The following is a 219,536-nucleotide window of genomic DNA, read 5'->3' as shown; positions in this document are numbered from 1 at the left end:
CGCGCAAGCTACGAGATGTAGCGATCTAACACCTGACACATTGTCAATCGATAGTATGGATTTTGCTGTAAATGTATTAGATTCATTTTCGTGGTAGTAGTATCATTTTAGTATATACCTAGTAGTCGTTTATTTTTCTAGTAGTCATTATCCTTATTAGCGAGACCAAAATTGAGAAAGATTAAAAATTAAAACATATTATGAGTATCAAGTACTATGTGGCTACGGTACTGAAGAATATAGCCACCCCCTCTCTTCCCATGGGTGTCGTAAGAGGAGACTAAGGGATAACACAGTTCCACTATCACCTTGTAACTTAAAAAGCCGACCGGTGGCGGGATAACCATCCAACTGCTGGCTTTGAAATACACAGGCCGAAGACGGGCAGCAGTGTTTTCGGTGCGACAAAGCCAATACTGCGTTCACCAATCCGCCTGCCCAGCGTGGTGACTATGGGCAAAACACATGAGTTCACGTTAATTTTGGCGTAAACTTGTGGAGGCCTATGTGACTATATGGGCTGTAATGATGATGATGAGTATCAAAATTCAAATTACATAGTAATAAGGAAGACACTTAAATAGCACTATTACTAAAAAAAAAATACTTAATTTTTTTTTATTTGAGGAAATCATAAACTATTAATCTTCAACGTAGCTAAAAACTAGTTCATACCTATAGCATTTAATTATTTTTATAATGAAACGAAACAAGCTTCTTTAATAACATTTTTGTCTAAGTTTCACTTGCTCCATTCAAGCAACACTGGAAAACACTTTCTCTATTATTATATATAATAAGCCTTATCCATTCAAAAGTCTATTTACAAATCTAAACATCGATATTGTTAGCAAAATACACACTATTATAATTATACTATAAAAGATGTGTCAATGTATGAAATCACAGCCGCTCTTATATTGGGCCTTTAATTTATTTATACAGTCCCAAACTATATTATACGATGGCTGTGAATGTTGTTGGTAATAAAGGGGATGTCTCATTTATTATTGACAAATATTTCGCGTTGAAATACCTTTAAAATTATTTGAACGGAAGGCGCCACATTAATATCATTCTATTTATTGCGTAGAGTGAATATGAAAACACTTTGGCGGTCAGTTTTTGCATCGAACGACAGGAAATTACGTGAATAAAAAAAATTTAAAGGTTTATTCGTGTGAGGCAAAGCCAGTTGAGCGCGTTTAATTCTATTGTTAACGAGTGCGCTTACGCAGTTTGTCAAGTATTTTAAGGATTTGAATTATTCTTAAGGTCAAAATTTTTGTAGATAAATGTGAGTCATCTACCTTATACACATACATGTCTTTTTCCGTTTTATTTATACTCCAGCTACTTTAGGATTCTCAAGTCAAATTCAAACAATATTACTTTAATTAACAGTGCCTTAAGACTGTATTGCTACCTCAAATTGCTTATTTTCCACTCGGCAGGATGTCCATATTTTCCAAACTACTGAATATTTAAGTTTGAAATTTATGTATGGTAAAGTTCAGGGCATAAACTATCTTTCGTATGTTTCGAAAATACGATTCCATAAAATTATCTCGATACAAAAAAATCGCAAAGTTACCTCTATTTTTGTATTAAAACCTTAATATCTCAGTAAATATAGTAGTTATGGATTTGAGATTAAGCATGGTAATTGAAATAAGTATGAAGAACATTTTATATATTGCGTTTTTAAAAAAATAACTATTGGTAATGTTTGTGGGGAGAAAATGCATATAATTCGCGCGATGAACAACCAAGCGCTCGAGCTGGGGTAGTGTAGCCCCTTAAGTAGTTGTGTGTATAGCTAAGGTTTCTCAAATATAAAGACATGTCAACCAAATGTTAAGTAAATTTGAAATAACAAATCTATTTGCCAATTACTTTAATTTGATTACTCATTAAAATAATAAACATATTTACAAAAGATTATTTAAATCTGATTAATGTGCTCCCTAATTGCGAGTTTCCATTGATTAGTGTGAAAGCTAGATAAACCAAATCTACGAAATATGACGTGTTGTTAGGCGTGTCGTATCTTGTCGACACAAGCGAACGATTAGCGGGGTCCTTAGCAAAAAACACATATAAAAACACAGGAACACAATGGCTGGATACCATGAAGAATCTTCACAAATAAAACAACCTTTGTATCACCGCCTGACGTAGTTTTACACGGTTAAATATGTACATATTAACATTTGAATACTGCAACATCATCACTTACCTACTGATCGAGTAAACGAGTACAATTCTCTTGTTGCAGTAATGAAATTTAAATTATTGTTTTATCTAAATTGAAAAAAAATAATGCAGTTTAATGAAGAAATCAAACATTTACAGTGATATACATTTTATTTGATGACTAATTAAATAAATAGGACTCAAAAACCAGTGCAATAAAAAATAGAGGTAAAAATAAAGCTGTCGAAAAAAGGAAGCAAATATTAAAACAGTCTATTTTCTAAGGTGATTGGAACCGGCATTGTGGACCAGTTAAGAGAAATAAACGTCCCTATTGTTGAGTTCCGAATCATTAATATCGTGCAAAGAAATACCAAACAAAAGAAGGTAAAGAATAGGATTTTTTCGCTTTCCCGGCGTTCGTGCTCCAGTTATGAAAAATGTTTCTTAGTGTCATTTTTATTTATAAGCTCGCGGGGATGGTCGTTGAACCTCGTAACTCAAGTTAGAGTAGCTAGATATATAATAATACCGTGGCGAGATCATTTCTGTACATTTAATGTTTTCTTAAGCAATATTTGTTATATATGTTTTATGTTATATCGCAACTAAAAGATTGTTAATTTGTTTGTTTATATGAGACATATTTATATTTTATATGTACAGTCACAACTTATGCTTTTAAAAAAAGCACTTTACGAGTCGTACCAGTGGAGCAGTCACTGAAATGAAAAACAATGAAAATAAAATCGCGCGGATATATTATATACATTTCAATTACGATTAATAAATAAATTTTTACGTACTTTTAAAATTTGCGATAATTTGATAGGCAGTATTAGAAACAACGACGGACAAAAAAAAACAATTCTTCGTTTACACACATAAATAATAAAATGAACATTGAATGTGCATAAAAAATATATATCAAAATGGCTGTGCTCGTATCAGAACGCACACATAACAATCCACAGACGACTAATAAAAAGAATGTCATAAAGCAAACAACACTGTTCATACAGCCATCGCTAGCCGTACGTTCCCATCCCTTCAAAGCCTGTCACCACTAGAGATATGAGCCTAATTTATAATACCGCCTCCGTTGATACCCTCGATAAAAAACCGTCACATGAGATCACTTGATCATTACTAGGATGCTTTACTTTGTATTACTGTGGTAGGTGTTAAAATTATTCTGTTTTTTCACCACTGCTCACACTATAAGAAACTCGATGACATAAATAGAGTATTAATTTAAAACGTTTGTTTACTAATAAGATTAATTCGAATTTATATTATTGGCATCATATAATATGTCCCCTGGACACTTGTAACACGGGTAATGTGAATGAAATACCCGCACAAGTAAAGGCGGGATCGGGGCTCGAAGCGCGAAAACCGCCGTGGGCAACGCTTTGACGCGCCGCGCGCCTCGATCAAATACTTGTACAGTATATCGCCCAAGAACGGAAATATTTTATACACTTTTTTTTATATATGCAAACATCAAACGAAGTTTCATAAATATATTATATATCTAACACACAATTTTCAACCGCTATTGATATCATTGTTAGTTTGTTACAGAGGTAGGCCACAGCAGGAAGTTTCCTACTCAAAATATGGAGCAGCCTGACTGTGGTAGTACTCGACCTTACAGAAGATAAATAAATAATACTGCTTTTAAGGAGTGTTGTGTTTCTGTTGGTGAGTAAGGTGACCAGAGATCCTGGGGGAATTGAAGATAGGGTCGGCAACACGCTTGCGATGCTTTTGGTGTTGCAGGCGTCTATAAGATTCGCTAATCGCTTACTATCAGGTGAGCCGTACGCTTGTTTGTCTGGAAGAAATAGATGATTATAGCCATAAGTCCAATCTACTATACTATTTTAAGACTGTGTCTAATATAAATACACCGTGTAAATGAATATATAAAATGTAATCTAATATGTAATCTAATTTTATTTTTCCCTACCTCAACTATTATCTTTGTCACTCTATTTTGTCCTAGGAAGTAACAATGGCCATCAAGCTTGCTAAGCTTAGAATTCTCTAAAAATTGATGACAAGTAACTTTTTTAAAATTTTGTTGCACATCGCCAATACAAGAAAAAATTAAGATTCTAATTTTGAAATATTTATCTTGGTCATAAAACATTAATAAGATTAAAATGAAAACGAATTTAAAATAAAAAATAAAACGGATTCACAATGAAATCAAGTTTTGAATGAAACCAATTTCACAGAAGGTCTTCACAAATCATTATAATGTCATACCTTTAATTATCCAAGCTGCATCCCGATATGATAAAATCTCGATCTCCACTAATCCAACGGTTGTGTGACTAACGCGCTAGGAATGTTGCGCCCGCGCGGGAGTCGGGGTGCGCGGAAACCTGCTCGCTACGATAAAACCCCGAAATATCATAAGTACGAAATAATCCTGTTCATAAATATATATCCTTTTCAGCTGACATAAGAACTAAAATACGATTCAATTTTAATAAATGTTTAGTCGTTTTTATAAAGACGAATGTTAGCGCCGGCGACAGTGCACACTCACGATCGTGGTTACGATTTCATAGCAGATACGCCGTGTCCTTTAAAGGAATTATTACACTAAATTAAACCTGTTTCATATAAAATAAAAGACTCATAAACATTTTTATTGTTATCTTAATGGTTATATTTAATAACTAGCCGTACACGCAACTTCGTTTAGTGTAGCATGATGCTTATTAGCTTTTTAACTTACAGACTTTTTACTTTCTAGTAGAACAAAAAATTTATCGAAATGACAGATCCTGAGATGAGCGCATACACAACCAAACAATTAACAAACTTACTAACAAAATAACAAACAATAATTGTGTTTGCTCGCAAACGAAAAAAAAACCGACTTCAATTACATCGACAAATAATACAACGTAGACCGACGAAAAAATAGTCAAGAAACTACGCGTTATGAAAGATTACTCAAAATGTAGTTATCAGATCTCGATAAAATTTATATGTGACCACATGATAAATATCAGCTTTCGATTAAATTAAAAATCAAATCAAAATCGGTACACCCAGTAAAAAGTTATTGCGGATTTTCCAGAGTTTCCCTCGATTTCTCTGGGATTCCATCATCAGATCCTGGTTTCCTTATCATGGTATCAAACTAGGGATATCCCCTTTCCAACAAAAAAAGAATTATCAAAATCGGTACATCCAGTAGAAGGTTATGCGGTATAATACAACGTAGGTCAACGAAAACAGCGTCAAGTAAAAACGCATTATTAGATATAACTCGAAAAGTAGTTGTTAGATCTCAAATAAATTTAAATGGGACCAATTGGCACACACCGCCTTTCGATTAAAACAAAATTTGTCGAAATCGGTCTACCCGCTCAAAAGTTCTGATGTAACATACATAAAAAAAAAAAAAAAAATTAGTCGAATTAAGAACCTCCTCCTTTTTTTGGAAGTCGGTTAAAAAAACTGATATTAGATATTCTGCACATTTCCCTGTGGAATAAAGCGATTTTACATTTTGCCACAATGTATATTTGCGACGAACGACAAACACTAGAAACACCTAGGTAATGTCTATCTACGTAAACGGCGTAGTTTTTATGATAAAGCAGCTAGCTTAAAACTATGCAATAAATAAAATTGGTCGTAATGTAATGAATATGATGTAATGAAAATATTTGACAACATTATTGCAACTAAAATAAAATATTAAATTTGATTCAGTAATCAATAAAACTATCAATTACTACCTTTAATAACTTTTCGTAAAGCGTCTCATGAGTAGTTTGATACTAAATTAGTAAGTACTTAGTATGTTTGTGTTTTCAATAAAACTGTTACTATTATAGATTTTAAATAATGAAAAAAAAAAACAATATAAACGCATCACAGTATATGAAAAGTGGTTCTAAATATAAGTGGTAGCTAAAAAAAAAGTTAATTGCTGTGCTTTGATGCGATTATTACACATATCTAAAGAATATCAATGCCTACAAAAGTTAAAACATGTACCTACTTGTGGCATTATCTTTAACTCAATAATAAGTTATTTTTAAAAAAAGTAAAATTCTATGCGAAACATTAGAAGTTTCCAATGATCATTTCAAGGGCTTAGCTAACTATTAAAAACTCAAAAAATTGCCTAACCAATTGAAAACATTACCGCAAAACCGTAAAAATAGGTAATACCTACCTTTCTTTAAACGCACCTCCAAGGAAAACCTCTCAACAAACATTAATCATCGCCAAAACTCGTGCTCAACGAGAAATTTCGTCTGCGTCAGCTAAGATGGTAAGGTAACCCCTTAGTCAAACCCACAATAAAAAAACTTAGTAAAAAGAAAAGTACTGCATACGTTGATATATTCGTTAGAAAGTTTTAATGGGATATGTCACTTGTTTGAATAGATACAAATTTATGATTTTATATTTATTTGAATGGATTGTTTGCTTCGTAATGTTTTGCCCGATTTTAACATTTTGCTACGTAATCAGGTCAGTATATTTCAGGCAGTCGAAAACGTTTTATTAAATTCTAGAGCACTTAATTGTCCACTTTAGCTCGAAGCAATTAAATTCTGAATGAATAAATTTTATCAAAAGTATTCATGCGACGTACATCTATAGCTACCATGTGGTAGCTATAGACATGTTTTTTAATTTACAATACAATAGTGTAAGTTTTTCAACAAATATTTTAGAGACCTATGGCCTCAATATTTATATACCATTGTATTTCCCGTATAGGATTAAATGTATGTTTTTCTGTGTGTACTTCTATCAGTCTATTTTTGTTGAGTCTAATACATTCACATATCATATTCAAAATAAAATTATAAAACGAGAAAAAAAGTTTCGTAAAATAATTCTTTGGGACGTTAGTTAAACTTATAATTATTGTCAAGTTCACAGGTAGGTATTTATTATATTGTTTCAATTTTTTAGAAGACAATAATAGTTTTAAGATTAATTTTAAAAAAGTACCTAAAACAACCATTGAACATATAAACTGTAAAGGTGAAACTTTGTAACTGTTTGGCTAGTAGTATCGTCATAAGAAAGTCATGATAGCACTTACGAGTATTTGATAAAGGTCGGCTTAAACACTGCTTACTTATTGCCTTCTAACATGCGCTCTGATATTTTTTTATACAATACACCTAATCACAAGTGGTTTGATAGATTTCCATTGTTTCATCAACATTGTTTGTTCAAAAACCTTTGGAGTACAACGAATGTATCTGATTTTACGAATGACTTAGCGGTATAAACGCTATAGTAAAGTGATCCAGAAGGGTCCAAAATTCTCCTTTCAACCCCTTTTTTTCATGTTGATCCCTTTGCCCCTACAATCATTAAATTCCAGTCTATATTAATTTATGACAGCAATAGTGACATAATTCAGCCTTTCACCAGTGGACAGTCGAATCGTCTTTAATGATATTTGTTTGTCTCTTGATTGAATCAACATATCGCATTGTCAGTAAAAATTGTTCTACATGACTTTAGTCTGGGGTACAGTCATCATAGTAACTGAGGTAGGGCACAGCAGGAATTTCCTGCTCAAAATATGGAGCAGCCCGACTGGGGTAGTACCTCGACCTTACAGAAGATCACAGCAAAATAATACTGTTTTCAAGCAGTATTGTGTTCCTGTTGGTGAGTAAGGTGACCAGAGCTCCTGGGGGGATTGGGGATTGGATCGGCAACGCGCTTGCGATGCTTCTGGTATTGCAGGTGTCTATAAGCTACGGTAATCGCTTACCATCAGGTGCGCCGTACGCTTTTTTGCCGACCTAGTGACATAAAAAAAATAGTAGAATATAATTTAGTTTACTTTGGGCGTAATACAATAATCATCCTAGGTATGGTGGGATATAACAAACTCAGGGTTAGAAGGCAATTGGCCCTAGCTGTTTATATGTTTCACCTTATTAGGGGCAAGTTAAATAACCCAGAGTTGCTCGGAAGGATATCCTACAATGTGCCGGACCGCTACGTGGAGAGGAGATGGCGGCCACAGCTGCTAGCGGAGCTTAAACTGTTCATGAGTACACCGAACGTCCAATGATAAATTATTTTTCTTCTTATTTTTAGCTTTTAATTCGCAAAATAATTTCTTTTAAAACTGATATTCTTATTGCTGTCTCTTTTAAATTTCTATTTAATTATTAATATAAAAAAAATATTTCGTATAACACGAACCTAGGTACTGTTTTTTACGCTTCATTAACGGCCTACTTATGTTGGAATAAAAAAAAAATTAGGTTATTATGGTTTTATCAATCCGATTAGTTATATAAATAAAATGAAATTATTATATTTATAAAAAAAAAATACGTTACAATAAGTAATATAATTATATTTTACAAGAATGAATTAACAAACGGATGGTTTGTTTAAAGCTGCCAGCAGCCCGCCGTGGGACTTGAAAGCCGAAGTCCTCTCAACTGTCTTCTGGCGCACGACGGAAGCCTACCTGAGAGAGAAACCACTTCTTCCGTGAGAGGTCGTGCGATGGAGGAAAGTGGCTCGCGACAACCTCTTTCGGAAGTGGTGGGCTAGCCTGGAGAATACAGAGGTGAGTCGAGAGTTGGTGGCGGCGATTCGGCCCTGCCTGCGTGACTGGGTTGAAAAGAGACACGGTGGGGTGTCGTTCCACTTGGCACAGATATTGACTGGGCATGGCTGCTTCGGCCGCTACCTGTGTCGAGTGCTGGGGTGGGAGTTGACGTCGGAGTGTCATCACTGCGACGTCGGCGCCGAAGACACGGCGAAGCACACGCGCGCGGACTGTCCAACGTGGAGTAAAGAGCGTGCCGCCTTATCGGCAGTTGTTGGGCTAGATCTCTCGCTGTCGGCTTTAATTAGGGCTATGGTCAACAGTGAGGAAAAATGGATTGCAGTTTCCTCCTTCTGCAATTCCATAATGCTGCAGAAGGAGGCGGCAGAACGTGAGCGAGCACAAGATCCAAACTCGCTCCCCAATACCTGGCCAATCTGCCGCCGTAACGCCGGACCAGCGGGCGGTAGATCGGGGGATGTATCGTTCTCATTGCACGGTCCTGAGATGGGAGGCGACCCTTGTGTTCGAGGGAGCCTCTCAGGAGTTACTAATCGCGTCGAGCTTTTAAGGCAACCGCTAGCGGTATCGCGGAAGTGTAACGGCGTCCTCGTGATTCGGCCCAGGCGTGTCGAAGGAACACCCCAGAGGTTTTGGTCCATGCGAATCGGACATACCCTCCAGCTCCCCCGGGCTGGAGGCATCCGTTAATGATTTCCTCTGGGTAAAAAAAATGTATAGAGTACCAACTATCGTACCATTGATAGAATTATTCTTAGTCAGGGTACAAATATTTCGTAGAAAGTTAAAAAAAAAGATGCTGCGACATCTAGTGTAAAAAGAGATTTAACCCAACTTTGTACAATTCATACAAGCCTGTAATCAATTTAAGCCCCGTGACCTGTTTCATGAGCTGCGACCTACATAAAAATGTGAAAAAACTCGCGCGAAAAGGATTTACGTGAAATATCACACTGGATGCGTATTTATTTAATACAATTCGCGTATTCTTTACCTGCAATATTTGTTGACGATGCTATTCAAATTGGTTTTTAAATTCTTACTAGTAGTTGAAAAATACTGTTGTATTTGCGTTCTCGCTACGAATTTTTAATAGAACAACAGCGTTTCAGACTTAATTGGAATGTGTTGTCAGCTGTTAGTGTGTAATTTAACTATATACTTTATTTATCATTTGTAAATTAGCATCACCGTATACAAACATTTTTCCTGGAATTTTACATTGTATTCATTAGGTGTCCCGCATTAGTTTAGTAATTGCTTCGATTTATTGTTATTAGGACTATACAGTATACATGTTTATGTAAACTAGTGGTCGCCCAGAGGTTGAAATTCGACCATATTTAATTTAAATTATAAGTTTGAACATTATTAAGGTTCTGTTGTCAAAGACTATATTTCTATAATAATAAACAAAAGAGTATATATACGTGTGCATCAAATACATGGTAGTGTGTGTATTATTATTTTTTTTTTTTGATGAATTGTGTTTTATGTGCAAAATTTTACAAAAATATTAGCATTCTGCACTCCTTCACTATATACACTATAAGTGTCCGAAGTTTCCTCCGTAATCATACTACTCGTCCGCGCAATTTTCGTTTAAAGGGGTACAAAGTTTTTGCTTCACGTATTAATATTGAGATAATATTAATATAAGATAAAATTTGATACTACAGGTACGCATGGAATGGTTAAAGCTAATATTTCATTGGTCTGCACATTAAAGGTTTCGGAGGTAGATTACAATCACTCAATATAAATACTTGTAATCTATAAATTATATGTATTCTATCCTATGAATTTATTAGGATATGATGATATCATAGCCATTATAGGCGTGGTGCCTAAGGTTGCTAACAAGAGTACGGTCCGCCTCATGATAAGCGGATACCTGTATAGACGATATAGGCTATAAGATGGGTGGCGGACCTCTCACTACCGCAGGAACACAATACCACTTTAATACAGTATTTCTACCTGTTTTTCTGTATAATTTATTTTACACAAATCTTACGAAGATAGTCTTATTGATATAATATGCTGTTTACATAATTCCTTACTCAAAGAGATTTGGCGTACAGACAGATGGACGAATACGGATTTATTGTAAGGGAGAAATTGAAAAATTGATTACATAAACAAAAAATTATGTTTCAATTGTCGTTGCGTTTGGCCAACGGTTACAGTACTGGGTAACAGAAGTAAATCCCACTGGTATACCCATATGAGGCGTTTTTTTTTTTTTTTACTTTAGGCAATTGGGAATAAATAACTAGATACAATGATCTTTTAATTAAATAATTGTGTTTGCAGGCAAAGGAAAAAAAATCAATTATATCGACAAGTAATACAACGTAGGTAGACGAAAAATTAGTCAAAACGATACGCATTATCAAAGATTACTCTAAAAGTTGTAATCAGGTCTCGATGAAATTTAAATATGACCACATGATAAACATCGGTTTTCGAGTAAATTAACAATCATCAAAATCGGTACACCCAGTAAAAAGTTATGCGGATTTTCAAGAGTTTCCCACGATTTTTCTGGGATCCCATCATCAGATCCTGGTTTCCTTATCATGGTACCAAACTAGGGATATCACCTTTCCAACAAAAAAAAAGAATTATCAAAATCGATTCATAAACGACGGAGTTATCCCTGAACATACATAATATAAATATATATATATATATACACGGTCGAATTGAGTAACCTCCTCCTTTTTTTGAAGTCGGTTAAAAAAAATAAGTTTTATTAAAAATACTTATTTATTCATTTAAAATGACAAATATGACAGTACAAAACATTCTGAAACGCTACATAGGCACGAGATTAATGTTAACAATCTAGTGAAGCATCCTCACATGAAGGTAATTTTCGTTCGCACTTGGTTCACTTGCCACACATTGAGGTTTTCGTACTCTTCGATGCAGGCGTCCACCTAAATAAAATTGTACACATTATTTCTATGAACCAATTTTTTTGTCGTAAGACTAACGGTTAGTGGAACGAGGTCAATGGAAACAAAATGTTACATTACAATTGTAATTTACAATATAACACAACTATATCTTTACATATCTACACACTATACTACGTAATATATTAAAAAGAAATTATTAGCTAAAGCTTATTTATTATTCGGTGCAGGATTATACTAATGATGAAAATGTGTGGATTTGATTTTTTTTTGTTTTTTTTTTTTTATTTATTTATTTATGTGTGACGCTGTATCTCAAGCATGCTTGATATAACCAATTTTATATTTTTTTATTCACAGTTTTTTTAAAGAGTAACTGTGCAATTTCTTGGCGGATCTTTTCTGCGGAATCTAAATTCCGAATCGGTGGTAGTTTCACTTTTAACGATAATTACAATTTTTATTTTTAAAAGGACGAAAAGTGCTTTTTAAGTACATTTGAATAAATATATTTTTCATTTTGATCTTGATAACAGACAACTACTTCTAGTAGTTCAAAAATACTATTACAGGATCTTCTGAGAAAGATCTCTCATACATTTATTTTAATTAGCTGTACCCTTCGCGCGTTGCTACGCTTTTTTTATTTATTTATTTATTTTCTGGTCGTACCAACTCAGAAACCTTTGTGAACAACACTTTGCTGAAGATCATGACGTGATCAAATTCATAGTTTACGATTTTATAAAGGACATATAGACAAACATTCTTTTTTATATATATTACTAGCTGACGCAAACGTTGTCTTGCCGCTAAACGCTATTAAAAATAGGGGTTGGTGGTAGAAGTGTGAAAATTTAGGGTTGTATGTATTTTTCAACGCCAAATCATAATAAAATAAAAAATAAAAAATTTATCTAAAAATTCAAAAAAAAAATTTAGGGGTGGACTATCCTTAACATTTAGAGGGATGAAAAATAGATGTTCGATTCTCAGACCTACCCAATATGCACACAAAATTTCATGAGAATCGGTCAAGCCGTTTCGGCGGAGTTTAACTACAAACACCGCGACACGAGAATTTTATATATTAGAGATGTATCGTACCTGGTCAGGTTTGAAGCCCTTGTCGACGCAGCGCTCGATGACGTCCGCTATCTTCACGGTCTGTCCGGAGCCCGCCAGGTCCCGCACGATCGCGAATATGCGGTCCGTCGCGCTTATACCCCTGGAACAGTTAGTACAAACATTAAGGGGCACACCTCATCTCGAATTCAGATTTCACCCGTACTAAAAACACATGAGAATTGAGAGCGCTTGGTTGTTCATCGCGCAAATTATATGTATTTTCTCCCTACAAACATTACCAAAAGTTATTTTTTTAAAAAACGCAACATATAAAATGTTCTTCATACTTATTTCAATTACCATGCATATTTACTGAGATATTAAGGTTTTAATACAAAAATAGAGGCAATTTTGCGATTTTTATGTATCGAAAATTTTTTATGGAATCGTGTTTTCGAAACATATGAAAGATAGTTTATGTCCTGAACTTTACCGTACATAAATTTCAAACTTAAATATTCAGTAGTTTGGAAGATATGGACATCCTGCCGAGTGGAAAATAAACAATTTGAGGTAGCATACACTCTTAAGTAAAAATACATATATATCAGAGTCAGTCTTTGATACAGAAGAAGGGGAAAAAAGGAAGTTTGGCGCGTCGTCCTCAACCTGACAAGACGCGTCGCACGATTAAGAAAAAATTTGTCAAAATCGTTCAACCGATATGACATTTACAGCGTATTGTCTTAGCTCAATTATCCCACTATTTGCCCACATGATGTATGACAATAGTTAGAATAACGCTGTCTTCTGACAAATGTTATTTACTTGACACGTGTGATTCACGAAGCTTAGTTGAAGGTAAAAATTATAATAGAACATGACTGCTTTAAATTTATTTATCTAAAAACACGAGGCAATGTATTATAAATCATTTAATATTACTAAATAATAACAATTTTATTTAATCTTCAATATGATTTCAAAACAAAGATAGCAAAATGAAGTTAAGTTTTTAACAATTAATATAATAATAATTGGGCCGTCTGGAAGAAATTCCAATTCAGCCATACATTGCCCACTGCCCTACACAATGTTACTTTTTGTAGTTAAAAAAAATTGTAATGTACTACATATAAATAAAGAAACGAGTGTGCTTTAGACCACACGACTGAAGTAACTAAAACTTATGAAACGTAACTCTCTCTCTTTCCATCTTCACCAACTTACATCTCCTTCTCAATTTTCGTTCACCTAACAAATCACACTTTTCGTAACGATCTCGTCACGCATTCACCATCTTACTCCCCAAGTCTAACGTGCGTAAAAAAAGTTTTACTTCAACAAGTATACAAACATTTCACTGATACCGATGCATGTTTAAATAAAAAAAAAAACAAAATAACAAAAGCACGGGCATAATAATCCTGTGGATATATCGCTTAAATAAAAAAAATAAAAAACATTTCACTGAAAATTAACAAAAATATACAGACAAACATATACACACAATCACGTCTAAATATTGTAACCCAAAATGATGTTTTGTCTCTTACTTACCTTTGGACATTTTCGTCAACGTGTTGCAGCGACTGTTTCGACATTTCCACGAGTCGTATGGCTTCTGACACGTCCTCTTTCTCAACCACATCTGATAACCTACCGTTGAACAAAAAATTATAAATGATTCGTATACATAAAATAAATTGAAATTGAATTATAAATTCACGGATAAAAAAATTAATACGTAAAAATTATTTTACCCTTGTAGAGTAATTACATCATTACAATATTTCATTGTGAAGAGTAAGGTTTCAATAAAGCTTCTATATCTATTTCAGTATCGACTAACTTCCAAGGTATTTTAGTGAAACTTAAGATGTCGTCAACCAAAATATAATGTAATTTTTAAATATAGAGTACGTAATTTTTCTTGAATGCTTCCCAGATTACATATTCCGAGCCAGTGGTATCGTCAATCAGAACTAAAAATGATTTATAGTATACGAATTCAAAATGCATAGAAAATCCCATTGGAATAACATAATTTCAGGAGAATTATCACTGAAGATTATTGAATACGTCCAAAAATTGTTTATTTATTTATTTAACAATTTATGTACACTAGGATAGCAAAAGGAAATAGCTCTTATAAACAATGCTTGGTACAAAGGCGCTTTTTACTTGCAAATGAAAAAAAACCGACTTAAATTTACATCGACAAGTAAGATAACGTCGATTTACAAAAATAATGAATTAAATTACAAAAATAAATAATTAAAAACGATTTATTACAGATAACTCAAGATGTACTCAAATTTAGATCAAATTTAACTTAGCACATTACATGCACCAGCTTTCGATTAAAATCATAAATATAATCCAATAAAAAGTTAAGAGGCAACAAACGTAAAAAAAATGCCAAGTGCGAGTCGGACTCGCACATCGAGGGTTCCATACAAACAAAATTATTAAAATTATTTTTAGTACATGATACATCATATAATAAAAATTTAATCTTCTCGCAATTTTTCCTTTATCTGTGCTATAAGACATTGCTTAGTACCAAATTTCAAAATTCTGAGTTCACAGTAGGTACGATTTTAGATTGTATTACCCACACATTGGGAAATTCTAAACATTTTTTAATATCATATCATAAATTGACCGTTCCGCCACGTTCGATCGCGTTCGATCGCCACGGTCGCTTAGACCGAATATAAAATCATCATATCGAAAATTTCGATCTAGCGGGTACATCGCTCCATAGCTTAATTGGCTAGAGCAGTCGGTCAGTCGGAGATGCAGGTTCGATCCCCGCTGGAACGGTCGATTTTTGATATGATATTAAAAAATGTTTAGAATTTCACGGTAGGTTTTGAATTCCTTGCGAGTATCGAAATTTTGCTGCATAAACGACTGTATCTTTTGATTATGTTGGCTAGAAGTTTGGTTTTTTTCACTCCAAGGGACAGTAGACCTCAGTATTTAATATGAATTTCAGCTTGATATCTCTGTGTTCCTGAGAAAAAGGCTCTTGACAGACAGACGGAAAACAAATCGATCCTACAAGGGTTCCGTTTTTTCACTTTGAGATACGGAACTCTAAAAACACAATCGAATTGAGAAAATCCTCCGTTTTTTGAAGTCTTTTAAAAATAGAGCCTCACCTGAGCCTCGCCAGTGCCGTGGATAATCGCAATATGGCTAGCAAATTTCTAGCCGAAGTAAACGTGGTATCGCGTGCATTACGCGCTTCTCTACGAAGTTCCACGTAAGATGCTGTGAAACAAGAATAACACTTTTATATACATTTTCTTAATGTATAAATTATAAGTGCATATTTAATATTTATTATCATTTTATAAACGAGGAATCAGTTCTATTTAAGAAATAGAAAGAACTTATTTATACAATAATATTTAAAGAATATATTATTTTATACGCACGCACGCACGCACGCACGCACGCACGCACGCACGCACGCACGCACGCACGCACGCACGCACGCACGCACGCACGCACGCACGCACGCACGCACGCCCGCTCGACCGACCGACCGTCCGCCAACACGACGGGTTGCTTGCGGAGCGTGAGCGCGACGTAGCGCCGCTCGAGGCGCATGCGCACTCTCACGTCAGACGTCAGACGCCAGACAAAGAGGTGGTCAGCACTCACAGACGATGTAGTCGGCCAGCGCGCGCGGCACGATGGGCTGCTTGCGGCGCGTGAGCGCGACGTAGCGCCGCACGAGGCGCATGCGCAGCGCGCGCGTGGCGCCGGGCGGTTGCGACGAGTGCTGGTGCACGTACGCGATGTGCTTTGCCAGCTCCAGATCCTTCTCCCTGAAGCACACAATCCCTTTCATTAACTCAGAAATCGAAATAGGCTACACATTTACTCCTCCCATACAATTAATCATATTATAATGAAACCCCTAGACGCCTACAACACCTGCAATATCTACAGGCCACAATAACCACTTACTATCAGGCGGACTATTCACTTGCCAACCTAGTCATATAAAAAAGAAAAAAACACCTGCAACGCCAGAAGCGTTGCATACTCATTGCGGACTCTACCCCCGACGCTCCTCTTTCTAGAACTCTGGCTAGAAGAACTCTGGCTACATCACTCACCACAGAGACGCAACACTACTTGAGAGCAATATTATTTAACTGTGATCTACAGGAAGGATGCCTGCACCATATTTTAAGCAGAACATTTAATTCCCATTATAGCATTTAAATATTTAGTTAATTACCTATTGGGTTTGTCCCGTATCAGCCACAGCAGGTCGAAACGCGATAGCAAAGCGGCAGGCAGCTGGATATTTTGCTCGATGGACCGCTTGGGGTTGTAGCGTCCGTACGCAGGGTTAGCGGCCGCTAGGATCGAAACACGCGCGTTCAGACACGTCATTATACCAGCCTGAGAGAGATATCATTATTATTATATTATATGTTTTATTGCACAAAGAAAGAATATACAGAAAATAGCATATATGGGCAAAGGTTAACTTATCCCTAGAAGAAAACCAATGGTTATGAGAGAGTCGTATAGCGTGACATGAGTGTCATTAACTGTTATTCTATAAAATAACTAATTGGTTTCTAAATGCCATAATTAAGGATTTTAAAAAGATAAAAGAAACATAATCAGAACAGCGTATTTGGAAACAAGACATGGTCAAGTGTGAGTTGACCACAAATACTTATGCAGATTATATATACACAGATATTTTTTATAACCATCTAAAAGAATCTATAATATATATAAACGCGAAAGGACATTCATCACGAAATCTCCGAAACTATAACACCTACAAACTTGAAATTTGGCAAGTAGGCTCCTTATAGGACGTAGACATCCGCTAAGAACGGATTTTGCGAAACTCAACCCCTAAGGGGGTAAAATGGGGGTTGGAAGTTTGTATGAGAGTCCCATGTTTTTGACGTAAGAGGCTTGAAATTTAAAATGTAAGCTCTATAGATAGATGGTGAAAAGGTGTCTAAATAATGTATCTTTAGAAATCAACCCCTTTTTGGGTTAAAACGGGGGATAGTAGGTTGGCTCACTGATCACGAAATCTCCGAAACTATAACAGTTACAAACTTGAAATTTGGCAGAAAGGCTCCTTATAGGGCGTAGACATCCGCTAAGAACGAATTTTACAAAATTCGACCCTTAAGGGGGTAAAAAGGGGGTTGGAAGTTTGTATGAAAGTCCCATGTTTTTGAAGTAAGAGACTTGAAATTTAAAATGTATACCTTATAGATGATGAGAAGGTGTTCAAATTATGAATCTTTAGAAATCAACTCCCTTTTGGGGTTAAAACGGGGGATAGTAGGTTGACTCACTCATCACTAAATCTCCGCAACTATAACATCTAAAAACTTAAAATTTGGCAAGTAGGCTCCTCATAGGTCGTAGATATTCGCTAAGAACGGATTTTACGAAACTCGACCCCTAAGGGGGTAAAACGGGGGTTGGAAGTTTGTATGAAAGTCCTATGTTTTTGAAGTAAGAGACTTGAAATTTAAAATATATGCTCTATAGATAGTGAAAAGGTGTCTAAATAATGTATCTTAAGAAATCAACTCCCTTTTGGGGTAAAAATGGAGGATGGTAGGTTGACTCACTCATTACAAAATATCCAAAACTATAACAGATACAAACTTGAAATTTGACAGGTAGGTTTCTTATAGAGTGTAGACATCTGTTAAGAACTGATTTTATGAAATTCAACCCTTAAAGGGGTAAAACGGGGGTTAGAAGTTTGTATGAAAGTTCTATGTTTTTGAAGTAAGAGACTTGAAATGTAAAATGTGTGCTCTATAGATGATGAGAAGGTGTCCAAATAAAGTATCTTTAGAAATCAACTCCTTTTTGGGGTTAAAATGGGGGATGGTAGATTAACTCATTCATTACGAAATCTCCGAAACTATAACAGATACAAACTTGAAATTTGGCAGGTAGATTCCTTATGGGGCGTAAACATCTGCTAAGAACTGATTTTATGAAATTCAACCTTTAAAGGGGTAAAACGGGGGTTGGGAGTTTGTATAAAAGTCCTATGTTTTTGAAGTAAGAGACTTGAAATTTAAAATGTATGCTCTATAGATGGTGAGGAAGTGTCCAAATAATGCATCGTAATATATATATATATATATAAAAGAGAAAGGTCACTGACTTACTCATCACGAGAACTCAAAAACCGCTGGAGGGTTCATCCATCTAGGATGGACAAAGATGAAGTTTGGCAGAGAGGTAGATTGTAGTTAGTAGACGTCCGCTAAGAACGGATTTTGCGATATTCCATCGGTAAGGGGCTTAATTGGTGTTGATAGTTTGTATGAAACATATACAACAGCTATAAGTTCGCCTGATAGGTTATTTATACTGCAGCCTGAAAATAAAACTAAGCATGTGGTAATACACCAGAGGTTTTATAAAAACAACTATTAAATTATACTAAATTGTGCCTTTGAAAAAGTTACTCAGAGTGATAAGCATTTCAAGTGACTGAAATAGAAAAATAATTTGCGTTAAGCATCATAATAGTAATGCATATCTTCATAACCATGCGGACGTAGTCGCGGGCAACAGTTAGTGTATTATAAAACAAAGTTCCCAAAAGCGTATGTGATCGATTCCCTCAAAATCTACTGAACGGATTTTCATGCCGTTTCACCAATGGAGAGAGGGCTTCAAGAGTAAGGTTTACGGAACGGCTAAGCCGATTTTGATGAGAGTTTCACTGGAAGTATGCCGGGAAAACTTTGTGACAAACTGATTTCAACGCGGGCGAAGCCGCGGGCACAGCTAGTAGTTTATATAGAGAAAGAGTGCAGAATGCTAATATTTTTTTAATTGTGTATAAAAGTACATTCAATCAATAAATAAAACATTACATACACTGCCATGTGTTTGACACATACACGCATATATACTCTTTTGTTTATTGTTAAAGTATGTGCTTAAATTATGGTCGAATTTCGACCACTAGGCGACCACTAGTATATTTAGATGTGTCCTATTATACCTTACATCCGATAGGATCTAATACAACAGATATACTGGCATACACAGCGGATGTTTGTGAATTAGTTGTAATAATTTGTTTAAATTGGCTACATTATTTACATTAACATTCCTGCATAATTTTCAGCTGTTCTAATATTGAGTCGCTTTATCTTATATATAAAAATGAATCGCAAAATGTGTTGCTAAGCGCAAAACTCGAGAACGGTTGGACCGATTTCGCTAATTCTTTTTTTAAAATGTTCCTTGAAGTACGAGGATGGTTCTTGGATGGAGAGAAAAATTCTAAAAAAAAATTTAAATTTCCTGAAAAAGTCTAAAAACAACACTTTTCTATACTCCCATACAAAAGATTTGTGATAATACTTAAAAGTCAATTTGAACTTTAATACCATACGATAAAGTTTGTGTTAGGCGATACGAAGTTCGCCGGGTCAGCTAGTACTCATATAAACTTATTGAAAATAAATCAAATATACATTTTGCTATCTTTTTAAACCATTGTAATTTTCATCTTCTAATACAATTAAACGATCTTCATAAGAATCTGAACTAGTTGTACACCGTATTTTTACCCATGTTACTTTGAAGAAAATCATACTAAAATAATATATAGCCTATAACCCTCCTCGCTAAATAGGCTATTTAACACAAATAGAATGTTTCCATTCAAAATAGCAGTTCCTGAGATTGATAATATTAAAGCTTAATAATATTAGTATGGATAAACAAGATAGAACCTTTGCAATACTAATAGTCTGCTGCTCCATAACTTCGTGTATGGCGGTACGGTCATTCTCCGCCATCTTGTCGAACTCGTCGATGCAACACACGCCTTGATCAGCTAGCACCAATGCTCCTCCTTCTAACATCATCTCGCCGGTGAATGGATCCTAAAAAAATTGTAGAGAGCTGAGTTTACTGCTGATTCACATCATAAATAATTAATTTACTGATGACTGGTATAGTAATAACAAAAATTCATATAGATATTTTAAACGTGAGAGCCTCGGCGATTTTTAGGAATGGTAATGGATAACTATTGCGAAGTCAGATTACCGCAACCCAAAAAATCCCTACTGATTTTGAACTTTCATGCAAATAATAGAGTACTCAATTTTTAAATAAAAAAATTACCTTTAACACAGCAGCAGTGAGACCGACGCCTGATGAACCACGACCCGTGGTGTACTGACTACGGGGAGCAAGTCTGTCAATATAGTTGAGTAGTTGTGACTTGGCTACACCAGGGTCACCCATCAGGCAGATATTTATGTTGCCGCGAATTTTCATTCCATTTGGACGTCTGTTAAATGCAAACACAAAATTACTGCTTGAAATAATCACATTTTTTTAAACAATTAAAAATAAATACAAAAGGCTGAACTTAGTTTGTTTCTTTTTTCTTTTAATTTATTTCTTACAGTTTTTATTAAAAACTAAAATTAAATTTTAAAGAGTCTGGATCTTCTATCGAAAGAATAATTGTACAGAAATTAACGTCACTATGAAAATGTCCAAGAAATGTAATTGTAACAATGTTATTAATTTTAACACAATTATAAATAAATATAACGTACTTATCAACACCTCCGACAAGCAATAACAACAAGGCTTTCTTAACATCCTCGTGGCCATAAATCTCAGGTGCCAGACTGCGCGCCATTCTTGAGTACAAGTCCTCATCAGCTAACTCTGCTAACTCTTCCTCTGTTAGCGCTTCTGTCATTTCACCCTCATCACTTTGATTTAAGCAAGTAACACTCTGTAAACATTTTCCAGTTTGAATTTTCTAAATGTGATGTTACTTGTATTTTATATTATACTAGCTGACCCCGCAAACGTTTCTTTGCCATATATGTTCTTAACTCGCTTAATCCCCCCCCCCCTTCCATAACTTAGGGGTATGAAAAATAGATGTACCCGGTATGCCCACAAAATTTTATTAAAATCGGTCGAGCCGTTTCGGAGGAGTTCAATGTTTAACACCATGACACGAGAATTTTATATATTAGATAGAGCAAAGGGGGATACATCCTGCTCAAAATCTGGTGGAACCAGTCTGGGGAAGTATTTCAACCTTACAGAAGATCACAGCTAAATAGTCTACATAATAATACTCTTTAAAAAATGTGTTTGATTATAAAACTAGTAAAATTCTTCTCCTATATGGAGAAAGAGGCCTATGGCCAGCAATGGAATATTACAGGCTGAAGTAAAAACGTTTAAATTTCACTCACATGAGCTTCAAGATAAGTATCGGAGAGTAGGCCCTGCATGATCTGCTTGAAGCCAGAGTTTAGCAGTGGCAGGAACACTCCAGTAACGGCTATATGGTCACCAGGCTGAGCACGTCGTGTCACCTCACCTCGACAGTATACTGACAATTGGCGAGGGATGTGCCCCACTGGCACTTGGTCTGACTGAAATAGGGATATTACATAAAACTATATTATTTACTATACAACCTTTGCAGATGACTGACATTCATTATATATTTTTTTTATATCAGGGGCAATCTATTAGGTTGTGATGCCATCTGATGTAAAATGAGTTCAAGTAAATTTATTGGTAACTGTAAAATCCTAAAGTATTGCTTTATTTATTATTTAATCACTTAAGATAAATTTTTTATTCCAAAATACAAAATACTAACATGCTCCTGTATTTTCAACTCCTGAAACTTCTGGAACCTTGAACCCCTGGTTTGTAAATGCAACTGTCCAGCTGTTTTGTTGATCCGACACTCCTCAGCCGTGCAGGCTGGAGGTGGGGTGAACTGCAGGGATCTGACGGGCTGATAAGTCTCAGCTCCACACGCACTGCATGAGTATGTCGCTACTACTAATAGAGGCTTGACGTCAGTGCAGCGAGTTACTATACCTGATATTATAAAAAATAATACAATAACTTCTTTATTGAATTTAATCTTCAATTTCGTGTCATTCATGAAAAGTCAATCATGATAATCCATTATCACAAATATACAAACTGTAGTGGCACGTACAATATCATAAGCTAAAAACAATTTTAATAACATAATTTTTTTTATTCTTATTAATTACTAACTTGCTCTTCGAGTCTTCCCTATAAGTTATCAGGGATACTTGTTATGTGCGTGGAAAATTATGGATGTAAAACTTAAGTACTAATTGATTGATTTAGCCTAAAGTTCCATGCTGTTGGAGAACAAGTTTTTTTTTGGTGAAGAATAATTGTGTTTGCTAGCAAACAAAAAAAAACCACTTCAATTACATCAACAATTAATATAAAGGTTTCTCTGGGATGCTATTATCAGATCTAGGATCTGATAATAGCATTCCTTATCATGGTACCACCCTTGGGATATCCCCTTTCCAACAAAAAACGGATTATCAAAATCGGTTTATAAACGACTATTATTATTATTATTATTAAATATATGCTCGAATTGAGTAACTTCCTCATTTTTTTAAGTTGGTTAAAAAGGACTTTTACTTCCCAATAAACAGTAGACAACTTGAGTTAATTTAAATTAAAATAATCTAACAAATATAAAAACTATACCTCTGACTGTTACAAGTTTTCCAATATGTTCTGCCTTAACATCTCTAATGGGTACTGATTTTGATGTAGACATATCCTTGAAGTATACCTCACTAAAACATAAATAAAAAATAATGGAAATAATCTCATTTTCAAAATTAAGAAAATAAAATAGAATATTTTTTTTAATCTCACAATCGTCTAATAAGTTCTGGTGGGTATCTATTCCTGGGGTCTCTCATTTCACCAGGAATTCTGTGATTTCTGGCTTCCAGCATAATTCTGTGTTCAATGTACACATCCAATACATCTTTAGCTACAACCTACAAAAAGATATTTGACATTATGTACTATGAAAGTAGTTTTACTGACAAAAAGTGTTACCTAGTTAATACACCCTACCTCTTTATGCTTAAAATCTGGAAGCATTTCATACACAACATCAGAAACCATGTTAGTATACCGTCTGGTATTTTTCATCACTGCTGCTGCTAACTCCTCATTAGATTCGTGCAAATCATCTAAATCCACTACAAAAGCCACCTGAAATAATACTTAGTTGTTTAACTTAAGATCTTTATACAAAGAGCTAAAATATGAATTGACTTAATACATTTGACCTATAAGTAAGGAATGAAAAACGTACCTGTTCCCTGTGAGCTAATTTTGATAGTTGTTCAGAATATTTAAAAAATTTACCGCCTTCATCATCGGTCTGACAAAACTCCAGAAAAAAGTTCTTAAAACTTTCTGTAAACATAGGAAAATATTACAATTGTTGTTATAGATTTTTTTGAAGCGTGCATTAACGAAATATTTTACTACCTTTATCAGCCACATAATCACGCATCGCCATATCGATTACAACACAAAATTATTCAAGTAAACAAATTTTACTGTTACTATTTTAGACTTCCACTATTTTACTGTTTTAAAAACATTAAATTTAACTTAAACTTTTGTTTGACACCTTTGACAGCAAAATTGGCGCAAAAAGATGTGTCACAGACAATGATTAAATATTTTATCTATGGTCGCAGAGGATATTACACCTTCACACGAGCCTTTACTTCACAAGTTCATAATTCATATTTAGCATTAAAATATAAACAGTTAAAAATAAAATAAACTGCTCAAGGCCTCAAGAGCATAACTTATTCAGGTAAAATATTATAAATTAACACTAAAATTTTAATTAACAAATATTTAGAAATGTACAAATTATGCAGTTACAATATATGAATGTTTTAAAGTTTTAATGGCATTTGATTTAGAACGAAGACTACATTCGCGCCAATTCTTTTGTCAAATGTGAAGTCCTGATTGGTGTGTAATGTTCCAACATATAACAGAATACTCTGTTATTTGTGTTTTTTAGGAAATCGGTATTATATTTTATTATTTATTTATGATAACTTATATAAAATCATGGCAGAATCTTTAGGTAAGTGTAAGATAATCTGAATTTAAAATTTAAACAAGAAATATTAAAAATCTAACTCAAAATCTATATTGTTTTCAGCTGGTCAACGAGCTAAAAGACAAAAAATTGATAAACATGGTCGTATGTCAGCTTTAGAGAAGCTGAAACAGTTAAAGGGCAAAGGATCCAAACACAAATATGACGTGGATGATATGGAAAATGTTTATGATACGGTCGACGAAACCGAATACACTGAACGTGTTTTGCAGCGCCAGGAGGATGACTGGATTGAAGATGGTATTTTGCAAATAATTTAAATAATTTAACATATTAACTTCGTAGAAAGTTCTTGAATAAAATTGATGTCTTGTAAAGTTCTATTTTGCTATGACATATATTCATAACCAATGGCATTTAACATACTTTCAGATGGAACTGGATATGTGGAAGATGGCAGAGAAATCTTTGATGACGATGAAGGAGATGATGATTCATATGTTGCAACGAACAGTAAGGAATCTGGACGTGGCCAGAAAAGAAAAGCTAAGGTTGCCCCACAGCTTTCTGGTAAAGGCAATATTAGAAATCTCTTGGGAGCTATGCCGACCAAGAAAAAGGAGGTAAATATTTATTACATTTGAATACTCATATAGTCATCATACACATACACATGAGTTCACGCCATTTTTGGCGCCAACTTGTGGAGGCCTATGTCCAGCAGTGGACAGTGATAGGCTGAAATGATGATATTTATCATGTTCTACGCTGTAAGAGATTAGTGTAACTATAGATCATAATAGTAAGAATAATGATTAATAAGACTTGATAGATAGTATTAAAACTAAATGAAATTTTATCAATGTAAAACCAACAATTCATTAATTGAGAACCTAAATAATTAAAAATACATAATAAATATCTTACCTGTAAAGACAAATCATTCAGAATGGTGTGTACAATTGTGTAACTTTCATACCCACAATCTTCTAATAATGTGTCGATGTGTGTCTGTAAAATAAATAAGTGTAATCTTGTAATTAAAGTGTGATGAAATCCTGTGTTGATTTAATATTTATTTCTTGCAACCACTGCCCTAAACAGCCTTCAAATTAATGTGAAAATTCAACACAAATGGATAATTGTAATAGCAAGATGAATGATAAAATTTATAATAGTAAGAATTCTTATTTATAAGCAAATGTTGTTGCAGGATGTAAAAATATCAGAAGACAATATTTTGTCAGACATAATGTCAGATTTAGATGGAAGTGCTCCATCTGTGATTAGACCAAAGCCTTTGGTTGCAACCAAGTCTAACATAGTTGAAACAACCAAAAGAGAAGCACAAAACTACTTCAAAAACCTATCAACTTCAGTCAAAAAACCCACCCCTGTTGTTAGGATTGATGAAACTCCTCCTGAAGTGATCAAAGACACAAAAGTAAGTAAAAATAAAACCATAATCGAGTATTTTAAAGATTAGGTATAGCTTTTGTAACTATATTGTATAATATTTAATTATTTTAAAGGTACAGAATGCCCCATCAGAAAAACAATCAAATGGCCACAGTGTAAAAAAACCAGAATGGACTATAGAAAAAGAAATAAAAAAGGAATTAGAAGACTCAGCAACTCAAAATATAGAGGAATTCACAACACAAGAAATACATTTTCATGACGACTTTAGCAACGATGCTGCTATGTGTGATATTCCAGAAATAAAAGTAGAACCTTCCACTATCTCAAACACCATAACTGATGTTGCTGAGGAGTTTTTAAATGAAGATTTTGAAATATTTCCACTAAAGAAAGAAACAAAGGAATTGAAGGTATTAAGCAGTAATTGGGGAGATCAGAATGAGAATCAAGTTATATCAAGTGTCCAAACAGATGGGCATCTTCCACTCCAGACTAATAGAGACGGTGAGAAAGTTCTAAAATTTTATTGGTTGGATGCCTGGGAAGATAGGTTTGTTAAGCCGGGTGTGGTCTATCTGTTTGGCAAAGTGTATGTGAATCCTTTGAACAAGAAAGCAGGATGTGCTTCTTGTTGTTTGGTTGTGAAAAATGTAAATCGTCAGTTGTTTCTGCTTGCAAGGGAATATGTAAGTATTTGCAGTATATGCAATAACATTGTACAATAAATTTTGCACAACTTTTTTCTATAACTAAATGGGTAAACAAGCATTCAAGCCTCGGTGATGTTAAGTAGTAGTACTTTAGTTTATTGACCCCTGTAATACCAAAAGCATTCCAAATGGATTGTTGATCCTACCCTCGACCCTCCCTAGAAGCTCTGGCCACCATACTCATCACAGGAAAACAAGGTAGACAGATTAAGATAAAACTACTTGAAAGCAGTATTATTTAGCTGTGATCTTCTGTAAGATTGAGGTATTTGCTCAGTTGGGCTGCACCAGATTTTGAGCAGGATATATCCTACTGTACCTTACCTAAATAAAAGACCATTTTTGTAATTGTGTCTTTATTGTTTTTCTTTTACAGAAATTAGATCCCATTACATTGGAACCGACAGACCAGGAAGTAACAATGATGGATGTGTATCAAGAGTTTAATAGTTCTGTAGCTAGCGAGTTGAATCTTAAAGAATTTAAATCTAGGAAAGTCACCAAGAACTACTGCTTCAATCTGCCTGACATACCTGCACAGTGTGACTACTTAGAAGTGAAATACTCTGTAAGTTCCTTTCCTACAAATTATACTATGGTATATATATATATATATTAATTATATATATCATATTTTTGGAACGAAGTTCCTTACGGCAGGCTTGACATTTGGCTGGGCGAGCGAACTGAAAAAAATGTGATACTAAAACCGTAAGAAAAATATATAACGGAAGTGACATAATATCAGTCACACGACTGTATAATATGACGTTTGCAAAACTAAAATATTACTAGTAAACTTTTTTTTATTATTTATGTAATTTTATACTGTCAAAAATATCATAAAAGTTAAGTTAATAGTTTTATTTCACTTAATAGTTTGAATTATTATTATTATTATTATTATTTTGTTTGATTTATTTTATTTTACGGTATTTGTTACTTTCTATAATACTAAATTTCCTAAATACTTTTATGTACTTAATTAAAAACCAATCAACAAAATTTAAAAAAAAATCAAGAACTAGAAAATATATATAAAATTAGTGTTGCTTCTATATTATCCGAAGGAACTTCGTTCCTATCTGGTGTCCCATGACACCACAGAATTTTATTTTTATGATTTTGCAATTCATTTTTTTTAAATAAAATGTTATCTACAGGCTGCGTTACCCCCTCCGCCTACAGGAAAGAAATATTTAACATTCTCACATATATTTGGAGCAAATACCTCATCTTTAGAGACACTGTTGCTTGAAAGAAAAATAAAAGGTCCTTGTTGGCTTGAAGTAAAGCAAGTTGAAAATGTTCTAGCCAAAGTGTCCTGGTGTAAAATGGAAGCAGCTTGTGAAAAAATGGAACACGTAAATGTGATTAGAAATGATAATAATCTAGAACCGCCACCAATAACTATTGCTACTGTAAGTTTTTAGATCATTACGTATTGATAAATTATAATTTTGGTGGTTAATGAGAAAAAGCTAATGAGTATAATTTTTGTGTAAATTTCTAGCTAAATATGCGAACTACGACAGATCCAAAAACGAATAAGACAAAAATTTTAATGCTGAGTTGTCTAGCACACAATTCTTTCCCAGTACATAAACCAGCCCCAAATCCATCCTTTAACCAACATTTTTGTGGTAAGTTATCGAATAAATTGCACTGCTTTTACTGAAAATAAATATGAGAATAATAATTATAATTTATATTATTTCTATTGCAGTAATGACAAAATGTAATGAAATATGGCCACTTGATCTCAAACAGCATTTACTGCAATACAAAGCAACTAGACTGACCAAATGTGAATCAGAAAGAGAACTTCTTAACTTCTTTATGGTACAGTTTTGGAAATTAGATCCAGACTTAGTCGTGGGTCATGACTTGCAAGGTTTCCAACAAGACTTGTTAATTGGGAACATCTTAGATTTACGAATTCCTAATTGGTCTCGTTTAGGCCGACTTAAGAGATCAGTCGCTCCTCAGAAGAAATATGCAGCCAAGGATGCATTCTTAGGAAGATTGGTTTGTGATATTAAAATCTCCGCCATGGAGCTTATACGAGCCCGAAGCTTCGATCTAGACACACTTTGCGTTAATGTTCTTAAAATGAAAGAAGGTGATCGCGTCGACGTTGCACTCGAAGATTTACCGCGTTACTATGAGAGCACTAATGATCTTCTGCAGTTAGTAACACTAAGTATGCAAGATGCGTCCTACATTCTAAAAATTATGTGCGAGCTTAATGTGGTACCACTAGCATTGCAGATTACCCAAATAGCAGGTAATGTGATGTCTCGTACTTTGATGGGGGGTAGATCAGAAAGAAATGAATTTTTGTTGCTTCATGCTTTTACTGAAAAAAATTATATTGTACCTGATAAAGTGTATGGTAAAAAGATTATTGTTGATGACGCAGAAGAACAAGAAGAAGCCGCACCTAATAATGTGTCTAAAAAGCAAGGTAAGAAAAAAGCTGCATACTCTGGTGGCTTAGTCCTCGATCCTAAAAAAGGATTTTATGATAAATTAATACTTCTGATGGATTTTAATTCTTTATATCCAAGTATTATTCAGGAATATAATATTTGTTTTACTACAATCAAAAGAAAAAATGGTTCAGTAAATGATGACAATATTAATAATCTTGTTTTACCTGGACCCAATACCGACTTTGGAGTACTTCCAACTCAAATTAGGAAACTAGTAGAAAGCAGACGAGAAGTAAAAAAATTAATGAAATCACCAGATTTACCATCAGACCTTTATATGCAATATAATATACGACAAATGGGCCTAAAACTGACCGCCAATTCTATGTATGGCTGCCTTGGATTCACGCATTCTAGATTTTACGCGAAGCCACTGGCGGCGCTAGTCACGATGAAAGGTCGAGAAATTTTAATGGACACGAAAGAAATAGTACAAAAATTAAACTATGAAGTTGTGTATGGAGATACTGACAGCTTAATGATAAATACTAATTGTCTAGATTATGACTACGTTTTTAAAATCGGTAATGATTTAAAAAGAGAGATTAACAAAAAGTATAAACAGATAGAATTAGATATTGATGGAGTTTTTAAATATCTACTTCTTTTAAAGAAAAAGAAATATGCTGCAGTGATTGTAAGTAAAAATAAAAATGGAGAATTTGTATACACTCAAGAACATAAGGGTTTAGATATAGTAAGACGAGATTGGTCACAATTGGCAGCAGAAGCTGGAAAGTTTATATTAAGTCAAATTCTTTCTGAGCAAACAGCAGACGAGAGGCTCGAAAGTATTCAAAATCATTTAAATAAATTAAAAGATGATTTAATAAATAATAAAATGCCCTTATCCTTGTTAACGATAACAAAGCAGCTTACGAAAAACCCTAGTGAGTACGCTGACAAAAACAATCAACCACACGTTCAAGTGGCATTGCGATTAAATGCAAAAAATAGTAGAAGGTTTAAAAAAGGAGATATTGTACCTTACATAATTTGTGAAGATGGTACTGCTAATTCAGCAACTCAAAGAGCTTACCATATAGAGGAGTTAAAGAGTTCTGAACATCTTAAAGTCGATTACAAATATTATTTAGCTCATCAGCTACATCCTGTTATATCTCGAATATGCGAACCCATTGACGGTATGGATCCAGCGCGTGTCGCTGACTGTCTCGGCTTAGATCCTTCAGGCTATCGACAAATTATTAAAAAGGAGAACTCTAACACTGAAACATATGAAGTAGAAAACGATCAGGAGAAATACAGGTATTGCAAAGAATTCACATTTGTATGTGTAAATGAAAACTGTAAAACTGAAAATAGGATCAGAGAAACCTTTGTTAAACTAGACAAAGAAAACGTAACATTTTTAGAAAAATGTCAGAATCCGAAATGTTTAGTAAAACCAGTAGACTACTTGGCATGTATTCAAAACCAATTGACTTTACAAATGAGGGAGTATCACAACCAGTATTACGCAGGCTGGATATCCTGCGAGGACCCGGCGTGTGGCTACCGCACAGTCAGACTTCCGCAAACGTTTACCGCTGGCTACCCCTTATGTAGACAGTGTGAAAAAGGAGTGATGTTCAGGGATTACACAGAGAAAGATTTATATCTCCAGATAAATTTCTTTCTCTTCTTATTTGATGTTAACAAAAATAATACTTCAAGTAAGTTAAGCTATATATTCATTTTTAAACAGTTTAGACATTTTTTTAAGATTAAAGAAATAATATTCAGTTAATATTTTTTACCTAGTAATTTTTTTTGTTTGTTAAATTTATAAATACGTTATTTTTTCAGAAATAAAGTTAAGTCCACAAATCATTACTGCATTTCAAATAATAAAAGAAATGGTTGAAGACATTTTGGCACATTCAGCTTATTCTATAATTAATTTGTCTAAGCTGTTTCGATTTTTCCGTTTGGATAACAAGAATGGAAGCAGTGTGAAGTCTGAACCTGTGGAAATAGATATTCTGCCAGAAACTGAACATATTGATGCTTTGATGGAAATGGGGACCTACTAGAATTAAACATAAGGCTTTATTTGTAAATACAACTTTATTCTTCAATTATACTGTAATTATATCAGTTTTATAATTAAATTAAACACATTCGTTACTTAATCCTGTTTATTTATTTTATAACTATAGATATTCAAATATAATCCACAAATAGTGTGCGAATGCAAAATACATTAATGAATTAATTTTAGTTTATATATTTTAATAGTAGCCGCGCCCGCGGCCTCTGTTTGGTTTTGTAAATCCTCGGCCTCTGCCTCTAAAGTTATTTTTGTCGAAATTTCCATATTGTTGACCTCCAAATGATTGTGGATTTCCATCCTGCCTATTACTAAAGTTGTCTTTCATTCTGTTACCCATAAAGTTGCTGCTTGTTCCTTTATTAAAATTCTTATTACTTGATCCTCTTCCTGCCCCATAAGACTGATCTTGGTTTCTTGGCCCTGGGTTAAAGCCATCTAATAAACTTTTAGGTACCTGATTAAAATTTTCTGGAAGACCTCTTCCTTGATTTAAGTTGATTTGTGGACCCTGATTATAATTGTCCATTGGTCCACGAGATCCTTGGTTATAATTGTCCTGAAGTCCACGAGATCCTTGGTCATAATTGTCTTGAGGTCCAAAAGATCCTTGGGTATAGATATCCTGCGGTCCTCGAGTCCCTTGATTAAAATTGTCTTGAGACCGTAATGCTTGATTAAAATTGTCTTGAGATCCTCTTTGTCCTTGTCCATATTGGTCTTGAAGTCCTCTTGGTCCTGGAAGAAAATTGTCTTGAGATGGTCTTGGTCCCTGAGCCCCATGTGAGGCTTGGTTGTAATTTTCTTGAGCTCCTTTTAACCCTTGACTATAATTATCTTGAGGACCTAGTAAACCTTGATTATAAGTGTCCTGTGGGTTCTTAGGGCCTTGGTTAAAGTTGCCTTGGTGTGCTCTGGGCTCCTGGTCATAAATTCCTTGAATACCACGTTGGTTTTTATTATAGTTATTTTGTGGACCTTGATTATAATTATCCTGAGGCTGCCTCATTCTCTGATTGTATAAATTGTCCTGTTGGACATCTCTGTTATCGGAAACTTGTCTTGACTCCCAAACTGGTGGACGAATTTCATTTGAATTGTGATTTCCTCCGTAGTTTGATGCATTTGGAGGAATTCTAAGACCTTGTTGATTGGCTACTAATTGAGTGCCAAATAAATTTGGTGGATGATGATTAGGCTTTTCCATCACAGATGATTCAGGTAAATCACCAAAAGATCTTGGCTGAATATTGCTAGTAACAACTTCTGATGTTTGTGTTGCAGTAGGGGCACGGGTAGATTGCAACGATGCTTGAACTAATGCTAAAAGATCGGTTGCCGAAAAAATATCTTTTTTTACTTCATCTGAAGTTGCTGTTGTCATTGTAGATTCAACCATCTTTGGTGAAGCTTTTGATTCTTCTATAGACTTCTTTACTATTTCCATTTCTTGTCGTATTTGATCTTCTTTCACTTTTTGTGTGGCTGATTTAAACACCTGCAAGATATAAAAATAAATAAAAACTGTTACCTGAAATATTAAATTAATTTATTCGATTATCTTATTAAATATTTTTAACAAACATACATCCTCAACAGTGTAATCATCGTCATCGTCACTTGCAATGGGAATCGGCGCTATATTGCTTGGCTTAGCCTGTTCTTCAGGCGTCGGAACATTAGCCGCATCGCCTACGTATTGTCTCAACCTCTCAACGCGTTGCGGTTCACGGGCTTCAAGCTTTTTAAGATAAGCTATAAGACTATGTTGTTCCTCTGCAGAGAGTTCATTGAAATTCTTTAATAATGTTTCCAAATCCGAGTCTGATAAACCATCCATTGCATCTGATACATCTTCTTTCTCAACTCTAAAAAAAGATAAAGATTAGATATTACTTTGCCGACCGATGGCGGGATAACCATCCAACTGCTGGCTTTGAAATACACAGGCCGAAGACGGGCAGCAGCGTCTTTGGTGCGACAAAGCCAGTACTGCGGTCACCAACCCGCCTGCCCAGCGTGGTGACTATGGGCAAAACACATGAGTTCACGTTATTTTTGACGTAAACTTGTGGAGGCCTATGTCCAGCAGTGGACTGTATAGGCTGTAATGATGAGATATTACTTTAACTAGTTATATAAACTATAAATGGTCGTCCAGTGATCAGTACAAAAAAATACCAAAAATAATGAACATAAAGAACCTTTTTTTTTAATTTTTAAATTTGACTACAGACAAAAAATCATAAAAGAGTATAATATGCGTGTGTATAATGTTATTTTTTTTTTATTGATTTAATATATATATTTATGCATAGTTAAAAATAATATTAGCATTCTGCACTTCTTCTCTATATAAACTATAAGTGTACGAAATTTCATACTCCTCCGTCCACGCAATTTTCGTAAAAAAGGGAATATTTTTTTTGCTTCACGTATTAATATATAGGTGTACTTTTTGAAATATTAAACCAAAACTGACTTCTTGTCTTCGTATGCAGACTGCAACAGCTGAAGTGCTGACGCTGTACCTGAAGATGGAGCCCCGGTTGACTTGTCATTCATTTTCCTTTCCTCCGTTTTCTTTTTCGATTCAGCTTCTTTTTTCTTGGCTTCAGCCATACCCACCTGAGAAATTCAACTTTTTCATTACAATGTTATTGTACATCATTTTTTACCGGAATTAATGAATATAAAAAAGAACTAATCCTTTTTTATTTTTAACACATATCTCCTCCTATTCTATTCTAAGGTATTTGTGATATTTTGTATAGTTTGCTGATAACACATCTTTTTTTTTTTTCTTTTTTAAAGATAAAAAGTTGGTTATGATGGCATGCATGGTCCTTTATTACAGTAACAAGACTAATTAAAAACAAAAAACGAACAATAATACCCAAGAAAATCAAGTGCATCGTTTAATTTACCTAATTTGTAATGTCTGTTTTCATAAAAAAAATATAATTTAATTTTCAAGAACTAGCCATTATATTCATCACTCATCACTTCAGCCTATCGCAGTCCACTGCTAGACATAGACCTCCACAAGTTCGCGCCAAAAATGGCGTGAACTCATGTTTGTTGCCTGTAGTCACCACGCTGGGGAGGCAGGTTGGTGGCCGACATAATAATATTGACGGTTATTAAAAGAATAGCTGTTCAGTTTTTTATCGAATCTTTATACTTTCTAAATCAATTTTATTACTCAGAGGATGTGTCCAATAATAATAAGTTCGTATCAAATAATGTTTATCAATAAGCACAATCATCTGACAAATATGCAAGTATCACAAATCTACAGTCAACAATGAACTAACAATTGTATCATATATATTAAATCTTGAGTTGTGAAGTACCACAACTTTACAGAAGATTACAGTCAAATAATATTGCTTTAAAATAGTGTTGTGTGCCTGTGGTAAGTTAATCAGAGCTTCTGAAAATGATCTGAAATTTGATTTAGCAACGCCACTGCGATGCTTCTGGTGTTTCAGGGTCCTATAGGCTACGATAACCGTTTTTTGATATATAACTCGGTTAGCAAATAAGCTCACGGCTCATCGATCTCTCACGATATACTCACGACGGCGTCGACGAGTTGCGCCAGCTCCTCGGCGGTGACGTCGGTCTTGCCCTGCGCCACCAGCGCGGCGGCCATCTGCTGCGCGATCTCCTCCCGGTCCACGGCGCCCACGCCCGCCACCGGCACCGCCGACTGCCCGCCGCTCGCCGCCACCGACGCTTCCTGTTCAATACTTTGGGTATGTTACCCGAGTTTGTTATGTACCTAATGCTAAAATGTTATTTATAAATTGTATGTCCATTTTGCTCCACAAATTACTATTAGTTTCATAAAAAAGTAAAGAAATAAACGTTTTAATGGAATTTTCAGCTGGGACATGAATATAGGATATAATAACGATCGTATAGCGGGGGTGACCTGCTCCTTGCGCTTGCGCGTGCGCGTGTCGGCCTCGTGCAGCGTGGCGGCGGCGCGCACCACGGCGGCGCGCACGGCGGCGGCGGCGCCGCCCGGCACCAGCCCCGCCTGCACGGCGCCCTTCAGCTTCTCCTTCGCCGTCTCGATCAGCACCACGGCCCGCTCCGACTCCAGCAGCTCCTCGGACGAGTTCGCCTTCTCCTGTCACGAGCGAGTGACATCCGTATATATTTAACGGACAAAACGAGCGATAGCTAATTTTCAGAAATCACAGATAATTAAAAAATATTGGAATCGCTTGTTAATTGAAAAATGTTGTTTCATTATTATTAAAGATTGATAATATTTTTACGACCAAATATTTTAGAGTTAAAATTTGTGTAAGAATATTTTAAAACAAATAAAACAACAGTAGGCACGAACTTTCTCCATCTTAAGCGCTTCGGCGAGCAGGTCGACGACCTTGGGTCCGAGGCTGCCCAGGTAGTCCTCGAGGGCCACGAGCAGGCGCAGCGTGGCCACCACGTGGTCGGCGGCGCCGAAGTCCTGCGGGCGGCGCGACGGCACGCGCGAGACGCGCGAGGCGCGCGAGGCCCGCGAGCCCACGCTGCCCGCCCGCGAGCCGCGCGCCACCGGCGAGCGCGCGTCCGGCAGCGAGCCCAGCGACTCCTCCGAGTTCCACGGCGACAGGCCGTCGTCGCTGCGACGTATTACGATTTATTGTAACACCATTTGCGATAAATAATAAATACTCAACAGTACATTGTTTCGGCGTTATTAAGGAAGGTTTAAAACATCTACAAACCTTACGAGCTGTGAGAGGTTAAAAAAAAGTCGAAATTAAATAGACTTAACAAAGGTAATGAAATAAAACATAGTTTTGTTTCATTACCTTTTCTTTGCATTCAAATAGTTACAAAAACACCGCGAGATTAGGGCGTGTTAGGAGGTTTGACAGAGACGGATTTAGAGGTCTAGAGGCTTTGGGGCAACAAAGTAGTGATAACCTACTATACTATATTACGTACTATATGTATGTGTAAGTAAAACATTTAAAAAAAATCTAAGGAAAAGTTGTTTACTAGTTTTTACTCATTAGAATTTGTTTTTTTTTTCAAAGACTACTGTGATAGCCCTTCTTTCATGAAAGCCTCGGGACTTTAGCCTAGGATGCCCTCCACTAAATCGGTCCCCGGGTTTGCCAACTTACGGCTTGAGCTCCTCGTCAGAGATGAGAACGGTGTCAGTGACGACGGGCGCGCGCGCGGGGCTGTGGTTGCGCGGCGCCGACTCGCGACGCGACAGCGGACTACGAGCCCGACGAGCTCGCCCTTCATGGATCTCCCGCCCGTCTCGACCCTCTGACCTGAAATGCAAACGTTGCTGTTATTCATTTAGCAGTGACTTTTTTGAGGAGTTTTATTTATACTTATAAAAATCTCCTTTTTAAAAGTCTGTTCAAAAAAGATAACGCTAAATATATGTAAGCTTTGTGTTGACGTTGACACAGACATTGACATTTGAGTATGTACTATCAGTATCTACTATCAATTCAGCCACAAAAGGGAGCTACCAGTGGGGAGAATGTAAAAACATATTTTTTTTTCTTTTGTTCAAATCGAATAGTTACATTTATTAATGTTTTCTTTATAACTTCTTTAAAACTCAGTTGTGTTTGTGAATTTATTTCAATTTAAAAGTGCAAAGAACGATTTAAAATTTTATAATAAGAATAGTAAAGCATGAATATTTAATTGTCGATTCTTTGTTTTAGGTTAGTACCTACCTAATTAGTTCATAGTAATATTTGTTATGTAAAACTTATCTGTATTTAATAAATAAATCTTTGTTTTAGATGAATCAAATCGTGTTATACTTTAACATGAAAATATATATATAAAATTCTCGTGTCACAATATTAGTTACAATACTCTTCCGAAACGGCTGGACCGATTTTGTGTGCATATCAGGTAGGTCTGAGAATCAGACAACATCTATTTTTCATACCCCTTAGTTATAAGCAGGGGATTAAGGTGGTTAATAACATATATGGCAAAACAACGTTTGCAAGGTCAGCTATTATCTATAAAGTGTTGTAAGCACCTGTAATTTGGTCCAACTTGGGAGATAGGATAGTTTTTATCTCAATTGGACCCGTCAAGTGGTTCTGCTATCGGTGTGTAAGTCCGAAACTACTGAACCAATTTTTATCCAATTTTGTAGACATCTATAATTTTTCTTACTTCTGCATATTAGGATTCTTTTACAGTAGCCAGCCAAAAATAATATACATCGACCTTTGGAAAGAGACAATAAGCTAATTTCAACTTCGTGGAGGGTTGACTGTCTGAATCACTATTTATGGCCGGGTACAGTAAATACTCTTTTTCCTTGCTGTTGAAACAATAATAATGTTAATGTTTGATTGTGCTATCAATAAATAACACTCACCTTTCAAAAGTTTAGGAATGGATTTTTTGTTTTTAAATAATATTTGTATTAGAAAAAAGGTATTACTTTATCTTACTTGTGTATGGGACTGCGGGAACGCGTACGCAAGTGTCGCAGAGGAGAACGACGCCGTATGGGTGAGCGACGCTCTGGAGACCTACGAATTTATTATATTTAATTATTTATTGAATTGCCATATCATTGTAAAGAGAGAAATGTGTTATCGATTTATATTTCGAAACAACAAATGTCGCAAATCACATTCAAATATCACAAAAATAGATTTTATATTAAATACAATAATAATCAATGTGTCAATAATAAATGTGGTCACCAACCCGCCTGCCCAGCGTGGTGACTATGGGCAAAACACATGAGTTCACGTTATTTTTGGCGTAAACTTGTGGAGGCCTATGTCCAGCAGTGGGCTGTATAGGCTGTAATAATGATGACAATAATGTAAATGTTTGTTTGTCCAGCGTTTTTTTTTTTTTTTTTTGAAAGAAAGTTCATAAAGAGCCATTTTGAGGAATGTGGCCAATAAGTAAATCTGATATTAAGATATGTATTAACTTTTACGAAAACAATAAATAAACGATTCACACTCAACGGCTCCCAGTAGGATTTCCTGCCTTGTCGGGGATCCGGAAAAGCACAATACAATGGCGCAGCGATCACAGCACTGACCATCGCAGTGGGATGTGCTGGCTGCACCAACGCGTTGTCTGTTATTAGTGTTATTAGAAATCTCACCGTCGGTCTCTATATTCACGTTTTGGTGGGTTAAAGTTCCGCCTGGATGGCGATCGTCTCCGGGGCTCCGGGCTACGCCTCCGGAGCACAGGTGACCGGTGTCGGGACTCTGGAGACCGACGACGATCCGATGATCGCACGCGGTCTGAAGATTTACGGCGCTCAGACGATTTGCGATGATTTGGAGATTTCCTGTTCAACAAAATAATCATACTTATTTATTATATTAAATCTACATTTCGAATCCGTAGTAGTTTCAAATTTTAACTTCTTAATTATAGTTTTTTTCCACTGAACATGTAGAAAATCATAGACAGTGTAATGCTTTTGCATTTTCTTATCATGATCTTCTTTTCCTTTCGTACAAAATAAAACCTCCCAAGGCTAAGTCAAGGATTCTTCTGCTTCGTAACTTTGGTGGTATGGACCTTATTAGTTTGCGTGAAGATGCAAACAAGATCGATTGGTCTCTGATTCACTTTGTTGATACAATCGATCAACGAGTTACAATTTTTAACTCACTTATGACTGATTTGTACAACATACATGCTCCAGTTCGTCCAGTTCGAATAAAGCATTTGCCAGCACCCTGGCTTACCGAAGACATTAAATATCTACAACATAAATAGTATAAAGCGAAGGCTAAATATAGGGCTAACCCCAATATAAGAAATTGCGAGAATTATAAAAATATAAGGAATCGCTGCAATACAATATGTAGGGATAAGCAACGACGCTACATTCATGGACGCTTAAATGAAGAGTCTGATACTTCTAAAATTTGGAAGTTCCTACAGAAACTTGGAGTTGGAAAAACACACCAGTCTTGATGTAAATAAATAAATAAAATAAAGAAATGACGATTCAAAGGTACTTTTGAAGCATATTTGAACAAAGCAATTTTTGATTTTGATAAAATAAAAATTACCTAATTTTTTAACTAAACTAACTACCACGAAAATTACGCACGAAGCTTACGCAATCCGTCAAGTAGTTTTTAAATGGTGGCAATCACTTTAAAAACAATTAATTATATTTATATTATAAGATATGAAACATTGATTAAATAACTCACGCAGATTTCTTTACGTTTATCTTTACTACTCTCCATCCTATAAGTTGGTTACACTATGCGTATCTCTCACTCTACGGAACCTAGAATTATTTTTCAGTTTCCATCCAAAGATTGCCTGGACAAAAAGGCTTTTGTAATTTGTTTTAAATACTTTTTTTCTATTTTGGTGTTCAATAAAGAATATATAATACTTAATTATTATTTTTATTTATATTAAGCTTCGACCCATCTCCTACACGAAGAAAGAGGCCTGCACCCAGCAGTTGGATGTTAAATCGTCATCATCACCATTAATCTATTCTAGTCTACTGGACATAAGCCTTCCCCAGGGTACGCCGCAAGATCTGACCACCTGGCTTAGCCATCCAGCCGGCACCGGCTACCAGTGACTGTTAGAGGGCATCGATCAAATGATTACCTGGCGTCGAGGCGGTCGGGCGGGGTGAGGCACAGGCGGCGGTAGATCTCGGTGACGGTCGCTCGCAGCTCTTCTTCGTGGAGCTCCTTCATGCGTGTCGTCCAAAACACGATCCACTCTGGCTTGAAGTCATGTTTCGACGGGTCCTTGCCCTCTGTGATCGAAAAAAAAAAACGCACTTTCACAGAACATCTTATCTTAATACATATAAATCTCGTGTCACAATGTTTGTCCTCAATGGACTCCTAAACTACTTAACCGATTTTAGTCAAATTTGCACACCGTGTGCAGTTTGATCCAACTTAAAAGATAGGCTATATTTTATTTTGATATATTATGTTATTATTATATTTCAGAAAAAAATAAGGTGATACGAAGTTCGCCAGGTCAGCTAGTGTTCTATATAAAATGCACTAATGTAAATCATACTTCTCAAATCAGTGATCAATCGATAATTGACATAGCAATGGTAAATTTTTAACCTGCTTCAAAAAAAGGAAGAGGTTATTAATTCGACTGTATTTTTTTATGTATGTCATCTCATTATTTTTTACTAGGTATCAAATGGGTACACGATTTTGACATAGTTAAAAGTTTTTTTTTTTTTAATTTTTCGAACTAACGTGGTTTGAATGTCAAGTCAGTGACCGAATCACCTGAGTTTTACTGTTAAATCACTTATGTCTTCACAAAATATTTTTATTCAAATATGTCTGTGGTGCCTACGTCTACTGTCTATATGCCCCTAAACGGAAGGATACCTGTTTCGAAAGACGCAACATAAACGAATAGAACGGCTCAGTAGCGAATCTCACCGGTCTGGATCTCCTTGTAGCGCCGGTTCCAGAACTTCTTCCACTCGTCGGGGTAGAGCGGGTGCTTCTCGGGGTTCTTCTCGTGGTAGGCGAGCGCCTTGCGCGCCAGCTCCTCGGCGCTCTGGCGCTGCTCGGCCGCCAGCTTGTGCTTGTACTCGTAGTTGGACGCCCGCTGCCCGCTGCGACTCTCTGCCACCTGGGGGCGACACCTTGCTAATTATATATGTTTAACGTATAAATATTTTATTTGACTAGCCCGTTGGCGCAGTTTGTAGTGACCCTGCTTTCTGCTCCGGGGGTTGTGGGTTCGATTCCCACCCTGAGTCTGGGTGTAATGTATATATTTATCTATATATTTATATATGTATTATTTATAAGCATGTTTATCAAAAAAAAATGTAGCTATACCAGTCGGCTGTTATCTATAACACAAGCATTAAGTTGCTTACTTTAGGAACAGACGACCGTGTGTGTGTTGCGTAGATATTCATTTATTTATTTATTTATTATTTCCTACGTTGCACTTAAAAAAAAGAAAAAAGACATTTGAAATACAATGATAAAAAGGCTAAATAATAAGTCCTTTAAGCAGTGTTGTACTCGTGGTGGTGACCGGAACTCATGAAGGGAGTTAGAGTTAGGGTCCGCAACGCAATTGCGGTACCCCTGATGTTGCAGGCGTCTATAAACTATAGTAATCGCTTACTATCAGGTGAGTCATACGCTTGTTTGGCGACCTAGTTATATTTTTAAAAAAATACAATTTTTATATGTGCAAAGGCGTCTGCTAGACTTATCTTTAGAAAAGGTCTATTCTTGCCAACCTGCAATAATGAGTACTAATTTTATAAAGCAGGGTATGAAGTAACATACACACAGTGAATTAGCTCCTATAGAGAGAAAGAGGCCTATGCCCAGTAATAAAATTTTATAGGCTAAATCAATTACGCCGAGTTGCACAAAACAAAATTAAAAATTAAGTAGAGATTAAACTAATTTAATCACAAGAATTTCATACAATTCTTGCGATTAAATTAGTTTAATCACTACTTAAATTTTAATTTCTTTTCGTGCAACTCGGCGTTAATGTACTTTTTAAGCTTAATTTTAAAAAAAATTAAGCAATCTGCACTCCTTTTCTATATAAACTATAAATGTGCAAAAGTGGCCTAAGGAGCATACAAAAAAATAAATTAACTAAATTGGTCGACTGTTGGCCATTTTCGAGTTATGCGCTTAGCAACATTCATTTTTATTTATATAGATTATTTACCTTCTCCTTAGAACCAGCAACCTTATTCTTTATGGCAAATCGCGAAAGGAATGGATTCTCCGACTTGCGTTTATCGGGATACGGCTCGTAGCGCTTCGACTCTAGTTTCTGCCTAATTAAAATAAATAAACCATATATTCTATATTTATTTACATAAATGTTTTACCGCACATTTCAACAGCAAAAACACTACAACAAATAGGCAGTCCACCTTAGTCTTTATAGCTAGAATGATTTTAGCATTAGACTAAAAGCATTTCTACCCGCCAACTTAAGGATGTATAAGAATGGACGTCAGTAGGTGTGTAAAATGCAAAAACTATAATTTAATATATAGTTTTTGCATTTTACACACCTACTGACGACTGACACCTATAACTATAATTTTTTTATAATTTTATAAAAGTTATAGAAAAGTTATCCTCCACAGAGAGTTATAAGCTACAGACAATTATCAAGTATAGACAGTTCCTAGTAACAGTTGATTTTTAGTACTAGACAATTGTCTGTAGCAACATTTACCAGTAGTAGACAGCTAACAGTAGTAGATAGTTATTAGTCGTAAATAGTTAGCAGTCGTAGACAGTTGTCAGTATGTACGAGTATAAAGTTGACAGTAGCAGTCAGTTACTAGTGAAGATTCGTCTTGAAACATCCCATTGCTGGGCATAGGCCTCTTTCTCCGTGTAGGAGAAGGGTTGGAGATTATTCCACCATGCTGCTCCACTGCGGGTTAGTGGATATATTTCCTACTATGAGTAACGATCGCTCTTAGGTCAGTTACCGTTGACAGACCGTTATGGGTAGAAAACAGTCGGTAGTATTAATCAGTTGTCAGTAGTATACATTTGACATTAGCAGTTAGTTACCAGTAGCAGACAGTTATCAGTAGGCGACAATTGACAGTAATAAACAGATTTCAGCAGTAGACACTTGGCACTGGCAATCACTTACCAGTAGCAAACAGTTATCAGTAGGAGATAGTTGACGGCAGCAGTCAGTTATCAGTAGGATACAGTTGAGTTTTTTTTTTTTTTTTTTTTTTAATGTCACTAGGTCGGTAAACAAGCGTACGGCTCACCTGATGGTAAGCGATTACCGTAGCTTATAGACGCCTGCAATACCAGAAGCATCGCAAGTGCGTTACCGACCTAATCCCCAATCCCCCCAGGAGCTCTGGTCACCTTACTCACCGACAGGAACACAATACTGCTTGAAAACAGTATTATTTAGCTGTGATCTTCTGTAAGGTCGAGGTACTACCCCAGTCGGGCTGCTCCATATATTGAGCAGGAAATTCCTGCTGTGCCCTACCTCAGTTGTCGTCAGTAGTCACTTAGCATTAGCAGTCAGTCATTAGTAGCGGACAGCTATCGGTAGGCGACAGTTACAGCGCTGCGTACCTGTGGTCGCGGCGCTCGCGCTCGGCGGGCTCGGACTCGTCGCTGACGTCGGACAGCGGCTCCGTGGCGGGCGCGCGCCGCGCCGCCTGCGGCACACACATAGGGTCGCGACTGTTCGGACTATTGACTCTACCACATCGATTGTATTCTGCTATTACTAGTGTTGTAATTAATTTATTCTTTCTATATATATAGTATATATATATATATATATATATATATATATATATATATATATATATATATATATATATATATATATATATATATATATATATTATTCTATATATATAGTATAAAACAAAGTCGCTTCCCGCTGTCTATATACTTACATCTTTAAAACTACGCAACGGATTTTGATGCGGTTTTTATTTAGTAAATAGAATGGTTCCATAGGAAGGCTTATATGTATATGCATAATATAGTAGAGGAACACTGATAGTTTTTGCACCCGTGCGAAGCAGGGGCGGTCGCTAGTATAATATAATAATAATGTTAATCTTTCGTGTAATATGTTCTCTGTAGTATTTATATATTTATTTATTAATACTTTATTGCAAAATGCATTAAAGAATTGTACATAATTGTGTTTGCATGCAAACGAAAAAAAAACCGACTTCAATTATATCGACAAGTAATACAACGTAGGTAGACGAAAAATTAGTCAAATAAATACGCATTATCAAAGATTACTCTAAAAGTTGTAATCAGATCCCGATGAAATTTAAATGTGACCACATGATAAACATCGGCTTTCGATTAAATTGAAAATTACCAAAATCGGTACACCCAATAAAAAGTCATGCGGATTTTCGAGTTTGCCTCGATTTCTCTGGGATCCCATCATCAGATCCTGGTTTCCTTATCATGGATATCTCCTTTCCAACAAAAAAAGAATTATCAAAACCGGTTCATAAACGACGAAGAACCCGAACATACATTAAAAAAAAATATCGCATTGAGTAAACTCTTCCATTTTTTCAAGTCGCTACAAAAAGGCGGTCTTAATGCTAAAAGCATTCTCTACCAGCCAACCTTATGATGTACAAGAGCAGACGTTTGTAGGTGTGCAAAATTGAGTATTAGTAAAATTCACACTAAGAAGGAAAAAAAGGAGGAAATATAAGGTAACGTTAGTGGCAATACATACATACATACATACATACATACAAACATTGTATTGTGTCTCTTATATATTGTACTCTGTGACTATGAGCAATAGCGTGTACAACTTTTCTCTTAATAAAGCTTACTTGTATTCTGCAACTCAAACGTTATTTTAATTCACAAATTCAACAATTAATTAGGCTATGTATTGTTACTTTTGATCCTACGGGTCTTACCGCGAAATGGAAATCGTGTTAAGTCCCGTGAAGTCAAGTGTTATTCGCGATTGTTTGTTTACCGTGCCATGTGAGTGAGGAACTCGACACGCGAAAATTTTCACTTGATGTCAATCGATTATTATTGTAATATACTTACATTATTATTAGTAGGTTTCGAGGGGGCGGCGACGACGGGAGGTGACGGGTCACGATTTCTTTAAAAATAGATATAAATTTAAAAAAGTTACTTTTATAATTTTAACTATTTTTTTCAAACATAATAATATTAATTCGTACCTTATATTGTGCTTGTTACCAGTATCTGTTGAGGACAAAAGAATAGGATTATTACAACTATTGCAACAAGAAATACAATACAAATGAGATAGCAATATTATAAAATAAGTCTTCTTGTTAAAATGTTATTTGTTTTACATAATCATTTATATCTATCTCAAACAAACAGGGTCTCTTATGCAAAAATATGTGTGCTTTTATGAACGTAATAAATTTTAAATTTCTCAAAACCTATAATATTAATATTTTATATATAGTAATCAGTATAAATATTAATTTATATATTATAACAAAATTTTATTTATGAACTCACCGAGAGATGATATTAAATCAGCATCGACAACTTCTTCAAAAGTACAATCATCCGTTTCACTGAAGTGATACCCTTTAAAGATCCATTGGTGGATTTGATTTCTGAAAAAATATGATTACTTAGTAATTTAATTAAGGACTACATATGTATAAAAATTAATTAATTAAAACTAACTCTTGACTAATATTTAATGTTTAGTATGAAATAAAATTTGAATTCAAAAATTTAACTAATCATCTTTATATAAATATTTCTTCTGTGCGTGTATTTGTCACTGAACTACTAGACGCCTCGACCGATTTTGTTAAAATTTTGTACATATATTTCTATGGGTACATGGATGTTTTGAAAACACAACTGGACCCGGTAGGTGTAGCAATGTCTGCCGGGTCCGCTAGTAATATATAAATAACAAATCAATCCCAATTTTAATTGATGTTGATACATATCTTTATTGATTAAAACTAAGTCTATTCGTCGCTTATAGTCTAGGACATGGACTCCAGTCACTTGGACGTGACCGATCTAACGAAAGTTTAATAGTTTAATGAAATTAATGTGTAGTACATTTTACGACGTACATATGATGACATGACGTTACATACTTCTCCTGCTCGTAGACGTCCGTGTCGACGTTAACGGTCCGCAAACGGTCGTACTTGACGTCGACGCGCGCGACCAACCGATTCAGTATGACGGTGATGCGCTCGCGATACTTGCCCCGCGTGCGACTTTAGGAAGTCGCTGATCTAACGCAAGTTTAATGTACTATGACGTCACATACTTCTCCTGCTCGTAGACGTCCTTGTCGACGTTGACGGGCCTCAGACGGCCGTATTTGTCCTCGATGCGCGTTGCGAGGCGATTCATGATGACGGAAACGCCCTCGCGGTACTTCCCCTGAGAACGGAACGGCGCCAGCAGCGCGCATGCCTTGCCAAAGTGACGTTGCTAGAAACAACAAACAGTCTGTTATATGATTACTGATACAAGCCACAGTTGCTATATCCAAGAAACGGCTCGTTTTGATTATGAACCTTTATATTTTTGAACAAGAAGTGTTCTAAATCTAACGGTTCGTTTAGCTTACAAACCATTTATTAGTATGTCAACCGAGCATTATCTTACACTAGTCCAATACCCACCACATACGATAGTCACAACTAGGCCGCGTTGCTTTTTATATTGACAATAAATACCAACTTTGCTAATAAAACTTCTTTGTAACAATGCTATTTAAGCACATATCATAGAATAGTGAAGATGTAGTGTGTACAATTCGAACATAGAATAAAATCGATCTTAAAAAATTCGCCCATTTTCATGTGCTATAAAGTATACGTTAAAGTTACGTTAAAAATATCAAATAAATATAATAATAATAATATATTTTATTGCACATTTAAATAAAGAACAAAATTAAAATTACAAGCAATTATAGTAACAAATTGTACAACCAAGCGATCTTATTGCTAAAAAGTAATCTATGTTGCAATATATGTTGTAACTCTGATTCAGTTTATTAATGTGACTGTAAGATAATTGTATAAAACTCTCTAAATAAAGAGAAATAATTGTTTACCTGGACCTCCTTTCGCGTACAAAAATCGTATAGGATTTCTAATTTCTCTACTTACAATAAGTTTTTTTTTTTTTTTTTGTTAATTAAGAATCCTGTACTTGATAATTCTACAGGAGGGTTTTTTTATTAAGTGCAGAATTTTATTAGAAAATCGTAAAAATATAATTTCTGGTCAGCGGGTCTGAGTTGCCGGGCGACGGGCGGCCCGCGGCAGACGGCCAGAGGCCTTTGTGCCTTACGGTGAACTTGTGTCGCTCGCCATCGCTCGCTGCTCGTGCTTACGCGCAAATCTGTTTACTTTTTTAATCCAAGATAGGCATAAAAATGTAACAGACAGACAGACTTACTTTTGAACTTTGCAATTATATTTACTTTAAATAAAAAAATAATTTAAATTGTTCATTTTGAGCTGTGTACGAATATAAAGTTTGTCATTAAGCGCTGCTTAGTTTAAACTAGTGGTCTATCTAGTCTCTCGAGCCGATAACATTATAAAATAAAACATAAATTTAGTATATATATATATACAAATAAAATTGGAGTGTCCTTTTGTAATATTAAAATAACCGCTTTTTACTAAATGCATATGAATGTATACTCGATACATATACAAAAATAGCATTTTCACAATTTTTGTCTGTCTGTTTGTTCCGGCTAATCTCTGAAACGGCTGGACCAATTCTGACGGGACTTTCACTGGCAGATAGCTGATATAGTAAGGAGTAACTTAGGCTACTTTTATTTTAGTAATTCATGTATTTTATAACTGCGAACTGAACAATAACTTTTTTGTTAAATTTCACGCGGGCGAAGTCGCGGGCACACCTAGTAATTAATATAATTTTAGAGCCTAAATGATCGACACTACAAGAAGAATTAAATAATAATTATGGATGATCACAACTTGTACGCAAGCTCTTGGTCTTAGAAACGGATCAATCGCATGTCCTAGTAGTACAAGCTAGAGCCGGTAGATGGCCGAGTTTAATAACCTTTACGTAACACTGATCAAGTGAAGTGCGGGTGGATGGGGTGTGGCAAAATCTAAATGCTCAAGGTCATTGAGAAGGGGGAGCCTCTTAACTATTTTTTTTTAACTTAGGAACCAAATGTTTAAAGAACAAAAAGTACATAACAGAAAACTTAATTATAATATATCCAGTAATTTTTGTATGAGGTAGACTTTGTTATCATTGTAAATCATTAAACTTCTGCTTTACGTGTGTGTGGATGTTCGTATGGACGTGCAGTACTCACGAGGTAGTGGTAGCGGTGCCAGAAACAGGTTAGGTGGTTGACAATGGTGCGCGGGTAGCCCTGCTTCACGCACAGCACGCAGATGTACGAGGGCTCGTGGTGGTCCTCCTCCGGCGGGTGCTCCACCAGGTATTCAACGCCCAGCAGCGGAGCCCTACCGAACGATAGAAACGGTAACATAATTATCATCAAAGCATTTATTGTATACTCAGGTAGAGTACAGCAGAAAATATCCCACTCAAAATCTGGACGAACCGACCGAGAAAGTACCTCGACTTTACGAGAAAATCACAGCTAAATAATACTGCTTTCAAACAGTATTGTGTTTTCGAGGTGATTATAGTGACCAGAGCTCCTGGGGAGCGTTAAGGTTAGGGTCGACAATGCGCTTGCGATACTCCTGACGTTGCGAGCGTCTATAAACTAAGGCAATCTCTTGCCAACAGGTGAGCCCTACGCTTGTTTGCCGACCTAGTTGTATAAAACAAAAAAAATTAGTCAAAATAGTTTGTCAGTTTATGTTTAAATGGTCGTTACGTTTTCTGCGATTTTCTTATTTCTTAAGTATTTTATTCCCTTAGAACCTTCTCACTAAAGTATTAGAAACTTTAAAAAAAAATAGTAAATAAGTTAGTAATTAAATTTTAATGATTCGGCGACTCTCTAATATTTAAGAATAAAATGACAATTAAAAGCAACTTACTTGACATTATCCAATGTTTCCTGGATGTGGCAGCGCACGTTACGAAATTTGTCGTACTTCAGGTCCAGCTCTGAGGGAGTCTTCTTGAAGTCTTCCACCTCTTGTGCCATCTTTTGCAGGACTTTTTCTGTGGCTGTTTATGCGTTAAAATAAATAAATAAAATAAACGCCTCACACTTAACGGGCCCTACAGAATTTTCTTCTATTTCGGGGGCCAAAAAAAAACCCAATGAACCATCATAAACGCGCAGACCACGACAAATATCCAGTGTTGTGGCCGTTGCGCTAAGGCGTCGACATTATATATTTAATGAAATAACAAAAAATAATGGATTTCATGGTTAACAGGTTTAATTACTAAGATGGATCCAGTACGTCTATATTTTAATACCTGCTGTCTTTGAGACTCCTTTTTCATTCAATACATATGGATGTTCTTCAAAAATACTCAGAGGCCAAATAGTTTTCATGGAGAGCTTATTCTTGTGCTTCTTCCCAGATATATGAGTCTAAAATAAAATTGCCATGTATAATTACATTTTTAAACAATATAAATATTGAATAATTTCATATTACATTTTTTTTTTTTTTTTTTTTTTTATGACAAATAGGCAGGCATTTGACCACAATCTCACCTGATGTTAAGTGACGATGTGGTCGAAGGTGGAGCATGCCTGCCTAATAACAGCCTATTCACTCTGGCCTTGAAGGCACCCAGATTGTATCGTTCGGGAAACACAGACGCGTGCAACGAGTTCCATTCCTTAGCTGTGCGCATCAGAAAAGTAGAGCCAAAGCGTTTTGTGCGCGTAGGTGGCATATCGACGACATAAGGATGGAACGATCGACCGCGCCTAGTGTCCCGATGGCGGAAGGTTGTTGGGGGAATTAGATCGTGTAATTCCTTCGCACACTCACCGAAATATATTTTGTAGAACACCGACAGACGAGCTACCCTACGCCGATGATCGAGACTCTGCAACTTGGTGTCTGTCAGAGTAGGGTCACCTATGAGTCTCTTAGCTCGTTTTTCCACCGAGTCCAAAGTTGCCAGTTGGTATTTGGCGGATCCATCCCAAAGATGGCAGCAATACTCCATACAAGACCGAACTTGTGCTTGGTATAGTTGAAGCAGCTGTTCTGGAGTGAAGTATCGCCTGACCTTAGAGAGAATACCTAGTTTTTTTGCTGCAGTTTTTGCTTTGGACTCGATGTGTTGCCCAAAGTTCAGATTGGACGATAGCTCTACACCGAGGAGCTGTAGGGAGTCGGTAATTTCCACAGAAACATCCCGGAAAGTCGGAGCCAGGTGTAAAGGGCTCCGTTTAGAGGAGAACACACACGCCTGTGTTTTTGTAGCGTTGAACGTGACCAGATTGGCATCGCCCCATTCGGAGACTGCCTGGAGGGCGACGTTCAAGCGGCTGACCATATCCTCTCGACAAGACTGGATAACATCCTTACTAGCCCTTGCACTCGAAAAGTATCTGTCCGTCACTGTGCAGTCGTCAGCGTACCCAAAGGTACCGGGGACGAGCAGATCGTTAATATGCAGCAGGAAGAGGGTAGCGGACAAGACTGATCCCTGAGGAACACCAGCGTCGATAGCCTTTTGGTCCGACGAGTACCCGTCAAGGACAACTTGTATTGAACGTTCGCTCAGGAAGTCAGAAATCCAAGTGCAAAGGCCAGGTGGAATACCATATGAAGGAAGCTTGCTTATAAGGCTCGCGTGCCAAACCCTGTCAAAGGCCTTCGAGATATCGAGAGACACGACAAGTGCTTCGCCGTGTTTGTCAATGGCCTCACTCCAAATATGTGTGGCATACACTAGAAGGTCCCCAGTCGAACGGTGCTGGCGGAAACCGTACTGCCGGTCGCTGAGGAGATCGTTACCTTCCAAGTGGGCCAAGAGTTTGTTGTTTAGTTCACGTTCCATAGTCTTACAGAGTATGGATGTGACCGAGATGGGACGGTAATTGACAGGGTCTGCACGACTACCTTTTTTGGGCACAGGCTGCACGTTGGCAAGCTTCCAAGACTTCGGCACTTTGCCAGTCTTAAGTGACAGGCGGTACAGGCGTGTAAGAGGTGGAGACAACTCAGGGGCACAGGTACGCAGGACTATCGCTGGTATACCATCCGGTCCGCTGGCCTTGTTTACGTCTAGAGTTTGCAGGATTTTAAGGATCTCTTTTTGGCGTATGCGTACTTCTGCCATAATGCAGTCAGCACGAGTTGAGATTGGTGGTGCTTTTCCTGCAACAACCAGACGCGAGTTCTCTGCAAAAAGAGATGCAAACAAATCCGCTTTCTCTTTTGCAGAATGGGCCAGTGATCCATCAGTCCTCAGCAATGGTGGAAGTGACGGCCGACAAAAGTTAGATTCAACGGCTTTTGCCAGGGACCAAAACGCTTTGCTCCCAGAAGGGTAAGAAGCTAGTTTGGCCCCAATGCGGCTGATATGGTTGAATCTAGTCCTGCGTAACGTCCTTTTACATGCCTTGGCGGCTTTGTTAAAAGCTTTCTTCAAATTCCGAGAATTTGGAGACTTGCGCGCTCGAGCTTCAGTCCATGCAGTGTATGCCGACCGCTTTTTGGCTTCTGCACGATAGCATTCCGCATCAAACCATGGGCGAGCTTTTCCATTTGTCGCTACGTCAGAGTATGGTATAAAATATTCCATACCCTGACTTATTACCGCGGTAATGGCTTCAGCGCAGCTCGACGGATCATCAGAAGAAAAGCATACCTCTCGCCAAGGATAGGACGAGAAAAAGTGACGCATCTCATCCCAATCCGCTGCCTTATATCGCCACACTCGTCTTGGGCCACATGGGGATTCTTCGGGTGGGGAACAGACGGATATTGATTTTACCAGACAGTGGTCAGAAGTACCCAGTGGTGCAGAAACTGTTATTGAGTACCTGTCTGGATCAGTTGTTAAAAATAGGTCTAAGTAGTTGGCGGTATGAGAGTCTACGTCTGGTACCCTGGTAGCACAATTTACAAGCTGGGTGAGGTCCAGCGTCAAGGCTAGACTAGGCTACATTAAATGACTGCACTAGGTCATGTCAGCCAGCAAATCAATTAAATTACCGGTACACTAGTTACCTGTAAAATGCTCTCCCCGCTACACATAGCAGCACAAGGATAGCATAAGTATATCCATTTGCCGGAAATATCCCGCCCGCGTCGTTCCACCATACAACGGATCCCACCATCTTCGGTCTTGATCTTCAAACTGTTAAGATGTTGTTGAAACTCCTGTTCGGCCTAAAATGTAAACGAACCTATTATAGCTAATCCAAATCAGCTAAGAATAAATTCCTAAGACCTATATCTGATATACAATCTGAAGTTTAGCTAAAACCTAAAAAACGAAAATCGCGGTTGAACACGGTCGAATTTCTAGAATTGTGTAAATAGTCAGGGTTAGAAATCAAATAAAAGAGACGATCGAAAATTGCCGTTTATTAAAATAAAATGGTTTTTTTTTTTTTTTAATATACTTACCAAACTCCCACTTTGTTAGAGCGAAAATTACTTGTACACAGTGCGCGATAAACGATAATAAAATATTCACAATAAAACATACATATTATTACGTAAATACCAGTAAGATATTTAATAAAATGTAAATCTCACTGATTCGTAGTCTCACACCTCTTTTTCAAAACACAGTAGTTTTGCATTCTCAATTTTATTAGAATCTTCTTAGTACGTAAAGAAAATAAAAGGTCAGGAAATCCGAATGTATACCTAGCGTATACCAAAAATGCGCGATAAGTTTGCAATAGCAATCTTTCTACAGACAACTATTCTAACGCTAACCGATAACTAAAAAAGCATACTTCACCTCATAACTCCTCACAAAACACGCATTCAAACTTGGATATTTGTATTATTAGGAATATCGAATTTTTTTTTTTTTTTTTAGGCACTAGCTGTCACTATAAAAAGGATTGGGTTGGGCTTAGTGCCCATTTGCCGTTTGACACTCAATTCGGATAGGAATAAAAACGGAGCATAGAAATGTTTTATGATATAGATTCATTTGTTAATTACCCTTGTAATAAAAACTGACAAGTCCAACACTGTTCATTGAAGTGGCGTTCCTGGGGGGAGGGGGTTGCATGGTCCCGGGCGGCACACATAAGATGCCGGCAAAATTCTGCCTATCAACAGCATAAAAATACGAAAGAGAGAGCAGTAGCCATTACTAGAAAACTTTAATGCAATCGTTACCACCAACACGCACAGCGTGTTTAGATTAATCTCTATCACTATATCGGCAATATGCTAGGTATGTTAATGATTGTTACTTTTATAGTAGGCGTATTTTAAAATACAGCGACCAAACGAATAGTTTGCCGTCCCATAAATCAAGGGGGAAAAGGCAAAAGTGGACTATATATTAGGAATATGTTTATAGAAAAAAAAATTGATTAATCGATTATTTTCTTTGGAATTCTTCGGCTGACTTTTTTTTAGCACCTATTCCGTATATTGTCTTGTAAAACTCCATGAAACTAACAATACCCATTATATTTCGGCTAGCCTTATATCATAAATTTATCTAGTTACAGGAAATATATTTCTGCTGACCTTTTTTTACGCACAAATCGATTATGTTTTTACTTCACTAGTACCTACGTTTTTTATTTTTATTTTATTTATTTAGTACCTACGTATACAGGACTTGCATTGCCCCTCGCAGCCTGCTGCCCCGGGCCGTGGCACTTTTGGTCCTAGGGTAAATACGCCCATGAAAACTGCTAGTGTATAATCTTCATATTAGGTCGGGGGAAAAATTTCTTCGTATTTTATATATATTCAATATAAGATTTTACAAACTTTTTTTACATTACTCATAATATAGTACCATTTTGTTCGATAACTTGCCGTTATTTCGTAGGTAGTGACAAGATTCCGTTGCTGTAGATATTTTAGGACTTCTCATTACAAAACCGCGACAAGTAGATTTTTTAGTCCTTTCTTGACGTGATCTTTACGCTACCTAAAGAATTCTGAATTCTGAATTCTGACCTACAGATGGATTAGATGGAAATCTGAGGGTACCAGATCGAAGCTATGTGGTCCATGCATTAAGACTTCCCAGTTGAACTCTCTCAATGCTTGTTGAATGAGAGTTAGGCGTTGTCGTGATGAAAGACCACACCTTTTCTGTTGATCAATTCTGGCCACTTATTCTCAATTTCTTGCTTAACTCTCAGCTCATCAGTTGTTGACAGTAGAAATCCGAAAAGTACATAATAAATGATGCTCTTCCAGTCCTACCATACATCCAACATCACCTTATTGCGTGTCAACCCGAGTTTCGCGATAGTCTGTGCAGCTTGACCGACCTTCTCTTTCGTACATTCTTATCGTAGGTGATTAACTTTTTGTCACCAATGACCAATCTTATCAAAAATTGTACGTTATCTTTACTTCTTAAGAGAGAATCGCAAATGAGTACACAGTCCGTTAGGTTTCTTTCAGTGAGTTCGTGTGGAACCCATATATCGAGCTTTTTTTATAGCCAGCCCTTTTTAAATAGGTCAAAATAGTTTTATAACCCAATTCTCAGATCTTCAGCTTTATCGTCACTACTCCAATGTCGATTTAGCTCCACTTTTTCTAAATGCCACGTAACTGGGCGGCCAAAGCGAACTACAACTTTGACATCAAAATTTCCTGACTGAAAACGTTACGATACAAAAAATTTTCCCGGTTTGAGTCGCATTTTTTCCCTTTTTAAAGTACAACTTTAAAATATACCAAATTTTTTCGTTGGATCAAATAACAAATGAAACGTGGTGTGAAACTGGGGTTTACTTTTTAATTTCGTTTTTAAAACATTACCTTTTCACTGTATCGAAACCAGTCTGTTACAAACAATACAAGCAAAAGATTTTATTGCAATTTTTCACTAGAAAATACGAAGACTTTTTCCCCGACCTATTATTATAAGCTATGTAGTTAGCTTAAGTTGTCTGGAAAAATGAACTAAAGTTGTCTTTACAGGCAAGAATTTATAACAATTTTTTGTCAATAAATCAGTTTATTAAGCTTGTCATCCAATCTTCTTATATATAAAAATGAATCGCAAAATGTGTTGCTAAGCGCAAAACTCGAGAACGGTTGGACCGATTTCGCTAATTCTTTTTTTAAAATGTTCCTTGAAGTACGAGGATGGTTCTTAAGGAGAGAAAAATTCAAAAAAAAAAATTAAATTTCCTTAAATAGTCTAAAAACAATACTTTTCTATACTCCCATACAAAAGATTTGTGATAATACTTAAAAGTCAATTTGAACTTTAATACCATACGATAAAGTTTGTGTTAGGCGATACGAAGTTCGCCGGGTCAGCTAGTATTTTAATAAATCTAATAGTGAACAACAAAGCTAACAGTCGAAATACAAGAAGTAGTCCTCGCAGTGGCGGATTTACTAGTAGGATGAGTAGGTTGGGGCAAATGAGTCTCGAAAATTTAACGAAAATCTCAATATTTCTCTATTTTCTCACTCTCACAATGTTTGAATAAAAAAAATACTACACGCTCTATAAAATATACTTTTGAGACGATGAATATAAATGATACATTCAATTGAAGTGTCTGTTTGTAATATTAAATTAACCGCTTTTTACTTAATCTCTCTTACTGTCTGTTTGTTCCGGCTAATATCTGAAATGGGTGAACCGATTTTGAGAGGGCTTTCACTGGCAGATAGATGATGTAATAAGGTGTAACTTAGGCTACTTTTATTTTAGAAATTTATTTATTCAGTAACTTTGCGAACTGAATAATATTTTTTTTAATTCCACGCGGACGAAGTCACGGGCACAATAATACCAGTACTAGTAGGGCTCAAAATTTATTTAATAGTGAACGAATACTAAAATAAATAAATAAAAAGATTATTTTTAAAGTTGAATCCAAAAGTTTGATCAATTCTTTGGTTTCATCTTGTTTTTTATAATAAATAATAATAAAACGTTTCACACTCAGAGGTCCCCACTATGATTCACTCATGGGTCCGAAAACATACACAATACACAAGTACAAACGCCCAGAACACTCAGTCCTACCGTGACCGTGGCTGTAAAGTACCCGAAACGTCAGGAATTTAAAAAACTTAATAAACCGCGATAAAATTCGAAAAAGTTGTTTCTTTGTAAATTTTGGGTGGTGTGGGTTTGAGAATCGGCCAAAATCTATTTTTCACACCCCTAAGTTATAAGCGGGGGCGAGGGGAATAAGGGGGGTTAATAACATATATGGCAAAACAACGTTGGCGGCGTCAGCTAGTCTTCTTAATACATAAAACAAAGTCGGGTTTGTTCGAACAGTTATAACGCACCAAGAACAGCTTGACCGATTTTCATGTTTTTTGATTTGTTGTATTTGCCTCCGTCCCGAATAGCAAAATAACTATTAAAAACATTGGATAGTTGACGTAAATAAACACATTTTTTTGTGTTTACATAACAAATATTTATTTTATATTTTATATTTAGTATCAGCATTGCGAAGCCGGGACGGGTCGCTAGTTGTTAAATAAGAAAGGGTTAATTAAGGCAAAATTTTAATGTTTTAGCCACAAATGTTGCCAAAACATTAAAAAATAAACATAATTATGTAGAATTAAAAGTTTCGTCAATTTTATGTTCTTCAACAGTAATAAGATATTACTGTAAATGAAACGTAATATTCTTTACGATAAAGTATTGTCCGGGGAGACTTGCAGATGTTTTAAGAATATTTTAAGCCTTAGTATATGCAACTTCAGCTAAAATAAAAATTTATAGATAAATTTGCCAAAAAATCGTAATAAAAATTGTTATATTTCCCTAGGCCTGTGAATAGAATGTGTGTATAGGATATTTTTTTTGAGGTAGGGCACAGCAGATATCCTGCTCCAAAATTTAAGTAACCTGTACTAGGGATATCTCCTTTCCATCAAAAAAAGAATTATCAAAATCGGTACATCCAGTAGAAAGTTATGCGGTATAATACAACGTAGGTCGACGAAAAAAGCGTCAAGTAAAAACGCATTATTAGATATAACTCGAAAAGTAATTGTTAGATCTCAAATAAATTTAAATGGGACCAATTGACATACACCAGCTTTCGATTTAAAAAAAATTGTCGAAATCGGTCCAACCGGTCAAAAGTTCTGATGTAACATACATTAAAAAAAAAATACAGTCGAATTGAAAACCTCCTCCTTTTTGGAAGTCGGTTAAAAAGCCATTTCTTTGCATATACATTAAAAGTTTTTTTTTTCTCTAGTTTAATAAAATGTGTACAAGTGATTTAAGTGTGAAATTATTGTGATCACCAGAAACCACAGAGCATTGTAGATATTGTCCTAGTTTCTTTCTCAGAATAGATTATTTTTACTAGCTCACAGTGGTGAATTTGACACTGTAATTTTAAAAAATATAAAATGTATATACATATCTTATATTTAAAATTGTCGTGTCCCAATGTTAGTTAAAATACTCTTCCGAAAAGGGTGGACAGATTTTTATAAAATTTTGTGTGCATATCAGGTAGGTCGGAGAATCGCTCAACATCTATTTTTCATACGCTTTAGTTATGAGGGAGGGAGGATTAAGGGGTTTATAACATATGTTAGCTGTGTGGCTACGGCAGTAAAGAATATAGCCACCCTCTCTTCCCGTGGGTGTCGTAAAAGGCGACTAAGAGATAACACAGTTCTACTACCACGTTGGAACTTTTAAAGCCGACCGATGGCGGGATAACCATCCAACTGCTGGCTTTGAAATACACAGACCGAAGACAGGCAGCAGCATCTTCGGTGCCACAAAGCCAGTCCTGCGGTCACCAACCCGCCTGCCCAGCGTGGCGACTATGGGCAACACATGAGTTCACGCTATTTTTGGCGCGAACTTGGGGAGCCTATATCCAGCAGTGGATTGCGATAGGCTGAAGTGATGATAATGATGATAACATATATGGCAAAACAACGTTTGCGGGGTCAGCTAATATATTTGTTTTACTTTATTTTATATAATTTCTTATATTTCTTTATTTTTATAAAATAGAATGTAAGTATTAAGATCACTAACAAATAAAAATTTAAAACCAAAGTAACTTTATTGTTATCCTCTGTTCTGTATTTTAAGAGCCATTTCACAAAAATTGGTAACAATCCGCGAAATTGTAATATTTTGACGTTGTTAATCTCAGTATTGGATCCAAAATGTAATTTATATTTTTGAAATATAATAGAGCAACCTTTAGTAGTTGTAGTAAGATAATGGATCAGAATTTTGATTTATATTGTGTGTACAAATTTATTAACCTTTTCATCAGCCACCTCCTTGGGTAAACGGTCGCAATGTATACTTTGAAAACCTATTTTTCAAAAACCTCTACCTTAAAACTGCATAAAAAATATGGTAATATGTAGAATATGTTTTTACATACATATAATCACGCCTTTTTCCCGTACGGGTAGGCAGAGACCACTTCTTTCCACTTGCTACGATCCTTACATACTTCATTCGCTTCGTCCACTTTCATTATACCCTTCATACACGCTTTTCGGTTTAGGGTACTCTTGACCTGGCCTTTTTTTAAGACGTCAATTATTTGGTCTCGGAACGTCCGCCTAGGTCTACGCCTTCCGACCCTTCCATCCACACTCGCCTTATACACTTTTTTCGTCAATCGTTCTTCACTCATTCTCTCGACATGGCCAAACCATCTGAGCATAACTTTCTCAATTTTTGTCACTACATCTTCTTTCAAACAACAACGTTTCCTTATCTCACTATTTCTTATCCTGTCACTCAGTTTAACTCCTATCATACTTCTTAACGCTCTCATCTCAATTGCACTTATTCTGCTTTCATGTTTCTTCTGCTATACCCAACTTTCACTTCCGTACATGAGTGTCGGAACCAACACCCCCTCATGCACAGCCAAACGAGACTTGTTAGACACCTTCAAACTGCTCATAAAGGAGTGCAAAGCTCCATTTACCCCGTTTCCTGCATTCACTCTTTTTTCAATATCACTCTCACACTTTCCATCTCTTGTAAACTTTAAACCCAGATACACAAACTCATTTACCTGTTCAATATGTTCATCTCCAATCACGATATTGCAGTCTGACACTGCCTCATCTCTTTCAAACACCATCACTTTCGTCTTCTTTACATTCATCTTGATTCCCTTTCTTACAAAAGCTCCACTAATAGCAGTTAGTATCTCCTGCAAATCCTCGGCCGAAGACGCAAGTAATACTTGGTCATCAGCATAGAGAAGACATTTGACGAGTAACTCATTCATTCTCAACCCATTTTCATTCTCTTTTAAATATATCAAACAATTGTCCATGAACAGATTAAACAGCCACGGTGACGCTACACATCCCTGTCTAACACCTTTTTCGATATTAAACCATTCAGTGTATGTCCCGTTTATCCTCACACAAGCACTAGAATCACTACAAAGAGATTGCAATGCTCGCATAAGGACACTGCTCACACCATTCACGGACAATGCTGACCACAATTCATTCCTCATCACTCTATCATAAGCCTTTTTTAAATTCATGAACGCGCAATAGACTTTTTAGTTTTTAGCCAAACACTTTTCAGCTATGCACCGCAAAGAAAAGACCTGATCCGTACATCCCATTCCCTTTCTAAATGCCGCTTGTGCATCCCATACTTTTTCGTCTGTTTCATTTACAACCCTCTCAATCAACACTTTTGCATACAGTTTACCGACGACGCTGAGGAGGCTTATACCGCAGTAATTTATGCAGTCTTCCCGTGACCCTTTTCCCTTGTACAATGGGACGATTACGGCTTTGCACCAGTCTCCCGGTACTACGCCCATTTCGCCAGCAGAAAATTGAAAAGGCGGTACAGCTGGCTAGCCACTATGCCATGCCCAGCCTTCGACATTTCGACGGTAATCCTGTCATACCCTGCAGCCTTACCTAATCTCATACTTTTCAACGTTTTCACTGTTTCATCCATGCTTATCTCACTTTCATCACCATTTATACTCTCTTCCATGGAAGGTGCCGTATGTTGTACCTGCACTTCCTCTCTTTCGAAAAACTTTTAAAATACTCTTTCCATCTATTTAACACACATTCTTCTTCTTTTATAATACTTCCATCTTGAGGTAGAGGTTTTTTCTCTAGCAGTTTTGATGGATTTCCAGAAAACTTTATGTTTGACTGGAAATCTTCAGTGAGCCTTCTATCAAAATTATCCTTTCGTCCTTCTTTCTTTCTAGACACAACTTCTATCGCCGCTAATTTCAATCTTTTATACTTCGTTCTCACTTTCTTTATCTCGTCGTCCGTTGCTTTTTGAACTTTATGGTTAGCTTTTGTCGCTAATCATCCAATCCCAACCACCACCATCACGATCCAACCACGCTTTCTTCTTTTCTTGCACAGCCTTTTGTACATCTTAATCCATCCACACATTATAGTTCTTTCTTCCTTTCCTTCTTTTAGCTACCCCGCATACCTCAAGAGCAATATTCACGACCCCTTTCTTAAATTTATCCCACTAATCTTCAATCACACTTATCTCTTCTATACCTTTAAAACTTCCTTACAGTTTCTCTACATACTCGTTTTTCTTTTCCTTTCCTTGAATGTTTTCCACTTTCACTTTGTCCAAAATACTCGTAGGCTCGGCCCTTCGGTGTCGCCACCGTTCAAAGAGGCCACGCAATCGGGCTACGACCAGAAAATAGTCTGTGTCGAGGCCTACACCGCGGTATGCTCGAGTATCTAGCACTTTCTTCCTCAGTCTTTCATCCACTATTATAAAATCAATCATACTTCTAGATCCACCCTCATCTCTTGTATACAAATGGATCTTTTTGTGGTCAAACATTGTGTTGGCCTCGCAAAGATTCCATTCCAAAAAAAAAAAAAAAAAACATATTTCTATAAACTCTTACAATTCATCGCCGAGTCTCCCTAGTAAGTAGTCAGAGACACTTGTATTGGAAATGACTCGCTACTTCCCAAATTCCCAATTCCAAGCATACTTCAAGCAGGTCATTCACTCTCTCTTCCCCAAACGTACTCAGAACTCTTTCATACCCATTACGCTTTACTCCAACCCACCCATTAAAGTCCCCTAACATCACGATCCGTTCATTTTCTCCGCACTTATTCAAGACATCTCTCATGCTATCCCAAAATTCCTCTCTCTCGTTGGGCGTTTGATGACCCAACTCCGCGGAGCTCTGTCGGTGCATAGACCCCAAGGATAAACAAGCAGGTGAGTCCGACTTTTAGCCTGATCCAGAGGAGTCTTGGGCTTACACATTCATGCTCCATGACACATTCAACCATTCGAGAGGAAAGAATCACACCAACACAAACACACACAAAATTCTGCACAGCCATCTCTTTCGCTCACACGCGCCAAGCGACTGTTGTTATAGTGTGATAAGCCGCATTTGATACTTTCATAAAAATAAAAAGATATGCCAAAATTACTGTAATGATATAATGATTATTTCGGAAAACAATTGTATAATTTAATTTTTTTTTCTCACATGATCAATACAAATAAATAGGCATTTAAATCTGTTTGTCTTGTTATTTGGTAATAAATGTTTGTCGATGTCATTGACTTTATAAAAAAAAATTAAAGCCGGCAAAATTTGATGGTCTACTTGTATCCAAAACTATGCAACTCACATTCACACTAAGATTTTCTGGAGCATCATAAAATGCTATTTTATTTATATCGTAAATATTAGATTCATTCGTAAACTCAAAAACTAAATCAATTAAAAAAAATTGTATCATAAAATCGTTTTTTTATTTTTATTTTAAATTTATTGACTGTTGTTATATAATATAATCTAAATTTTTAACAACTAAATTATGTAAAAAACTTTTTATACCATAGTGATTAATTTTTAATATACATTAGAAAAAGATCAAGATGGTTTTTTTTGGTTGTCACACTATACCAAATAGCACAAAGATCGCGCGGCTCGTACGAATTGCGCGATGCGACCAAATATAACTTAAGTTGCAGAGCGATAAGTTGTGAAATGGCTCTTAATTGTTTGTTAGTACAAAACTAAATTAGACATTCATTTTCGTTTTTTTTTATGAATTTAAGAAACTTACTAATAGTATTTTTAGTTTCTTATTCTATTAATTATTTATTTGGAAAAATATTTTCTGTAAAATAATTTTAATGTAATTATAATATTATAATTTTTTTCTATAAAATAATAAATTTTTATCCTGTAAAGTCTGTTATTCTTGTGTTTTGTGAAACAAAATATTACTTAATCTTTTAATTATGTTAAACAATGTAAATAATACAACCATAACTATTAATACTAATCTAAATTGTAGTTTAAATTGAAAAAAAAAAAAAGAAATTCAATCTTACCTTAGTACAAGGTGTTTCTTCGTCAATATCTGGTTTCTTAGGCACTTCTGTCACAGAATCTTGATAACCCTCCGCTCCAGGAGGACAGTCGGGGAGGTCCATCTTGAAGCACTAAACACTTAACAGTTTATGGCCAGAGAATGGCCATAAACTTTTATCACTTATTTAATTTTATTTTTAAAGTTTATTTTTAATTCTTCTTTCTTCTATCTTCAAACAGCAAACTGGAAGACAAATCACTGTAGTCAGTATTTTATTTTATTTGCTATGTAGTATATTATTACAGAATAGACAAAATGATACTTACACACTCATTTTTGCGATACTTACTGATTATCATGCATGCTTGTTAAATCACAATAATTATGCAAATGCATGTGGCTTACAATTAATTGTTACAACATACATGTGAATGTAAAAAATTCTTTTTCACATTATTTAAAATGGTTTATGTCTAAATTTATCTTAACTATAAAACATACTTGCGTTAAATATTTCCGCATTACGTTTAACTAATTCTTAAAGAGCTTACACTATAATTACTAATTAAAGATACATACACTAACTTAAAATGTTATAATATTTTTGTGATTTTATAGTAATTTATTAATTATCAGTGTCTAAAAGAGATTAATTTACAGTATTTTAAGAAAACAATAAACATTAAATAAATAGATACCTTTATAACTATTTTATGTCTGACTTTAAGGTATAAATTTTAATTTATACTATGTACGAGGCTAGCTTTTCTATAAATTATTAAGCATTATGCCTTGCTATATTAAGTAAGGTTTAGTTATAATTAATTGTCACTATAGTCGTCACAAAATAGGAGACCCATTTTGACATTTGACAAAGGCAGCACGAAACTGTAAGATACTATAAAAGAATTATAACATAGTGTTTTAAAAAAATACTTCCATTTTGTTGGAATATATTGAGATTATTCTTTTTGCGGTTACTTTATAGTAACATGCAATTTCTAATTATTACGAAAATCTTGAAAAACAGTGACATTCTAAGTCTTTTTTTTTAATACTAGTGCTGTAACTAATTAATTACTGAATTTCGCCAGCTTCATTCGATTTTAATTATAATTAAACATTGTGTTGTGATCTTTACTGAAAAAAAGAGCTTGGTGCTCAAAGCCGTAAATAATATTTTGATTTGGCAAATAAACCGCAATAAAATCCAAAAAAAAAGTTTCATTAGGTAAAGCTTTAGATTAGGTAAAACCGAATTTCGGGACCGGGGGGAAGGGGGGGAGAGGGTGGGGAACGCTACCCCTCGTACCACTGTCACACCTCAGAACCCCATGGTTATGGAGATATCCATGGTTAAAGTTTTGAGGTTAGAAGAAGAATTTCGAAAGTTAGAGGAACGCTTGGCTCCGGCGCTGCAGAAAGTGCAGCCTATCCGCCCTTGCGTGCGAAAGCACGCTCACTCATGCTCCGTTCCGCAGCGGAGGCGGCACAAAAAAAACACTCTAGGGGTAGGACAGACCAAGACCACGTGGACAGTGGGGTGCTCCGATTCGGTTTTGGGTATTTTTCGAATTTCTAAACCTATATTCTAGCACGCAATGTTACTAATTTTATTAGAATATTATGTCTGACGCGTTATTTTGTTTAAAAGTGTCGATTTGTCACACAATGCAAACAGTACGAGCACAAAGGTATTATAATAGCTTTAAATTCTTCTTCTAACCTCAAAACTTTAACCATGGATATCTCCATAACCATGGGGTTTTGAGGTGTGACAGTGTTACCTTGTATAGATTCCCCTACATACCCTTAGTTTTACCTAATCTAGATCTTAGCCTTGTATTATTTCAAATTACGCACAATATTAAAGTTTAAGTTAAATTTATGATCAAAATTTTAATCAAATGCACTTTACATCACATAATTTAATTGATCACATACTCATATAAACTTAAATCGATTTATCGTGAGTATTGAATACCAAGTCGTATGGTTACTTTACTATTTACGTCTTGATGACAAATATCAAAACGGGCCTCTTATTTTGTGATGACTATAACAGCATATATATTTTCTATCAATCAAGATAAACTTTGTGTAATGTTCTATGCAAAGTGCAATGTCAGTTGTTTAAAACCTTTGGTAAAATCAAAATAACCCCACAACAGATACCTGTGTTACTTTTAGCGATTTCATTTTATTAGTTTTTCATAAATATTTGTAAACAATGATGCTGTCTTTGAAAAGACCACATAGATAAAAGTAATATCACTAAACTTATGTTTAGCTTTTGGAGGGCACGTGAGAAATTTAAAATGATTACTATATCATGTTAAAATAACAAGAAAATAAGTAAATTTCCGATTAGAGTACTTACCACTTAGGAAGTTTAATTAAACTCACTAGAAATTTAAAATATACATACGTTGATAATATACTTACAATACGTAATAATTATATTCATGGCCCGGCAAGTCCTTAAGATCGAATGGTACTTTTTGCTTATATAAAAAAAAATACTTATCCTAAGATAGAATAATACAAATTATAAAAATGATTATTTTAAACAACTACAGTTTTAGTATATTTATGTAAAAATTCATTGAAAAACTGACCTTTTGGAAATCTGGATGACTTTCCACTAAATGTTACTTTAAACGTTCGATTTGTCTACGAACGGAATGTCATCGAACCGCAGCATCCGCTCTGCGTACACAACATTATTCAGTAATTACTATAAAAATACTTATGAATATTGACGTCTATGATTCCATAACAAGTTAATCCAATTGTTATTTACCAATAATTCATTGAGGATTTACAGTAAGTTTCACGTTTGGCTAGACGTTTGGTAGCTACAAATTTACCATTACCACAGATTACAAAATTCACAACATAAACACAGAGTATCCAGCGATTGAGCGATCTACGTAAGATTGCCGGTGTAGGGTGAATGAGGATTACGGAAAACCGGTATATCTGGCGCGAACTTGAGAAGGCCTATGTCCAGCAGTGGATTGTGATAAGCCGAAGCGATGATGATGATCAGCGGTAACGCTAGGCGTCGGTGACGTCAGCCACCGCCGACGGCCTCGCATCTGACGGTGCCTCGCAAATAAGTTTTACTAGCTACTTATTTATTTTCGTTTCGTCAATCATCCTAGTTTAGGTAGCCGACCTTAAACAATTCGGGAAAAAGCTAAGCAGATGATTTCATTATTTTCGAACACATGCCTGATGGAAATGTACTTTACGGATATTCAGAATCGCCCGTCTGGCAGTTGGCTATGAAATTAATATATTTTTTAATTTTCAAAAATTGACTCTTTTACTTCAGTCTGTAATATCCCACTACTGTCAGTAGTAGACGTAGTACTGATGATGACAACCGGGACTGACGGCTTAACGTGCTCTCCGAGGCACGGTGGGCAGATCCACAAGGACAACAATTGACTTTCTAGTTAGTACTAAATATTGAATTTTTCACTTTTTTTGCTATTTCAATTGTTCTTTATTGTTCGATCATAAATTTTGTTTATTGGTTTAATTTTTCTTTTTTCAAAAAGTTAATCTTAAGTTAGCGGGGGCAACTAAGTTTTTTTGTTCTTCAATGTTTGATCATAATTTTTTTGTTCGTTTTTAGTTTTTTTAATTTTCAAAATTTGACTGAAGTTAGAACTAAATATTGATTTTTTTAAAATACTTTATGATTATTTATACATTGTTCGATTTAAAAAAAAAAAACATTACTTCGTCTTTCGTTATCTTCTGATTCAATGAATTTTTTTTTTTTTTATTCTATACTAATTAATTTTCACTGCGCATGCGTAAAATGACATATTGTGTACGATAGAAATCCCCCAATAGTAACGAGTTAAATTTGAAAACCTAATTATCTAATCGATTTTCTTTTAATATTAAAATATATGTAATTGCTAATACCTTTTTTTATTTCACCCGGCGGCATTGCCGCTCGGCATAAACCCAGTGCAACTGTTTGTAGCACACTAAAGCTTACTCAAAAAATACTCAATAAATCAATAATATTTAAATGTAACCACAAGACAAGCATTCACTCTCGATTAAAACAAGACTCATCAAAATTATTTATATAGAATAAACTGTTACCCAAGCTAATGCAAGTGAAAAATTGAATATTTAGTGCTAAATGGGGTCAAATTTTGAAAATAAAAAATAAAAAACTATAAACGAACAAAAAGAAATTATGATCAAAAATTGAAGAACAATTAGCGGACAATTGTAATAGCAAAAAAAAAGTAAAAAAATCATTATTTAGTGCTAGCTAGTCAATTTTTTAAAATTAAAAAAAAAACTAAAAACGAACAAAAAAATTTGATCCAACAATGAAGAACAATCAAATTGAAATAGCAAAAAAATAATAAAAAACTGAGTTGCCCACAATGAATATTTTGAGTAATTTGGTTTAATTTATGACATCAATTATTTGAAATCTATACCAAAAGAGGATCTTCTCGCTCAAACATTAAAGGCGAAAACAGTGACATACAGCCTTTCAAATTATATGAAGAACATCAGCTTTTAAAATCTAATTTATAGATACTATTAACGACGCGAAACAACTCAATACATTTTAGAAAATGATTTCGAAGAAGTATATCGAAATGTTTACATTACAGTTAGAATCATCCCCACAATTCCGGTCAGTACAACTTCCCTTGAGAGAAACTACTCAAAGTTGAAATTGATGAAGACCTATTTCAGAAGCACGATGAGCCAAGACAGATTATTCGCGTTATCAGTTCTGTCAGTCAAAGCTGAAATAGCGGCTAGTCTTAGTTACGACACTATCCTGAAAAAATTCAGTGAGGCTACAAGCCGAAAAGTTCGACTATATTCATTTCTTTGTGTGTAATTATTCTTCGTCGTCATTTGATTATCAATAATTAAACTCGTTTCTTTATTTTATAATTTGGCTACTTAGTTTAACATTTTTTTTGACTGCGAAGTAATATAGGCCTCGCGAACTTGATGTCGCCGACGTTCACATGTGGTCTAGCACCGCTACTGATGATAATGATGATGATGATAATGGGGCGACGACAACGTTTTAATGTTAAGTTTTACCTGTAAATAGAATTATAACGTTCATCATCATCATCATCATCATCATCATCATTGCTGCCTATTGCAGTCTTCTGCTGGACATAGGCTTCCACAAGTTCGCACCAAAAATGGAGTGAACTCATGTGTGTTGACCATAGTCACCACGCTGGGCAATCGGGTGGTAACCGCAGGGCTGATTTTGTCGCACCGAAGACGCTGCTGCCTGTCTTCAGCCTGTGATTTCAAAGCTAGCAGTTGGATGGTTATCCCGCCATCGGTCGACTTTTTATGTTCCAAGGTGGTAGTAGAACTTTGTTATCCCTTAGTCGTCTCTTACGACACCCACGGGAAGAGAGGGGGTGGCTATATTCTCTACTGCCGTAACCACACAGCGTTACCGCACCGAAGACGCTGCTGCCCACTACCAGTTTCACTACCACCTTGGAACTAAAAAGCCGAACGATGGCGGGATAACCATCCAAATGTTGGCTTTGAAATACATAGACCCAAACATTCAAATAATTTTAATTATTTACCCACCACTAGGGTGACGAAGAACCATAGATACAGTGCGCCAGATAGTAAGCGGTTACCGTAGCCTACGGACACCTGCCACTACAGGTGCATTACAAGCGCTTTGCCGACCCTATTTTTGACCTTTCTCATGAGGTTTAGCTTTTTTACATACTACAGAAATGTAGCACTACTTGAGAGCAGTGTTATTAAACTATGATCTTATGTAAGTTTCTACAGTCGAGAGTTCCAGATTTTTAGTAAAATTTTTCCTGCCTCAATAATTAATTTCCCACGTTCTTTTAGATTCACCGTCGTTTCCCACTCACACAAAGTAATTGATGTCGTATTTCGATCAAAATAATGTTATATCTAGCTACAAAAACCTATCTCAAGACAAAAAGTAATATAAGAAGAGTGTACTAAAAAAGGGCAGTTGAAGGTTGTTGACTTCCAATTCTGTCATACATAGCATAAAATTCCGCAAAATTATTTTTTACTCAGTTCTGATCGATTTTTCAAAATGTATACTACTCTGCTATTCTATTCGGCACCCATACTCCATAGAAAATACTTTTTTGACCGACTTCAAAAAAGAAGGAGGTTCAAATTCGATTGTATTTGATTATGTGTGTTACCTAATGCGTAACTTTTTAAGGGTGTACCGACCTTGATAACTCTTTTTTCGAAAACTGATGCGTCATGTGGTTCCATTTTTTAATCGAGATCTGGCTAGTACTTTGTGAGTTAACCCAAAGCATGCGTATTTGATTGACTGTTTTATCAACGACCTACGTCGTATTACTTGTCGATGTAATTGATGTTGGTTTTCTCTGGATGCGACCTATAATAAAAATGTATTTAACGGATCGCTGTCCGTACATGGCAGATATATGAAATTTATCAACGCAATATAATAACACCAAAAACAATGATTGTTAGAATTTTTGTCTGTTTATCTATGCGTTTGTGCACGCTAATCTCAGAAACGGCGTATCTGATTTAGACATGGTTTTCACCAATATATCGTGGTAAGCTTCACTTAACATTAGTGTTTATTTTATGTCAATCTGTTTATAAATAAAAAAGTTATACCAATTCAGAGATCACGTTGAGTGTTTATAATCCAAAATAAACCAAAAGATATATCCAAAAAACTGTCTTAAGTCACTATTTTACGCGGACGAAGTCGTGGGCACAGCTAGTTCGTAATATATTTTGATTTAATTAGGTACACGAATTATTTATTTAATTAGTACGATGGTGAAAACCTGTGTGGATTAATTGGATTCGCACTTGGCTAATTTTTTTGATTGTTCCGACGGAATGACCTCTAAAACAACTTATCCGATAATTATGGTTAATTATTTTTAAATCAGATAACTCGCTTATTAAACAAAGTTAGCAGATGTACAAATCAATCTATCTATCATAACGGCGTATCTATAACTATATACAAGAACTGTTGTGGGTGATTGATAGAGATTAGTAAGTATGGAAAATGAGTGGAACATTTACAGTTATAATTGTAGATATTTACATTATAAGAATATTACTATATAAATGCAGGTAACATTTACTACGAACAAGTTGTAACCGATTCCGCTAAATAAAGTATATTGTAAGACGAATTCGACAGAATTTCATATAATAAATAGAGTATCTACTCTAATAGAGCCTCTTGTAAAATTTATACACACTTTCAAAGATAATTGGACACCAGTATGACACAAAATAATTATAAAAAATTTAATAGTTCTATAATATTATTAAATATTTATTAATACAGTTATAGAATTGTAAGCAAATTAAAACGACTGTCAATAAATAATTTCAGTTTTATTAGGTACTATTTAAAATTTGGATCCCAATTTAATTTAATACGCTTCCTAAAAACTGGTTAGCAATCTTGTCAAACGGCTCAAAATCATTATCTTCCTAAGTAATCAATTTAGCATCGTACCACTTATAAAAAAAATGTGTGCTTTTTAAGCGTTAATTCGTTGAGGGCATTCACCGAAAAGCACGGGGACTAAAATGCTAATTAGACTCGAAGAAACCTCTATCCATTGTAGCCTACATCTCGTACAGCAACCCAACCGCGCACAGAGCTGCGAGCACGATGCTTCGGTCCGGACGCGTGCGTTACATCGTCTCCTCAATTATAACGCGAATTGTTTACCTTTTTGCTATCATTAAAGTCGTGAATACTATCGAGTATGGAGTTCCTATAGAAATTAAATTATGGGACTCGAAACGGAGTCCTTTATCTCACATGGTCGATGTCACAAACGAATTCGGTTTGAAAATTCTTGCGGAACATAATTTTTTAAATGACAACAATATTGCATTTTCGCCCTACGGATTAATGGGTATTCTAGTTGCACTTTATGAGGGTGTTGATGGTGAATCGTCATACCAAATTCAGCGAAGTATGCAGCTACCTTGGAACCGGAATGTAATGCGAATCGGTTTTCGGGACATACATCGCACTCTAAAAGTGAGTCATCAATGTTATGTTTTCTTTTTTTATGAATATTACATCTCGTACCTTTGTAGTGCATTAAGACTTAAACAATAACAATTCAAAATTATATATTCATAAAGAAAGGTTGTGTGAATTTTAAATCTTAACACTTAAACAATTAACGGTTAACTTGCATTATTTTGCAAATGCAATTAAATTTTATACAATTGTCTTATGCGTTTATTTAGAATTCTACCAGTTTTTTATTTATTATTTAATATTAATTATGACTAACACATAATTGTACCTAAACATTTTCTTTATTGAACTATAATTTTTAATCGTTATTGCATTGACACAGTCGCCTCAATTAGCTTTTGCGCTAATGGCCCCGTGTTCGATCCCCGCTCATGACAAATAACTTTGTTGGATATGCAGATTTTCTTCATTGTCTAGGAGTACGTATACATATTTAATATAAGTGTGAAACTTTGAGGAAACACCTGCAAAACCGGGAGCGATATAAGTGGTTTGATTATAGTGCTTCCTTAAGAGCTCTGGTTTCCTTAGGTACCTACTGACCACAGAAACACACTTATTAAACCAAGTATTATTTATGTGTGATCTTATTAGTAATATCTATTCCTATATGAAATAATAAAGATAATTGTGTTTGCTGGTAAACGAAAAAAAGCCGACTTCAATTACATCGACAAGTACTTAATACAACGTAGGTAGACGAAAAAATAGTCAAATAAATACGCATTATCAAAGATTACTCCAAAAGTTGTAATCAGATAAACATCGGCTTTCGATTAAATTAAAAATCATTAAAATCGGTACACCCAGTAAAAAGTTATGCGGATTTTCTAGGGTCTCCCTCGATTTCTCTGGGATCCCATCATCAGATCCTGATTTCCTTATCATGTTACTACACTTAGGATATTTCCTTTCCAACAAAAAAGAATAACTTATAGTTTATATAGAGGAGTGCAAAATGCTAATATTTTTTAAATATGCATAAAAAATTAAAAATATATTAAATCAATAAAAAAACGATATACGAATAAAAAACGAAATATTTGAAACACACGCCTATTATACTCTTTTGTTTATTATTACAGAAGTAAAGTATATGGCAACAGAACCTTAATAATGTTCAAACTCATACTTAAAATTAATTGTGCTCGAATTTCGACCACTGGGCGACCAATGGTTTTGCATAGATCGGAGACGGAGCCAATTGTTATTGTCTAATCCTATTTAATAAGTTGTTTTATCAGTTCACAAGAAAAGCAACATAAGTAGTAACAAGCCGTAGCTATAAAAAGTTTAAATATAGCTAAACAGGATTACGACTGTAAGAATATACAGTTAATCTTGGTTGTTTAAATTTTATTGACTACTTTGTATAGGTACAGTAACCACATCTTTCGTTGCCTCAATATTTCGATTACCTATTATTTTGATTATGCATACGAATAAGTATACTCATTAGTAGTTAAAGCGTGACTTAATTACTGTATAACGTTGAGTTGATATATCCAAAAATTATTATAATTCAATTAATATTAACAAATAATCAACAATTAAAGACGCTTTTTAACCGACTTCCAAAAAAGGAGGAGGTTCTCAATTCGACTGTATTTTTTTTTTATGGTGGACCGTGTGGACCGATTTCGACAAATTTTGTTTTAATCGAAAGGTGGTGTGTGCCAATTGGTCCCATTTAAATTTATTTGCGATCTAACAACTACTTTTCGAGTTATATCTAATAATGCGTTTTTACTTGACGCTTTTTTCGTCGACCTACGTTGTATTATACCGCATAACTTTCTACTTAATGTACCGATTTTGATAATTCTTTTTTTGTTGGAAAGGGGATATTCCTAGTTTAGTACCGTGATAAGGAAACCAGGATCTGATGATGGGATCCCAGAGAAATCGAGGGAAACTCTCGAAAATCCGTAATAACTTTTTACTGGGTGTACCGATTTTGATAATTTTTAATTTAATCGAAAGCTGATGTTTATCATATGGTCACATATAAATTTTATCGAGATCTGATAACTACTTTTTGAGTAATCTTTGATAACGCGTAGTTGCTTGACTATTTTTTCGTCGATCTACATTGTATTACTTGTCGATGTAATTGAAGTCGGTTTTTTTTTCGTTTGCGAGCAAACACAATTATGTTTACCTACTATTAAAAAAAAAGCAGTAACTATCTTGTGTTACAATTTCGTTCGAATACTGTCGTTTTTTAGAAAGTAGAAAATGTATATCAATCGGAATATTACATTTTTATGGACTTTATAAACTGTCAGTAAACAGGTAATCAATAACCTATAATAACAGTCAATTTGTAATTTTGTACTTGGGCCTAGTGGGAAAGTTTTGGGGTAGTTCTGATTTCTTTCATTCCATACGTATTTTGGTGCTGTATCCGAATCTGAGTATTGCGGACAAAATTTCGTGATGCAACATTGAAAAAAAGCCAAAAAGTCTGCATTTTTCGCTTTTTTTTTTGCCTAAAACTCGAAAACAATTCAATTTTAGTAAATGGGTTGTCGACAGAAATCAAATTACTTAAAATTCTCTACAAATATCTCTCTGATTGAGTCACCTGAGTTTTAAAGTAAAGTCGCTTATTTATAGCCCATTTTCCCATGTCTTCTCAACATTTTTTTTTAATTTGTCGATTTTTAAAGTTAAGTAGTAATGAATTGTACTTACTACAATCTTATATATAAAATTCTCGTATCACAATGTTAGTTACAATACTCCTCCGAAACGGCTGGTTCGATTTTAATGAAATTTTGGGTACATATCGGGTAGGTCTGAGAATCGGACAACATCTATTTTTCACAGCCCTAAGTTATAAGAGGGGGAGGAATAAGGGGTTAATAATATATGGCAAAACAACGTTTGCTGGGTCAGCTAGTGATATAATAAATCTATCTCACCTCAATTAATTACACCTGATTCATTTTTTTGACGTATAATTTCGGTTATGGTGTACCTACATGTATCTCTTTACCCTTAAGCGAAGGAACGCCAGTTTAATAACACGTTATATATTGCATTTTTTTTTAGAAAAATGACATTCTTTAACAATAATATAAAATAGCATTTAAGCGGAAAAAGTGATTTTATAGTTACATAGTTTTATTTTATTTCAGACCTATTTTGTACCTGAGGAAGGCTTTTTAGCTGGATTAGCGTTAAATAATGAAAATGTTACTTTTAATGAAAGCTACAAGAAAATTTTACGATTTTATGGGTTTGATTTAGATAAGGAATCATCTATTCCTCCGTCGGTGAATAATACAAGTAATAATAATAATCAAAGTAATACTATGAGCCCCAACAATACGTCTCTTAATGATGTCACTACTGCAACTGAAACGACAACTGAATCCGTAACAGGTCGTGAAGACCCATTAAGTTCTAAAGTTACTGAAAGTGCTAAAGAAGAAACAACACTTAATCCAAACGCTGAAACTATAAATACTGTAGACATTCGTGAACGCGAACCTACAACAACCTTAACACCGGTTACTGAGAATACATCTTCATCAATTAGTTCGATTAAAATAAGTCCTGCTAACGATGATGTGACCCAAACGACAGAACAATCATCTACGCCTGTTTCAAGTATGATTACAGAGTCAGTCGCAGTAACGGATACTACTAGTACCATACTAAGTACTCAACCCACAACCAATGAGCCCACCGAAACAAGCGGGTCTACTACAAACAGTGAATCTGATAGTACTATAACACAAATGATGACGTCTAATGTTGATGTGACTACCAATAATATAGATCCTTCAACAGCCAATTTAAATACTATAACGAGTACACAAGTGACAGAATCAGACGTCTCGTCTACTACAACTACAGAAATACAGCAAACTGAAACAACACTTTCTACTGAAACGAGCACACTGGTATCCACAATGCCAACTACATCCACTTTGGAAACACTTGCACGTAAAAAAAAGTCGATTGTAGACTTTCTTTTTACAAATCCACCGGACGTTGATGATTTTTTGGTATATAGATCATTCGATGTGGGTTTAGAATTATCTGAGGAAAGTAAAGAGAACGAAAAGATGTTTTTGGTTAATGGACTAAGAAATATGCAGGTAATAATTTGATATTTATATTTGTATAGGTTTAAAATAAGCAAAAAGAATGTTTCTATACATTATAATTTTCATGTATTGTTTCTTTCTTTTCTTGAATATAGGTCACCTACATGCATTACGACTCCGTATTGGAATATGCCTATCTACCACATCTAGAGGCATCAGCGCTTCGTTTGCCGTTAGACAGCGAACGATATTACTTACTTGTCGTTTTGCCTAATCGAAGAGGGAGTGGAGAACTGGCTAGATTGTTAGGCCGAATGGCGCGGGAGTCCGACTTGTCTGACGTGTATGCCGCTTTACGTCCTCGTCGTGTAAGAGCTGTGGTTCCAAGTTTTATTGTGAAAGGACACATAACGCTGACAACAGACTTGCAGAAGGTAGCTTGAATTAAATTTATGAATTATTCGAATTCATTGTTGAACACAATTACAAACAAAATAATATATAATAAATTAAAATACATTGTTAAGGTAATTATTTTTACAGTTAGGAATACATGACGTGTTTGAGCCCCGACAGCACGACTTCACTCCGATGACTCCTCAGCCAGGTGTATACGTACGGAGCATAGAGCAGGCCGTCTCCGTTGCTATACGAAAATACCAGCCAGATGTTAAGAACAGTTAGTATCTATCATTTTAAACAAAGTTAGATTATATCACATTCGATAATATCAAGTTAAAATTTAAAATCTACATGTAGATCCGCTAGCTTGATTTTCTTTTAAATGCAATTTTTACACAGAAAAGCACTACTCTAGCTAGTAGAGTTCTTTTATTATTCTTATTTTCCTCAAATTCAACCCCACAGTTACCTTTTATTAATAAGGTGATGGATCTTCCAGAGATGAGACGTATCTTAAGACGCAACACATGACCAAGAAGGTAAAAATTAAAATGAAATGCAAAGACAAATAATAATAAAAACAATTTATACGAAAGATAACAATACATAAAATATATATGCACCAAATCGTATGTATTTTTATCATTTTTAATTCGACCTTAAATATACCCACACATTTTACGGCAACAGGTTGTAGGGAGCCCTTTTGGAGCCTAACTCACGTTTGTCCAGCTTTTTTGGTGAATAAAATAAGAGGGTTTATTATTATAAGACAATGGAGACTGGGCAGGGTCTAAGGTTACGGTGTGATCCACTTAATTAGCAGAGATACGTGGGACCGCCAGCCTGTTGCGCGCCGTCGCGCTTCGGTAATCACTAGCAGATCCTTGAACGACGCCGCGTTTCAAACATTTTACTAAATTATATTTCATCGGGTCGCTTCCCATTGACGAATATATCTTTTATTCATTCTCTTAAAGCCTATGCATATAATCTAGAAAAGAAAGAAATGACTAAAAATCGTATTTATCTAATATACCAATAGATCGAAGTAGTGGGTAGTATGAAATTTTCATGATTGCGTTCTATATTTCTATCAGTCTTAAATCAAATGATGATTACACAAGGCTTGATGTCTTTATTTAGGTACTTCATAATTTTATAAAGCTAAAAACGAATATTCCCTTAGTATTCAGATTATATGGAAGATGTACCTACTGAAGTAACGGTCGTTGTGGTGACAAGTTGCAATAAATATGTAACAATGGTGTTTGTAATTTAATTCTTAACAGATTGTTTCAAGTTGCAAACGTACTACTCTAATTTTACGGTCTAGGGATAACATAATTACTGCCAAAAGAGTGCTAAATTTCGTAGAGGCAGGTAGTGAGTGGGTACCGACCACTTCTATTGTCTCTAGCCGCGGTGGCGCAACGCGGCGACACGCGCATTTGAGTCTATTGATGCGCCGCGCGGCTCTCCGTGCAGCCATAACATAGAAATCGCTCATTGCGACCTAAATGCCTAATCGAGATCAAATTATGATTTGCCGATAGGGCAACTTTTCAATTACCTATGTCAATGAGAAAAACCAGAAAAATTACGAGATTATTTGTTTCCTGTAGCCTGAAATGATTTAGCCGTTTCTATCAACGGTTCACCGCGCATTACATTACATGCAAGGACGATATTATCTCTTTTATCCAATGTTGATTTTGTGTCGAACTTAAACATAATTATGTTTCGTTAGATGATGATGATGATGGTGGACGTTTATTCATCCGGCTGCTATTAGTCTGAGACAACTACCTATAGGTCGCCATCATTCAACATTATTCATAGTCAGACTTTTTAAAAGTAATATAATATTGTATACATAAATATGTTGTTTATAACAGCTTACAATTTAACGTAAAATAGATTGATACACAGGTACAAACTAACAATGTTCATAAATACAATTAAAATAAAAGTGAAGCATATATTTAATAAACTCAATATCTATACAAATAAATAAAATTGGAGTCTGTTGTAATATTAAAATAACCGCCTTTTAACCGAATTCAAAAAAGGAGGCGCTTACTCAATTCGACCGTATAGATATTTTTTATGTAGGTATAACTTCGTCGTTTATGAACCAATTTTGATATATCTTTTTTTTGTTGGAAAGGAGATATCCTAAGGGTAGTACCATGATAAGGAGACCAGTAACTGATAATGGAATCCTAGAGAAATCGAGGGGAACCCTCGAAATGCGTAGTGCCGATTAGCGCATTTTTCGTCTACTTACATTGTATTACTTGTCGATGTAGGTAATTGCGTCGTGGTAATTGAAGTCGGTTATTTTTTTTCGTTTGCTAGCAAAACACAATTATTACTAAATGCATAATGGATGTATACACGGTACATATAGCAAAATAACATTTTTTACAATTTTTGTCTGTCTGTCTATTTGTTCTGGCTAATCTGTGAAACGGCTGGAACGATTTTGACGGGACTTTCACTGGCAGATAGCTATCTGTAGATAGCTGATAGCTGATGTAATCAGGAGTAACTTAGGCTACCTTTATTTTAGAAATTTATTTATTTCATAACTCTGCGAACTGATCAATAACTTTTTTGTTAAATTCCACGCGGACGAAGTCGCGGGCACAGCTAGTACCTAAATAATATTTAATCTAGAAAATTATTATAATTAACAAATAAATGAACATAAATACTTACTTTTTCTCATATAAAAGTGGCCTAAACCAGTGTAAATCCTAACAGAATTGGTTGCACCATTTTTTGGAGATTAGCTCATGGCAAATACTTATTTGTGTAGGAAACACAGGTATTTGCCTTGGTTTTGTTGTTAATGCTTGTGCTAGGTATGTTTGTTTTCGGATGCCTGAAACAGAAGTAAATTTTACTGCTGGCCGTTTAGTGTGTAGTGTTTATTTAATTGGTCTTTAATTTTATTAGTACGAAGTTCCTTACGGCAGGCTTGACATTTGGCTGGGCGAGCGAACTGAAAAAAATGTGATACTAAAACCGTAAGAAAAATATATAACGGAAGTGAGGTAATATCAGTCACACGACTGTATAATATGACGTTTGTAAAACTAAAATATTACTGGTAAACTTTTTTTTAAAAATTATTTTTGTAATTTTATACTGTCGACAAAAATAAATAAAGACGTTTTTTTATTTCACTTAATAGTTTGAATTATTATTATTATTACTAGCGACCCGCCCCGGCTTCGCACGTGTGCAATGCTGATACTAAATATACTACAGAATGTCTTCATTTATAGTATGAAGCTAGCTTATAGCCATACTTATAGCATGGTTATTAACATAATAACAACATTCAAATATGCGTCGTTAGATTATCCGTTGTAACAGAATGCGTTGAATAAATAAAGGTTCACTGCTCTTTCCCTGTAGGTGATAGCCTGATAATATGTAGCCTATATGTTGACCCAACTTCTTAATAATATTCGTGCCAAATTTGAAGTAAATTCATGCGGTACTTTTTGAGTTTATCCCGGACATACATACAGACAAACAGACAAAAATTCTAAAAACTATATTTTTGGCTTCGGTATCGATTGTAGATCACACCCCAAGAATTCTTTTAAAAAAATATTCAATGTACAGTTTTGACTTTCCTACCATTTTATTATATGTATAGATTTTGTTTAATTTATTTTATTTTACGGTATTTGTTAATTTCTGAAATACTAAATGTCCTAAATACTTTTATGTACTTAATTAAAAACCAATCAACAAAATTTAAAAAAAATCAAGAACTAGAAAATATGTAATTAATTCTCTTTTTGTACGTATATTGAGTTATTTGAATTTAATTTACTTTACTTACGAGTACTATAATATTATATACCTAATATCTATTTTAAATAATTAATTATCATGCTTGAGATTATTTTATAAAAAATCCCTATTTTTTTTGAGGTTGTCTGTATGAGATCATTATTAGAGATAAGGCCGCCTTTGCACATTGCTTAAGTTAAAATATTGTTATTTTCCTTAAGTAATTTCAAATGTGCAATACCTAGTGTTAGCTAATTTTTATAGACGTATTAATGTAGGTAAATACTTATCAGATGTATCATAAAAAAAATCCTTAACGGTTTTAGGCTTCATTACTAAACGAGGGAAATAAATAGTGCAATCCATTTATGTACGAAAACTACCTATGTCTTGTCGATTAAAATGTTTGATAATTTGACAGTAGGTATTTATGTACGAAAACTATGTCTTGTCGATTAAAATGTTGTTTGATAATTTGACAGTAGGTACCTATAAAGCATTAAAAAATTATTAGATAATGCTCACCAAAACATACAGAGGTAGTGCACAGCAGAAAATATACTCCTCATAATCTGGAGTGCCCGACTTGGGAAGTGTCGAGATCCTGTGGTAAGGTGACCAGGGCTCCTAGGGGGGGGAGTGGAGGTAGGGTCGGCAACGCGCTTGCGATGCTTCTAGTGTTGCAGTCGTCTATAAGCAACGGTAATCGCTTACCATAATGTGAGCCGTACGCTAGTTTGTCAACCTAAGAATAAAATAATTTAACTTACTTTTCACTACACCCACCACCCTACCTACCTGCCCAAGGATATAACACTTCATAAATATGTAGATCACCCTACTGGTACACCAACGTGATGAATAAAGCTCACTAACAACTACATAACAGCAAGATTTACTACTCTGTTGAAGAATAATTTGAATGGAAATAATAAATTTGATAAACATTTTTGATATGATATTCAAAAATGTTTAGAATTCCTAATGTGTGGGTACACAAAAATAAAAATCGTACATATTAATAAATTTGATACTAATGTGTTAATTTAATAATTTGTGTAAAATAGCAAAATATGTGACGCCACAATAAATAGAGGGTTCTTGTATGATCTACTGTCAAGGACTGGAAAGAGTAAAAAATCGTAAAAATTCGTGTGACGTTTAGATGGTCCCTTATGTTTATTAATTATAAAAAGTTAGTGGCTAATTATATTTTAAAATGTTTATATATTTTCAGGGTATATAAGCAACCGTAATCAGGTAGTCTTTTCTGCATCACATCCCTTCTTGTATTTCGTCATGGATTCCAATATTCATGTTGCACTAATGGCTGGAAAATTGATGGATCCTCTGAATACACGAATATTATAATGTTTCTTGTTTTATTTTGAACACGTTCTCCTCGATCCTAAGTTACAAAACTTTCTAAACAAAATTCCTTCCAGGTCATCAACTATCATTTTCACTAATTAACAAGACAAACAAGATTTTAAGCATATTTCGATTAAAACATTCTAAATTTAAGTTAATAAAGCCAAAAGATCTTTACTGAATATAACAACCAAGCGTCATTCTATAATGCTGTAATGGCCAAACATTGTGTTTTGTTAAATAACATTATAATATGTAGATATGAAATAAAACAATAAATTAGTTTTTTCATTTATTTTTACATCTCTCCCTACTTTGCCCTCTTGGATTTGATCTTCCTAAGGTAGAACTCCAACTCCTTTCCTTCAAGTACATAACCATCGGCTCGGCCGCACTGGCCTGGCCTACTTGCTATGCATGCTGCAATAAACATAGTAAGCGTAAGTTTTTGGACGTTTAAACATTTCGATTCACATAATAATTATCATACATCAGAGTAACTATGACAGTTGATCATGTAACTGCTAAATGGTTTCCAAAACGGCTCCCATTTCTTTGATGCAGTTTCAAAACTTCTCGATATCATCATATGTAAAAGAATTGATCAAAGATGCTTTTAGGTTTTTAAAATACCATTTTATTAGAAAAAAAAGGCTTAGTTATTTGTCTATATACAACATTAAAAACATCAGAGTAGCAACAGAGGTGTAGAATTAAGAAATGATCATACTGAATGTTATTGTAATACCGTCAAATACGATTGTAGATTACAATTCATCTATATTAATATTTAAGGAAAAAAAATTGTGTACTGAAATGACTATTTTAATAATTCACCCATAATTTGAAAGTTACAGAAGCTAAGTAATAAAGTGAGATATGGCAAGTTTTCTAATGCTTTGTAGAATGTTCTTATGGAAAGAAAAAGTAATAAAATTGTAAAGAAAGCTACAGAATTTCAAAAAACCTGATTATGTTCTAATCATGACACACAACAACATCAAAACATGTCAGATCAGCTAGTAGACCATAAAATTAATCAATTTCAATAAACCAACATTTCAATGTGAATGTCACATCATGTCAAATTTTAACTTAAATATTTTTAAAATAACAAACACTATTTAAAAATAACCTAAACATAAGTAATATTTAGATATTAATAAACAAGAAATATACCTAATAAACGTCCAGTGTGGAATTGCTCCTCAAGACCAGCTTCAACCTTTGAGAGGCGCTGTCTTGCCAAATATTTCTTTGCAGTCTTTTTGCTGCGCTTTTTGTTGATAATAGCTTCTTCAGCTTCAGTCTGCAATTACATAAATAATTGAAACTTGTTTTATTCGAAAAGGAAAATAAGAAAGTTGTGCTAAAATGTGTTATATATCAGCTCAAAGCTTATAATCATAGGTTCATTTGACACGCAGAACTCATCACTCAAACAACAAGTAAGGTGTTTTGATCTTCAAAGTAATAATATTGCAAGCTATTTGATATTATATTATGCATATTTAGTGTAACAAATACTTTAACTAGTGTCTGTTAGAAGAAAACATCTCTTTTGAACTTTATAAGTAATAATAAAGACAAATATCCTTACCAACTTGGCACCCTTCTTTCTACCAAGCGGCAAGAGGTAGTGAGACTCATACCACTGCCGGAATGGTGTTGCATCAACCACAACAATGGCATTCTTTACCAATGTTTTGGTACGGACTAACTCATTGTTGGATGCGTTGTAAACCACATCAATGATACGGGTTTTGCGAGTGGATCCTACATAAAAACAAAAAGTGAATACGACATAATTTATAACTTTGGATAGCTACACACAAAGTCAAACAATACATAGATACATATTTCTTAGCTCATTGCCATATTGAATACAATAATATAATTGTCACTGACGTACCTTCTGATCCCCAGGAAATGTTTCCAGTGTCTAGACGTAAAGCACGATACTTGATGTTACCACCACGAGCTCGCACCAAGTGAATACGTTGAGGGCCAAGCTGAAAGAAAAACAATTACAACATTAATAAATTAATCTTTAAAAATTAAAACAAATATAGAGGGTAATATAGAGTATCTTTCAAAGTGTTATAGCGTAGATGTTATTGCCTAGGTTTAGTACAGAGAGGTTATAAATTGTCAATTTACCTTGGTGTTGGCAGCCGGGCGACCTAACTCATACTTCCTCTTCTTACGGATCGGCGCTCGTTTACCGCCGGTAGCCCTCCGTTTATGCCAATGATCACGGCTAATACCTGCACAGCAGTTAGGTTATGTTTGTAAAATCGTTCGGAAGCACTGACATACTGAATATCAAAATCACCATCACTTTTAATGCTAAATTAACAAAATATTAACATAAATAACATTCACAATTAACACACAATCAAAGGCACGTGTCAAAAATATAAACTTATTTCAAATTATAAAGATTTAACTGGATAAATTTATAAGTTTTCGTAACAGTACTCACCCATCTTGGTTGGGTCAGAAAGAAAAGGTCTTATTTGACGGCTGAAACTAACTAAACCCCTACCGCTCGGTGTTGTCTATGACCTCTATTAATGTCTACTGTCAGTACCGTAAATTTTTCAAATCGGTTTTATTACACAGTTTGGAATAATATTTTTCAAACGTAAATAATAATATTTTCTTCGAAAGTTCTTAAAATACGGTGTAATTAATAAATAATCTTTTGGAGACATTAATTACTTGTATTGACTTAATCTAAAGGACCGCTTATTTAAGGCGCCCTTCTTAAAAACAAAGGTTTTACTTATCCTTAATTTTCTGCTAATTGTAAAAAAGCATTCTTGAGTCACGAAATATTTATATCAATAACCAAAGCAATAGTTATTATATTACACTTAAAATTATAAATTTAGGTCAAGCGAGGCAGCAGCCAATTTCGGATAAAAGAAAATCGTATTTAAAGGAATTCAATGACAAATAATGTTCAAATTCCAAAAAAAAAAAAAAAAAAATATGAAGTTGCACAAAAGAGAATGAATATAATTTTACACGAATTTTATAGAGTAAACTTTGACGGGCAGAGCTTGGTATCCGGTAGTTGTAGCCGTTGCAGGGTACGTAAAAGGTTGTAAGGGTTTGTAACTACTTTTATTTATTTTTATTTGATCGCAAAACGTTAAATTTTAATGCTACACCCTAATGCCATTCTTATCAATACTCCGGGCGGCTTGATGCGGTGCGGATGTTCCGTGTGTCTGTGATTTTGCATATTACCACCAAGCTCGTACTTTTTAAATTCAACTTATAGTTTAGTCAACTGGCCTTCAAACACTTAAAATAGCCGTAAACTTTCTTAAAATTGGAACCTTACTTATATATTATTTATCAACTTAATGCTATTGAGTCTATATATATATGACTATCTATATATATATATGTATATATACAGAGTGTCCGGTAATTAATGGATAACCCCAGGTGCTTGTGGAGGGGCACAGGGGCAACTCAGAAAAAAAAAATAAAAAAAAAATCTGTCTGCAAGGGTCTAGGATTTATTTTAAAAAAATTTAAGTACGAAATTCGATACCTTTGTTTAAACTTTAGGGCACTACGGCTGCAAATTCAATAATAACTATTTGATTTTCTCTGATAATAACCGTGGATAATCGGCCTTGCGGGATAACGGGCACTACAAAATGTTTCTAGCCACAACTGTTTCTTTTTTTTTAATATTTAAAAATGAAAAATAGTGTATTCGAATTTTTTATGATAAAGTTTGAGCACCTGTGGTATAAAAAAAAACGTAGGGGGACCTAGGTGGCCTATAGTTTAAAAAACATGCCTACTTCATGAAGTTTCTTAAATGGTATTTTACTCAATTTTTTTTAATGTCAAATTACTGAGTTATCCTACCTGTGTTTCTCTAGCCTTATATTTCTTATAACCTTAACAAATAATAGAATAAGAATTTTATTTCGAAAATCAGTGAAAATGAAAAAAAATTTAGGGTGGTTGGGGTGTTGTTAATAATTTAAACAATAATTTCAAATACGTAGTTTTATAATAAACGTTCAAATTGTTTGCCACCTACTCACTCTAACATAGGCTTTGAATCAGCGGGTCAACGGGCGATCGTGGTGAAATGCTGTGTGGTTACGGATGCTGTGTGGTTACGGCCTTAAAGAATATAGTCACTTCCTCTCTTCCCGGGGTGCCGTAAGAGGTGACTTCTGAATGTATTAAAAATTTTATTTTTTGTTTTGTTAATTAATTATTTAATTTAATAGGTTGAATTTGCTTATTATTGGCATTACTAAATCATTGACATGAATTTTATTTAGTCGGTTATGAATATTGTATATGTTGTGTATTTTGATATAAATATTCTATGTTATATTATTTTCCTATGTTTAGTTTTGTTTTTTTTTCTCTGTTTCTTCATTAATTATTTTTGTATACTGCTCTTTGATTGTATGGCCTTTGTCTGAAATAAAAATTATTTTATTAGTATTATCATTATTATATTACTAGTATGGTTGGCTAACCTTCATCTAATCTAATATCTAATTCACCACCAATCTAAATAAATACCCTGTTTCGTAGCCCACGAGAAAAAAGGCATTTATATCTTTCATATTGTATACGCCCACGTTGCGCGCCATTTCTTCTCCTTCTTCTACCTCTTTCTCGTCTTTGTAAATTGTTTGTGCTAGGTTCATGAGTTGTGTTGAGAGGGTGTGGTGTGTCTGCTAACTGCTGTGTGTCTGATGGTTGCTGCGTGTCTCTATCTACTGATAGTTGTGTGTTTTGTGAAAGTGGGTCTTGTATATTGTGTACGAAAACATCAGTATCTCCAAGTACTTTACTGAGTATGATTGTTGTATGATTGTTGTATGTATGGCTGCTTGTTTCTGAAGAATGCTAATGTCAATGTTGGAATCTAGCTGTTCTAAGTACTTTTTTATGTTTTTAGCTACTGCTCCTGTTGCCCCTATTACTATTGGAATAACAACCGTTTGTGTGTTCCACAAACGGCTGATTTCAGTTTTGAGTAGGTGGTATTTGCTTAATTTTTCAATTTCTTCAGCTCCGATGTTATAATCTGACGGTACAGTTACATCTATTAGGTAAGTTTTGTTGTTATCTTTGTTTGTATAAATCCAGTCTATTGTGCGTTATGGTGACATCAGTTTGATCAGGGATTTCTCACATCATTTTAGCTGAATTATTTTCTTTTACTTGTGGTTAAGTCAGTGTTTCCTTCCACCATAAGTGAGAAACTTCCATTTTATGTTGTCGAGCCAAGCACCAGTAGATGTACTGGACAAGGTTATTATGTCGTTTAACATCATTGGTCCCTGCCAGTTTTTCACGTCCAGATATTATGTGCTGAGTGGTCTCATCTTTGCTTACACACAACCGACACTTGCCGTCTACTGGCTTCTTACACGTCACGTTGGTGTTGTCGTGTCATAATTGCTTGGTCCTGTATTGCAAATATTGAGGATTCGATGCTTGGAAATATCTGCTGTTTCTTAATCCATTTAAATGACAGTTCCTTGTCTATGTTACCCTGATCTAACACTTTTTTGGGAAATTGACCATGTAGCTGTTTATTTCTCCATATTTCGTTATGTCTATTTACTATGGATTTCCTAATTTCTTCATCTGTTAGTGCATTCCTTAGAGAACTACATCTACCTCATTTCCTTGAGGTAGATGTAGTTCTCTTTCTATTTCTTGTGCTTCCTTTATTATTGAATATCTATCCCTGCTTGTATCATGCTGTACTATTGCTTTGATTAGGTGATCGCTTTCTGCTTTTAGATATTGCTTGTATTTAACAATTTGTGTTTTGTAGATGTATTCCACATTTAGTAACCTTATTATATTATATTATTATATTATTATTAAATGTTAATACTTTCGAAGCTTTTAACAAAAAATGAAACTCTTTTTTTTTAAACTTAATTTGTTAATAACACAGGTTAATTTGTTAATAACTACTACGTGCTAGAGAATACTTTCGATTTATTTTTCTTTCGAGTCATTCAGGATCAAATCGGCTAAGACTCCTATTTTTAGAACGTTTTTGAACTTGGTGACTAGACTTAAAAAAATAGAAACGGTGTATAAAAGTTATTTTGATTTTAAATAGAAACTTCATGAATGGTTTTTGAGTCTCTAATATTTTCCATTTTAAAATTAATCTCAATGACGAATACGATGAATTTATCACTAGAAAAATATTAAGAATGTCCCATATGTATAGTCAAAAATATATGTTTTTTGTATTTTCTGTTTTTTATAAATATAGAAGCAAAGAAAATGTACTATGTATATAGTTTATCGTACTACTATAAACCGGTTCTCTAAAATATGCAACTTTTAAAATGTAAGACAATATATTGTCAAAGTCAAATTGAAACGAGCGAGCGCAAGCATTGGCGTTTCAGGGGTGTGAAACTCTCATACAATATCGTAATTCAAAAATATTCATACAAACTAACGCCATCTTTTAGAGGAGGAGGGTGAGTTCGGGGTGATAGATTAAGGTGCCAAAAATAGATGGCAGTAGCAGCAGTAGAGTCTAGAATTTTTGCAAATATAATTAATTTAAATAATCAATCAAACATGTTTTGTACGATTCATAGGTATAAAAAAATATATTATAAAATATAAGTATATTTTAATTTATCTCCAATATTTTTTGCCGTGGCAATATTATTGAGGCCCATCGTGTGTTAGTCGGTAGGCATGTCGATTCTTTCCAAAAGAGATCGATATTTAAATCGATTTCGAAACGACCTGATGAATCGATTTATAAAAAAATTGAGGTCTAAAAGATCGATTTCTAAAAAATTGATTTTTTTTCAAGTTTGTGTTTACAATTGTAAATATAAATCCACCTTACGAAAAACAAGAAAGATACCATAAGAAACAATTTCTGGGCTATCTTATCAGTAAAATCAGGAATTTTTAGTTCAGAGAATTCGATGATAACAATTATTTTTATTACCATATCAAAGTATCAGATCAGGTATAAAAGACAGTTATGTTTTAAATATATTATTCACATTAAAAGCTAGGAAATAATAATAATTGTATTTGCAGGCAAACGAAAAAAAACCGGCTTCAATTCTATCGACAAATAATACAACGTAGGTAGACGAAAAAATAGTCAAGTAAATACGCATTATCAAAGATTAGTCCAAAAGTTGTAACCAGATCTCGATGAAATGTAAATGTGACCACATGATAAACAGTGGCTTTCGATTAAATTAAAAATCATCAAAATCGGTACACCCAGTAAAAAGTTATTTGGATTTTCGAGTTTCCTTCGATTTCTCTGGGATTCTATCATCAGATCCTGGTTTCCTTATTATAGTACCACACCAGGAATATCTCCTTTCCAACAAAAAAAGAATTACCAAAATCGGTTCATAAACGACGAAGTTATCCCCGAATTGAGTAACCTCCTCCCTTTTTAAAGGCGGTTAAATAAACAACATAGCTTTTGGTTCACAATGCGTAATATCTAAGCTTTTGAAAAACAGTCCGTTAAGTTTACTGGGGTCCAAGCGGTTACGCTCATCACTTGCGATATTGCCAGCAATTGAAAAAAGACGCGCACAAGGAACAGATGGTCCTTCGATACTCATCACGTTTTTATGCACAGGTCGGGTAACTACAGTAGTAGGAATACGTCCGCCTAATGCTTTACAGCCAACAGAGGCATGATGTAAGCTGGGTGTGCTGTGCAAATAAGACATGATAGCATTTTGTCTCTTTTTCTGCCACACATCAGATATCACGCATTTATGTTTTAAAATAATATAACTAATTACAATAAAATGTCAATCAATTTAACCAATTAAAATCTAGCGACACAACCGCACTACGTGACTGCACACAAACATAGCAGTGACGTACAGCAGCGATGACGCGAACGAAAAGTTGTGACATTATCGTACTAATCTCTCACCATTGAAATTGGGCTTAGTTTCCTGACCTGTATATAAGACCCTGATACATCACGGCTATTGGGTAAACATGGTGATAAGTAGAGAATCACGAGTACATTCATCTAATTGTAAATAATTTTATAGTTTTTACCAAAACAGAAAAAATCGAATGTCGATTTTCAAGGGTGAAATATCGATTCACGGAATCGATTCGGGACAATATATTGTTTAAAAATAAGGAATCGATTTTTCGATTAATCGATTTCAAATCGACATGCCTATTAGTCGGCCATATTTGAATTTTGAATCACTGTTTTTTTGTGTTTGTTCAGTGTTCGTTGTGATTTTAATTTTATTGTGTTATTCCCTACGTTTTGGCTTGTTTACGGACTTTTTGATCTTCTACGTGTTACAACATCATCTGGCTTGTAACTTGGACCCCGGACTGATTGCATGACTGATAACTTGGCTCTTTATTACACGGATTACAATTTTTGTAATTTTGATTAAGTATTTTAAAATGCCGAAATCAGCTGAATTAAAATGTTATTTCAAATGTTAAAATATTGATGGTGAGTATTCAAATTATTTAAAGAAACGTTTCAAAGCAGCTTTTCTTCTCTATTCGACTTAGTAAAAAATTTTATAAAAGAAGTAATTAATTTGTATGGCATTTTAAAATTTGGTTAGCAAGAAAAACGGCCTATAAATCATTTGGCAAGCATACAAGGATTTTTTCAGTAATAATAAAATCAGGCTACCAAATTTGTCCTTTATAAAATCATAATAATAGTAATTTAAACATAAGCAGGCAGCTTGTCTTATTATGTATCTGCAAAATAATTATTTGGTGTTTATAAAAATAAAGCTATATATATAGTTATATAAAAATAAAGCTATATATATGACACTATCCCAATATTACTAAATAGGGATTTCTTTCTTTCGAATTTTTGTTTTTCTAATTTGATTTTGCAGTTAGGTATTTTTTGGTATACTATTTCAGTAGGCATAATTATCTTAAAGGCTTATATTACCAGCACATGGGTCACTCATTGCTGCTTTTACATATATCCAGCCGCAAAAAAAATACTATAACTGTTCAGAGACAATACAAATTGCAGACTGATTTAGAAATATTTGCTGACTATATGTTGCTGCCCAATTATACTAGCTAATCAGTAATATTTTTTTGCTAACAATGATACAAATACTTTGCAAACTGTTTAAATCACACCCTTAATAAAATAGAAGTAATAATTAACTCTTTTTATTCCTTTCATTGCATTTAGAATTCATTATTATGTCTCTTTAGTATCACTTTTATGTATAAAGCAATATTTTAAGAATATTAAAATTTTTCAGGACCCTTACATCGCTTTCCCAAATAGGAATATCCTCATACAGAGAAGTTAAACTAATGAAAATTTTGAAATTTTGATAGGAATGATCATGTTAAAAAACAAGCATCCGATTATTATAATAAAAGATGAAAATAAACAACAGTTTTATAAATTCTATATGGTACTGGTGTTTTATTTTTAAACCCTCGATTTTCTGTTAATATTAGGTAAATTAGAATTTTTAATACTTAACACAAAAAAAAAATAGAAAATATTCTTAATGTGCATACTTGTTACTTTTTGATAAAAATTAATGATAAATATAAAATACTTTTCACACTATTTCCACCAATTATAACGAATATTAATACGAACTGTTTGTATTAATAAATAAGTGGAAAAAGTGTGAAAAGTACTTACAGTATATTATTTGAATAATAATCATTCTGGTAAAAAAAGAAATAAACAGCGCCATCTGTAGTATTATTGTAGAAATAAAATTGTATGTGCACGCCATCTGTTGGTGGGGGAGGTCGTGATACATCAATTTTAATTTCAGAGTGGCGTATCTATACCAGTATATAAGTGTATAATCTATGTTGGCGTTTTTAAATATTTATTGAATATTAATTCTACTCTATGATCGGCGTCGTCTCTCGTCTACTTTCTCATTTATGTATTTTCATCAAAGAGTATATAAGATTTTTATTTTTTCTATGTGGTTCATCCAGAGTAAAACGTGTGTATATTTAATTAAACTATAATAATAAAAATTCCGACGCTTTTTAAATAAATAGACTTTACTTCAGCCAAAATTGCTTCAACCGGTGCAACGATGTCTTCAGACTTTTACATACGTTATTATGTAGGCCATAAAGGAAAATTTGGACATGAATTTCTCGAGTTTGAGTTCCGACCGGACGGTAAATTGCGATATGCTAATAACTCCAACTACAAAAATGATACGATGATACGAAAAGAAGCCTATGTGCATCCATGCGTGATGGAGGAGTTGAAAAGGATAATTGTAGATTCTGAAATAATGCACGAAGATGACCGCCTGTGGCCTCAACCAGATCGTGTAGGCAGACAAGTAAGTTAATTTTTCTTTTTAATATATTTTTACTATTATCTTTAATTCAAATGATTCTGTAAATACCGTATAACCTAAAACTAAGACAACTGAATTACTTCAATATTGAAAAGAAAACTAGTGCATTATCATCAGTAAAGTAGTCTAAATATACATTTTTTTTTTATAAAAAAGTTACTATTATTCCTTTCAGTAATAATTTTAATTATGTTTTCACTAACTGTTACTGTTTTATCTTAGTATAATTATTGCTCAACTGTAACTTGAAGAAAATTTCAAAGTTAGAACACTAAATAAATTTTATATGTAACATACACCCACTGTAGTTGGTTCCTAAGGTAAACTCAACAACTTGCCAATATTGTTTTTCAGTAAATGTATCTATTAGTTATGCGCATATTTTTATTTATTTGGCTAATTTACAGATAGTCTAACTCAGACTACAATTATGAGGAGTGTTGTAGAACTATATATTTATATATATATATACTATAGTATATATATCCCTATGATTACAACTATTTCAAGTAGTTGTACAACAAATTATTGTAATTTTTTAACCGACTTCCAAAAATGGAGGTTCTCAATTCAACTGTATTTTGTTATGTATGTTACATCAGAACTTTTGACCGCGTGGACCGATTTAGACAATTTTTTTTTTTTTTTTTTTATCGAAAGATGGTGTGTTTCAATTGGTCCCATTTAAATTTATTTGAGATCCAACAACTACTTTTCGAGTTATATCTAATAATGCGTTTTTACTTGACGCTTTTTTCGTTGACCTACGTTGTATTATACCGCATAACTTGCTACCGGATGTACCGATTTTGATAATTCTTTTTTTGTTGGAAAGGGGTATATCCCTAGTTTGGAACCATGCTAAGGAAACCAGGATCTGATGATGGAATCTCAGAGAAATCGAGGGAAACTCTCGAAAATCCGCTATAACTTTTTACTGGGTGTACCGATTTTGATAATTTTTAATTTAATCAAAAGCTGATGTTTATCATGTGGTTACATTTAAATTTTATCGAGCTCTGATAACTACTTTTTGAGTAATCTTTGATAACGCGTAGTTACTTGACTATTTTTTCGTCGATCTACGTTGTATCACTTGTTGATGTAATTGAAGTCGGTTTTTTTATCGTTTGTCTGCAAACACAATTATTTTAAAAGTATTTTATGGTTAATTGAAATTTTTAAAACAATCTTCTTTTATTTTTAGGAGCTTGAAATAGTTATCGGGGAAGAACACATCTCTTTCACAACTTCAAAGACTGGCTCCCTGGTAGATGTTAATCAATCTCGGGATCCCGAGGGTCTTCGTTGTTTCTACTATTTGGTACAAGACCTCAAATGTCTTGTATTTTCTCTTATTGGTTTGCATTTTAAAATAAAACCAATATAATGTAAGCTTACAATAATGGTAAAATAAAACAATTTATAACTATTTTTTACTGTTCACTTTATTCCATTTATACCTATAACCTATACAAATAAATAAAATTTGAGTGTCTGTTTGTAATATTAAAATAACTGCTTTTTACTATATTCATATGTATAGCTTCAGCCTGTAATATCCCACTACTGGGCATAGGCCTCTTTCCCCATGTAGGAGAAGGATCAGAGCTTAATCCATCACGCTGCTCCAATGTGGGTTGGCGGATATATTCTCTACTATGAGTCATGATCGCTATCAGGTGTGCGCGATAACAACTGGGACTGATGATTTAACATCTTCTCTGAGGCATGTTGGGGAGACCCGCAAGGACAGGGCAAACACTTGTATGGCCAATACATATGTTTGTCATGTGCGGGGATTAAATCTGCAACAGGCACAATCCATGTGACCATTGCACCAACACGGTGTCATATGTATGTATACACGGAACACATATATATCAAATTAACATTTTTTACGATTTTTGTCTATCTGTGTGTGTGTCTGTTTGTTCCAGCTAATCTCTGAAACGACGTCTGATTTTGACGGGACTCACTGGCAGATACCTGATGTACTAACTAATGCTAATTTTATTTTAGAAAACGAAGTCACTGGCATAGCTAGTGTATAATATATTATTTGGTATTATTAAGCGACTTCAAAAAAGGAGGTTACTCATTTCGACTCAATTTTTGTATATTCGGGAATAACTTTGTCGTTTATGAACCGATTTTGATAATTCTTTTTTTTTTGTTGGAAAGGAGATATCTTAGGTGTTGTACCATGATCATCAGGAAACCAGGATCTGATGGTGGGATCCCAGAGAAATCGAGGGAAACTTGAAAATCTGCATAACTTTTTACTGGGTGTACCGATTTTGATAATTTTTAATTTAATCGAAAGCCATCATGTTTATCATGTGGTCACATTTAAATTTTATTGAGATCTGATTACAACTTTTGGAGTAATCTTTGATAATGCGTATTTACTTGACTTTTTTTTTCGTCTACCTACGTTGTATTACTTGTCGATGTAATTGAAGTCTGTTTTTTTTCGCTCCAAACCTAACAGTTCAATGACAAATAGTCTAAACTAACCTAAATTAACTAAGCAACATAGATGAATTTAAAAATAAAATTAGGAAAAGAAAGCTTTTATAAAATTCAAAATATTGTTTTGGATACGACCGTCAACGACGTCTGCCCAAATAATAAGGCTCGGGTAAAAGAGTTAGGTAGGCATATAATACTAATGAAAAAATAAATAGTACCTAAGTAATAAATAAGTAGGAGCGGTTACCCAACGCGATGTATTTTTTTTTAATTATTAATCTCGTACATACTTAGGTACTTAAAGATTAAGTTTCTTTAATTGATTTTTACTTTTTAAAGGCAACTCAGGTTATTGTGTCGGGGTTTTTTTTTAGTTTTTAATTTAATTTTTATTTTCAAAAACTAACATTTAAAACCAACTACGTGATACTAAAAGACAGAGTGCCATTGTGGGGTAGTTTGACTGATTATTACATTATAAGTACAACAGTATTTTTATTATTTCAATGTCTACTGTTATTTTACACTCTCACTACAATTATCTTGTTCAAGTTTTTAATAGTTGATAAATTACTTCACTTACATACCCTCAAGTTCAATTACAAACATATTTTCGAACATACCTATAGTTAATATCTTTTTAATATTAGAATCTTCTTTATTACGAATATCCACAATTTTTTGCTTCCCATCATTGTCTATGCGCATCCGCAGCGCTCACCTGTCTTATGATATAAACGTTAAATTTGTTCGAACTATATATATTTATTTAAAAGTTAAGGAAAGTGGATCTGTTTGAAACTATACTTGAGCAATTATAAATGTAACTTGAGCAGTTTTTAACACTTTGAGCAATTTAAAATATTGTATACATCAAAAGATATAGGAGTTTGAAATTATTGATAAATGAATATCTTTCAACGACTTTTGATTTTAAATTAAATAATTTAAGGTGAGCAATTTAAAAGGACAACGTAGTTGAATTGAGCTATTGAAAAACTATCGATTAGTATTTTTTTTTTTATTACGAGTATCATTATTTTGCAGGCTGGGGTGGGGTAAGTCTGCTGGGGTCGAGTGTTAGATTCTCACCCACGGTCAAATGTGTCGAAAACATATGTTGGCTGTGTAAGATGTTTCCGAGGGGAGTTGACATCAGGTAGGCAGCCAGTCGTAAAAATATAGTCGAATCTTAAGACAACGTGTGAAATCAAGGGCAGAAGGAACAACATATACTTATTCTACCTACGATACGTGTTCACATTTATTTATTTTTTCAATTAATTATTTGTAGTTCACTTAAGGATACACACCACAAGGATAAGATTAACCCTTGATATACCCGGTGACTTCATACATACACAATTTACCTGGTGGGGTCCCCTGGACTCCCGGAAAAAAAATCGTAATTTTAACATGAAATAAATACTTTTTTAAATAAAAATCTTCTTATATTTATTTATTATATATTTGGTTTAACAATGGCATAAGTTTTTACTTAAAATTATACAATGACAGCCTTTAATTAAGGAACTTCTAGAATATGGCACTTTTTGTAATAAAATTACGAGACCTAACTTCTAGTCTCAACATTTCAAAAACAAAACAATTTTTCAAAGTAAATTTATAAGAAATATAACAAAAACATAATAAATTTTTATAAAAAGCAAAAAAAAGAACATGGCCCGAACAAAAACAAAAAACGTGCAAGACCTTTTAGTCACGGTTGGTGACACAGTCATTGCATATTTTTTTTGTACAGCTAAGGCACACAGGCTTAGTACAGCTATGGCAAATATATGCAGTTTTCCTTTTTAGACGCGGTGGACACAGGTGACAATACTTTCTCTCATTTCGGGGCAGTTTCTGCTCATTATTGCTCTCTACAGGTAAGTGAAGTGGAGTTGGAGTGCCTGTTATCTCCGAAATGATAGCGCGTAACTGCCGAGGAAGTTTGGTATTATATTATAAAATCTACTTTTTAGATTGCTTTCATCGAGTTCGATTGTAATAGTTTTGATGAAATTGAGACAAGATAATTTAGGTAAATGCTGCTGCGATTGATGTACTCCGTAGTAGAGTTGTGGTCTGAGAGCTCGCAGTCATCCTCGGATTCAGACTCCACCTCGTTAGGTTCTAGTCTCCTAGGCTGGTTCAACGCTATATTTTGTTGATCCTCACCATCACCATCCGTGTCGCTGTCACTTACTTGTGGGAGCCAGTTGTTTATTACAGACTCAGCACCATCGTCAAATACGTTTATCGTAACTGTGAGACACCATTATATCATCTGAAAAAAAAGCAGTAAAAATACTGTAAATAGGCTAAAACAATAATAAATAAATATAAAATAGATATGTATATAGGTACTAGATAATAGATATAATACTTATATTCTTTTTTTTTGTAAATATATACTTATAATACATAGTAAACACCCAGACAAACACACGCTAATGTTCATCACAGTAACATTAATACCCCGGTGGAGTTCCACGGACTCCACTAGCGTGATTACTTACCGATCGGAGTCACGTACATCAACGTCCACTCTCCCCCGCGTTCGGTGCGTCACTGTGTGAAGGTACTGGAACGCACAATTTCAAAATCCAAAAACTAACGATTTTATGAGCGCGTAAAGTTTTCAATGGACATAGAGCAACACGGAGGGGAGTGGCCATTGCGTTTGTTACCGATACAAAACTTTCTGTCATTTTTTGCGGGGGGAAATTACACACATGCACACTTTATCTAATTCCCACACAAAAATAATCGTCTGTCACAACGAAACTCACACATACTAAATTAAAATCACACTTACATTTTTCACACACACATAGATACATTCTATGTCATTACAGTATAATGACACGCCGCAACTACACTGAAAAGTTGCTAACAGCCGTGGTTGTAACAACTGTCGATATGCATTATCGATAAATTCAACTAGTCTGTTAGGGAAATAATGTTTTATAAAGTGATACAAAGGTAAGATATTATTATAAAAATAGACTTAATTTATTATATACTACAAATCAAACATCTTCATGTAAAATAAACGATTATAAAGAGTAAATATTTGATTGTTTGTTTGTTAGCATTGAATAGGCTCCGAAACTATTGGACTGATTCAAAAAATTATTTCATCGTTGAGAAGCTACACTATCCTTGAGCGACATAGGTTATACTATATTTTTAAAAATATTAGGGATCTTTACTAAAACTCCAATAATGTAACCCAAGGGATAAAAAAATATCCTACAAAATTCCTTACATTGCGTGCGCTGCAAAAACTAATGATAATAGAAATACCAAATGTAGTAAGACTTTGTAGAATACATCATTATCTACTATAATTCATAGATAAAGTAAAAAAAAATAGATAACGCACCTAGAACAGAAAACTGAAGCCACTTTTTTAAAGATGTGTGAGTGAGTGAAGTGTTGACACTTTTAAAAAAAAGTCCCTAAAATTTTTATTAAACAATTAATTTAATATAGGTAAAATGGGTATGTGAAAATAAAAACCTGTTTATAGTTTTAAATATATTTACTCCTTTTTTCGATTCAAATTGTTACATAAATCTATTGTAGCCGTGTTTTGATTTATTTAATTATATAAATCTGTGGGGCAAGTTCCTGCTTTAAAGACGTCTAACTCTTTGCTGTAATAAATTGATTTTATTTTTACATTTTTTTTTAAATTAAGTTCCTGTTTTTTTAATTTTCTCTTAGTTTATGTTTTCTAGGTGTATCAAAGATTGAATCTTGGTTTACGACTGATTTAGGCTCATCCGGTAGGTCCTAGAACAAAAAATATAACATTAAAATACGTAGTAGTAAGTAGCAGTATGTACTTGATGGTACTCTGCGAAGTCCACGTTTTGTACCGTACATGTCAGCTTTATCAAAATGGTTTGAACATACCAACTAGATGAGGATGGCTGTCGTTGTAGTTCATTTCGGCTCAGTCGTAAAGCAGCTACCCATTCATCTCCTATTAAAATATTCGTTGGAAACCTAAAACCATGATATTTAGTAGTAAAATATGAGTAGTTAATTCACAAATTTAAGCAGAAAAAAACGAGTTAAAAATTCATATTTAACTTGACTTCAATTTAGGAAAAATATAAAAATCACACGATAAAAAAAACAATAATGTTGTCCACTTTCTACTTAATTATTTTTCTATGATTGCCTACGATTTACTTACCCGCATTTTGGGCTAATGGAAATAAAAATTACTGGTAACACTCCCTCGGTACTTCATTTCGGGACATCGAAATTATAAGTTCCGAATAACCTCAATATTATTTTGGAATAACAAGAAATATAAAGTTTTGTATGTACTTACGTGTGAAACGATATTTCTTCAGACTTTTTATTCACTTTGGTATTGTTTTTGCACCATTTAATTATATAAGAACGGCATTTTGAAGCCAAAGTTACTGTACGAGGCCCCGTGAGATACTAACGAAAATGAGCGTAGTTTGTTGCATATGTGTGCGTGAGCGCGTGTGTTTACTTGAAGGAGCCGAGTTTTGTGGCTTCAGTAACAACAAAGGCCGCGCATTATCTACCTTTTTTTACTTGATCTATGCTATAATTGTATTTGCTCGCAAACGAAAAAAAAAACTGACTTCAATTACATCGACAAGTAATACAATATATGTAATATATACGCGTTATCAAAGGTTACTCAAAAAGATGTTATCAGATCTCGATGAAATTTAAGCGCAACCACATGACAAACATCAGCTTTCTATTAAATTAAAAATTATCAAAATTGGTCCACCCAGTCAAAAATTCTGAAGTAACATACATAAAAAATACACTCGAATTGAGACCCTCCTCCCTTTTTGGAAGTCGGTTAAAAAGTGTCGCGACAGCATATGTCTAACTATTATAATTATGTCACAATAGGTTTGGTGCAACGTTGTTGTGCCAAACAATGCCAGTCTACAATAAACGATTTAAAATTAACCCACATTTTGAGGAGTTGATGATGTACACTGTGATGTCAACGAATCAGGAATAGGGAGCGTAGCACTAATGGCATCATAAGATGATAGCCTGTCATCTGCTAGATTGAATGATTTGTTGATGACTCTGAAAGGATGGATTTAACATTGTTAATTTTCAAAGTTGACAAATCTAAGTTTCGTTTCACTACTATGAGAAAGGTGAACCATATCTTGATTACCTTGAACATGAGACCGGGACAAAAACAGTGTGGCGTTAGTGTTGGTTTGGTGCCCTCGACTAATCCTTCTATTGTTCGCCAACACTTGAAAGTTAGTGGTATTGATATGATCTGAACAAATTACACTTTTTTTGTGGGCGTCCAGGTCTGTCTGTTATTACAATTTTTTTCCATGTATCCCTTAAATTTGGATTTTCAGAAAACCTGCCAAATTTTTATATAAAACATTATGGTCGAAGTTCACATTAAGTAATTCTAGTAAAATGTATTAATACTCGTAAACGCGTATTATATTTAATTTAATACAATTTTATTATATTAACTATGTTTATTAAAAAAAGCTAGCAATATAATATTATAAATAAATCAAGATCTCAAAAATGTCTGTCACCTCTTTTGCCTTTGCCGTTTTTATCGATAACTATCTACAAACAAACCGGTAACAACACTATCGCTCGGCGACAGTGACTTCTCGGAAATAGATTCCGATCAGTCGCTCGACCGATCCGCATATTGTATGAGGGCGAGCGGCCTATGTTGGTAAACAAATCGAGTCAACACGACCGATAATATTTGTAATTTTTAAGTTTAAAAAAGGTTTAAAAGTAGTATACTAGTAATAATGTGATTAAAAAATACTTACTTAAGAAAGGTAACGCCATGTTTTAGTAAATTTGACGTGGCAGATCTTTTTTTGAAGCAAAAAACAGAACAATTTGGCATTTTTTGAAGGACGTTGATTCAATGGAGTCCCAGGGACCTACCGGGTAAATTAAGGGTTAAGGAAGGGGCCTTGCTTAGGACATCAAGTTACCTTAATCCGGCACTGGCCTTGTGTTAATATTATAATATTGTGAATGTATTAGAATCTACCTTATAGGCATATTAGGTATTATAAATAAATGTATCTAGTTATAAGCATTGAAGCAAATATATTATGTATACTAGCTGCCCGGACAGACATCGTTTTGTCAAAAGTTAATAGTAAATTTATTTTTTTATAATATTTGGAACGAAGTTCCTTACGGCAGGCTTGACATTTGGCTGGGCGACCGAACCGAAAAAAATGTGATACTAAAACCGTAAGAAAAATATATAACGGAAGTGACGTAATATCAGTCACACGACTGTATAATATGACGTTTGTAAAACTAAAATATTACTAGTAAACTTTTTTTAAAATTATTTATGTAATTTTATACTGTCGACAAAAATAAATAAAGACGTTTTTTTTTATTTCACTCAATAGTTTGAATTATTATTATTATTATTTTGTTTGATTTATTTCATTTTACGGTATTTGTTATTTTCTAAAATACTAAATTTCCTAAATACTTTTATGTACTTAATTAAAAACCATTAAAGAAATTAAAAAAAAAAAAAACAAGAACTAGAAAATATATATAAAATTCAACATTTTTTTTTTTCAAATTGTGTTGCTTCTTTACTATCCGAAGGAACTTCCTACCTGGTGTCCCATGACACCACATAATTTATTTTTTTTTGGTATCAAAACCTTCCGTGGGCCTTAAAAAACATACAAAGAAATAAATTAGTCTAATATTTTCGTAATCTACAACCGGTGAAATAAGGGCTAAGATTCTTTTATTAGCAACGGTGTATTATTATTTTTCTTGTATGGAACACTATTTTTTTATCTCTGCAATTTTTTAAAATAATAACGGCCAAATTAATAACTACGGTGATTTTTTATGTAATTTTGAACATAGATTAACAAACTATGTTTTAAATAGGAAATTAGAAAATGAAGTCTTTATTAGACTATAATGTGGTGATTATAAAATTAATATTATAAATTATTAAGTTAATATTTCAAAGAAAATATAATAATTATTTCGGAAATGATTTTTTTTTAATGTACATAAGGAAATGCAACCGACACAAATCATTTGGTTGAGAAAGCAATACTTAGCACGGTCAAAGAGTTTTAAACTTTATATCAGTTTTCTACATTAGTAACACAAATGTCACGAATAGTTTTAACATGGTTTTAACTATTCGTGACATTTGTGTTACGAATTATTGAATTTTTAAAAATGACAATTTTATAATAACGAGTCGTTAAGTGATTATTAGAAACTAGGCGTTAATAATTTAAAATAATGTAACTATATTATTTTTAATCCGTGCAGCACTGAGGTCTGAGACTGTTATTCCATTAAACATAATTACATTACATACTCGTTTTAAATACTTTACAAATAATTAATCAATAGGAAATAACTTTATTTACTAAATTGATTTTTGTTTTTTTTTTAGGTTATTTTCCAAAGTTACTTTTATAAACATTTCAAATATTCATTATAAATTTAAAATACATAATTCGTCAAAATGTATTATATATATATTTTTGTGTTTATACTGTGTGTTAAAATACCGATAGAATATTGAATATAAAGTAGACCAATAGTAAAAAAGAAATGATAATTATTTTTCAAAAAATTTTCATAAAAAGGAACGTTTGCTGTATTTATTTATGTTTATAGTATAGCTTTGCGCGTTGCGCGCGCATCGCATCTGCCCGACCGACTATGGCGGACAGGCAGTGAAGAATGTTTGTAGTCTTTTTTAAATCGGGAAGTATCGACGGTAGCCAATGGCATAATCCGAGTTTTTTGTAAAAATTGTACATTGTAAATAGTCCTGTGTACATATAGTAATTATATTTGTGGTCGTTTTGTTTAGAAATTGTGTGAATAGTGTATTATTTTGAGTGTTTATTCGATTCAGTCTTCGACGCCGACAAATCTCATAATCTAGGAGTTAGTACATTGGTACATAATACATACCATCCAAATTCAAAATTTTATAAATAAAATCACCTTTTAATCGTCAGCATCACCTATTGTCTTTGTGTTTATCTTGAGAAACGGACCGTTGCAGTTTCTTGCAATATTTTGATTCTCATAGCGGCTGTCATCGTGCTTCGATAAAACTAGTAGCTGTCATTACAAAGACAAAAAGACTATTATAGTCTTTAAATGGCTTCAGTATTCATTTCTACGAGTTGTGCATAGTAATTTTGATCATGATAAACGGTCGAATTCCCATTTGACTCGAATAATCTAAGCGGTTAAGCTTTATCGTATCTATAAACAGAAGATTGAAGGATACTGTTAGGATACTGTTTACGGTTGTGAAGGACTGAAGAAAAATAAAACTGAATGCTCGAGCCTCACGGTAGCCCAATGAAGTGGCCGGGCACGGGTGGAGAGGAAGAGGCGGGTGAAGCAGCGCGAGTGGCTCAAACTCGCGCCCAAGATGATGCTGCCGTGCATTATGTGTTCCAGCGTGAGTCCCAAGAAGCAGAGTTACCTTCACTAGCACCTAAACAACGCTGGGCTGTCGGTGACGATTCTATTGCAGAGGTTAGTCTATTATGTTTACTAATAGTATTGTTGTATACACAATGCCATTGTAGTAGTTAGTAGTAAATAATTAAGAACTACATATGCCTATAGTAAACATTTTCTGTCATATATTTGTTTTATGTTATGATTTTGTGGACAATTTTAGTGCAATTTTACTTATTGACAAAATTACAAAATTTCCATACACCAAGTCAATGGAAGGCATCTATACCTTAAATCAAATACTTTAATATAGTAACATAAAAAACAAAGTAAACATAAGTAGTGCTTTACATAGTAACTATCATCAGCATCATCATCATAGTAACTATAAATATAGAGAATACTTATGAAATCTTTTAATATTCCAGAATCAAGATAAATGGAAAAATCCTACACCGATTACAATGAATAACATACAACAAGGCCCTGTACAATTAAAGAACTCTCAGACAAACCAGCAACAGTATATTAATCAGGCAATAGCCTCATCTGTTGGTAATTTGGCTATAAACCCCTCAGTAATTGGAAGTCATCCAGCACATTTGACCACAAATATGGTCCATACACAGTTGGCACCATTACAGAATCACACATTGGGTAATAATTTAACTATACAGAATAACGCTATGATGTTGCCACAACTTCAGGGCATTCAAAATGCACCGCAATTAAGCCAACATGGTTTATATGATATGCAGCAACATCCAGGAAATCCTATACAGGCTATGAATGGCATTGGTAAGAGTGCTGAACACCTCATGTACTTAAGCCAGGCGGGTATGCTTGCTCCTGGAACAAATCAGTTTCTACAACAAGGACAAAACCAATTGGGAATGACCCCTGTCGCTACCATTAGAAATCAGGTAAGTTCTCTTATGTACATTACTTATTAACTTTTTGTTTTCTACTTTAATATAATTCTATATGTAGGATCAAATCTTAAAGAGTTATTACATTTTACAATATAAACTGGTATAATATTTTATGGGAGTAAGAGTATTAAAATGTCTATAACTGAACTTTTTCTGTATGTACTTATATGATTAAGCACATCTTTTTTCTCTATGCCATAAAAAATAATATTGTAAACTTAACATGTTACCTATGGTTGTTTAACACTATGTTTTTGCTACGCTATGAAAGGGATTTCTGTCTACTAAACTAATTGTTCTATGATTAAAAAAATATTTATCAATAGATTAATACACTTTACCAAATTATTCTTACTCACACTTAAACACAACTTATATACAACAAGCAATATACAATAGGTTATAGACAAAAGTGGATAATTTTTTAATTTTCTATATCTTAACTTTTCTATTAAATTCTGAATAACTAAAGTATTTGTTACTATATGAAAATCTTAGTTATATATAATATTAATATTTTCTCTTATTGAGCAAAAATGTCTCTTGTGAGTGCTATTTTCAACATTGAAAATTAAAGTCTAAAGGAACCTAAAACAATTTCTTCACTATGGAAATTTTTTTACCTAATTTGGTAAATCGAAAACAGTTTTAATAACTGTTATAATATTAGCAAGTTCAATTTTAAATGACAATCATGTGATTGTGATACTAAAACTTAGATTGGATTAATCCAAAATACTCATAGGACTCATACTAATTTTACTTAAAACTAAGGCTTCACTTTTGCCAATTTCTTTTTTTTAGTTTGAATTTGATTTAATAGGATTTGAAAACAACTACCAAATATATAACAATATATTACAAGGACTTGTTTAAATCACATTCTTCTTCTTTATTTAACTCAAAATAGTTTTTATTATTGGAATAATAAATATGCAAATAAAAACATTTTTGTCAGTAAGTTTTGATTCACCAAACTAATGGCAATACTAAGCCGGTGAAGATGGGGAGCTGGTCTACTTCCCCACGATCAGATATGTTGAAGTGTTATAAAGCAATCGTATATGGTAAACTGACAAATATGTCAAGAAAATGATGACCAACAATCTTTTATGAAACAGCTCCATTTAACTACATATATCTTGTTTTTTTGGAAGAGTCCTAATTGGTAAACAAACCGCTGTCAATCGTAATTCACGTTTTTTCCGCATTTATCACTCACTTTCACAACATATTAGCTTACGGACATTTGTAAAACTCCATTTACTATTTATTTCACTAAAAACAAATATCAATTTATCATTTTAAACACATAAAAACTACAAAATACGAATTCCGAGAGTACAGATAACTAATATTTTCGAATATGACATTTCAATATCTTTTTTTATAAGTCAAATAGGGATGTGGTCATAATATTTTTAGAAGCGAATGAGTATAAGTGAATGAACAGCATGAGCGATAAAATAGGCCATGTTCTTTAACTATATTTTAAAATTTCACGAATTATAACTTGTTAAATAATATTACAGTAAAGCGATTTGTTATTTATTTGTATTTTGTTATTAATTGTTTTTTTTCTTCTTTTTTTTATGTTGAGCGCACAAAAAAAATGCTTACAAAATATTGCAAATGTCAATCATTTATGGTAAAGTGTTCATTGTAAAGGTTTTATTTTATATTATGAATATTTCTGAATATCAATTTCATCCTGAACATTTTTAATGCTATCCCATATAATATTAAAGTATACCACATAGCAACGGCATAAACGTTTACTGTAGTTCACAGGAAAAAATTTTGAGACTTTAGGATGAGACTTAGGATTACCCAATGAGAGCTTCGTGGAGTACAGTGTTATTAGTCCTTTTTTTAGATGTTAGAGAGAATGTGCCGCCGGCGCAAGGTTTTTTATTCATAGTAAATACAAATAATGTGACAATAATATTAATAGGGTCGACTTTTTTTAGACACAGACGGACCCCTTATTTTGTTGTAAATTTTATTTTTGGCATCTTTTTTACCGACCATATCACATAAACGAAATATATAGGGGACCGTCCACTTTGTATGGGGGTTTCGGCCCCGAGTGGACAGTCACTGAGAATAATAATTATATATTAAGTTAGTAGTACTAGCAAGTATGAATTAGAAAAATGATATAGTTTTGCAGGTCCAGGTGTTTCATTTTTTGTTTTTTTTGTGGATAATTACAAGAAGGTTTCTGAAATAAAAAATCATTGTTTTGTTATTTTTGTTTTACTAATCGGATTCGTACGTTAACAGAATGTTATCTAAAAACTAGGCAGGTAGATTTATAAAATCTTGAAACCTTTTTCAGCCCAAAAACCAAATAATTTCATGACATGGGCACAACAACCTACTGTCCGTCGACCAACCATGCAGTTGCAATAATATTTTTTTATGGCTTCGCTGCCTGTCCTTTATTGTTTACATATAAAATAAATACAAAATATAATTTCCTACTTATGAATATGCCTACTGTGTATTTTACGTCGCAGTAGTGATGAATTCTCGGTTGACGGAAAACCTTATAGTAGGTTGCTATATCACTATGAAAGCAATATGGAAGTCAAATGAATGTATGAAGCAAAAGCCTGTAGTTTAGGGTTGCCATAATAAATAATATTTTCAATAAACAAATAAATCGATTAAATCGATAATCGAATTTAATATAATTAATTGCTTGCTTTTTATTTAGTCAATAACAATGTTTCTAAAATAGTTTATTTTTCACCAAAGTTAAATGTTTTTTTACTAAATACACTTTTATAGACTTTTTTTAGACTTTTTTCTTATTAATTCGATTTAACAATACCTTTAATCGATTTTAACAAATAATTGATTTAAAAATATTTTAAAATCGATTGTTCGTTAATAATAATTGGATAATATAAATGGATGCACATAATTATGAGAAGTGGTTTGCTAATATTTTAAATAAAAGCGGAACCTGGGTCAGTAATAATTTTAGACAACGCATCGTACCACTCAAAACTAGCTGTCAAAGTGCCTAACATGAGTTGGCGGAAGGCAGACATACAAGCGTGGTTGTTAGAAAATGATTTAAGTTATGATGAAAACGAAATAAAAGCTGAGCTTTTAAAAAAAATTAATAAAGATGATTATAACAAAAAAGTTATTGACGAAATGGCAGCCCGCAAAAATATAATAGTCTTAAGTCTTCCGCCCTACCATTGCGAGTTAAACCCTATAGAACTCATATGGGCTCAAGTAAAAGGTTATATAGGCAAAAATAATAAAAGTTTCAAAATGGCAGAAGTCAAGGAGCTTTTAAAAGAAGGCTTAAATCAAATAAGTGCGGTGTCGTGGAAAAAAAATATCGAACATATCATAAAAGAAGAAGATAAAATGATGCAGCTTGACGGAACCATGGATGCTGCATCAGAATCCCCAGGTTTCAATATCCACGTCTCTGAAGAATCTTGCGATTCATTAGGAAGTATGGACAGTTATTAGAAAATAAAGTAAATAAATTTCTTATTGGCGTTTTATTTTGTATTTCAATATTTTACTTTACTATTGTAATGAATAAATCAGTACGTATTTTTTTAATTATCTATTCTAGTCAAAGAGCAACTAATTTCTAACAGGTTATTTATATTTAAGAAATATAAATTTGTTTATATAAAGATGTTCGATTTTTTTTCGTAATTTTATACCTTTACTAATTATTAACAAAATTATTTAATATATTATTAGTTTTTGAAATAATTTCAGCAATATGGTATCATTAAATATTTCGATGTAAAATTAATTTTACTTTGTCTATGGCTTATTGATATTGTTCATTCATTTGCTCTTTGTGTCACTTCACTAAGCTACACTATACTCTAATTGTCTGTGGTCATAAGTACGCCATATTTGTTTACCAATTAGGACAATTCCAAAAAAACAGACCTTAGAGCCTAAGTGTATGGAATAGTTTTAGTTAACGAAATGTGATTGTGTAGATCCAATCATGTTTTAAATGCTCAAAATGAGACAAGTCCTATAGATGTAGATCTTATCTTATCTTTAGTCTATAAATGAAGATGTAGGGCTGCCATCTCTAAAACCTGCCCTCCAGGACCGGAAGCGTAAGTTCCCCAGATTTTCGAGCTTAAACCCCGGACATTTAAATGACTTTAATTTTAAGCCTATTTTGTTGCATGAAATAGTGTGTTTAATCGTTCTTGTGACAACAAGCGAGTAATTTTGCTTTTTTGACGTGACAAGGTCTAATAAAATGATGAACGCCACTTGAATTGAATTGTGAGTAGTGACGAGACTGTTTCAGGGTTCGATGCATTCCTTTCTTTTGTCCACTGTTGCATCATGAGAGAAAATATTCTTTCAACATGCGCAGTATGTGCAGGGATGTAAAAAAAATCTTGAGCTGTTTTTAGTAATTCTGAATATAAATGGGCATTTGGTGTTCTAAAGAATTGTAACCATAGTTGATTAGTATTTAAAAGCTTATCTTCTGCGCTGAGATTTTGGCAAAAGATTTTAAATTCACCCACTCATATTTCAATTTCGTGTCGTTAATCGCTATATTCTTGTCTTTCAAAAATGCAACAGTATCTTCGATAACAGCCCATTGAGTCTTTTCATTTATATTCGGCGAAAATAGCCAGTCAAATTAATCAAATTTTTGAAGAGTCTGATTCCAATCTTCAATGTACATTTTTATTTCATTATTGAAACTCAGAGTACAGTTCTCATCATGTTTGTTTAAAATGCTTTGAATACTTAAGGGCACGAAGTTTTCTTTGCTTTTATCGTCTAGGCTTTTTGTTATAGATCCAAGAATGTTTCGAGTTTCTAAAACGGAATTTTCGCTTTCTTCTAATTTTTCTATTTTGCTATGCAAGATATGCATAATGGATATACAATTTAAACCCCACCCGAAAGCTCCCCGGACGTCTTCCAAACTAGGACAAATCCGGGGAAACCCGGACGGATGACAGCCCTATATAAATGTATAGATTGTTATCATATTTTAACCGACTTCCAAAATAGTTAAAGGTTCTCAATTTGATTGTTTTTTTTTATATTTTGTGTTATACTTCATAACCTTTGACTGGATGGACCGATTTTGATGATTTTTAAATCGAAATTTGGTGTGTGTCTGGTTCCCTTTAAATTTTATTGAGATCTAAATACTACTTGTCCACATAGGCCTCTTTCCCAATGTACAAGAAGGTTTAGAGCGTAATACACCACGCTTCTCCATTGCGGGTTGGCGGATATATTCCCTACTATGAGTAACGATTGCTATCAGGTGTACATGATAACAACCGGAACCAACGCCTTAACACGCTCTCCGAGGCACGGAGGAGAGATCCACAAGGACTGCACAAACACCCAGATCACGACAAACATATGTATTGCCAGTACAAATGTTTGTCATGTACGAGGATCGAATCCCCTAACGCCAGCGCAGCAGCCACAAACCATTGCTGAGACCGTTGTGCCAACGCGACGTATAACTCTTCTATGTCATTATAATTTTAATCTCATTTATTATATTGCCATTTTTTACTTCCCACAAATAATATTCTTCTGATAATAGACTATAAACAACTCACAGTAGTAACTTTATAAGACTAGCAGAACTTTTTGTAAGGTTGACTATGACGTACATCCACTTATTAGATACTATAGTTAAATACTAACAATAATATACAAATAAAATTAATCATATGATATGATTTATATTTTTTATGAGTGTAGGCCATTTTATTTCTGCCGCCCCATGCCACCTTTCTAAAATAATAATTTTCAAATTTATTATTAAATAAACAATTATTATTTAAATAAAGGAATGAAAGTTAAATAAACGAATGAATTAGTCATTAAGCTCTCTTAAGCGTAAAAGTTAAGTAAAAGTTAAGAGCGTAAAATACAATTTTTGGCGCCCCTAGGACGCTACCGCCCCTAGGCCGCGGCCTATACGGCCTAAATAGCCCGTAGTCAGATTCAGAATGAATGAATCTGACGACGATATCAGGATAACGATCGCTATCAGGTGTACATGATAACAACCGGGACCGACGGCTTAACGTGCTCTCCGAGGCACGGTGGGGGGACCCACAATAAAAATAATATAAAATATAACATCAATTAATTTATTGTTATCCTTATTTCCCCACAAACAAACAGTAAAAAAAAATGTATGCATTTAGACGACAATTAATTGTGGTCCTATAAGTTAAAATATTGTAGGAAAGGATTTTTTTTCAAAATGAGATTACTAATACAAATAAAAAATACAGTCGAATTCTCAATTCGACTATATTTAAGGTTTAGGTTCTCAACCGCCTTTTTTGAAGGAGGTTAAAAATGAATCGCTAAATGTGTTGCTTAGCGAACCTCTAGAACGACTAAATCAGTTCGGGTAATTTTTTTTTAAGTTTTTAATACTTCGTAAAATGTTCGCAAAGAAGTCAAAATAAAGAAAATTACGCAGTAAAGTAAATTTTAAAAAAGTAACGGCTATTTTCAATTCACGCGTTTGATAGTTCGTAAGACATAGCCGCCGGGAAGCTAGTCTGAAATAAAATTCTTACAGCTTATGATCGGCCCATTATTTTTTTCATAGAAGGAGGTATTGGCTAATTTTACTCATATACCTGATCGCGATATAAAGTTAAATAAGGGCTCATAATTATGTTATACAATTGAGAAACACATTTGTCAATCAAGCTTAGACAAACTATAGCTATTTAGAAAAATACTGTTTAAGTACCTCTAAAGTCCAAAGAAAAGTCGAAAGAAAATTAAACCGTAATAAAATTAGATGCTTAATTTTATTAATTGTTCTTGTTTCTTTTTCAATAAATAATTATTCTAAAGTAGCCTGTTTATTTACCTACTCACAAAAACAATTAAAAAAAAACATTATCTTAAAATAAGTTATGGCCTCGAGATGACCCAGTAGATTAAGATATGACTCCTACGCAAAGATTTTGTAAGTTTTTTTATTTTAAATTAGTTACGAATACGTCGCGTAACGCAAAAACAATGTAAATTTAACAAAACTTTTCGTATTAACACAAATATATCATTCAATGTTTCAACGTTAAACGAAAATGTAGTTTGATACAGTCACCTTCACACTTGTCTTTTTTTTATTGAAACTAGTGGTCGCCTAGAGGTCGAAAGTCGATCATTATTAAAGAAAACCAAAAAATTATGAAAATAAAGAACCTTTAAAAAAAAATCAATTTGGCTACAGGCTTTGACAATCAACAAAAGAGTTATATGCGTGTGTGTGTCAAATACATGGTAGTGTGTGTTATGTATTTTTTGTATTTTTTTTTTTTTATTGATTTAATACATTTTTATGCATAATTAAAAAAAATTAATTAGCATTCTGCACTCCTCTACTACTACTAACTATAAGTGTACGAAACTTCATACTCCTCCGTCCGCGCAATTTTCGTAAAAAGGGGTAAAAAGTTTTTGCTTCACATATTAATATAATATAGATATTTTATAAGTTGCAATTCTTTGAAAATAAGTCGCGTTAAAAATAGTTAAGATTAATTTATTTCGGTCTTTGAATTTGATATAATTAGTCCGTTCTAATACATTAATTCCGGAAACGAAATGAACCATTGGTGTTCGCAAATACGTTTTTTGAATGTTCCAACAAAAACACAGTAATTTTTTTATTATAAGTTGACCCGACAAACCTAACCTTGCCTTCGAAGGGCGAACTGTCCAACGCTAAAAGTTTAGAAAATAAACTGGATACGCTTCAGCTGTAATATCCCACTGCTGGGCATAGATCTCTATTTCCATGTAGGAAAAGGATCAGAGCTTGATCCACCACGCTGCTCCAGTGCGGGTTGGCGGATATCTTCCATATTACGATTAACGATCGCTATCGCGGTGTATATGATGACAACCGGGACCGACGCGACGGCTTAATGTGCTCTTCGAGGCACGGTGGGGAGACCCACAAGGACTGCACAAATACCCAGACCACGGCAAACATCTGTACGGTCAATACAAATGTTAGTCATGTGCGGGGATTGAACCCGCAACCGCCAGCGCAATAGCCACAAACCGTTATTGGCAATCAATTTACTCAACGGCGTCAGGGCGCACTAGAGAGGTTGTCGAAACCTCACATGCGGCGACGAATAAATAACTTTTAATATTGAGTGTGAGAAGCAAGGGAGGCGTACTTAGCCAAGCGAAATGCCGTAGTGAAGCAGATTGCTGAAGATATTGAAAGTAGTGCCCGCTGAAAAAAGTGGAGGAAAGCCATTGGGCTGAACATCGGTGATAGCTGTACGTCTGACGCATTGCACAGGTAGCGTTTGAAAGATCTCGTCCTGATTAGGCAAGTCGCAACCAGCTCAAAGAATTTGAAGAGCACGTGTGTAAAAGCTCACAAAGAGACGGTATCGTCGATTAAAGAAGTCTCGCAAGTGCTAACAAAAAAAAAACTGCAAAGAAATAGTGAGACTACAAGCAGAAAATGCATGCTTGCAGACGATATTGCAGCCACAGAAGTCCGTGCGCTGCAGAGGACTCGCTGGCGATTGGAGGACTGGCTCTCCTTAGCTGCTGACTAAAACTAACGTGCAGCTGCTCGACGAGCTTAAGGCGTTAATTACCGCTATTCGTCATGCCTATGATGGACGTCCCGGGTGATAGGCATAAGGAGCGCCTGCTGACAATTGTATCCGTATCACCCGACGCAATTGTGTTTTGGAAAATGCTCAGTAAAGAATACACCCACCTAAAAAAAACACAGACAAACGACAAACAACAGGAGAATTCACCGTTTCGTTCGATAGTCGGCAACATGATCGATCTCAGGATTGCCAATCTTACGATTGCTTTTCTATTAATTTGATATATTTTTCTTATGTTAAAAATAAATATAATCATTTTTTTTAGTCAGCGTTCGTGTGTCCTCGGAGCCTAGGGCTGAAGCTCAAAAAACCCTTAGGTAGATTCGATCCTGAAACAGTAATTTGATAAATTGTCGTAGTTAAGTACGAGTTTATGTAATTAACAAATGGTAAGTAATTGCACACAGATTAACTACAAACTACTTCCTTTTGCTCTATATCTATTGATCATGGAAAAAGTCTATTCTTGTTTTGATTGTATCTGACTGGTTGATATTTTAAAAATTAAATTGATCAAAGGTGATAAAAAGTGATTCACCTACGTCAAGAAAGTACGGAATAGATCGTAGTCAAAGTCGGTCAAGCTGTACAGACTATCGCGAAACCCGTGTTGACAAGCAATAAGGTGATGTTGGGTTTATGGTGGGATAAAAAGGGCATCGTTCATTGAGCTTTTAACAAATCCATCGGGTTTATTCTATCAAAAGCTGATGAGACTTTGCAAGAAATTGAGAATAAGCAGCCAGAATTGATCAACAGAAAAGATTTAATCCTTCATCACGAGAAAAGAATTAATTTTGTTAAATCGTACCTTGAATTTCTATATAAAATACGAAGAATCTTTTTGCCCGACCTAAATTATTGTCTATATTCAGACATTTGCTTTTTTTTTTGCTTTATATTTCATTCGATCTCAAACGTCGTCTTTTTAAATTCCATGAATAAGCGTCCTTCCACAGCGCATTATCTGTTTCTTGGCTCCATTCAAGGAGCCAATTATCGAAAGGTCTCCAGAAATAAAATATATTTTAAACAAATGTGGAAACTTTGTATTTTTACAACTTTGCGGTCCCGATTCGTCTTTTCATACAAGAATCCTTACAAAACTTGAGTTCATATCACGCAGTGAAAATGTCTAAAACTTTATTATAAACAACTATTGCAATTCTAGTAGCTTTAGAGTGCAAATGAGATATGGTAAATATCGAACATGTTTATATTGTTGACCCATCTCTAGTAATATGTGATCAAGTAACGGATAAGGACTGTGACAAGTCACCCAATCTTATACAAGTAGAAAAGTTGCCAACCCAAAAGTATAAAAATTTTGATTGATTCAGCTTGTAACATCACGGGAAGGGGGCCTAGTCCTCATTCTCCATGTAGAAGGGATGGAACTTAACCACCACGCTGCTTGCTGAACTGCGGGTTGGCGAATATATTTCTTACTTTCAGGTGTCTATGACAAATATAATTTATAACAACCATACCGACAGCTTATTGGGCTCTCCTAGGCATTGTGGGGAGCCCAACAATTTCTGACAACCAGACTAGAGTGGTAAAAGGCTGGAGGTTTTGCAAATAAACAAAAAGCAAAAAATTAAGAAAAAATGTCAATTTAAGCTTGCTTGTCAAAAAATAAAATTCAATACTTCTTTCTAGGGTCAGTATGGCAGAGTTCTTATAAAATCCCCCCCCCCCTCATTAAGCTATAAAAAAGGAATCAGCAGAAAAACTAAAATAAATCTATTTATGACATAAGATTTTAATTTTTAATTAAAAGCTTAAAAATCGAATAGGATAAATGATATGGTAGTAATTTTGTAGAAATACTCTAAGAAAAGTTTGTATATTTTAAACAAAGAACCAAAATAAATCCTACTAATTATAAATGCGAAAGTTTGTGTGGATGTTCTTTCACACAAAAACTACTGGTTCGATTTTAATGAAACTTGGTACGTAGATAGCTAAAGATAGAATAACACATAGGCTTCTTATTATCCCGATATCCCCACGGCATCGGAAACTACGCGGGGGAAACCGCTAGGCGGTAGCTAGTACATTTATTGATATCACCTTAATTGTTAAAGTGTGAATTGTACCTTTATTTGTTATGAATAAAACAATTTTTTTTTTTATATAAAATTTATATATATTAAACTCAATATCATTGTATCCTTATTTAAATTCACTTTAGTGAAAATAATCCTAACTAGATTTATCCTTCTAACATATAATTATATACTAAATTCACATGAGGCACAGAAAATACACACAGTAACAAAGTTGCTTCCCACTGTCTGTATGCTTATATCTTAAAAACTACGCAACGTATTTTGATACGGTTTTATTTAGTAAATAGAGTGATTCCAGAGCAAGTTTTTGCCCGCTAGTTAAAATAATAAAAAAACAATTACAGGAGCCCTTCCGTGACTTTGGTTGCTGTACAGTATCCGAGACGTCGGGTATCTAAAGAACCTAACAAACCGCTATAAAATCAGAAAAAGTTGTTTCATCATAATGAGTAAAATTCGTGTAAACATTAGAAAAAAATAAATAAAATATTTTAATGAGTATAGAATTTGAAAGTCTTTTCTGATTTAAGTTTTCCATTATAAAAGAACCATATATTATGAAAAATAATATTGTGTCTAATTTAATAGTTATAAAAAAAAGATACTAAATTCTTTTATTATAAGCTGACTTACCGGCTGCTGTTTTTTATTGAAAGACTACGTTTTTACCGATATGAATTTTTATTCAATTTTTAGTTCAATTCTTAGTTTAATTCTACAAACAAACAATGAACGAATAGTTGAGAGATCTGAATAAATAATTATTCATATCTCTCAACTATTTGTTCATTGTTTTTTGTTATGACAATTTTAGACCGTGGTTGAGTCTTCGCCTTCTGACATTTCAAAATGTTGCCAATACTAGATACGATTTAATTTATTTTTACAAAAATTTGCGTTTCCATTTCGTAAATTATTGTACAAAAATTCTGTGTACAAGTTAAAATTGTTAAACATAAAAAACTTACCAACTTTCAAGCTGAACAAAGCAAATAATCGTAAACGCCAATTACGATTTGAATTTTTGGCGTTGCGTTTTGCGCCATCTGTTAAACATTTCGTAAAGCCTCACTTCGTCCGACGCTCCCGTACTCGGGAAGTTAACGCAGGCGCTGTGGTCGGCGTGTGTCCTTTGTTCGAAACAAGTCAACATTGTGCTTTTGAGTTAACTCTTTCGATATAATTTTGCTGTTTATGAATGTTTTAGTGTAAGAAATGTGATATTTTGGTTTGAATTTCGTGTGAATGACAAGCGTACAGATATAAATGATAAATGTTTAGTGTTTTCGTTCGTGCGATAAGTTTTCATTGTGATACATGAGCGAGCTTTAGGTAGATTGTACGCATGAAACCTTTGAGTGACTTTTTTTTCGAACCTAATGTTAAGGATATGGGCCCCGACATGGTGAGTTTATATGTTTAGTCTTGTAGTTAATCGTATAAAATATTTCTTTTATGTCATGAAATGATGAAATTTAACATTTTTCTACGCAACAGGTCGGTTTTTGTTTTGTTTACTTGTCACCGGCGTCCGCCATTTCTAACTAGTAATTATTATAGTCACCGGTATATAAACTAACAAACATAATACTGTGGTATATAGATTTATAGAATAACTAAGTCATCACAATATCGTATTACGTTCCATTGAACATGAAAACACGTAACGGCTATCAGTCTTATTCTTTAAAATTCCTTTTATATTTTTATCGTCAAAGGACTTGATCCCTCGTACTCGGGTCAAGGAACATGGAAAGTCGAATGATTTTATTATTATTCATTTACAAAATGTCGTTAGTATCGTTTATAGCGACTAGAATTTGTAGAGGTTAGAATTACTTTGAAAGGCTTTTTTTCATACATTAATGAGATCAACATATAAACAACAATGTACCTCAACATATAAACAACAATGTACCTCAACATATAAACAACAATGTACCTCAACAATAACATTACAACATATATATAACCTTATTTCTGAAAATATACAAAACTATGCAAAGAATAAAATAAGATACTTGAGCATTCTTCATAATATTATGTATTTAAGTTTCGCTTTTATAAAGTTTATTGAATCATATTTATTTTTATAAGGTAACTAACTGTAATATATTTACAAGATGAATTCAAAGTCATTCATTTTACATTTATAGATAAAATTAATGAAACTTAAGTGAAATAACATGTTAAAGACGTTTAATAACAGATAATTTTATATTATTGAATTAATGAAGATAATTTATATTAAAAAAAATATGAGAATTGTTTTGAAGAATGCAAAAATAGTTTAAAATTACTGAACACTGTAATGGGGTTAAACTTAGTATGTGTAACGTAACTGTGTGCAAGGGCGTGCAAATAACCTCTAAAGCTATATATTTATCATATATTTCGTTTTTCCTCTTTGCACTTTACGTGGATATCCTCTTTATTAATCTCATATGGTTATGTTTAATTGATCTAAACAATAGACATCTTAAAAAAAAAAAAACAGTATAGAAATTCTTTAGTTGGTTTCCATTTAGTGAATTTGTATTTTCTTTGTTTTAAATATTGGTTATTAGCATTTAAATTATAATAATTATTTAGTGTTTGCTGTCTCGTCTAACATCATGTTTTTGAAACAATCCTGAAATTGCATATTAGTTTAAATTTCTATAAAAAAAAAGAATGACAGAATTTATAGTCAATATGAATAGAATATGTAAATTTGTATTATTTAGTTGATAATTTCTAAGGTCAGGATGTATGTATGTGTCTATGTTACAGATACAATTATATAATATATATAACTATTTTGTAGACTTAGAATATATAAAAATACATGTATACGAAATAGATGAGAATAATAATCATAAAACAAAGATTTTAAGTAGGATTCACTACATTTAGTTTTATATAATTACTGTTGGAATTGAATAATTACAATTATGACCTTTAGTCAGTTTTTTAAATTTCTAGATATTTTAGGTTGAATTTTTTGTTTTACTTTTGTATATCATTTTTTATATTTAACTTAAAAAATTTTAGCTTTTTTTTTTTATAAATGACCTTGAGTCGGAGTCCTTGTCATTCTTTACTATGCTCGTCAGCATTGATTTAATTCTGCAATTTTTTTTTTTCAAATTTGATAACAATAGTTTATGTAATATTATGTAATGTATAAGATTAAGATGTAAATAATATCTAAAAATTTATATCAGTTTGGCTTAAGATTTTAAAATATTAAAGTTAATTGTACCGCTAGATATGTATACATATAACAATAGCTTTATTAAAATGAAATCTGTTTTGTTTAAGATTGCACCCTCTGCAAAAAAATTATGGGACAAAGGCCCTGGAGCTGGGGGCGATAGCAAGGGTCCACCACATCTCCCTCCATTGCAGCTTAATCCAGAACAAATGTGGCGTGATCCCACTTGGTCTGCTCAAGGTTGATATTCTCACCAAATAAATAGATAATTAAGTTTATTTTATTTTATTACTTGTGATATAGTTTGTGTGTTATAGAAAGGTAAAAGCGAATGTGTGTCGATTAATAGCAGTGGAACACAATGTGGGAGTTCCGATGATGGGCACGCGGCGCGGGGTCGCCTTCCCCGGCGGCGACGCGAGCAGCATCCTGTCCCCGCGCGACACCGCCGGCCTTGGCGTCAAGATGGTGGAGTACGTGTTGCGGGGATCGCCCACGGGTGCGTGTTACTATCTATCGGAAACTGGATTTGTTATTGTAGTATTGACTTGGTAACATTTAGAGTACCTACATACATACTCCATTTAGTTCTTGTTATATACAAAATTACAGTGTAAGGTATAATTATGAGATGTTAATTTGACGTGTCGCAGAGTAAATATATAGTATTAATTATTATATACATTACAATTTAATTTTAAACAGTCTTGCGTTTATGCTAAAAACATATATATATGGCACTTGACTCCTTTTTTTTTTTTTCGACTCCTTTCGTAGACCTAAACAACTTCGATAAAATGAAATATTAATTAATACTAACTGCCGTACAACTAAAGAATCGCATATAGAAATGAATTAATTTTCTCGTACAATGTCTTTGTTGTAAATTATAGCTGTGCTTACGCGCTTACAAAAATGTTTCTATTAAAGTAGCTCGTCTATTTAAACAAAGTCAAATTAAAAATGATCTAGGATTTTTCTTTTAATGATATATTACACCTATAAAACCCCTCCATTTGATTGAACCCAGTTAAGAGTCTAACATCGTGTATGCGAAAAAAAAATGTCTAAGAAAATTAAAAATCGTAATTGTCCAGTAATGTTACTTTATTGGATTTACTTTAGCTTAGTTAACTAAGAAGGAAAATAAATTTGAGAAAGTAAAATTGGTTAACTTGGTCTGCAGAAGGAGGCGGAGTGGCGGGTGGTGGAGAGAAGGTGGCGGGCGTGGTGGCGGGCCTGCGCGGCATGGTGCTGGAGGAGCGCGCCGACGACAAGGCCGGCTCGCCCTTCGACAAGGACCTGCACGAGCTGCACGACCACGCGCCCATGCCAAACGGCCTGCACAACGGCCAGGAGGACGACAAGGCCTTCAAGTAAATTTTTCCTCCATGCTAGTTTACTTATTAATCTAGAGACTAGGAAAAAGCTTTCACATTCTGACGAGTAAACACTAGTAAACAATTTTTCCTTTTAAGTGTTTTTTGCTGTTTTTTTGTCATCTCATAGTTCTTTGTACAAACATGATTATATTGTTTTTAAATATAATATGAAACGATCCATTTATTATTAAAAAACTCAAGTGAAAAATTGACCATAAAAAAAGATTGTTGAGACGCCCCGGTCTCAACTTTTTTGTTGCCCCAAGGCCTCCAGACCTCTAAATTCGGCCCTGCTAGGAATCAATATTACTTTAATCGGTGTCTAAAAATTGATATATTATAATGGCTTTCCTTGTTACTAAAAATGAAGTAAATAATTAAAAAAAGTCATCACGATAAGAAGGTACGACTGTTGACTAATATACTAATATGATTTATAATGAGTCATCGAACGTAGCGCTCGCGAACAATAATAAACGCAGATTTCGTTCCCGCGATAACCAGTTTAAAAGATCGGCAGGTCCGCGCTGCGAATCTTCCGCGAACCACCAATAAGCGAGCGAAGGCGAAATTGGAGCGTCGCCGGCGGTCGCGAAGGCCGCCGCGCCGCGAGGCGGGCAATAACCGCGCGATCGTCGTGGCCTCTGTCAATGCCACGCGCGGGGAGCGCCTCGCGGTCCGCGCTCTAATCTTTTATCGTTTCGTCGATTTAGCTTTTGATTCATCGGATCGTCCGATATTACTAGATAGTGGAGCTGTTAAATATTCATTTATTAAATAAGGAAAATTGAAGCCTTAATTTAAAATAAAACTTTCATTGATGTTTCGTCTAATAAATTAGGCATAAATCATCTAAATTTGTTAAAATTTTAAAAGAGAGACACGCGTAACTCTGTCCCAAACAATAACTCCTATACGTGAGTCCTCACGTCTTTTGGTCTATTGCGATTTCGACTATTGTGTATAAAACAAGTATCGAAAATAGTTTAATACAATAACTATTATACGAGAACTTAAATTAGTAAGGATAAGTTAGAACGTAAGAGACGCGCGTCACGCACTTCGTATGCGAGTACCCTCGTAAGCGATCTACGGTAACGAATGCTCAAGTCCGCCTCGCGTTGCAGCCGCACGCCGGGCTCGCGCCAGCCGTCGCCGGCGGAGGAGGAGGGCGGCGGCGCGGGCGCGGCGGCGGGCGGCGCGGGCGCCGTGCGCAACGGCGACGCGGCCGCCTTCCCGCTGCTGCCGCACGCGCTGCCCGCGCCGCCGCCGCAGCCGCTGCACCACCTGCCGCACCTGCAGCACCCGCAGGTACGTGCGCCAGCTGGGTACCCTAAACGTTTTGTAACGATTTTATGCTTTCGATGTCGTGTATGACAGAAGTTTCAGGAGTGCTTGGTGACTAGTTAAAATTAAAAAGTCTAAAAAAAAGCTGGAAACCGCTTAATTTGGCCGGACTCCTATTCAAAGAGCCTATGTCCAAGTATTTCCGAACACCTGAACCATTTTAATTGCTTATAAATTAAATGTCGCATCAACCTTAAAATTCTTACCCCGACCTACTAAGTAATTCGGGTGGCAGCGGCGTATGCAGCTCTGGCTTGCCTACCTAAGCCTCACCCCTCCACACCCCTCACGATTACCCTGTCTAGACAACTTCGTTGGACGACTGTGTGCACTGTACTTTAAACTGTTGCAGTCATTTACATACATACAAATGTAAACAATTTATAGTAAAAAGAATTTTTAAATTCTTTGTTCATATGCTCAGATTTATCTCAGTAACAAAGATTTGATGGCACATTTACTAAAAAATTCCTCATGAACTTAGAAACTTAGCTATATAATCTAGCCCATTAAAGTATACAAAAACAGATTTACTAAATTCCACACTTGACTTGTAGTTTAAAACAACAGCTGACTGTATTAATTGGTTTTATTTTTTGTCTTTATTAAAAATACCTAAAGGCAATAAAAATGTATTTGGAATATGTAATTAAAAAGTAAATTATACTAAAAAAAGTTTCCAGTTTGGTATGCTAAAAATGTTGACTGTCTATGATTATTATTGGTGCTATATATTTTTTACTTAAATGAAGTTACAAAGTTACGTTGAGTTATTGCGCCTTGAATAGAATCATTATAATTCAGCCTAAATATATCTAACAAGAAATATGACCTTGTTTCATTCATCGTACTCATGTTGTAACAAATTTATATTCATTTAATTATTAAACTCTGATGATGATTTGAAATTTTTTAAAATAAAGTCGTTGATAAATCTTTTTGTTTTGTGATCATTGACGTTCATTTTTAATTAACTTTCATTGCTTTCAGCACCATCCTGGAATGCTTGGTGTCGCGCCCCTGCAGGGATTGCCACATCCACAACACCCACAAATACATCCTGGTGAGTGTTATTATTATGTAAAAAAGTTTATTATGTTACGCAAATCTTGTTAGCTATAACATAACAGATAAGTACCGAGGTGAGATTCTTCTTAAAACCTATTTTTCAAATAATTTGCCTGCAAATTTAGTACTTTTTTGTGAATTTTGTGCTGATAGTAGAAAATAGATGATGATATAAAATTAATTTGGCTTAGTCATCGATATATATTATATATTTTTATTTTCTGCATGTTTCTGCAGTTAATCAACCATGTTCAGATTTTACCCAATTATATAGATAAATTCTGTAGAAGGGCAGCGATACCATACACATTTAAAAATATTATAAATAAGTGCAATTTTTATTGAATATAATTTGGGTATGTTTATGTACAATGTACATACTAGAATCCTACGAATAGACGAAGTTTTGGCGTAGTGATAGGCGAAAACCGACTGATAATGACCGATTCGAAAATGCTCTTGGAGCCTATTTGAATAAAGCTGTTTTTGATTTTGATTTTGATATGATAATGGTCGCGGTTTCGATCCTCGCACGTGTGAAACATTTACAATGCCGTACAGACAGAGGATACATTTGATTGGAACTCTTGAATATGAGGCGTTTATTACTTTATTTATCTTCAAAATCATTTGCTTGCGGGAGTCATATCATTAATTGCTAAATTATTGTTTTAAATTTCAGGAATGACGCTAAACGACTCAATGAATCAACACATCGAACTCGTTTTACAAATGGAACAACATCCGCAATTCGATAATAACAGTTTTGCTAGCACACAACAGGTGAGGAGCTCATCTTTAATTAATTTTGTTACTGATTAAAAAAAAATATATTGAAAATAAAATCAAACACACATACACAATGTTACTCAAAATTAACATTTAGACAGCATATTACGAAACTCTAGCTTTTCCACCCGGAGTTTCGCTCGCACAGATCGGTGAGATTCTACATATTGTTACAAATATTTGTCTGTATAAGTATCAGCCAAGCGAGGCTTTTCTTTTAACATTTTTTATTAATGCCAAGTTTCTATTGTTCATAGTGTGATGTTATCATAACTGAGGTAGGGCACAGCAGGAATTTGCTGCTCAAAATATGGAGCAGCCTGACTGGGGTAGTACCTCGACCTTACAAAAGATCACAGCAAAATAATACTGTTTTCAAGCAGTATTGTGTTCCTGTTGGTGAGTAAGGTGACCAGAGCTCCTGGGGGGATTGGGGATTGGGTCGGCAACGCGCTTGCGATGCTTCTGGTGTTGCAGGTGTCTATAAGCTATGGTAATGGCTTACCATCAGGTGAGCCGTACGCTTGTCTGCCGACTTAGTGTCATAAAAAAAACAAAATGCTTTTCCAATAAGTGGCCTTACCAAAAAAAAAAAACATTTATAGAGAATCGTACGATCGGAGCGAAAGTGTCCTTAACGACACTTTCCCTTAATACCGTAATATTCGGCACTTTTACTAATACGTTTACTGATACTAATTGTCATTGTCATTTTAAAACTCCCGATATACGTCATGTTCATAGATAACTTCGAATGTATCATCATTCCAGCCTAATACAGTCGACTGCTGGACATAAGCTTCCACAAGTTCGCGCCAAAAATGGAGTGAACTCGTGTGTTTTGTCCATAGTCACTACGTTGGGCAGGCGGGTTGGTGACCGCAGGGCTGGCTTTGTCACACCCAAGACACTTCTTATTAGACTATATTATAATATAATATTTGGGTTTTAAGTAAGAAATGTTATTTCGGTTTTATGCAATCGATATCGTGAGATGTATCAATCGAGACTTTACTAATTCATTACCAATTTTTTTTTGTGATTGTAAGTGATTTTAAATAGAATTAAATTATAAGTGTTAATATCATGTGTGTCATGTTTTTTAGTATAAGTGGTACTACATTTTATTAGTCTTTATATGACATAACATAATAATATGTTGTGTATATAACAATATATGTTAAATATATTCAAGTTAATTACCAGAGTTAAATACATTCTAACCTAGTTAATATTTTGTTTGACCAAGCAAGATGATCGACAGATGCAAGCCTGTCACAATGTCTATAAAGAGTACAAAATATGCAGACTCTCTTGGTGGGTCTATTTGCTTATCAAATGCGTTATAACGGGGTAAGAGTCTGTAATCATTGGTGGCGTAGGATCAAAAAGAAGAAACGAATCGTAAAAGAAATTACATTTGCAGTACGCGGGGGGCGTGGGCGGCGTCGGCGGTGTGGGTGGAGTGGGCGGCGTCGGGGGCGTGGGCGGCGTGGGCACGGTGGGCGGCGCCAGCAGCGGCGTGGGCGGGGCCGGACTCGTCAACGGCGCCTCGGTCGTGCAACCAACTCCCGACTCGCAGCACCACCAGCCCTTCGAGCTACAGGTCAGTGCCGCCTCGTCCACGTCCTCCTCGAAGCTAGGGTTGCCAGCTCGTCAAACCTAGTGGCCGGACAGAATAGCTAGTTGCCGGACTAAAAAAAGGATGGATTTTGTGTGTTAATATGTCGTATACGACAGAAATTTCGTTTCGATTTGCGCTCCGAGAGTCCGAGGAGACTAGTCAAAATTAAAAAGCCTAATAAACGTCGACGCGTTGGCGCAGCGGTCACAGCACTGGCTATTGCGCTGGAATTCGCGGGTTCGATCTCGCTCACGGCAGACATTTATATGACACATGTATTGGCCATATAAATGTTTGTCGTGGTCTGGACCTTTGCACTTGTGTATTGTGTTTGTTTCCGAACCTCCGGCACAGGCGTAAATCCTACTGGGTGTCGTTGAGTGTGAAGCGTTAAAAAAATCCGGACAAGCTGGATACCACTTAACTTGGCCGGACATGCATTCAAAAGACAACTATATTCTATTTTTTGGGAACAGTCTTATTTAGTAAACAAATATGGCGTACTTCCGAGCACAGACAATAAGAGTAATATTGTGAGTTTAGTAAAGTGACACAAAGAGTAAATGAATGAACACTATTAATAAGCCATAGGCGAAAGTAAAATTCATTTTATGTTCAAATATTTAACGACACCATATTGCTAAAATTATTTCAAAACCTGATAATATATTGAATATTTTTGCAGACTTAGTAGAGTTACAGAATTACGAAAAAAAATAAAAAAAAAAAATATTAATCGAATATCTTTATAAAAGACAACAAATTTATATTTCGTTTATGTAAAATGATCGGTAAAAAAGACGTCACAAATAAAATTTACAAAACAATTGGACGGCCTGTGTCTAAAAAAATAAAGTCGCTATTAGTATTGTTGTCACATTATTTGTATTTACTATGAATAAAAAACCTTGCGCCGGCGACACACTCTCTAACATCTAAACAAAAGGACTAATAACATTGTTGAGCACGAAGCTCTCATTGGGTAATCCTAATCACTTCAGCCTAATATAGTCCACTGCTGGACATAGACCTCCACAAGTTCGCGCCAATAATGGAGTGAACTCATGTGTTTTGACCATAGTCACCACGCTGGGCAGGCGCGTTAGTGACCACAGGTAATCCAAAGTCTCATCCTAAATTCTCACAAAATTTTCCTTTGAACTACAGTAAACTTTTATGCCATTGCTATGTGCTTTACTTTAATATTATATGGGATAGCGTTAAAGTTGTTCAGGGTGAAATTGATATTCAGAAATATTCATAATATAAAATAAAACGTTTTTAATACAGTTGCTCAAAAAGTGGCGTATTGTAGGGACGTATAGCGTTCGGGATATGGGCTATTACATACTCGTGCTTTTTTTTACCTTTCCCGAACTCGTGCGTTCTCTTTTCCAACTGACAAAATAATGTCTATTAAAAAGAAAAACCAACCATGAAGTTTTTACTAAAAAAATTCATAGAAGTTTTTATGATTCATGCAAATACGTATATTTCTAAAAAGAAGCTACTCATTTGTTTCAATATCAGATTTAATGATTTGATTGAATGAGTTTGGTTAGGTTTCATTTCATTTCATCTCATTAAATTTCATTTTCATTTCATCTCATTAAATTTCATTTTCATTTCATATCAATAAAAAACTTCTACTGAAGACTTGGCTGTACGGGCATAGTTCCCTTTGCCTGCCAGAATGGGTGAAGAAAAAAAAAACTCTGCTTATATTCTACGGTTGGCGCTATTTTTCAGAAATTTTCTTTTTATTATTTTATTGAATTGCTTCATTTTTTTGCAACTGTATTAAAAATAGTCGTTCAGTACATGTGCGGAACCGTCATTGCAACTTCCTCCGACTTTGTCGGAACTCTTAGCAATGACAGCTTTTCCACACTTGTAATGAAATATACTATTACAATGAATACTTTACCATAAAAGATTGACATTTGCAATATTTTGTAAGTTTTTTTTTGCGCTCAACATAAAAAAAAGAAAAAAATAATATATAAAACTGAATAACAAATAGCTTGACGGTAACATTATTTTATAACTTATTAACAAATTATAATTCGTAAAAATTTAAAATACCTATAGGTAGAGGACACGGCCCATTTTATCGCTCATGCTATTCATTCACTTATTCACCTCTAAAAAAATTATGACCACATCCCTATTTGCCTTTTAAAAAAAGATATTGAAATGTCATATTCAAAAATATTAATTATCTGTATTCTCGAAATTCGTATTTTAATAGTTTTTCGTGTTTAAAATGATAAATTGATATTTCTTTTTAGTGAAATAAATAGTAAATGGAGTTTTAATTACGTATTGACAGGGGCTTGTTTACTAAATAAGACAGTTCCGAAAAAATAGACTATATCTGGCTTTATCCGGACGCCTGGTCTTACTTGGATCTCGCAATTACGTGTACACACTTTACTACAGCAGTTAGCGCGAACGAGACGTCTCGCTTCTCTCGGATCCCGCAATCATCCTATACCTTAGTACATTGAGAATACTATAAACTCAAACATACAGTCCTTATATAAATTTACAGAAATATGCGTACATTTTCATATATGTGGGTTTTATAACATTATTGAAGAAGGACAATTATATGTCGCAGAGTATGAATACGGAACGTCAAGTGTTTGACTTGGGTGTATTCAGATAATGTCAGTTGTCAATTATTAGCTGTTAGAGTAGTGGGGTGATCGACGCGCCACCTAGCACATCGTTCGATAGTCACCTACCCTCAGTTATTATATTACTCGAATTGTTCTGACGTGTATAAAACGAACGGTGTCACCTTGGCTAAGGTAGTCTTGGCTCTGGCTTGGCATGATACATTTGTTGTATCCTGCTAGTAGCTTAACCTAGACTCATTCGATAATTAATTTGTGCATACGAATTAATAGTTACATATTATGGCGGATAACTCGAGCAGTGAAGGTGAGCGTTGATGCGCATCTCAAAGGAGATCTCCTTAAACCTACACCTGGGTCGCAAGTCCTAGGCACTGCTCTGAGTTACTCCCTCTGCCACACGATGGACTCGGTACCCGCACGGTGAACCGTGAATCCATCGAATGCTAAGAAGTTAGTCTTCGCCCCCTTAACTAATAACTACCCGCCTTCCGTACTGCGTTACCTTTCTGTTAACTGATTCCTGTGTTATAATAATTTGGTGATATCATTAATTGTGTTTACTTGTGTCAACATTACCCACTTATGCCCACAGTAGACTGAGTGAGTACTCTGAGATCATGAGAAAGAGAAATGTACCTTCAAGCCGAAAAGTATACCTTCTCCTTCTTTCATTCTGACATATATATATGCGTTAATTATTAAATTCCTAAAAAATTTTACAAAAAATATAACCGATATAGTGCCCACAAAGTTTACAAAAGGAATATAAAAGTAATTTGAACACGTCATATCAAGTAGTGATTAAATACATAATGACAACTAATTATATCGTATTTAGTTGTCATTAGCGTGTTAAGTTTACCTGAATGCAGAAAATGCAAGGCTTCAGGAGAAAAAAGAGAAGACAATAATTATTCAAGTTCTTGCTTTTCGTATGTCGCCATTTTTGTTATTTAAAAAAAACCACTATTACTTATTGGGTAGATGATAGAGCTGATACCGTTTTTGTTGCTTACATCATGTGCATATATCAAATAACATGTACTACATTTTTTGTTACTTTAATGATATGATAATTTGGATAAAAAATGAAGAATATGAGCCAGATAGACTTACCAAAAAATGTATCAAAGACAATTTAGATATTTATATTTTTCATTAGTAACAATGTTTATCACATGAAATGTTGGTTAAAAAATTTATATTCCAATTTTTATATACTATACACATAGTTCAAGCATCTTCTGTAATTGTACAAGACACTCTCTTGCTCGTTATTTACTCATAAATCATTTGAATTTTTTGCTGAACCTATGAACAAAATTATTTAACGTATATTACGTATTTGTACCTATCTATATTCTTAAGACATCAGTGGGCTTATGAACAGTGTGTTAAGGACAAGACAAGTTTCTCAATAAGAGAAAAGATTTTTTGTCTAGTAAAAAACTTCACTCAGTAAATGGAAGATGACTTCAATTAAACTTTAAAATAAAGTTTTAGTACACATTGTTATTAATCAGTCATTAATCAAAGTCACCACGCATTCCACCTAGGTCCGTCACTACTATGTAGTATGTATGTAGTTTCGAATATTTTGTGATGAGCGAATAATAGGAGAATAATGACAGGTATTTAAAATCTGAAATGTTTAAGTGTAGGTAAGTTAAAATATATAAATTATACTTAATAACGTCAAAGGAAGCGTGTTTGTCGAATATCCTAAAAAAATTTTACCCGATTTCAAAAAAAGGAGGAGGTTCTCAATTCGATTTTTTTGAACGAAGTTCCTTATCTCGTGATACCAGTATTGAGCGGGATGGGAGCGAGATCGAAAAAAGCGTAACAAGAATTCTCGACACTTACTATATACAGTACACAAACAATTTATTTACCTCATACCAATTATGACTGTGAATGAGAATGATGATTAAATATATCTTAAGTTTTGTTTACTTTAATAAGAAATAATAATTAATGTTTATTTGTACAATAAAAAAAATATATATAATAATTTCGATGGATTATGGATTCGAACCCGCAAACCGTCGGTGACGACTAATTGCACCACTGCACCGGAGCGGTATATTTTTACGAATTTTTCAATTCATCTCCTTGTTAACTTGATATTTAACAATATAAATTACGACTGTACAGCAAACGTCTACTAAAAAGCGAAAGGAACTTCGTTCCGACCGGGGGTCCATAGACCCCTCACGTCGTTTTTTTTTTTTATGTATGGTTCCTCATAACTAAAATACTGGGTGTACCGAGTTTGATGATTTTTATTTGTCGTATGGTCCCTCCCATTCTATTTGAGATGAGATGAGTAGTTTTTAAGTTATTCCTACTAATGCTTTTTAATTGTCAATTTTTTTTGATTACATACTTTGTGTTATGTCGATGTAAATTGAAGTCCTTTTTTTAAACAATTATCTTGGATTGTAGTAATTAATCTTGTGTAATTTTTTTAAAATACCGTGATGAAAATTTGTAACAAAGATGGATTAAAGAGAACAAACGAAAGAAAACTCAGTTCAGCAGTAGGTATATAAGTTATAGTACTTGCGACGAGACGTCATTTTCTCAGAAGGTCTAAGCTCTAAGCTTTCTACAAGTTGAACAGGTCCAATTAAGGCGACTGTAATTTCAACCAAATGACACGTCTAATACAATCAATTTCAATGTTTTTTATATGATGGATACTCATTACTTAATAACTTGCATTAAATGTTATGCGAGCTTTTACTTTAGCATTTTTTGCGTAAAATAGTTTATTTAGTAAATATGTAGTTTATTTTTATCAGTGCGTTTTCTTATGTGATATGTCAAATTTTCTCTTACGACTAATACTATATTGAATAAAACGTTGATACATTTATTTTTATACTAGCTGTATTGTTATTTGTTAGTGTTTACACGTTTTTGTCTTCCATCCCTTTTCCAAAAGGAACCGTACGGGATATCGGAATAAAAAGTATCCTGTAAGTAACCTTAAGCCGTACTCTCTCTCTTGTCGGTCTGAATCTGTCTGGTCTGTCTGAATGATTTGCCTGTGTAAGGCACAAGATAAAAAAAAATCGAATCGTGAAACTTAGCATAATGATTGAAATAATCTGAAGGTTTCACAACTAATGCCTACTAAAAGATGGTTTTTAATGCAACGTAACACCTAATTAAACTTGAAATAGTGTTTGTTGATAAGTGTTGTTAGTTACTAGTATATTAGAACGTCTGTACGGATTAGGATTTTATCGTGAATTTTCTATAAAATTAGGATAGCGTAAAAATAGTAATATTCCTTATTCTACGCCATTAAAAGATACAAAAAAGGCAGTACGATTAGAAGAAAATGTACATAGGAGCAACAGGTTAGCGTGGTATGGGCATGTAATGAGGAGGGATGACCGCTATGTCGGTAAAAGAATGTTAGGGATGAATGTCGAAGGACGAAGAGCGATCGGCAGACCGAAAAAGCGATGGATGGATTGTGTGAGTGAGGATATGAGAAAGAAAGGAGTAAGCACTGAAGTGACGAATAATAGAGAGGAATGGAAGAGGAAAACATGTTGTGCCGACCCTACATAAGTGGGATAAGGGCAGGAAGATGATGATGATGTACATAGGCAGTCTTATCGTAAGAGCGATTTCTTCTCGACAATCTTCGGGTATAGGACAGGGCATAGAAAGCGGTAAGGAAGTGTAGAAATAATTGTTATATATACTATATAATACTCCTCCGAAATAGCTAGACCGATTTTTATAAAATTTTGTGTACATATTGGGTAGGTCTGAGAATCTGCCAACATCTATTTTTCATACCCCTAAGTTATTAGGGGGAGGGGTGGGGGGGTTAATAAAATATATGGCAAAAGAACGTTTGCGGGGTCAGCTAGTATATAGTAGCTAGTAGCATTTTGCCTTATACACCATTGGCCAAAAGTATAACATATTAGTAATAATTCCATTTATTTATTTGTGTATTTCATTGATTTGCAAATGATTAATCGACCATAACAATATAAATACAAGACAAATAAATAAAATATGTGTAGTACACGCTAGTGTACACACGTAAGAAGTGAAACTTCTTTATGACCTTATTTTTCGAAAAATTATCTACTATATGCAACTTTACAGAAATTGGTTATTAAAGTTAAATTTGATAAAGTTTAACAAAAGGCTTTTATTATCATTGACATAAATACAAATAATACAATTATTTCATTTTACCTTAATACTACTAAGATTATTACAGCATTTCATTACTTGTAATAGAATAATGGCTTATGGTAACTGAAATATGAAATATATTGTTTACATTCCACAAGATTTAGTAACCGAGTAAAAAATCCATTCGAATCGACCGTGGTAGGAAAAAGAAAAAGATGGCGATGGTTTTTGTATGTTCCTTAAGGCGCACGGAAGGTTTTAAAACTAAAAAAAAAATGTAATTAACTTTTAACCGGGCAGTTAGTAAGAGAATAAAAATAACAAGTTAACATTATGTTGATTTTTTTCCAACTGAGAATACGCAGTGTTGGTTAAAAACTAAGGCATAAACTGATTAAGCAGAGTAAATATTTTAGTATAATTTGAATTGTAAGATTTCTACTAATTTACTATAAACTTCAACGGAATAACGGTGTAGAAAATGTTCAAGGTGACTAAGTTACTGCCTGCCAATTAACTTTCTATATATATATTCGATACAGCGGTCTCTTACAAATATAAAATCGTAAAATAAAATAAGGCGTAATCCATACTAAAATAATCATATTATTCTAGACTGTTCAATCTTTTGTAACTGACCTGATAGACCTAGCCTTATTTTGCGAACTCGAAAAGTGTGAAGTTGAAATAGTCATTACGTTTTCATAAGAACAAAGTAGATACAAAGAAAAACTTTATTAAAATAAAATTAGCTGAATTGCTCCTGTTCCCCTTCTCTAGTCTTGCGCTAGGCAACACATTCAGTGATACATTTTTATTTACATCGAAGGTATAATGAAGGCTAAAATATTATTTTTATTTACAATAATTTCGTCTATTATGATATCCTAATATCAGTAACTTATTAATTGCTTTACAATTTACGCTATTGTGCTTCAAATAACAAAAGCTATTATGGTGGCGCACAAAAGAGTTTATCAATATTAATGTTTCACCGAGGGGGTCATTAATAACGTCATAACGTTGACTGTCCACTGTAATTGTCTTCGCGAAAGACGTGGAAGAACAACTGCCTGGGTAAATATATGCTTCTTTTATCATAAGACTTGCGAAGGACAAGAAAAACGAATTCTTTTTTTTTCTTAAGAAATTGAAGAAGAAATTAAAAACACCAACGAATTACTAAATAATATTTCTCTACGTACACGCACGCTTCAGTGTATGAGTATTATTTTCACTATCTTTGGTGTGTTTATTTGAAATAAAAAAAGCCCTATATCGGCTTAAAACAAAAATAAATAATTTTAAACTCTGTTTATGATGTAGATACAGTTTAATTTGTCTAAAAAAATCTAGATCGAAATATGTAGGTGGCAGTTATTAAAACATTTTGTTCTCGACTTTCCCGTCGTACGCTGGGAAAATGAAGTATTGTCATTAGGTTCCCAGCGGTTTTATCATGGTTTTATCATTGTTCTGTGCAATATATTTGAACTTTCCTGTCTGTGCTTAGAATGAATTGGAAAAAATAACTTGACAGTTTTTTTTTGCTTTATTGATGCAATTAATCGGTATTGTATGTTGTTTTAGTATTATTATGTGTGATAGAGATAGAGATCCTACGCATTCTTGTCTGGGAAGTATTTCTAGTATAAATATAACAGTATCTTAGATTGTTATATCCATTACATTGACTGATATTCCACATTATTACTGCTCGTAGTAGTCATAGCGTAATATTTTATATCTTTCTTCCAGATTGATGTTGAAATGTTAAAAAAAGTTTTTGAATGCAGTATCAGTATAGATCAAAAACATATTTATTTTTAGTTGTTTAGTGTTACGAGGTAAAATCAATTTGACATTTAAATTAACTTCAAAGATGTTTGAAGGACACTAGATCACTAGTCGAGTTAGATTTTTTTATTTTTCATTTTAAATAATTTTAAGTCAATTATAATAAAAGGACTTTATGTCCAAATACTCTCCAATACTAATAATTGTGTCGATTTTCCTGCTAAAGACGTCTACTAATTGTTGAAGTATTAAAACTAAGTATGTAAAACAAATTGCCAGTTGTTTTTTTATAAAACCATACAGATTGTACATCAAAATAATAATGAGTATAGTGAAAGACAAAGCAATAGGCCGCAGTAGTCGTAAACCCACTTTCTTTATGTTAGCAACCATGCAAATGAATTCTTAATTCGTAATTGACTTTGGAAGTTTATACAAATTGTTTCTTTTAAAAGTAACTGATACAAGTGTATTGTTTACTTCAGGAGAAAATTGACTAAGGCTTATCTACTTAGTTCAAATTCTTAACATAAAGTTAAGTTATAAGGTGTAGATTTTTTGTGATGCTGAATACACGGTTGCTTGCTTTGCAGAAGTGGTTATCACAAAAATTAAAATTATGATGTTTTAAAAATTGCAGCGAATTACACGTTCCCTGCTGTTACTTCTAATACAGTTCGTCTACACTTCCTTATGTAACTCAAACATAATTTGTATTATATTACACGTATAAAAACCAATAAGTTCTCATCTCAACTTTTTAAAATAAAGGTTGTGCTCGTTGTGTCGTAGTTCAATTGAAATGCTGGCCAGTATTTAGAGAGTTAGTATTTTAAGTAGTTAACAACTTCCAATCAGCTAGCTGGCATAAACATTCAGAACTTTTTTTTAAATCAAACAATAACGGAAGCAAGAAAGTCAATAAAATTTTACTACAATTATTCACGTCCATTAATTTATAATATGAGCAAATTAAAGCTGTCGTTCGTTGCATTATTACCTACACTTACAAAGGTATAATTAATAATAATAATTCTTTCACGCGTTGTTGGTGTCACGGCTACTGCGGGTAATAACCGGTGTAACTATTATTATGTAGCCGGCCGGTCGGAGATGTAACATGAACGTAACACAAATAATTAAGTTCGTCGACGCGCAATCCACTTGTACGTATGTACGTTTTCGCACTATGTGGCGAAGCGTTACCGTTAGCGTTATGTGGAAACCCGCGTATGCCTCTTACGAGCGTCTATCTCCGGCGTTCTCACGACGCGCGTCGACTAGGAAGCAATAAAGCTACACCCTAACTGCACATATCATTACCGATTGTAACGGCACTCGTATGTGATAAAATCTGTGAGGATCGGGCGCACATCCACTGTCGCAACACAATGATGCCTCAATAATGCCTTATCGAATTGCATCGCCGTGAAACCGTGACGCAACTATTTTTATATTAAACTCTTTACTTTTCTCCACCGTCGTGGTTGTACAATTTTATATTATTGGAAAATAAACTTTGTTGATGCTGCGAAATCATTTATTTATATAAATAACCGAGATATAAGCGTAATTTAACTGAGGTCGGGCACAGCTGTGTGGCTACGGCACTAAAGAATTTAGCCACCCCCTCTCTTCCCGTGGGTGTCGTAAGAGGCGACTAAGGGATAACAAGGTTCCACAACCACCTTGGAACTTAAGAAACCGACCGATGGCGGGATAACCATCCAACTGCTGGCTTTGAAATACACAGGCCGAAGACGGGCAGCAGCGTCTTCGGCGCGACAAAGCCAGTACTGCGGTCACCAACCCGCCTGCCCAGCGTGGTGACTGTGGGCAAAACACATGAGTTCACGCTATTTTTGGCGTAAACTTGTGGAGGCCTATGTCCAGCAGTGGACTGTATAGGCTGTAATGACGGGCACAGCAGGAAATTTCCTGCTCAAAATATGGAGCAGCCCGACTGGAGTGGTACCTCGACCTTACAGAAGAGCACAATCAAATCATAAAGATATGTATAAACGAAAGCTTTAATATGCTCATAACATAAAAGTAATGGATTTGAATAATTCCAGTAAAATTTTATTGACTTTCGTGCTTTTAAGTACTGCCGTGTTCCTATTGGTGAGTAAGGTGACCAGAGTTCCTCTAGGGAATTGGGGTTAGGGTCAAAACGCGTTTGCGATGCTTCTGGTGCTGCAGACGTCTATAAGCTACGGTAATCGCTTACCATCAGGTGAGCCGTACGCTTGTTTGCCGACCTAGTTATATAAAAAAATATATTATTTACCTATATATATTTATTTATATAACTATTTAAATAAATACGAAATAAAACTCAATTTTCCGAGTTATTTTCAGTTTAATGCGTTCGTTTAAATAATCCATAAAATAATACTGGTTTATTTATAAAATTATTTTCAATAATGTACGACAGAAAAACATAATTATGATATAATATTATAGTTTATCTTTAAATCGATATTACACGTGTAAAGAGATACAGTGCCTGTATTCTCATTTTTTGCCATATTTCTTTGTGAAACGTGAGAAGTGTGACATTGTGTCAAAATAAACAAGGACACAAGAACTATCAATGTCTAAGTGTAACTTTTAAGGTAAAAGTAACAACCTACACTACCCGCGTCATTCCACCCGCGTTTATTAAACGGTTTTATTTAGCTCACCCCGTTTGTTTTATTTATTTTTTATTATTTATTCTTGGGTCAAATTTAGTAATTCAAATTTCACCCTCTTCCTGTCAACCGATTAATCTGAAATTTTGTATACACTTTGGATTTTGGTGACAATACAATTATGTTTATTCATTATCATTATAAATTCAAGATGGCCGCCGCTACAAAATGGCGGATAATTTATATTTTATTAATCCCATCAATATGGGTATCAAATGAAAGGGCTCAACAAGCAGAATACAATATACTATAAAAAATTGAAATCCAAGATGGCGGCCGCTACAAAATGGCGGATAACGTAGGTTTTATCAATCCCATCAATATGGGTATCAAATGAAAGGGCTCAACAAGCAGAATACAATATACTATATAAAATTGAAATACAAGATGGCGGCCGCTACAAAATGGCGGATAACGTAGGTTTTATCGATCCCATCAATATGGGTATCAAATGAAAGTGCTCAACCAGTATAATCAATGTACTATATAAAATTAAAATCCAAGATGGCGGCCTCTACAAAATGGCGGATAACTTAGGTTTTATCAATCCCATCAACATAGGTATCAAATGAAAGGTCTCAACAAGTAGAATACAATTTACTATGCAAAATTGAAATCTAAGCTGGCCGCCGCTACCAAATGTCTGATAGCAATTTTTTATCAATCCCACCAATATGGGTATCAAATAAAAGGGCTTGACAAGAAGAATACAGTGCACTATACAACCTCAATATTTAAGATGGGCCTTGCAATAATGAAGCACTAAATGAATTAAACAGAATGCGAAATAAAAACTAAAAACTAGAAAATAAAAATAGGTAAAAAAACTTTTTAAGTTAAACGGTTTTATGTTAAACATACATTGCAATGTTTAAGATAAATGTACTAAAAACCAAAAAATAATAAAATAGATACAGTCGTGGGAATTATAAACATATGCATAGACTAGACTAAAATAAAACCGTGGGGCACGTCAATTGTCTACAAATTATCGACTTAATGTGCGATAGAAGAATCGTTTAATTCGTCGTTAAAATAGGCAGTTGGCCCGCAGACGGTGAGGAAATTACTTACTATTTTCTTGCTCATGGAAATTCCAATAGTTACATACACTCCATGTAAATAAAAGAGATGTTTCAACTAGTTTATCGTTGGACATTCACACTGCTGGCTGGCGAGGAATCGTTTCACTGCTCGTAGTTTGTCTTTAATCGACAAAACATATGATAAAAGTACTACTCGCTCACCACTATGAAACCCTAAAACTCGCTTATAATCGAGCTTGCTAGCTTGTTTCCACATTCTAGCCCTACTTATCACACGTCCATCTTTGTCGGTTGAACAACTGCATAATTATAGTGTAACATTACAAAACAAACATTTTAATCAACGATTGTAGACAATTGACGTGCCCCACGGTTTTATTTTAGTCTAGTCTATGCATATGTTTATAATTCCCACGACTGTATCTATTTTATTATTTTTTGGTTTTTAGTACATTTATCTTAAACATTGCAATGTATGTTTAACATAAAACCGTTTAACTTAAAAAGTTTTTTTACCTATTTTTTTTTTACTATTTTCTTTGGTAGGCACTCTGTCTTACATTGAAAGATCTTTCAAAACCGAACAAATATATTCCGACATTGGCCACACAAACAGAACTGTAACTATTTATAACATACTCAGTAAAATTTAGCGTCGTAATTAAAAAATTGCGCATATGCTCGCATTATTCCAGATATCATAATACAAGTTTTAACAATAAGAGTTTGTAACAAAAATAATTAATCATGGAATCATTATTATTCATATCAATATTTATGTACTCATCAAAAATATAAGTGTTTAGGTACTTTATCACTTATATACCTGCGCAAAAAAGTCAGATCTATCTCGTTTCGCTAGACGGTTCAGACAAAAACAACTTACGATATAACAACGTGATTGTTTAATTTAGGTATTATGTCAGAACTTCTAAAAATCTAGTTACAATTAGGATTCATATTAAATGAATCACAGGGTAGCTCGAAGTAAAATATAGACTTGTCGTAACGATGTACAAATATAATAAAATTGTTTGTCTTACAAGCCGCAGGTACTAGTGTGTTCACGTAATCACACGAGTGAAGTTTGTTAAAAAGAGTTTTAGGGGTAGTGCTAAAATATGGCTAATAATATGATAATATACAAATGCAAACGTAAGAAATCAAAGGCGCACCTAGTTATCCAATAAAAAAGATATTTCACGAGCTTACTGCTGATCAATTAGGACAAATTTTGTTTACACCTTACATCTATTTGCACTTGTAGGCTTATTGTCGACACGCGTAGGCCGCGAAATCGGACTCGTGTGGATGTCTGCAATTTAAAATACTTACAGACCAATCGTTACCCCAAGGTTTTTCTAAACATTTGTTTTTCTTAGTTTATTTATAGTCTAAATGCAAGAAAGATTTATTTGGACAAAGCTCGTAAAGTTTATATTTTGTAATACGTAATCGAATATATCGTTTTATTTTCTTTATAAACTGATTGCTAGTTTCTAGAATTTCTATAATTTTAACTTTTTGTATATCGTAGGTTTCGACTAGTTCTAGTTCATGAGTCCAATTCTTTTTTTCTGTAACAGGATTAGTTTCGGTTCATTTCGATGGTCGAAGTAAACATCGATGACCTGTCATATGGGACTTATTCGTATTAAACTTATTAATAATAATTTACTTATATAGAAATTGCATTTATCCCTGTTTTTAATTTGTTGTAGTACATAAAGTTTTGTTTCCGATCAGAGTTACAGAAATTAAATCAAGTGCTGAAACAACTTTTTCGGATTTTATCGCGGCTTACTAAGTTTTCTTAATGGCCCTACGTTTCGGATACTTAACAGCAACCATGGTTACGGCAGGACTTCTTGTTCTATTATTATAATGGGAGAAATTCGCGTAAACATTATAAAACAACAAGTCAAGTATGTTCTTTATGTAAAATATTACCTAGTTATGTGACCCATATGAATAAAGTATGTATCCTTTTACTGTATCATCATCACTTCGGCCTATCGCACTCCACTGCTGAACATAGGCTTCCACAAGTACGCACTGAAAATGGCGTGAACTCATGTGTTTTGCTCATAGTCACCACGCTGGGCAGGCTGGTTGGTGACCGCAGGGCTGGCTTTGCTCTGTATTTCAAATCTAGCAGTTGGATGGCTATCCCGCCATCGTCGGCTTTTTAAGTTCCAAGGCGGTAGTGGAACTGTGTTATCCCTTAGTCGCCTCTACGACACCCACGGGAAGAGGGGGTAGCAATACTTTTTACTGCCGCAGCCACACAGGCTACACTTTTTACTGTATAGGCATTTTAATTGCTACATGTTTTATCTCTACAATTTTGTTGAAAAATACCTTTGAACTTGAATAGACGAGAATAATTAATTCGATTTTTTAGCCGACTTTTATTGATCTTTCGATTCGTTTTAAACGATTATTTTTTAATCAATAGGTAATTGTGGTCATATGATCGCATTTCAATTTAATTCAGATTAGACGAGTACTTTTAGTCTATATCTAAACACACGTATTTATATATCTCTCTCTTGTCGGTCCCTCATGTCTGAGGATCGTGGTCAGCATCAGGGTTGCATCTGGAGCGGATGATGTGCCTCCACCGGTCTCTGTCCATGGCGTCTCTTACGACCGTGTATAACCTAGTGGCAGATGAGTTCTTGACCTGGTCTACCCATCTCGTTGGTAAACGACCGCGCGATCTTTTGCCGTCCGTGTTCCCAACCACAATCAGTCTCTCCAGATTTTTATCGCCTCTGCGCATCGTGTGGCCGAAGTACGACAAAATACGCCGTCGGCATATGGTGGACAACCTGGTTTTGATATGGAGCTGGGACAGGATCGACGCATTAGTGCGTTTCGCAGTCCAAGGTATTCTCAGCATTCGCCTCCAGCACCACATTTCGAATGCATCAATCCTTTGCCTTTCTCGGGCCAGGATTGTCCATGTCTCAACTCCATACAGGAAGATAGGGAAAACAAGGGCTCGTACCAGCCTGGTCTTGGTTCTGATACCGATTCCCCTTTTCTTCCAGATGTTGTTCAAACGCGCCATAGCATCCTTTGCCATCCCAATACGCCTTCTTATTTCGGGGACACAACTGCCGTCATTGCAGATTTGGGCACCTAGGTAAATGTAGCGATCGACGGTGTCAATGCCCGGAATGTTGAGAGTATCTTTTGATAGGTTTCCGGCTCGATCCACTATCATAATATCGTATATCGTCAAGTATATATTTATATATACTTGACGATTTTTTCGTCGACGTACGTTGTATTATACCTGTCGATGTAATTGAAATCGGTTTTTTCTTTTACGAGCAAAAAAATATTTATTTAGTGTGACCACGATTAAAAAAAACTTTAGATAGGTAATGCTCATTTTTTTGTTAAGAATTACTTAAAATATGCAACAAATTTTATGCTTGAAAGTATTTTGCTTTGTCTCTGATTTGAATATGGCGTAACTACAAATCGTTCAGTCGAGTCCGTTTCTTGTTATACAATTGGAAGGTTCCGTAGTCGTGCGTATTATTCATACCAGTTTTTTGCATTTAACGATTACGTTGTTGTATTTTTATGTACTTTTTGTTAAACTACTTACAATTCTGAATAATGTCAACCTAAAACAAAAGAAAGTGTTTCGCATTTGCTTTGGTTTTTATACTGACAATGGACGAGGAATGCAAAATATATTATAGTTAATTTATAAAGGCATCTTGCACTTCAAACTCATCCTGTTACTTTAAACAACGTCACGCTGAACAAACGACAAATAATAGGGGGTCAATGAACTTAAAACAATACGTCGCTTCGCTACTTGCTCTAATTTACCATCTGTGTGAAAATTCTACATTTATTCTGAGAATATGTACAGACTATAAAAACTACTTTATTGTTTGTATCTAAATACTCCATTGTTTTATCTGTTTTCTACGCACGTTAAAAAAAAACTTAAAAAGTTATCAATGAGTTCACGATATACTCGTATTATTCACCTTTAAATTATAATATTCAAGATGTTTGTTGTTGTGACACTAGACGCGCAGTACATTTTAGTTAGTATTATTAAAATGTTTTTCGTGTTCTTTATTAGGCGCAGTTGTGTACAATAAAGTGGGTAGTAATGATGTCTGTGTTATTTCTTAATTTAAGCATATCTGTACATAATTAACGGACGTTCACTTGACTATTCATTACTGGCAATTAATTCCCGCGGGTTGCGCTCCGCGGCGCTGAGATCGACCTCGTGGGAAATTAAACTGTGCGCGGCCCGTCTTCTGCCGCCTCCGCCTCCGTCTCTCGCCTCGCCGACCTCTCCAGCCTCGTGTCCCCCCATTGCTCACATATGAACACTTTCTCTCGCAAATTTTCTCATTTTTCTACGTGCACTTTGCAACAGTGCTTACAAGAATGTGTAATTTGTGCACCGCGTACAAAGATACTTCGTTTGCCGAGAAAAAGACATTGTTTTCCGAATTAATTACCTGTCGTGGGGTCCACCTTTGTCTTTCTCGGTCTCCGGCGCATGACACTGTTTATTAAATAATTAAGTGGGTATTGAAATTAGCCTGCGGCTTGGCGGAGGTCCACGTGAGTGGCTCATTAAATATGTAACCGTAATCAGTATTGTACTCGTAACGCAACGGCACTAAAGTCGAGTCGGGAGATAGAAATAATGCTTTAGACGTTGTAATATTTTGTTTTCTCGCAGTATGTCGAGACATTATAATGAATATGAGCATTAGAAACTTTCGATGGATATATTACGATTATTATCGTAACGTATGTAATAACATTCACCAACTAATGTGCGACGGTAATAGTGACGCTTTCTTTCGCTCTGGCGGAAGGAGCATACGGGTGAGTGTTGCAATGAACCGAACGGTTACCGTGAATCGGATCGAATTAACTTAGCCGCGCCCGAATGCGCCGCCACGCATCAACGCTCGCGGAGAAATTGAAGTAGGATCGTTACAAACGACTTGCAAAACTTATTGTTTAATTGCTCCACTGCTATTCTATAATAAAATTATACCATCGTTATATTCTTATCTCAAATATTGCTTTTTTAAACATTGCAACTATGTCTTAAGAAAATTAATCAAAGAGTGAAGTCTTGAGTTTTTATGGAATTATGGTATTAGCTTTAAAAATCCGCTTCGATAGCTTTCGCAGTCGTTTTCTCTTAATGTTAGTTCTGTTCATCTGCAAATTCACTTGTCGCTACGTTGATACTAAATGTATAGTTAGATATTTTTTTATTAAATACTCATTTCTAATCGATCAAAAATATATCATTGAAACAATATTCAGTTACTTTGAATATATGACATAGAATGTGGTCTGTATTTGTAATAAAGCCATATTTGTAGTGGCACGTCAATGTTATGCAATAGTATCGACAGTGCAATATCGAAGTCTATCGTTCACGGCCTAATTGATACAATGATCGCGTTAGTGCTAGATGAATTATAACGTGTCAGGAGATTCGAGATGGGCGAGAGATGCGAGAGCAGTAATTTGTTGACGGCGGCGCGCGGCAACGCTCGCGGCCGCACCGGAGATAGCGCCTTATTGCCAGCGCCGCGCCTCCGTCCGCTAACTAACGCTTATTAAACTTCAACAACGCTCCCGTTGATCACTTCACCTAACCATCTTGTTAACTCTCTAAACTTAGATTAATCGTTCGCTTAGCCTCGTTGACAGGCTTATTTCTTTGCCAATAAGGATGACTTTTTCACAAATGCTATGGTTTTTTAGGTAATGATTAAACCGCGTAGTGTAGTTTCAGTTGACTATGATACCACAATATTAGTCATGATTTTTTTTGTAATATGTATATATAAAATCAGGAGCTGAAATTACTAAACAATACAATTAAATAGCTTTATTTCCTCTCACACTTATTATTCAATTACAATTCTTATTAAATTCCAACTGTTCCCAAATATTGACGATGCCGTTATATATAAGCCTATTCTATGAATTTTACTTGAATTTATTCAACCATTAATTTGAGATTTAAATATAGCATGTTCTATATTAGGGTGTCCGTATATTACATAAATGAAATCAGGGGGGGGGGTCTTGTAAAACGCGTTACAGTGACATTTTTTATTTCAATAGAAAACGGGATTTAAAATCTCAAGTTAGCAACCATTTTCGTTTATGTTTTACGGCATAATCCCCCTTCTGTATTCTAAGTCATTTTTATTTTGTTCTTTCAAATTCATAACTTTTTAAACTGTTCAGAAGCTTTAGTCTATGAACAGGACGTCCAGGTTGTATTTCTATAAGTATTGAATGGCAACGTTCTTGACTTTCTGATACCATGGGTTTTCGTCCAGCCAACCATCTATCTATCTACGAAGATGATGATCACTGGCTTTACAGTGTTCAATTCTGTCATCATTAAAGGTTCGAATTTTGATACCGATAAAAGTGATTCGAAATAATAAGCATGGGTGTTCACTATGGACGGCCCATATTTCACACTCCTTTTAGATATGTGTGTCGACCCGCTGTAACAAAAGGCTTCTTCCTTACCGAAACTGTCAGGGTCACGTTGACGCCGGCGCATATAAAACGAATAAGTTTTTGCCACTCTGCCACGACCCAGTCATGATCAGGTAAATAAATACAAGACAGTTCAAGACAAGGCAAATGAGCCATTCTGCAATATGCGCCGCTGTGAAACATCATCTGAAGATGCTGATTGGCTCGACGAAGACGAAGATGACGAAGGTGGTTTAGCAATTCCGGAAACCCCTTCGGTCTGCCATCCGGATGCCAGGAATGAAAGATAGTCTCGAGTGACTGGTAAATCCTTGGACAGAGGAGTAGTAACTCCAATTAATTTTTTTTTTTTTTTTTTACATAATTACTTATTCAAATTTTAGCTGATTTTATTTTTTTTTTTTTTATGAACGCGTTTTTTTATTGATTATATTTTTACTCTAGTTAGGCCTCCATTCCAAATTACATTGCCAAATGTTAAATATTTTATTTCAATAGTTTATCAACAAAAAAAAGCTACAATAGGTAAATGCATGAGAAGAAATCAGGAAAACTGCGTAATTAAATGTATGATTAGTAGTGAAAGTTTATTAGGAGAAATTTGATCCCATTAATTTAACATGTTTTAAACTAAAACAAATATTTATTAATTTGAGGTAAAGGTTTACCTTACTTTTCCAGACGTTTCGACTTGGTTTCACAAGTCGTGGTCGTGTAGTACTTATACTACTACTACTACTATAATGGGTAGTTCAAATATAACAATTTTGACTTTTAATTTAAAATGATCACTTGAATGTAACGTAACGTTTAGGGAGGAGGGGGTGCAGAAAAACATTACGCCGTGTTACATGGGAGGGGGAGTAATACTTGAACAGAGGGAGTTCATTATTACAGTTGATAGAATATATAATTTTTTTCTTGTTAGAAACAAATACGTGAAACTATTTATAAACGAAAATTTTATGTTGAAAATATTGAGTAGTTATCAAGGCGTGATACAACACCACGCGACACAAACTATGTGAAGAAACAAAGGAAGTCATCCAAACGTTCCACGAGACAGTCACGCAACCGATTTGTTTTCTATGGAGAGTATTATGGCGTTAGACTTGCTTTTTCGGCTTGTTTATTTTCTTGCAGGCGACAAAACGTTTTCAAAACACGACACCTAGTCCCACGTGCAACTATTAATACAACGTCGTGTCTGTTGATTAAAAATGAAATCTTTATATATAATTACCTAACACGTCATATTTGCTGAATAATGAATAGATATGCGATCTAATAACAGAGTGTTGACTCGTGCGACTCGCAACTAACAAACTACAGTGAAACACTCCGCAAAGACTCCGACACGCACAATGGCCGCAGTGTTTGCTTGCTCCTGTTGTGTTGTGTTATACTGTTACCTTCTGCATTTATGAGAAATTGCTATGCGCTGTCGTGGTCAGCGGCTTGATTAAATTTCAAACCGCATTCGTATTTTAGATGCAGTTGCTGGTCTATGCATATTTACACGTGTTTCCTAAAGCGCCTTTTGACATTGAATTTTTCATACAAATTTAACGCCTTTTTAATTATAAGTTTCAGTACGTTCGAAATTTACATTGCGGATGAATAAATAATTAATGAAGTAACATCGAGTCGAATGTCTTACATTTATTTAGAGTGACACCGAGGATTTACTAGGCTCGACCCTAACGCCCGCGAGGATTGCCAATGTCAACATTGGCACATTCCGGCTTAGAGGTGAAACCCAGATTAATGGATGAGCTTTGATTTCACGTTCATGTAACACAAGCGCCGTTGCCTTATTTTATGTCGTCCGAACAACTCTAGCGTCGACAATTTTATTAGAAGCAATCTTTACAATGCAATCTATTTAACCGTTTATTGTATATTGTAAAGAAGGTAAACTCCTGGATGGTAATAGAATTTAGGGATACAACAATAGAGCACGTTGAAACGTAAAACGTTATGCTTGAGGCGTATAAATTAGCTAAGTTAAGCTGGTAACAACAGAAAGAAGTTATTTCGTACACAAAACTATACTTACTTTTAAATCGGAAATCGGGGTCCGCTCGTGATATTTTTTCTTTATGGAAGTTTACGAACCGTTGCAGAATGTAACCTTTAAAGTTCACTGTGATATTTACATGAAGAATAGGCCTCGAATTGTATAGAATCGTAAAATAAATGATTTATATTATACTTGTTATACATTAGTTGACTAAATTTTAGTAATTTTTCATTTAAATGAAGTAAATTTAAAATTATTAAATTCAAAAGGCTGGATTTTAAATTAAATACGTATTTAGTATTTGAGTGTAAGTTGCAGGCTGACATAAAATAAATGATAGCGGTGAATTAAATCACTGGCATAATCGCACTAATTTTGTTGTGGCTTCGGATCAGACTCGCCTAATTAGCTCAGCGTTTACATCGGTCTAAAGGCAGCCGGTCAAAGGATTCCCCGCTCATTACGCGCGTGCACCAGCCTCCCACGGTGTCGACTCGGGATTGTCGCTAAACGCTTTGAATAAATATAAGCACAGTCGAGTCGGCGAAGCGGATTACGGCATTGTGGAAGTTTAAATTTAATTTATGGTACAAGGAATAGTGTAGATAGAGCATAGCGTAAAGTCAGTCACGGCATAGAGACGGTCGGACAGTGCGATGCGATGTTCGCGGAAAGCACGATAAGATCGAGGCGGGCCTGCCGCGGGTACCCTCCGAGCCCCCGACACCCCCGGTGAACCCCTTAGGATGATTCGTCACGCTGCTTTAATGGCCCAACAGCACGCCACCACTTGACTTGTAGTATCTGCAATGATATATAACTTTAGGCTAGCAGTTTACTACTAGTAGGTACTTTCTTGAACTTTTTACACGACATTAGCAGTTCTAGATGCATATACACATTGTATTTTTAAGAATCCTAAAAACTTCCTTTATTTTATATATTTGTAACATAAATTCTTCACTGCAGAATCTATATTCCGAATGGGTAGTTTTGCTTTTACAAAAATAATAATCATTTTTAAATTTTAATTTGTAAAATAACGATTCGAAGGTGCTCATGGGCCTATTTGAATAAAGTTGTTTTTGATTTCCATAGTTTATAAACGATTCCCATAAGAGTAGGTTCTCAATTCGATTGTATATTTTTTATGTATGTTACCACAGAATTTTTGACGAGGAGGACCGATTTCGATGATTTTTTTTGATCGATAGGTAGGTGGTTTCGTGTCATATAGGCCCATTTAAATTTAATTGAGGTCTGACAAGTACTTTTCAAGTTATATCTAAAAACGCTTATTTACTTGACTATTTTGCCTACCCACGTAGTATTAACTTGTCGATATAAGTGAAGTCGGTTTTTTCCGTTTGCGATTAAACACAATTATAAATGTATGTTTTATTCAATTATGAATTATGTTATAACAAGTTGTATTATATTTAATTGATGTTCATTAACAATTTATTTTATACATCAGAAAATAATTTATCTTACGTTCGTATTTCCTAACCATAATAAACTTAGTTCGATGTTTTGGACTTCCAAAACCATATCGAGAATATAAAATATACTATAGTTTTTTAAACATATTATGTGATAATAATCACATGTATTCTTTATATTCATGTCGTTATAAAGTTATTTGAAAAATTGACGTAACGTTTTGTTTAAATAGTAATAAATATACAATAATAGTATAAGGTTTCTACAATAAACGCCAGAGGGGCTGAGTACACATGGTGTGGTATTGTAACTGAATATCGAGTGGGCGTGAGCGGGGCAGATGGTGGTGTCACTGATTAAAGTTAATTAACTGAAGCCATTTCCGAGCGCCGGGCGCCGTGCGTGCCGCACTGTCGCTGCACCTCGCTTGCCGCTGCTACAACTCTACGTGGACGCGGTCAACGACATCGATTATGTCAATTAAATTATACCTTGAAAACTACGGAATGTATTCAAACAATATAGCAATAGTTTATAATGATAACTGGAGTACAAACTTGACTCGTCAGCTAAGGATCTACAGTGGGAACGTGTAGCCCTATCGACGCTGCGCCGCCCGCGAGATTTATCGCCCGCACGCACGCAGCTGGCGCACTGCCCATCGTCCTCGCGCCCTTTTATTACCATCTAAAACACGCCCGTGGCGTTAATTTGTTTACCCTGACGCGGCCCAGCTAATGAATCGCTCTGAGCTGGACCCGTGTCCGCAACCCCGCACAGAATTAAAGTTTACGCCCTTTGAATCACTACAACCTGCAAATAAATCGTAAATCACGATGTTGTTTGAACGACGCCGCCAATTACCATGAAAAGGTTCTAACCGTTTTAATCATGTGCCTCTAATCGGGTTACAGACAAATCGCGGTTAGTTTTCATAACGTTGTTGGATCTTTAAAAATGTTTTGTTAATAAATATAAATATGTGGAGCGCACTTTTTAGAGCGAGTGATTCAGACGCTCTCAGGTGAGGTCGCATTCCGCGCGCCGATCTACCTGCGCGCCCAAAATATCCGCTTCACGCGCACTGCCCGCCCGCCTTCGCATTTCTACGCACTGATTGTTTTGAAAGTTTCACTGTGATATTTACTTATATTTTTATATTCAACGTTTTTTTTTTAAGTTTGATGTAGTTTAATAAATTTTTCTACAAGCTTCTTAAACTTCCAATCTCTAACAGGTGGCGTCAAGAAACTTATCTATCACCTCGGAGTAAAGGGTCTTCTTATTTGCCGTAAACGTTTTCTTCTTTTTGTTTGGTTCACCACTTAATTAGGTACTGCTCGTAAAACTGTCTTCCTCATCTTATATTTACCGCGTTTGCCCTTTTTATTATCCGATTACATGGGCGGCGCGGTTTTGCAAAGCGTTTTGTAGCGCGAGGGGAGTACTTTCATTTGTTTCTTCAGAAATTACTTCTGACGATCTCGTTGCTCCTTTAAATCGGAGTGAAACAACTCATTCATGAAGAACATACTAAAATATAATTAGTGAACGTTTTGTGCGTTTCATTTGTGTCAAGAGCCGTAATTAATGTTAAAAGCGATATGATTACGGTTGGTCAGGCTTATCAGTTCCGGTCTTTAGGGAGAGATTTGTCATTTTACCTGCAACCTGATATATCGACGCAATGTGCGAAACATTTTTCGCTTTGAAGTTTATATATATACAAGTCGAAACGAGGCTGAATCGAAATATGAATGGTTGATATTTGATGATCGAGCGTGATGTCGCGCGAAGCTCGTTGAGGATAGCGCAGCGTTGCAATTAGCAGGGTACTCGACGCCTCGCCGTCCGCAAACCACAGCTCAGAATCCACTTGTGTGCCGCCACGCAAATTAAAACGTGCCTCTCGATCTGATCGCGCTCTCAAACATCAATTCTTTTAACCAATGAATCATTTAACAGTTTTTTTTTTTTCAATTATTATTTATCAATTCGCTTTTTAAATACTGAAAACACATACATTTATTGTAAAACTGAATAAGATTTTTGTCAGCATAATCTAAGTACCCATAAGAATTTTTATTTTTATAAATAATAATAAAAATGCATGGGCGGTTCTACAAGGCGGCTGTGATTCGGGACCTCTTTGGGGACACCGAAGGTTTTGTATGTACAATACAAGATCAGGTGGTTAAGAAGAACAATTACCGAAAGCACATCCTGAAGCATGGCACTCCCAACTTTTGTCGAGCCTGTTGTGAACCCGGTGAGTCACTTAGGCATGTGCTTTCAGGTGGTTCCGCGCTTACTGACACTACACTTGCACAGACATAAGCGGGCAAGATTTTCCACCAAGAGCTTGCTCTTATTTATGTTCTGGAACAGAGGATGCTGCATAATCAGTACTCGAAAGCCTCGGAGTCAGGCTCTACTGAAACCTGCCTATCGCCACAGACAACAATACTGGCGAACAAGCCCAATATCGTGGTGATGGACAGAAAACTGTCTACGGTTTTTTAAGATCATCATCCCGCATGACGACTACCTCGTAAAAGCCGAAACAGAGAAAAAACGTAAATATCTGGATCTGCTGCACGAGACGGTTGACATCTGGGGTGTGAGGTCTACTGAAATCATCCCTATTCTAATATCTGCCAACGGTTTGATCCCGGTTAACCTTACTAACCATTTGAGTCAGCTGGGGATCCGGGATGGTTCGCTCACAGTGGGGATGCAGAAGACGGTATTACTCGACTCTGCTAGAGTTTTCCGCCGATTTCTCAGCTTACAGCCATAACCCCCGGTTGTTTTATCTGCTTGCCGAGGCGTAATCCTCCACCCGCTTATATTTATATATGTAAGTATATGTAAATTTATTATTTTATTTAAATTTAAGTATTTATTATATCTATTACACATTAAACGGGTGGAGTGACATTTAGAAGATATTAATAATAAAAATAATAACTCTTTATTGTATACCTACGAGCAACATTACAACAAACACACGACACAAACACGATGACACGATTCAAAGTGAAGACAGGAGATAATATTTGGCTGGGTAGGTAAGGTAAGGATAGTCACTTGTCGTTCTAATAGAATTTCCATGCCGCTAAAAATTATTGGAGGTATTTGATTTATGCCAGAAATAAATTAAGAGCTTCCTAATATAATTAATTGCCTACGTTTCCTTGGTGAAAATCAAAGGATTCTTTCTCTCTAGAAACTTTTCTTAGACCTTATAATAAATAACCGTTGATAATATAAACAAATACGGTTAAGTGATCAAATTATTAAAACTTTTATTCTAAGAAATAATTTAACTGACAAACACAGATGAATTATTCGTCTTATTTTGCTTTTTCGTCTAAACCTATGTGATTAAGATTAATAGCTTTCAGATACAATGTTTGTGGTGAGATTAGTTGGACGTTACGGAGGGTTAACATTTAAATTTGTTAGCGTTCCAAACCAGCCTGTGCGAGCTGGCAAGACTAAAAGATTAGTTGGCGGGGCCCGCTGGTAAGCCAAGTCCCACGGGCGCGCCTCCTTGTAATTGAGAGCGCCCGCGGGCCGATAATTGTGGTTGCCCGAGCGCCCGCAAAGGCACGCGCCGGCCGTCCGCGCTGCCTCCGCCGAGCTGCGTAAATCATGCCCGTTACTCTCCATTACCTCATAATACTAAATTGACTCACGAGGATTTTACCACTTGAGAGGAGCTTTTCCCGTCTTTATTTTTCTGTTTATATTCATAGCTTTGTTCAGTAGCGTAGTCATATAACGATGCATCGCTCCGACCGATCTAGTAAGTTTCGCGATTTTCGAACTGAGTACGTGATATAAATAAACAATTTTATCGGCATGAAGACGATTTTATTTACGTTATATGTGATTTAAGATGTGAAAAGTATAAAACTTCACTCTACTTTTAAATCCTTTTTAACCGACTTCCAAAAAAGGAGGAGGTTCTCAATTCGACTGTATTTTTTTTATGTATGTTACATTAGAACTTTTGACCGGGTGGACCGATTTCGACAAATTTTTTTTAAATCGAAAGGTGGTGTGTGTCAATTGGTCCCATTTAAATTTATTTGAGATCTAACAACTACTTTTCGAGTTATATCTAATAATGCGTTTTTACTTGACGCTTTTTTCGTCGACCTACGTTGTATTATACCGCATAACTTTCTATTGGATGTACCGATTTTGATAATTCTTTTTTTGTTGGAAAGGGGATATCCCTAGTTTGGTACCATGATATGGAAACCAGGATCTGATGATGGGGTCGCAGAGAAATCGAGGGAAACTCTTGAAAATCCGCAATAACTTTTTACTGGGTGCACCGATTTTGATAATTTTTAATTTAATCGAAAGCTAATGTTTATCATGTGGTCACATATAAATTTTTTCGAGATCTGATAACTACTTTTTGAGTAATCTTTGATAACGCATAGTTACTTGACTATTTTTTCGTCGATCTACGCTGTATTACTCGTCGATGTAATTGAAGTCGGTTTTTTTTTCGTTTGCGAGCAAATACAATTATTAAAGTAGAAATATCGAGTTTGACGCCACTTGTCACGACAAGGACGTCGATATAGTAAAGACATGCAAAGCTTTTAAACCAAATTTATCTTTCTAATAAAAAAGAAAGGTGTGGATAACACGATCGCGTGACCTAGAATCGCTTACCCTACTATAGCTTTGGCGATGCTTTGATTAGGTGAGATTTTAAAGTAAGCTACACAACAACAACATGTACATCGTTTAAGAGCCTTTTTGTTTCGATAATAAATATAAAATATTGTGTGTTAACGAATGGGACTCGGTCATCGTATGGTACCAGAGATTTGCTGGCACTAAGAATTTATAGAGCGTGACGTCAGTCCAGGGGCGGTGCCGACGTAAAAGCATGTAGATCGCGAAATTGATTGCATGTTATCAGATGGGGCACGGGTTCTTCGCTAACGTTTAATACGGGCGTCGGACGCTCAACACGCGATCCTTTGACAGGAGATCGCCTGCGCCCTCGCCGTGCGCGGTAATTACCGGGCGCCGTGTGCAGCGGCGACGTCGCCGCTCTCGCTCCCGAACGCCGAACGTCGCGGTAATTACAGCGCACACCTAATGCTTGCTAATGCTTGTTTCTCTAACTGGAACTCGCGTATACAATATCGTATAAATATGAATATTTCTCAAAATTTTTTGACTGAGATTTTAATGCAAATCAAATTACCAATGGTCAAGACCATAAGTACTTAGTGCTTGACTATTCTTCATAAAAAAATTAAGTACGATTGACAAACATGGTGTAATTGTTCTCTTTGTGGGCGTTACTCTCAGAAAGTGAGCACAATGATAAACAATAGTAAGTTCTTTTTATTCTTCAAGATCTTGCAAGGGAAACCCGCTAGCATGGGTTTGTTAAAGACTAGGTACCTATATAAGAGTTGAAAACACAATTTTAAATAAATTTGAACAATTTGAAATGAATCTGGGAATAAAATAAAATAAAATCTTGTAACCATTATTTTTAGTTATAAAATTGTCGATGTTGCGACATGAAATTGGAACGGTTTAATGATTCGGTCCGAGGAAAAGCGTAGAGACCGTAATTTGATTGGGCACGATGAGTCGAGAGCCGCGAAGAATCGCGCCGCGTCCGAGTTGCGCTAATTGCCTCGCGGAATATAGAAACAATGACAAAACTTCGTATCGTCTCGGTCGCTCTCGGCCCTCGACCTCCCGTATTTTATTTAAAATTCGTTTACCCGACTCGCAGATTGTTATTCAGCACAGTCGAGTTAGTCCGTCTGATGTTATGAAAACAAGAATAAACTTAATTATTTTTCTATTTAAACTGAAGCCTTACGACAATTACAAACCTATTACATGAAAACGTTTCCAGCTATTCTCCCTCTTATTAAAATGAACCGTAGCAGGGATGCTATGATGTCACAAATAAGAGGAGAGATCGACGGTTTAATAACCTTATCGGCGAGTGTAGCGGCGGACGCGGGGCGGGCGGCGCTCGCTGGTAATTGATAGTGACGTTTGATGGACGTGCAGTAAACGCGTATTGCACCGCTGGGGACCGTATCTCTTCATATTACTGCCTAATACCATATACCGCATACATCCCTGCAAAATGTATCATAAACTGATTTTAATTTCTTATTAAGCAATAAGCGCTATAAAGAAGTTTTCTTTAAAATAATTTCCTCAAAAATATGCAGGTTCTATTCAAATATGAGACCTAATTTTGCTTCATGTAGAATTATGTTTTAATTTGCACACATGCACTTGTTTAGTTATTAACGGGTTAGGTACGCCGATAGCATAGTCCCATTATTCTTGACGTAACCAGAACCATCCGTCCACGTGCTGTTGACATAGTCGTGAAAACAAACTCGCCTACCCGACCTCGAGCTTACCTCTCCAAACTAAAGACCGCTTTAAACTTTTGAGGTATGTCTAATAACGCAAGCAATTTGAGGGTCCCTTATTGTTTGTTCGCTTTTCGTTTACCGAGGTGATTTGATGATTTTGACTTATTTAACTCGTAAGCTTTGTTGACTCAAATGTTAAATTTGCTCACTTAATATTTATCTTACGAAGACTGAAATTTAGAATAAGAATAATATAAAACATTCTTAAAATTAATTATTTAGAGACCTGATTAAAAAAATTAAGAATCAGACATAAAACAATTGTAATTTTTTAACCGACTTCCAAAAAAGGAGGAGGTTCTCAATTCGACTGTATTTTTTTTTTTTTTTTTATTTTTTTTTTATGTATGTTACATCAGAACTTTTGACCGGGTAGACCGATTTCGACAAATTTTGTTTTAATCGAAAGGTGGTGTGTGCCAATTGGTCCCATTTAAATTTATTTGAGATCTAACAACTACTTTTCGAGTTATATCTAATAATGCGTTTTTACTTGACGCTTTTTTCGTCGACCTACATTGTATTATACCGCATAACTTTCTACTGAATGTACCGATTTTGATAATTCTTTTTTTGTTGGAAAGGGGATATCGCTAGTTTGGTACCATGATAAGGAAACCAGGATCTGATGATGGAATCCCAGAGAAATCGAGGGAAACTCTCGAAAATCCGCAATAACTTTTTACTGGTTGTACCGATTTTGATAATTTTTAATTTAATCGAAAGCTGATGTTTATTATGTGGTCACATATAAATTTTATCGAGATCTGATAACTACTTTTTGAGTAATCTTTGATAACGCGTAGTTGCTTGACTATTTTTTCGTCGATCTACGTTGTATTACTTGTCGATGTAATTGAAGTCGGTTTTTTTTTCGTTTGCGAGCAAACACAATTATCTTTGTAATGACTTACGACGTCACATATTTTATTATTTATACCTTTGTATAAAGTTTTTTTATTATCCTTTAATATTTTTTAATTTTACAGAAGTGGTATAATTAAGAGAAATATAGTCATATTCATTATTAATTTGAGTTGTACTTATAAACTGGAAAAATAATAGTATTTGTACGATTTTATTTTTGTGTTACCCACACATGAAATTCTAAACATTTTTTTAAATATGATTTTTGATATGAAATTAAAAAATTTTTAGAATTTCCTAATGTGTGGGTAACACAAAAATAAAATCGTACAAATTAAAAATAGCATAATGTCGTCTCCTGTCAAAGATTTTCATTGTAATATGAAACTTTGAATAGTCCGGGTTTCTGTAAAGAACTCACTATAGACGGCGCCACGGTCACTTAGACCGAATATAAAATAATCATATCGAAAATTTCGATCTAGCGAGTACATCGTGGCTAGAGCACCGACATGGTCAGTCGGAGATGCAGGTTCTATCCCCGCTGGAACGGTCGATTTTTGATATAATATTAAAAAAAAAAAAAATAGAATAATAGTATTGTTTTCTTAGATTCTGCATCATCTCATTAATTAACACAGAAGAAATATGCTGAAAGGCATAATCAAATGACGGAATTCCTTGAAAACAAGATGTTATGACCTGGTTTTAGATAGACACTGTATTTTATTTTGGTTGTATGGATTTTATTGTATGAAATATGTCTACAGTCAGTTCAGCCTATTACAGTCCACTGCTGGACATAGGCCTCCAAGTTCGAGCCAGACATCCCGGTTTTCCGCAATCCTCATCCAGCCTACACCGGTTATCTTACGTAGGTCGTCGGTCCAAAGGGTCGGAGGACGTCCCACACTGCGTTTACCAAGATGCAGTCTCCACTCCAGGATCCGTCTGCTCCAACGGTCATCAGTCCTGCGACACAGATGATTAGCCCACTGCCACTTCAACTTGCTAGTTCTGTGGGCTATGTCGGTAACTTTCGTTCTCTCGCGGATAGTCTCATTTCTAATCCTATCTTTGAGAGAAACCCCAAGCATAGCCCGTTCCATTGCACGTTGAGCGACTGTAAACTTGTGGACCAGTCTCTTCGTCAGTGTCCACATGCCTAAGGAATTTTTAACAACAATAAGGGTCGGCTGAATAACGACTTCGTAAATCTTCAAGAGGTAAAGTTAAGTGTTTATCTAATTTCTATTATATTATGTTCTAAATCTGTACAAAAATAAGGACGAACAGGACATAACTTGATACCAAATTAAAAATGTTTTTAGTTTTACAAGGCTTTCAAAGCCTGTAAGACGAAATAATATATTTGTATCTTAATCCGATTTACAGTTATAGTTTGAAAAGTACTATCGGCCGGCGAGTGAAACTCGACCATTTCTCTCGCGAAAGTTACGTTACTACTACTATTATTTATTTTATGCTCTTGTATGATTTTCAACCTTTTACTAATTTACAATTTTATAGTAAAAGATTCAGTTACCATTAGTTTTTTGATTATAAAATAAATTGTAAATTTTTGTTAGCAATAATCTATACAAATAAATGAAATTGGAGTGTCTGTTTGTAATATTAAAATAACTATTTTTTTTTTACTAAATTAACAAAACATATACAACATTTTTTAGAATTTTTGTGTCTGTCTGTTTGTTCCGGCTAATCTCTAAAACGGCTGGACCGATTTTGATGGGACTTCCACTGGTAGATAGTTGATGTAATAAGGAGTACCTTAGGCTACTTTTATTTTATTTTTTTTTTTTAATGTTATAACTCTGCGAACTGAACAATAACTATTTTGTTAAATTGCACGCGAACGAAGTCGCGCGCACAGCTAGTATTATATATTAGTGCAAAAATATTGTATTTAAATGCCGCATATTTTAACTTAGGTACGTCAACTAAGTATGAGTTGCAATAAAATTGAGACGGAGTGACGCAGTACATAAATTTAAGATAACGTTCTCAAATGTAAGGGCCCAATGTTATTGCTAAGTAATATTGATTAGTGGAGGTACACATGTACGAGGAGGTGGAGCGGCGAGCACGCGAGGTGAGAGATGTTTTTATTCGAGCAACACGTTCTCGGACGGCGACTGGCAGCGATGTGTCGTCCTCCCGCGGGACACTAGCCGTACTTCCGAACGGAGATATTTATAGCCGCCCCAGAAGCCGCCGTTACCTAATGTAACGTTTTATGGTGGCCCTTATTACGGTCCTCTCACCACCCCGTCTCTCCACTTTACGTTTTAACTTCGCAAAGAGAGAATTTCATATATTCAATTGCGTCACGTACGTTTATTTGCCTTATATATTAACCAAAACAAAGAAAGGTCTATTAGACCTATAACGAAATCCTTTTTCGTGGTCACCTGTGGGTCACAAAAATGCCTCGTCGAAGATATTCTTTGCGGCAATCGTAAATTGGTCAGTTCCCTAGGGAGAGTACGAGGCCGCCGCCTACTCCAGTGTGCCGCATACGCTAATCGCGCCACCCTCGATACCGACGCCTGTTTCTCCTGTGCATTCCGCGTAATGGCCGCGAAAAAGCCTCCTTTGTTGCGCCAGCGATTTGTACGTTTCACCGCGCTTCTCTGTGATACCAGCTTTGACTCGCGTAATTGTTCTTTAAATTCAGAGGTTTTGTTGTGCATAAAATGCTTTGTCACATAAATCTGTTAAGTTGCCCTTCATCAAGCCTATTATGTATTCAATCTTTTGTTTAGAAACGACGATCCATTAGTGGGTTATTCATTTGACTTGAGTCGTTGTTAATCTCGACATCAGGTAATATAGAAAGCGTTTCTTTTAGAGAAAAGGAAATGTAATTATGTGTTATGTTGTTTTTATTACATTTTTTACAAGTAATTGTAAATGACGAACTTAGCAATATGAAGACAGGCGAACGCGCTACGCTCTGATGCTTCTTCGGCCATTCAACTTACGTTGAAACTCAGATTGCAGTTTTTTGATTAGGAGCAAACACTTCCTTAAACACATCGTTCATACTTGTCTTATTTTTTATATATCTTGCAAGTAATCCTTGTATTTTATTGAAGAAATCAAGATCGAACTAATTCTTTTAGATTTTATAAACAAGGTCCAATTATTATAGGTATACATATCCTTGGGTATGTGCTTAGAAGTACAAAGGACTCCATTTCATCAGTGTTGCGGTTGATATTTAATGCACTCATACGATCCAAACTGGAAAAAAAGTGCCTGTGTACGGAATCCCTACCATAACACCTAGAATCTCTTGCTTGAAAAGGTACAAAAGACCTTCCTGCGATACCTTCACAAGTGCGTTAATAAATACTGTCCGTACATGTGTCCGACAAACTTTCTATTGGATTCTTCAAATTATAATTCGTTAGAGGACAGACGGGTGAACTATTAGTCGGTCACAACGTGCAAAAGATTCCGTGGTAGCATTGACGCCCTGGACCTGCCAGCCAGTGACGGGCTGCGTGTCGATTCGCTGTCCCAAATAAACTACCTTCGATGCCGCAAACATAAACTGTTTGTTTTACCTCCAGCGTGTACTGTCGCAAGAGCGAACTCGTCTATTCCCCGCATTCTCACCACGCTCAACGCTCTTCTGGATGTGTACAAGAGTGTGGTCTGTTTGCAGATTAATGGTCGAGAATACTATTCTAATGCATGAAGTTTTGTGAGCGAGGTGTATAATTGTTGTAGTTTTTAGTTATTTTGTTTCAATTTGTTTTATATCTGACTGTTGTATTTATATTTTTATATTTCTTTTTAAATTATTAATGTAACCGGTGTAAACCGATTTGATTATTATTATAATAAATAAATAAATATTTACTCAAAGTATTATTTGATTGTTCATCTTCACAATATTTTTAACATCAACGGAAAACAACAGCGTAGTAAAAACGGAACCGAACAAATAAGTCGATCTAGGCGTCTTTATGACGGATTTTGGTGTATTTCATTGATAAACATAAATACATGGAACTTAAAAAAATAATATTAGTTGAGTTATATGGAAAATGATTTTAACCTTGATTCTTACCTATTATTTAAATGGTCATCTTCAGCAATATAAAAATCGGATCAACTTTTAAAATAAAAATTACACAATTTTCGTTCATACATATTTTTGTTGCGCAGATATAAATATATCAATGTACCTTGTAAAACCATAAACCAAATCATGTCATAATAAGAATCATGTTTTTATTATTTTGTTTATAATTACCAAAATTAATATGAAAAAGTAAAAATAGTTTGGTACATGAAAACGGTTCATTTCAAGTGTCATTTCAAACATGATCAACGACGATATATTACGTCATTTGATACTTTGTTGATAGTCTTTGTTCATTTTTGTCAATAATAATTATATATGTACTATATTGTTTATAACTTACATACATTATATTCGTATGTTATATTCTAATTTTTGGTTAGTTTACTACAGCGGTTTTAACAATTCTTTCTGACAGAAATATTATAAATCTTATAAATTGTATTTATAAACTTGGATAAAAGCAAGCAAAGTTTTTTTACAATAATTTTATAAAACGTAAATTATTTCCAATAAATAATAAATAATTTTATTCACTATCAATTATATTCCGTCTATAACGATATGTAGGAGACGTCAGATGTCACATATAGTTTGACGTCGAGATAATGATACAGCCCCTGACACACTTTGCTTTGTGACAATTTGGTCGTAAGGGGCTACTCTTGTACCCCATGATGACTGCGGCCGCTCGTTACTTGTCTTACCTGACGCAAGCCACGCCTGATGTTGTCACTAATGATGCCACAATGGATTTTTGAGATATGTGGTTCATTTATATGTCCCTATGACGGTATACATGTAATGTCGTAGCGAATAAAAAAAGCTTTTTAGCTAGTTTTATACAAAAACCGAACTCGAGGTTTCCGCACAGTGCACACTATACCGAACACGAAACCTCTATATTTGAAACTCTTGACAGAGTTTTTAGTCGTATCAGAACGTATTAAACCATTTTAATTGTGGTATACATATGAAAAATTAAGTGACGCAAACTAAATTGCATATCATTTAATTTTAGATTTTCATATAATTGTACCACGTACGTATACAATGTATACTTGTTCGATTTAGTATTTTTTAACCGACTTCCAAAAAAGGAGGAGGTTCTCAATTCGACTGTATTTTTTTTTTTTTTTTTTATGTATGTTACATCAGAACTTTTGCCCGCGTGGACCGATTTCGACAAATTTTGTTTTAATCGAAAGGTGGTGTGTGCCAATTGGTCCCATTTAAATTTATTTGAGATCTAACAACTACTTTTCGAGTTATATCTAATAATGTGTTTTTACTTGACGCTTTTTTCGTCGACCTACGTTGTATTATACCGCATAACTTTCTACTGGATGTACCGATTTTGATAATTCTTTTTTTGTTGGAAAGGGGATATCCCTAGTTTGGTACCGTGATAAGGAAACTAGGATCTGATGATGGGATCCCACAGGAATCGAGGGAAACTCTCGAAAATCCGTAATAACTTTTTACTGGGTGTACCGATTTTGATAATTTTTAATTTAATCGAAAGCTGATGTTTATCGTGTGGTCACGTATAAATTTTACCGAGATCTGATCACTACTTTTTGAGTAATCTTTAATAACGCGTAGTTGCTTGACTATTTTTTCGTCGATCTACGTTGTATTACTTGTCGATGTAATTGAAGTCGGTTTTTTTTTCGTTTGCGAGCAAACACAATTATTAATTAATGCAACTTGGTAGCGATCTGCATATATAGTCAAGAAAAATAGCTTCATAAACCAATCGTTTCCTCATGTAAAATCTGTTTTGTAGATTATTGTATATCGATATCATTACAGATTTAATTCTATTACAAAATCGATATACGTTATTTTCACGCTTTTTATCATTGAAATAATCATGAGAATGTAAAATGCTTGTATTGTCTTTAATGTTTTTATAACTTTGACTTAAAAGCTCTCCTAGAGCACTAAATGTGATACTACGGGTAATGTGTGTTAGTAATTAAATGAATTTGGTTTCAATAATTTGATTTAAATTATTTTTCAAGTTTTATTAAGTCAATATCTTATTTTCAAAATATAAAGCTTATAAATTTAAATAAGGCCAAGGTTCGTAAGTTCTTTTAAATAGGTATAGAATTAAGGGAAACCTTCTCGAGGATTAATAATTTCCAAAGATTTATTTCTTTATCTTTCCGTACTGTTGAAGGTATAATTTATTTATGTAGTTTTTTAACTATAAAGCGATGATTAGTTTTAACAAATTATTATTTCGTGTCATAGTTGAAGTACGGAATCCTAAGTGAGAAAGTTCAACTTGCACATAGGTTCTAGTTTTTTATTTATATTTTAACAGTAAATGTGTATATGATGCAAATAGACTTTTTACTTTGCACCACCATTCATCCAAGTTCATTGTTCTTCGAAATTGCTCCGCGCCGGGAGTAGCGCTTGTAGGTCTTGCCGTTGAGCGCTGTTTATTTGTAATAATAACGGTAGACTTTACCAATCTGGAAAGTTATTCAATATCTTAATCAATTTTATAAAATTATTTCAGATAAATAATATATTTGAAAATAAGAAATAATATTTATTGTGGTATTTGGATTGTTTTTATACAGAATTACATTTGACTTTTTTTTTTCTATATTCACAAATAGAGGTAAACTAAGGTTGGGAATAGCGGGAAATATCCTGCTTAAAATCTGGCGCAGCTCGACTGGGGAATTACCTGGACATTACAGAAGATCACAGCTAAATAATACTGCTCTCAAGTAGTGTTGCGTTACTGTGTTGTAAGGTGACGCTCTTGAGGGGAGGGTCGGCAACGTGCTTGTGATGCTTCTGGTCTTACAGAGTCATAGTCTATAAGCTAATGCTTACCAAGGTAAATGCTTACCATCAGGTGAACCGCATGCTTGTTTGCCGACCTAGTTGTATAAAAAGAAAGACAGCCGATAGCCGATAAAATGATAGTGTGTTTAGCTGCAGTTGTTTGCTCTAAAGCGGTAAAAGGTTTGCGAGTCTTTGTCGGCGCGGGCGCCCTTGTTTTCATTTCGTTATTTACTTTTAATTTGGTAGCAAGCGGATGATGTGGCGGGCGCAGCCGCGGCTCGTGAATAATTAAGCCGATACATTGCTATGTTTCGACCTGAACTGCTGTGATATATAGTTCTCGCTGTTTTACTGTTTATTTTTTCAATCTGTCAGTTTAGATATTTTTAAACTAGTAATATTATATAAACCATCAACGAAATTTATTTATTTTTGATTTCTCTTTGATGTATTTTTCAAATATAATTAAATACTACTGTCGTTAATGTTGATTAAAGTAATAGTGTTTCGTCGAGGGTAGTCTACTTATATACAATCTACGCGACAATTCTTTGTTTGTATTATATATTTGTTAATTGACGTATTTAATCTACATAGTGGTTTTAATTTATTACACATTTTTATAGTTTTTATGTCCTGTCACACACAATTATTTGTATTAAAATATGTTTATGTATCGTATGCAAATAGCAAAGTATAAGGTCGGGGCGCGGAAAGCGGCTCGCGTGCTGCGGAACATTAGGCTGTTCACTAGGAGCTCACAGGGGTGGCTTATTGTCTTGTGTCTATTAATACCACTCTATAGCAAATTATTTTCTACTGTAAAAACTTTGAAATGAAATTGTTTTGTGTTTGTTAATTATTTATTTGTTGACGATAACTATTGTCCGTTTTGTATAATAATTTATGAAAATAACAATCTTAGACGGCAGAGACATCAATGTTTTCCATTTTTTACGTGCCATGGATGTATTACAATTAATGTTTTTACAAAAACTTAAAAATGTTGTAGAAACGTTTGGAAAAGAAATTTCAAAGTTACATTGTTTCGGCATATCTCTCTAGAGGACATTCTTATAAATTGGATTGAAGTTTGAATCACTATCGATGCGCGATGTTTTTTGTTATTTTTGTATTACACATAAATGTGTTTTTTTTTTGCTGAAAATTGTTTACAGGCGAAACGACAATTAACGCAAAACTTTCCGGATATTGTAATTGTACTTATGTTTGAAAGTGATCGGTCACTGAAAATTTAATGCACAATGTTTCGACAGAGTCCTGAATTATTATACGGTTTGCTAATTGTTTAGAAGTTTGTTTACGTATTGAGACGAAATGTTTGATTTATTCAAAGAGGGTAGGTTCACGTGGCAATAGAAACCGCCTCGTGCTTTAACTTATTTTAATTGTACGGTCTAATTACATTTTCCTAAATATAATATCGGTTAGTAATATTCGTAAAATATTAATTATTTCATTTTATACAACACTGACCGCATTAAAAATGAGCTTCAAGTGATTATTACGCACAGAAATTTAAATTATATTTTTCTACTTATATGGGATAGACCTCATATCAGTGGTACAAATAATAATAATTGTGTTTGCTAGCAAACGAAAAAAGCCGACTTCAATCAATTACATCGACAAGTAATCTATACCTACTAATATTATAAAGAGGTAAAGTTTCTCACTTTGTTTGTAGGGGGTAATCTTCGCACATACTGATCCGATCACGAACATTCTTTCAGTAACAGAAAGCTACACTATTCAGGAGTGATATAGGCTATATTTTATTGTAATTGAATAAAAAATTAAGTAAAAAATCTTATATATAAAATTCTCGTGTCACATTGTTAGTTATAATACTCCTCCGAAACGGTTGAACTGATTTTTATGAAATTTTGTGTGCATATCGAGTAGGTCTGAGGATCGGCCAACATCTATTTATCATACAGTTAAGTTATAACGGGAGGGGGGGCGGGGTTTATAGCATACATGGCAAAACAACGTTTGCGGGGTCAGCTAGTACATAAGTAGTCGAAACCAATTTACAAACGCAACTTAGTCGCCACTACGATTTTCGAAGGTTCCGCTCGATTTCTCTGGGATGCCGTTATCAGATTCTGGTTTCCTTATCCTGGTACTACCCTTGGGATCTCCTTTCCAACAAAAAAAAAATGCCGAAATTGGTTCATAAACGACAAAGTTATCCGCGAACACAAAAAAATATACACGGTCGAATTGAGAAACCTCTTCCTTTTTTGAAGTCGGTTAAAAATTAACATGACAATTTTTATTATTATAAATCTGAAATGTCATAGTCAACTTGACAAAATTGTTCGTTTGTAAATAGCAGGACTTTTATACTAATATCGTGTCTGATAAATACTGAACAACACTAATATGAAATAGAAGTCTAATAGATTTTATTGTTACAATTAATTCTTATGGGCAGTTAATAGGTTACGGTGATTGGATTTCAATATTAAATTTTTTGTAATTGTATGCGACAACTGAAAAAATAAACAGACACGTTACGTATCCTTAGAAATAATTATGACTTGAATTCATGTTTAGCCTTTTTGCTAAAATGGGATATTTTAAATGTCGCTAGCGACTGTGGCGATCCGCCCAAGGTAGGACGTGTGGTCAAGTTAGTCAAAATTATTAGATTAGTGTAACAAAGTTAATATTTTGCTATAAGAGTAAGGTCGAAGTCGTGAAAGTGGGATGAAAGTGATGTTGTCAGTGGATGCAGGGCGACCGCTGCAGCAACGGTGTTTGTTGACGAGCCGGTGGGCGGCGCAGGAGGGGCGCGGGTCGCGGCGACCGCGGCAGGTGAGCGCGCGGCAGTTCCGCGACTCTCGCCGCTGTGGTGGCACGCGCCGCGCGACAGACATGTAGCGATCGCACGCAGTGAAGTGACTTTACGTGAGGTGTCGACTGTGACCCTTCAGTGAGACGGTAGTTTAAGCGATAATGGTGGTACTCGAGGGTGGCGGCGCGCTGCTCGAGCCGGCGCTGGCCCTCGACGGGGCGGCCGCCGCTTGTCTCGAGCGCGCCTATGCACAGGCGGATGTTTCTTTAAAACTCTTACCAAAACGTTACATTAACTTGCACCAGTGGTTGTCCCCGGTGACGACTTCGGTGACGGCCGCCTCGGCGGCTGGAAAGGATCTCAAATTACAAATTGTAAGTTGTATTCGGACAGGCGGCTTGTTGAGAAAGCAAACATTTACCAAAGTTTAAAACGAATTTTGCTTTGTTACTTTTTGTTTTAGTTAGCAATAGCTGAGTATTGAAAATAAATACTTGAGATTGTTCTTTACAAACAAAATATGATTATCTTACAATTATTGTCATTTGATCAAGTAACGTTATTGTGTATAAAATACATAGTTATCAAAGTGTCTTCACCAGTGTCGAATTGTTTTATATGAAGTCATCATTCTTGTGCATCATAGTAAATTACTATAATTGCGATCCATTCGGTTTTCTATTTTCTTACATACAAAATTTCAGCTATTAATTTTTTAAACAAAAATCATAACATCGAATAAATAATAGACAACGATTAAGATTTAAAAAAAAAACATTCCGGCGTATTTGTAAAAAAACTTAGATACAAGCGTAAACACATATGCAATATATTTGTTTGTAGGCTCTATATAGATGTATGTAGGATGTAGATATGTGAAATAATATAACTAAATTATGATATATAATATTTGGTTTGTTTTTTTTTTTATATAAAAAAATGGTTTTACATCTGTAAACAATGTTTACTTTCTTATTTGAATTACCAATTTTTTAGGATGTATAGTATTCTTGGTTCATGGTAGCTACCGAAAACCCCTTTTAATAAGATTATTCAAATATTATAAACATTCAAGAGAATCTCAGGGTCAAAGCTTGGAATAGAACTAAGACACGAAACTATATAAAAAAGTTGATACACTTTCATACAGGTTTAATAAAACGAAACGAATGTAGTAAAAAGTAAAGCAATTTAAAAGCGTGTATTTGTTTAGTATAGGACAGTAATGATTTTGAATTAAACGATAGCCATCAAAATATTTATAACAGTTACCAGTGCTTGCACACCGGTACACCCACAGGAACAATAGCTGTTGCGTAGTTTTGACATACGATATCCGAAATATTCTAATTTTCTTACCGGTAAAAATAAACTTGTAAGGCAGGCGTGAACATGACGGGATCAGTGTAACATTGATCAGCCGAATATCGTGACTAGATTTTTTTTGTAACCGACAAAAAACTGAGGAATATGTTGTCTCATATGTACATAAATATAAAAATATATCACATATTTTACTTTTTTTTTCTGTAAAAAAATATACTAACGAATCTGTTCTAATTTTAAATAGACTAATCTTTACTATATAAATAAATAAAATAAAAAGCAGTTTTGTGACATAAAAAAATCTTTAAATAAAAAATAATAGGGCTACTTGGGTAAATTGTTTTATTTACTGATAAAATTGTCTTTGTTTACTTGTTGAAGCACAGTGTGAAGGGTCAAATATCTAACGTAATGTTCTCTTGAAGGCCAAGCTGAATGGCATATTTGAGTGTTTTTACCAATCGCCTTGAGATCGGTCACATGTACATACGAGCGATTGTAAACCGTGCCTCCTCTGCACGCTGTCCGGCCGCACGCAACGCGTCCGACGCCTTATCATACCACCCGATCTACCGTATTCATTGCTACGACCTGAAAACGCGCTTAATGTAGAGATACTCTTTGCCGGCTTTACCGAGCTTTCAAAAGTTCGTATTTACCAACGAAAAGTTGCATTACTCAAATTAAATTCTTCCTTTGCCTTGAAAACTTATTCATTTCGAGTCGTCGATGATTTTCTAGGAAAATTCACAATATTATGTTTTTCTATGATTTAATAAAGCGAAAGTGAGTATTGGAACGTGTTAATCTTTTATTCAATTTATAGGCTATATAAAACGCAGTGTCTTGTAAAAACAATCATAATAAACGCTAATAAAATCGTTCTGCCGTTATTGTATTTGAAAGCAATCTAGTATGTGAAAATAATCAAGTCATAGAGAAAGAAGGTTTATAAAGCCGATTGAAAATAAGGTTTTAATTATTTGTAGGCGAAAACAATGAAATCTCATAAGGAATGGAAGACGTAGTTCTAAACATTAGATATTAGGACGAGAGGCCAGAGCCTGTACACACTCACTCGCTAGCTTGCCGCAGCGCTCGTTTATTTGCGCCTCCTAGCTCTTTTGTTATGCCCTGTCGCCTGTGTCTGCTTTGAAAAATTGTAATGCAGCGGCATTGTAAACGCGACTTGCAGCGATTGTGCGCCTTTCGCACTGCACTTCAGCAACATCCACGGCCGTACCCAAGAATTTATATAATTTCCGCATTTTGTTTACCTGCATTTCGGTTTAGGAAATTCAGAGCTCTCTTACGCTATATACACGACAAACATTTTTGTACCTTATGAAAGCGTTCTTTTAATCTCATTAACTTCTATTGTTTCTTTATAACTCACGCTATGTACGCTATTCCATTGATCATAATTAACATAATGTACTACAGAAAAGTTGTCACATCATAGTAAGCGTGATTTGCATAAAACTTGTGTCAACTTTAACGTATGCATATTGCGGGACCGGCATATTGTACCACACTACAGTTCAGCACCACAAAGAGCTGGGTAAAGCAAAGGTGAAGGCGGAGCGTTCGGGTCGTAGAATATATTAGCCGATACGTAGCGGCGTTGGCGTCGGAACGTTGTAATATATTTCACATGCGGTCATTTTCGACAATTAACCACATAAAATAAGTGAAATTATGCATGCGGCCGACGACGGCATATATCACGTCCAGTTACAAGGTACTACGATACCTACCCACCTGTATATTCATTATTCAAAGAAATGTTTCGTTCGGCCAAGTCGCGTCCGGAAGCGTGGGTTCTGTTCGTGTGATTGATGAAGAGGTTTTTTATATTTTCTGTTCTTTTTTGTTTTGTATGAATTTGCGCTTTCCTTAAATCCGCATTCATGAAAATAGCGTCAAATTGAAAAATAAGCGTAACATCTTATGTCTAGGGGTTATAAGTTTTCTTTACGACACCAAATGTAAAAATATGTAATTATACACTAAATTTTAATATTAACAATTTTAAGTTCTGCTTTAACGCCTAAATGATTTTCCCTGCTAAGTAAGCTTTCGCTCGTTCTAGCCGGACCTCTCAAACCGGCGGATTCATTTTCTCTTGCAATTTCCTACAATTTCCGGGCAGCGTTTGGTACACTGACGTGCTGGAAAATTATTTTCCTGTAGATAATACTCGTGTCACGGTTGCTCTCAACCGAGAATTTAAATATTTTTAGTACTCAACCATATCGTGCTTACAAAACAGATAGAGAATTTTAATTACAAAGTATTCGCCCTACCAGGGGCGATGTTTGTTTTTAAATTAGTCATTGATGCATTACAAAAAAAAATCGCAAGGCTCAAGTTCAATCGCGAGATCAACGTCCTTACTAAGCGGTTCGTTGTTACGCAACACGCAACAGCTCTCGATGCGCGTGCACGCCTCCGAGCGAAAGTAAGCCTTCATTATAAATCCTATAATAGCGTTTGTCTCTCTATATTGTAAACTCTGCTCGTCTATAATTAGCACTTTAATGACATATCGTCCAGATTTACGTGTACGTGTGACAAGTTTTGAAACGCAAACTCAAGAAGTAGTACAATTCAAGAGGTGTGCTCATTTCCATCTAAAACCACCTTGAGGTGCATGAATCAGTAGGCGCACGTTCACCGGTGTGACGGCGACAGGTTAAGAATAGCTTGCGGTCTATTTAGGAATCCTCTGCGCTTGTTTGCCAGCAATATGTGTCATTGTTAACTAATTTAAGTAACGGCAGTTGCCAGCTGTTACGACATGGAGAGGAGAAAGATCACGCGAGGGGTCTCCGAAGCCCCATTCGATTGTGTGATAAGCCGCTCCTAGCTATAAATGGGATGTTTGAATGTTAATTACAGGAATAGGCGGAACCACCACATACGAATAGTGAGAACCTTGAAGATTACGAGCAGATTGATTCACGAGCCTTAGGAACGATAAATTCGTGTCGCTTTCCTTTTATTGCGCCCTCGTTATTACTCTTTGTGTATATCCATTTTCACTAGCGATATGGTAATTCTCCACAATGTGTATATTTATTTTTAATTATCACTAATGGACGTGATTCACATACATTGTGATAACTTAACTCGTACAACTGACGGCACTCGGCTATTCCTTATGCAAATAAGCAATTTGTATGCACTAAACTTTATAACGAGCTCAATAATGAGTGTTTTAATTTTTTAGTGCGGTGGGTCGGGCTAATAATATTTTATTAATTAATGCGAAACGAAGGTTGCAGTGTCCAATAGCAGGCGACATTATCGCTGGAGAGTTGCGTAAACATCACAATGTAAAACACCATACCGTTTAGTCAGTTAATTAATTGCTGCTACCGGGAACTCCGGGAGTGCAGGGAGCGCAGCGAGCGCCGGTCGTCGTGAGCTCGTTATGGAAATAATGAGTGCGATCGGCGCGCAGCCACTGCACAAGTTATTGTGACTCGCCCTGCAGGGTTGCAGCGCCTACTACTTCGTTTTTATTGTTGCCCGCTTTACGATTCCAATCCTACTTGGGACAAATGACAAATATTTTTTTTGTCCGTTATTAAAAACTTTTCAATTGCGGTCTTCTACCGAATAATGAACAACTAGCACGCCCTATGAAATCTCATTTGATGCGATTTACTTTCTTAAAATCCTGTTTACAGAACCGTGTTCCTTCAGTGAAATTAGTCGTGAAATGTGACTTTGTAGGCGAGGCGTGGCTTCGCATAGACGTAGCTTATTAAGGTGAACTTTCATAAAATACGTGCTGTACGTATGTTTGTTTGTATGTAAGTTAGTGTTATGTCTTTCGTCGTTCAAAGTTTACTATCATCAACATCATCAAAAACGTTACCAATTTTGTAAAATAATAAGTTTTGCCAAAATTAAACGATTAAATTCGACAGGTCTCCTGATATTTGATTTCCACATGAAAATAAAAATAAACGCTTTTTTTATATTTTTATATACAAGTTTTTATTGAAAAGCAAATTAGTTGCCACTGAAAAAACTCTACTAAATAATTAAAATATTTGCAGTATACCTAATATAAAATGCACTTAAGTATGCAGTGTTTTAATATTAGATTTTTGAGACACAACCTCATATAACCGGCGTAAGAAGGACTAAAAAATTTCAGATCATATTAATGTCTGACGGTAATCAATTGCGAATTTAACCGTTGCTACATATTTACGTACGTATATCGACATGGCAATATGTCTTGTAAGGTTTTTATTGCTGGAGCTATCTCAGAGGGTACGACGGCGTGGAAGGAGCAGATCCTTTGGGCGCTTGGGTTTATTGAGGTCGTGTGATTGAAGCTACGTACGAGACGTGTCACTTGATTTAATTAAGAGCCGCTTTTCCACCCATTCCGGCGACCTTACGCCGGCGGGTAATTTCCAACTAAGTCATTCCACGAGAGATTTATTTTAATATTGAACATATCTTTTAACCCCTTTCTTACAAATTCATTTATACAACATTAACGCATATTCCGCGAATTGGATGGGTACTCCGTTCACACGGCTAAGAAGGAATATGTGTCATAAATTGCCGACTTACGTATAATAAAAGAAAGACATAAGATATTAAATATGTATAAAATATAAATAGTAATTATTAAAGACACTAACAAGAGGCAATATTTTTAACAGTACTTCCCACTAGTAAAAAATAATAGTGAAATGGCAAGCAAGGTAGATCTTGTATATCCATTAGGGATAGCATCGTTTACCAGAAAGAGTCGTCATATTTCACAGCGAAACCTTTGACTCGGAATTAGACAAACCAACTTCATTTGTATTTCATTTGTCCAGTCATTTGAATTGAACATATACATTTCAGCGTAATAAAAATAATAGACGTTTAAAATTAAAACATTTCCATTGATTTTAATAAATTACTTACAAAAATTCGTCATAATTCCTCGGTCGGTAACTTTCTAAGTAATAAGTTACCTTATTATTCTTGAATAAAAATTTCAAGAGAAAAAATAAAACGATAATTAGGAAGAGATTTTGGTAAATTTCAGTGTTGCCGTCTAATGCGCTACTCTTGTTGGCCGTCATCACGCGTCGCGGGAGAAGTTCGTTATTAATTCATCGCTTCTCAACTCGGCTGCTTTTACTTGCATTTTACCTTTTCACTTCGAGAACAAACGACCATTTTAGACGATAGGTTTTATGCAATAAATTGTACCTTTGTTATGTTATGACATTGTTGACAGTACTACTTTATTTCTATTTTAATACTTGTTCTACAATTTATTTAGACATGTTTTATTAATGCAACAGAAAAGGAATATTGTAATTAAACAAATCGTGTTAGTTTGAAACGAGAAGCACCAAATGGGAATAAATCTTAGTGATGATTATGGTGAACCACAATCGGCAATCACATAACGGTCAAAAAGCGTCCACGCGACGTTGATTGTGACATTGTTTGGTACGGGTGGAAGCCGCGCTCGCCGCGGACATAGAGCATCGGGCGCATCGCAGCCTCCACCCGTATTTGTAATGCAAATTGTTGCGCCCGCCACACGCCGCACGTCGAACGCCTCGCGCTCCACGCTTTACCTGCTGCATCCAGCGCAGTTATTATGAAAAATATTCATTTGTCCGCTTTTACACCCTCATTACCATGCAACTCTTTCTAAAGTGTGCACTTCAACCCGGAATACATTCTTTAAAGTTTTCTTTTGTGCTAAATTCTACGTTTAATTTAATTATTCTTATTTGAGTAAGACGATATCTATGTCTATATTTCTGCAATAATAGAGGAATTCAAAAGTAACTCCGGACTGCAAAGAAGTCTGCGAGAAGTTTCGTGAAAACCCAGTCTCGATACTTTACTCGAACGTTATCATATTTCAAACGATTTCGCAAAACGAATAAATAAGAACGAAGGCAAGAAGCGTACAGTGAAACCGACTCAAAGCGTGGATATTAGAAACGCTCCGATTACTGCGCTAGAACAAGTTGGTGACGTAGCATTACAGGTATCTTAACAGGGCTTCGACGTTGGCATTAGTGAGTACGTTTGTCGATCACAGGCTAAGTTTACGTAGTGTTTTTAAAGTTTGGTGTTTGTGAGTTCGAGTATTAGTTGTAAATCGAAAGCGATTAAGTGGCGATGTTGCAGACACGAACACCGGTACCGCTGCCAGCCTGACCGCGTTCCACTAACGGTATCCATTCCGAAGTATTTCTCCGGCGCGTGGCACACTTCGTGCGTACATTCACCTCGACCATCTCACTGTCTCCACTCTGCATGCAGTGCTAGGCGATGTCTTTATAAGTCGCTATTTTATCTAATTTTAAATGAGTCATAAGAAACAACATTACAAGATGTTATGTTTTGCTTTCAAACCGTGAATTTCATTTCCGTTGCGGCCATTTTAGATAGAAATAAGTGAATTGAGATCAAAGTACCGTTAGAGGACGTCGTACCAGTGCTTAGCGGCGGTCAAGTAGAGACGAGGTAACGAAGTACAAGCAGATAATATACGGATAAAACAATAAACTTAATACTTTTAGAAGTTATTCATTGGAGATTTTAGATGTATTGCTATAAATAGATATATATTGTTACTTGGCCATTGATACGTTAGTAAACAAATATGCCTACCTATTCTTCTAAGAAACAATATTATCAATTTGATAATACCAAATATAGTAAGTGCCCCGACACGTACATACCCTATGTATATAATTAATTTTTCGTACCAATGGTAGGCAAGAGTACCCTTTACTTATAATAAAAATAATAGAAGCTTAATCTGTATCGCTCCTTCATACGCATTGGTGCACTAACATATAATTTTCTAAAATACATATTTACTTTCCATGTGTTGCCTTGCACTTACGTAGAATATAAACAAACAAAATTGATAAAGAACAAAAAATATCAAGATTAGGTTTCCACGCATACATATTATACAGAAAAAAGCGTCAAATACTATACTTTGCCTTAAAATTTATTGTTCCGAAAGTAAGCCGAAATTAAAGTGTACGTACGTGAATTATTGGTTTTACAAATAATAATTTTATACTGCTGGTACGGCGTAGCAACCTTTTCTTGCGTGCGTGTGATTACTTTACTCGTATTGCTGTGTAATATATTCATATTTTCGCCACCTTCGCATCCTTAATGTTTCGTTTCCTTCTTTTCCTTTCGGAGTTACAGCTCAAACATGTTTTTAAAAAACATATTTAAACGAACATTGTAAGATTTTAGTTTCGTTTTGCTTAGATTTCTTTGAAGTACTAGGTAAGTATAGATACAGCTCGGTGGTAGAAATAGTCAGATAAGGAAGCAGCTTCCGTTTCCTCGCAGTCATGCCCCATTGCACGTCCCGCAAACGAGTAGGCATATTGCTGCACACGCTATCGATTTCATCAGCTTTTTATATTCACCTGGGTTACTTTTATGCCACATTTAATCTGCAAAATGACTTTGGTGGATTTTCTTAAATTCGCGTCTTCATGTAGACTTCTCAAAGAGGGCTCTTACGAAATATTTACAAATATTTTTCGTTAAATGCTTTTAAAGTTACACTCCAGAATATTTTAAAATATATTTAAGGAAATCAGTTTAAGGTTACATAATGTTTTGGTATTTCTTTTTATAAAATTACGAGGTTGCATCATTCACATGTTTTCTATCAATATTTCAATAAACTAAATATCATGATTATGATACACTGATAGCGTCGTATAAATTTCTGGGTATTATTTATTACCCATGTTCAATATGTTTTCAGTCAGTCAGTCACTCAGCTCAGCCTATTGAAGTCCACTGCCACTTCAACTTGCTAATTCTGTGGGCTATGTCGGTTACTTTCGTTCTCTCGCGGATAATCTCATTTCTAATCCTATCTTTGAGAGAGACCCCAAGCATAGCTCGTTCCATTGCACGTTGAGCGACTTTAAACTTGTGTGACAGTCCCTTCGTCAGTGTCAAAGTCTCGGCTCCGCATGTTAACACAGGCAGGACGCATTGCTCAAAGACTTTTATTTTCAAGCATTGCGGAATCTTCGAAGTGAAGACTTGACGAAGTCTGCCAAACGCTGCCCAGCCCAATCGAATCCTCCTATCGGCCTCCCTCTCGAAGTTGTTGCGGCCTAGTTGGATAGTATGGCCTAGGTAAATATAATCCTGAACAACTTCGAGAAGGGTACCATCGACCGATACCGGTATCGGTATGACTTGGTTGTTAAACATAACTTTAACTTTTAACTGCACGCTGGGCAGGCGGATTTTGGTGACCGCAGTTTTGGCTTCGCACCAAAGACGCTGCTGCCCGTCTTCGGCCTGTGTATTTCAAAGCCAGCAGTTGGATGGTTATCTTGCCATCGGTCAGCTTTCTAAGTTCTAAGGTGGTAGTGGAACTGTGTTGTCCCTTAGTCGCCTCTTACGACACCCACGGGAAGAGAGGTGGTGGCTATATTCTTTATTACCGTAGCCACACAGCGAAATAGTATATACTTATTATTATTCATAAAGAAATATTAACTTATTTATCACTCACTTTTGTAAAATGATGATCTTATAACGATGAAGCGTATTCTTTTCCAAGGTATTCGAACGTACATCCTTATTAGTATAACCGGTCTAATCGCCAAAAAACATCTACGTCTTTTTACATCGACATATAAATACGTTTATTCTTAAGATTAGATTAAAACATAGCATATATAAGCACCCTAACATCAAATATCAATCATCAATATAAATATCAAATATTTTTCTTTTGTTAACTACATTTAATCGTAAATATTGACAAATTACGTACCAAATGATTTAATAATGGTAATTCCGCGCCAACTAATATCCGTCTGGCATACTCCGCCTAGTATTTTCCATCGTGAAATCACCATAATATATCTCTCCCTACAAACGTACCTAATTGTATAATTTAATAGAAATCTACATTATCTTGTAATATACAGTGGAAAAGTTTGTTTATTGAGATCATTACAGTATACACTTACAGTATATAGTACCTACTTAGTGATTTAAAAAAATAATTTGCGCGCATAATAAGGAAGGATTATTATATATTAAAGTTGGATGGACACGGAATTAACTGCTTTATGATTGACTAGTACTAATATATTTTTCAAACTCACGATGCTATTGAAGTAACGTAATAGTTTAATCGAAATTATTATTTGTTATATGAAAATGATAGCCCGAACTTACTCTACCTTAATTTTTTAATAGACAATATAAATATCAACATAGGGCTTTAGAATGTGAATTTGCCTTAGCTTAGTAGGTACTGCGTTGCGGTGACGTGAAAAAACATTAACAATTCTGTGTATCAGTGAAAAGCTGTTACAAACAACAAAGTTTTGACAAGATTTAAGAGCGTATTACCATAGTACTTACTGTTCTTGTCAGGTCTTTTTATATCTGTGTGTGCAACAAAATTTCACAAAGGTATGAGTGGTGATGACGTTGTCGACTATTGAAACAATAAAACACACAATACGACAACTCCCGTAGTTTCACCTGCGTTTATTGCTGTTGCGTATCACCTATGCGTCGCATCAAAGGAGTATGAGACAACCCTGAGAACAGCGTGCAATAAATGGACAAACTTTTTACCGTTATAATATTTATATAAAATGTATATTTATACAGTTATACTTTCACGTTACTGTTGGTATAATATGTGTCAAAGACTACTACAACCTTTCTTAGTATTTACAAACTTTAAATATTACCATAATTATATAATTATAGATATATTTTTGAGACCATTAATATATTCTTATATTAATGGTTCAAAACATCCCTTGAAGCTTATCTTTAGTTTTATATTTTTTTAATAATTCCAACGTTTTCATCTTGACTGATAAGTTTTTTAGGTACTTTTTTCTTTTTGTGTTTGATATACAGATATTTTTTATTATTATTATTTAAACTATTGTTATTTTACATAAAAAAAAAACTACTCCAAAAATCGCAGAGATTGGTCCGGAATGTTAAGTTTGAATACAGTTTATTTAGGCAATTATAAATAAGGTAGGTAATTCAACAAACAAAAGTAAGTATCTTTTAATTTGGTGTAAATGTGAACGCAGGGAAGGCGATCGAGACGCAAAACCGGTTCCAACAAACAGTTCCAGGATGTTCAGATAATACGACTTCAATTCATTTCTTAAATTTTTTGTAGTGATTCTTTTTTTAAATGCCACATCTAATCAATTCAACAAGCGAGGAGTCAAATATTCAGTGGTCCTTTCACCATATACGTTATTTGTTGCAGTAGTTGTTATAAGTTTTTGTTTTGTTATTTGTCGTGTATTAATTTTATGGTGAATTTTGTGCTGTATTTCCATATTAAAAAAGTTTTCTTTTAATACACTATATTGAAATTTATATTCTACCTATAAGACGTTGCAATGCTTAAAAAATTTATTGTCATCATTTTTATATTGTTCTTTTATTTTAGGATTTACGATTTTTTTAGGATTCTAACTTGTAAACTTTGTATAGTGTTAAGAAAAGTTTTGGAGGTTCTACCGTATATTATGGTATTTTCTTCTTAATTATAACAACATTAGCCAAGTAGGCTCTGAGTTTGTCACATACAGTACTTATTTGAGGTTTCCAATTAAAATAACAATCCACCACCAATCCAAGAAATATATGCTTTTCAACAGTTTCTATGACTGGGCACTTGCATTGGTTGATATTTAGATGAATACAATTATGATTATGGGCTTTTAATCTATTATTTGTTTCACAGAACGTCTTAGTGTATATATATAATTAACAGTTTAGTGTTATTTATTACCCATATTTGTCTTCAAAGTTAATTAATAAGCAATGACATTTTTTTGCTGATGTCATCTTAATGATATTTTTTTTACCTTTTCTTCGGTAAAATACACTCAAAAAAAAAAAAAAAAATACACATGGGAAATTATAAGAGTTATTTGTGAAAACTTTATTTTAGGTGTCGTGTACCAAGGACTTGGATTCCTTCACGTAAAGTATTGCATGAAATCGGATGGAGTTTCCTTAAAAAGTTCACTTCTGTTCTAAGATGAAATGTATTTTACGTCTTCTCAAGTATCGCTTAACCTTTAAAATATAAATTAAATAGCGCATGAATGTATAGAAATAGGTGCTGATTAGATCTTTATCTAAAACTAATATTAGAGGTCTATATAAATATGATAGAAACATAATATTTCATTTTACGATTGTGGCTAAACTTGTAATTGACATTTTAAAGTTATATAATCACACATTTTCACATTTCTTGTTTATTCGTCTTTTTTTTCACAACTTCTTTGGAAATTTTTATTTACATTTTTTTTACTTTTTTTTTTGATGTTATATTTTTTTGTAGTCTATATTACTGGTCTTGTAAATTTCTTTTTTCTATTTATTAATTATTATTATTTCTATTTAACTGTGATTTTTTGTGTAAAAACTTTCTGCGTTTTGAGTGATGCTCCGAATAATCGTCTTTCTTTCTTTCTTTCTAAAGTTATGACTGTATTGTCAAAATGTGTAACTTGAATAGTTGATTACTCTATTGCTTTATACCGAATGAGCTGGGTACGATGTGTGCAAAAGAAGAGTATTACGTCAATTTATATAACAAAATTTTTAAATTGATTGACGATATACAACTTATATAGACACGGACATAGAACAAACCTATTTGTGAAATTTATGTTATATCTACAGTTATTAACTTCAGTTATTATTGTGTGCTATATATGGCGCTTTGTCTAATTCTATTTTGAGGAAGCTCATACGATTTTCTAAACATCTATGTCAAAAGTTAAGTGTCGTTAAGGATTAAGTTTCGATGTTTAAAAGGTAGGATGGCACAGCGCTCCTTTGTTTTGAAATACACAACAGAGCTATATTTTTCGTTACTAAGTATTAGATTTAGAGCGAATACTTAAATATGAGCCGTGTGGTGTCGGCCGAATACCACCCCCTTTCTTTCCGTGGGGGTCGTAAAAGGCGACCGAGGGATAAACCTGGATCAAAATCATCAGGGTCCTGGAGAGAAGGAAAACTTCATTCGAAACCCGAAATGGGGTCTCCGTCAAGCATTCGTGGCATAGCTCTAAAATGCGAAAGACTCCTGCAGCCGAACTGGCTCCACACGTATCGACTCGTCGTTCCTGTGGCCCTAGCCAGTGAGGTCGATAGGGTGGCGCAGAGCTTAAGCAACTCTGCGTTTTCCTGAAGAGTTTCCTAGGCAACACAGTGTCTTTCTGACACTGTCTAAATCGTCTGCAATAGACGGATTAAGGTCAATGTCACTTAACCCGTTTTGCTTTGGTTGTATGGATCGAAAGTGTGTGTAGCTGGAGATATGGCCGGCAGGATCGAAAGTGTGTGTAGCTGGAGATATGGCCGCTTTCTGCCCGTTCCATTGGTAAACTCAGTGCGAAGTCGAGTGCGCTGGGAAATACAAGTGCGTCAAGTGAAAACGGGTCATTATGACCCAGCGTCATCGTTGGTGTAGTAATTTCGCGACTTACGTTTATGTGGTTATTTAGTGTTTAATGTTAATTAACTTTGTGTTTTTAAAGATTTTTAGTGAAAATTACATTGACAAATGACCCAGCTGGAATTGTGGCATTAGAAAAGTCTGATAACAACAATGAAGACTCCCAAGGTCCATAAGACGTGGATATTAAAGACCATTTACCTGAACGCCGTAATGACAGTGAAAGTGAACAAGAAGCTAATGATAAGGGGTCAGATTCAGATAATATCGATCTTGCGTACAAAGTCGATCTTGATGGCCAAGGAAAGTATGGCATATCAAAAAGCACCAGCAAGATCGAATGTACTTTCCAGCTAACGAACTCAGTGCTATATACAACGTGAGCGAAAATTCAAAACGATAGCCACTGATGATTTTCTAGACAATGTTAAATATATCTGACATAAAGCGAATACATTGGGCCAAAAGGAATGATACACGCAGTAAAAGACAATATTTCCTAAATAAGCTAGGCCTTGCTCTAATTCACGAGCATTTACATACTCAATAGGATTTCACTTGGTGACCCTAGTAAAGAGCGTCCCCAAAAAGTTCCAGAAAATCGCAATAGATATCAAGTACGTCTGTCCTAAAGGATAACAAAACGCCTCACAGTTGTCATGCGTGACACATTTACATTTGCCCAGGTGGTTTGAATCCATACTGCGATGATTGCAACAGTTCCGTGAGATTGATGACGTAGAGGACTGATCTGTTTTTATTTTTCTATTATAAAGCTTATGTGATCTCTCTATTAGTACATAAGACTATTGAATCCTATTGTTGCTTACGAATACTTTACCAAAAATTCAAAATATAAACATGTGATGTTTTCAAAGTTGATTTTGCATGTGTTAATAAAAAAGTGAATAACATTTTAATTTCTAAAACTTATTTTTATTATTTTTATTTTTCTATCCAATCAAAGAACATTCTTTATTAAACAGTCATTGAAATTAAGCTGACTTGCTAAATTTCTTGAAAAATTATTGATAAAATTCGGTTAATATGACCCGGCGTCATCGTCCTCGTAATTATTTTCACGTCATTTGCGCCGGACTAATAATATATAAAAGGTTTTTCTTCTTTCCCGATTTGCAAGATGTGTTTCCATATTGTGAAAATAGTTAATTTAATAATATTATTTATGAAAATAACCTACATATTCGGTTTTCTTCCATTTATTTTGTCAATTTTTAATGCAACTCTAGAAATTTGTAGACCAAACAAATTTTACAAGAGCTAACTTGCATACAGATGATAGTTTAAGCAGCACGAGTAGTGTAAGGGGCCTTACCTCGGCCGCTTGACCAACTTATTGTGTCACAAACTCACTTCGAACATTGATTTAGAACCATTACTATTCCAATCATCTCGGAATTAATTTAGGGCTAAACTTTATTCTTACGACACTGGATAAGCACTTTCTAATTTTTATTATTTTGAAATATTGAAAAATACGATTCTTTACATATATTTTTTATGTACATGCTATGTGACAGTTTCTGATTTATCAAATTTCTCTTATAAATGTTGTTTATGTCGTTGTACAAAGAAATATAAAACGTGACCGACTGATCCTCATAAATCCAGCGTTCCTCAAAATGTTGCCTCCTTACTGTATTCCACTTCGTCGGTTTCGTTAGAGCCGCTTAAATCTCTACCGACCGTGTTTATCCCTATGATAGCCATTTAGGACTTAAAGTGGGTGAAAAATGTTGTCGGACGTGCGCGCTTTGTGTTCTCGTTGCCAATTTGAGTATACGTGCGGATGTTTGCCGGCAATGTTATAAAATATGTTATGCTCTGACCAGCTGGAATAAGGGTGAGTTATGAGGGTGCGACAGCTAGGTGTGGCTCCCAAGTCGTCGATGCGGCGATGACGGTGGTGTTTTATGAGCGGGGTGCGCCGCAGCGCGGGCGCGCCTGCTAATTTTGATAAAAGCTTCAACCGACCGCACCCCGCCACCGACTGCCGGTCGCCAACCGCAGCTACCGGCCACCACTGCCACATCGCGTCTCAAACGCTATCCTTATACAAACAGAACAGAAATACTGCAACAAAACTTACCTACATATAAAAGAAAGGATAAATTATTATGACTTAAAACTTACTTATTCTACATAAAGGGAAATAAATACATGAATGTCGTATGGTGCGGAGAGGTACTGCAATATTATTCAAATAAAAGTTTCATTTTTCGACGAAAATTTTTATTTAGCACCTGCGTTTTTTGTAACTACTTTTTTATCATGTAGAATTAACTAATTTAAATAATAATGTCGTATACATTACGACGACGACACATAAGCGTCAATCAAAAGGTATAATAATGTGGAAGTTGTAATCTATATATTAATACGTGAAGCAAAAACTTTTTACACCTTTTTACGAAAATTGCTCGGAAGGAGTATAAACGTCGTGAGTCGCACACTTATAGTTTATATATAGAAGGATTGCAGAATGTTAATATTTTTTTTTAATTATGTATAAATCAATAAAAAAATATTACACACTACCATGTATTTGAACACACACACATATATTATACTCTTTTGTTGATTGTCAAAGTCTGTAATCAAATTAAAAATTTAAAGTTTTAAGCTTCTTTATTTTTATTATTTATTGTTTTTTTTTTTTAATTAAATTTAAATTATGGTCGAATTTCGTCCTCTGGGCGACCACTAGTTGAAATGTATCCATGAGCAAATGATAGCTTCCAATGCATTTAACAATAAATGCGATGATGATTATGTAATTTGTGCTATTAACCAAATCAAAATTAAATGATTAAAGTTAGCAATATCAATAGTACCTATTTTTTTACAATATAATTTTTATTAACACGTATCATAATGAAAATATATGCATTTAACTTAAATATTGTGCTTAACATACTTTTTTATCCTATAAGCTAATACTCATTGCATAAGATATTTTAATTACAATTAAGGCAAAACAATTATTGAAATATTTTAAATGACTTGAAAGGAAAAAGTAGTAAATAATCTCGGATATTTTTTTTTAAAATATCGTTATCACGTGTTTGAGTAAATAAGGAACACTTAAGTAATAAACCTTCATGTTCTTATTGTTGCTATATATTAACAGGATTATGTTGTAACAAGATTAATCACAAATTACATTAGGAAGTTGAGTTTCGTAAGCGTAAGCATAGTATAGTGTTAGTTTAGTAGCTTGTTAAGTTTCGGTTTATCAACTCAACCGCGGGCTAGCACTCTGCTTATGGTGATGCTATCAATAATCTTCAGTTGCTTTAATACAAAAAAAAAACAAGAAGCAACGTATTTCTCCCAAAATCTAAAATATTTTACGTGCTTCGTTACACTTAAGTACAAAGAATTATATAATTATTGTTTACTATGTTTTATTTTAAGTACTTTTAAAGTCATTGCCATCACCGTCCCCTGTTGTGTTATAAGTTGATGTTTACAAAGCTTCATCGTCAACCACCACTAACAGAATTCATAAACAAACAGAATGATATGTAGCAACCAGTTGCATTCACAAGCAAAAATTAATTCTCTTACGACGTACTTAGTTACAAACAATGTGTTTGGTGTAAGTTTGTTATGTAAAATATCAACCGCTACTCTATCTTCTTACTTTACTTTTGAGATAAGGAAAAATGTTTTTTAATTTTATTTCGAACTAAAGGGGAAAGATATACTAGAAATTAAACTTGATATAGTTTTGACTAAAAATCATTGTAAATTTTTACATGATTAGAGAATTTTTATATAGATATGTGATAATAGTTTAGCCTGAAAGTATTAAGATCGTATTCGTCAATACAAATATTAAGTTGAAATTCTGACAGGGCGTGGGCGACGTGGGCGTGGCTGCGCTCCGCCCAACTTGAGCCCGCCCTCGCCCTTTGCCACCTTTTCATGAAAATCTACAGGCGCTCTTTCGCGAAGGCTGTAATAGGTACCCAATGAAATCTTGTAATTAAAACACGAACCATTCCCTCATTACGTACAACGTAAACAAGGTACATATATAGACCTTCACCTATTTACTAAACGAGAGAAAAGTGGATTTAATTTATGCGGGATTTTAATGTAAACACTCATTTTTTGTATTCTTTTCTAATAAAAAAGCTCTCTAATAATGTTAAATTGCGTTGAAAATGATTTTGTACAAAAGATTACTCTGAAATTTATTACATTTAGCCGGTGATAGCGTGAGTGAGAGATGAGCTTCGACGAGGTACCGGCAGCCCGCGGGGCAGATAAACTCGTTACAGCAAGATACGTCAACCACGGGCGACGCCGACTGAGCGCTACAAGTATTCCCGTAATCTCGTTGGACTTCCGACCCCGTTGTCTCCGATTCGCTCCAAATTAGCTTTTGTATTCGATCAACAATCTAATTTCTCAACTCGAAAAACGTTTATGTCTGTCTATTTACGATACTTATTTGCCGTCCGCAAATAATTATAGTGAAAAGACGTTAAATGCGAAGGTATATCGTCGTAAAGCAGTGGAAGCACCTCGCCGTCACCGCTAAAAGCTTCTTGTTGACGTAGCGTTCGATTTGAGAGGAGCGGCTACGTTCTTGTCGTTGTAATTGATTGCTTTGTCGCGTAATTTGTTTGCCAACGCCTCGAGCGAGCGATCCTCGCGGGAGCGCGCTGCGTCGTCCTCGTCATCGTCCGCATTAATAATAAATGCCTTCCAACGCCATTTCTATGTCGGCCCAACTCGTTGCTACCTGGACACTTGTTGTTCATTTCGTGACACGGCATATTTCATCTGATTAGTAAATTATTCCGTCGTCACACTTATTAATGATAATATTGTGTTTTAAAATAAATACTTTCGTTACGTTAATAAGAAACTTATGATTAACTTCTAAGCAATAAATTATGTATAAGCTTAATTATTCTTGAGATAAATCTTTCATTATCTGTAACGTTTTTGAGTGTTTTAAAACCGAGTAACTCTTGATTGTGGTTTATTTTTGCAAACTGAATATCTTTTATTTATTTTAATATAATTGAAAATTTCAGTACTTGTAAACAAAACATTTTATTTTATCAGCAAAGCCCAGGTGTCGAATTAGGTAAATAAAAATAAAATGCAAATGCCTTTGCCAAATGCTGAAACTTACTATTTACGTTTACTAATGAAATCTCTTAATGAAAAGTTCATCACTTCAGCCTATCGCAGTTCATTGCTGGACATAGGCCTCCACAAGTTCGCGCAAAAAATGACGTGAACTCGTGTGTTGCCCATAGTCACTACGCTAGGCAGGCACCAGCACCACGCAGGGTTGGTGACCGCAGGGCTTGCTTTGTCGCGCCGAAGACGCTCCTGCCCGTCTTCGACCTGTGTTTTTCAAAGCCAGCAGTTGGATGGTTATCCTGCTATCGGTCGGCTTTTTAAGTTCCAAGGTGGTAGTGGAACTGTGTTATCTCTTAGTCGCGCCTCTTACGACAGCCACGGGAAGAGAGGGGGAGGCTATATTCTTTACCGTAGCCACACAATGAAAAGTTGAAATAATTAATTTTGTTATTTTGACAAGTCGCTAAAATTTATTATAAAAGTCAAACAATTTCCATTGGTTAGCACGGCTAGAGCTATGACTGTAAAGCGCACAATAAAGCATCGGATGAGCAGGCGGGTACGTGCACGAGCGTTCCGTCACTAATAACCCTGTAATTGGTATCGAAGCTCGCCGCAGCCGGATTACTGAACGTCTAATTGAATGCGAGACGGTGGCTCGCCGCCACCTTCGAGCGACATAGGCGACTTAATTTTGTAGCGGTCAAGTTGCCCAGCTTAGCGCACGTGCGCCATCCGCCCGCCGCACGCTCTATTACACCGCCTCGCTGAATTAAATTGCCGTAGAAGCAGAAGCCGTCGCGCCACGAGATCAAACGCGATCCCCCACCGAATGAGACTTAAAGATTTACCCGCCCGCGAAGTTACGACCTCTCCGATAATCATTTCGTGTCAATTAGCTAATGAAAAATAAGAATAGGCAAAGGGATACAGGAGTACCGTAATTAAAATTACGATGATGGCAGGCATCTGTTTTGAAGTTTACCATCTCGATGATAGGTGAATTTTAATCATTTAATGTAAAGAATGTTTTCATCGTTGATTTGATACTTGATCCAAGATTAATACTGTAAATTATCACCATTTTTAAACTTAATATCTGTACTAATATTATAAAGCTGAAGAGTTTGTTTGTTTGTTTGAACGCGCTAATCTCAGGAACTTTTGGTCCAATTTGAAAAATTCTTTCAGTGTTAGATAGCCCATCTATCGAGGAAGCGCGTGTGAACCGCAACCGCGGGGCACAGCTAGTAAATTATAATTACTTTTTGACACTTTCAAAATACTTGGAAGTTTATATCGACTACTATCTACTCTTACTCAATTCACACGAATAATAAAACAGTATTGTGCTAAGGTTGGCTAGACAATTGTAAACGAAACTGCGGTACGCGACGAGGCAGGTGCTAGAGGCACGACCGGCGGGAGCTTGTATGTGCGATGTATCACTGTGTTTACAGTACTGGCGTGTGCGCCCGCCCTGGAGCCACGCCAACTAATCTCCTCTCAACAGGTAAATGGAGACCGCCCGTCCACGATGACATCACACTCGCATTACGAACTCAACACTCTGAATCATCTTATTCTAAATACCTTGATTCTATTCACATCTATATTACGCTGACACAATTGCAGTAACGACATCCGTACTATCTATATCGAAACCAAATTAATCGCTGAACGCAAGAATAATAACTTTAAATAAATAATGTAATGTGCAGTATATTCTTAAATTTGTAACTCGCTTTAATATTTTCTTAACAGTTAATTGCAGCGTATAATCTCTATAAAGTATAGACTTCCTTTATTTGCAAGTAAAATGAAAAAACCCGGTAGCCAGTAAGGAGCATGTGCGTCGGACAGGGATGCGGCTTGTTATTAACTTTTAAAACGATTGTGTTAATTAGCGCGCTTCACGGCGAGCAACCCTCGAGCGTTGCAAGCTCGAATAAAAAACAATAAACGATACGTTTATCTATTAATTAAACATATAGGAGTTACTTACTATCTGGTTCGTGCGCGACATGATGGTCTCAATTATTATCAATGTACATTTAATATTGGTGCGAATTTATTGGTTTTATTTAATTTAAAATGTTTTGTTTGGGTGTTGTTTTATCAAAAAACTAATAAAATTTAATCACGGTTCATATATTTATATTATTCTGGATGTGAATATTGGAGGATTTATTACAAACTAGGAAATGAGCATTTTTCGATTGACAGTATTTTTTTTTGTCGCAGCAACTGTTCCGATCACAACAAGCGGCCGCGGCGGGCGGACAGGCGGCGGCCCAGCTGCAGCTGCTGCAACAGCAGCAGCAGCAACAGTTCCAGCTGCAACAGCAGCTCGCGGCGCAGCAGGCCTTCACACAGGCGCCGTACGTGATCAACGCCGGGCAGGAGGGCGCGCCGTACGTAGGCGCATTAATCGCCGGCGTGCCGCCGTACTACGGCGTGGCGGCGCCGTGGGGCGTTTACCCGGGGCTGGTACAGCAGCAGGCGCAGCAGCCGCGCCGGCCGCTCACGCCGCAGGCCGGCGAGCAGCAGGTGAACGGGCAGGGCCAGTACGTGATCCCGTACTACGACCCCGGCTCGCTGGTGATGGGCGCGCGCAACGGCACGCCGCTGCGGCTCGTGTCGCCGGGCGGCGTGCTGGCGCCGCGCCAGTACCCGCAACCCGCACACCCCGCCGCGCCCGCGCCCGCGCCGCAGCAGCAGCAGCAGCCCGGTGAGTCCCACCGCCACACCACCACCACCACACCACCACCACCACACCACAGCGCACATCACCACACGCGACATGTTGTGAAATCAAACGACTCGTCATTGACAAATTTCGCCCTATATCTAACATTTGTATCTAGTTATGACGGAGTCACTACACATATGACGGAGTCACTACACATATTATGACGGAGTCACTTTCTTTCAATATCTCGAGTTCCTTGCAACGTGGATTGTAATTTACGATAACTACGATTCGTAATTTATTTTATCACGTGTTGCCGGTGGCAACATCCTATTATGCCATTTAAATTATATTAAGTTATGAAATTTATCAGCTATGTTTAATTTTATATTCGTTGATCTTATGCCAAGATAAAGTTTTTATACTTTGTACAAGTTGAGTTCACTTTGACATCGATTGCTTTTGAAATATTATTTCGACCTATTCCGTATATAAAAATATGTGGCAGACACGTACTCTTAAACACGATCAAGGTAAATTGTACTCTACAGAATTCTTCGAAATGCACATTAATATAAACAGCAAATGTAAATACATAGTACTATAACATCTTTAACGTTTTAAAATATTAGTATTTTAAACCAATTGTGTTAAAATTGGTTTTATTATGTAAAACATTAGATACCATTACTTGTTTGTCTATATTTCGCTATTTAATCTTTTAATCAATTTACAAAAAATAAATAAGGACGTACAAGACATCAAAACAGCCAGAGGAGAAACTTCTACATCGGAACTGAGTAACAATCAGGAGTCAAGATGGGAGCATTATAAAAGGAGAAGAATGTGTTTTAAAGAGATGGAAAGAGTATTTTGAAAGTTTTTTCGAAAGAGAGAAAGTGCAGGTACATACGGCACCTTCCATGGAAGCGAGTATAAAGGTTGGTGAAAGTGAGATAAGCATGGATGAAATAGTGAAAGCGTTGAAAAGTATGAAATTAGCTAAGGCTGCAGGGTATGACAGGATTGCCGTCGAAATGCTAAAGGCTGGACATGGCATAGTGGCTAGCTATCTGTACCGCCTTTTCAATTTGTGCTGGCGAAACGGGCAAGTACCGGGAGACTAGTGCAAAACCGTAATCGTCCCATTGTACAAGGGAAAAGGGTCACGGCATTTCTTTGCGGCGCATAACCAAAAAGTGTTTGGCAAAAAACAAAAAAGTGTATTGCGCGTTCGTGGATTTAGAAAAAGCCTATGATGAATGATGAGGAATAAATTGTGGTCAGCATTGTCTGTGATTGGTGTGAGCTGTGTCCTCATACGAGCATTGCAATCTCTTTATAGGGATTCTAGTGTAGTCTTGTGTGAGGATAAATGGAGCATACACTGAATGGTTTAATATCGAAAAAGGTGTTAGACAGGGATGTGTAACGTCACCGTGGCTGTTTAATCTATTCATGGACAATTGTTTGACAGATTTAAGAGAATGAAAATGGGTTGAGAATGAATGAGTTACTCGTCAAATGTCTTCTCTATGCTGATGATCAAGTATTACTTGCGTCTTCGCCCGAGGAGTTGCAGGAGATGGTAACTGATTTGAGTGGAGCCTTTGTAAGAAAGGGAATGAAGATGAATGTAAAAAAGACGAAAGTGATGGTGTTTGAAAGAGATGAGGCAGTGACAGACTGCAATATCGTGATTGGAGATGAACAAATTGAACAGGTGAATGAGTTTGTGTATCTGGGTTCAAAGTTTACAAGAGATGGAAAGTGTGAGAGTGATATTGAAAGAAGAGTGAATGTAGGAAACAGGGTGAATAGAGCTTTGCACTCCTTTATGAGCAGTTTGAAGATGTCTAACAAGGCTCGTTTGGGCTGTGCATGAGGGGGTGTTGGTTCCGACACTCATGTACGGAAGTGAAAGTTGGGTAAGGCAGAAGAAACATGAAAGCAGAATAAAAGCAGTTGAAATGAGAGCGTTAAGAAGTATGATAGGACTTAAACTGAGTGATAGGATAAGAAATAGTGAGATAGGGAAACGTTGTGGTTTGAAAGAAGATGTAGTGACAAAAATTGAGAAAGGTATGCTCAGATGGTTTGGTCATGTCGAGAGAATGAGTGAAGAATGATTGACGAAAAAAGTGTATAAGGCAAGTGTGGATGGAAAGGTTGGAAGGGGTAGACCTAGGCGGACGTTCCGAGACCAAATAAGTGACGTCTTGAAAAAAGGCCAGGTCAAGAGTACCCTAAACCGAAGAGCATGTATGAAGGGAATAATGAAAGTGGACGAAGCGAAAGAAGTATGTAAGGATCGTAGCAAGTGGGAAGAAGTGGTCTCTGCCTACCCCTACGGGAAAGAGGCGTGATTATATGTATGTATGTATGTATGTACAAGACATTTAAAATTATTAAAAATCAATTATACTCTCAAAGTAAATTTTGAATAATTTCAAATATATTTTATTGGAATTTTATTTAATGGCTTTAATTAACGTTTTACATTTTAAAAAAAATTATGATGTTGTCTCATTTCGCTATAAACATCCTAAATTTGTTGTGCGTAGATTTTACACTTAGAAACATCATAAAATATTCACATTGATATCAAGAGAAACGTAATTAATAGAGCTAAGTCGTCACAATTTTATATATTATTTTGGTTGATTTTTGTAATAATCGTGTCATAGCTATACCTATTGGTATTATAAGTGTAAACTTAAATATTGCGATGCATGTGTATATATCAATGCACTGTTAGAATAGCAAATTCCATTATAAGTAATAAAACAGCGTCATTTAACAGAAAGTTAATGGGTAATACAAACAAACTAGCGGCCTAACTATATTTATGGAATCATGATAACAGTATAAAGAACTAGTCTATATTATTATTCAAAGGAATAGTATAATATTTTAATAGGTATTTGTATAATACATACTAATAGTATAAAGAGGCTAGATTTGTATTTGTTTCTTTGTTTGAAATGGATAAACTCAAAAACTATTGGACCCAGTTACAAAATTATTTTTAAATAGAAAGCTACGCTGTCACTGAATGACATAGACTATATTTTAACGGTAGAGAAACCTGGATGGAAAGCTAGTCTGTTATAATCATACAAAATTTAAAAAGTTTTTATCTTTGAGTATATAATTGTATTGCTGATCATTTTTTAATATTAAGTATATCAAATATCGACCGTTCCAGCGGTGATCGAACCTGCACGTCCAACTGACCGTGTCGGTGCTCTAACTCTAGGTTCGACCCCGCTCCAACGATCGATTTTTGAGACGATTTTAAAAAATGTTTAGAATTACCTGGTGTGTGGGTAACTCAAAAATAAATAATAATATATTACTGATATTTTAAAATAAAATAATAACAATAAAAGTTGTACTACGTATATAAATATACTAGCTGTGCCCAACAAAAAAAATTTGTTCTGTTCGCAGTTATAAAAAAAAATCTAAAAGCCTAAGGAGTAACTAACTCCTTACTACAGAAGCTACCTGCCAGTCAAAATCTGTCCAGCCGTTTCAGAGATTAGCCGGAACAAACAGACAGACAGACAAAAATTATCATAAATGTTACTTGGGTATATGTACCGTACCGTACCGAGACATCCATATGCATTTAGTAAAAAGCGGTTATTTTAATATTACAAACAGACACTTCAATTTTACTTGTTTGTTTGTACAGATAACAACCTCGAAGTCAATGTGAAACTTTTATCTTAATAAATGTAACTGACCAAGAAATTGTGAATGTCGGAAAGAATGAGACGACAGGTATTATAGGTTTTAAAACTGGTTTAAATATATACACAGTCTTATAAATATTTCATAGCTGATGGCTTATTTTTTTATTTAGGAGACATAAACAACTCATCAATGTTTAATATTACGTAATTTTTGTACTATAAGATATATTGTAAGGAAAATTTAAAATATATTTTAATAGTATAAAACTGAATGGCTTCTTTCGTTAAAAACATTAATGTCGGGCATATAGTTATGTTAATTGATTATATATTGGCTATATAATAGCGTAACGCTACGACGAGTGCAATATCGAAGAAAAATGTTGTAAAAACGATACCGGCCGCGGTAGCACTACCGACTAACAAACAAAGTAACCTCTAGTTTCGTGATGAAGCCGCTTGTGGTAGACATAATCTGTTTTTCTTAACAAGCGTGTAATGAGTATATATTTCGCACATTTCCGATATTGACATAAAAAACTTAGTACGTCATATTTAAAAGTCTGCCATATGAGATTAAAGTAACGTCACTTTATTCTTCGAGTTACTCTCAGCAAGCACTTATTTGATATCCATACTGAAGAAAAGCATAAAAAACTTAGTTCGCCATATTCGATTTCGAGTAATGTCACTTTATTTTTCGGATTACTCTACGTAAGCCTTCTTTCATTTGGTACAAATATTGTAGTGTTTCATGTGAACAAAAACAACGGGAACTTTGAAGTAAAATGCAGTCTATCGTCTTGTAATGTTACTCTAGATCAATCGATCGATCTACATACAGTACGAGCTATCGACATTTACACACCAAATTTCATAACAATCGTCATAGTCGTTTTTGGCGTAAAAAAGTGAAATACATTTATTGCATTGATATATTATTGTATTGATTTTATCAGTATATTTTCTAAAATTTCTTAATTTAATATATTAGTTGTAATTAGTAAGTGACCTTAGATTTATAAATGTTTTCTCTTAAATTTGTCTGTTTCACTGAATTATTTTATAATGCTATATTGTAAACGAATATTCGATTTCAGAATACATCAAATTTGGTTATTATTTTTTAATGATTTTCTTTTTCCGTAACGTATACGTAAAATCATATTATAAACTAAGTCGCATGTCGTACATTCGTTTGTGTTATTCTGAGATTTATTTTATAATGTAACTGTATTATATATCGCCTTGTAATTGCTTCTTAATATATATGTATCTACTTATGTATTATATAATATTCATTACATTCCAATATTAAATCTTTCTTAATTACTTTGTATTATAAGCGTAAAGCAAAGTTTGCAGTAGTTAGAGTTGCATACTTTTACCTTACTAGTTTGGAAACTTTATAAGTAGACGTAGAATTAATTCAATAATAACAACAAAAAAAGCAGTTCGAGCCGAAGATAACTGTATAAATAATTTCAACTAGTCATTAGAAAGAGAACGTTCATTTTTCTGCTCTCGAATGAACATATCTTGTAAATAAGAACGAAAAGCGGTAGAAGTTCAAATTTGTACATAAGCGGTTGTACAGAGTTGAGCGAGGCGAGGACGAGCAGTCGGAGAGCAGAGCGGAGAGTGGAGCGCGGAGGTATGTTGTTGCAGGCGCAGGCGGCGCGACGGCGGCGCGGCGCGACTCGCTGGAGTTCGGCGGCGGCGCGGCGCTGCAGGAGTACGCGCGCAAGTGGGGGCCCTCGCCGCTGTCGCCGCCGCTCGGCGCCGCGCTGGGGCCCGTGGGCCTGCGCGCCGTGTCCGCCGCGCCCGGCGCCGAGACCGCCAAGTACAGGTCCCTGTACATAAGCCTGTAGATACGTGTAGCGCCAACTACCTACCTTCTAGCATGCTCGTTCACTTCCACCGTCCTAATTACGCTTTCGAAGTACGTGTCTTATGTGATACGCGTGAGTTTTCCACGTTTCGAATCGTTGTTTGTTTATATTACAGAGCCGTCAGCAGTTTAGCGCAAGGCCTAACGTCGAATGGTGGAATGTTCGGATCATCATCTTCGTTATTGAGCAAACTCAGTGGCGTCGGAACTATCTCAGGTTGGTACGGCGTTACGTCGATGTGTTTACAACTATTCAGAGACGTTTTGACACTTTCATTTCATATATACACATACAATATAATAATTTAAGAATTTACCTCTTTTCTCGTCAAGTTTATTTTATCTGTAATCGTGTTTACGAATAACAAAAACAGTCAAAACAAATAATTTTGAATGGAAAATTTGATTTAATATTTGTGTATATATATAAAAAAAAAAAAAAAAAAAAAAAACCATTTTGCTGTATTAAAATCAACAACAACGAAAAACTTCCCCGGAGGCTTTTCAAATGAGCACGAGAACGACAATATTCGGGACCAGTTTTACGGACATTGTATATTTCAAACGAAATGTTTTTTTTTTTTCATGTTTTATGTACTTTTTTATGTTTTTGTATGAAAATAGTTGTTATGATAAATTGGTCGGCCCGCTATAACACGGCGAGGGTACAGCGCACTAGTCGTGTCATACGGGCGAGCAGTCAGTCACGCTCCGCTATCATCTTGCGTCACAAGCATAATTAAATTACTTGATTGGAATAAAAATGTAGTCTTGCGGTAACTAATTACTAATTCCGTGATTTATCGATGAATCGGATCCGAGCGTGTCGTACTAACTTCGTATCGTAAAAATCGATCTTTGTAATAAGCCCCCCCCCCTGCCTCTTACTTCTACATTGTTTCACAATGTCGTTTTAATTTCATTAAACATATGATTCATACCTTAACCTAATTTCTGATTTTTATTTCAAGGCAAGTAAAGTTAATTTAAAGATTTTTAAAAAACATTCACTTTTTGATTAATCGTTTTTTTTTTCTTCTAAAAGAACAGCTATTACGTTTTTAATTTTTTTTTTCGTACAATAGAAGTAAATTTATGCATCTTTTACTTACGATTACATTCAAAGAGTAATTCACTAAGATAGATCTGTAATAACTGAATATTTGTGCAAGACGTGTTAAATTGTAACTCACCGTGTTATTGAATAAACATCGATCGCATATTTATTGAAAATATTAAGGATTAACTGTTGGTTATATAACCAGAGAGGCGATAGCGACGTTATTATAAGTTGCTTGGCTTATCTGTGCAATGTCTGAAGTTTTAAGTATTTTTAATATATTTTTTTAGATTCAGGTTTGACTTTATATTTGTAAAAGCATAGTCAGGCAAAATTATATGTGGCAAACCTAATAAAATATACACAATTACACAGTAAAAGTTACTTGGTTAAAAAAAATAGTAGCATTCTGCACTCCTTCTCTATATAAATTATAATTGTGCGAAATTTCATACTCCTCCTTTCGGGCAATTTTCGTAAAAAAGGGTACAAAGTTTTTGATTCACGTATTAATATATAGATTATAAGTATATGTCGGACACTTGGGGAGGCCTATAAACGCCGAAGGCGTTGTTTGGTACATACCTATATTCATTCTAATGATAAGTTTAGATGGAACTCCCGTCCCTCCGGCACCATGTTTGCTGTAAAGTATCCGAAACGTCGGGCATCTAAAAAAAACTTAAGAAACCGTGATAAATGTTTCATTGTAATAAGTTTAGACAGAGTTTGGGCTAGGTTGTATAGCTTGCAAAAAATATAATCTATAGAAGCGGAGCTCTCTTTATGAGATATAACGTAGTAAGAACCGCGCAATGGTTAACATGAATATAGTTCTGATAACCAACTCATGCGCACAGAAAATAAATTAAATGTCGCAACCCTGCGGGTATTAAAGGGGGCTTTCGCTAGTCTTTGAATATGGGTTGTAATTTTATTCTTGATGACGATTATTTTTTATCGAACCAATGCACAATACTTTAAAAGACGACGTTAAATACTAGAAAAATACAACTCTTTGATGTCAATTCATGTTTGGGATTGGGATTAGGTGTTATTAAAAGCGACATAAAAAAAAATGAAGTACTTGTGAAAAGTAACTAAGAAAATTCCATATAGACTATTGCAAATGTCCCATCCGCCGATCCTTAGCTTTCATAATCATTAAACAATAATTTCCGTACAGAACTAGTGGGCGGTGGCGTGGGTGGCGTGGGCGTAGGGGTCGGCGTGGGCGTAGGCGTAGGGTCGGTGGGCGCGCTGGTGGCGGGCGACAAGCCGGCGGCGGGACGCTCGCGCCTGCTCGAGGACTTCCGCAACAACCGCTTCCCCAACCTGCAGCTGCGCGACCTCGCCAACCACATCGTCGAGTTCTCGCAGGACCAACACGGCTCGAGGTAACATCTTGCTATGTATTGTATGTATATTGTATGTATATCACATTAAAATAAAACGTACAAGCTCTTGTAACAGTAATAAATAATAAGAATATCCTTTAGTTAATACATAGTTAATAAGATGCAATGACTATGTGTTTGTGTAAGTTTTTTTTCCCTATATTAAAACACTTGTATTGTTATATTTTCATTGTTTATAGAACTGTAGGTGGAACACTATTTTACAAATTTATATCCGTAGAGAAAAAAATATATTTAAAATTACTTTTAAACGCAATAAAATTGTAAACATGTAAATATTATTTACTTAGATACCCGCCCACAATATACGAAAGACAAAACCCAAGGTCCACTCTAAATGTATTTGTTTAAAAAGCTGTGTTTGCACGTGATTAGCGCAAGTCGCTCAACATATCATCTTAGTGTTACGCAATCGTAAAACTTAATTTATCAACAGGCAGCATTATACGTATTACAAAAACATGAGCGACTGTTTAGAACTATTATGCGAATGAGTCACTTTTATTTGTTGCAGATTTATACAACAGAAATTAGAAAGAGCGACAGTTCAGGAAAAGTTAATGGTATTTAATGAAATCATCGGAGCCGCCTATAGCCTCATGACAGATGTGTTCGGTAATTATGTAATACAGAAGTTCTTCGAGTTCGGCACCACGGAACAGAAGACGACGTTAGCACAAAAGGTACGTTGCATTTTGCATCCCAACATAGTTGATTAATTTGTAAATTTGTAACTTTGTTTTATAACTGATGAAATTTACAATATTCAATAACAATATATAATCAATCCCGTCAAAATCGTCGGGAACCAATCCCGTTGAGTGAATGTCAGCATATCACGCGCCAACGAAACGCACCAAAAAATTAACCGCCGCTTATAGCTGTCTCAGTCGCAACACTTGTATGTAGCTATCGTCTACACTCATAATAAATAAACATTTTGTTTTATTTAAACTAGATACTTTTACAATTTCTTAACGTTTTATTCTTTCTTTGTTTCTTTTTTACCTCCTTTTTTTGTTTGTTTTTCCTTTTGTTCCTAATTTAACGTAATTCGTAAAAAGGGCTCTCGACCAAATTGAGACGACTGTATAAATTAGTCACATTTATGATCGAGGTCTGTGTGTGCACAGGTGCGAGGCCATGTCCTGGCACTGGCGCTGCAGATGTACGGCTGCCGGGTAATTCAGAAGGCGCTGGAGTCCATCCCCGCCGAGCAGCAGCAGGAGGTGGTGCGTGAGCTGGACGGACACGTGCTAAAGTGCGTCAAGGACCAGAACGGAAACCACGTCGTGAGTACACGCACTTATGTATATGTCTATACGTTCTCTACCCTGCGTCGATTCCCGCTAGGCATCTGTAGGGTGGTGTGATATTTTCAATAATCAAGTCTGCTCACAAACTAAAAAAAAAACAATTGTAAATTACCTAGATAAGGAAGTAGGTAGTCGAAATAAAATTTAATTTGATACGTATTTTTAGGGATAACTCTGATAGTGCGCGTAGCTATGAGGTGACGCACATAAAATTGAAGAGAACTTCCTCTGTTTTTGAAGTCGGTTAAAAAAATTCTTTTTGCTTGAATAATAGAAATACTTCATGAACAAAACTAACAATTAGAAACTAACAACTAGTGGCGGAAAATATCACAACTACCCAGTCTTAAAAATTAAATGCAGATAAAGTCGTGTGAGACGTCTAGTGTGTGATATAATATTGTTGTTTTGTATCAAAATATAAACAGTAGTACCACCTCTACTATGTTGTCAAACTATTATATTTATGTAAGAATGAATATACTTAATAAAGTCTGGTTCATTCGCACATTTTTACCAAAAGCGTTGTTTCATTATCAATTATATTCAGTCGTTGCCCTCTGACCATGATATATTACATAATTATGTCTATTACATATATATATACTGCTTTTCGTAATTTGTAATATGCTAATTTATAATTGATAACAATTAAAAGGCGATTAAACCGCTTAGCACATTCTTACTAGGATATTTTATAGACGAATTATGTCATATTGTAAAATATATTTACTTGCTTTAGAAATAATTAATATTATTTATTATTTAATTTAAAATTAAAATTTAAAGTATCAAAGAAACGTGCGTCCGCAGGTACAAAAGTGTATAGAGTGCGTGGAGCCGACGGCGCTGCAGTTCATCATCAACGCGTTCGCGGGGCAAGTGTACGCGCTGTCGACGCACCCCTACGGCTGCCGCGTCATCCAGCGCATCCTGGAGCACTGCACGCCCGAGCAGACCGCGCCCGTGCTGGCCGAGCTGCACGCGCACACCGACCAGCTCATACAGGTGCCGAGCGACAGCTGTCTTCTGTAACCTTCAGCTACTTCCCCAGTCGGACTGCATTCGATTTTGAGCAGGCTATTTCCTGCTGTGCTCGATCTCAATGAATGGTTTGGGATAAGATCAGCAACACGTTTGTGATGCTTCTGATATTGTAGCTCGACGCTAGCGTCTATAAAATACAGCAACTATTTACATGGGCCGTAAACTTATTTGCGTCTTTTGTTATATGCATGCAACCCTTAGCATCCTACCGTTAGGCATAGGATTAGAGCTTAATCCACCACGGTGCTCCACTGCGGGTTGGTGGATATGTTCCCTTCTTATGAGTGATGATCGCTATCAGGTATTTATGATAATAAACGGGACCGACGGTTTAACTTGCTCTCTGGGGCACGGTGGAGGAGACCCACAAGGACAGATATCCAAACCGGAAAGATATAACTTAGACACTCGCGGTTTTCGAACATAGTCTATTTTTAAGTATAAACGAGTATATACCACGATATAGTTTTTGACGATTTTTAGTTTTTTGACGCTTTTTCTCATCGTGACCACGGGCCATGTAACTGGTCCGAAATATCGACAAAAATCGTCAAAAAACTATATCGTGGTATGTATCCGGAAAGAAATATTTATACACAAATACAAATATCCATCCCAAGGGGAGTGAATAATTCTTTAGTTATATCTTCTATAATATAAAAATGAGTCGCTGAATGTGTTGCTAAGCGCAAAACTCGAGAACGGTTGGACCGATTTTGCTAATTCTTTTTTTAAAATATTCCTTTAAGTACGAGGATGGTTCTTACGGAGAGAAAAATTTTAAAAAAAAAATTTAAATTTCTTGAAAAATTCTAAAAACAACACTTCTATACTCCCATACAAAAGATTTGTGATAATACTTAAAAGTCAATTTGAACTTTAATACCATACGATAAAGTTTGTGTTAGGCGATACGAAGTTCGCCGGGTCAGCTAGTAAATAATAAAAAAAGTTAGTGAGTGTCGTATGCATTACCTGCGCAGGACCAGTACGGCAACTACGTGGTGCAGCACGTGCTGGAGCACGGCGCGGCGGAGGACCGCTCGCGGCTGGTGGCGGCCGTGCGCGGCAAGGTGCTGCAGCTGTCGCAGCACAAGTTCGCGTCCAACGTGGTGGAGAAGTGCGTGTCGCACGCCACGCGCACCGAGCGCGCGCTGCTCATCGACGAGCTGTGCGGGTTCAACGACAACGCGCTGCACGTCATGATGAAGGACCAGTACGCCAACTACGTGGTGCAGAAGATGATCGACGTGGCCGAGCCCACGCAGCGCAAGGTGCTCATGCACAAGATCCGCCCGCACGTCGGCTCGCTGCGCAAGTACACGTACGGCAAGCACATCATCGCCAAGCTCGAGAAGTTCTTCATGAAGGCGCCCGAGCTGGGCCCCATCGGCCCGCCGCCGCCCAACCCTGTCCTGTAGTCTGTGTAGACAAGTATTAACGCCCGCGGAGATGGCTGATGCGACGGCGCGGGTATCCCCGCCTATTATAAATTTGTGAATATTTACTATTGTACATTTGTAACTATAGAGCCGTCGCCCGGCCGGGGCGCGGCACGGCGCCCTGTACATAGTAGCGGCAGACTGATGTACAGAACGATACGATTACTGTATACTGTAACAATAGTTGTACAGCGTCGACGCCGACCGGTGCTCGGCCGTCGTGTCACCGCGGCGTAGCGATTACTGCGTTTCTAGCTCTTAAGTGTTCTAGTATTATTCGTTGTTCGTATGAATCTTATGTATAAATATTTGAACGTCTCTCATTCTCGTGTAATTTATGAATCGAAGGAAAGCTGCGGTCCGATGAACCCATGCGTTTCCGTAATTTAGCTCGTTGTAGATTTACTATTAGCTGGGCTAGGGGACCTTGAATCTTCGAAAGTGATGATAAATGCCGCAGGCAGTTCTAGACAATCGGCACTATAGTCGTGATTTAATGTTATTATTATTTTGTAGTTTTCAAGTCGAGCTCTCGTTTAAGTTAGAAACCGGCTTTAAAATCGTACATAACTTATCGAATATTTTAGCGCCGGCGTTGTATAGTTTTTCAATTATAATTTTGTGAAAATGATATTTTTGTATATTTTTATGTAACGTGTAACTTAAGTTATTTAGTTGCCCCGAGCAGGGGCGCGCTTCGAGCGGGCGATGCTTATGTTGTGTGCGTAGGTTATAGTGATGATTGTAAAGTCCTGTACTGATAGTTGTAGTCCGAGGTCTGCCTTGCCGGTTGCACGTCACAAGCGTAGCTGCTCCTCATTCCCCCTCTGTAATTATTTTTATAGGAAGCGTAGTTTCCTACGACACCTCAGATTTTTTACGTCTAGATGTAATTGAAAATAAAATTATTGTATATGGCTGTACAAAAATGTTAACAAAATGATTTGTAAAACCTGTATGTGATGGAATAAGGCGGGGCGTCGAGAGCGACGAGGTATGACTGATCGCGGCTCCAGCCGTCCCGCCTTGTAGGTTGTACTAGATAACATTTATATGATGATCCATCTATTTAGAATTAATTAATAAAGCATTTCTGTAATAATATTACAAAGTACCTATCGTTTTATTACTGAACTCCCATACAACGATTCTGCCTGTAACATCCACAGCTGGGCATATTCCTCATTTTCAATGTTGGAGAATTGGAGCTAAATCTGCAACACTGCTCAAAACCGGAAAGAAATATTTGTACAAATACATTCATCCCGAGCGGGAATCGAACCAGCTAACAGTTGGTCTCTCAGGCGCCTACACGCAAAACTACTCCAGAGTGGTAGTTAACATAAAACCAACCTAGAATAAAGTTTCTGATATCGCCAGTCAGAAATTTATGTTCATGATAAATTTAATTAGCAATAATGAAACGTGTCCCTTTTTTGTACATATATAGGTATGATTTTTTGCAAGGTTATTCCTCAATCGGATTACATACTCAAAAGAATGTAATTTTCCACCACCACCACCAGGAACCACCCAGCAAAAACGAACTTCTGAGATGTCAAAGGATTTACAAAAACATGTGCAGCTCTGTTAGATGAAGCAAAAATTCATGGATAAATTACTAATTAAATTATGAGTATACAAATTTGATCTGAATACTCTTAAACTTTCTAGATAATTAAGAAAATCTGCATGCGGTTCCTTTTAACATGTACTGGTTGATAGCTTTTCTAATATGCAAAAAAGAACCACACCCCAGGGATTTACTGATACAAATGAAACTATATATTTATAATATCGTATTATAGCTTTAATTAACAAAAAATATATTAAATTATATATAGATACGTTTATTCGACGTTATCATCAAATTAGGTTTCGAAATCCACCGTATCTAGTCCATCTATGTCGTCTTATATTGCATTATCACTAATGAGACCATTATGAAAGCTCTGCATCTTGTGTAATGAGATATAATATGGATTGAATATCCGCTAGTTTCGCTGGTGATACTGGCTACCCTAAAGGCAACAGGAGAACTAAATATTCCGTCAAGATAACAGCTGGTATGCCGCAAAGAGCGGTTCTGTGGTAGCAAGGTGATAGCGAGTCCAAATTGTGCAGTTTTTTTATACTTTATTGTACACCACAAATATATTACAAACAAAGCTCAAAGATAGTCACAAACAGTGAAGTACAATGGGCGGACTTATGGCATTTCTCCCAGACAACCCATTTATTTATTTATTTATACTTTATTGTATCTATTCTTTGTTAATAGTTTCGACCAACACCTTAAGAAACTCTCTCTTGACTGTTGGATCAAGGGTCGGATTCAAAAGGCAGTGTTGCTTGAAACGGCCCTCATTGTGACGAGGTTCCTCAGCCTACAACCTTAACTACCGGCAACCTGGGCCTCAACCTGCCACCGGAGCCCTACTATTTTTATATTTTTAAATATTTTTATTTGTCTTTTTTTAATGTATTTAAAAATGTAATAATAAGGATATATGTTGTATAAAAGTCATAATAGACATATATATATCTTAATATATATAAATCTCGTGTCACAATGTTTGTCCTCAACGGACTCCTAAACCACTTAACCGATTATAATAAAATTCGCACACCATGTGCAGTTCGATCCAACTTGAAAGAGGCTATATTTTATTTTGATATATTAATTATTATATTTAAGAAAAAAATAAAGAAGGCGGTACAAAGTTCGCCAGGTCAGCTAGTATATATATATATATATATATATATATATATATATATATATATATATATATATATATATATATATATATACAAAATATATACATATACATAACAAACTGATAAAAAAAGAGAAAACAAAAACTCGTTCATGTCGTCTCCAGTTTAAGTTACTGACTTTTTTGTAGTTCTTGAGCACACTCCGAAATATATCCTGTAAAATACCGACAGACAGGCAACCCTGCGCCGATGTTCTAGACTTGAAGTCTGGAGTTAACCAGTGATTCGACACCCATGAGTCTTACGGTGCATCGATCCACAGAATTCAAAGTAGGTATTCGTAGCAAGCTGGTACTTGGCAGAGCAATCTCATAAATGACTGCAGTACTCCATGCACAATCGAACTTGTGCTTGGTACAGGGTAAGAAACTGTTGCGGTGTAAAGTATTGCCTGACTTTGTTGAGGCTACCTATTTTCTTATCAGTAGTTTTAAGTCGGAGCTAATGATAATGAACTCCATTTAGAGGTAAAAAGACAAGCTTGCGTTTTGGAAGCATTAAATTTGACTAGGTTGACATCAACCCAATCGGATACCTCTTTCAAAGCCAAATTTATGCGTTCGACCAGAGCCTCTATGCTCAAGAGTTTCCATTTAGCATAAAAAAAGACAATTAAATTGTATATTTAATTTACGCATAACCATACCACAGAAACTTGGTTCCATTTGGTATATTAAAATAATTGTTATTAATAGAATAATGTATAATGGTGCCAAGTGTGCGTGGATCTGTTTTGTATAAAATGACATGATAGTAATATCGTTTCTTTGTTTTAACAAAAATGTCCCATGGTACTGTGGTTCGGTTTTGCTTTTTATGTAATGTTCATTATTGCTGGTGGTTCCATTCTGCTTTTCGTATACCTTGTTTTCAAAGGGAAAATCACGTAGTTCTCTTTTGTATAATAATTTAGACCACTTTTAGATGAGTATTTTCAAAAAAAACAAAAAACCGAAAATTGTCGGTCCCTTTTTGCATAAATACGGACAATTTTTAAGTCGATCAAATAAAATTTGAATTTACTTTAAACATGTAACATTCATTAACAATTAATTAAAATGTATTAATTATTTATTAGGTCACTTGTTGAAATTTCTCAACGTTGATGGTAATTTGTCTGTATTACTGTCTTGAAATAATTGTGAATTGGGGTTTGGTGAAATGTATATTTTAAATCCAATAATTTACATATATTACTAAACCTAATTTTAAGTATACTAACAATTTATTCAGATAATATTTACATAATTTGTAATATTAGGAAATATTTTACCTGACTTCTTAAACATTTTCTCTGTGAAGCACAAATTCTAGACTTTTATATCTACGACTATATCCGCAACAAAAAAAAACCGAAAAAACATGTTACTCAGATGACCACAGGCATCAATAAAAGTTGCATACAAGCTACAAGAGCACGCATAATACGTATAATCGCGCGCAAGACTTGAAACATCTAAACCTGTTTAGTGTATACACATGGCTGCGGAATAGTTGCGGTCAAGTAGGCAACAGCACCATGTTTTTGAAATTTATTACATACATTGCTAGAGTACAATTCAATCGTTATTTTTTTTAAAGTTAATTAACATTGATTTAATTAAAAGTATTTGCGAGCAATTATTGGTGGCGCCCTGTTATTAATGTATTCTATTTATTAATTTATGGTAAAATTTGAGTTTGATTACCTACTTGCTCCAATATAATAAAGAATTATCGACTTCAAATTGTTGTGACATTGCGATGACTGTAATAAATTATTGGAACACATTAACTATCGGAAAAAGACAGGAGTCAAATGTCACTAATTAATTATTTCAATTCAATGACTGTTGAAATTTAAATAACTAAAAAATAATATTTAAATTTTACTAATAAATCTCTTAATATTAAATTTTAGTTATAAATAGTATATCATTTTCGCGTTTCATCAACAGTTTTAAATTTACTGTTCTAAGCATGACTTAAATTATCGCAAAAAAAATCGTAAAACGAAAATTCTTACTTTGATGAAGTATAAAAAATATGGAGAAGAAACTTTTAGGCAAGAAATTATATCTCAATAAATAAAACAATAACTTTGAACTATTATTTAATTAATCCATTCTTTTAAATCTAACTTACAACTAAAGCCCACACAGGTATTGTGTACTACACAAAATGGTCTAGCGAAAAATTCGTTTGGAAACTTATTAAAATGAATAGAAAGTGAAATAATTATTATACAAAAGCTTTAATACATTATATACGTTTTAATTACTTAATTAAAGAATAGTCAATCACAAAAACATTTAAGTTTAAAACAAACAGACTACGATGATATCAAACTTAATTTTCACGCAGAATGAAAAGATACGAAGCAACTTTAACCTTGACCCTAACTTGAAGACAAAGAACAAAAAAAAAGTATAAACTTTTATATGTAACTTTTCACACATTTCAATCTGCCTCCAAACGAATTCGATCCTGTTGTGACACGAATCATTTATCATCGTCCTTGTCCTTGGGCTCCTTGTTCTTGGACTTGCTGCTCCGCTCCCGGTCCCGGTCCCGCGAGCGCTCCCGTTGCCGCGGCGAGCGCGAGCGGGACTTGTGGCGTCTCGACCTCGAGCGGGAACGTTCCCGTCTGTAAGATCTGGAAATAGATTTTTTTTTAAGTAAAACTTCTTTACGCACGCTTGACTTGGAAAGTAAGCTGGTGAATGCGTGACGAGAGCGTTACGAAAAGTGTGATCGGGCGAGGCGAACGGAGCGAGAGAGAGGTGCGAGCACACATTTTAGAAAATCTCATAGTCAGTTACGTTTCGTATATCTAAGAGACAGTGCAGGCCTATTACTGAAGAAGTTTTACTGTAGTCGTGTGGTCTAAAGCACACTAGTTTTTTTTTTAGATTAGTGGAACGATTCCGATTCCTCAGCATTAAGTTGAATTTGTACGAATTAATACGTTTTTAGAAAAATGAGTATAAACTGTTTACAAAAATACTAGTCTCTGTTCCACTAGAATTAATCAACCATTCAAGCATTTACATAGATGTACTGGTTCGTAAGAAAAAAGATCCGTTTCTCGGTATAGTAACCGGGTATAAGTCGGTAGAAATTAATAAAATAACAATGTACAGAATGAACTCTCAACAGAAGGCATATATCAACAAAACATTACAAGAGTATATGATATAGTGAAATTGAACTGACAAAGTTCTGCACAGCCACTCTTAAACACATTATCGCATGTACAGGGTACCAGTCTAGTTGTATTGAAAATATCATGAATGCCTGTGGTTTAAGGTTTAATCTCACCTGGAACTTTCTATTTTTTTCAAAATATATAAAAAATAATCATTAACATACAGACATACACTATTGATGAATCTGTTGATTATATCTGTATGAGACCTGAATTGTTCCACATAGAGAATATAATATCGATCCTGATTTCTGTTATAAGCAGTTAACTAAGATCATTACATATAATTTAATCTATCACATCAGATTAATTTTTGAATAAGTAGACAATTATGTTAGTAAAAGTTGCTTCTCTCCCATATATTACAAATATTCCTCTCGTGAATTATTAATTAATTTCATGCAAAAAACTTATAATCGTATTATAAGGATATTATAAAATTTAATACTTACTTTTCTCTCGCTCTGTCTGGTTTAATGGAACGCGAACGTTCACGATCTCTATCTCTGTCTCTCTCTTCCTAGAATTATAAAAGTAACTTAGTGTAAACATTTATACAAAAAAAAAACTGCTGTAATTTTAAACTCGTTTATTTAACCGACTTCAAAAAAGGAAGAGGTTATTCAATTTGACCGTATATACATATATATATATATATATATATATATATATGGTATATATGTATATATTATGTATGTTCGGGGATAACTCCGTCGTTTATGAACCGATTTTGTTAATTCTTTTTTTGTTAGAAAGGAGATATTCCTAGTTTGGTATCATGATAAGGAAACCAGGATCTGATGATGGGATCCCAGAGATATCGAGAGAAACTCTCGAAAATCCGCATAACTTTTTACTGGGTGTACCGATTTTAATGATTGTTAATTTAATCGAAAGCCAATGTTTATCATGTGGTCACATTTAAATTTCATCGAGATCGGATTACAACTTTTGGAGTAACCTTTGATAATGCGTATTTACTTGACTATTTTTTCGTCTACCAACGTTGTATTACTTGTCGATATAATTGAAGTCAGTTTTTCTTCGTTTGCCTGCAAACACAATTATATAATCGACAACATATTCTCCTTTATTGAGAAATAGAAATTTGCTCAGTAGTGTGACATAAAGGCTACCAGTGAAGTTGAAATTATAAAACACACCTCGTCTCTCCTGTCTCTATCCCTGCGATCCCTGTCGTCTCTCTCCCTGAGGCGCTCCCTATCCCTGTCCCTGTCCCGCTCTCTATCCCTGTCTCGCTCTCTATCCCTGTCCCGCTCATGCAGGTGTGGTGGGAGGTGCGAGCGGTATTGGGGCGGGAACGGGGCCCCCAACACGTGAGAAGGGGGCATGTTGTGCGGAGGGCCTAGCGGGGGCGTCATCCCCATCGGGGGACCCATGGCAGGGGGGCCCATTGGACCCGGAGTTAACTCCTTTATTTCACTCGGCGCCCAGCCGCTTTGTTCCGGATGAGCTGTAAATATACATTTTGTTAGTCCCAAAGAAATGTCAACGATTTTTCTTAAAATCCTCAACAATTTTAAAATAATAATTCCACTTACAATATTTACGTTTCTTTCCTGAAATAAATAAATAAAATTGTGTAAAATTAAATAAGAATAAAAAAAAGTTATATAGAGATACGTTAGGGAGAATAAAAAATTTAAATGCATTAAATTGATAAGCAAACAAAAACATAAATATTATATGAATACCTCAACTGTTTTTAATACTAAAAATTAAATTAAGACGGGGTTTAGAGTTTATGTTAAAATGTATTTTAACATAAACTCGATTTAAGGACGAGTAACAAATGATTAGTATGGGTATAGACTCAAACATTTTTCATTTTCTAAAGTTATGAATGGTCAATTTGTAGTAAGCTAGTGATTTAGTGTGTAATTTAGCAAGCATTCTTGTAATTGATTAAAAATATTTTCCATTCTGGTCAAGCACAATTTACACGTAATAACACCTTGCTCACTAACTAACTCGACAAAAGTGACAGGTTTGGTTTTGTTTTTGACAGTGAACTTATAACCTAGCTGAGCACAAACCAACCAACCAGTTTTAGATCAAAACAGTTTTTTTTAACTTTCTTGCCGATTCTCTGTAAAATATACAATCCGAATCGTTGGTAGCTTTATTTTTAACGATAATTACGACGACTCGAAGGTACTTTTCAAGGCTATCTGAATAAAGATATTTTGATTTTGACAACTAAATCACTCGGCACTTGAGCGAGTCACGAGAGAGCTAGAGATAGAGAGCGGTAGAGCGGTAGAGCGGTACTCCAGGGCTCGTCGTAGGGCGCGGGCGGGTAGTAGTGCTCGGGCGGCGGCGCGCTGAAGTAGTCCGGCGCCGCGTCGCGCCCGTGCGTGCGCCCGTACTCGCGCTTGAGCGAGTCACGAGAGAGCTAGAGATAGAGAGCGGTAGAGCGGTAGAGCGGTACCCCAGGGCTCGTCGTAGGGCGCGGGCGGGTAGTAGTGCTCGGGCGGCGGCGCGCTGAAGTAGTCCGGCGCCGCGTCGCGCCCGTGCGTGCGCCCGTACTCGCGCTTGAGCGAGTCACGAGAGAGCTAGAGATAGAGAGCGGTAGAGCGGTAGAGCGGTACCCCAGGGCTCGTCGTAGGGCGCGGGCGGGTAGTAGTGCTCGGGCGGCGGCGCGCTGAAGTAGTCCGGCGCCGCGTCGCGCCCGTGCGTGCGCCCGTACTCGCGCTTGAGCGAGTCACGAGAGAGCTAGAGATAGAGAGCGGTAGAGCGGTAGAGCGGTACCCCAGGGCTCGTCGTAGGGCGCGGGCGGGTAGTAGTGCTCGGGCGGCGGCGCGCTGAAGTAGTCCGGCGCCGCGTCGCGCCCGTGCGTGCGCCCGTACTCGCGCTTGAGCGAGTCACGAGAGAGCTAGAGATAGAGAGCGGTAGAGCGGTAGAGCGGTACCCCAGGGCTCGTCGTAGGGCGCGGGCGGGTAGTAGTGCTCGGGCGGCGGCGCGCTGAAGTAGTCCGGCGCCGCGTCGCGCCCGTGCGTGCGCCCGTACTCGCGCCGCTCCGCCGTCATCACCTGCGGCGACACGCTCTAACTAAGTAAACGGTATTGCTTTACTCGGTTAACGAGGTAGGGTTGTGTTCCTGTTGGTGAGTAAGGTGACCAGAGCTTCTGGGGGGAGATTGGGGATAGGGTCAGCAACAAGCTTTCGATGCTTCTGGTTTGCAGACGTCTATAAGCTACGGTAATCACTTACCACCAGTCATGTTAATGTAGTCATTGACGTGTATTAATTAAAGTACGATACTTCCCAAAACAACAGTCAGCAATAAGCAATAGCTTTCAAAGAGCACTGTATAATGAAACGCCATAATATTACCGAACCGTACTAATTTATTCAAATCAATTTTTAAACTATGTGCAATCGAAAAGAAATAGTTTAAGCGCGATTTAAATTGCCATCAGCGCCATCTATTAGACGATTTATACATTAACATCCCGCCACCCCAAGGACGACTTAGTCCTTAATTAACAAAAGTAAATTAACAACTAAATTCATAATCATAATATTGAAGATCACTCAATCGTCCATGGGTAGAGGGCATAGCTTGACTATAGGTCTTTTAAACTTTTTAGTTTTATTTTGAAGTGTCACTACTCTAGTTATGCCATCCACACCTGGATGTTTATCAATTACTCGACCCAAAAGCCATTTGCCTGGTGGCAGTCTATCATCTTTCACTAGAACAATAGTACCAATCTTTATGTCTGGACAACCCTTATTCCATTTAGAACGGTTTTGGAGGGAAACTAAATATTCATTTTGCCAGCGGTGCCAAAAGCTTTGCATCATTTGCTGTAACATGCGCCAGCGTTGAAGGGGACTCAATTTTACATTTTCAAGTGGTTCATCAGGCACAACGAACGGAGGTTCGCCAATCAAAAAATGTCCAGGTGTTAATGGAGGTTCATCTAAGGAAGAATTAATTAAGGTTAAAGGCCGGGAGTTTACACATGACTCGATTTGTGTTAAAAGAGTATAAAATTCTTCAAAAGTAAGGGAAGTTTGACTAATAACTCTTTTCAAATGTGTTTTTACTGATTTCACCCCGGACTCCCACAATCCTCCGAAGTGAGGAGAGTGAGGTGGTATAAAGTGCCAGTTTGTTTGGTCATTAGCTAATAATTCTGAAATTTCTGAAACTACATGAGATTTAACATTTTTAAAAACTACATTTAATTCCCGTGAAGCCCCAACAAAATTTGTACCGCAGTCACTCCACATATCCTTACAGTGACCACGTCGAGCTGTAAATCTTTTAAACGCGGCTATAAAGGCAGAAGAGGTCAAGTCACTTACTACTTCCAGGTGAATGGCTTTTGTTACAGTACATACAAAAAGACAAATATAAGCTTTACAAAGTTTTTTACATCTACCTGGGTACAGTTTTAAGCTAAAAGGTCCTGCAAAGTCTGTGCCTGTAGTCCTGAAGGGACGATCAGGCCGTACTCTATAGTGAGGTAGATTACCCATAAATGGAAAGTGAGGTACAGTGCTTTGTTTAAAACAAGGAATACATTTTTTAATAACAATTTTGGTTAAGTTTTTAACTCTAAATATCCAGTATTTTTGTCTTATATAGTTTAATGTGAGTTGATGACCTCCATGCAGTGTCCTTATGTGAGCATCAATAGTTATTAATTTGGATAGTTGACAATTGTGACTTAAAACAATAGGTGATTTTTGATAAGGAGGTATTTCTGCATTGCGGAGTCGCCCACCCACTCTTACAATTTGATCTTTATCAAGGTAAGGATTAAGAGTATACAATTTACTTTTCTTAGGGACACATTTCCCTTGTGACAAACAATCAATTTCAATTTCAAAATATTTGTGTTGTGATAATTTAATACAAAGATTTAATGAACTTTTTAGTTCAGTTGCAGTTAAAAATGAACTAATATTCCTTTGCCCTTTAAGTTTACAATTTTGTATGAATCTCTGACAATATGCTGTCACACGGACTAATTTGGAAAGGTTTGAGAATTTATACAGATAAGAATCAATAAAATTTTCATTTAAACAAACATGAGTAAGTACTTTTGTTTTTAATTCTAAATTTGTTTCAGGAATGTGACTATCATTTGCAATAACAGTTGGTTGTTTTAAAAATGTAGGGCCATTCCACCATAGTTCTGACTGCTGTAATTCAATTGGATTAATTCCACGCGAGGCTACATCAGCAGGATTACAAATAGAGGGAATGTGATGCCATTGAGAGCTATTTGTACAAGTCAAAATTTCAGCCGCGCGATTAGCAACAAAAGTAGACCAGTTATTAGGAGTTTTCCGCAACCAAGCCAAAACGATGGTAGAATCTGTCCAAGCGTACACATTACTTTTATCAATCTTTAATTCCAGTATCAATACTCTTAGCATCCTAGCCAGTAATACTGCACCGCAAAGTTCAAGACGAGGTAGTGATACTTGTTTTACAGGAGCTACCCGTGATTTGGCAGCAATCAAACGAATATTAACTTTGTCACCATCCCGAACTCTGAGGTACACAACACAAGCATAAGCAACACAAGATGCATCACAAAATCCATGAAGTTCAATTTCAGACGTTACATTTGAAATGAAGAGCCAGCGTGGAAGCTCAATGGTTTGTGCATTTGCAAAATTTTCAATGTAAGTCAACCATTCAGCTTTCAACTCTGGAGTCAATTCTTCATCCCAATCTAAGCCCGCTAACCACAGCTTTTGCATAAATATTTTAAGACAAATGATAGCCGGTGCCAACCAACCCAGAGGGTCAAAAGTCTTAGCTATAGCAGAGAGTACATTTCTTTTAGTAATGAGTTCAGTATCACAATCTAAGTTTAATTTTAGCTCAAAATTGTCTGTCTGTGAATTCCATACTATACCTAATGCCTTAATTGTACCTTGAACCTTAATATGCACTACACTTTGTGACTCTCTATCGTCATTTGGGATTTTAGACAACACTGATTCACTGTTAGACGACCACTTGTGTAGTTTGAAACCACCACGATTAAGTAGCTCTGTCAAGCCACTTTGTAGCCTTATTGCATCTTCTTCGGTGGAGGCTCCTGTCATCAGGTCATCCATGTAAATATCTGATTTTATTATTGCAGATTCTTGAGGGAAGTTAACAGCTTCATCTTCAGCGAGCTGATGCAAGGTACGCATTGCAAGAAATGGTGCCGAGGATGTACCATATGTTACAGTAAGTAGTCGGTACTCTTCTACTGGATCCTTGGGAGATTTTCGCCATAATATCCTTTGATAATCACGGTCTTCCTTTGATATCAAAATCTGTCTGTACATCTTCATAATGTCACCAATCAAGCAAATTTTGTGTTGTCTCCAGCGAGTGATCAGATTCCTTATATCTTGTAGTATAGAAGGTCCTGTTAATAATTCTTCATTTAATGATTTTCCATTGACAGGTGTAGCACTTCCATCAAACACTACTCTTAATTTAGTGCTGATATTCTCTGGTCGCACTACAGCATGATGAGGTAAGTAGTAACATTGATTTTTTGTTTTAAGTTCTCTTTCAGGTACAGGTTCCATATGTCCACTTGTTAAATATTCATCCATAAACCTTATGTATTTTTCTTTCAGGTTATATGATTGTGTGAAACGCTTTTCCATCTGTTGCAGACGACGCAGCGCTACAAGCTTAGTGTCACCGAGCGCTGTTGGTGGAGTTTCTCGAAAAGGTAAGTGAACAACATATCGTCCTTCATCAGTACGAGTGTGAGTTTTCTTAAAGTGTTCCTCGCACAATACTTCCAGTTCTGTGAGAGGTTTCTCATGAGATAAGGGCTCTTCTATTTCCCAAAACTGCCTGAGCAACTGATCCACATCAACTTTTGTGTGAGTGACAATGACATCATGTTTTTGTGGTTCTATTTGTGAGACTCTTCCAGATATTAACCAGCCCAAGCGAGAATTGACTGCGACAAGAGACTTGTGTTTGTGTATACCTTCTTGTATTATTTCAGCATGCACGTCGGCACCCAACAAAATATCAATATGCCTTGGCTTGTAATACTCTGGATCTGCTAGATCTAAAGACATTGTAGAAGGCCAGGCATCTTGTGCGAATTCCCTTGAAGGTAGTAATGAAGTAAGTTTTTTAAGTATATAAGCTTTAACTTCAATTGGTTGTGTACATTGCTTAGTAGATTGTATTGTAAATTTCACCATAGACCTTATTGTAACCACTGTTGAATTGGATACACCAGTGACTTTGCCATGCACAGGAATACGGTCCAGTTGTAATAGTTGTGCAGCTGCTTCAGTAAGGAATGAGGCCTGAGAACCTTGATCTATTAGCGCTCGTAAGATGTATGTATTACCCTTTTGTGCCTTTACAGCCAATTGAGCTGTCGCTAAAATTACTTGGTGGCTCTGAGTTTCAGTTTTCATACAAACTGTGTTGCAAGATGAAGCAGGATGTTCTCTCTTTTCTTCAGTTGAAGATGAGCTACCACTTAATAAGTCTGTCTTATTGAGGGGTGTGTAATGCAGCAGAGTGTGATGGCGTCGCCCATATTTCTTACAAGTTGTACTCTGTCTACAGTTCAAAACATTATGTCCCTTAATAAGGCAATTAAAGCATATGTTGTTTCTCTTAATGAAGTCCTGGCGTTCTGAAACCTTTAAGTTGGCAAAATCTTTACAGTGGCAAATATAATGATTCTGTGAACAATATGTGCAAGCATTTTTCATTTCCGTTACAAAAGATTTGACGTTAGTGACTTTTTGCGGCATAGGTTTTCTTACATAATCCTTAGGTTGTGAGTGTATATCATTTCCATAGAGCGAAATCTTTTTTCTAAAAACAAGGTTAATTGGTGAAACGTAGGTATATCAGTTGAGTTTTCGAGGGACTGTTCCCACAACTTGTGTGATTCAGTATCTAATTTTTTAACAGTTATATGCACTATGATTGCATCCCAATTTGATACATCAATTCTGATATTCTTTAGCGAGTCGAGGCATTGAGTAGTAGTATCTAATAAGTCTTTAATACCTTGTGTAGATTCCGTTGTCATCTTCTTTTGGTTCAATAAGCGGTTTAAGATATTGTTTACTATAACTCTTTGATTGTCAAATCTGTCAACTAATTTTTGCCACGCATCTTGGTAATTTGCATCACTGAGACTAAAATTTTGAAGCAATTGTTCGGCTTCTCCGGTCAAACTAGATTTCAAGTAATGATGTTTCTCAATATTTGACAAGTTATTATCATTATGTATGAGTGATAGATACAGATCTCTGAAACTTATCCAATTACTGTAATCTCCATTAAATTTTGGTATTGGTATTGGTGGCAATTTTGGTTTCAATTTTGAGAAGTCAGAAGTGTCATTAGCATTCTTACCGGAGGTATGAGTAGAATCTAATTCATATAAATAATCCTTTAACAACGTTTTTAAATCCAAATAGGCATCTTCCGTAATACTATAGTTATTCTCCGAATCGAAGTCACAACTTTTTAATTCCTTTTCCGAATATTTTGTTTGAAAATAATGATATTGTTTGTTATATGAATCCATATACTCGTTTAATGTCTCTAATCGCGTGTCCAAATAACCTCTTGTTATTTTGGATCGGCTACATTTCTTAGTATTAGTTAACAACTTTATGATTTTGTTTGACAATTCAGTAATAATTCCTATTTGCGTTTTAATATCAGCCATATTTCGTAATTTTAAGTTTAAAAACAATTCAAGCACAATTTATAAAGTCTATTTTTATTATGTCACTGACAGTTGTTACAGTTAATTTTGAAAACAATAATTTTACTAAGTCCAGTTTGTTTGAAAATTTTCTAAGTCCACACAACGCCTAATAATTGAATTCGCTAAGTCCACACAACACGTAAGAATTCTAAGTCACTTTACGAAATTATTCTAAGTTCGATTATTCACCAGAGACTAAGTTGATTTAACACCACTGTACTCACGTTACCGCTAAGTCCACAAACAAAGAAGAGCAGTCCCGTCACTATCACTGCAATCCTGTTATGCGTCACTTCACAGTTCACTAATTTTGCACCACACAACTTCACTACACGACACTTGCACTTTTTCACTACTTAACACTTATCCGGCTCGAAGGACCACGAAATGTATAATGAAACGCCATAATATTACCGAACCGTACTAATTTATTCAAATCAATTTTTAAACTATGTGCAATCGAAAAGAAATAGTTTAAGCGCGATTTAAATTGCCATCAGCGCCATCTATTAGACGATTTATACATTAACAAGCACAGTGTTATGCTTCTTTTTCTAATTAAATTAGAAACAGCAGTTATATGACCTGTGCATTTTTCAATAATACCACAATATAATGTCAAAAAAGTAATAAATAATTATTTAAATAATTGACATTCTGCACACCACATAACATCACTATAAAAACTATTAAGTATTAAGTCAATAAATAACGGTTAGTTTACCTGAATAGTATTTTCACGAGACTGATAGTTGTTCGGCATTCCAGGCGGCATCTCATCATGTCTTGGGGGACCTAAAGGCAACAGAGATACTTATCATTAGTTATAAATTAAAATTACCTATAAGTTAGTACAACAACGAACAACAAACATTTTTTGCTCGATAATAGATCGTACACTTCTCCTACATGGAGAAGGGTACGATACTCCTAGCGGCCGAGGAGCGTCGTTGATGTGCATGCACCACTGCCGCTCGCACTGTGTAAATAGTACGGGAGCCAAGCGGGGATTTTGGGATTTACTCGAGTGCGACATAACATAAGGCGTGAAATCTTGCATTATGTTAAGTACTCCTCCAGGTATTATAGGGGCTTTATATAGAGCCATGCGTCTAGGATATCATAAGATTATTAAAAAGTCGAGCGCGTTAGATTAAGGGGAGGTGATTAATTTACATGCAGAAAAATGTGTACTTTAATAAATAATCAGACAATTTGAGCATAACATAAAAAACAGGACGGACCCAAAATTTTCATTTAACTTGGAAAAAAAAATTAAAGAAATCAGTAATGTCATTCTCAAGTTATGGCGTGACCAAGAGAAATGGTGATTCATAAATCAGTCTATAACATCCACTAATAGGCATAGGCCTCTTTCTCGGATCGGTGCTTAGTTCACCACGCCGCTCTACCGCGGGTTAGTGTATATACAGTACTACTATGAGTAACGATCGCTATTAGGTATTCATAATAACAACCGGGACCGAAAGCTTGACGTGCTAACCGAGGCACGGTAGGGAGTTCCACGAGGAAAAACATCTAAACTGGAAAAAAACGAGTGTGATTAAAACCACACGCCTGAAGTAAAACTTGCGACTCTTCACTAACTCATATTTCCTTCTCAACTTCCGTTCCATCACACTTTTCGTAACGCTCTCTTCACGCATTCACCAGCTTACTTCCTAAGCGAAGCGTGCGTAAAGAAGTTTTACTTCAAAAGATATAAGTTGACATGAGTTGCTTTCTATTATTTTTTATAAAATTATACTCTACACCTACACCGTCAATATATCATCTCCTTTGCCCTAAGGTTGCCTGGAAGAGATTGCTCTTAAGCAATAAGGTCGCCTTTTGTACATTTTTTTTTTCTACAAGTTATTGCTAATGTTGCTTGCTTATTTTATTTGTATGGTGTACAGTAAAGTGTTAAATAAATAAATAAATATAATATTTGTAAAGTGCAAATATCCATCAATATCCGTCAGTATGCAGCAGCGCAGTACCGGGAGCGCGGCGCGCGTCGGCGGGCGGCGCGCGCGGCGGCGGGCCGGCGTGCAGCGCCACGCCCGCCTCGTTGACGCGCATGCGCCGCTGCCGCTCGCAGTACGCGCTCCACGTCACCTCGTTGAAGCCGTAGTTGAAGTAGTCTGGGGACGAACGACACACATCACAGCCGACCCCACTGACGTTATCCTGTCCGTAATCTCAATTATTAGTTAAATAATCTACAGTACGCACGCACGCACTAGTTCAGTTTTTTTTCTCCCGACTTCATTTACAAATGTAATTTATCATTACGGAAACAAAATATTGTAAATCAGAATTAACACAACTTTTTAGTTTGTAAAGAAAATAATTGTCAAAACGTTAAGTTGCTCCAGAGATCAGTCTTTACTTAAATCTACAAACAAACTCATAAACTTCTCTTCAAAAATCTCTTTACAATATTAGGTAAGCAATTTTATTGGGAGAGTAACCATTGAAAAAAATTCCCTAGGAAATTAACAAGTAAATTAACTTATTAGTAAAATTTCAATAAATAATGTCTTTGCTTTATAATAATATAAAAGTACTTTATGAAACCAAACTCTTTCATATTTAGTATCTCAACCAAAAGATAACCATACCTGATATATCAGCACCAGGCTTATTCCAGGGTTTATCTTCGATAGTATCTATGTTAAATTCAAGAGCTGGCACTCCATTTATGCTTCCGGGTCCTTCCAAATCTTCCAGTGTCACTTTGCTTCCAGCAGCTGGACCTGGCCGTGGTTTCTCTCCACCGGCGGCTACGAGGCCTACTCCACGCTATAATTTAGAACATAAACATATATCATATCTATGCTAAGGGAATATGTGTCATGTCTCATTTCATCATAATCATTATCATTATATATAATATTCTGTGTGGTTACGGCATCAAGGGACATCCGTGGGTGTCGTAAGAGGCGACTAACACAGTTCCCCTACTACCTTGGAACTTAAAAAGCCGACCGATGGCGGGGTAGCCACCCAACTGCTGGCTTTGAAGTACACAGGCCGAAGACGGGCAGCAGCGTCTTTGGTACGACAAAGGCAGCCCTGCAGTCACTAACCCGCCTGCCCAGCGTGGTGACTATGGGCAAAACACATTTTTGGCGTGAACTTGTGGAGGCCTATGTCCAGTAGTAGACTGCGAAAGGCTGCTGTGATGTGATATATACAAATAATAAAACTAAGTTGATAAAATGTGCGTGCCGATAAAACTTAAAAAGGAGTCCCGGCATGATAAAGGGACAAGAAAGTTCCCGTTTTAACCTAAAGGGCGGGTTTTTAAAAATATAAGGGCTTTTCCAGCCCTTCAACTTGGAAATTAAGTGTAGTGGCGCCATCTGTTGTCGAATGTTTGAGTTTCATTCAGAACAACGATTATTTGGGTTGCTTTTCGAAAGGCGCTGCGAGCAATTGCAGCATTTGTAGTAATGGCGCGAAATTTAAAATTCCAATTTCAATAAAGTCTAAAATTACATTTTTTACTGTAATAAAGTTATAAATTTTTATGTATTTATACAGCAGGAGCTAACTTATATTTTGGAGTTTTGTGATTATTAAGCTTTTTAGATTCCCGGCGTTTCCTGGACCTGGTTGCTAAATAATTGTGTTTCTCGCAAACGAAAAAAAACCGACTTCTATTACAAAAGTAGTTATCAGATATCGATCAAATTTAAAAGCAGCAGCTTTCAATTAAAACAAGAATCATACGCCGTTACATAAATACGCGTTATCAAAGATTACTCATTGTATCTAGATCAAATTTAAATGAAACTGCAAGACAAGCACCAGCTCTCGATTAAAACAAGAATTATTAAAATCGGTGAACCCAGTAAAAAGTTATGCGGTATAATACAAACGTAAATCGAGGAAAAAAATAGTTCAGTAAATACGTATTATTAAATATAACTTAAAAAGTACAAGTTAAATCTCAATTAAATTTTAATAGGGCCACGTGACACGCACCACCTTTCGATAAAAAAAAAAAATAATCATCGAAATCGGTCCATTCAGTAAAGTTTTGAGGTAGCATACATAAAAAAAATACAGGCGAATTGAGAATCTCGTCCTTTTTAAGAAGTCGGTTAACAAAAAAATACGCGCGCAATGCATGTTTAAATCTGTCCTACCCACTGTGGCGTACAGCGGGCATGACGTCAATGTTTTCAGGTCACGCGCCGACACCAACTGAGTGAGTAAATAAAGATCCATATCCATATCCGTGGATATTGACACTAAATATCCATATCCGGATCTGTATCCACAGATATACATTTTTGACGATCCGGCACATCACTAATTAAAACTAATATTTAATTTTAAAATTATGTCTTTCAAAATGACAATCATGTTATATACAATAGTATTCTGAAAGTGTTTGTAGATCGATGGGAGAGTCCTATGCTGCGACATTGGATAAAGCTCCATGTAATATGAATAATGTAATAGAATGTAAATATAAAAAGGTTATAAATTTTCCATCTTAAATTTTCTGTACTAACACTAGGTTATAAGAAATATTGTTACTAACACTATATGGGCTAGTCCTGAAATAAATGTTATTATTATTATTATTATATTATTATAAATAAATAAAAATTAGTAAAAGTATTAATAGTAACCATGAAAGCTAAAACATTATAAAGCTTTCACATTTAAAAATATTTTTGTTTTGACATTATTCATAATTAAACAGCATTTGTATGTATGCAATAAAAATTAGTTTAAATAGTTCTCTAAATGTTTATGCATTCAGCCTGTACCATCCCACTGTTGGCATAGGTGTCTTTCTTCATATAGGAGAAGAATTGGAGCTTAATCCATCACACTGCTCCACTGCGGGTTGTGCGGATATGTTCCCTACTATGAGTAACAATCGCTATCGGGTATTTATAATAACAACCGGGACCGCCGGCTCAGCATGCTCTTCAACACAACACCCTGTCCACGGCAAATATCTGTATGATCAATACAAATGTTTGTCATGTGCAGGGATCGAACCCCCAACCACCAGCGCCACAGCCACAAACCAGTGCTGTGACCGTTGCACCAAAGCATCGTCAGATTTAAAATGTACAATTTTGTGTAAAAGTTATTAAAATATTGTTGAACTATTTTTCAGAATTATCACTGATATAGAAATTTGTTAAACATTTTGTGAAAAACAAATTGGACATAGCTGGTTTTTATATACTAATAAATATTTTTCACCTTAATATTTAAACTGGCATAAGCTTGTGGCCCCGATTTAATTTCGCCAATAGTAACTTTAACGTCGTCACTATCATCTGAATCCGAATCCCCATTGTCCTGGCTGTCGGCGTCTCCATTCGTTTGATCCTGATCTTCACGATCCACTTCTCCAAAGTGTTCATCGTTGAAATGAGAGTCGTCGTTGGTGACTTCATTACCTTCAGTCTCTTCAGTCTCTTTATAATCAATGTCCTACAAAATTATTACAATACATTTGATTATTTCTTATTACACAAATAATATTAAATGAGGTTAAGTGGCAAATTAGTTCCACAAAACTTACGGCAGTCCCTATTGTAGATTTTTGTGTAAATATTTTGAAATAAATAAAATTAAGTTGTAAATAAATCATGTGTCTGTCCTAGTGTAATTATTTTGTAATAGTTTAGTTACTAACAGCTGTAGTCTTAGTTTAACATTAAATGTTTATGTTGTTTTAGGTTATGGTGTAACAATGAAAGTCTGACTATTTAGACTGTTTTCAAAATTAAATAGAGACTGTTATCTCTACTGCACCGACCAATTAATCTCCTTCGTGTGTTCTCCACTCTACGTGACATTGGCGGAATCAACCGTGCTACTTTGGCACAACTGAAAGCCATTAAACCAATCAATCAATCAATCAAAACTTACGGCAAGTTCATCCGAAGTGTTAATTTGTTGCTGATCCTTGTCGCTTACACTGGGGGCTTTTGTCTCGTTTTGATCATTGTTGGAGTCTCCGTACAGCCAGTTATCATCATTTTCATCTGCTGGAGGTGTTTCTATTCCAGCTTCTGCCATTTTTGTTTGACACTTAAGCCTTCGATTCCTTATCAAATCGATTGCTTATCAAATTGAAATAATCAACATCGAGTATGTCCAAATTTTGTTTAGTTTGATAAATGCGAAATGATATATTGAAATGCCAGAGTCACAGAACACTATTACACTTACTCCTACCGGAGACCACAGTCCACACTACCAGTATATAAGTGTATAATCTATGGTCCACTCCAGTCCACACATTGGTCCACAGTCCACACACAATATATGAATATACATTAAGAAATGTCAATTTTTTTTACGAAACGGAAAACGAAAATTTTTTCGTATATAAGTATCCCAACAAAAACATTTACATGTAAAATGTTGCCAAGACGAGATCATATGGCTCGCACTGTCAAAAAGTTATCAGATCTCATGTAGAGCCAAGCTTCTAACTCTACACGCCCTAACTCTACAAGCCCTAACTTCACAAACTCTACACCTAAGTCAAAATATGTGGCTTGTCCGTTTCGCTACCGTCACGTGGGCGTAAGGCGAAAAATTTATTCACTGTTTATTACTTTTCTGTTATACAATAGTTCTATTAAAGAAAAAATAAAAAGAAGAAGAATAATTGATATACATATAATACAAATAAAAATAAAAAGAGAATATATATGTATTAAATTTATATATATATATAAATTTTTCGCCTTACGCCCACGTGACGGTAGCGAAACGGCCAAGCCACATATTTTGACTTAGGTGTAGAGTTTGTGAAGTTAGGGCTTGTAGAGTTAGGGCGTGTAGAGTTAGAAGCTTGGCTCTACATGAGATCTGATAACTTTTTGACAGTGTGAGCCATATGATCTCGTCTTGGCAACATTTTACATGAAAATGTTTTTGTTGGGATTTCACTTCTTTTTGTAAGTTGCTTATGACAATATTTTGGTATTTTGTTCATTTTTTCTTTCTTTGTTTTGGGGTGTATTTCTTGCAAATCAGAGGTGCCTTTTTTCATAGATTACTCTCTATCTTTGCCTTTTTTCTTAATTGGTTTACTGTTTGTAATAAGCGATAGATCAGGGCGATACTTGGCTTTGAGGCGATTATATTCGACTATAGCTGCCTGTTGTGCTTTAATACTACTAAAGTCAATATTTATCTAATAACCGATTTTTGTTTTTTATGTATTTTATTATTATTATTTATAACAAGGAGTAACAAGGAGTCCCTATATCAATTTTCAGACTTCTAGCATCAAAATTTGCGGAAGTCTCATACAAACTTCCATCCCCTATTTTAAGGGGTTAGGGGGTAAAAGTTCCAAGTTTTAGATTTTTTTTTTGTTTGTGTACTAATACTAGCTTACATACCAAATTTCAGCTTTCTGGGACTTCAGGAAGTACTCTAAGAATTTTGATGATCATCAGTGAGTGACGAAATCGGGGTTTTTTAGATATCAATAAAATCTAAAGTATAAGAGCTATGCAATTGAAACTTTATATGATTAATAAGTCCACTATTGACATCATATCCTGAGAATTTTGTTTATCCGGTATAATCCAAATCCAAGTTATGAGGGTTCAAAAAAACGACGAAGCACTTCGAGAAAAGATAGGTAGTGCTTTTCGTTTTTTTTTTTTTTTTTTGGTTCGTCTTGCCGGGGCACTACCGTGCCCCCAGATCGATAAATACAGCCCTACCTAGCTCATTTTTTTTTACTCTTTTGTGAATTTGAAGGTTTCAACTTTCAAGAAATTTTCAAATAAAAGAGGGAGTCTGCTAAGCATGATCATATATTTATATGACAATAAAATGAGAGGAGTAAGGTTCGAAAAGAATGAGACGTTCGCAGTTCACTTAATTTTTTCTGTTTTGTCATAACTTTACAATACTTAAAACTTTTTTATGACGAAGGAAAGTCATTCTCACGTACTTAAGAAGTCTATTATTTACTATTAGATATATAGATTTTTATGAACAATTACCTAAATAATAAATAAAATACGAATATATAGTTATATAGTAACACATACGATACGAAACATAAATTTTATTTTATATTAGCGACCCGCCACGGCTTCGCACGGGTGCAATGCTGATAATAAATATACTAAAGAATGTCTTTATTTATAGTGTGAAGCTAGTTATAGCATGGTTATTAACATAATAATAACAACATTCAAATATGCGTCGTTATATTACGCGTTCTTACAGAATGCGTTGAAGAAATATAAGTTCACTGCTCGTTTCCCGTAGGTGATAGCGTGATAATATGTAGCCTATATGTTGACCCGACTTTTTAATAATATTCGTGCCAAATTTAAAGTAAATCCATGCAGTACCTTTTGAGTTTATCCCGGACATACATACTGACAAACAGTCAAACTGACAAAAATTCTTATAATCATATTTTTAGCTTCGCTATCGATTGTAGATCACACCCAAGTATTCTTTTAAAAAAATATTCAATGTACAGTTTTGACTTTCCTACCATTTTATTATATGTATAGACAGGCACATATATTTTTTTAATGTCTTGTATTACATACTTAAATATTATTTTATGAATTTCAACAATAAAAAAGTGTGTCATTACTAATGTTCGCACGTAAGAAGTTATACTTAGCTATGGCTAGTTAACTTCACGTTGCTAACTTCTTTTTCAATTTAGCTAACATCAGGATGTCGGTTTTTTGTGACCGTGTGCGCGTGCATCGTAATAAATTACTATCTTCTTTTTTCCCTAACGCGCCAAAAGAAGTATACCTTCAAAAATTAAATTATAAAATGACTATGGAACCCGAATCACTCGGCTAGTGCTTTTATGAGCTCGTCATTAGGCTAGTTACCTATGATATTGATGTTTGAATTAAGGGTACGTAAACGACTTAGTACATTGAAGTTCATATCTACTTTTATTTATGTTTATCGTATAACTCTAAACTTGGTTGGCAAACACAGTGTGGGACATCCTCCGGCCAGTTGGACCGACGATCTACTTAAGATTGCCGATGCCGGTGTAAGCTGGTTAAGGATTGCGGAAAACCGGGATGTCT

At 35.2% G+C, this 219,536-nt stretch overlaps 8 protein-coding genes across 13 annotated transcripts; 4 read left to right on the top strand and 4 right to left on the bottom strand.

Moving 5' to 3' along the window:
* Nucleotides 1–11,553: 11,553 nt before the first annotated feature.
* On the bottom strand, nt 11,554–24,217 carry LOC123659984 (DNA replication licensing factor Mcm7). Its single transcript, XM_045595139.1, has 16 exons — nt 24,187–24,217; nt 24,008–24,111; nt 23,764–23,904; nt 23,557–23,684; nt 23,383–23,474; nt 22,493–22,719; nt 22,077–22,259; nt 21,417–21,601; nt 20,974–21,142; nt 20,577–20,729; nt 17,057–17,223; nt 16,471–16,637; nt 15,963–16,074; nt 14,353–14,451; nt 12,832–12,943; nt 11,554–11,745 (listed from the first exon to the last, which is right to left on the bottom strand). The coding sequence occupies exons 1-16, from the start codon at nt 24,215–24,217 to the stop codon at nt 11,665–11,667; spliced, it is 2,151 nt and encodes a 716-aa protein (XP_045451095.1). The 3' UTR covers nt 11,554–11,664.
* Nucleotides 24,218–24,673: 456 nt separating this feature from the next.
* Nucleotides 24,674–31,543, top strand: LOC123663418 (DNA polymerase alpha catalytic subunit). Its single transcript, XM_045598106.1, has 10 exons — nt 24,674–24,805; nt 24,884–25,081; nt 25,214–25,404; nt 25,995–26,225; nt 26,314–26,889; nt 27,290–27,481; nt 28,077–28,334; nt 28,427–28,556; nt 28,640–31,084; nt 31,218–31,543. The coding sequence occupies exons 1-10, from the start codon at nt 24,790–24,792 to the stop codon at nt 31,442–31,444; spliced, it is 4,464 nt and encodes a 1,487-aa protein (XP_045454062.1). The 5' UTR covers nt 24,674–24,789; the 3' UTR covers nt 31,445–31,543.
* On the bottom strand, nt 31,536–65,390 carry LOC123658970 (uncharacterized protein CG7065-like). Its single transcript, XM_045594262.1, has 24 exons — nt 65,289–65,390; nt 65,104–65,194; nt 62,505–62,728; nt 52,181–52,342; nt 49,458–49,575; nt 49,067–49,199; nt 48,364–48,517; nt 46,309–46,475; nt 45,525–45,625; nt 45,212–45,236; nt 45,072–45,129; nt 43,590–43,675; nt 42,187–42,298; nt 40,914–41,109; nt 40,099–40,252; nt 38,606–38,797; nt 37,929–38,009; nt 36,612–36,767; nt 35,825–36,101; nt 35,402–35,602; nt 35,045–35,206; nt 33,944–34,089; nt 33,050–33,329; nt 31,536–32,959 (listed from the first exon to the last, which is right to left on the bottom strand). Exons 3-24 carry the CDS (start codon nt 62,604–62,606, stop codon nt 31,643–31,645), a joined length of 4,380 nt encoding a protein of 1,459 aa, XP_045450218.1. The 5' UTR covers nt 62,607–62,728; nt 65,104–65,194; nt 65,289–65,390; the 3' UTR covers nt 31,536–31,642.
* Nucleotides 65,391–70,208: 4,818 nt separating this feature from the next.
* LOC123663383 lies at nt 70,209–80,243 on the top strand. Of its 5 annotated transcripts, XM_045598074.1 has the most exons (5): nt 70,209–70,586; nt 73,736–74,704; nt 74,809–75,087; nt 75,197–75,332; nt 80,109–80,243. In XM_045598074.1, exons 1-5 carry the CDS (start codon nt 70,209–70,211, stop codon nt 80,240–80,242), a joined length of 1,896 nt encoding a protein of 631 aa, XP_045454030.1. In that variant the 3' UTR covers nt 80,243. The 5 variants fall into 5 exon arrangements, 1 of the variants encoding a protein (XP_045454030.1); XR_006744649.1 differs by lacking the exons at nt 70,209–70,586; nt 73,736–74,704; nt 74,809–75,087; nt 75,197–75,332 and adding an exon at nt 79,018–79,145 and having other exon boundaries at nt 80,109–80,242; XR_006744650.1 differs by lacking the exons at nt 70,209–70,586; nt 73,736–74,704; nt 74,809–75,087; nt 75,197–75,332 and adding an exon at nt 79,018–79,149 and having other exon boundaries at nt 80,109–80,242.
* Nucleotides 80,244–80,521: 278 nt separating this feature from the next.
* Nucleotides 80,522–82,817, bottom strand: LOC123663406 (40S ribosomal protein S8). The gene is made up of 6 exons (XM_045598095.1): nt 82,728–82,817; nt 82,403–82,509; nt 82,155–82,254; nt 81,843–82,018; nt 81,422–81,551; nt 80,522–80,662 (listed from the first exon to the last, which is right to left on the bottom strand). The coding sequence occupies exons 1-6, from the start codon at nt 82,729–82,731 to the stop codon at nt 80,553–80,555; spliced, it is 627 nt and encodes a 208-aa protein (XP_045454051.1). The 5' UTR covers nt 82,732–82,817; the 3' UTR covers nt 80,522–80,552.
* A 7,323-nt stretch (nt 82,818–90,140) lies between these two features.
* On the top strand, nt 90,141–92,077 carry LOC123659965 (protein mago nashi homolog). Of its 2 annotated transcripts, XM_045595122.1 has the most exons (3): nt 90,141–90,273; nt 90,344–90,627; nt 91,853–92,077. In XM_045595122.1, exons 1-3 carry the CDS (start codon nt 90,174–90,176, stop codon nt 92,033–92,035), a joined length of 567 nt encoding a protein of 188 aa, XP_045451078.1. In that variant the 5' UTR covers nt 90,141–90,173; the 3' UTR covers nt 92,036–92,077. The 2 variants fall into 2 exon arrangements, with proteins under 2 accessions (XP_045451078.1, XP_045451085.1); XM_045595129.1 differs by having other exon boundaries at nt 90,141–90,627.
* Nucleotides 92,078–100,820: 8,743 nt separating this feature from the next.
* On the top strand, nt 100,821–196,834 carry LOC123663360 (maternal protein pumilio). The gene is made up of 17 exons (XM_045598053.1): nt 100,821–101,712; nt 102,066–102,560; nt 116,626–116,758; nt 116,868–117,017; nt 117,705–117,894; nt 119,028–119,211; nt 120,238–120,310; nt 120,998–121,098; nt 122,531–122,710; nt 183,398–183,884; nt 189,221–189,395; nt 189,554–189,654; nt 191,684–191,894; nt 192,430–192,598; nt 193,049–193,207; nt 194,045–194,239; nt 195,262–196,834. Exons 1-17 carry the CDS (start codon nt 101,509–101,511, stop codon nt 195,697–195,699), a joined length of 3,645 nt encoding a protein of 1,214 aa, XP_045454009.1. The 5' UTR covers nt 100,821–101,508; the 3' UTR covers nt 195,700–196,834.
* A 3,743-nt stretch (nt 196,835–200,577) lies between these two features.
* LOC123663371 (pre-mRNA 3'-end-processing factor FIP1) lies at nt 200,578–216,510 on the bottom strand. The gene is made up of 9 exons (XM_045598063.1): nt 216,361–216,510; nt 215,686–215,901; nt 213,072–213,252; nt 212,457–212,591; nt 211,169–211,239; nt 204,611–204,738; nt 202,849–203,167; nt 202,138–202,205; nt 200,578–201,133 (listed from the first exon to the last, which is right to left on the bottom strand). The coding sequence occupies exons 1-9, from the start codon at nt 216,508–216,510 to the stop codon at nt 200,980–200,982; spliced, it is 1,422 nt and encodes a 473-aa protein (XP_045454019.1). The 3' UTR covers nt 200,578–200,979.
* Nucleotides 216,511–219,536: the final 3,026 nt, after the last annotated feature.

The sequence above is a fragment of the Melitaea cinxia genome, chromosome 2 (genome assembly GCF_905220565.1).
Source record: "Melitaea cinxia chromosome 2, ilMelCinx1.1, whole genome shotgun sequence".
NCBI classification, from domain to species: Eukaryota; Metazoa; Arthropoda; class Insecta; order Lepidoptera; family Nymphalidae; genus Melitaea; species Melitaea cinxia.
This window is presented reverse-complemented; position numbering and strand designations above follow the sequence as displayed.

What these genes read in the sequence shown, in the direction of transcription:
- LOC123659984 (XM_045595139.1), bottom strand. Translation starts at nt 24,217, where the DNA reads ATGGCGATGCGTGATTATGTGGCTGATAAAG. An exon ending in CAGATTTTAAGCATAAAGAG is followed by an intron (nt 23,685 to 23,763) that starts GTAGGGTGTATT and finishes ATCTTTTTGTAG; the next exon opens with GTTGTAGCTAAAGATGTATT. An exon ending in ATACGGGACAAACCCAATAG is followed by an intron (nt 16,638 to 17,056) that starts GTAATTAACTAA and finishes TGTGTGCTTCAG; the next exon opens with GGAGAAGGATCTGGAGCTGG.
- LOC123663418 (XM_045598106.1), top strand. An exon ending in CTTTAACCAACATTTTTGTG is followed by an intron (nt 28,557 to 28,639) that starts GTAAGTTATCGA and finishes TTTCTATTGCAG; the next exon opens with TAATGACAAAATGTAATGAA. An exon ending in TAACAAAAATAATACTTCAA is followed by an intron (nt 31,085 to 31,217) that starts GTAAGTTAAGCT and finishes TTATTTTTTCAG; the next exon opens with AAATAAAGTTAAGTCCACAA.
- LOC123658970 (XM_045594262.1), bottom strand. Translation starts at nt 62,606, where the DNA reads ATGGACCTCCCCGACTGTCCTCCTGGAGCGGAGGGTTATCAAGATTCT. An exon ending in AAGCGCTTAAGATGGAGAAA is followed by an intron (nt 35,603 to 35,824) that starts GTTCGTGCCTAC and finishes CGCTCGTGACAG; the next exon opens with GAGAAGGCGAACTCGTCCGA. An exon ending in CGCGCAAGCGCAAGGAGCAG is followed by an intron (nt 35,207 to 35,401) that starts GTCACCCCCGCT and finishes AGTATTGAACAG; the next exon opens with GAAGCGTCGGTGGCGGCGAG.
- LOC123663383 (XM_045598074.1), top strand. Translation starts at nt 70,209, where the DNA reads ATGCTTCGGTCCGGACGCGTGCGTTACATCGTCTCCTCAATTATAACG. An exon ending in ACATACATCGCACTCTAAAA is followed by an intron (nt 70,587 to 73,735) that starts GTGAGTCATCAA and finishes ATTTTATTTCAG; the next exon opens with ACCTATTTTGTACCTGAGGA. An exon ending in TGACAACAGACTTGCAGAAG is followed by an intron (nt 75,088 to 75,196) that starts GTAGCTTGAATT and finishes TTATTTTTACAG; the next exon opens with TTAGGAATACATGACGTGTT.
- LOC123663406 (XM_045598095.1), bottom strand. An exon ending in CATTTCCTGGGGATCAGAAG is followed by an intron (nt 82,019 to 82,154) that starts GTACGTCAGTGA and finishes GTTTTTATGTAG; the next exon opens with GATCCACTCGCAAAACCCGT. An exon ending in GAAAGAAGGGTGCCAAGTTG is followed by an intron (nt 81,552 to 81,842) that starts GTAAGGATATTT and finishes ATGTAATTGCAG; the next exon opens with ACTGAAGCTGAAGAAGCTAT.
- LOC123659965 (XM_045595122.1), top strand. Translation starts at nt 90,174, where the DNA reads ATGATCGGCGTCGTCTCTCGTCTACTTTCTCATTTATGTATTTTCATC. An exon ending in TGGTTCATCCAGAGTAAAAC is followed by an intron (nt 90,274 to 90,343) that starts GTGTGTATATTT and finishes ACTTTACTTCAG; the next exon opens with CCAAAATTGCTTCAACCGGT. An exon ending in CAGATCGTGTAGGCAGACAA is followed by an intron (nt 90,628 to 91,852) that starts GTAAGTTAATTT and finishes TTTTATTTTTAG; the next exon opens with GAGCTTGAAATAGTTATCGG.
- LOC123663360 (XM_045598053.1), top strand. Translation starts at nt 101,509, where the DNA reads ATGCTCGAGCCTCACGGTAGCCCAATGAAGTGGCCGGGCACGGGTGGA. An exon ending in GCAGCAGCAGCAGCAGCCCG is followed by an intron (nt 183,885 to 189,220) that starts GTGAGTCCCACC and finishes TTGCAGGCGCAG; the next exon opens with GCGGCGCGACGGCGGCGCGG. An exon ending in AGACGACGTTAGCACAAAAG is followed by an intron (nt 192,599 to 193,048) that starts GTACGTTGCATT and finishes GTGTGTGCACAG; the next exon opens with GTGCGAGGCCATGTCCTGGC.
- LOC123663371 (XM_045598063.1), bottom strand. Translation starts at nt 216,510, where the DNA reads ATGGCAGAAGCTGGAATAGAAACACCTCCAGCAGATGAAAATGATGAT. An exon ending in ACACTTCGGATGAACTTGCC is followed by an intron (nt 215,902 to 216,360) that starts GTAAGTTTTGAT and finishes GATTATAAAGAG; the next exon opens with ACTGAAGAGACTGAAGGTAA. An exon ending in GACGAGCCCTGGGGTACCGC is followed by an intron (nt 203,168 to 204,610) that starts TCTACCGCTCTA and finishes AACAAAATGTAT; the next exon opens with ATTTACAGCTCATCCGGAAC.